Genomic DNA, 288,358 nt, shown 5'->3' with positions numbered 1-288,358 from the left:
AACCAACCAAAGTGGTCAGAGTTAGTGACATCCCAAACTGGCCTGGGCCTGGGCTCCTGAAGCAAACACTGGCCGGGGCTGGGGCCGCAAGGTGTCCAGGATTGGCTTAGATGTGTCACGTGCCTCCCAAGTTATCCCTGCTAACCCCCACCCCCATGCAGACCACATGGCTGCTCCATGGTGGGGGCAGGAGGTTGGAGCAGAGAGGGCCAGGAATCCCAATGCCCCCAGTGATTCCTTTGCCTGAATACACACCCTAGTGCTGGCAGCCAGACCAAGTGCTGGGAGTGGACCTTGCTTTCTGCATCCTCCCATGAACCTGGCACAGAAACACAACTGATGTTCAGTAAGTGTTGAGTGAATTATTAAAGTGCAGCCTCCTTTCAAACGTATGTTAACCCTCACGATCTCATTTGATTTGTACATCACTGTGGTACTGGCAGGAGCGCTATCCCATCACACCCATTTTACAGAGAAAACTGAGCAAAGCCAAGCTGCTAATCAAGATCACGACAAAGTCAGCCAACATCTTTTTGCACCTGAGCCTGAGGCTCTTCCTGGCATAACATTGTGACAAGTATGTCCTGAGCTGGGAGAGGCAAGGGACCAACAGAAATGTCCCAAGGGGGCACAAAAAAGACCCAAATGAATTGTGCCATTTCTAAAACCTTGTTATATAGGCTCATTTCACTTTGATACTATCTCTAAAGCTGAGACTAACAGATGCAAAGCCTGCATTTTTATACAAATTGGGATATATGAGTTCCATGGTTTTTTTTAGTTTCAAGTATAGTCAGTTACAGTGTGTCCATTTCTGGTGTACAGCATAATGTCCCAATCATACATATATACACATATATTCATTTTCATATTCTTTTTTCATTAAAGTTTATTACAAGATATTGAATACAGTTCCCTGTGCTATACAAAAATTTGTCTATCTATTTTCATGTATAGTAGTTAATATTTGCAAATCTCAAACTCTCAAATTTATCACTTTCTACCCTCTTCCCCGCTCTGGTAACCATAAAATGAGTTACATGTTTTAGCTCCCTGAATTTTTTTTGAGAAAATTTGGTATGAATTACTTGAAATCAGTGTTAAAATCTATCAAGTGACGAAATAAGAACCACCAAGTACTCCTATCAAAAATGTTTATATTGAATCTAAGCCTAACTTTGGTTTATAGGAAATGAGACACAAACAGGATATTTGTCACTTTACAAGACAGCTGGCCTGGTCTCTTTGAAAAGTCAGTGTTTACAGAAAAAAAGTTCTAGGTTAAAAGAGACTCAAGAGATAACCCATAATAATGCTTCAACCTTGACTGGATCTTTGTTTAAAATACATTAGTAGAGTGGGGGAGGGTACAGCTCAGAGGTAGAACAGGTGCTTAGCATGCATGAGGTCCTGGGTTCAATCCCCAGCACCTCCATTAAAATAAAAAATAAAATTAAAAAAACCTTAATCTGCGCCACCCCCCCAATAGTACATTAGTGGAGTAAGTAATGAAACTGGAACACGGATTGACTACGAACTTAGCTTTGTTAGGTGTAACGGTGGAACTACAATTACGTAGAAGAATATCCTCTCATTTTTAGGAGACGTGTGCTGAAGTGTTTAGGGGTAAGGTGTCTTGGTGTCCACAACTCATTTTCTAATGGTTGGACAGTTTTATATACACACATAAATAAGGAGAGCAAATGTGACAAAATGTTAACAGTTGTTAGATCTAAGTAGAGAGCATATATGGGTGTTCATCATGTCATTTTTTTCAACTGTGTATTTTGAAAATTCTCACAAAGTTAGGGGATATCTTTGATTTTTCATTTATATCATCACTTTAAAAATGCCCTGTCCCGGTGGGCATGTGGGTCTTTTAGGTTTTTCCAAATATAGTCTCTGGACCATCAGTATGAGAATCACGAAATAACATATACAAATGGCCAATGAGCACATGAAAAGAAGTCAGCATCAGTCAAGAAAGCGCAAATAAAAAGCACACTGGGATACCATGGCACACCCACTAGAATGGCTAAGCGTGAAAGGCTGGCGACACCAAGCGTTGGTGAAGATGTCGGGCAACTGGAAGTCTGGAATGTTGCTGATGGGATCATAAAGTGGGATGCCACTTTGGAAAACAGTTTGGCACTTTCTTACAAATTGAACATGCCCATACCGTACCACCCAGGCACCAAAGAGAATTGAAAACCTGTGTCCACACAGACTTGTATTGGGGTGTCCATAGCTTTGTATTCGTAATAGCAAAAAACTGGAGACAACGATACTATCACACCTGGAGAGAAGATAAACAGACTGTGATCAGTCCCTACAAAGAGGAGCTACTGATACGTGCAGCAACCTGAACAAGCCTTTAAAACCTTGTGCTAAGCTAAAGAAGCAGACACAAGAGAGGATGTAATGGACTGTTCTTTTATGTGAAATCCTAGAACAAGCTACGCTTAATCTATAGGCACAGAACGCAGATTTGCCTGGGGCTGGAGGTCAGGGAGGAGAGAGCATTGACCACAGAGGGACAAGAGGGAAATTTCTGGAGTGTAGGAACTTCTCTACATCTTGATGGGCAGTAGTTACACGGGTGTCAAAAGGCACTCTTGAGATGGGTGAATTTCTTCTGTGCAAATTATATCTTAATAAAGTTGATTTAAAATATAGATTTTTTTTCTCTGTGTGGCAGTATGGACTCTTTTAGCTAGTGTTTCTCAGAATGTGGTTTCTGGACCTCGTGCATCAGTATCACCAGGAAGGCTGGTAAAAACTTGACTTGGGGGCTGCTACCCTACCCTCAACCCACTGAACCAGAATCTCAGGGCATCAGGGAGGATGCGTTGTGTGTGCTCAACGTAGGCGACTCTTCCACAAGTGGGGTGTCTGTCGCTGCACCCTGGAGGCTGCTATGAGCTGCTCTGACCTACGGCAGAGGCTGGTCTCCAAAGCTCCGTGAAACAAGCCAGTGCTGGTGGCAACATTATTAGTGTGGATTTCAAACAATAGCGGTTGGCAGTGCCTGGTGGGAAAAGAGACTTGGAAAATTACTCAGAGGAATTCCATGCTGACCAACCTGCCGTGTAACTTTTCCAGCTTCCATTTAGTCGAAAGGGAAAGACATGCTGTGAAGGTGAAGTGAGGCTGAAACTTGTGAAAAAGTACCTCAGTGAAAGGAATAATTGCAGGCTGTAAGGAAGGGCAGACACAGGAATATTTTCTGAGGCTAGTACTCAAGCCAGGCTGCACAGCAGGATCTTGTGGACCTTTAAAGAAATCTAATTTATCTTTTTATCAAAGTAGTACATGGACACTTTTTTTTTTAAGTGAATATGATTTTAAGTTAATAGTACTAAAGGATGTATACTTTTAAAAAGAAAAACATCAGTCCTTCATTCCTGTTCCTTGGAGACAAACATTTAAGTTTTTAAACCTGAAGTGTACAGTTTGATGAAGTTTTACATCTTTATCCACCCAACCCCTCCCAGATCAAGATCTAGACCATTTCCAGCACCTTTGAATATTTCCTGGTACCCCTGCCCAGTTAATACTCCCCCCCTCCCAAAACCACTATCCAGACTTCTGTCACCATCAATTAGTTTCAAGGTAACCACTTTAAATTACTGTTTCTTCTCGTATTTGTCTCCATATTTCTCAGTAATAAGTGGACACCACTATCCCTTGGTTTGCCAACTTTGGACAGTAATTAGGAGCTTCCTTCCTAGTGTGATAGATCGAGGTTCACTCTCTTACTCTCCTTCCTCACCAAGAGAAGCTGAAAAACTCTCAGATTTCCGGGCCCCAGCACCACACCACCCACCCTGAGCACCCGGGTCTTTTAAGCTTCACAGGTGATTCTAATTGGCACCCTGCCCAGAGGTCCCCAAGCCAGTGGTACTTGGCCCTGAAGCTGATGTTAAACCAACCCGATGCGCCAGACTCGGATGTTCACCAAGAAAGGCTTTGAAGTGAATTGAAACGGAACATGTCATCAGACTCTGGGGCTGATTTGTAGCTGGAATAAGGAGAAAGCCATGAGAAACACCGAAGTGTTTCTAGGATTTTTGTTGCTCATCAAGTGTTTTCTTAGGACTCTCCGCCCCTCCCAGGCGGCCACATATCCTGTGCAAGCTCTTAGTTTAAATGGACCGGTAAAGGTTTCTCTGTTTGAGAGGAGTCTGGATGCCCAGTCTGCCTTGAAAGAACAGCTGGGTTTGCCCATGACGGCTGCTCAGAACCAGGATCAGCCAGAGGCAGTCTACTGAGTTCGAAGAAGGCTCTCCCGGCTGGAGACTAAACAAACCCTCCCCCCCACCTTGCAGCCACTCCCTCTCGCCTGAAGGCCCTTCACTGAACCTGAACACAGAAGTCGTCAGGCTGGCATCCCCATGGTTGTGGTTGGAAGAGCTGCCCACATTTCTGATTTCCTTCCTCACTCGGACCCCAAGGTCTGTGGAGGCTTCACCCAGATGGCTCTGTCCTCTCTGCATCTTCCCAGCCTTGGGCATCAGCTGGTCGGAGGCCCCACCAGCCCCACGTGCCAGTCTCTGCAAAGAACTTAGGCTCTGCCAGCTCCCGGGGCAGGGACGGGAACCCCTTCCTCTCTCCCCCGGGCCGGCCACTCCTCCTGTGCTGCCCTCCACAGATGTCAGTGTGCCCAGCCGCCAGGAAGTGGCATTTATAGCAACGATGTTATTGCTGCCAAATCCTTTTGCCACAAGATGGGAGACCCACTTCATCAGTCTTCGTGGGTCAATGAGAACCCGGGTTGGAATCACCTGTGACCGTTAATCCTTTCTGTTCCTCTGTGACTGAAAGGGTGTGGACACGGGACTAAGCAGGTAAGAGAGGGGATGGGAAATGACCTTTTAATGAGGGAGAAATTGAGGCTCAGGATGCTAAAAACAAAAAGGAAACTCAAGATCACGAAACAAATCCACTTCAGCAGCTGGAGAAAGAAATGGGCGTGGAAGGTCCCCTTTTCCTCGGATGCGCTCTTCCTGTGCCAGAAGTCCGTCCCTGGTTCACTGAGGCAGGGCCACTGAGCAGAGCAGGGAGACTTGGAGGCCTGGGTCCAGGAAAGAGGCTGCTCCAGCTCTCAACCTGGGCTCCCCCAGGGGCTGTGTGCCCCCAGTAGGCTCAGGATGGGTGGAACCCAGGTCACTTGGTCCCCTTGGCACAGACCCAGGGTCTGGGGGAGGAACAGTCCAAAGCCACAAGCTTGCCTTTCTCCAGGCCCCCGCAGTCGAGATCCGGCTCATCCTGGTCTTTCTCCGGGAGTCTGGGGAAGGCAAGAGGAAGGGGCGGCACTCAGAATGACAGGGCCTCCCAGCCTGTGTGCCTGCTGCCTGGGTATCCCTGGGATTGCTGCATGGAGCCCGGAGGCCTGGAAAGAGCCCTGGGGTAGGCATCATGAGGATGCACCCCAAGCTGTCAGTTGTGTGGTGACTGGTGACCCGCCAAACCTCTCTAATCAGCACAGCCCTTACCTGTAGAACAGGGTGACCATCCTGCTTGGGTAAATGCCCTGGGGGACTCAAGCAAGGTGATAGGGGCTGAACCTTAGGACAGGTGGCAGGGAAGGCCTCCAGCCCTCTTTGGTGCTATAATGTCACTCTGGTCACACTGGGGAGCCCATGGCAGTGTGTTGGGGACAGAGGAGGCCACCCCCCAGGCCCACAGTCACTCACAGCTGGGGAGGCAGGGGGCTCCCATCGATCCAGTGCCAGCCCTGGGGGCCTCGTCGGGCCCCCACCCAGGAGTAGTTGGTGACTGGGTATCTGCTCAGGAAGTCCTGAGGGCAAAAAGTAGCTGGTCATTCATCTCTGGACACTGGTACAGCTCACCTGGGGTTTCCATCCCCCGTACCCATGCCCCATGCCCCAGGCTTCTGCATGTTTCCAGCTCCCAAAGCCAGAGAAGAACTCGATTCAGCCCAACTCTCCCAAACACCAGGAACTGGGAAGCTGTATTTGATACTTGCTGGTTGCCAGGCACCGTGCTCAGGACTGGGAACCAGAAATGGGGGCGAGCCCATCTCAGCCCTCACGGGGAGAGAGAATGAGATCGCCAACCCCCAAGAGCAACGCACTGTGGGTACTGAGTGGACAGAGAAGCGGGGAAGAGGGTGAAGGACCCGAGCAAAGCTAGGCGGCTACAAAGCCCATCTGCGTGACCCACAGCAAATAGCCTCAGGGGGCAGGAGTCGAGAGTTAGGGGCGATTAGGCTGCAGAGGTGGTCGGGGAGCAGATGGTCAACAGTACAACAGCCAGCAAGAGCATAAACTAGATTGCACCCAGTAAAGACCATTAAAAACAAGGGCGAGTATGAAGTCCACGGAGTAACGTGGGGGCAAAGTTCCAGCACATGAAGGGTGCCAGGAAGTGGAAAAGCTATGGCGTGACTGTAAGAATGAAAAAGTGTGTGTGCACATGGACAGAAACGCACAAGGAATAGCAAAAACCAAAACTAGTGTGTTAGAGAGCTATCAGAGACACTCTTCTCTTTTAAATATTTGTCCTCAATGTCATGTTGTTTTAGCAACAAATTAAAGCCAAAAAAAAACCAAAACTGTATTTGAAAATTTTCAACCTGGAAAGAGATATTTCAATATTGCAAGTCCTCATGCGGGGACTTGGCCGGGGTGGGGGCAGCGGGGCTGGCGCAGTCCACACCAGCCCAGCCTCCGGAGCATAAGCTGTGCTTCGTCACAAGAGCGGCCACGTCATTCCTGTCACTCGGATGGGTAATTCCACTTTGGGCAAGAAATCCAAGAACACAAAGGGGAGAAAATAAACTTTCCCAAAATTACCACAGTGCTATTTATAAAGAAAAAATGGAAACTGCCCAAATACTCAGCATCAGGAAATAACTAGGCAAATGATGGGATGTCAACATCATGGAAAATTACAGTGCTGTTAAGGATTAAGCACACAGAAGATGTCCTTATGCAAGAGAGCATAAACACGCAATCATGCCAAGTGGAAAAATGCAGACTGCGCCAACAAGCACACAGCGCTCACAACACCAAGAAGCATACATTCACTTTGGTGATGGTGAGAGGTGGCCTGGCACAAATGAATGTGACGAATGTTCAGTTCTTCCCTAGGTAAGTGTTTCCGTCGACAGAGACGAAAGCTTGATATTTAACCCTGGGGATTAGAAAGCAAGCTCCAGAGTGTTGCCCGTCCCCTTGGGGCCACCTCGATTCAGCCTTCAGGTCTCAGTTTAACGGTCACTTCCTGTAGGGACATCACACCAATCCCCTCCCCTGTGCCGCCACAACCTTCATAGTTTAGAACATGGGATGTGGCATTTGACTAGCTTGCTTCCTTGTCAATTTCCTGAATCAGACAGTGAACATGGTGAGGAGCGGGGGCCTGACTTACTCACCAATGACCATTAGAATCCAGCACATAGTAGGCCAGCTGAACAAAACTGCTCCCAAGTGTCACTGCCAATCACCAGCAAGGGCCACAGGGAACACATGGGCTGTCAGGCCAACCTTGCGCCCAGAAGTATCAGTGCAGGGCCATCCTCCCCTCAAGGGAGCACCAGCTGGTCAACCACCAGGAAAAGACGCCAGAAGGAGCTTCCAGGCTGAAGGGCCCCTTCTGAAATCCCACAGTGCAGATGGCATGTGAAAGTGGAAAGGGCCAGTGAGGACAGCTAAGGCACAGGTGGCCTCGCCTGGGCTGGTTATTTCCTTTCTGGCTGGGCTCCGTGGGCTGGGGCCTGCAGGCAAGGCTAAGCAGCAGCTCTGGAGGGGATGAGAAGGAACCTGGGCTAGCTCGGAGCTGAGAGTCAGCGGGCAGAGCAGACCCAAGCATCTCGCTGCCGTGGCTGCAGCAGACCCGGGGCTCCTGCTGGCCAGCACTGTCCTCCTGGGAGCCATCAGCCGCCTGTTCAGGAAGGCACACCAGAGCTCAAAGCTTCTCTCCAGGCTGAGAAGGGGGTTATCACTATGGAAAGTAGAGCTTTGGGGACAGGCCCCCAACTCCATATTCAAATTCTAGTACTGTGACTTGTATGCTCACCAACCCCAAGCAAGTCACCAACCTTTCAGAGTTTCTGTGTGGTCCTCTGTAAAATGGGGGGGGGGGGGGATGTTTGTAATGAGGCCTGAGATAATGTGGATAAAGCCAGGGGCGTGTAATCTCCAGTCTGCTGGGTGGTGTGCAAAGCTTTGTGCCCACCCCCAACACACGGGACCTCATGTGATGCTTGGCATTGCCAAGGTGACCCTGCCCTTCTCTCTGTCCTAGCCTCAGGCCAGCTGGGCCCCCTCCCCTAACCTGGGGCCTCCTGGTGACCTGAGCCATGGCCTATCCCTGCCCAGCCCCACCCACTCCAGTCTGTCCCTTTTTTCCCTTGCAACTCAGACTCCATTAACCTGTTCTCATTGTTAGCAAAAATTATGGTGTGGGAAAATCATTGTCTAGAGAAATAAGTAACTTTCAGAAACTTCTACATCTGGGGCCTCTGCTGCCTTTGGCTGGTGCTTCTCCAATTTTGCTTCTGCTACGGGAGGTGGGGAATGAGATCCTGAGCAGAATTGACTTGAAATCTCATATTTTACATCTTAAAATTAAAGTAAATTATTTTCTATGCTTTCATACATTTGTTTTTTTTAAAAAAAATCATAGTAAAATATATGTATCAGAAAATTTACCATTTCAACCATTTTTAAGTGTATAATTCAGTGGCGTTATGTTCATTTGCACTGTTGTGTGACCATCACCCCCATTCCTCTCCAGAGCTTTTTCATCCTCCCCGACTGAAACTCTGTCCCCATTAAACAGCTCCCACTTCCCCTCCCACCCTCCGCAACCACCATTCTACTTTCTCCATACACTTCTGCTTTAATATTTAAGTGTTTTAAACTATAAATTTGAGTCCTCTGATATATCTTTATTTGTATTTTCATCTTTGTACACTCAGGATGTGCTTACAGTCAATATGTACATTGCAGGAAGCTTCTTCCTCCCCCAACCCTGCAAAACAAAGCTGTTCTTAAACCAGTGGTGCTTGAATCTAATGACTGATGGCACCAGAGGAGCTGAAACTCTCTTTTTCTCTAACCATGAGCAAAACCATCTTGGGGAGGATGAGATGTGTGTACTGGCTCCTCAGCAAGCCCCCGGGGTTTGCAGCCTGGCCTTTGCCAGCAGGCCCAGCCCCCTTATCAGCCTCCAGCCTGACCTTCGCTGCTCTTCCCCACCGCTACCTCAGAGCCCCCAGGAACTTCTGGCTCCACAGTCATCATTTTCCAGATTTTAATTGCCTGAGACCCCACATCTCCACTTTGGTCTTTCTGCAAGGGGCTTTTTGGAAGCTCCTTCTTGGAAAAAGCATATCTAAATTTTGTGACATATTTTCTGAATATATACTTGTGTTATAAATGATTGATCCTGTATGCTTAGTTTTAAAAGAAATCTTTATCATAAGCTTATTTGCAGTTTGGGTAGTCAGGCCATCTCCCTCCTTGAAGGACCCTCAGCCACGGGGAGGCCATTTGTTCAGCCAAGGTATGAGGTCATTGTGGCCTAGACCTGTCAAATGAGGGCAGGGACCTTTTATTTCACCAGTCTTCTGATGACACTTGCTGTGCTCAGTGGGTCTGTCTTAGGAAAGGGGCTGTTAAGTTCCTATCCGGCTTGGTCCCCTTCCCAGTTCCAGACACTCTCTAGGGACCTGTCAGGTTCCCGCTGGCCTTCATTTTGCAGATGCAACCAGGTTGGGCCGGGCAGAAACTGTTACATACTGATCTCTTGCTTTAATGGGCTACGATTCTGCTAGCATTTCCCTCTAGTCCTAGCACACACTTTTTGTAGAACATTTAGAAGATTTAAAAAAGCTTTCAAGAAGCAGAAGGAAAAAAATCATTCATAATCCTGCCTCCAGGGGTAACCACTCTTAATCTATTTCCTTTCAGTATCTTTTCTTTGCATATATATCTACCATATTGGAATCACTGATAATGATTTTTTTTTCAATCTGCATTGCATCCTTTTCATTTCCCTAAGCTTTCTGAAAAATATATGTTATCCTTGGAAATAAAACAATCCACGTTCACAGTAAAACACTTTCTCCAGCAAATTTTTATATCCTCTTCCAGAAGACTCTCCCAGAGAAAGGAAAAAGACAGAAACCGCATTCCCTGTTTTGTGAAGTGGAATACTTTTGATTTCAGGACTGGGTAGGAAATAAAACTTCACGCATGTGAAAATCTTAAGTAAAATATTATCAAGTCAAATACAGAAGTATTTCGGGAAGGGAAAAATCATGGCTAAATAAGCCTTATCACAAGAGGACAAGAATTTTAAAAAATCAGTCTGATTCACCTCAAGATTAAAGGAAGAAACAAAAAAAGATGTTACTATCTTAATGTATCCAAAAAGGTATCCAATGAAATTAGACTCATTCATGTTTAAAACTCTTAGTAAGATAAGAATAGAAGGGAACTTCCTTAACTGATAATAGAAAAGGTTGATAAGAATGGAAGGAGATAATGTTAGCAAAATTTTGGAAGCTAGACAACTTTAATTGGCTTCCAGACCCCAGAAAGCTTAGTGATTTTTCAAGGAAAGGGTAGAGTGGGAGGAAGCTGAGAAATGCGCTAGTTTGTATTGAGAAGCCCCCAAATGCTCAAATATTAGAGGCAACAGGTCTCTTTGAAGGCCAAGGTACAGGAAAAGGGGCCTGGAAAAAGGACTGGTTGAAAGTATATAAAAGGAGCAGTTGGACCTCTTTCCCATCCTTTAAGATCATCCACATCTCTGTGCAGCCAGGTAGCAGAACTCTTTGGGGAGATAAAGCACACAGGACTTGGGGATTCAGAGCTCCATGTTTGACTGGAGGTTGAGGGTACTTACACTAAAAGGAAGAGATCAAGCATCACATTCTTAGAGGTGAAACCTCTGCTTCCTTCCCCCACTGCCCCTGCAAGGCTGATAGTTTAGTTCACTAAGGAATTGGATGAGTCCCTGCCTGATTTTCCTATTGCAAAGCCTGCCTCTAATAAGACCCAATGCATCTACTCACCCCAACCCCCCGACACAGAGCTTCCAGCCTGCTATCTAGTGCCTTACTCCTAATTACCACAGCTAAGGATCACCAGACATATAAGGACATTTTTAAATATGAAAAAGACCAAAAAAAGAAAAACAAAAAGAAAAGGCACAGAATAATGCACAGTACTTGCAGAAAAATAGAGATAATGCAGGGAGCAGAAGAAAATTTCCAAAATACTATAATTAATATTTAGAATGAGATAAGAGAAGATGTTTCATCCTTGAAACAAGGAAGAGGATACCATAAAAAAGGAACACTTGAAGAACCAAAAAATGTTCTTAAAATTACACATAGGGCAGCAAAAGTAAAAATGAAGAAAAAGATCCACAAAGGAATATCATTGTTAAATTTCTGAACACTGAGTAAGAACAAAGGTGAAGATGCTGAAATTCTCCAGAGTAGGGGTGGAGGGACATACAGAGGATTGGGAATCAGAGTGACTGAGACTTATTAACGGCAAGACTAAAAGTTTGAAGGCAATGGAGCAAAACCGGCACAATTCTGGGGGACAACTATTTCTTAGAATTCTATCCAAGCCAAGTTATCAATTGAATGAGAGGTTAGAATAAAAGTATCTTTAGATATGAAAGGTCTCAAGAATTTTTTTCTAGGAAATTTACAGAGGATGTGCTTCACCAGGAAAAGACACGGTCTCTAGGACACAAGGGATCTCACACAGGAAAGAGGCAAATGCGTACGGAGAATGAAGGCAAAAGAAATTCCAGGACAATAGCTGTGTTGCAGACTGGTCGCTACCAGTCCAGAGAGGGGCAGAAAAAAGAGGACTCCAAGAGGCGGTCTGGCCAACTCCCTGAGCTTCTTCACTTTACTTTAGGTTTCTGGTTTTTTTTCTCCTGGTCCATGCTGCCTCGTCCACCTTGACTTTTGGTCACATCCTCTTGTCATGTACACTCAAAGCATTGTGCACCCTCCCTTCAAAGCACAGATCAGTATGGTGATTAAACATCTATTTCTGTGGTTTCTTGATTAATGTCTGCCTCACTCACTGCTCTTAGTCATGTGAAGGTGGAAGCTGTTCTGTTCTGGGGTTTCATTGTATCCCCAGTGCCAATTGCAGGTGTCCAAAAAATTTTTACAAAAGCAATGACCAAAGGAATGCTGCATTTTCATGCCTATCAGGCAGCTAATATAAATTCTTGGCAACTGCCCTAAGTTAAATAAAATTAAAGCAAGGGCTAGAACTGCTTTTTTTTTTTTCTTAATGAAGTCACTGGGGATTAAACCCAGGACCCCACGTACGCCAAGCATGCACTCTACCACTGAGCTATACCCCCAATCCTCTGGATCTGGTTTACAGGTCCTTTTTTGTAGCCATTTTCAAACCCATTGACTGGATTATCACAGCAAATTGTCACATCCCTGAGAACAGAGTATACTACCCTGTCCCTTTGATGTTGGGCTTGGCCATGTTCTTTGCTTTGGCCAATGGAATGTTATCAGACATGCCACGGGCAGCTTATGAAGAGTTTCTCTCAGGAAGAACAAGAGACTCATGGAGCAAACACAAACCCAACCAGTAGGCTCAAGCTAAACCTAGCCAATCTGCATCCAGAAGCTAAGCTGTGCCGCCAAACCCAGCCCAGATCAGCCCATCAACAGTCCTCCCACAGACCAACAATCAAGAAAAATGCTTAATGTCTTAAGTCACTGACTTTTGGAGTGATCTGTTGCCCAGCATTATTATGGCAATACCTGACTAGTATACCTACTAAATGTAATATCTTTTCCATACAGTCCACATAAATTTCCTCCCAGAGATGACACAGGTGTCTCCCCCATTGACCAGCCAGCACAGGCAGGTTCCTGAGCTCACTGTTCACTGGTTGGCCACCAGGCTGGACAGTAGCATCCCTGCTCCATCCTTCTCAGCTCTACCTCCAGTTCTTAGAATGCAGAGTAAACTGAAGACCTTAGAGCCCTGACTTTGGTCCTCCTGAAAGTCACTTTATTTCTCCAGGCCTTGGTGACTTTTTCTGTACTGTAGAGTTGGACTAGATCTTTGAGATTCCTTGCAGGGCTAGGAATCTGCAATGTGTAATGATAGCCACGCCCCTCTCCTGCCCACCTGTCCCCCTCCTCACCTGGGTGTGGTTCAGCAGAGGGAGGGTGGCATGGTGGGCTGAGCAGAAGGCCCGGCTGGCCTCCCAGGCCTCAGCTTCGGTGGAGACGTAGTAGCAGTGCCCCTCGGACCACATCCAGCCCTGGGGGCATGGCAGGCACCTGGCCCCTGCTAGAACAGAGACCACCAGGGAGCCATAGGGTAAACTGGACAGAGTTGAAGGTACGCAAGTTAAAAAATTGAAATCTGCCTGCCGCCTTGGCTGAGGGAGCAAATCTGGAGACATGGAACTGGTGGGGCAAGCAGGGCAGGTGGCCCAGGGAGGGCTGGACAGCTTGTGCACAAGACCACAGGCAGGGCAGCTGTCCCCTGTCAGAAGAGGCTCTTCTCTCTCACCTTTGCTCAATGAGCCTGTGTCTTCCTGCTGCATCTGCCCAGTGGGGATGTCTTTTTCTAATTCTCACAAAGGTGCTGGAAGAACTAGACATTGTGCTGCAGGAGTAGGGAGGAGAGGGGACCAGGGGGAGGCGCCATACCTACTTTCGAGGCCAGGACCACGACGGCCACGGTGGACACCGCCAGGAACACGGCCATGACTGCCAGGGCCCAGTGCAGGGACCTCAGGTACATGGGCAGCCCTGCAGGCGGGGAAGGGACAACCAGGAGACAGAGGTTAGGAGACCATCCCAACTCAGGACCATGCTGACTCCTACACCAACATTGCACCCACCCCCTCAGCCCAAAATACCAGGATAAATCACTCAATTTAGGTCAGAAGGTCAGTTTGGGAGAAAAATGCTAGAAGATATTCTACTTCTTAAATAAACTAGAAGATATAAGACTCTCTTCAAGAAAGAGAATAGTTGACTAACAACCATTTACTGAACACCCGACGTGCATGAGACGCAGGGCACAAACAGCACCAAGGATGGAGCAAGGGCCCTGCACCCGCAGAGATAACGGGACAAGCCAAGGTGCCAAGAGGTCACATTCCCACAAGACAGGAACAAGGGCCAGATCTGGAGTTCGACAGACCCCCAAATTCAAGTTCAAGTCCTGACTCCATGGACCCCTCAAATGTTCCTGGTGTTTTCCCATTTTCACATTGGAATCACACCTGCCTCTTCTGTCTCTCTCGGTCACTGGAAGCCACTAATGAAGCATCGTGCAGAGAGTGCTTTGCAGGCTGTAGAGCACTAGACAGATGTGAGCTGTCAGCTGCTCAAGGACCCAGGGGACCAGATGGCTGGAGTGAGGCTACAGAGGGCAAAGGGACACAGGAGGATCTCTAGGTGGAAAGAGAGGCGCAAAGGCTCAGAGATAGAGTACATTCAGATGCCACATCCTGCCTTGTTGATGGAGTAACTGGGGAGGCCAGAGGAGAAAACTTGGAGAAAAACATAGTAAACGCTTAATCACAGCCATCAACAGTTATAAGCAACTTTCCACCCAGAAAGACATACCCATCTGAAGTAACCAAGCACTCAGGATTTGATCTCTGCCATGACCCAGAGTGTGAAATCACTCAGAGCCAACAACTTGCCTCCAGGGGCCCAAGATCCACCCAGATGTTGGGGATGAGGACCAGGAATGCACATAATCAATGTAAGGGTCCTAAGAACTCAATTATCATATTTGCCAAAGCCTGAAACAGCAGAGGTAATTCTATTATTTTGAAAAGACTAATTCCATTTAAAAAACCATGTACAGTGAAATCTAAAAAAAAAAAAAAAAGATTCAAATGAACTTATTTACAAAACAGAAATATACTCACAAATATAGAAAACAAATTTATGGTTACCAAGGGGAAAGCGGGGGTGAGGGGAGACATAAATTAGGAGTTTGGGATTAACATATATACACTACTACATATAAAATAGATAAACAACAGGGACCTACTATATAGCACAGGGAGCTATAGTCAATATCTTGTAATAACCTTTAATGGAAAAGAATCTGAGAAAGAATATATATGTATATATGTATGTATATATAACTGTACATCAACTATACTTCAATTTAAAAAGTGATATTGTAAAATAAATACATGAATACATTTTTAAAAATTAAAAAAAAAAAAGTCTTGTACACCTGTGGCACTGAGGGCTGCAAGGATGACCTTGGAAATGGGCCCCGGCAGTCATCTGTCCTCCCAAAACTTCTAGGCATAAAGAAGTCCCACCCATTCCTTTCAAATGCAATTCTTAATTACACAAGTAACACAAACATATTCTTGTGGTTAAGAAATGAATGTACAGATGAAGTTAAAATCCTCTGTCAACCCCCGTCTGCTCCCTGCCCCCAGTCCTGGACCTTCTCCTCTTTAATCTAATTTCTCTCAGTGCCGGTAAACTCACCCAGGTCCAGCTCCTAAGGGGTTTCACCTCCACGAGAGACTGGTGACATGACACTGATAACAGACACTCCCTCCTCCTCAGCGTCTTCCCTTCTGCCCCATTCTCTAGCATCAGCCCAATTTTCTCCTCTTATCTGGGACTGACACCTCTGATGTCACATCCTTTGCTTGCCCACCACTCATCCCATCCCATCACAGTTTCTACACCCGGACCGCCTCTCCCACCCCACAACTGAAACACCACCTGCTTCCTCCTAGTCAGATCCCACTGCAGGGGCGGAGCCAGGTTTTTCGAGACTTACAATTTATTCAATTATAGGGGGTTGGGGAGGGGGGCATCTTAAAAAATAGAATACAAACTTCCAAATACAAAGTTGGGCACCAGGACTCAGCCCTCCTGCCACTGAGAGCCCTGCTTATGTCCTCGCCTTCACAGAAACCTACTTCTGCTGATGGCCTCTGCTCCTCAGCTGGGGAGACTATCCTGGATTTATAGGAGGGTCCAATGTAATCACAAGGGTCCTTATAGATGGAAGAGGGAGGTAGGACCGAAGAGTCAGAGAGATGGCAGTGGGAGGATTCAGACTAACATTGGCTGGCTTTGAATACAGAGAGGGCCATGAGCTAAGGAAATCCTTAGTGCTTAGAAGCTAGAAAAGGTAAGGAAACAATCTTTCGCAGAGTCCCCAGAGAGGATTACGGCCCTCCTGACAACTGGACTTTAGACCATTGAGACCAAATCAGAATTCAGACTTACAAAACTGCAAGATAATAAATTAGTGTCATTTTAAGCCTCTAACTTAATATCAATTTGTTATAGCAGCACCAGAAAGCAAATATACCTGTCATGCAGAAAATGTGCTCACACAAAACTCTGCAAAAGTTCCTGATGATCTGAGTCCTTGAACCCTTGTCTAAGGACCCCTGGCATAGAGGCCATGGGAATCTGGGGTCTGTCTAGCTGGCCTGCCCAACCTCTCAACTGACCAGACTTTTGGTAGTTTGTCTGTTGGGCAGAACTCTAGCCCCTCCTGGTCGCTGTTTCCAACAGTTCTCCAGCTATAAGGGGAGCTACCACCCCAACTCCCACTCAGCTTCCAAGGTTTAGCTGCAGGAAGCTTTCCCATGCCCCCAAGTTCACCTACCACTCTCTTCTGGCTCCCTGTCCAGGCTTGTTTATATCTTTTTCAGGCTCGCTCTTCTTCCCTGCCAACTGCCACCCCCCACCAACAACCCCGCCCCCATGCAACCTAGCACATGGCCCCCAGGAAGTAGTTGCTGAATGGACGAGTGTTTGGGGCAAGTGGTCCTCGATAGATGGTGGATGGAAAGGGGGAGTCTAGGCCTGAGAGGTCGGCTAGCCGAAGCCAGGAGTCGGGAGGTGGCGCTCCAGCCTGAGCCGCTGCCACGGTCAAGTGATCCTGAAAGATCGCCTGGAATTTTTTCCACTTCTGTTTCTTAAAGATGCTGCGTACACTAAGAGGGAATGTGAAAGTTCTTGGAGGGTCGAAGAGGGAGAATTGTCGTTTTATTCGTCTACTGCCAACAGTTTGAATTACAATTACGTAAACCTGGCATCAGAATGGTAGTCTGGGTCCCCTAGCCCCCCGCAGTGGCCGACCGCTGGGTGAAGGAGTGAGGGGCTCAGTCGCGCCAACCTACACCCAGAAGCGCGGCTCCCAGCTTACCTAAGAGTCTTACGACCCGGGGCAGCTTCTTGTCGCGATCCATCTCAGCGCGGGGCAGCAGCGCGGCGTCCTCCTTGCAGCGGCAGCGGCACGTCGGGGAGCCCGGAGACTCGGCGCGCCCCTCGGCGTCGAGGCCGCGCTCCGCCCCAGCTGCGGCCAGCGGCACGCCACGGCTCCACGTGCTGCCCGGGGACGGGGTCAGCCGCGGGAACGGGAGCGCGGGAGAGGTGTGGCGGGAGAAGGCCGGGGACTCGGGCACCGGCACCGTGAGGAAGCGCGTGGAGGGCGCCGGCGAGGGCGCGCGGCTGCCGCCGGCCGCGCCCACGGGCTTCACGCGCACGTCCACCTGCAGTTCCACGGGAGTCCAGGAGCCCGGCGCCGGCTCACCTGACGCGGCCTTGGGCACCAGCTCGGACCCCGGCGCCTCGCCGTCCCGGGACTGCTCGGCCGCGGTGAGGCTCGGCGACGGCGGCTCCGGGCCGACTGACGCCTGGCGGCGAAAGGCGCCGTAGCCCAGGCTGGGTGGCCGCAAGGGTGCGGGGCGAGGCGAGGGCAGCTTCTTCTCCCCCGACAGGTCCTGGCCCTCGTCCGCCACCTCCTTCGCGACCGGAGCCAGCCTCGGGCTGCTCTCGGAACTCTCAGGCCGTCGCTCCTCTGCGGGGACTTGCGGCTGATTCAGCTCCGGGTCCTCGCTTCCCAGGGGCTCCATTGGGAACTCAGCCCGGGCTTGGTCTCCCTCCGACGCCGCCCGGGAGCCCTCCATCAGGCGCGTAGAGCAGCCGAGAGCGGGGCGCACCTGGCCCCAGGTCGGGAGTCAGCTTCCCCTCCCGGGATTGGTCCAGCTGGGTTGCTTAAGTTGTCGAGCCACGCCCCTCTCTGTCACCACACCCCCTTCCACCTCCCAACCAAATACCCCGCTGGGATTGGCTGTAGCTCGGTTCTGTTGGCCACGCCCCTTCAGGGGCCCAGCCTCACGTTAGCGTGGCTCTGGGAAAAGACTGGGGCCTAAGGGTCTGGCCGAGGGGTTACCCAGTAAGACGAAGCTGGGAGCAGGTGCGTCAGGGGGAAAACAGAGCCTAGAATCTCCTCTCTTTTTTGTCCCTGGCCCCATCCATTTCCCCTCCAGCCCTTTGCTATTGTGGTGAGTTTGAGAGTTACTTGGTCAGAGAGCGGTTGCCCAAGCCTGTAGAAATCCTGGGACCTGAAAATTCTGCGGGTCCAAAGAAAATAGAGCGGCTGGAGGAAAAGAAGCAGAGCCGGTTGTTCTGACAATGTACTGGAGGAAGGGCCGCCACACCTGAGAGCACTCTCCCGAGGCAGAAGTCCCAGGGACATCTGTATTAGAGGCCTCACTCCTACTGGGCTAACATAATAAAGACTGAGGAATGGATAAGCTTGAAAATGTGTAGTTTCATGGGGAGAAAAGCCTGGACCCCCGCCAGCCTGGTGTCGTGGAATACAGGGTTCCCAGGCGTGGCTAGTAGTCTTAATATCATTTTTTTTTAATATTTAAAAGAAAATAAAACTTTTACTTTCAAACATATACCAGAACTTAGGTAGATGGTGCTGCCAAACATAGGAATTACACTAAAGAGGTAGAAATTGTTTTGCGAAAGTTATGTATAAACCCATAGTAACTGACATATTCTTTCACTCTTTATATAGTTCACTTTCTTTCACTGGGAAACAAACACATACATTACAGTAGCATGATTTAAAATCTTACCAAACAAAACTCTCACATAATAGTTATATGGAACTACTTTTGTATAATGCTTTGTTTAATATGCTATACATTATCCACCACACAGTAAGGTTACATTAAATTCTCTCTTGTCAGCTACTAACTGACTATCATTTAAAAAATACAGATTCCTGATGAGCTCCGCCCAGACCTACTGAATCTCAAGATGGGATAAGGCTGATTTTTAACAAGTGCCCAGAGGTAGGATTGGCAGATCAAATACAGACCACTCAGTGAAATCTGAATTTCAGATAAAGGAAAGATGGGTTTTTTTTTTTTTTTTAGTGTAAGTACATCTCAAGTGCTCTGTGGGATACACTTATATTTGAAAATTTGTTACCTGAAATTAAAATTTAACCTACCTCCTATATTTTCGTTTGCCACATCAGGCAACTCTACCCCAGAGACTTTTGCTGGATGGTCTTGGGAGCAGCATTTGGGAAAACCACAGACCTGTTACTCCTGGGGGAGAGGAAGGAAGGAGGATGTGGAGGAGAAGGATCTTAGGATGTGAGTTAAACTACTGGAAAGGATGCTCCCTAAGGAAACTTAATTGAGAGAAAAAGTTCAGCACCATATGAAAACATTTTATGTTTAATTTCTTCCAAACCCAGACTACATATTTAATGTGGGGACATATATATGCCTGGAAGTGTGTTTAAAGAAATGTGGAAAGATACACACCAAAGTGATAACACTAGTGGATTCGGCTATAGATTTTTTTGTGGGGGGGACGGTGCACAGAGGGGAGAGTCTAGGAAACTTTACCCTTTTCTGCAATGTTTCCACTTTCTTGAAAGAGAAGGTATGTATGTATATTCTTACATGAAAATTCAGTTTTTAAAAAGATAGCATATTGTAAGTTATTTTTTAGGACTAATAAAGATTACTGTAAAAATGAAAATTGTTCAAAAAGTATGTAAAATATAAAGGGAAGGTCTCTTCCATCTCTGTTTCACCTCTTAGAGGGAGCTGCTGTCCCTGTTGGGATGGGCTGCTTGTCCGTTTTCCCTGTGGGCAGGAGCTGAGAGAGGAGTTTCCTGCTTAAATATCTTCTCCTGGGATGATGATCATCACATGCGTAGTTTATAAAAGCAAACACTTATCTTCCAGGTGTTTTGGCTCAGAAAGCGTCAGCGAGAGAAAACACAGTGTGCGTCACTCTCAGACACACATCCTTGATGCTAAGAGGGACATGCCAAGGCCTGGCTCCCCTGGCCACAGCCACCAACCTGAGCTGGGTGCTGGACTCAGAGGCACCCAGGGGCATCTAAATTCCATCTTGAATTTGAACCTGACCTTGCCCATAACAGTTATGCTATGGGTTGAGTTTTTTCCCCTCACCCTGCCTGGGCCCCAAATTCACAGGTTGAATTCCTAACCTCTGGAGCCTTAGAATGTGGCCTTATCTGGAATTAGGTAATTAGTTAAGATGAAGTCACACTGTAGTAGGGTGGGCCCCTAATCCAGTATGACTGGTGTCCTTATTAAAAAGGGAGATTTGGGCACAGACACGCACACAGGGAGAATGCCTTGTGAACATGAAGGCAGAGATCAGGGTGATGTGTCTACAAGCCAAGAGAGGCCACAGATGGCTGGCAAACCCCCAGAGCAAGGGGAGAGGCCTGGAACAGATTCTCTCTCAAAGCCTCAGAAAGATCCACCCCTGATGATGCCATGATCTTGGACTTCCAGCCTCCAGAACCATGAGACAATACATTTCTGTTGTTTAAAACACTTGGTTTGTGGTACTTTGTCACAGCATCCCTAGTAAACCAATACAAGTCAGCGGGCCAGGTGGCTGCCTGCCCTGGGGACAGCTTACCCTGACCCTTCCCTGCTGCTGACTCAGTGGGGCCAATCAGATTCTCCCTTACAGGAACTTGGCAGCTGATCTGAGAGACCCGGAACTGGGAGTTGTCACAACTCCCAGTGGGGCAGCTCTCTAGAAAGAAGACCCATAGATCCTTCCTCAGGTCCCTGGAGTTTCTCTGACTTCAGTCCTTCCTAAAGCTTGCTCGTTCAAATTCTGTGGATTTCAGAGGGCCCTCTAGTAGCATTCCCCTACCTCCCTTTTCTGCCTTAAGTCAGCACGTCATTTACCACTCTGACTGCAGGTGGGAGAAAACCCGACTCCAACCACTGGCTGCCCAGGGCTCCCTTAGGCTCCCTGGGCAGTGGAGGGGGTGGGTAAGGACCAGGACTTGGCACAGTCTCCATCACACCTTCCATGGCCCTAGCCTCAGAAGGCCACTTACAACAGCTATGGCGGGAGACCCTCAGGCAGGTGAGTTACCCAAACGTTTCAAGGAGGGCTCAGATCCTGGCTGGCCAAACAGAAGAACAAATATCCACTGCAGTTCTTCCGTCCTCTCACTTCTCTCTCTTTAAAATCCTTTTTCTGCTTACAACAGTAATTCACGCTTATGATACAAAATTTAAATATCACAGAAAAACATACTGTAGAAAGTGAACGTCCCCAGGATTTCATGCTCCAGAGACCTGTTACTTTTTAATACAGAGTCCTCTGGTTATTTTTCTATGCATACATTAACCTATACTGTTATTGTAAGTACAGATATTTTATTTCCAAAACTTCACTCATATTAAATGCATACCTCTATATAATTTATGTAAGCAGTCTTCTCCTGCTGGATATTTGGGGGGTTTCCCTTTTTGGTGACATAATTCCTGCAGTGCTGCAAATGCTGCAGTTACAATTCATATATATATAATTGTAGACCATCCTCCTACATTGTTGTAAAAAAATCACTTCTTTGATGATGTCTTCAGAAGAGATTCATTAAAATGGAACTGCTGAGCCAAAGGGCAATCACAACTTTAAATTTGGCGGACAGTGCCCAGATTACCCAGATTACCCACAAAGGCTGAACAAACAATGGATGCTTGTTGAGAGAGGGTTGTTCCCACAGCCTCATCAGGACTTGTTATTTTTCAGTCTCCTTACCCCTTACTGATCTGATGGGTGAAATTTCAACTTGGCATTTCCTGAGTTATGAATGAGGTTGAACACGCTTTCATTTGTTAATTGTGTTACTGAGGAGTGCCTTTGCCAGCCCCAGGGCCTGTGAAGAGGGCCCTGGAGATTCCCTCTAAGGCCAGTTCCAGGTCACGGGTTGTTTCCAGGAAGTGGCTCAGCAGGCACTCTCGTCACCCCCTCCTGCCCCCGCACCAGGGAGCTCATGGCTCCAGGAGGCTGATGGTATCAGGCCTGTGTGAACAGACTGGAGGGTTGTAACAGCATAAACTGCACCTCGGCTGCTTGCACCTAAAAGGGAAGCAGACATGCCCAGCCCTGCCTCTAGGCTGATGTCACCCACTGTGGCATCCTGAGCTCTTCTAGCCCCCTGGATGCACAGGTGGGGCGGGGTGGGAGGTTCTGCACGGCCAGCTCCCTGGCACGGTCCATCCTCAGCTGACATTCCACCTGCTCAGAGGCACACGTGTGGCACTCCCACCGCAGGTCCCAGGTGCCTCACCTGTGACTGTCTTCGTAGCACTCAGCAATGTTTTCAGCCAACGTGTTCACATACTTGTCTCGTTGTTTACTATTTGTCTCCAGTCCTCTAGCAATCATCGCTGTGTCCCCAGAACAGTAGCTGACAGGCCTGTCTCTGGTTCTTGGCTGATGTCACCCCAGTGACATATTATGACTATTCATAAAATAAACATTGCCAAACAGGGTGCTGTGCAGTGTGCTTGATATACATTGTCTCATTTATTCTTCTTCTCCTCCAGTTTTTATTTGATAAATTTTAAACATTGAGAAAAATGGAAAGCATACACAGCAAACACTTGAAGAGTCTCCATCTAGATTCAGCAGTTGGCAGTTCACCGGATTTGCTTTGTCTTTCTTTCCAAGCAAATGTACTTTTTGTTGTTGTTCAACCATCTGCGTGCACTTCAGACCTTGCAAAACTGGCATCTTAAATATTCCGGCGTGTGTCTCTGATGACTGCAGTATCCTATTAAATACACACCATTCTCACACCAAGAGGTCAACCAGTACTCCATACTAGATGATGTTACAGAAACCATATTTAGACTCCCTTGATCTTTTTCAAATCAGATTCCAATCAAGTTGCATGCAGTGCATCTGACTGTTAATGTCTATTTACTCTTCATGATAACTGTGCAAGGAAGGCACTGAAATTCCTACTTTACAGGTGAGGAAACAGAGAGAGGGAGGTTGAGGAACTTGCCAGAATCACACGACTCCTAAGTGGGAGAGTCACGAAGCCGTCATGCATCTCCAACTCCCAGACACATCTTTTCTTTTTTTTTTTAATTGAAGTGTAGTCAGTTTACAATGTTGTATCAATTTCTGGTGTACAGCACAATGCTTCAGTCATACATGAACCTACATATATTCGTTTTCATATTCTCTTTCACTGTAAGCTACTACAAGATATTGAATATAGTTCTCTATGCAATACAGTATAGACTTGTTTATCCATTCCAAACACATCTTTTCTGCATCTTGCTGCCCTAAGTCGTCTTGGTTCCTCGAGGTTTCTTTCTCAGTCTCCAGAGGGCTCTGGTCCATGCAAGACCGGGGCTGGCGCCGGGGTGGAGGAGTTGGCCCAGTGACTCAGCAGCCAGGGCCTTGCTTTGAAGTCCCTCCAGCCACCTCCTCGCCTCGATCCTACCTCTTGCTCTCTGAGACATCAGCCACCAGCTGGGAGTGACGAGGCATCCTGTTTTGGCCAGGGTCGTTTGGTGGAGGAGACAGGCATGGCTCCAGTGCGGGAATGCACAGCGGCTTTCAGTCAGGTGTGCAGGTGAAGGTAAGGCTGCGCGGGGGATGAGAAAACATTCCACCCGGACACGTGTGTGCTCATCCAGGGAGACTCAGAAGGGCCGTAACGGGGCAGGAAAGCAGCTCCCTGAGTCATCAGCTGCTTGCTCCCTGCAAGTCAGAACAAAGAGCCGCCCTTGCTGGGCGCTCCACTGCTAGAATCCGTTCCCCTCGCAGTGAAGGCAGCGCCCTGGGGGCTGTGAGTAACTAGCCTGCGTGAGTAGACAGCCCGGGTGAACAGACGGTAACATGCAGGGCAGACCTCGCTCGCCTATGGGTCAATGTCCCCCCTGAGCTGATCTCTCCGGGCCTGGGACCCAACACCTGGACAGACCTGGATGGGGGAACAGGAGACCTGGGACAGGAATGGACAAGGCAGGCAGGGGGTCATGTGACCAGAAGCAGCCCCCACCGCCTCACGTCACAGACCCTTCATCAGGCTGAGCGGGACCCCCATGGCCACAGTCTGAGAGCAGCAAAAGAAGACACAAGGGCCCAGGAGCACCCCGTGAGGAGGATCCAAATGTGGGGGTAACATTCCCCTCTTCGCCTCTGAGCCTGACCAGCTCACTGCAAAGGAGATTTGCTACTGAGCCCTCAGGTACAGGGTATTGCCCAAGTCAGAGCAGGCCTTGTGAAACCTAAATAAAGGCCCAGAGTGCATCGCCAGGAAGCCATGACTAAATGTGGAAAACCGTAGTCTAATCAAAGATATTAACAGCTGAAGGTGTCTTCCAAGACAAAGGTGGTAACTATGTATATAATCAGGAAAAAACACCATTTTCAGAGAAAAGGGAGAATGAGGGAAAAGTGGAATAAAAGAAAATGTCTCCCAAATACAAGAATGTGGCAAGTTTTTCCAGCACTGCTCAATATAGAGACACGGGACCCTCCAGTCCCCTGAGATGTGGGGACCCCTGCCTGCCCCACACCACCCCCTGCCGGTGGTGAGAACCCTTCACTGCCAGCACCCACCCCCTAAACCCAGGCCCTGAACCAAAGGGGAGAGAGGGCCGCCCGGGAAGGAGACAGGTCCTTACACTCTTGCGCAGGTGGCTGTTAAGTCTGGGCACAGCTCTCATCCCTCATCAGCCTCCCTGTCCAACCCTACATACGGGCTGCTCTGCCTCCCTGATCTCCCTGAGGTCATCAGCCTCACTCAAAAGCCTGGCCCAGCTGTCAGAGCCTCCTTGGCTCCTGGCCACCCCGCCCCTTTCCCTTCTTATGGATTCAGACATCTGTGCCCTTTAGCCCGTGGTGAAAACCTGCCTTTGTAAACCATCTCCTTCTCGCTTACACTGGGTCCTGCCTGGTCTAGAGTGTACTCTTCTCCTGTGGTCTGAGCAGTCCCTTCACCAGGGCCCCATCCTGTAACCTGACGGCTCCAGCTCCTGTTCTGCCTAAGCTTGGCTTCTTCCTTTCAAGGAGCTCCCTGCAGGTAGAAGGGGGAAGCCATGTCCACAATACCTCCTCCACCGTGTGTGAATAGTCTTGAATTCCGGCATATGTGTGATTTGGTGACCGCCTGCCTGGTTTGACAGATGAGAGCTCAGAGATCTTCAGGTTCAACCACCGTGTCTTGGGAAACACCATCTCTGATACTGCAGTTTACAACGAGAAATATTTATTTGGTCTCTGTCCCTGTTTCTGGCACATAGTTTTTAAAACCCTTTGAATTTCCTAAGTGATGAGAATGATAAAGGTGTCTTTTGTTTTGTTCATAAGATGACTTTTGGGCCACACCAAAGGTCTGGTTGCCAGGAGAACCAACCATGTGATTAGAAGGCTGGAACCTTCAGTCCTATCTCCCTGACCTCCAGGGATGGGAAAGGAGCTGGAGATTGAATGGATCACCAATTGGATGTAATCTAATCAACTATGCCTATGTAATGAAACCTCCATAAGAACTGAAAAGGATGGGGTCTGGAGAACTTCTGGACTGGTGAACATGTGGAGATGCAGGGAGAGTGGTGCCCTCAGAGAGAGGGGTCACAAAAGCTCTGTGCCCCTCCCCACAAACCTTGTCCTATGCATCTCTCCCTCCTGGCTCTTGCTGAATTATCTCCTTTTATAATAAACCAGTTATCTAGTAAGTAAACTAGGTTCCCTGAGTCCTGTGAGCTGCTCTATCAAATTAATCCAACCCATGAGAACCTGTGACTTACAGCCAGTTGGTCGGAAGTACAGGTGATAACCTGGATTTTGAATTGAAATCTGAAGTGGGGGCAGTCTTGTGGAACCGAGTCCTTAACATGTGGGACCTGACACTATCCAGGTAGACAGTGTCAGAATTGAGCTGAACTGTAGGACACCCAGCTGGTGTCAGAGTTGCTTGGTGGTGTGGGAAAACCCTCCCATACTGGAATTGATAACTGGACTCATTACCATCCTTGACCTCTGTCTCATGTTCTATAAAATTCAACCCCTCGCCTTAGATAACAGCGGCAGAGATTAACTACCTGTTAGTTGAATCCTATCAGCTTCCTTTCTTATGTCTGCACCACAGTTGTCCCTCAGGACAGGGCTCCTACAAGTTCATAATGGGTAGTAATGTGCCTCTCAATATTCGAGTACAAGAAATATCACCTTTCTTTATTTTCCTAAGTTATGTTATATCCACTTCAAGCCTCACTTATGAAAATACATGAGAACTTCACTGTGGGTCAATATCTAGGACCCGCTCTCTCAAGCAGATTAAACAAGGACCTCAGGATTTATGGGTGCCTGGAAAGTGGAGGCTCATTCTTGAGTCTTGGGTCCTGAGTTTGCCGCGGCTTCTAACACTGATGCAGTCTCCAGGTGTTGGGCTTTATTGGGCTTAACCCCCTCACCCTCTCACTCTACACTCGTGGGTGCAGGCAGCGGGGACGTCGGGCTCCTCCTGCTCTCGGACTGGAACTTCACCATCAGCTTTAGTGAGTCTCCAGCCTGCCGACTGCAGATCTTGGGATTGCTCAGCCTCTATAATGTGGTGAGCTGGTTCCTCATCATATATATATGAAATATATCTAATATATAGGAAATGTATATGCACATACATATCCCATTGGTTCTGTTTCTCTAAAGAGCCCTGACTAATCCAGCCTCCTCCCTAGCAAGCCTCAGAGGCAGCCTCCACCTCATCTACTGGTGCCTTCCCCAGCCTGAGGTCCTATCCCTCCCTGGCCCCTCTGGTGGCAGGTCTCTGGCACCATGGGAACACCTGTCCCTGCCCAGTCTCTTCCATCCTTGGGCTGTTCTTTGGACTCAGTCCATGGAGTCTTCCTCTATCCTACACCTCCTGAGTTATGATTATTTTATGAGTCTAGGCATCTCTCCCCTGGGGCTAGGAAACTTCAATTTCCAGGACAAAAAGTTCAACTGCCCTCGGAAGAGGAAGATGCAGAAAATACCTCTCTTTTTTGGTAATGAGTCTGTAAGAAAGTAAGATGGCTAAGTTCAAATCAGACTCTTCGGTACATCAGCTTTGTTTCTCCATTGCTGTCAGGAGCAGAGGTGATGAGCTGCTCAACTCCAGGGAGGTTCTACCCCGACTCACATCACAGTCCAGGGACGGGGAGCCCTGGGCTAAGCAGTTCACAGCCTGCGCTGTTGAATGCACATTCTGGTCAAGAGACCCTCTGCTGGACCTGTGCCCAGGCCCCAGCGGGTGACTGACTATAGAGGAAGATGTGGGGGTCTCCTGGCAAAACCCCAACTACCCACTGTAGGCTCGGCCGTGCAGACCTCAGAGAGGACAAGGAGCCTGAGTTAATTTCAAACTCATCAGATTCTGGTTCTACCAGGAAGTTGGGCCGCTCCAGTGTGGCCATATGCTAGGCTGCATGGTGGTACTGGAGCCAGCACGCAGTCCAAAGCTGCTCAGGACAAAAGGTCAGACGCAGGTCTCAGTAACCCCACAGCCCACCTGGGATGCCCTGACTATTTTTTGGGCCCTGGACTTGACTCTGTCTGGACTGAACTGACCTGGCTTCCTCTGCCTGTCAGAAGCGTGGGGTCACCTGAGTGAGGTATGGAGTCACCCACCCGCCTAGGCCCTGGTCCATCTCAGTTCTGTTCTCCGTGATGGCTCCCTCTCACTAGCCTCCACCTGTCCCTTGAGTCCCTCTGCCACCTGTCTCAAGACAGGTGGGCCTGCTTCCTGAGACCTGTCTCAGGTATTGGAAGGGCCCCAAGCACTCAAGGACTTTCCATGTGAGAAAGAGGAGGGGTCTCACATGGGCACTGTGACTCCCCAGGGATACCTGCCCCCTCATGAGGGAGCAGCCCCAGGATCCAGGGATTCTCCCGTGCTGCCCCCAAGTCCTGGCCGTGCCTCCTCCCTGCCAGTCTGCTAGCAGCACACTTCACGGCCACAAAAGCAGGAGTTGGGAGGCTCTTCCTTGGCCCAGGTTAATAACCCCGGTGATGCTCATGGCCTTTAAGGGAGACTGGGAGCACATGACAATGGGACACACTGACACTAACACCCGTGTGTGAGGCTGGGCTGGAGAGGGGGACATTGTTAGGCCTAATTATCAGTGATGTCGTGATGCTTTCCAAACAGCAAGCACGTTTGTGCTGATGCTACCCAGTCCTGCATGGTAATGAGTGTAACATGATTGCCAGCCTGTCAGTCACAAGGAGAAGGATGGCCAGAGATAGATGGTCACAGCATACAGCGAGGTGGAGATGTTCCCAGGTGCATACATGTGCATCAAAGCACCCCAGCTTTCTAGAAGACATCAAAGCAAAAATGCAAACAAGCAGAGAAACAGGCTTCTTTCTAGAGGCAAACCCTCTCTAAAGGCAAACTTCTAAGGGAAGGGTCTTATATCCCTAACAATCTTGGGACCAAGTCCATGGACTCCACCAAGGTCCACCCTTCTCCATAAAGGAATAGACATTTCTATTACTGGGGACCCATCAGAGACCCCAAGCCACAGGGGACCACACTATATGCCATTCTGTGACCACAAAACCTAGCCTGCACATTCCAAATTATGCATCCACATACATAACCTTGACAGGAACTTCAAGGTCCAGACTGGGAGATTAACCATTGTCAATGTTAAAGGTCTTGCTCTCATCACTAACAATTTCAAATTTGATGATGTGTTTCTATGCTTTAGAAGACAATTGAATTTACTGTTTTACCATACTGATGTGTGAGGGGATGCGAGTTTTTAGGGCAGTATTTCTTAATTGATTTGTAAAAATTCCTTTGAGTCTCCAGTGAATGCTGGGAACCCTCTGCTTCTGAAAATACGTACGTTTTGTCATTTTCTTTTTCTTTTTTTTTCTAGTGGAAATTTTAAAAAAACTTTTTGAATTGAGTTACAGTCATTTTATAATGTGCCAAATTCCAGTGTAGAGCACAATTTTTCAGTTATATGTGAACATACACATTTTGTCATTTTCAGTGTGAAAATGTCATAGATTCCTGGAAACCAAACCCACTCAAGAGCAGCAAGTGAGGACCCCTGGTCTACGGGCTAAAGCTTGAACCAGTTGGCTTATTGATTCCACTGTATTTTTGCCCGTGAAGTTTTTACAGGCCACTGGAAGGCTGTTTCCCACCTGTCTCATCAGAGCCCCAAACTGGGATTATGTGACTTTTATATGCAGCAGATTTAAATACTATGACTCACGGAACATGAGAACCAGTCTGGCCACGGTGCTTGAGGATGAGACACTGATTTTGAGCCAGAACTGTGACATTTCTGCAAGCAAAATACATTGACCAAAATGGGCATTTAAGCTATTGTGAATTTTGAAGAGACCTTCACAATGATGATTAAGACAATTTATCATTTCAAAAGTCTAAGGGATAATGTTCTGCAAGGACGAAGAGGACTCTGCTGACTGGGTACTCTGCCCTTCCACGGACCTGCGTTTCTCTGGCCGCTGAGCTAGCTCAGGGTCTGTTTGGGCTACTGAAACCTCCCTCTCCTTTGTGGTCTGAAGACACATCAATACGGGACAGTCTGGCTTATTTGTCTGTCTTAAGAGATTTTATCAGTTATCTGGGGGATCAGACAGGATCTTGATCCCAATCTGACACAGAAAGGAAAGCTTTCTTGTAGCTTTTATGAGCTAAACTTCCCTGTCCCTCTGGCCTCCCCTCCTCCCATCACCATGGCAATGGGTACAAGATGAGGGTTTTAGTGTTAACTTGCTTGGGGATCTTAATATTACCCGTTGACTTGTGTCCTCTCTAGTTCATTTGTTCAAGTCCTAACCCCAAGTACCTCAGAATGTGATTTTATTTGGAGATAATGGTGCAAACACATGTTTTCTGCCTGAAAACCTTATAATCACATACCAAGCTTCTGTTAAGAGTATTGCCATTATTCCTCAGCAGCGCCCCCTGATGGAGACCACAAACACCGGAAAAGACTTGCAGCTCCAGCTGATAACACTGAGCACATGGGAGGGAAGTTCTACTTGTGGGACAACAGAGGTGAGTCGGGACACACAGAAGCCAAGGATTCCTGGGCTGGGGCTCCATGCAGGAGAGTCCAAGGAGAGTCATCTAACTTCCCAGGGGCTGCAGCTGGTCCCCATCTGTGCCTTTAGAATTAGGAAAAGGGGGCCCCTGTGGGCAGGCTCAGTGAGAGCAGGTGAATTTGAAAAGTGCTCCCCTTCCTCTGGACAGATGTAGCCCCTTGCCAGGTGGCATGGCTTTGTGGTCTGGTAAGAGCTAAATTCCAGATTGTAATGGCCCCCTAGGCCAGGTGCCCCTGTGCAGTGAGCAACTTGCACAAATGTACAAGGCAGCTTTGCTTGCTCTCTTGTTCTCAGTTTGCATCTACTTCCATCAATGCACTTATCCCATATGGGCAGGGGATTTAGCCTGTTGTCCCAGAAAGGCAGTGAAGGCCCAAACTGTGGGTAAAAGGTGCTAAGTGGTCCACATTCTAAGTCCAAGGAACCCTAGCAGTCAGGCCAAGCCTATCCACAGGGCTTACTGCGTGGTGCCTATTGAGAATTTTCCCTCCCTTCAACTCCCTCAATATAAGATCACAGGGAGGGAAGGAGGTCAGCAGCCATTGGGAGCATAGTGCTTGTAGAGAGGGGTATTCCCTTAAAGGGGGTGCATGCTTTCCCTCCAAGAAGCAAAGCTGGGGGTTTCAAGAAAATCCCTAGTAAAAAACAAGGAGACTGGAGTCTCTTTCCACTGGAAAGTCTGCTGAGCTGCAGAATGCACTTGCCCCTTGGGTCTGTCCTGGAGGAAGGAGGGATGGTGGGAGTGAAGTACCTCACCGTGAGACTGTTCCAGGAACTTAGGAGTTCTGCCCTCTTCCTTCCCCCCGCCCCCCGACATTAGAGTCTGTAACTGGAGGGGTACCCAGGGACGGTAGGAGGCAGGCTCCTCTGAGCTCTCACAGGTGGTGCTCCCTCTGGCAACCTTGTCTCCCTGAACATCTTTCCCAATCCCAACAAACAGTGGTGTATCCTAAGCCAGAATTCTTCCAGACAGGTCTTATGCAGCGTATGGCTATCAGCCAGCCTCAGGGGGGCCACAGACCTCCCCTTTGGAAGAACAAGTACACTGTCAATATGAGGCACTTAATGTTTGGGCCAGACCGGCCATCCCCTGGGGAGATAGCCCCAGGCGGTCTGTTGCAGGTCAGGGCCACCCCTCCTCCGCTTCCGCAACAGGGCCTGGAATTGGGTCCACTTCCCCACCCTAGAGCTTTCCCGCACTCACCAGAACGTTCCAGAGTTGTAGCATTAGCCATCCGAAGTTAGAACGTAGTTGTATATCCGTGTTGTCACTAGATGGAGACCTTGTGTAATGGGAAAGCAAAATGCCGCCGGATGCCGCTCACCGCCAGGCTGCCGAGGCGGCGAGGGGAACGCCGACCTCCTTCCCCCGAGGCGGGGTCCCAGGAGGGAATCAAGGCAGCGCGAGGCTGGATGCTGACGGTGCTGGCTTTGCGGTCCGCCCAGGTGTTCAGGAGGAGGCTCTTGAGGGTGATCCCTCCGCCTCCCCCGGGGTCCTTCCCCAGCGCCCTCGGCCCGGGCACGGGACCCGGGGGGCCAGACTAGCTCCCCGGAGCTCCGGGAGCTGTGCGCAGACGTGAAGTGGCACCTCGTTACCGGGTTGAGACCTGTTTTACTCCCCAAATGCTGTTTTTAGGTGAAGCACTATCTCAGGGCAAGGACGTAAGCCCTGGGGCAGGGGAGAGAACTCGCAGGCCGAGCAGGAGGCACAGACCCCCAGCTCGAGGCCACGGCCAAGGTGGTGCCCGCGCGCCGGGAGCAGCGCGTAAGCAGCAAGCTCAGATAGCGGAACCGTTTCCTTGAAAAACCAGCCCTCACAGCTTGTACAATTTAAATAACAACAGTAACAACAAGAGCAATAATGCAAGCTCTGCAACGTGTTTGGAAACTTGTGGAATTGCTCCACGCTCACGCATATACCACGATACCAAAATCAAAGGGTCTGAGTATCGATGAGTTGTTACCTTAGAAGAAGCGGCTGTTGGGAGCGAATTTTCTGTGGCGGGATCAGACCTCACGCTTGATGTGAATTCAGTCTGTTCTGTGAAAATGCCAGACTCAAGGGTCCTAAAAGATGCCTGCCGGGGACTTAAGAGTCGAGGCTCCGCGGGGCCATCGGTGTCACCTGTGGGTTATAAACAGGAAAGAAGGAGGGAGTGGGACGGGGCTTCAGAGAAACCCACCAACCATCCCCAAAGCCAAACCAGGGAACATAAAAATGTTTAAAGGGCTATATTTTTACCCCATTCAAAATGGAAACAGTACTACATATTCTTACCACTTTGAATATCTGCCTGACTGGATCATCAAATGTTTGTGAGGGGAAAATAATCTATCCTGCTTTTTAGCCCCTAAAGTGTTCATTAATGTCTGGGCATATTTGAAAAGTAACAACTGGAGGTCCCTTCCTAATCTTCACCCTTTACATTAATTCACAATATATGTTATATATATGTTTCATTTCAGTCCTGAAAACTCCAGCAGGAAGACGGGGAACAGAGGCTTACAGCAGGGAGGTGATTTTGCCCAAGCTCAGTGGTAAATTAACAGCCCGACTAGGACTGAAATTAGCCTGTGCTGTATTGCAAGAAGCATCTGCCAAGACTGCTTATGTGTAAGATTCATGGAATTCAGAGCTGAATAAGAGGTCCCTCACTTCTTTCAGGTTGAAAGTTATACAATCAGAAAGATAATGGGCCCTGACCACCCCATCTAAACAGCCCCACCCACCCACCCACCCAGCCATTACCCTCTCTTCTTTTGCCTCCTCAGAGCAAACATCTCCACCTGATAGGTTTATTGTCAATCTGCCTCCTCCCCCTTCACCTCTCCTCCCCACCCCCAACATCCACTCCAGGAGCGGGTGCTCAGTTAACACTTGGTGAGTGAAGGAAGATGCCCGCACTTCTCTAACCTGCCCCTTCATCTGGGCTTTCTTGCTCACATTCTCTCTGGGCAGTGCAGCCCCAGAGCTCCCAGTTTTCAAGAAGGGTTCCATCACCACATGCTGCTGCTCCAGAAACCAAGTTATGGGTTTCTTGTTTGGGGGGCTTCTGGCCCCCAGAGGACACTCCCCTTCCTTGTTGGGTACTCACTGTGCTCTGCGGTGGGCAAATTCAGGCTTCTGGTCTGGATGAGGGAAAACATTACATAGTAACTACCAAAAGTCCAAAGTGGTTCCTGTGGTTGGGGGAAGAGTCCACAGCAGGTGCTTGGTCTTCAAGAGCACTGTTTCCCAAGGTCTTCTTGAATGTTGAAATGCTCAAATGTGGCAATGGTTCTAGAGATATGAATGGTTGTCATGATTGGGTGTGTGTGTGAGGGGGTGGGTCTACTAGTGGCATCTAGTGGATAGACACCAGTGGTGCTGTCAAAATCCTACAATGCACAAGACAGCTGCCCATAACAAAGAATCATCCAGACCAAAATGTCAGAAGTTGAGAAACCCTGGAATATGGCTCTTTAGGTTTATTTGGTTCCTGAGTTGCTCCTTAAAAAAAAGACCTCAATCCAAAAGAAGATGTAGTATATATACATTCCATTATGCATTTATATATAATGGAATATTACTCAGCCATAAAAATCAAATATTGCCATTTGCAGCAACATGGATGGACTTAAAGATCATCATACTAAGCGAAGTAAGTCAGATAAAGATAACTATTTGACATCACTTTTATGTGGAATCTAAAAAATAATACAAATGAATCTATTTACAAAACAGAAACAAACAGAAACAGACACAGACATAGAAAACATATGTATGGTTACCAAAGGAGGAAGCAGGTAGTGATAAATTAGGAGTATGGGATTAACAGCTACACACTACTATGTATAAAATAGGTGAAGTACAAGGATTTATTGTATAACACAGGGAACAATATTCAATATCTTATAATAACCTATAATGGAAAATAATCTGAAAAAAAATAACTGAATCACTTTGCTGTACACCTGAAACTAACACAACACTGTAGATCAACTATGTAACTAAAAAAACTCAATCCAGATTGTTCTTGTGCTTTTTCTCTTACAAACAAGTTAACAAACTTGTTAACTTGTTTACTGGTATTGATTTCTTTCTTACCTCGTCACCTTTTTTTCAAACAATTGTGCCAGTTCCTATTAGTTCTGGAGCATCACTGAATGTTCAGTCACATAGGGACAGCAGCAAAACTGCAGTGAGAAGTGTATGCTGGTTAGCCAGTGAGGTCCACTCACCAGATTCATGTTGTTGTCTGAAAAACTACACATGACTACATATCGTGGGCCTTTGGTCACACAAAATGAGGACACCAAGACCTACTCAGACTCTCTACAACTTACCTAGAGTTTTATTGTGTTATATTGTACCAATTTCCTTTAAGAAGACGTTTCGACAACAATTATTTACTGAGTGAGTACATATATGCATGACTGGGACATTGTGCTGTACACCAGAAATTGACACGTTGTAACTGTACTTCAATTTAAAAAATAAAATAAAACAAAATGCAAAAGAAAAAAAAGAAAGAAAGAAAGAAAAAGAAAAAGAAAAAGAAAAAGAAAGAAACTCTGCAGAAAGAGAGGGAAAAAAATAGTAAGTGAGAAACTGACCCGGGACTTACTGTCTTAACAGGCCAGGATCAGTCCGGTTGTGTGAGGACAGGTGCTGACACCTAAACGCCCTCTTGGGGGCGCTGTTCCTTCTTCAGAACAGCACTTAGGAATCAGGGCTCCTCATGCTGACCTGAGATCCATCCTCATGTGTGATCGATCAACTGATGTGTTTAGTCCATGAATAATTCTGATTCTGCCGTCAAAACCCTTCACCCGTTTCTGTCAGTGAGACTGGGGAGACCCCGGCTCAGGAATCCTGCTCGGCTGACTGCCGGTCCTCATCAGGAAACTGGACCATTTCTGACCAGGCAGCGCAAAGCGCAAAGCATACCCCTGGGTGCACTTTAAATCTCACTCTGAATAATTAATCGATGTGCATCACTTTATAACTCTCTGCTCTGCCGAATGTTTACTTACATAGTATTTTCACCTCAAACCAAGTTGATCCATTTCAGAGAACTTTTGACCCAGTAATTCCACTTCTAGAAATTTCTCCCTTAGAAACACTTGTACAAGGGCACAAAAGTATATGTGTTAGAACATCCATTGCAGTGCTGCTTGTACTATTTAAAAAATTATGAAACATTTAAATGTCCATCCATAAGAGAATAATGAAGTAACAATAACTATGGTATCTCTATACTCTGGAATTCCATGTAAGTGTTAAGATGGAATGCAATGGAGCTACATCAAGTCACAAGAAGCAAGCTGCAGAATGTATTAAGTACCTTCGCTTTTGTTAAAAAAATTGTAAATATTTATCTTATGTATACTAAAAAGTGTTTAGGCGCACATACAGTATACCAAACTCTAGAGGAAGATTGTTTTTAAAATTTATATGTTGTTTGCATGAAAACAGCCTATGTATTCATTTTATAATTAAAAAATGTGTTTATTTTTTGTCATTTTAGAAAAAAAAAGTACAAAATCAGATCTGGTTTTCATCCTCAGCTGGTATAAGCTGAGTCTTCTGTCACTTGCCGGTTCCTGTCACCCTTCAGGGCAAAGTTTTGGACAGAATTATTATTGAAGACATCATTCTCACCCCACAGTCAATGTTTTGGCCAAGACCAGCTTTCCATGACTGCAGAGCTAGGTTCTATCAGGAAACACTCGGCATAGCTGCCCTCTCAGTCTTGGAGCTGGTACCCAGGGCACTCACCAAGAGGCCCAGCTTCCATCCACCGGTGGGGCCCTTGTTGTGAAGCTCTGAGGGCTGGGACTGGGCATGTTGTTGGTCTCTGTATCCCCTGAACCTAGTACTGGGCCCGGTGTGTTTCTACTGCTCAGTAATTGTTGAAACAATGTCTTGAAGGAAGAGTTTCTGATCCCTGTTGGCTTGATTTTCATGTCTTGGAGAAATGGAGTGTCTGTGAAGATGGCTGGCAGTTCCTGGGTCATGAGTCCCAGGTTGTCTCCTGGGCTCCTCATTTTGTAAAGTTGTTAAGCCCATGGCCTGGCCATCTGAGCAGCACCTGATGAAATCTTAACATACAGGAGCAGACGCCAATCCCTGGACTCAGAAACGATACTGCGGATTTGACATGTTTCAGCAGTGTGCAGAATGTTTCTGCTACACAATAACTAGATGTAAATGGTAACAACCTTCTATAAGTAATGGTAAGTGGGGTTCATGGCCACAGCAAAATCAAGCACTTCTGGGGCATCTTTGGGGCCAGGGTGCCAAAGACAGGCCTCTAAGTGGACTTGCTCCTGCTCTGAGATCCTTCCAGATATGCTGTGGACTCCAAATCCAGGCCCACCCAGATGCTAGCTCTCTATTTCTAAAAAAGGAAGACAGTCCCCAGCTGTGAGCTCTCAGAGCTGAGCCCCAAGCTCCCCTTTCCCTGTGAAGTTCTCCCCAGCCTCCACCCCGACAGAGAACACATGGCAGGTGGCTCTGCTTTGCCTAGCTCCTGGCCCAGGATCCTGGGGCCCTGCTAACCAAGGTGGGGCCTGGTAGGTTGATGTTTAGTGAAAATGCCCACATATACTCAGTTCAACATTCAGAAGGACAGAAAATGAAAAGAGTCTCCCTTCCTAGTCTATAAACACCAACATTCCAGAAGTACTCAGTGTGTGTAGGGGTCCGTGTCCAACCATCACACTGTGGCAGGTGGCAGGTGGCAGGATAATCTAATAATATTTTTGTTGGGCTCTCTCTATATTTCTTTCTGAGGGGGAGGTTATTAGGTTTCTTCATTGATTTCCGCTTGGAGGAGGTGCTGGGGATTGAACCCGGGACCTCCTGGGTGCTGAGCAAGCGCTCTACCACTTGAGCTATACCCTTCCCCCTCTCTACATATTTCTTAATTGTAAGCAACTTGCCAGGCTTTGTATGTCCTTGCCTTAAGAATTTTGATGAGGCAGAGAGCAAAATAGCCTGAAAGGAAGTCGATCTGTACTAAAAACCAAAGGCCACTGAAGAGATGATGGGATGTCCTGGAGAAGAGGTGGGGAGGGCCTTGGAGAAATGGTGAGATGAGGAGGGCAAGCTCCTGCCCAGCAAGGGCAGAGAGGTCTGTGGGCCCCTTGAGGGTAGCAGGGCCACCACCACTCAATGAAAGCCTCCTGGAGGTGGCCACATGGCAGGATGGCCACGGGAGGCAGCTGTGGCCCCAGAGCCCAGCACCAGCAAAGACCTCACATCCCATGAATGCCAGGAAGTAGGGCCTCCTAGGCACGGAGGGCAGGTGCCAGTCGGTACTTCCCTCATAAGCCTTGGGGATTCAAAACAGCCCTCAAAACAGACTGCAATGAAAAAGAACGAAGGACCGACAACATGATGACCCTCAAAAACATGCTAAGTGAAAGAAGCCAGGAGTGAAAGGCCACATACTATATGATCCCACTGATATGAAAAATCCAGAATAGGCAAATCCACAGAGGTAGAAAGCAGATTAGTGCCTGACAGGGAGTTGGGGAAAGGGGCATAGGGAGTTACTGCTTGGTGAGTACCAGGTTTCTTTTTGGGGGGGCAAAAATGTTCTGGAATTAGATAGTGATGATGGTTGCACAATGTTGTGAATATACTAAAAGACACTAATTACAGAATTTAAAATGGTTTAAATGGTGAATTTTATGTTATGTAAATTTTATCTCAATTAGATGAATGAGAGTTTTCTACCACCCTGGTGGACGGTGACCTGAAGTTAAAATTAAGTTGATTTAATAGAAAAGGAAATGTTTGGTTTTTTTTCCCCCAACCTCTGAGCTTGTGGGCCAGGATTCATATCTAGTATCTAACCTAAGAAAAGGAGTCTGAATCAATATCCTGAGATACAGCAGAACCTGTGTTTCCCGGGGAAGGAGCTCCAGAGATAGGGACATGGAATGTGTTAGAAAGAAAAACATTGCCCAGGGGAACAAAACTGGGTCCCTGATGACCTTGGAGCTCTCAGTCCAGTCCTGGGCTGACCAGCTCCCGACTTCCTTTATGGGAGAAAAAGTAAACCTCTTTCTAGTTTGTCACTATTACTGGGGTTTTCCCTTATAGTCTGATGAACCGAGTCCAAAGGAATGCAGTGTCCTAGAGAATGCGTGATCTGAAGCATTAGCAGAAGTTAGGCAGGCAAACTGGCGTGCAAGGGGGCTACAAGTTGGGATTAGAAGGACCAAGAGAAAACGTATTCCAAGCAGAGGGGAGAGGATGTTTGCTGGCCTGGAGGAAAGACAGAACATCGCTGGGTGTGTCTGGGGCCAGCAGAGAAGGGGGAGAAGGGGATGAAGCCTGAAATGTGAGCAGGGCTGAGACCATGAGGGACCTTGTAGCCTTGTAAAAAGTTGGACCTGACCCATGGGTAGAGGGGGCCCTAAAGGACTGGTGAGGTTTGGATTTTCAGAAGATCCCTCTGGTGCTGGGACAGGCTGGATTGGAGGGAGCAAGAGTTGAGGGAGACCATTAACAGGATGGGGCTGTGGTCCCTCAAGAGAGGAAATTGACTTGTACTTGGCGCATGGCTGTAGGAAGGGAGAGGAATGGGCACACTGAGACTTGGAAAGTGAGAAATCACGGGAGTTGGTACCTGACTGGATTTGGTTGGGGAAGAGAGCAGGAAGGTTGAGGATGAGGAATCATAGACTGAAATAGGAAACAGACGTGGGTGGGATTGGGACTGAAGAAGGAAGATGCAGGCCTGGGCGTGGAGCCTGAGGTGACCGTGGGTCAGACAGCGAACCTGCCCGGGAGTGAAGACCGTCGAGGGAGCCCTGGCCTGGAAGCCAGAAGAGCGGCCACCAGGCACTTGCCTGGTGCCGCCTTCAGCAGTGCCTTTGACCTCTCTCATTCCGACTCTCGACCTGAACTGGGGATGTTGTCAGTTAATGTATGTAAAAGCTCCTGGCACTTATTAGATGCTCAATCAACGTTAACTGAATCCACGAGTCGCCTCGGTCCTTTGCTCTCACGTGCTCTCTACTTCTGTCGTTTCCACCTCTGTTAAGAGTCAATGCCAAATCACAGCCCTCACCCCTCTGCTATGGCTCTAGGACAGCCCAGAGGAAAGCCCCGCATCTTCCATGAGCCCCACTGCGTGGTCTGCACGAACTTTATTCCGATTTTAACAGAGGACAAGCAGGAGGCTGGCAGGTGGAGGTGGATTAGAAGACAGGTCCTAACTCCCGGCCTGTCCCCGGCCACCCCCCCTCCCCAGCTCCAGGATCCCGGCACCCCACTCCGCAGCATCTGGCTTCCTGCCGAGGGGGCGGGGAGCCGGCGGGGCCGGGGCTGTGGGGCCATCCCCGATCCCGGCGCCTCCTCCCTCCTGCCCCCGCCCTGCCCCGGCTCCCGCGCACCTCCCGGCGCTCCTCCTCCGCACCCCGGCTCTGCGCGGAGGCTGCAGCTCCGCCGGGGCAGGAGCGGCGCGCAAGGACCCAGGCGGCGGCGGCCACCGGGCGCAGCGGGTCCGGCGCGGAGAGCCGGGCTCAGCCCCGGCCTGCGCGAGCCGCAGCCCTCGCCCACCCGAGGCCGGCCTGGGGGCTCCGCAGGGCGCGCGGAGCGCCGAGTGCGCATCGGGCTGGGCCCCGCACCCCGGCACAGGAGCGCGGGCGCGGCGCGGCGGAGCGCCCGGCATGGAGCCGGCCCGGGAGCCCCCCGCGCGGACCCGGCCGCCGCCGCCCCCCGCCGCCCGCCCCGCGCCCGCCCCCGCCGCTCCCAGGCCGCGCTCGCCCGCTGAGGCGGAGGGCCGCGGTCCCGAGGGGCTGCTGCGGCGATCGGGGTCGGGCTACGAGGGCAGCACCAGCTGGAAGGCGGCCTTGGAGGGTAAGCGCCGAGGGGCCCTCCATCCCGGGGACCAGGAGGCGGGACAGAGTCACCTTGGCTGGCCTCCCGGAGGGGAGGGCGGGGAGTGCGACTCTGGAACCCGGAGGACTGATGTCATGGCAATCCGATGCCCCATTGCGGGGTGGTGGGGAAGATGTAACTAGGGACCACTTATTGTACAGCCTCGACCCTACCTCTGCAGCTAACTCACTCTTTGACCTTGGGAGCAGGTTTCATGCTCTGAGCCTCAGGTTCCTCTTGAGTGAAGGGGGATAGTTACTGTCTGGCACTCACCTGATAGGCATATTGAGATAGTGGCTTGAATCTGTAGCAGTGAAAATGCTTTGGGCAAAGTGACAAAAGCTGTAGTCCCCCGGCAGCGGGGCTGGTGCCCTGTGAGAAGTGGGGGGTTGGGCGCCCGGTGGTGAGGAGAGGGAGAATCTGCTGGAGGTTCTTCCTGGCAAGTAATGGGTCCCACCTACCCCTTCTAGTCAGACGGGCTCAGGGAGTGACCCCTGGCTAGCTGAGGGAGCAGTAACCAAGGTGGAAAATAGATTTTAAGTTCATGAGTTCTTTCATTAAACTTATGTGGCCACTGGTGGTGTGTGGTGTAGAAGGTGCTGGAGTTATCAAGAGAAAGGTCTGGTCCTCTGGAGGTTTCTTGTTACTTTTGATACCCAAGTCCAAAGGCTGAGGACCTGGACAGCATTAACTAAGGAAGCCCAGAACCTGGATCACCCCACCATCAGGGAAGGAATGTCAGAAAAGGAGGGCTTCCTGGAGCAGGTGAACTCCTAGGAGGTGTGAAAGAGAAGGAAGGCTGCATCAGGCTTGAGGAGTGACATGTTCAGGGAACAAGTGGCCAGAGCTAGCCTGTCTCTTGTGGGGAAGTGACCTCCAGAAGTGGTGAAGTGACCTCCAGGATGGGGGAGGGGTGAGAAGAGGTGAGTCTGGAGGACCCAGATGGTGAATGGCCACCCAGGCCTTGCCAAAGAGTTTGGACTTTGTCTGAAGCAGCTGTTAAGAGATTTGAAGCAGAGAATGAGACAGTGGGGTCTGCCCTTGGAAAAGTAGTGGTGTCCCAAAGGGGTCAGACCAAGGCCAGGTCAGTGAGGAAGGTGGGGCAGTGGTCAGGGGAGGGACGTAACCCATGCCAGCCAGGGCAGGTGCCTTGCTGAGGAGGGAGAGGTGGGGACAGTCATGTCAGCATTTGGCCCCAAGGCTGGTGGCTCAGGGGATGTGGATGGCCCGAGGAGGGGCTGTGCAGATGCTGGAGGGGAAGTGGGACACCTGGATGGTGATATGGGACAAGGGAGGCGAAGCTGTTGGAGCTCAGAGTAGAAGAGCCGTTGCAGAGGAGCTTCGGGCTGAGAAGAGCTGAGCTGAGTAAAGGTGGACAAACCCCTGTCTTTCACCTGCATCTCCGGGCTCATTCTTCCGCTTGCCTGTGACTGCCTGCTTCCCTCCTGCCCACGTTATTTCTTGAAGTTGCTCACTCCTCTTGCCTGTGTTTCTTCATTCATTCATTCATTCATTCATTCATTCATTCATTCATTCATTCATCAGCATTTCTCCAGGGTCTGCCCTAACCTATCTCTAACCCCTGAGTTAGGGTGCTTCAGGAGTGGTATGGCCTCTTGCAATGGCTTCTGGCTTGCTGGCTCCTGTTTTACTCCCCCCCACCCCGACCTTGGCCTATTCCGCTTCCTACTCCCAGTCATAACTGGGCTGACCACCTGCAGAGCTAGGCTGAAGAAGAAGCCGAATACTGGGCAGGAAATGGCCCGGGGGGTCTCTTGGGACACTGGGTCTTCCAGGCCCTGCCGAGACTAGCCTGCTCTGAGCTTAGCACCCACCTGCGGCCCAGCCTTGTCTCGCCAGTCCGGGCCTGGCTCTGTGTCTCAGGGCATGTCTGGCCCCCACCCTCATTCCCAGAGTCCACCAGGAGCAGCCCCACCCTTGATGCCTTAGGGGCTCAGTATCTGGGGCCTGTGGGCCTTTCCCACAGGAGTTTTAAAATCTGGACTCTATGTCCCTGCCAGGAGCCTCTGCTCCACAGGTCTACTGAGTGTCTCCTGAGTGTTCCCTGGGTGCCACATCTCCTTTTGGGAGAAGGGAGCTTTTGGACCAGGGGGTGGTGCTCTCCAGGGTCCTGCTGTATGCTGGTCTCCCACATTTTCTCACTCTTCCTTTCCTTCCACAAACATTCCTGGAGTGCCCAGTGTCCTGGAGCAGCTCTAGGCACTGGGAACATCCCTGCTTTTGCAGAAATCATAGAACAGGGGCTGAGGTAGCCTGGTGAGCTGCAAAGAGCACAGAATCTGGGGTCGGATAAGCCTGAACAAGATCCTTCCACCACCAGTGGACTGGCAGGTTTTTGAACTTGTCTGAGCCTCAGTTTCCTCACCTGCTAAGCTATATCAGGATTTCTGCCTCTCAGGGTTACACAGACAAAGGTGCGGGGGTGGGCTGTGTGCAGGTGATCCCTTTCCCCAGTCCCTAGAGCCCTGCATCCCCCGTGGGAGTGCCCAGGGAAACATGTGTGCCTGACTGCTCAGTTGAAATCCTTTGACTGCTGGTCTGCCTACTGTGAGTCCACTCCGCACCCCAAACTGAAGACCACATAATAAGCCCAGTCCACAGACCCCGAGAAACACCCGTGATGAGATGAGGGGTCTGCCAGGTCTGGGGACCAAGGGGTTTTACAGGTCCTGCTTAGCCAAACACCTGACTTGAGAGAAATGGTAGACTTTTTGACTTGGCCAGCCTGAACCCTCAGGGGGCCTGTGCTCCTTTATTACCACATGCTGAATGTTTATCAAGCACTTACTAGCACACTGTCTCCTTTAACCCTCACGTCTACCCTTGCAGGGGCTTGGTGAGTTTTGTATCTGTTTTATTATTATTACTTTTTATTGAAGTATAGTTGGTTTACAACATTGTGTTAATTTCTGGTGTATAGCATAGTGTTTCAGTTATACATATATATATATTCCTTTTCATAGTCTTTTTCACTATAAGTTGTTACAAAATATTGAATATAGTTCCCTGTGCTAGACAGTAGGACCTTGTTGTTTCGTATCTATTTTACACACGAGGAAACTGAGACTCAGAGGCTAAGTGCTCTTGCCCAAGGACGCACGTTGGTTTCTCACACGTAGAACCCCATCGGGTTCACCGCAGGCCTGTGACGTGAGCGCTCTCACTCTGTCCTGAGCTGACCAAGGACTTGGGGAGGCTAATTGGAGAGCATCACATTGTGCTTCTGACGCACGAGCCCTCCTCCCCCCGTGCCTCAGACAGCCCTGCCACCTCTAGCAGATAGTTTTTCCTCTTCGCAGGTTAAGTGACGTGGAAAAGTTTTTAAATCTAAAGCTGGGATTTGAGCCCAGGTCTTTAAGACTTTCCTTCAACGAACAGTTAGCTTTATAAATAGAAAGCCAAACATTTCTCCTGATCAAGCCTCTCCCTGTGAGTATTAACCTTTCCTTCCACCCCTGGCTTTGGGGGAGAATGCTGGAAAAGTGACCCAAGCTCCTGCCTGGGTTCTGGAAAGACTGGAGGTGATTCTAGATGGGTATATTTCTGGCATTGGGGGTGAGGTGAGGAAAAGCAGCCTGGGGGTTCGGCAGAGGGGACAGAGTGATTCTGCAGACCTCAGGCTATATAGATTTTCCAGTGCTCACCAATTCTGAATTTTTAATGTTGAAAGTTTCTTGATTGGGCATAAACCCACAACTTCCTGACCAAAACCACACACACGCATTTAGCAAAGCCTGTTAAATATTTTAAAATTACCAAACTCTACATTCGATAGTTTTGAACTGTCCAGAGGATGCTTGCCAGGCTCTGGCCCTGGCGACTTAGAGACGTCAGCTGTGAGTCTCTGTTGGGCTGTGGGTGTGAGGGTGATGGGAGAGCTGGCTGGACTTGGGAGACAGATTTCTTTTTTTCAGTTGTTCCTTCTAACATTAGGCTAAAGCATATACATTTATAAACATAAATAAACTGCGCCCTCAAACTCCATCCAATAAGGGCCGTTGCATAGAAGGAAGGATCGCTGAGCTAGACATCTCTTATGGCTTGAATTGTATCCCTGCAAAGAGATATGTTGAAGTCCCAACCCCCCGGGACCTCAGAATATGACCTTATTTGGAAATACAGTCACTGCTGATGTCATTAGTTCAGATGGAATCATAGTGGATTAGGGAAGGGTCCTCATCCAATATGACTGGTGTCCTTATGAAAAGACAGTTACAGGGATAAGTATGTGACAATGAAGGCAGTGTCTGGGGTGATGTAGTTGCAAGCTAAGGAACTCCACAGATCACCAGCACACCACGAGGAGTGAGGACAAAGCAGAAAAGGAGTCCCCTACAGGTCTCAGAGGGAGCACAGACCTGCTGACAGCTTGACTGCGGACTTCTGGTCTCCAGAACTGTGAGACAATACATTTCTGGTGTTTTAAGCCACCTCGTTTTTGGTGCTTTGTTACATCAATCTTGGAAACTAATACAACATTGTTTTGGGTTGTCTGGCCCCCAGCTGTCCTCTGTGAGGGCAGATGGTGAACAATGAGTCAGGCTCTGTCATGTGTCCTCTCTCTGCCCAGAAGGCAGCGTCCAGAGCAGTTATCTCTGTGAGAAAAGTGAAGAGTCCTTGGTCCTGGTGATGCTGGAGATGCACGACCAGATTCCCCTTTCCTGGGGAGCAGGTGGATATCCACATGGCCAAGGGCACTGTCATTCAGTGTAGCTAAATTCCCTTTGTGTTTTCAGTACCAGTGGGTGCTCTGTAACAGGCAAGGCAGTGACTGCGCCCTGTTATATGGAACCCTAAGGTAAGTAAAGCACAGCCCTTACCCTAAAGGAGCCTGTCGGCTGACAGGCTGAAGTAGAGCTGACCATGCCAGGCACTGTTCTAAGCACTATATGTTGAATTCTCATAAATTTCCAAGAGACAGATACGATTATGACTTCATTTTCAAGATGAGGAAAATGAAATAAGTAACTTTGCCAGTCGGAAGTGGCAGCACTGGGGTCTGAACCAGGTGATATGGTTACGACGCTATGTTCTCATCCTCAGTGCACAAGAGGCTCCGGTGCCAGTGTTACAGAAGGGGACTGAGAGGTGTTTGACGAAGGGGAAGGAAGGTTCATAGTGCTTGCCACAGGCAGCCTTCCGAAGCTCACTGATACAACAGTAAAGGGATTTTTTTAAAGGCCACAAGGACAAGAAGAACGGGAGAGAAAACACTGACAACAAAATTGGGAGCTAGAGGTCAATGACCGCACTGACTCCACTGGCTTGAGAAAGTTCTGGACGCAGAGGAGAGCCTGAGTTACACACAGCACCCCCACGGCACAGAGATGGGGCACTGGTCAGCATATGGCTGTGAGTGAAGAGGGAGCTGAAGTTGCGAGGGCTGGATGAACACTTATTTAAAGGAGGACTTCAGCACCCCAGATCCCCTTCCCATCCTGTGAGCCTCTCCCCTGTCTGCTCCCCTCGAGAGAGAGGGCGTCCAGACACCAACACATTTGCTAGCAAGCAATTAAGGCAACGTTTATGTACTGAATGCGGAGGATGGGCTCCCAGCCTCTTCTCTCGGCCAAGCCTACACCCTCCAGGAGGGAAACAGAAGAGCAATATCCAGGGACTCTGACCCAAGAGGAAAGACCCCAGGAGGTCAACATACACAAAGCCTTGACCAGACCAGACCAGCCAGATCACTCTGCCATGACCCCCACAGTTAACAAGCCCCTCTTGTGGTCCCAGAGGTGCCAATGTCCTCTTGTTCCTTCTGCCTTAATCATGTACTAATGACCAAGGATCTCCAGACATCTGAGGAAAGTCTGACATGGGAGCTAGAGACCAAAACAAATGAACAGGAAAAAAAATAAAAGCAATTTGGAGGAAAGAGAAACTATACAGACTAATCTTTCTGTCTGCCTCTCCCCCCATCCCCTGCCGAAAAAAAAAAAAAAAGAAAAGAAAACTAAACTAAAAACTATCAGTAATACCCTCAGAGGAAGAAGAGAAAAATTTGCATCAGTAAAATAAGAACAGGATGCTTTAAGTGGGAGTATTCAGAGAACAGCAGCATCAAACACCAAAAAACCTCAGAAGTTAAAAATAATTGTAGAAATAAAAGATTCAGTAGAGAGAGTGGGAAGATAGGGTTGGGAAAAAAATCTTCAGAAAATAGAACATAAAAGCAAAGAATAGTGGATAGAGAGCTTCCTCTGTCTGCTCTGGTGTCTCTTCATCTTCTAAGGGCACCAGTCTCATAATGGGGACCCTCACCAAGACGGGAATCTGCTGGTACCTTGATTGTGGACTTTCTAGCCTCCAAAACTGTGAGAAATAACTGTGTCTGTTGGTCAAGCCACCCAGTCTATGGTATTTTGTCATAGCAGCCTGTGCAGACTGAGACAGAGGTGAAGGAGAATCCTGATTTTGTCTCATCATCTGAAAGGAGTTTTGGAGATGACATAATGATGAGCACACAGAAGTGTAAGCAAAGGGAAAAGAAGACCATAATCAACTACAGGGAAACCGGAAGTTGTGGAGAAATAAAGGTCGTAATAATCTACATGGCTGTGCTGGGAGCAGCATCAGTATTGCCATAGGACGGTAACACCAAATTATCAGTCTGACCCAAACCATGATGGTGAGAGGGCAGGAAGTGTGTGAGTGGTCAGGGTGGGATGATAATGCAGAGAATTAAATCTTCATCATTATTGTGGGGAGTCAAGAGAGAACATCTTAAATAGAAAAGTCAAGGAGTATGGACATACACATGGCATTTCGAGCTTTGGAGGCAAATACCAAGAGAATTAGCTAAAAGAGTTGAAAGTGGTTGCCTCTGTGGAAGGGGTAGTGTTCTTTGTTTTGTTTTGGTTTGTTTAATGAAGTCAGGTTGAATTTCTTGACTTTAGATCTGTCGCTTTTCAGATCGTTGATAAAGGACCAGGTTTCTTTTCCCCAGTCTCTTGTGAAGTACACCACAGGTGAATTACTAGGAAGAGTATCTTGCACTTGGATGTCACAGCAATGCTGAATTGCTATAAAAGTTTCTAGATACTTCCTCACAGTGTTGGTACTTATCGTGGGTGAGTGTTGGTACTTATCGTGGGCTGTGGAGGTGCTGCTTTCATCCATGCATATATGTAACTTTGGTTTTAAAAAGGGAATTCTCACCTACTAGGATGGCTATAACAACAACAACAACAACAACAAAATGGAGGCTAACAAGTGTTGAACGGAGAAATCAGAACACTTGTGTGTTGGCATTGCTGGCGGGATACAAAATGGTGCAGCAGCTGTGGAAAAGTTTGGTGGCTCCTCAAAAAGTTAAATATAGAATTACCATATGGCCCAGCAATTCCACTCCTAGGTATATACTCAAAAGAATCGAAAACAGGAATTTGTTTGTCAACATTCATAGCGACATTATTCACAAGAGCCTAAAAATGGAAACAGCCCAAGTGTCCATAAACAGATGGATGGATAAACAAAATATATATTAAAAAAAAAATACAATGGAATATTATTCAGCCATAAAAAGGGATGAAATTCTGCCATGTGCTCCAACATGGATGAACCTTGAGAACATAATGGAAAGTGAAATTAAGTCAGACACAGAGGACTGGTATTGTATGATTCCACTTATATGAGGTACCTAAAAGAGGCAAATTACAGAGACAGAAAGTAGATTAGAGGTTACCAGGGTCTGGAGGGAGAAGGGAATGAGGAGTTCATGCTTAATTGGTACAGAATTTCTTTTGGGGGTAATGAAAAAGCTTTGCAAGTAGACAGTGGGGATGGTTGCACAACATTGTGAATATAAGTAATGCCACTGATTGTAGACTTAAAGTGGTTAAAATGGCAATTTTTATGTTATGTATATCTTACTACAATTAAAAAAAACCTTTCAAAGACCCTACATCTGAAGTCTAAAAGGGCTCCTTTGTTAACTATAAAAATTAAAATTTTAGATGAGAATGATAACTAAATACAAATGTAAAAGGGAGAAGCGAGGGTCAGGAAAGCGTTCGTGAAAGGGTGGATGGGTAGGGCAGCAGTGCAGCAGGAGAACTTTGGGAGCAAAGATCCTGCTGCAGGGCTGTGAGGGTGTACAGGTCACTTGAAGGAGGCTGTCTGGCTGAAACCAGGGATGGGAAAGAGAAGCAGCAGGAGATTCAAGGTTGGAAAGCTCCAGCAGCCAAATAAGGAGTTCAAGCGTGTAGCCCTGGAGGGAGGGTTTTGAAGCAGGGGAATCGCAGAATCACACCCGTGCTCTAGAACGGCGACCCAACTTAGACCTCAGCATCAGAACCGCCTGGACGGCTTGTTAAAACACAGAGTGTGGGGCCCAGTCCTGAGTTCCTCGCTATGAGGACCTGGGGCTGGCGGCAGGGTGAGTAGATGGGTACTCAGTCCCTTTCTCTCTCCTCAGACACCACCACGCGTCTCCTGCTGGGGGCCATCGCCGTGCTTCTGTTCGCCATCCTGGTGGTGATGAGCATCTTGGGTGAGCATGGATGTCAGAGCATGTATGCAATTTAGTTTCCCCACACCTTGTCAAAAGCATGCCTAACTAGGTAAAGAAAGGTTCCAGATGTACCACCAGTTCTGTGGGGGACAGAGTAAATACAAAATAGCGTTGGTTCTAGATGAGATTTTAGCCTAAAATAATATAGTCACACATCCACTATTCCTGTCCCTTTTACTAAGCCATGCAACAGAAGTGGAGCTGTTAGGTATGATTACAAAAATGCTTCGAGAACTTAGAACAAACCTGGCATGGGTTAGGCAGGCAACACTTCTTGACGGAAATGATTTGGGGGATAAGGGCCTTAAAGATCATATTCAACAAACATTTTTTGAGTCCAGCTGTGTGATAGGCCCTGGGCTAAGTGCTGGGGATTTCTTTCAAAGTTTAATATGACATCAACTCCCCTGTCCAGTGATAGAGGTGCTACTGCCTGGGGGCTTCCCAGAAGGGGGAACACGTGTGAAGAATGAATAGTTTCCCGGAGACCAGGAGGTAGCGAGAACAGGACATTCCAAGGGGGAGAGGCCTGAGACACAGAGTGGCACATGGGACTGAAATGGTTGAAGGAAGAATGAAAAAGGAGGAAACTGCTACTGGGGCAGGTGAGGCTCTATGACCAGAGAATTTGGCTCCTTGTAATGAATTCAAGTCAAAGTGTGTCATGGGTTCTGAGGAGTTTGCAAAGTGATTTCAGGGCTTCTGTCTTTAATCTCTGAGAAGCACCATAAAACCTCAAAGTGGGAGGAAAACCCACTGATAAGATCAATTCCCACCAAACCCTCACTTGTACCGCAGGGCGTGCAGGCTAAGCAGGGGGTTGGAAGCGCTTAGAAAAGAATGTGGTGACCACAGGGGCAAGTTTGGATTCACCTAGACTAATTATTACAAATTAAACCAGTTTCCTTTGTCCTCTTGCTAGGTTGGGAGGACAGGGCAGCGGGCGAACATAGCATATGGTGATTTCAGTAAAGCTCGACAGTCTTTTCGGAGATCCTCATGGAAAAGCATGGTGGGTGCTCCCAGGTGGGCCTGCAGCTCAGTGAGCAGAGACGCCAGAGTCCCCACTGATTAACTGGCATCAGTGTGGCTGCAGGTCCCTTGGGGGCTTGAGTACCATGGGCCTGTTCTTGGCTCTGTCCCAGTCTCCATTTTAATCAATCCCTCGTATGAAAACAAACAAAAAAATATGCATATGGGGTTTGTAGGTGGTACAATCCAAAGAGGTATGCTTAATATGACAGATGGAAAAGAACTCAAGATTAAAATTTATTCTAAAAAAAATTTATCTTTAAAAACTCAGATGAGCCAATGTGAATGAAGACTGTGGAAGAAATAAATAGAAGATTCTACATTTGGATTTAAACCTGACCTACACATGTTCTGGACGGGAGGGACCTGGCTTGCAAAGAGATTATGGGAAACAGTTGAAGACTGTGGCTGAATTCCTTTTGGCAAGGAGGCCCTTTGAGAATCTGATGGAAGCTCTGAGCTTCCTTCCAAAAAGGGGCACGTATGCCCACACCCATAGATTCTTCCCGTTGGAGGATCTGCAGGCTGGGAAGCCCACAGCAGCCGGGAGGAGCTTGGGGATAGCCACAGCTGGTGGCGGCCACAGCTGATGGCCCAGCGTGTTCTAGTGGCAGCGTTGTAGTGGTAACGTGGGCCCAGCTCAGGGGGCCAGGCAGGATGGAGAAGCATCTGGAGGGCAAGCCCTGCGAGGAATTATGGAAGAGCTGCAGTCTGTTCAGTCCTGGTTGAGGGAGGCCGTGGCCGACAGACCAGGTTTGCTCCATCCAGGTCGCTCCAGAGGCAGATGCTAGACCCACAGGTCTGAGCCACAGGAAGGCAGGTTGGAACTCAGAAGTGAAAAGGAACTTTCCAGCAGTTCAGTGGCGTTAGCTAATGAGGAATTGACCAACGAGAGGGGGCCCATCGAGCCGGCAGATGGTTCCCACCCTGGCTGGAGGGAGGATGCGTGGCCTCCAGGTCCTTCCCAAGCTGAATTTCTCGGGTTCCATGCCTCGAGGAGTTCAGAGAGAGAGAGGAGAGCTTAACCCATGGGCTCACCTGCTGTCACTTCCCCTCGTGATGGTGTCCCTGCCAGCCTCCCAAATTCCTCTTCTTACTCATTTAGCCACCAGCCTTTTCCCTGCCAGGAACTGTGACAGGCGCTCCCCGGAGCCTGTGGCTAGCGGAAGTCGAGGGGAGGGAGTAGTGCGAGTCTTGGGGGGGCCGCTGTGCTGGCGATGCTGAGCCCCGTGCCTTCCCTGCAGCTTCCAAGGGCTGCATCAAGTGTGAGGCGCCCTGCCCGGAGGACTGGCTGCTCTACGGACGGAAATGCTACTTCTTTTCTGAGGAACCGAGAGACTGGAACACGGGCAGGCAGTACTGCCACACCCACGAGGCCGCGCTGGCTGTGATCCAGAGCCAGAAGGAGCTGGTGAGTGTGCGGGTACAGGGACCTTCAGGAGAGCCACGCCCCAGGGACATGGTGTCCCCCATGACAGGTTTCCAGAACACAGCCTGGGGTGGGGTGCACAGGCAGGCCCCACAGGAACTGAGCAGGTCCACAGGGGCCTCTTGTTTCCACTGCTATTGTCAAGGCCATCTATTACAATCCAAAGCTAGTTTGCTGAACTCGACCCAGCGTGGTAAAGTGTGAGCATTGCAAATTCTGAACACACCTGTGAAATGAAATCACACTGGCGTCCTGTACTCGCCCAAATCGGCCTGATCACTCAGCTAATACCCTAAACAGTAACATCACTAGAAATGTGAAAGAAACACAATTAATGGGTCTCTTGGCCATTTTGGATTTGGAGGGCAACAATTCATGCAATCCAAAATAGCCGATAATCTAAAAGTCGCTGCTGTCTGTCTCTGATACATGGTGTGATACCCTCTTCTGCAGAGAAAGGCCCAGGAGTAAGCGGGTAGAACCACCAGCCTGAGTGCTGACATATGTCCCAGATAAACTATCAAGCGGGCAGTACCAGATCCCTGAAAGTCAGGAATGCTGGCGTGCCGGGCCGCTGAGCTGGGAGGACACCCCCTGTTCCAGGCTTCCAGGCCCAGTGGGCACGCTCCCGAGCCCGGGTCCCTTAGAGGCCATCGCAGGCAGCTGAGTCTGAGAGCAGGGCAGCTGGAACCCAGCTCCTTACTGCTGGGATGCAGTGAGGCATCGCCCTCTTGGTGTCCACCCATCTTGGGAGCGAGTCTTCCAAGCAGAAGTTCGTCTGGGGCTGGGTGAACAGTCAGGAGACTGCACTGACTCTGAGGTTTCTCTCCTTCCCTGGTGCAGGAGTTCATGTTCAAGTTCACACGGAGGGAGCCCTGGATTGGTCTGCGCAGAGTTGGGGATGAGTTCCACTGGGTCAATGGGGACCCGTTTGACCCGGACACGTGAGCTGAGGCTTCGTCTTCTGGCCACTGAGCATAGACTGGGGAAGGCGCGGCCTCCCAGACACAGCTCCCGAGGGAGAGCTTGGTTTGGTGCCAGCTAGAGCTTCTCCCCGCCAGGTTCAGGGCTGTGTGACAGAGACCCACTCACGACAATGGCTTGACTACTCTCTCTCCTCCATCAAGTCCAGCCTGGATTGGTGGCTTTGCTCCATGTAGTCATCAGGGCTTCCAGCTGCTGGCAAGGGCCTGGGCTCTTTTCATCTTGTGACTCCCCAGTCCGTGCAGCAGCCTGTCTGCACAGCTCAGGGTGGCTCAGAGAAAGGGAAGGATGTGCTGGACATCCCTCTGTGTTGGCCAGAACTTAGCCACACGGCCACAGCTGGCTGCAAGGGAGGATGGGAGAGGGGGCCTCTGTTCTGGCCAGCCATGTGCCACCTAAACATTGTGACTCTGGGGGAAATGGGATCTGGACCCTGGGCACTAGGAGCATTCTCTTTAGAGAAAACCCCTCTTGAGGGCGTTGGTGGCATGTGCGGTGGTGATATTATTTGTGTGGCACAAGTGGTGTGGAAGTGAGCGTGTGTGCGATGCCGGGGACTGGTTTGTGGGGTGATGGCATGCAGTCATGGGGGTGGGGGTGGAGGTATGGCAGTGGGGGTGGTATTGGTATGTGTGGGGGTGTGGTTTAGACTTAGGGACACACATAGCCTTGGGGCCACACTTCCTGACACCAAGGTGGTCCTGGCCTCTTGAAGTCCTCTGATGCCCAGCTCCTGACTAGGCAGGGGACTCAGGTCAAGGTGATCAGCTGAGATTAGGAAGAAATCTTGACATTCCAAAGGGATGATTTTAGGCAGGGAGAACCTCCCTCCCCCAACATACAAACCCAGGTCCACGAATGATGTCAGTGGATTCCTGGGCAACACAGCCCAGGAGCTAAACATCGGGGTTAGCCAAGTCCGCCCCTCACCTGTGGGATACTTTCACTCAGCTCATCTCTGCTAAGCTCCTCCTGTGCTAGACACAGAAGGCGCAGGCAGGGCGCTGTGGGGAGGGGGAGGGGAGGGAACTGAGTGGAGGGTGGTCCAGGACAGGGCCCAGGCTCCTAGGGCTGAGCCTGGTGGGATGTGGAAGCATGATGGGGGTGGGCAGACTGCGTCCAGGAATGTCCCTGTGCATCACCAGGGTGGCTGGAGTGATACACAGAGGAAGGAGACAACAGGATGGCACACTAGAAAGGTCTGTAGGGGCCGACTGTCCTGGAAGGCAGCTCCAGGGGGAGGGACAAGTTCTAGGGCCCCTGGGGCTGCCCAGTGACGGGCTGTGTCTGCCAGGTCACGAGTGCCTGTTCTCTTCTCTCCTGCCACAGATTCCCCATTGCGGGCCCGGGGGAGTGTGTCTTCGTGGAGCCCACCAGGTTGGTGTCGACGGAGTGTCTGATGACCCGACCCTGGGTGTGCAGCAAGATGGCCTACACGTGAGGTGGGTCAGGCCAGAGGTAGCCCTCTAGCCAGGCTCCGAGACCTGCCAGCCCCAGGCTCCTCTCCAAGGCGAAGCCATGAGGAGGGTGACCTCTGCCAGCGAGCCCTCTCCCAGGCCCTGGGGCCCTGGTTCCCAGTCTCCTTGGCCCCAGGCAGGTCCTGTGGCTCAGCAGTGAAGTCCCACATGCTCAGTAGCACAGTAGGCACCTGTCCCCCAGACACTTATGTGTGCACACGTCCCCTCTCAGAGTCCACCCTCAGTCACCTCAACATGTCCCTCCCTGGCCCCACAGTGGAACATTCCTTCCTCACCAGGCCGTGGTGCTTTGAGGAAGGGTGGGGACTGACACAGACCGTGCTATCCTCCGCACAGATGCGACCCCTCCCCAGTCATTTGTCTCCTGGATGCTGGGAGGCAGGCAGAGAAGCCTCCTCTCCCCTGAGCCCTGCGGCTACCTCCTTGCCTCACCCGGGGGCTCAGGCTGGCCCCTGGTGGTGGTGCGGCTGTGCTGGTTGGTCACTGATGGAATAAAGAAATGACAGGTGTCCAGAGAAAGTCGGCTGCCATTTGTTCCAGGGTCATGGCTTGGGGGAGGGGCAGTGGGACCCGTCCCAGTGGGGCCACAGTGGATACCCAGCTGTGGAGGCGTGTGGCAGGCAGGGTGTGTAGTAAACAAGGCCAAAACCACGTTCTGTGGCCTCAGGGCACCATCGAATGTTGCTGGGCCACTGAGTTAGATGTCTGAGGGGTGCGCTCCATCTGGCTCCTTCATTGCTATTCAGCTCAATATGACAAACATTTATTCACACCTACCACGTGCCAGACACCACACCAGGCATGGGGATCAACAGCTTTATTCCCCAAGGAGCACACAGGGAGCAGAGGAAACAGCTCGGAAAGCATGCGAATGTTCTGGAACACAGGCGAGGGATGCTTACTCTAACTTAGGGGAGGATGGGGTGAAGAAAGCAGGCAGATGAGCTGCAGAAAAGATGATGGGTCAGCTAAGAGTCTGTGCAGGTCCTAGGGCCCCTTCCTGTCCCCCTCGGTCTGCCTGGGGAGGAAGTGGGGACCGCAAGTGCCACCCTCCCCGGCACACAGGCGTGGAGCCCCAGAGCAAGCCCCCGGCCCATTGAGATACGGGTAGCCTGGCCGGGAGCCTCGTGTGTGAATTTGGGTCCTGGCCTATTTTCAGGAAATAGCTCAGAGGGAAAGCAGGTCCTGCTTTGCTCTGCCCTGTCCCTTTACTGTCAGTTTTCAGACAAAACTGACAACATAGTTTTGTTGACCTTTCTGCATGCTTTGCAGATTCTTAGTAAAACATGGGTATTTTGTGGTTTCATATTTTGTCTTTATGGGGAAGCTAGCAGGGAAGCTGGGTGTGCAGTTAAGAAGTTAAGGGGGACTCAGTGTGGTGGTGGTGGTGGTGGTGGCTTGTGGGGGGGTGGCAGAAGCCCACTGCCTTCCAGCCCCTGTGCAGAAGTGTGTTGAGGGGTGGGGATTGAGCAAGTGGTCAGCTGCTGCTACTTGGGTTGGGTGAGGGTGGGGAGGGCGGGAGTCTCTCACCCACACCTGTTCTCAGTCACATACAGGCCTGTGGTTCTCACCAGCATCTTCCCCTCAAAGATGAGGAGTCTCAAAAGCCTTAGCTTACTGCTTACCCGTGGCACCTCATTAAATCTCCCAGAAATGCCCCGAGACAGGTAGTGCTGCCACAGGTGACAGAAGTGTGCCTCGGCAGGGTCCCCAGGCCGTGAGGAGGAGTAGCTGGCCGAGGGCCCCCATGCTGTGGCCTCACCCTGCCCTGGGGGTTCAGGTAGGAGGAAGGGCATCACGGGGCGGGCTGGGGCCGGGAACACGTGCCGTTGGAATCTTCTTATTCGAGTTTCCACAGCCTGCTGTCTGAGGATCTCAAAGCACACTGGCGGATAAGCTCTCCTAACCTGGGTTTGCCCTGGAACTGCGTGACAATTCTCAATCGGTTCTGCAAAGCTAAAGGAATTCTGACCCTGGGTCACCAACGTTTTAAGAGTTTTTTTTTTTTTTTTTAAATCTGGTTCCTACCGAGGAAGGAAACACAAGATCCAAACAAAACAAAGCACTGGCACTCCAAACTTCAGAAACTTTGAAAATTCTACCAAAGTTCATAAAGCAGCCAGGCACCCGCACACTCGCACTTGGGCGGAGCCAGGGTGGGCGGGCGGAGCCGTGGCGCTCGGTGCAGTTGCTCCCGGCGGCCACACGCGGCAGCACTGAGACGGGGCTTCCTGCTGGTTCCCGAGCCGCCGGCGGGGTTGGGGAGGTGGGTCCAAGGGACCCCCTACCCCTCGGCCGGCCCCACTCCTCAGCCTCTTTGGGAGATTTTTCTTTTCTGAGGCGACTCTCCTGGAGTTCAGAGTGCTTAGTTCGGAGCCCGGGAGGCAGCTCCCTGGGTTGATTTGAACCCACACCGCAGCCCTGTCCTCGGTGTGGCCCTTGGAGCGGGCAGGGAGTGGGTAGAAGGCGGGAGAGAGCACCCCAGGCCACCGGCAGACGTCCCTTGTGAAGACGGAGGGACAGGGAGGATTTTCTAAGGAGGCCCCCCGGGTGGCAATGTTTGTTCGTGTGCTGGTGGGTTCTCTAGTGTGCTAATCCTCCCATAACCCCGCAAGGTCGGCAGCACGGGTCCATTCTTAGGGTTGAGGAAACAGGCTCCAGGAGGTCGAGGGTCTGGCTCCACATCACGTACCCAGGAGGTCGTGGAGGCAAGATCTGAACCCAGGCTCATCCCCACAGGGCCCATGGGAAGCCACTTGTGTGGCAGGCACGCCCCCTGCCCAGCCAGGCACTGAGGCCAGCTCTGAGGAGGGAGGTGGGGAGGGTGTCTGTGTGTGTCCCTGGCAGGGAACGAGTCACCTTGGGAAAGGACTGGGGTGCCCACAGGCGACTTACTTTTCTGGGCACGTTTACCTTCTTCATATGGTTTTCATGTGAATTTCCCAGAGAGTGGGTAACGCAGACACTGACTTCTGTCCTCTCCCTTCAAGGCCCAGCTCGAGGCTCCCTGGGACTCCTTCCAGGACAGTGGCAGCCCTCAGTGACCGCTCCCTCTCCCCAACACCTCCAGCACTTAAGACTGAGTCTCTCACACGGCCCAGTCTGTTGAAACTTTTCATCTGTGACTCATCCTTTCATATCATCTGATTGCTCTTGTCATCCAATTACAAGCCCCTGGATAGCAGGGAATGTGTGTTGTCAGCCTCTCTGTAGCACACATGGCATGTGCTAAAAAACCGTTGTATATGACAGTAAGATTGCCCCCAAGTGTCATCTCTTAACTCTTTGCCATGGTGGGAGACAGCAGTGGTTGGCCCTTGTCTTTTTGGCTTTGGTGGGCATGGCGTGATTTTAGGGGCACAGTAAAGATGAACTCTTTAATTTGTTTTGCTTCAATTAAGTGAGCTCACTCACATTCGCTAAGCATGCCCATACTGCGAGGGCTGAGTGGGTGTGGCCCAGAGCACAGGGGCCTGAGGGAGAGCGGCCTCAGTCTGCAAAACATCCTTTGCATCATACACAGAGCCCAGCTGTGAGGGGAAGCCAGGCCCAGGGAGGGTTTCCATCATGTCTGGGATTGGCTAAGGAACGGTCCTGTGCGGAGACACCAGGATAACGATGTGAATGTCACTGTGCTGTCTGTGAAAGACGACCTGGTTTTCAGAGATGCCCACTGTCTGCTGAGGGCTTACACCAGGAGCGGGTGGAGGTGGAGGTTGGTAAAGAGCTCCAAACTGGGAGCAAGTATGGCATTCAAACAGGGGGCATCCAGAAAGCCTGCCCCGCCCATCAGAGATACCACCTCTCAGCCTGAAGTGGACACTCCGTAGGCCTGCCTCCGAAGACCTGCCCGAGTCTAGTCTGAAGCTGGCTCTTCTACCAATGAGCAGTTCTGTAGCTCAGGCTGCTGTGTGAAACCTCTCTCACCCCAGGCTTCACCTCCATGAAGTAGAACTCATGCCTGCCCTGCCTACCTCACAGGGTTTTGAGCATTGTAGATGCTAGAACTTGAGAGATTAGAAATTACCCCATTCTCACTGTCCATGAGCCCAGAGAGGTTGAATAACGAGTCCAAGGTCACACATCCAGTGGCAGAGCCAGAACTCAGGTCTTGTGGCTCCCCTATTCCTTGTTCATAGTCATTACTGCACATGTCATGCTTTGTTTATTTGTTTACTTGTCCACCATCCATACAGAAGTGTAAGCCCCTAGAGGGCAGGGATCCACTCTCAACGCTCCTTTGTTTCTCTAGCGCCTGGTACATACTGAAGGTGCTCAATAAATGTATATTGAACTAAACTGATCTTGACTCCTAGTTCAAGGGCTCCTTCCTCAACGCCATGCTGTCTCTGATCTTGGAAATCTGCACTGCCAGTCCAGCTGCCCACAAAGCATGACAACTTGCAGATGTTTTAGAGAAAAAGATAAGATGCTCAACCGCCTTGCAATGGCCATTAGGGTCCGGTAGTCTAGAGCACAGAGTCCATGTGAGCAAGGCATACACATCTAAGACAAAACTGGAATGATAATAATAATGAACATTAATTCAGAGCTTATTAGAGTCAGGCATTGGGCTAAACAATTTCACACACAAAGTGCCTAGTCCACAATAGGCACATGAAGAAATGCTCAATATCGCTAACTACCAGAGAAATGCAAATTAAAATGACAATGAGGTACCACTTCACACTGGTCAGAATGGCCATCATTAAAAAGTCCACAAGCAATAAATGTTGGAGAGGGTGTGGAGAAAAGAAAACCCTCCTATACTGCTGATGGGAATGTAGTTTCGTGTAGCCACTATGGAAAACAGTATGGAGATTCCACAAAAAACTAAAAATAGAGTCACCAGCAATCCTATTCCTGGGCATACATCCTGCGGGAACTCTAATTCAAAAAGACACGTGCACCCCAATATTTATAGCAGCACTACTTACAATAGCCAAGACATGGAAACAACCGAAATGTCTAATGGCAAATGATTGGATAAAGAAGAAGTTGTGGTACATTTACACAATGGAATACTACTCAGTCATAAAAAAGAATGAAATAATGCCACTTGCAGCAACATGGATGGACATGGAGATCATCACACTAAGTGAAGTAAGCCAGAAAAAGAAAGAAAAATATGATATATCATTTGTATGTGTAATCTTTTTAAAAATGGCACAAATAAGCTTATTTATAAAACAGAAACAGACTTACAAACAGAAAACAAACTTATGGTTACTAGGCAGTAAAGAGGGGCAGTGGAGGGATAAACTGGGAGTTTGGGATTTGCAGATACTAACTACTATATATAAAACTGATAAACAACAAGATCCCACTGTATAGCACAGGGAACTATATTCAATAGTTTGTAATAGCCTATGATGAAAAAGAACATGAAAAGGAATATATATATGTGTATAACTGAATCACTATGCTGTACACCAGCAATTAACACAACATTGTAAACAGACTATATTTCAATTTAAAAAAAAGTGCCCGACCCATAGTAAGTGCTTAATTAAAAACTATTACCATTGTCTTGTTTAACTTTGATGTGAGTTGAGTAGGTTAAAGTATGCTAGCTTCTATAATACACACATTTCACAGGCTTACCAAAGATCTCTTTCTGACTCACATCACAGACTAATGCAGATCAGTGACAGGGAGAAGCCTTGCTCCATCCAGGGCTTTTTTTTTTTTTTTTTTTTTTTTTTTAATTTAATCAGCGGAGAGCATGAATGCAGCCCCATACTACCACAAATTATGCAGTCGACTTCCCCACATTTGGGGAAATCACAGGAGTCAGCACATCCAGAGTGCAATGGATAAGCCTCGTCCTGGGAAACCGCCTTCATGATCATGGTATCTCCCCTGCCCGCTGAGTGTCATCTAGAGCTTCTGAATGCAGAGGTTCACACAGGATGGGTTTTAGGAGATGCGGTAGATGTGGCTGCCATGCACCAAGAATTTTTACTATCCTTCTAGGTATGTGGAAGGATTGTACTTCCTGGTGTCTTTGAAGGTAGGTACCTGGTGACACCAGAGTTTTTCAAGGAAAAGGGACATGTGTCATTTCCAGGTGGAAAGATTTAAGAACCAGTGCACACTTCTCCATATTCTCCCTCCCCGCTAATCATGATTTTTCAATTTGGAGATTTCATAAGACTAAAGCATCCTGGAATGCTAAGTCAGTATGTGAGGGACAGGTTTCCTGGGGAGCGTCTGAATCCATAGAGGACTGTAAGTGAGGGACAAAGCCTCTGCGATCTGGGGTTTGTTGTGATCACAGTACATCTTACTCTAGGCTAGACAGGGGCCAAACCTGGAGGTGGCACACATTCTGTCCACAGTCCACTGGGCAGGACAATCGTGGAAGGTGAGAAATATCTTCTAGCTGTATGCCTGGATGCATGAGATTCCTGCTTCTGCAAGTTGAGGTCTTTCAGTAGTTTTGGAATATTCCTCACCTTTGTCTCTTTAAATATTTCTCCTGCCTGATTCTTTTTTTCTCTCCTTCCAGCACTTCAATTAAGGCTGTTTGAGATTGTCACACAGGTCTCTAATGCTCAAGTTTTTCCGTTTTTTTGGTCAATTTTATGCACAAAAAAACGTGTTGGGATTCTGATTGCATTGAATCTATAAATCAATTTGATGAACTGTCTTTTTAACAATTTGACTATTCTAATCAATGATCAAGGGTAGGTAGATCTTGTCATTTAAGTTTTTAAAAATTTCAGTAACACTTTACAAGTTTTAAGGGTAGAGTTTTTGTATAAATTTTATTAAGTTTATTCTTAAATATTTTTCTTTTTCATGCTAATATAATTTTTTAAAATGTCATATTCCACTTGTTGCTAGTATAAAGAATCAATATTCTTAAAATCACCACACTACCCAAGGCAATCTACAGATTCAGTGCAATCCCTATCAAAACACCAACAGTATTTTTCACAGAACTAGAACAAATAATTTATAAATTTGTATGGAAACACAAAAGAACTCAGATAGCCAAAACAATCTTGAGAAAGAAGAACAGAGCCGGAGAAATCATGCTCTCTGACCTCAGACTATACTACAAAGCTACAGTAATCAAAAGAGTTTGGTATTAGCGTAAAAACAGACACACAGATCAATGCAACAGAATAGAGAGCCCAGAAATAAACCCAGCCACTTATGGTCAATTAAAAACCTACATATAAGACTGGATACTAAAAAATTCCTAGAGGAAAAACGCCAAAGGAGCAGAACAGCCTTTGACACAAATCTCAGCTATATTTTTTTTGGATCCATCTCCTAAAGGAAAGGAAATAAAAGCAAAAATAAACAAATAGGATCTAATTAAACTCAAAAGCTTTTGCACAGCAAAGAAAACCATCAACAACCAAAAGACAACCTACTGAATGGGAGAAAAATATTTGCAAGTGATATGACCAATAAAGGATTAACACCTAACACATATAAACAGCTCATACAACTCAATGTTAAAAAAACCCCAAACAACCTGATTAAAAAAACAAGAAGAACTGAATAGATATTTCTCCAAAGAGGAAATGCAGACGGTCAACAGGCACATGAAAAGATGCTCAACATGGCTCATCATCATGGAAATGCAAGTCAAACCCACAATGAGATATCACCTCCCACCTGTCAGAATGGCCATCATCAAAAAGAACACAAATAACAAACATCGGTGAAAATGCAGAGAAAAGGAACCCTCGTACACTGTTGGTGGGAATGTAAATTAATGCAGCCACTGTGGAAAACAGTATGGAGGTTTCTCAAAAAACTGAAAATAGAACTACCATGACCCAGCAATTCCTTTCCTGGGTATAGATCCCCAAAAACCAAAAACACTAATTCAAAAAGATACGTGCACCCCAATGTTCATAGCAGCATTATTTACAACTGCCAAGTTTGCAACCTAAGTGTCCATCAACAGAAGACTGAATAGAGACGCTGTATGTAAATACAATGAAATACTACTGATCTATAAAAAATGAACTTTTTCCATTTGCAGCAACGTGAATGGACTTGAAGGGTATCATGCTAAATGAAAAAAGTCAGACAGAGAAAGACAAATACTGTATGATCTCATTTATATGTGGAATTGAAAAGATGCAACAAACCAGTGAATATAACAGAAAAGAAGCAGACTCACAGATACAGAGATCAAACTAGTGGTTGCCAGTGGGAAGAGGAGGGGAGGGGCAGTATAGTGGTGGGTGAGTGGGAGCTACAAACTACTGGGTGTGAGACAGGCTGCATGGATGTATTGTACAACATGAGGAATGGAGCCAGTATTTTGTAATAACTGTAAATGGAATGTAACCTTTAAAAATTGTGTACATATAAAAAAGAAATGGAATCGATTTTTGTACATTGTTGACCTTTTATCCTGTAATCTTACCAGACTGACTTGTTAGCTCTGGAGTTTTTGGTAGACCGGTCAGGGTTTTTCATTGTATGTGTAGCCAATGTTTTATTCAAGTGTAACATGGGCCACCATCTTTCCAGCTCCTGAAATCAATTTCCTTCTCTGTCCAGCTGCTAAGCCAATGTATTTTATTTGGGATGTTTGCTACAGCACTACTTCACTTTCAGACATCAATGTCTACATTAATCAGGATGGGCTGATTGCTATAACAAATGATCCTAAAAATTCAGTGGCTTAAATACAATGAAAAGATTTCTTTCTTACTCTTTGTGGTTTCATACAGTATGGTTTCATTAGGAGGCCATGAAATCAGTCAGTGACTTGGGCTCCTTCCATCTGGTGGCCCCACTGTGTTCTAAGCCCTCAGAGTCCTTCATCAGCCCTTCCACATCTGGCCAGAAATTGAAGGGAGGGTGTGGATAGAAGTTTGAGTTTTTTTAGGGATCAGGTCTGGCCATATTTATCTGCAAAGAAAGCTAGGAAATATAATCTAGCTATGCGCCCAGCGAGAAGAAGAAATGGCTTTGGGGAATACCCAACCAGTCTTTTCCACATGTGGCTTTCTCCCCCCATTTTACAGATAGGAAAACTGAGGTTTGAGAGGTGAAGTGCTTTCCCAGCTTTTACAATCATCAACAACAGAGCCTGGAATTGAACCCTAATATGGCTGAGCCCAATGCCATGCTCTGAATCACCCTCCTAGGGATACTCTCTTCTCTCCTACCACCTCACTGGCCTGTGCTGTCTCAAGACCTAGGGCACTCTTTTCCCCCTTAGAAGAACATCCTCGAAGAATCCACTTTTTCCTTCTGGTTCTGGCCTTTTATCCACCAATGGCTAATTTGTTCTCTTAACAGCAGCCCGGTCCATGGACTTAGTTTGCAACGGAGTCTGAGAGAGCCACTGCAATAAGACGTGAGAAGACATCTAAACAGAACACAAAACGACACGGAAGCACGTATCAAGTGGTTCTCTACAAGCGTACCTGCACTCCAGTGTTGTTGTACAAGCTGTCAAATGCAGTGTCTCAGTAGAAGGGGGTATCTCTGTAGATCAGCACGTGTAAAGCAAGCACGTAAAAATGAGAATTAGACGGTCTTGTTACCGAACCGGCTTTGCACACAGCGAGCCAAACTGCTGAGACGCCGAAGTTTGCGGCAAAGAGGGTTTCTTCCTGAGGCAGCTGAGAGAGGCTGAGAGAACAAACCTCAAATCTCAAGCCCGCTTCCCCGAAGGCAAGGAGCTCAGGGTCTTTATGGGATGAGAAATAAAGCAGCAGGGCGGTGTGAGGCGTGGGGCACGCGGGAAAAGGTGATTGGAAAGAGGCGCGGAATGTCGTTCTGCGCAGGCGTCACTAAGCTACCAGCCCTGCGCATGCTCAGCTGGAGGGTGGGAGGTCCTATCCAGCCTTAACCCGCTACACTGAACTAGACACAACTGAGACTCCAAGTTCCTAGAAAACAACTCAGGCCAACATCTTATTGTTCAGGCTCCGTGCTGCTTGGAGGACATGCAAGTGTGAAAACGACCTTGACTAATGAAGGCAGTTGGAATGCATTTGACTAATCATCACACAGTTTCAGTCTCACAAAACTGGAGGACGATCTGGCTCCTGCCTGTTTCTTCCCTGTAGAGTGAGGATTAGGGTTGTTGCTGAACAGTGGGTTTTTTCGGTCCTCAAGCAGTGCCAGTCGGTGTAAGGAAAATAGATCTTCTAAGGAAGATCTGTTAGAAGAAGTTTGCACGGTCCATGTTAGACATAACCTGTACCAGGTGGGGAGGGAGGGTCTAAGTCTCCTTTACTGAGTACCGGCAGAAAGGAGGGACTGAACAGTTAAGAGGTCAAGAGGACACCCACCCCATCAGTGCTACGGTTACACTTTGCTCTTAGGTTATGCTCTGCTTTTACACTTATTTGATATTTGCTTAAGCCTAGCTATTCCAGGGAGGAGTTAGAAAACATGTAAGTCAGACTCTTGCAAAAAAAAAAAAAAAATGTAGTACACCTGGCTGTTTAAAACAGGCTTTTGGGCATGACCTCCACCCACCAGCAATGCACCCCCAAAGCAAGGAGAGCTTGGTGATATGGGAACATCTCCCTCAAAAGTTGAAACCCCAGTGGACAAAGTCCCCAGCTGGCTGCTGGGTGAGGGCATCATCCACCTGTCGGCCTGACCCTCCTCTAGGGGCTCCTTGCTGGGAAATAGTACTTGTTATGGGTGTCTAGAATTCTTCTTCCTGTTTATTATCAGTTCAAGCAAAGAATTTTTTTTTCCAATTTCTGCAGTATTGAATATGCTTGGAGGAACGTATTGACAGCAGTAAGTCTGTCTTTTCACTTCAGATTTCAGTAATTTTCCAGAGACACTGGTGCTGAGATCCTTAAACCCAGCTACACTGCTTTCCCCTGTCGGCACACTCTTATCCCATTGGTGTATGGGTCTCGTCCCATATCCATGGGCTGTGATCCCTGGCAGTGAATTTCTAAAAAAAAAAAAAAAAAAAAAAAAAGTATGTTGGAAGAGTTCTGAAGTTCTGTCAAAATATTTTGCATGGATTTTTATGGAACTCGAACTTTGGTTGAGTTGGGTTTAATCTTGGCTGCATTTAAGGTTCTGTTGGTATTACCTGGATTCTGGGAGACATGGAATTTGGAGGGTGGGAAGGTGGGTTGATTGGACAAGGAAAATGGGCTGAGTAGTCTGTTCATTTAGCCAAACACTTTTGACCTTCTATTCTGTGCCTGGTAGAGCAATAGATGCCGTAGAAATAGAGATGAAAACCACATCTTTACCTGTAAGGGTTTTGTGGGGAAGGAAAGTCAGGAAAGAAACGTTGACAGTATGGCCTGATGAGAATTACGCACAAGGAGTCGGGAACCTCGACAGAGGACACTCACCTCGAGCGGAGAGTGAGGGCGAGCCTACCGGAGAGCTGACCCAGGCTGGTTCTCCAAGGGCAGAGGTGTGAGGAAAACAGGAAGATCTGAAGCCGGGAGCGGATGCTTGACACGAGCGAGCTCTGGAGAGATGAAGGAACCGGGTGGGCGCAGGGCCCTTCTTCCCCTGAGGCTGAGGGAGAAAGACAAGGGAGGCAGACAGGCTTGTGGGAGGGGGTGGGGCTGAGGGAGCTGGCAGGGGCCTGATTTCTCCGGGTTATTCCGGGGAGCAAGGGGTAGGGGATGGAGAGCGTGGTGAAGTCTCCAATCAGCCACACGAGGCCCTCTGGCTGGGCATGCGCAGAAGGCTGCCTGCGGTCCGGGGTTCCAGACAGGCGAATCGATCCCCAGGGAGTGGGTGTAGCAGGGAGCTGCGGGTACAGGGGAGAAAGTGGGTGGAGTTGCGGCGGGCTGGGGACCTGCTGAGAGCAGGGGGCAGAGAAAATGGAGGCCCAGGAGCCTGCACAGTCCTGAGGCCGCAGAAGCCAGGCTGAGAGATCACAGGTGAGGAAACTGGAGTTGCTGGGAGTGTAAAATGGTGCAGCCGCTGTGTGAAATGTTGGCGGTTCCTCAAAAAGGTTAAGAATTACTGTATAATTCAGCGAGTTTACTTCTAGGTATACATCCCAAAGAACTGCAAGCCGGGACTCAGATACTTACACACCAATGTCCACAGCGGCATCGTTCGCAAGAGCCAAAAGATAGAAACAACTCACTTATCCAATAGATTAATGGATAACCGAAATGTGGTGTAGAATGTTAACTCAGTCTTCAAAAGGAAGGGAGTTCTGACACATGCTAGAACATAGATGAACCTTGCAAACATTGAGTGAATTAAGCCAGACCATTAGAAGGGCAAATATTGTATGATTCCACTCACGTGAGGTAGCTAGAAAAGGCAAATTCAGAGAAAATAGAAGGATGGTTGCCAAGCGAGGGGTGGGGGGGTGTAGGTGGGAGTTTTTGTTTCATGGGTACAGACCTTCTGTAGGGGATGATGAAAGTTCTAGAAATAGCTAGTGGTGATTGCACAACACTGTGAATGTAATTAATGCGACTAAATGTACAGTTTAAAGAGGTTAGAATGGTCAATTTTATGTCATGTGCATTTTACCACACACAAAAATTTTTTTTTAAAGTGCTGGAAGGAAGGAGGATAGGAGTTTCTCATGGTGAGGGCCAGGGCAGGGTGGGAGAGCTCCAGGGGGCAGTCCTGCGGAGGCCCTGGTGATGAGGCCAGTGAGCTAGGAACTGAAGTCTGGTGAGAGGGCAGGGCCTGGGTGCAGAGGGTGGCCTCGCCCCAAGCCCACATCCGGATGCACGTCGGGAAACTCTCAGGACAGCAGACAACAGCAAAACCTTAGGCCTCAGATGTCGCTGTACATAAATGACTTACAAAAGAGGTTGCTTGTAACAATAACCTCTTCAGTCTTAGAACTGGTCTGGTTCTAGAATAAATAAGTGTGCCAGGCCGAGTGTACAGTGATTCCAAACAGTTTAATGTAATTCCAAGACAAAGTGTGATTACATTTCTACACATATACAATATGCATATGTGAGTTTACAAATTTTAATTAATAAGTCGTTTCACCTCAGAGACCGAAAAAATGATCAAAAAGAAACTGTGAGTAACAAGCTATAACATAGTTCACCACAATGGGACCCCCCCCTTCTCACCCTACAGTTAGTAATATTACAATTAAAATAACTATATTCTTCTATAATTTTTTTCTGTTAAAATCATCTCATAAATTTACAATGCTATTATTAGTTTCCAAGACTAATATAAATTCACTCCATTTTTCTACAACGAAAATGATCATTAATTTAGAAGCACACGACGTCATGATGAAAAACACAAGCATTTTAGTAGCAAGGACTTGATCAGTTAAGAATTATTTTTCTTGTAAAACATTCTAAAGCCAAGTAAAATATCCATTCTTATAACATACCTATAATATGAGACTAAGGAATAGGTTACATATAGGCCTACAACACATTGGTTTGTCTTTAAAAAAAAAAGTAGACATTTATAAATAAAAAAAGAAAAGAGGACAATTCACATAGGAAAAAGAGGTACACGAGAAAATACTGTTGCACGCAATAATTTTCACAAAGATTAACATGGATTAACACTTTTTATTACAGAAACCATACAGTGAAGGAACACAACAGACCAGGGCTTCCATAGGGTAGTTGAGCTGAGATGACCTGGCAGAGAAAGATCTGGGCGAGATGACCCGGGGAGGGGCCACGTTCCTCAGACCGGTGACCGAGTCTCACCGGGTCTCCTGTTCCCTGTTCTCATTCTGGGGAGTGAGTCTTTCTGTCCAGAGTGTCCTGAATTCACGGGCTGTTGAAAGGTAAACATTTCAACAGATCCGTTCTCTTCCCATCCTAATGGATACCATATTTGGAAATGTGATATATCAGAGGCTGCAGCTCAATACATGTGGTCAAAGCAAAACGGAATGGAAAATTCCAGTCATTCTGATGTGTTGCCCCTCTCACTCATCTATGCTCAGGACCCAGAGAGAGCAGTGGTACCCTTCGGGGCCACCTGCCTCCGCTGTGCAGGAGCGAAGGTGCAGCCCGGGCCATCCCGGGCCCGTCTGAGACGCCCATGCTGACTCCGACTTCTGAAAGTTCCTCTTCCCCCTCATCCGTAAAGCTATACTTCTCCTATCAGAAATTTGGTTTGATATATATATACACAAACATATATATCAACAGCTACATCTATACAGTGATTCTACTAGACTAGAAATTCTGCTGCCCCAAAGTATGATTTCCTGGCCTGCTTCATTTGGTTAAAAAAATGCACACAAAGAGGATGAGGAGATGCTTTGGAGACCGGAAATGATTGTGCCCTGGAAAAGCCACAGAAGGAAGTTTTCAGGGAGCGGTAACACAACAGCGGAAGGGTGAGACGTGTAAGGGAGAGTGAGACGGTGGGGAGAAACCAGGCAGCGTGGAGGCGGCCAACAGGAGTATCTGCAGGAAGGGAGGCGGGGGTCGGGGGTGGGGTGGGGCCGCTTTAGGATCCATTCAGAAGTCACAGAAAGCTACAAAGGATGCGCATGGTCAAGTCACGTTCCAATTCCCAAGTTCTTCCTTATAACCTGAGCCAAACTATTAAAATAATCATAATCATAATCACAATAAATCCATCACCCCTTCAACCAATATCGAACAGGGAGGCAAGACCACCACTCACAGGGATAAATGGGTCCTTCTTTCTGGTTCTTGAGAGCTTCCTAGGGGTCCTGGGTGCCTGGGTGTGGGGCGGTGGTGACAGCAAGGTGGAGGCCAAGGTGGCCATGGAGACAGTGACCCAACACAGGAAGGGGGTGGCAGCACTAGGAGGCTCGTGTGGAGACTGGCTAAATGGAACTAGAGAGCGAAGGCAGAGCCCTATTCTATTTACTAAAGAAAAAAAATAAAGCCAATTTCTATGCCTCTATTTTTATGATTAAGCCCCAAAGACAAGGACATAAAATTCATTTGGTTAATTAAAACACAGGAAAAAAGAAACCAAACAAACAGAAGAAAGTAGGAGTAGAATTAGGAGGGGCAAAAAGCAAAAGATTTTACAATGATGATTCTAACAACAAAACTGTAATAAGAACATACTACCAACAGAGTTCACAGGGAAAAAGCAAGTGCATTGAGAACCACCACCAGTTCCCTGCCTGGTTCCAAGTGTTTTGCAGTTTTCGAGGTGTTATCTGCTAAAGGGATGCCCTTTAGCTCACAGCAGGTCCTCTGCACTAAGGCTGTGGCACAAGAGAAAAGAAATTAACCAAAACTCTTAGGGACACTGGCACCTTCCAGGCTGTTCCTGCAGGACGATGGGCCCCCTCTCAATCATCATCTCCACTTGGATGGGTCTGCCCCTCCCCCGTGCCCCTCAGTCCCCAGCCCCCTGTTCCGGCTCACCAGCACTAAGAATCTCTAGGAAACAATCTAGGTCCCGCCTCCTGGTGACCTAGGCTTCAAACTGAAGTTTGACAAAGAGTAAAAAGTAAACCCATCCTTTTACACTTACTTTGTTTTAAAGGGAAAAAGCAATAAATGACAGCAGGTATTTGGAAAAGCTGACCAATAAATACGGGCACAGGGGTGTGTGACTTTCCCTGCAAAACACCCATCAACATATCGCTGGGGGCCCAGAACTAGCAGCTGCACCGTTGGGGCCACCTGCATCCCAGTGTCTCCCACTGCCTGGTGACTGGAAGTCAGTGGACCGGTGAATAAGGTAAACATTCACATCAAGACAAAGATCGGCAAACCAGGGATCTGTTCTCTCTGCCTCTTCCAAGATGTCAAAGAGAAGGCCTTGAAGACCAGTGTGGATACAACATGGCATGAGATCTCTGAATCTGGCCTGGGCTGTGGGCTCACCCTGTCCCATTAGACCTGGAAATCCTTTCACATTCTCTCGCGTTCACATGGAAACCAGTAATGCAGAGGGAAATGCTCATGTTAGGCTACACAACAGGATGGGTGGAACACACCTGCTGTGGGGGAACATGGCCTCCTACTGAAGAGGTGATTGCTGGGGTTTGAAGATGTCAGTTATAAACAGAAACTTTCTTTTAAAAGTACCAGTTGAAATGTAAACTATAAAACACTTTAACTATAAAACGTAGCCAGAAATATGCTTAAGTATCCACAGTCAATTATTTAGTTTATGAATTTTAAAATGTGACTCTCTCGATATCTTAGAAGGCTAACAGCATTTTACAGTGGCTAAAAACATATATACTTAACATATGCACTTGAAAATCACATTTGATTACAAAACACAAAGAATAATCTCTTCCTTGGTTTAATTTTTGTTGTGAAGATTAGCTATTTTCAGAGTTCACCTAAGCAACAAGGACCAGGGTATGCATTAATCATTATTTTCAACCCACACAGAATTCATAGTCTTTTAAATCCCAAGATCAAGCTGGCTACATGATTTCAAAAAAGGCTAAAACCAGGATGAATGCCCACGTTTGAGGTAATTATTGCCATCAGGTCACAGTTTGTGTAAGATAATGTATCTAAAACCTTCTTTTAAAAAAACCTTCAGGTGTTCTGTCAGAATTCCAGAAGACCTATGCAAACCAACCAGGATCTCTGAATCTGATTAGTTGGGTTTGCTTACATTGGAATTAAAGTTCTAGAAGATTCTAGAACTTGTGTAAACTACCTAAGAATTGAGGCAAACAAGCCCGGAGCCAGTCAATAAAGAAGTTTTTAAAATAAAAAAGAAATGAAACTCCACCCCAAACAACTGAGGAGATGCTTCGTGACAAACGGTAATTGTTTTCTAAAAGATTAAAAATCTAATCCTAAAGCATTTCTAAATTCTTGCCCCCTTTCGACCAAAATAAAAATGCTTCTGTATTACTATTCATCTCATACCTCGGCAAGAGACTCTCCTTCCTTATAACCTCAAAGTTGGCTGGTTTTTCTCAGTTGAAACAATGGTTGCCCTCCATTTCTTTGAGAAGTTTCTCTCAAAAGAAAACCTTTTGTTCCTCTTTCTAAAAGCCATCTTGTCTTTCTCCTTTTTTTTTTCTTTTCTTTTTTTTTACACAAAGAAAACAGTTCCTGGACACTAGACCCACACATGGTATTTACAAATTTGGTGTGAATCCCGCATCTGGTTCTACCCAGAGCTGAAGAGTGGATAGCTTACAGAGACCAGAGTTGTCATGATATTTATCAGTGCAGTAAAAAATAGCATTTTGAAAAAAATATATACCTTTAGTATTGCCTTTTCTAGAATTAACTATAAGCAAGAAAAAAATTATTTTTTTTTAAAAGAAGGAAAAAAACAACACTTTTTTTCCCCTTCACTCTGATAAGAGTTTGTTGTAGCAGCAGCACTACGAAAGCTAGTTGGTACACTGGAAAGGAATCGAAAATGAACTCCACTATGACTCAAAAGAAACTCCCCTAAGATTTTCTCTAAAAGTCAAACTGATTCTGCCCCTGCTGCTTGGATCCAATTCAGGAATCCCTCTTCACACAGACCTTCTGCTGAGTTCCACGCACAGGGCAGGGGTGGTATGGGGCCATGTTCCTTCAAGGCTTTTCTGCACACAGACGCCGAGGAGACAGCCGAGGCTGGCACCTGTGAGCACCATTCTGGAGCTGGGCAGATGCAGGTTCAAGGCCCGGCTCCCCTACTAGCTGTGTGACTCTGGGCAGGTCACCAGCTCCCCAAGCCAGCTGCCCCATCTGTAAAGGGACCACTAATGCAGATTTCATAGGGTTGTTGTGAAGACTAAATGAAACAGGATAAACATGAGTGATTTTCAGCACAGTGTCTGGCACACAGAAAATGGGAGCATCATTAAATAGTTCATTAGAAATACGAGGCCACTCACTGAGGATTATTAAAATGGTTGAAACAAAAGCATATCTCCGTAAAGGTCTGATTGACAAAAAATTTCAGTAGAAACTTGGGGATCTCGGGCCACCATTGTATTTTCTCTCCTTTAACACAAGCTTTCTTAGAGTGTCAGCTTTCTCATCAGCGCCCTCCTCTGTAAATGGGGGTGTTGTAAGTGGCGGGTGTTGTTAATGGGGTGGCTGTGAGGGTTACGTGAGGTCACGCTCACAGAAGGCTGGGTCTGAGCCTGGGGTATTGAAAGCGTTCAGCAAATGTTGGCTGTGACCCACCTGAGGGACACGTCAAGTTTTAGCCAATAAGAGAGACAACATAATGTTCTGCTGCAAGGGTCTGAGATTAGGGGCTCTCAAAGGCTGGCGGGAGGCAAGCTGGGGCATCGGGCAGCTCCCTTCTGGTACAGGTACCCTGAGCAGGGGTGCCCTGCAGGAGGGTCACTGCCCTGGAAACTCTCTTGGAGTCTCGGGAGAAGCACTGGCTGGGAGCTGGCTCTCTGGAACTTCTAGAAGCTGCAAGAATGATGCGGGAAACCTCTCCCAGGTTGGGTCACTGTAGTGGGAAAGGGTGCCAGAAGCCTTGGAAAGGTTTCTACTGCATTTAAGTGTCATTTTGCCATCTCCAATTCTTTACCGACTCTAGTCTGTGGAGATGAGAAGTGAGAGTCCCAGGGATCAGAGCAGAAAAGTACAGACACCCGCGCCCGGCCCCCGCGCGCACCTAAACCCCGACGCAGCCACACTTCCTGGCAGGTCTGCTCTGGTCCATACCCGAGGTAACATGAGATTAGTTAAGCCCACAGCTCCGGGCAGTGCCTCCAGGTTCCCAACAGCAGCAGCAGCATTTAGGGTTACTAACCTCCACTCCTCTTACAAGATGAGCCGTTTTGAAATAAATGCAAAAGAAAAAAAAAATACAAGTGAGGATAGAGAGGAAAGAGAAAGACAGATGGGATCGCATCAGTGACGAAGTCATTATTGCCCGGAGAAGAAAGAAAGGAACGCCATTCTGTCCATAGCTGGGGTGTCTTTGAGAAGGGTTCTTTGGCTAAAGAAAGGAACACTTTCACTTTCCTTTCCAATTTGGTGAGGACAGCTCTGGCCTGCTCAATTCTGAGGCTTCCCCATCTAAAATCTGTAAGACACACCAGGAAGAGAAGACAGAGACTGGGAGAGAAGCATGCACGGTCCTTGTGGCTGGAATGTTTCGTGGCAGAACGGCTCGTGCTGGCGCTGAGAAGTCCAGGGCCAGGCCTGTGGAAGAAGCCTGGCCTTTCTGTTGAGTCCTCCCTGCTGCTTGAGGGCACCCAGCCAGTCTCTTCTCTCTGTTTTCTGTCCTAGCAGCTACTGACCAGGTCAGCAAGAGCCCCATGCCCCACCCTGCCTGCAGCGCCAGAGACCTCGGGATGAGAGCTGGGGCAAGCCCGTCGACGCACCTCGTTTCATCAACCACGGCCCATCAGCAAGAGTTCCTTAAGCCTCCTCATCTCCTTCCTCCAGTTTCCAAGAAAGTCTGCTCCACTCACTCACACACACTCACACAACCCAAATCCTCCAGCGCAAGCTTGTTCAAAAATGAGTGTTTGCAATTCCAAAGATCTGGTCAGGGGAAATCCGCCAGTTAGCAGCTGGGCTAATCTCACCTTCCCTTCCTTACCTCCAACAATCTGGTGTTTGGGCGGGTTGAGTCTTCCAGGGTGAAGGGAACAAGGCCAGCTGGCTCCCACAGCCCGCCAACCACTCACCGCCAGTAAGGCCAGAACGCACACACAGTCCAGGAGACAACCATCGGTTTGCCCCAACCCTTCTCACTGAATTCGATCAACCACATGCTCCACTTCACAGTATTAATTGGCATCGAGCCTCAGACTCTCCCACCCATCAGCCTGCTCACCCCTTCCCTTGGAAACAGCCAAAACATCATGAAAGAGGCACTACATGCAGAGGCACGGGTGTAAACATCCAGATGGATCAGTAAGACCCCACCGAGCGGAAACAAATCGACCTATGGTTCCTAAGGCTCCAATTACGAGTTCTCCTTGACCTGTTCTTTTAAAGCTTCCCTTCTTAGCCTTCACACTGCTTCTTCAGTAAAGAAAGATGGAGCCAATTTCAGAGCAGATGATCTAGGTTATTTGTGGTCTAAATCAGGACTAGGTTAGCATTCCTCTACTTGAGAGCTGGATCCTAGGGACAGACATTTTATTGAAACTCAGACTGCAGGATGGGGTGGGAGTTCGGGCAAGCGCTGTGGAGCACACGCAGAGGCTGGCCTCTTGCACTGGGGTCTCTTCCTGAGGCTCTGAGCCCACAGTCGTGTGCTTGGGCTGGAAGAGGAAGGCAGGTGGGGATTCGGGGAGGGCGCCCATGTTTGCCGAGCTCCTGTGGGCTGGGCACTGCCTGATATCTCCCTTGGTTGGCTTCAGTGAAGCCCATCATTCTGACCCTTCCTTCATCTGGGGCTTGGCAGTTTCTGGGTTTGGTGGGCAGCGTGTGAGCCCCTCAAGCTGATTAAAAAAGCCATCACGCAGCACCGTGCCTGAGGGGCACAGTCGGAGCCCAGTGGGCATAGCTGGGAGGCCCCACTGGACCCCTCTGCTGGCCAACAATTTCAGGGGGGCAGTGGCCCACGTCTGAGGGGCTGCTGGACTTTGTCACTGTTCTTCTAGTCTCCTACCATCCCTCCACCTTTTTTTTCTGACTTGATAGTTTGTCTCTAGAATTGTGTGCTGAGAAGATGTTGGCAGGGGGAGGGAAAGGGGGGACTGAAGAAGTGGGCAGTGTGGTTAGTGAGGGGACAGGAGGCTATCATTTCCCAGGGGAAGGTACCACCTGCCTGGCACCTTCCATCAGCTGTCTCCAGTGGCTTCCAGAAGGGGACAATTATCTCTTCACTGAAGGATATAAGTCAAACTCCTGGTGTGCTGATGGGAAAAGAAGGGACACTGGGAAGAGGGGACACTGGGAAAAGGGCTGGGTCAGCTCTGACCAGAAGGGCTTTTTTCAATTGACAAGTAAATATCAGATGCGAGGGAGGCCCAGGATCTAGTTAGCAGATTTCACAAGTGCAGGGCAGATGGGAGAGGACCACAGCTTAAAAGTTCAGCCCATGAGATGCCTCCTCAGATTTCCTCCGGCCACCGAGAATCTACAAAAATACAGTACTGTTGGTGAGACCACGTTGTCCAGAGCCCAGTTTGGCCTGTGTAGAGATAAAGGCTTTGATTCTTCTTCAAACTTTTGTTCTGTGATGGATCTTGGATCTTTCTCAATAGCTTTTTTCTAATTCCTGGATCTTTCCTTTCCTTTTTTTTTTTTTTTTTGGTCTGACAAAACTGGACATCTGTATGTCCCTCCTGTCTACTCAGATACTCACAGATACAATAAAATAAATTTAAATATTAAAGAGAAAACATAAAGATACTTGGAATAAATGTGCACTTAAAACCCCAACTAAAGTATCAAAATGATGATTATGATAGTAATTACAACAGTAATAACCAAAATAACTAGTACAATAATATTATCTTTATGAGCAGCATGGAACCTTCATTCCTGATCTGGAAGAAAAGGAAAGAAAATGTCAGGTGAAAGAGTAACTTCCAACTTAAAGAGACAAAATAATCTTCTTTAAACTGGAAGGCTATGTTGTCTTTTCCTGTAAAAGCTCAGACCTAGAAAGGGCTGGAAGTGAACTGTACAAGGGTTCCAGGATGCTACCCAATAAGGCAAAAATGCTGGCTCGTCTGCAGCCGAGACATCTGTAACTGGGCACTGCTGCCCTCTGGACGCCGAAAGGCCAGCACAGAGATGATTCTCCAGGCTGGCGCGGCTCTGGGAGCACCCTGGCTCGTGTGTCCTCCAAAGGCTATACACCCCCTACCCTCTCTGGATGGGCCATTTTCGTGTTGTCTCAGATCGATGGCACTTCCTTATCTCCAGAAGAAGATGTACTGATCGTGACGCCACGAGGGCAGCAACCTGTCCTGCCGCAAACGGCTCCCCGGCTGGGTACCTGGGGGTCTGCTCGAGGGTGCCCCGCCTCCAGTGTTCATGGTGTCCTTCCTTCCTTCCAGCCTAAGGCCTGGACTAAGCTGGTTCCAACCTGGGGACTGATTTCTTTGTAGGGTAAGTAGAATTTATGGTTGGAGAGGGGAAATTTCCAGCGTTATTTCACATTTCACAGCTAAGAGCTAAGGTAAGCGTTTGGCTTCGTTACTGAATTAGGTTTGGATATTACGATAAAATACCTTTCACAGTAGATCGTTAAAGGAGACCACAGAGTGAGGAAGGACAGTGGGGAAGGGTGAGGATGGACTGCTGTCCAAAACTGGGAGCCACCTCTTTGCACTTTGGAAACTTGACTTTGGGGTCTGTTAAGGACACAGCATCAAGAATCAAACGATTAGGACCACACTTTAAAGCGCCATCTATGACCAGTTAAGGGTCTCCCAACATTCATGCCTTTAGGAGTAATTTGCTATCGACAGAGAAACCCCTCCACCCCGACCCCAACCAGTGTTCAAAGCCTGAGAAAATTTCCAGAATGTATCAAAGGGGCAAAGAGGGCAAAGGGCAAATTTCCTTGGAAACTTAACTGCCCGTGGGAGTGTTTTCCAAAGTGCAGTGTAACACCACCTGGTTACCCTCACACGTGTCCCTCCCTCCAGCTTTCTGCCCACAAGACCCCTCTAAAATCAAAAACAGAGGCATGCCTTGGGTAGGTCTGGGTAATGCGAGGAAGGATTCAGCAGCAAACCACGGGTGGTGGTTGTCTAAGAGGGAGGAGCTGTGAGAGCAAAACCCAGCCGGCGCAGCCGGAGGAGAGCAGGGCAGGGCTGTGAGAGTGGAGGGCAGTGGGGGTCTGAGAACAGGGGGCCGGGCTCCAAGTCTCCCCTCCACCCTGCGGACGACCACAGGAAGGTTGTGCCAGGCCTGGAGGCAGGAGGCGGCTCTCCTTGGCCCCTCCCACATCAGGAAGGAGGCAGCTGCCTGGCGAGAGGCCAATACCCCTAAGACACAGATGGGACCTCTGGTCCCACAAATGGCAGAGCTGGTCCCCCGGGAAGAAATAGGTGAGGGTGAAGGGTGGGGAGTCTCTCTTGCTCTGTCTCCAAAGTCACAGTCAACTGAAGTCATCACCATCGTCAGATCTACCCACCACCATCCATCTCCCACATCTCAGGTCCATGGGCTCTCCTAGCCCCTGCCAGCTCCCTGGCCCCCTCTGCTAGCAAACAGCCCAGGAAAGACAACAGGTATTGAAATAAAATAGAAATTAAAAAAAAAAAAAAAAAAAAGGAAAGACCAGAGTAAAATGTTACAACAGCACAGAAGAAGGGCCGAGATGACGTGACTCGCCTCAGCCGGCTTCTTGGAGTACCGTGGAAGTAAACCCTCACACCGCGTCCATCGGTCGGTAAGGCACTAGGAGGGAACGATGTAAAACCGAGACTGCAGAGCCGGGGGCAGTGGGTGCCGGGGGGGCAGGAGGGCAGCACCCACTCACACCCACGTGCACACACCTGGACCACCGCGTGGGTTACATGCCTACATTAGATCACTTTTTGTTTGTGCAAGTACGTTGAGGAATAGTCTATTGGTATTCTTAGGGTAGAACACGAAGCAGAACAATCAGGTGCAGGTGGCTACGTCTACGGGGGTGTTGGCGACAGCCGTGAGCCCTACGCTATGTCACGAGGGACTGATCCAAAGAGAAGAGAAATCTTCAGAAAAGAAAAGAAGCTAAAGTTTGCAACACACATTATTAGTGACACTTGAGGACTATCATTGCTTAGGGATTCATCCAGAGTGCTCAGAAAGAGAAAGTGCACCCTCTCCTGGGCTCCTCCTTCTCGCGGGGTCCTCCTTCAGCACCCCCATCGGTCCTGGCAAGCGAGTCAGAACCCGGTTTTGCCGACCCCAGACCCACCCCCGGTATCAGCCTCCTCAGGCCATGGCCTGACCTTTCTACAGGGCTGCTGACTCTTTAGAGTTCTGGAAAAATCCCTAATTCTTACGTTCAATCATTAAAAATCTATTGGATTTCCGTAGCAGGTGTCCCCGACAGCAAATTCTTAAATGTCACTTGCTGCCATAATGAAAATAATCTTTGAAAAGTTCATAGATAAAGTTCTTCAAAAACCGAGGCCCCCCTACTTCTGGAATCTTCTGTCACTCTTTCCTTCTCCTTTCCAGTTTGGTGCAGAATGGGTTCGTGAGCTGTGTTTTCTGTTACTGACGTTTTCTTTTTTGTCCTTTTTCTTTTTTTAAAATAAAAAGCATAGATTTCCCCCCTCCTTAAACCCCTTCCTTCCTAAAATGTTCTCTTCTCTGCTCTCAGTCCTCCTACTTCCTAGTTCAAGTTTCATTTGTGTCCCGCCCCTGCCCCCTGCCCCTCCCCTGCCCCGTTTGCATTGTTTATGTGCGGCACAAAAAGCCCAGCTCCCACCTCTTCCCTCCTCCTCTCCTTCCTCCCCTCTGGCCATCCTCCCTCCCCTCCCCTCCCCTTCCAGTGTTTATATGTAAGGGTACTGGTTGACCTTGGCGGGGCTCAGTGGGTATCCAGTGTAGACGGTGGAAGCTGGAGAGGCGCTGATGTAGGTCTGGTGGGCAAACTGGGCTGGATACTGACTCGGGTGGATGGTGGGCGAGGGCAGGACCCGGGGGCCCATGCTCACGGGGACCTGGTGGACGATGCTGGCCGGGTAGGCAGTGTGCTGCACGGTGTGACGCGCTGAGCCTTGGGAGGCCACCAGGTGGGCCACGGTGCCAGTGGAGCCCAGGGCCGCGGGCGCCGTGTAGGTGTAGAGGTGGGGCTGGGTGGGGAGGTGGGCAGCGGCAGCGGCGGCGGCGGCCAGGTGGGGGTGCACCGTGCCGTGGCTGGGGCTGTTGTGCGGGAAGGAGTACGGAGCCTGCGCCATCGTGGGAGTGATGTAGGCCTGCTGCCGTCGGTGGCTCCCGGTGCGGTCTGCGGTCATGTGCTGCTGAGCCTGGAGAAGGAAAAGCACCAGGAGAGGGCTGCATGGGGGGCTGGATGCATGAAAGGGGAGGAGGAGGGAGAGAGGAGATGGGGAGGAGGGGAGGAAGAGAGGATGAGAGAGGGGAGGAGGGATGGAGGAGGGGAGGAGGCCAGAAGCAGCAGGAGCACTAGAAGATGCCTCCCTTGTGTGCTCAGAAAGTACAAACGAGCCTGGGCTGAGAAAGAATGCCATGTCCCGCTGTCCCCCGGGCTGGTGACACACAGACAAAGCCAGCTGGGAAGGGGCCAGTAGACAGTATGTCTCACAAGGACGTCCTGCAGCTGTGAAATGTCAAAAGGGAGCCCCTCTTTGAGTGACGCCTGCGTTCTCTCTCACCGCGTAGTCCTGTTCCCTGAATCGCAGGCCCTCAGAGCTCTGCTGTTGGAAGTCATGTGCACAAATGACCCCGTCCTCTTTCACCCGGAGAACCTAAGTCATGATGAGGCCTCAGGAGACAGCCGAGGGGCACTGCTTCAGACGAGAGGCTTCTCATCACAAACTCGCCCTTACCTCACCTCTGAGCTTCTAAGGAAACAGGCCCCCGAGTCCACTTTGCAGTTCAGGCCGGAGTGACCCTCTGCACAAGGGGCCAAGCGCTGGCTGCAGACTCTGTCTCAGTTACACTCCAGCTGAACGCCACCCACCTTCTCCATACCCTCCGCCTCTCTCTGGGTTTGGGGTCCTGAGTGTGCAGCCTCCCTCACTGTGACAGTTCAGCAGGCCTGGCTTGGTTGGACTGCAGGTCTGCCCTGGTGTCCTGGCCTGCCTGGGTCAGGAAACTGTTTTACCCTTTGCTGGGCTGAAAAAGCAAGGTGTGGGCCAGCCTGTTTTTAAGCTCTGGCACCACGTCCCTGAGAGCTTCCTATCATCAGACAAGTCATTCTGCCTTGGGCCTGTGAATTGGGGATCCCACCTTCCCCACGGCAACCTACAGCAGAAAGGGAACATTAGAGGTCACTTGGAGCACCGCCTGCCATCACTGGAGGGGCTACCACTCTGGGAGGCGAGCAAGGGGCCACCACAGTGCCCTGCTCTGAAGCTAAGAGTTGCGGGGATGAGCTGCGCCCCAGGGCCCATCAGGCGGGGCTTACCTGGCTGAGATTGAGAGGCTGCTGCTGCTGGAAGGGCGGCCCTGGCCGCTGCTGCCGGTAGGCGATGGCTCCGGACGAGCTCCCTGAAGAGTGACCGCTGGTGGAGGTCACGTTGCTGGAGGACTTGGACTTGTAGGAGGATGAGTGGTGACTGGTGTTGACTGTGCCGGGAAGAGGAAGAGGTCACAGATCAGTCATACGTCCTGGGGTGCCCAGAAGACCCTACCCCCCAGGAGACAATGGTGGTCGATCACCCATGAGCCACATCTCCCCCAGACCTAGTGATGATTTTGGCACCAGGGATGTGGCTTGTTCCACTGGTTGGGAGCAAACATTGCTGGGCTTTTAGAACTACTGTTTGGTGACACTGAGAAGCATCAAGAAAGTCTAACAGAGGGAAGGGGAGCTCTCTGCAGCTCCAGTGTCCCAGCTGGGGGCTCTCTGCCGAGATGCAGAGACATAGTGACAGATGCTGCAGGATGCAGATACCCGAGTCTCAAAAAAAGGGACTGCACATGTGCCAGGGGAAAACAGCTGGAATAAAATGAATAGGGCAAGGAGGTTTATGTTAAAGAAACCATTTTAGTCAGTTTCTGTGTTGAGTGACCTGTGAATACCAACTCGCAGAAGAGTGGGACTCGAATCTCCAGGGGGCGAAGTCAGAGGACACACGCACGGACACGGGACATGTGGAATCGAGTGCTACTGTCCGCCTGTCTCTCAGTGTTGCTCTTGATGCCAAACATTTCTGTCCTGAAGCTTTGTCTAGATCAAGAGGAAGTAATCCACAGTGAATACCAAGGAGGCCTTTGGCACAAGGAATCCAGACATCTGCCCAAACCTGTATTGTCCTCCGCAGACTCCTCAGCTCTAAAGCTGTCCACGTTTGAGGAAGCTGCCCAGAGTAGAGTGTTTAAGAGAAGACCCAGAACTGGAAAGACGTACACAGGATGTCAGAAGGCAGGTCTATCCCTCGTGCTGCTCAGCAGCAAGAATTCAGATTTACTGGCACTGAGCATCTTTGGGAAACACGAAAGCCCACTATGGTCTCAATTGGGTACCCCAGGGCCGCAAGTGTGAAATGGGTGAACTGTTCATTCTTGGGGCGGAGGATGCTAACAATTAATGGAGCACACATCACACGGATAAGACCCTTGATGTCACTGGGCGGGATCAGGTCTATTACAGATCTCAGGGTGACGAGATCAGAGTCAAACAGGAGATACCTGAGGCTGGCGCCGGCAAAACAGACTGCTAATTAATTGTTGATGGAGAGAAATGTGAAGAGTGAAGGCAAACGAAACCTGGGGACAGGAGATCGGGGAGCACACTCAAGTCGAGAGGAGCCTCCCCCATCCAGGCAACAGCCCCCCTCGAGTAAGGGAGAGCTGCCTCACTGGCAGGGAGGCAGCAGGTCCTAACAGAGACCCCAAATCCAACTGCATATTGGCACCCAGTGGCTCTCCCATCCCACCCCCTGAATCATACCCCTGTGGGAAATGCCCAGGAATTCGTATTCTTAACAAGCTACCCAGGAAAGCAGGAGCCTGCCCTGGTGGACAGAGGTGACCTGCATTTGGGAATCAGGGTCTTGTGCTCAAGTCAAACTCGGTTAGACTCAAAGAATCTCCAAAGCCTGGGAGATGGAGGGAGGGGTTTGGGGGACCCACTGTAGGGTGAAGGATGGAAAGCTGCAAATGCTGGCTGTCAGCAGAACTTCAGTCTCTCTCCATCCATCAGCCACCGTGCCACTGCATTGGCCTCCAGCTCCTCCATGCCCCGCAGTAGATTGTAAGCTGCGCCTGCTGCCGGGGCCCCGCTGTGGATGTCATCTCTCTGCTCTGATTTCAACTCTCTGGGCACTTTGTGGTAATTATATTTGAGGGAGAAACTCTGAGTGCAGGGTATCCATAGTGTGAGTCTCCAAGTGAAGAGGCTGGAGAGCTTTAGATGAAATGGGTGTGACAGAGCCAGGCCACCAGCATCAGGAGACAGGGTCTGGGTCAGAGCTTGTCAACCACCAGAGCAGGGGACCCCTGAATCAGGGAGTGGGTCCTGAAAGGGATCAAGAGATTAAAGCAGTAATGCAGAGAGGAATAAAGTGACCATGGAGTGGACAGGGCAAGTGCTGAAGGTCAAGTTCCTGAGATGTATTTTGGAGCTGGGAGGAACACTATGGAGCTGTCTGCTCAGGTCTTGCCTCACTGCTCTCAAAGATCTGCTGCCCGGGAACAGCCCTGGGTTCACGGGGTGGCCCCCTGGGAGGCCCTGTCTGCACGAGGCGGGTGGGAGACTGCTTCCGATCATGGGTGCGCCCTGGGGCCAGACCCTTGGGAGGTCCCTCTGCATGGTGTGGTGGGGTTAGTTAGCCTCTCTGTGCTTCCGTTTTCTTATCTGGAAAACTGGGAAAATAATAACTTACTTCATGGAGGGTCATAGTGAGGGTTACATGAGCTAATGTACGTGCAATGCTTAGTGTCCGGCAGGTGTCCAGCTGTTAAAGGTATGAGCTGTGTGCACTATGGCTGATGTCTTTATTTTTGAGCCATGTCCCCTGGTTAAAGCTGATGCTCAAGGAACAACTGTCTGCCCCAAGCTGGGACAGAAATGGGAAACTGGGAGCCTGGGGGTCGCTGGATCAGGGTATCCAGAGAGCAGGCATCAGGCCACCAGTGGCTCAGATCAGGGAGCTCTGGCTCCTGCCCTGCCTGGGACTTAGCCATGCATCCTTCCAGTACATTCCTTATTGGTCCTAAGGTGGTGCAGAGGACCTTCTGTTGCCTTCTGAAAGGGCCTTAACTAAGCCAAGGGACCTGAGAAGGTTGTGGGAATTCCTCAAGGATCCTTCCTGCGCTGAAAGCCACTGAGAGAAGATGGACCGTCACCTGCACAGCTTTCGTCCTGACTTGAGCAGCTCAGGGGACCCGAGGACCCCAGCTGAGGGGGCACCTTGGCTGGGGTGGGCCAATCTGGGCCCCAGGAAGCCAAGGGAGGATGCTTTCCAGATTCTTCTGAGCCTGGAAGGCTGTGCACTAACGGAGGTGTCAGCGTAGAGAAACACCACAGTCTGGGGACGGACGGACAGACACCCGAATGAAGTTCTTTTAGCCTCTCACCTGACGCTAGAAAGACTGTGCAGCCTGTCCTCACAGGGGAAAATAAATCTTCCTGTACGTGGGGAAATTATACCATGGCGCTCCCCAGTGACAGAGGCACTAGGGGTATTAGAACCCATGGCCTTACTGAGAAAAACCTTCCTTTTTTGTTGTTGTTGAGAAGTATTCCTGAGGGATTCTCAGCCCTGCAGGTAATTAATTCTCTGACTTTGGTTGTAAGAGTCTTTGTGGAAATGTGGTTGCTGAGCGCTGAGAGTCGCCACCCGCATGGCCGATGCTGTAAACGGCACCGGAACTTGGAAGGCGTGACAGGAGCAGAAAACGGGGAGGATGACTGCTCTAAGGAGTCCCGCCTCCGAGGTGAGCGGTTCTGTTTGCCTACAGGTTCTTGGGTCCTAGAGAGTGTTCCTTCCTGCCAGGGTTTCCTTGAAAACCTGTGCCTGGGTGGAGAAAGAGGGTTCCAGAGGGAGGGTCCTCCGGCCCCGCACTCTGCAGGCTGGCCGATGGCCCTGGGCGGGAAAGCCCCTGAAGGCTCCTTCCTGAACGCCACCCTTCATCCCAGGTCACCGGCGGGGGCAGCACCTGAATCACCCAGGCCTGGCGTGCCTTACAGGGGGCAACCACCCCAAGAAGTTTCCATGGTCTCCAGCAGCCCCCTCTGGGGACACAGACAGGAGGTCTCAGGAACGATGGCTTCTCACCTTGAAACAAAACCTCCCCGGTGGTTTGTATCCCTGTGCTTCTGAACAGAGCTATAGAGGAGGTGCTGGCTGGCCTGGGTGGGCTGGGGACAATTTGTGGCAAAAATGCAGAAGATTTCTTTGGGTTTATTCTCAAATTCTTCCCCTGATGAGCAGGAGCGAGGGAGACACTGAACAGCTACTGCAAAATCTGGGTGAGCTGCTAAGTTTATGTAGAAGGTTAAGTGCTTAGCTTTTATTCTCGGGCCCAGTTTTCAGGACAAGCCTTCACAGGATGTAAGGAGTCCTTTTAATCAAGCAGTGAGGGAGGGAGAAGCACGCTCGCTACCACCTCTCCTCCCAACAGTGAGCTCTTGGGAGAGGCCGCCCTTGCTGACCAAGGCCCGGGGAAGGGCCTTGCCACACGGGGAGCCCCCGACCGCCAGGGCTCCCTGGAAGGGAGTGATGCTAGAAGTCAGTCAGGAACTCCCCAAACCGGGTGTCGTTCCAGACAGTGGAAAAGCAACGGGGTGGCTTTGATTCTGTAGTTATCAACCTCGTCAGAGGCAGAGCCGTGGTGAAGACAGCAAGGTATTAATCACAGAGTTAAGAAATGAAAATGCTGCTTATACAACGTGACGCTGAGCAGAATCCTACCCTGGCTTTTTGGACCAGATACCCGAGTGAGGACCTACAACCTGGGGCTTACAGCGCTCACGTAACAAGACTGCGAGCAGCAGGTAACCAGAAAACTCGTCTCCAGGAGCTGTTCCTGCCCCGCCCCGGCCCCAGATTACCTGGCCCCAGGCTATCACACTCCACCAGCACCTCGCTGGCCTGGGTCTTCAGCGGGGGCACGATGATAGTCCGGGGGTTCCCAGTGCAGTGCGTCTCCAGGCTCCCCTTGGTGTCAAAGGTGGTGGCATTGTGCCCGGCGCGGTGCTGCACAGAGTAGGGGCTGGTGTTGCTGGAGGAGTCGGAGTAGGGAGAGTCGTGGACCGTGACACAGCTGATGACGTTTTTTCTCTGCTTGGAGACAGTGCTGAAAATGTAAAGGGAGAAACCAGGACAGTGAGGGGCTGTGAAGTGAGACACCAAACCAGCAGTTCAGGACCAGCTGGGAAAAGCCTCTCTGCGCTCCGGGGCAGGGGGCAGGCAGAGCAGGAGAGAAGGGAGGAATGTGACTTCTCTCCAGAATCCTGATGGGGAGGCTGGCACACAAGTGTCAACTGTCTAACCAGTGGGGGTGGGGCATGTGAGGACATGAGAAAGGGGCTGGAGCGGGGCCCACAGGAGCTTCTGGAAATTGGGGCAAAAAGATTCCAGGCGGGCCTGAGCTTTCCCGTGCAGCCGGGCTCAGCAGAACTGCAGGGGAGGCACCTGTAGCCCAGAGTTGCATGGCAGCGCCCTCTGAGCCACCGGAAGGAGACAGAAAAGCAAACAGAGAACCCAACCAGACCCAGGCAACCTGCGGCCCTGGTGTGGGAGAAAAAAACTGCTGGGAAGGGAGCAGCCTAAGTGTATCAGGCTCAGGGCCTGGGAGATGCAGCTGGTTTAGGCAGGAGGGAGTAGGATCTTAGAGGAAGCAGGATGCAGCAGGAGGGAAGAAAGCGAGGTTCTGAAGAGGCTGGTCCCACAGCCCACAGCTGGGGCTCACTGAGAAAAAGCAATGGGAGCTGGGCCAGACACCTTGGCCATCTCTTTGCGGTGAGGGCGGTAGGTGGGATGACTGGCCACCCAAGACCACTGAGTCCCCTTCTTAAGTGGGGCCCAGCCTCCTGCTCCTGCAGCTCCCCCACTGCCTGGCCGAGGATGGGGCAGGGGGCCTGCACCGTCAGAAGATGCCTGTGAGGGCGTGGCTCCCGATCCCTGGTCTTCATCCTCTAGCTGAAACTTCCTACACTGACATGGAGGAACTGGCTTTGGCTGGCTCTCGGCCAGCGCATTTTTTTCCTGAGATATTTGTGTGGTTACTTGGGGAACCAATTCTGTCTGCCTCCAAGCCCAGTGAGAGGCTGGTGGGATGATGGATATGGAATTTGTTGCTTATTGTGCAGGTTTCAAAAATGGGTTTTCATCTATTTCTGTATGTTGATCACCTATTTTTAAGAAATATCGATTGCCTAGGTAAGATGGTCAGTTGCCAACTCATTTGCTAAGAGAAGAAGCTGATACTTATAGAGAGCCTGGTGGAGCCACAACACTGCCCCCTGCAGGTGTCTTGCCCAAGGTCACACAGCCAGTCACGGGCCAGATTCCAAGATCGATTCCTAGGCGGCTAAGGGCAGCAGAGAAGTGGATGAACTCGATCCCCTGGCGGTGGAAGGGCTGCTAGCCTATCAAAGGGCTGAGGAGCTGGGAGTGAGCCCGCAGGAGGTCTGAGCGCCCTGAGGCCTGCGCTACTGACACCTGGGCAGGATAATTCTTCCAGGGTGGCACAGTCCGTCTTCCCTGGTTCAGGGAAGAAGGGTCCCTCGCTAACTGGGTCTGTGGGTAGGGACACAGGCCCGGCAGAGAGATGTCTAACTTCAGCATGTGCTGATGGTGTGGCCTTGGGGAGCTATTCAGCCTCTGAGAGATTCAGTCTCATCAGTAAAATGTGGGTAATAATAGTACCTACATCACAGGCTTGTTTTGAGAAGTAAGTGAGAAAATACACAGAAAGTGCTTTGAATGGTGAACAACACATAAACATTCTATAAAATTTAGTTTCTATAATTACTATTATTATTATTAGTTGTGTTACCTCATCTGACACGTAAAAACAGGTTTGCCAAAAACATATTTAGGCAAGATGAATTCTATGAAGGTATGGAGTTGCTGGAAAAGTTTTTAGTCTACGAAAAAAACAGACGATTGATATGAAAGAAGTCAGCACGCTTCAGTCAGATATCCTGGAGATCCATGCGACAGGGAATTTCTGTACAAAGAAATTTAATCCACGTCTCCACCCTTGAAGGAGATTAAAATCTCAGCGGGGGACTGTGTAAAAACATGACAAGTTAAACAGTGAAAGCTTTAAAATGATCAGTTAAAGAGAAGGGATGTCACAAAGCCTTCCACGATGAACTGTCAAATGAGCTGTGCTGAGGATAATTGATAAGAACTCAAAAGAAGGTGAGGAATGAATTGCCTGCACATACTTATAGCTCTTCATGCTGACTTTGATAAAACAGATATGTCTTAATTAATCAAGAACTACACTTCCTCCTTATGACAGTTTAAATGTAAAAGGCCCATATGCTTGTTCCTCAAAGACAGTTGGAGGTAAACACAGTTACCATATGACCCAGCAATTCCACTCTAGGTATATACAAGAAGGAATTGAAAGCAGAAACTCAGACACTTGAATACAAACGTTCATTGCAGCATTATTTACAATAGCCAACAGGTGGGAATAACCTGTGTCCATTAACAGATGAATGGATAAACAAAATATGATATATCCACACAATGGAATATTATTCAGCCGTAAAAATGAATAAGGTTCTGATATATGCTACAATATGGATGAACCTTGAAAACATCATACTAAGTGAAATAAGCCAGACACGAAAGACAGGTCCTGTGTTAACTCCACTTACATGAGGTACCCAGAATAGGCAAGTTCAGAGATAGAAAGTAGATTAGAGGTTACCAGAGGCTGGGGGGAGAGGGGGGTTGGGGTTACTACTTAATGGGTACAGAGTTTCTGTTTGAAGTGACGGAAAAGTTTTGGAAATAGTGGTGATGGTTACACACACTGTGAATACATTTAGTGTCACTCAACTGTACACTTAAAGATGGTTAAAATGGCAAATTTTATTATATATACTGTACCACAATTTAAACAATTAATGGAATATGCCAAAAATCATTTAACTATACACTTTAAATGTGTGTATTGTATGATATGCAACTTATATCTCAACTTTTTATAAGTCCGTATTCTTATTCAGAAACAAGAAAGCAAATGGGATGAGCAGGGGGTGGGGGTGGGGCAGCACTGAGATCTGGCACAAGAACTAGAAAGTGGGGCGCCAGGGAGAGGTCCTCATGCCTGGGAAGCAGGGACACGGACTCCGAGGGCAGCAGGAGCTGTGGGAAACTGTGGAATTAGGAGGAGGGAGCATTGGAGGAAGGAGGGCCACCTTCAAGAAGCACAGACCAGCGAACCCTGCAACTGTTTTCTGTGGTGGGAGGGGCTGGCCTGCATGCGAGGAGTCTGTCGGGTGATAAGATGTTATTAAAGGAACAACCCCTCCCCCACCCATTACAAAGCACTCCCAGGACCAGGATATGAGCTGGGAGGCCCTGAGCACGCAGCTGCCAGGGCCCTGTCCTTCATTCTTAACTTCGGTCACCGCCAGTTCTGCCTGATTGAATAACACGCACGCGCGCGCGCACACATACACACACACACGCTCAGTGACTCAGCTGGTCATTGCACAAAACGCAAATGTGTTCTGTTGCTGTGCATGGCCTGTGGGTGGTGGACTCCCCCCCATGAAGAACAGAGGCTGGCTCCCAGATGTGTCCTGGGAGCTGGTGTTCCAGTCCTGGCTCTGCTGTCCGTTTATTGGTGTGAACCTGGACAGTGGCCTGGATACTAGGGTGACCCTAGATGTCCCTCCAGCTCTAACCTGCTATGAAATCCGTTAGGGAGAGTGGCATTAAAGGATCCCTTAGAGGGATCTATTTAAAATAGGATTTGCTTTACTCCTAATTTGGAGAGAAAATAAATCCTTTCAGGAAGTATACATTACATGTACACCCAGACCCAGATGATTCCTGCTGACTATGTATCTTCCTTAGGTTCTGAGTAATTTAGAAAATGAGCAAATTAAACACACACACACACACACACACACACACAGACAGACACCCCTCACTAATTTTGGCCAAGCTGTAATAAAATGCCAATTGGACATATTTGGAATGCTTCACTCAAATTTGGAAATTGTGGAGAAGCTTCAGCTCAATAGGAGTAAGAATTTTCTCACAACTGAAATTATCTGAACATACAATGGGCCACTTCATAAATCAGTGAGCTTCCTGTCACTGGAGGATGGCTTTTTGGCAAGAGTCTTATAACAGCTGACAGCCTCGTTGAGACGGCCCCTGAGAATTTAGGGCCACCTCCTGATGGAAACCCAACAGGTAGTGAGGCTTTCCACCGAAGAGGCTGAGGAATTCTGCACGTCAGTATCTCGGTATCTATCAAGAAGCATGGGCTAAAACCTCTCTAAAGTCTTCCTGGGACTCACCTCTGTTTTCCGAGCTGGAAGTCCCTATGCCTCATGAACGCCTAGGTACAACAGAGCCGAGTGCTCATTCACCTACCTTTTTGGATTTACATGTGACAGGTTTGGAAAAGGTGAATTAATCTGATAGCTCTGTTTTTAATCTTTTCTATTGTTAGAAATCTCTGTGCTCTACCTGAGTGTACTGCGCAGATTACAGAACAAATGGGAAACTGTTAAATGAATCACTAAAAAAATAAGCACACATTTGACATCACTACTACGGATTCCTTAGGCTCCGACGTGTCAATTCTACTGGGATTCATCTCACTATAGCATCTAATTATTATTGATAGCTTATCAATCCATGATGAATTGGATAATGGAAGTGAGAGAGACAGTGATAGGAATAGAATGAGAAATATCTGCTTAAAAGGCCTCGACAGAACATCACTTCTGAAAAAAGAACAAAGCTGCCAGGGTTCATGATTGCATTGTGTTGTCATGGCAATATATGATTGTCATCATTTTAAAATCATAGAAAGAAATAAGGAGCTAAGAAGTAAAGAAATCAGCCCCAATGGAGAAAATGCTGCCAGAGAATCAGACACAAATCTGTGACCCCTTCCCTGTAGGGCCCTATCTGGAATGTGTTTTTGATTCTGAGTTGCCAGTTTCAGTCAATTCCATCCTTCAAGACCAGAGTCAAAACTCATCTCCACCAATAATATATCCATGCCTTATTTCACTCCTCTGCTTCTATAATCAATGCTGTATGTGAAAAATAGTACTCTTCTATTTCTGTGACACTGATTGCTAAGTACAGGTAACACTTACTGGAGGCCCAACTCCTGTTCAAAGTGCTTCGCACGTTTTATCCCCTCTAATTCTCACAGCGAGACTACGAGGTGAAGAATATTACAACTTTCATTTTAGGAACAATGAACTTCAGATGCGGAGAGCTGAGGTCGTTCAGTTGTTCAAGAGCACCCAGCTAGTTAGCGGCAGAGTCAGATTTGAACCAAGAGCTACCATCCTTCTTCTGTGACTCAGTGTGGTCTTAGCTTATTTATTTAAAATTTTTTTATTTTATTGTGGTGAGAATATGTAACATGAGATCTACCTTCTTAACAAAACTTTAGGTACACGAGACAGCGTTGGTGACTACAGATAAGACGCCGTACAGCAGGTCTCTAGAACTCCTTCATCTGAGCTCAAATACATGCCTATTAATTAGGGACTCCCAAGTTCCCCCTACCGCAGCCCGTGGCGACCAAGTTTCCATTCTTTGACTTTATCAATTGGACTATTTTAAATAGCTGATGGAAGAGGTTGTTTGCATACTGCATAATTTCCTTCTTTTTAAGGCTGAACAATATTCCACTGTATGTGCATGCCCCATTTTCTTTACCCATTCACCTGATGGACACTTAGGTTGTTTCCTCATCTTGGCTATTGTGAATAATGCTGCAATCAACTTGGGAGTGAGTTACCTCTTTGAGGTCCTGATTTCAATTCTTTTGGATAAATACTCAGAAGTGGACTGCTGGATTATATGATAGCTCTATTTTTAATTTTTTTTTTTTGGAGGCACCTCAATATTGTTTTCCATATTGGCTGCACCAATTTATATTCTCACCGATAGTGGACAAGAACTGCAATTTCTCCACATCTTCCTCATCAGCGCTGTTATCTTTTGTCTTTTTGATCACAGTCATCCTGACACATGGGAGGTGATTTCTCATTGTGGTTTTGATTTGTATTTCCCTGATTATTAGTGACATTAAGCTTTTTTTTCCATGTAGCTATTGGCTACGTATGTCTTCTTTTAAGAAATGTCTGGAAAGGGAGGGTATAGCTAAGTGGTAGAGTGTTGTGCTTAACATGCACGAGGTCCTGGGTTCAACCCCCAGTACCTCCACTAAAATAAATAAATAAACAAACCTAATTACCCCCCCCCCCCCAAAAGTCTGTTCAAGTCCTTAGCCCATTCTAAAATTAGGTTATTAGTTTTGTTCTTTTTTTTAATGCTCATGGGTTGTCCAGAGCCTGTACTTCCTCTTAATCACTACGCCATGCTGTCCTGTTTACCACAGCCCCCTTCTGGTTCTGCCAGTCGGTGGCAGCGGTCTTCTCCAAGCATGGGACGTGGGGCTGTTCACATGGACAGCTGTCCCAGCTGATGGAGGTGACAGCTGCATGCTCGGCCACCTGCTCGGGCGTGTGTACTGCCCACTGTGCTGTTCCCACACCCACTCCACCCAACTAGAACTACAAGGCCAACGGCTTTTAACCAGCCCTTCATGTGAAGAGAGGGACTGGAAGCCGACACCACCAGACCAATGTGCTCCTTCCAATGTTCTTATGTGGCTCCCAGTTGAAAGTCATTGGTGAGAACCAAAAAGATCTACATTTTAAATTGGGTGATACATTCCATTCAAAGCATATATTCACACGTTTATATCTGTGTGTATGTCTCTCTCTTAATGTACACACACATACACGCAGGTCACCATTAAGGTCATTTTTTTACATGACTACCTTCTGTAGAAATTTGAAACAGGGCTGGAAGGCACCACAGGTGGTCCCAGCTCCTCATCCACCACACACAGCAGCAGGCGTTCGCTGTCCCTACGCCCTCCTCTGCACTCCAGCCTGCAAGCCTCTGCTCAACATGTTAGGTCCGTCCGCAGGGCTCCGCTCAGCCCTGTGCTTTCCAGCCCACTCCCGCCCCACTCTCTCTGCCGGGAGGAAGGCAGGGAGGACATCAGGAAGTCGCGAAGCATCAGCGAAGGCTCTGTAACGTGCTGAAGGGTTAGCATGGGCTGCTGGGGACAGCAGGTACAGTCTCTTCTTCCAAATGCAGCCTTTTCATAAAATGCAGCCCCTTAAACACTGAGGATTTTGAATGAAGCCCTGGAGAGAGGATGCGGTGGAGTCCTCTCAGCAACACATCCTGAGAAGAGTTGTGTGACTGAAGTCGGTTCATCCGTGGGGTGCGTTGCAGCAACACCCCAAAGCATCACGCCCTCCAAGTGACACGGCCTGTTGGGCTCCTTCACTTCTTCCCTCGAGGCTGACTCTGATGCCACCAGCACAGCGCGATGCTGGCCTCAGCGGGTGTGTGCTCTTCCCCTCTGTTCAATGATGTTAATTTTTCCGGCCAAAGTCTTTTGAGCAGCAGTCCACCAGCTTCCTGACTGCGCCTTTTATACAGTAATTTCTCTAGATTTTCAATTTAGTATAAAGAAGAACTCTTGGGGTCAATTTTTCTACATACACATTTTCAAAGTGATGGCTGTCTAAAATACCAAGTGATGCTGATGACTCAATCGTCTGTGGAAGTTCACATCTTGGTAACATCAGCTGTGACACTCCGAGCAGCTGCTGGCACTTGCACAGTGACACAGAACAGAACAGGGCCCTGACGACCTCAGTCAAGTAAACCCTGTCTACCAGAATTAGTCAGATAACTGGATGAACAAACGAATGAATGAATAATGGAGACTGGACAAAATGATTTCTAGCTGATCAGATGACATGAGTCACTCTGGATGCACAGTTTAGAAGACCGTCTGATGTCACCCCATGGCCTCCAAAAGACTATTTCAGCACAAGGCAAGGCTGGCAGAAGGGTCTGGATAAAAAGACGTGCACCCATAAACTTTCTCCAAGGAATTTCAAGGGAGAAAAGATGGCTTATTCAGCATGTGTAGACAGTCAAATGCTCCTCTAATCAAAGTCATTTATATATATTTAAAATAAGGCTGGTCCTACTACTTAATCCTGGGGGACCCAGAAAAATATTGTTTCGTTTTCTATCTTTAGGCCAACTCTAGCCATAACCACAGAGCATCCTAGTCCAGCATCTTTCTTGGCCTCCTCACTTTTTCAAATCTTATCACAGGATGAGAAGAGCTGACCGCTGCCCTTCCTGCTGCTGGAGCCCCAGCACCCTGACCAATGCCTGCTCCCGGTCAGGGTTCCGGGAACACACTCTGGACTCCCCGCTGCTCTGGCCGGCTGCCCTGCACACATTGGGTGTCACCATGAGTGTGTGGATGGTGGTGGTCAGAGGCAGAGGGTGGAATTTATATTTGTTAAATGAATGACTGAAGAGAAATCAATTGTTTTTGCCAATAATTAAGATGGCCATTTCCTCAGTGTCATGGAACCTGAATCCCAATTTCTGCTACTTAGAACCTTTGTCAAATTTGGGTGAGTAACTTACCTTTCTTGGCCTCAGTTTACTCATCTATCAAATGGGACTAGAACTACAGGCCCCATACACCCCATCAAATGGAGCCCAAGATAGTGCAGGTGAAAATGCCTGGGGAGCGTTCATTATGATTCCCTTCCTCTTTAAGTTACTGGCTTCCAGCCTGCCTGTCATGCTCCGGAGTCCTCCTTACAAGGAGGAGCTGCTGACCGTCCATCTGCTCTGGCAAGGAACAGTGCCGCATATTGGGGGTCAGGAATAATAATTTGGCCTTGGCATTTCTCTGAAACTTCTAAGCAATGTTTCCTGGTCCTGGAGCTCTAGTAATGCTTAATTAGGCCTAAAAATGTGGGCTTACCATTATTCGTCTCACGTCAGCTCTAAAAGACACTGGTGGTGGAGGCGCTGCCAGTGACCGCACGCTCACTGTGCCTGTGAGCATGGTCGGCCCCGACTCTCCAGCTGCTGTGCTGAGGCCGAGTGCCATCAGGGGACGTTATCAGTGTTTCAGGCAGCGGTGCAGGGCTAGCGCTGGGGGTGAGCCACAGATCGGAAAGGAGGTCAGGAACACAGAAGGTCAGAATCAACTTGCTCACAGTGCGGGAAGAGCATCAGGTCTGGGAACAAGAACGATCAGGGACAAGGAGGGAAGTCTCCAGGGTTCAGACTGGAGCACTGATGGCTCGGGAAGCTTCCAGCAGGAGGGTGGCCAGGCGCCTCCACTGTGGGCTGCACTCAGGGGTGCATCCTTGTTTTCCTGGGACTGAAGCTTTCCTGTGAGCTCCTCGGCATCTCTTAGCAAAGCTGACCACACCCATAGAAGGAGAGACGCTCAAATCCCCCTTTCCGCTCTGCAATCCCTGTCTTCCTTGCCTCTCACTTCCTCTGTGATCAGCTGCGCCCCCTGCTCCTGACCCTATCTGCCCACCTCTGAGGCTCGGCCCCACCACCTCAGCAGTCTCTCTATCTCTACCCATTGTCCACACCCAGAGGGAACTCTGCCCTTAAAAAGCCCCCTCTCCCTTGCTATTTCCTACAGCTTGTTTTCCCTTGGAGTCCCCACAGGACTCTGTCAGTTTTTAGGGGACTGATGTTCTGTTTTGTGTTGTAATGATTTGTATGTGACTTATTTTGCTTATTACCCTGCACACCTCCCGAGGACACAGACTGTCGGCTTTATTTATGTAGGACCTGCAGTTCTGAGCATAGTATATTACCAATGGGGCCAATAAATATTTACTGCGTTAAATTTTATGATAATTCTGATTTCTAAGAACGAGTAATCACGTTGCTCCCTCTGCCCCGCCTTTTTTCTCCTTACAAAATGTAGTCACGATAATGTGATCACATTACACAGTGGTTTCTCTATAAATAAATAAATAAATAAAACTGGTTTCTGCTTTATCCTACTCAGACTCAGATACACTTTCCTGGCTTCTTAGGTCCTAAAACATTTTTTTCAGGCCCCAGTCATTTGACTTCTCCAGAAAACGCTATTATCACATCCTGTGAGATTCCCATTGGAACCGTTGACAACTGACAGCCTCCTCGGTTACGCTCTGGCCTCAATTTGCAGCTTTCCCCAGGCGGCAGACTGTCTCTGGGACGCTTCATCGTCGTGGGCAGGCGGGCAGGCAGGCCCTGCGTTTTCCATCTTATGAAGCTCTGGTCCTCGGGAGCCCACTGTCACTACTTGAGGCTGTTGCTCACACAGGCTCCTGCCCTGCCCTCCCCTAAGTCTTAGCTCACTTATGCCAAGGTCCTCACATGCTGCCAAGTACTTGAGTTCTGCTCTTCCTGGGCCCTGGGGCCGCCGGGGAAGCAGCCTGCGCACTGGCCCTGTGCTCTCAGCCCTGGCGGCGGCTCAGCTGCTGGGGAGATGGCTCTCTCCCTGCTTGTCCTCAGACCTGCTCTCTTCAGTTCTCTCCTGAGCACTTATGTTGAGATTCTGTGTCGATTCAAATGTCAAAAATGACAGTCCTGTCTAGTCAACCGTCAGATTGTAAAATCACTTTTGCTTTCTTCCAGTTGTGGCAAACGGCTGTGGGAGGTTGTATGTCCTTATGTCCTGGTGCTACAAATGTGTGGACCAGATGCTCCAGGCCAGGGGGTGGGCTGGGAGGAGCCTTTCTCTTTGTGAAGGGACGGGGAGGCATGAGGCACTGGAAGGGACAGGGTAGTGACTCCACTGGGAGGTGTGATCCAAAAGGAAACTGAGGCCAGTTCAGGACCCGATCTCCTGAGCCCGGTGGCTCCTCTGGCACCCGGCCCAAGGCCAGGACCAGAAGTGCTCCATTACATTCTTCTCTGAGACACACTCAAGACCGGGCTGAGCCATTAGAGAGAATACTGGAATAAGAAATAAACTAGCCCTATCACACACAAAAAAACAACCAAAACACTGAGTTCACTGTAACGGCGGGAAGGGGGTACCCCATGCAGAAGTAGCTGTAGTGAGAATGTTAATCAGTCTATCTGCACATCTTGCAATGATTTCAAGTGCAGGAATTTATTATCTAATCAAAAGGATATGTGATTATAATTACTGACACTGTATCCAATCAGGAATTAATAATTCAGGCCTAATTGTTAATGTTAAGCTTTGGATCCGGTCATGGGATGTGCGCTGACTGGCAGTGCAGGGCTTGGGGGTGGCAGGCCTCCCTTTCCGGGTCCTCAGTCCCAGAGAAGAGCCAGCAGGTTGGGGTGGTGAGACTTTGGGTCTACAGGGTCCTGAGGCCAGGGGATGCCAAAGACTAGGGGACCGACTGATCTGGAGGGGCAAGTTCCAGGGGACCATCAGACAGCCCAGGCCACAGCGCACCTGCTCTGGTGCCAGGGTTAACAGCCTCACAAGTATAATAAACACTTCTTCCCCCTTCCCTAGGAAGCACACAGAGAGTAAAACAAGTTCTTACCACTTTGGAATAAATGTAATGCTCTCTGGGTGAAGAGCCAACTGGCAGTTAGAAAGATTGTGTTAATCAGACACAGGGAAATTTCTGATTAATTGGATAATTACTTCAAATTCTGAGAGAGCCAAGGCAATGTTAAAAAAAATATCTTGACCAACTGGGAATAAATTCAATAGCCCGAGGCAGAGATTTTTAAGCATATGGGGGTAGAAATACACTGGCACCGCGTGCCTGATTTTTATGGCCTCAAGTCTTCCAAGGGCCTGTAACTATTTGTTAAGACCAAAGTGACTCAAAATCACTGTGGCTTTCAACGATTATGGAATATCTGTTTGGCATTCCCTTGAAATCACTTTAGGACTCCAGGACACGGCAAAGCCAGAACTCAGGGGCCAGGAGAGAGGGGTGATCGCGCTCGATGATGGAAAGTGGTCCAGATCCACAGATACCGGTCTCTGTGTGAGCCGGAAACACACAGCGCACCCCCACTCTGCTCCTTCCTGGAGTCCGAAGGTGGCACAGCCTCACCTGGTGGGGGCGTGCTTCTGCTCCTCCTCCTCGTCCGTGTCGCTGCTGATGGTGATGACGCTGACCGTGGGGCTGGGGGTGTCGGGAATGACGATGGTCTGCCGCTGCCGCTCCCTGGTGGTGCTGGAGGCCCCGTCGCCCCAGCCGCACGTGACGGAGGAGCTGCAGGCCGGGCTGCTGTGCACCAGGGCGCAGCGCGGAGGCGTGTTCTCCTTGACGCGCTTGGACCGCTGAGGGGAGCTGACGGCCTGAGAGGAGGACACCTCGCAGGTGGAGACGTTTCTGGAACGACAAAGCCACGTGCACTCACAGAGAAGACTGGGCCCAGCAGCTCCTTCCAAGGAGCCCAACTGTCTAGAAACACCAGCTTTGCCATGTCTCCACACAAAAAAGAGGGGGGCCAGGGCACTCAGACTTGATGTGTGACTGCAAAAGTGGCCGCCCAGGGAGCTCTTTCCTTCTGTTATCTCTACGCAGATGGGGCGGGAGGGCAGCGGCCTGACCTTCTCTGGGCTCTGGTCTGGCTCCCTGGGCCTGCCCCCAGCAGGACTGAGGACTAGCCTGGGCTCCAAGGAGAGGGCAGAGGGCTGAGCCTGAGGATGGGCTTCTCTTGCAGGGGCAGATAGAACGCCTGGGACTTCAGGGGTGTCTGCTCCAGTGCAGTCCCCTGTCTTCAGGGTCAAGGCCCAACTTCCTGAATTCAATCTTGTCATCCTCCCAAATGCACTTAGGTCTTGTTTTGGAGGGAAGTGGAAGAAGAGGTATTTGCACATAAAGCTTAAGTGTCCTTGCTAATGGCTGGTTTACCATTTATTAAACTAAAACACTCACTGCTTAAGAGCTCTTAGATCTAAACGTTTTAACGTTGGTGATCTTAAAGTTTAGCTTTCTCTCCTTCTTCCTCTGGGAAAGGGACATGCCCATAAAAGTACCCATGTGGGTACAATTTAAAAAAAATTTTTTCCCCTGGATTTTGACATATGAGCCTCACAGGAAGCTTACCAGTCTGTTTCAACAGAAAAGAGAAAATCAGGAAAAAATACAAGAGGAAAAGAGGTGCTTAAAAAGGGATATTTCAATCTTGATTTTGATTGACTGGAAATTCACATCAAATTAGCCAGTGTAGTTTTGGATAACTTTAGAGGAAAAAAACACCTTACCTTTTCCCCTCCCCATCAACCCTTGCTCACCTTAGTCATATCTACACAGTGAGACTAAAGCCAGCCTGTAGTGAAACTTAAGACTATGATATGTCCTTAGAGTTTCTAGCACCTTCTAGCTAAAAGGATGGCAGTCAGATGAAAATAATTCTGTAAAGGTGGATTTATTTAACTTTCTATTTAGTTGGTATCAAATATGTTGCTTGTTCCTTTTTGGGGGTTTGGAATAAGAAGTTTTACTGATAAGGTTCTTCCATTGAACTTACCATAGAACTATGTTTAATTGTCAAAATTTTGAGATTATGTTTTCATTACTGCAGCAGTTAAAATACCTCCACTTGGCACTGTTGAAGAAAAGTATGCCTGAAGGCACTACCTGACAGGGGAGAGCCTTCTGGTTTTTCCAACTGTTTTGCCTAAGGCATTGGTCTTAAAAATAGGCAAACACACAACTTTCACTATAGTCATACTCATTTGAAATGCACTGGCAGTAAGCCTTCTACTAAAGCCAGCTGGGTGGTGAGGAGGCAACAAAGAGGAACCTGCCAATAGGTTGGAGGCTAAGGGTTCTTCCTGTCCCTACTTGGCCAAGATGAGCCACAAGGAGGCTAAGCTCAGCCCCCTGGGCCAGACCAGGGTTCTGTGTGACCACCCACCAGGCTGAGCATGACAGCACATGACAGTGGCCTCTATTGTCACTCAGTGTAACAATGACATGGGTGCGCTGTCGTAGGGCCTCCAGACAAACTCTGGAAGGACACCACTGATTGACATGAATTTCCCTAAGTTGTCAGAAACACCCAAATAAGATTCTTGTTTAAGAAGGATGACAACTTAGGGAAGCCAGCTCTTGGACCAGTTTTCAAATGAAAAAGAATGAAAAAGGCAGGCCTAGTTTCTGGCATCTTGTTATCTGAGGAAGGAGAAAACCAAAATTCACTACACTATATGAAATACTAGACTTCTCTTGATGAATCTATTCCAAATAAGCAATTAGGTTCCTCCAACCCAGTGCCACTGGAGAGAGATGTAGGAACAATTCTGTAGCCACACAATCTCGATCTGGATTTTGTTTGTTTGGAAATCTCTTTTTTTGAAGTCAGGTTTATTAAGGTATAATTTATACACAGTGTTAAGTCACCCTTTTGAAATGTTTGATGAGTTTCAACAAACATACAGTCATGTAACCCCCAGATCGAGAACTTGTTCATCACCTTGAAAAATTCCCTTATGCTCTTTCCTTGCTGATCTCCTCCTCTCCACCCTAAGCCCTGGCAGCTCCTGATCTGATCTGTCCCTACAGTTTTGCCTTTTCCAGAATACCATATAAATGGAATCATACAGCACATGGCCTTTTGTCAATCTTAATTTTCAAGAATTCATGGAGATGAAACTGTATTTAAAGAGAATGGGAAAGATTATTGTTCTGCTGGTTAGGGTCTGGGATTAACCAAAAGTATTGCTTATATCAAGCAGCTAAATTTCTGAACTTAGATTTCAAAGACAGCACATTTCTCTACTGGTTTTTGTTTTTTTTTAAAGTTATGATTTTGAAAAAGCAACTTCAGAGGTCAGTCTGAGTGTTTAAGTCTAGAGAAGCGTAAGGGGACAGAACGGCTCAAGGCCCAGGCACTGAGCACTGTGATCCCAGGCCCCCACCCTTAGGGCGCTGGCGGTGCTGGCAGAGCGGGCATCCACTCACACAGACCTCAGAATGGGTGCCTCCTTCAAAGCCTGGTGCTGTCTGCAACCTGATGCTCCCTAATGCTAGGAGGTTTCTTCAACTTCCCATCCCCTGAGATTTCTCACCTCTGAAGCCACCTTGACCACCTACCTGGCAGAGGACTGGTGCTGCTTACTCTTCCGGGAGGAGGTGGTGCTGGTTGGTTGCTGCCGCATCACGTGGGCCACGCCCACATTTAAGGGCTGAGCTGCTGGAAGGGTCACATGACCAGTCAATAGCGCCGGCTGCTGCATGATGGGATTGTAATGGCTGCCGTGAGCATGCGTGTTCCTGAAAGGGACATGGGAAAACGGCCTCTTTATTGGTTTTATAGAAACAGAGCTTCTTTATAAGATAAAGTTCCCTCCCCAATTAAAAGCCAATTTAAACCCAAAAGGTGGTTGTCTCACTACCCGGGGAGTTGTTGAAGAGAGAAGCCTCCGCAGGTGGCTTCCTCAGGTGAGTTTCCCAGATGCAGTGATGCTTAAGCGCTGTTCTGAAGGAGTGGCAGGGACATGATTTGTTGGGGAGTGAGAAAGAGGGCATTTCAGGTGGGAGAATACCAAGAAGGCAGGCTCAGCTTATGTTCTGGGGAAGAGGAAATAAATACTCCCTCCAGCTTTTAAAGTCCCTGAACAGGTGATTGTGCTGTGCATTTTATTTTAGAATTTACAAAGTGCCTTCAGTGGGCTCTTCCACTCTGTGAGGTAGGCAGGATATCTTAATAATACCATTTTATAAGTAAGGATATTGTAGTTTATGTGAAAAACAAACTTTGAAGACTGAGAGTCATATGTTTCTAGCATTAGGAAGTGTTAACATTTTTTAGAATTCTCTCGCAGGCCAGCAGAATGCTCAGGCATGTAGCAGCTGATCAGTGAATTACATGCTTCCTGAATGAACAATCAGATGAACTGAAGGTTGACTAGACATGTATAGAGTTGGGTATTAAATTAAAATTAATTAAGTCAGACGCACGTTGATAGAAATACTGGCAACCATTATCCTGAAAATGGGTTCTATGGGATCTGGGTTAGATGGCACTCAAAGGCTTGTTTTCCCACAGAAATACTACGAGTGGGGATTAATTAAGAGAATTGCCCATGAAAGCTCATTTGCTACAGAATAAAATGAAAAGCTATAGGAGAATTTGTCTGAATTTTTTAAATGTTATGAAATTTATCTTTACAGCTTAGAGAAAAGGATGAATAGAGTAAAAAAAAGGAGGGGGAGACTTTTGTAGGGATTTTGATAGTCTTTTGGATATTTACATGGACTTTAGAAACTGATGTTATGGCTTCTTTGTTGCTATTTCTTCTACAGACATGGCATTCTTTTTCTTTTGATACAGGTCTAGCACTGGTACTTCTCTTTTGCATATTAGCCATGACTATGGATATCCTTTGGGCTACACATGAAATGGAGGAGAGACTGGAAAAAAAGTGTGCTGGCTTTAGGCATCTTTTGTGGTTACCAGGGAAGAGATGAGGAGAGATGAGGAAGAAGAAAAGAGGCATGAATGAGTGAGTACTGCTGGAATTAAATGAGCTATAAATGCTGAGAGAAAGAAGTACAGCATATCTGTGGTCTTTTAGGAGGAAAAGCGGTGAGAAAAAAACCCCAGCTGGTCAAACAGCTTTCCACTTGGTTGCTGTTCCTAATGAGCAGGAGACGGAAGGTGATCTTGCTGAGCACGACCAGTGCGAACTGGGGGAAGGGAAGGGAACAGATTTATTTACTGCCTGTCAGGTACCAGGTGCAAGAATGGTACACGTTAAATACGGTCCAGCTGCTTTGTCTTTCCTCTTAGTTTAACCCTCCCAGCAATCTATGAATGGCCACTGTCATCCCCACTGTACTGAAGAAGAACCGAGGTTCATACAGGTCAGGTATGTTGCCCCAGGTCAGGCAAGGACGGAACCCAGCTTCACCTGGTGTGAAGGTGCCTCCAATGGGTGGGGGTGGGTGGGGGAGGAGGGTGTGGCCAGTGGGAAGTGAGTGGGGCTGTGGGAAGCAGCCTGTGTTCCTCTTTTCTTTTTACTGGTCAGAAAATGAAATGGCAGAGCAGAGGACGCTGCAGTTGAGACTTGACTGGGGGCCTTTCTCTCCCCCTCTACCTTTTTTGGAGAGCTCTTCATTCCTAACAGCCTTTTGGGTCAAAAAAGGGGCCGTAGGGAGGCTCCGTGGTTGGTCTAGATACTGTGAGAGGTGAGGGCTGTGACCTGCCCCAGTGTTTGGGCTGAAAGAGAAACAGCCCCGAGAGGCGTGGGAAGTTGGGGACAACTTGGGGGGCTGCCATTTGGCTCTTGCACTGGTGAAACGGGGCACTGTGGTGGTATTCGGATGGGGTGGGTGGGAGCTACAAGGAAAAGGGGAAAGTGGCCATAAAAACAACAGAGCAGCGTGCTGGTGAGGAAGCTGGTGAGTGGGACGGGGTGGGGGTTCTGGAAACAGATGTGGAGCAGGGGTGGTGTGCTGGTGGCTGTCAACCGGATGCCTCTGAGGTCTGTGAAAGGTAGCCTTTGCTCTCCGAGAACTGACTGTCAACTGAAGAGACACACTCAACAAACATCCCAGAGTTTACTATTCCAAGTAAACCCCTTTCTGTCAGGCCTTCCCCTGGGAGGTCGGACATGACTCCAGTGTGCCTGTGTCTCCAAACACCTTGAGAACACTTTCTAGAATTGCTTAGGGACCTCAGGGACGCTCTTCTGCATCCTTTCACTGCTGACTTTCTGGGAGTGGAATTTAATTCTGAGAAATAACCAAAAATCATCCCGAGCCAAGTCTGGTGAATTAACTGATCAAATAATGTGACTGAATTTTTGGTGGAAAATGACAACTGACCATAGAGTAATAAAGCTGATTTTCTTATGTCCTAGTACATTTATTTAAAAATCACCTCTGATGACACTGTAGTCTTAGTCCACATAATACTCTTTGTAATTGAAAAAGCCCCCTGCAAAGCTGGGGACTCAGGTACCGGCCAGCGGGGCAGCTCTCTGGGTCGGCAGTGGACACATCTCCCATCCCAGACACGCCAGTTGCCTCACTTACCTCCAGTCAGCCAGCTGCTGGGTGCCTGCCATGGTCTCGGGAATCACAGTTGCGTGCTGTACCGACGTGTGGGTGGCCACTCCAGTCAGCTGCTGCCACGCCGGGGGGAGCAGGATCTGCTGGGTCCCACTTGGCCAGGCCTGCTGTACAACAGAGGACATTTGCTCTCATCATGTCTGTTCATCATCTAATCAACCTGCACGAGTCAAGCACTCATTCTGTGCCCAGGGTTGTGCTAGATCCTGTGCTAGGTGAGAAAGCGGAGACCTGCCCTTTGACCTCAAAAACCAGGGGAGATAAAACTGACATGTGAAGTAAACAGAAGGTAATACGTACGTGGGCAGAGAACTGTATAGAAGGGATTCATTCACACTGAAGCATGATTTATTTATAAATACACTCTAATGAATAATGCTCAAAGTTTCCAAAAGTTCATTTACTGACTTATTCTGTCACACAATTTAGTGCAAGAGATTGAGGCAGTTGAATTGGGCTGTACAAGGGCAACTCCTTGCCCTCAAGAACTTTCCTGTCTAGCATCCCTTATTCAATTTTTTACCTTTTGTTTATCAGTTAGAATCTAGAGGTCCAACCTGTGTTATCTTCTGAATCTAAATAAACATAATTCTGAGACTACCAAATATCTGATACTTGCCTGTATCTGAGGGGAAGCGAGTGTGAAGTCAAATTCTTAGCTGGGAACTTAAGCTTAGTTGGGAATTACCTCGACCCCTCAAAGCAAAAACCAGACACTTAGGAAGTCACAGCTGGATTCTTCATAAATACTAAGCTTTTTCTAAGAAGTCTAGAAAAATCTTTCCAGATTCCTCCTTGAGTAGACATACAGACTTACAGGTGTGCACGCCTGCAGGCACGTGTTGCGTTCTCAGCTCTGTGCCTTCAGTCACCACTCTGCTTGCCTTTGATTATTAAATGATTCACACTGAACACAGTTGTCCAAAGTTGGACACTTAAAGGGACCCCACTAAGACAAGATACCTCTTGGGCAGGTCAAGGATTTAAAGGTTTGGGATCTTAGTTACTGCTCTCTTTCCATCAGGCTGGATATGATTAACACTGGGTAATTTATGTAACATGGTGCTCCACCAACTGTGCACGTGTTTAATATACGTGTTTTGAATCATATGTACAAACAAGCACTTCTGGAAATGGGTAACGAATTTGAGTCAAGGCTTAATAAACAACGATATGTATAAACATGAGCGAGCCACATGTAGATCTGAGTGGACGGCGCACATGGTCCATCCTTCCCATGTTGCAGATGAGGCCCAGTGAGATCTCATACTTTTTGGATACTGCCTGTTTGCTTATTGATCTTTCTTGATATAGGCAGAAAGCTCAGGGACCACAGGTTATACAGTAAGTGCTTACTAAATGTTCGTTGGTAAAATGAAAGAGGCAGTTCTACCAAGGCAATTAACTCTACTTAACTGTATTTAAGGTTTGCTGAATTCAACAGTAAGCAGAAAAATAATCGATTAAAACAGTTATGAGCCCAAAAGTTTAAATGAATAACAATTTCATTGGCAGTAAGATTTTTACTGATTTTGTCTGGAACTTATTTCAGATCTCATGAAAAGCATGTGTTTTGACTAAAGTCATTTAAAAACAATAAATCTTGACATGACGCTAAAGACATTGTTTTTCTCCTATTTCCCTAAAACAGATATTAACATTTTACCTCAGACAGGCGGGGTCAGAGGGTATGTTTGGACCTCTATCACTGATTTATATGTTTAACTCATTTGAGACAACACTTCATCAGATACTTCTATAGATTATTACTACTTTATAATTTATAAGATTAGAGCTAATATTTCTGGATGCATATTGTGTGCCAAGCATAGAGCTAAGACCACAAACAGACTTTCTGACTTCATCTTAACATCAATCCTGTGAAGCAGAGACTATTTCCCCCTCCCATTTCTCAAAGGAACAAACTGAAACACAGAGAAGTTAAATGACTTCAGAAATATGGTAAATTAAACATATACATTTACTGCTTGCTCTCTTTAAGCCCAGCTAAAATGACAGTGAAGGAATGAAAAAATATACAGATCCATTAGGACAAAAAGAGAGAACAGGGAGTGACAACAACAGTTAACCCAATTTTAGAAGCTGGAAAACAGAAGGGCAATTACTGAGTTAGCAGAATGAAGGAATCTGAGGTCAAGTCTGCATGTTAAACAGTGAGAGTCCTTCACCCCCTTGTTCCCAGATTCCTGGTATGCAGGATTATACTCTCCCCACCTCTGCCCCTCCATCTCAGAGCAGGAGCCTGGAGGATTCTCTCTAGAGAAACCAACTATTCCAAGAGAAAAAGCTACAGACACGTTTGAGGAGAGGGGATTTGCCTGTGAAAATGCTGAGCTCACTCCTTATCAGCCTACAGAGAAGCCCACATTCAACAATCCTGTCCCCCACTCTGAAGCTTTCCAATTAGTTTTTCAGTGCTTCAGTCTAAATATGAATGAACAGCCAAGGATCGCCAGATTTTAAAGGAAGCATCTAACACGAAAGAGACTAAAACAAATGAAACTCAGAGGAAACAACAACAGTGTAGGAATCAGAAGAAAATTTTCCAAAAATTTGTAATTAATGTCAGAGAGTTAAAATATATATCTATATCCATGAAACAAGGTCATATGTAAGACTGTATGTCTATATTCAGCGAACAAGAAAGAACTCTTGGAAATGAGAACTATGACAACAGAAATTAACAATTACATAAAGTTGAGAAAATCTTAGAATGTAGCAAAGAATAAATAGAGAGAGGATGGGGGAGGGGGAAGATATGAAAATCAGTAGATCAATTCAGAAGTACCAGCACCCAATTAATAAGAATTCCACAGAGAAGGAGCACAGAAAATGGAGGTGGAAGAAATTCACAAAGGAAAAAAACAAAAGAAAAAATTTCAGATAAAAAGGGCAAATCGGATGTCCAGGACAATGCATTCTAAAAGACAAGAAAGCAGGTAGTCGTGAACTCTCAGACCACCGTGGACAAGGAGAGTCTAAAAAGCTTTCAGAAAGAAAGAAAAATAACAGCCCCTGAACTTTGCAAGATGCTCAAACACATCAACACATCAAACACACATACCTTTTAGAGCTCTGGAAGAGTTTGGGGCTGCATCATAAGAGATACAGAGGAAACTAACCCAATGGAAAAATTAGACAACCATTAATTTCAAGAAAAACAAGTTGTGCAGGAAAGGAAATAGAATCATAGTATATTATGAGGCTCAGCTGGGAATCCTATGATACAATATTGATGATAATTATGTAAACAGTACAAAGTGGTTGAATCAAGGGAGGGAAGGGAGAAAGGAAGAGTAAGGAAGAGAGAGGAACAGAGTGAGTACGTGAGTGTGCTTGTGTGCTTTGGGGATGGAGGCATTAGAGGGCTAAGCCTTCATCCTTCACAGCAGGAAGTCAACTGATACCTAACATGGTCAGCAACAAGCAGTTTAAGCATGTTCTTTAGAAACATGAAGTTAAATAACAAAATGAAACAGGTAAAAACTACTGTTTTGGGGGAGTAGAAATTGGGAGTGGGACAGAGCAGGAGACTACTGTTTTCTTAGAAATTTGTGGTGGCATTTAACTGTAAAAATTAAACGCATGTACTACTTTGAAGAATCAAATTTAAATTAAAAAATAACTTCCCCAAAGTCATACAGCCAGTAAGTGGTGGGGCTGGCATCTGAACACAGGCAATGGAATTCCAGGGCCCATGCTCTCTGCCAGTATACTTCTCTTTACGGAGACGAGGTACAAAAATAATGGCCCTATTCAGGATCAGGTGTTGGTGGTAACTGCATAAACATGGTATGAAAAAGTCTTCCTTACTCATTAACAGAATCAGGACTGAAAAGGACAGCAAGACAGAATGGCTGGAAAGACTGGTTGCTGAAAATTACCAGAGAAGTTTTTGAGAAGCATTGAAGTTTTATATTTCAGACAGTTTAAAGAGTTCAAGCCACTGGTTTATTCTGAAGTAAACATTAAAGGGGGTTCAGGTGATATGAGTTGATTGGCTAGAAAAACGCCAAAAACTTCTTTATGGCAGGGCAGAGTCTATAAGGATCTGGCAAACAGAAATCTCCATATTCTAGGGGGCTCTGAATGGTCAAAGGAGGTTTTGGATCCTGCCATTTGGAAAGTGAGATAAATTCAATAGTGTATCAATAAAGAAATGTACTTCCTGTCTGACGGTGGTCAAGATGCTAGCTCTGGGCTGGGGCTCTAGACAGAGGCGACAGCTCCTTTTGGGCAGTACCAAAAAAGTGTTACTGGTAAGGCAATCCGTCAGATCACCCTCGTGTCCCTGAATGAGAAGGTGTCATTACCCCCTCTTCTTCCACGGACTCATCTTCAGGGTGCCCTAGAGAGACTGTTTCCCTTTGAGGGACATGACGCTGCTGGGAGGTGGGGAGGAAAGGTGCAGAGCAAACAAAGCTAACATGAGGGATGGATTCAAAAGACTCCATCTCTAAATTTGCATGAATGAACTCCTTGATAAGGTTTAACTATTTGGATCAAAAGAAATATGCTGACTTTTGGGATACATTTAAAGTAATAATATTTGGAGTGCCTCTGCCTGGTACCTAGAAATTTACCCCAAGAAAAATGAAGGCATCAGTTTCAATGTTTAGTTACTGCCTTTTTTTTTTTTTTAAATAGCTGCCATGCTAGTTTTATAAGTTAGCTTATTTTTATCCTTTGAAGGGATGGTTAACAAAATATCTAGGCAAGAACTCCACCTTAAGAGACTAACATATTGGCGTGGACTAAGTGACAAACAGAAAAATCAAAGCATCTGACAAACTAAAAGATACAGTGATACCAGACAGGACAGGACAGGTTTTTTTTTTTAATTTAAATTTAATATCTCTTAGGGATCTCTGCATGTCAAGGCATTTTTGGCCTACCATGTCTTTTTAATGGCTACATGGTGCCCCGTTTTATGCACGTATCAATTTATTTAACAAATCCCCTACTGATGAACATTCACATTGCTTCAAGCAGTTCCCTGTTATAAACACTGGAGCAATTGAAATCCGGTACACGTGAATATTTTGCTCACTTTCCCACTTAGAGCTTCAAGTTAAATCCACTTGGAGATTTACAGCAGTCCAGGAACTCCTTTTCAAGTACACGATAGGTGAAGCCCTTCCCTGCTATGATGAAAGGACTGAAACAAATTCAGAAATGCTGAGCCTGTTGGTTTCCAAACTGAAGAATGTCAGTTTTAGCTAGGAAGAGATGCTAATTATGATTTCTTTCAGAGATGGTTCCTAACTTAACGAGGGTTAAGTGTGCAGCCGCAAAAAAGGCTGTTTAAGTACCCTTTAAAGTACATGTGGATTCTAGAGGTTTGGCTCGCGGAGGAGAAGCACTGGGAGACTGGCCTGGATTTCTGCCAGTCAGATAAAGCATGAACAAGCTGCTTTGACCCTGCGCTGAGCTGCAGTTCTCTTGATCTACTAGGGCCTTTTCTGAACTCCCCACTATCCAACGGTGCAGACAAAAGGGAGCTATGAGGACCAGCAAGAGAGTGAGGAGTAGAAGGCCTGCTCTCCATCCAGGAGGCTCTCTGTTTGCAAACTGTCAGCAATACAGAACTTTGGGTACCACCAGGACCTGGCGTGAGTCATCACTTACAGTCTCAATTTGGATGTAAGAACAAAGAGATGAAGAATCATTAATATCAGTCTCAAACAAGCTGTTCCAGAAAACAGAAGAAGAGAACAATATCCAGCATATCTTATGAGACTAGGATGATCTTGATGCACAAAGCAGATAAAGATTCTATAAGAAAGAGAAATTCATGCCATTTCTCACTTATGAATGTATGCAAAAATACTAACTATGGTATTCACAAACAATCGAGAACTGAAAAGCATACAAACACATCAAGCACAACATAATCAAAGTTTGCCTTGGAAACACAAGGACAGTTTAACATTTCAAAATCTATTAAGTAACTTGATGTATTAACAGACTAAGGAACAAAAACACATGAATATTTCAACAGATGCAGAAAGAATATTTGATACAATTTAATATTAATTTAAAAATCAGCAAATTTGATAAACTATCTCTATCAACTATTTATAGTACATAAAATACCTAACGGCAAGCAGCTAGAAGAATTTCCTTTAAAGTTAGGTTCAAGTTAAGGATGCCCAATATCAACACTGTTATTAGACACTGTTTTGGAGGTGCTGTCAGCACAATGATATAAGAATAGTAGATAAAAGTTACAAAGATTGGAAAGGAAGAAACAAAACTGCATCATTTGTAAATAAAAAAGACAGTCCACGTAGAAAATCCAAGGGAATTCACAGAAACAGAACTCATCTGAGTTTGGAAGGATTTCTAGATTACAAACTCAACAGAGCAAAATTGGTTATGTTTCTATAAACTGAAGACAAATAATTAGAAAATATAGTTAATAAAATTATTAATAACAAAACTGTAAAATATTTAGGAATGATTCTAACAAAGGAAAACTTTAGTGAAAGGAATAAAAGGAACTTTATATATAGTTAAATCATTTTCAGGGATGAAATGACTTAACATTATAAAGACGTCAATTTTCCCAAAGTTAATGTAAATCCAATGCAAGTCCAATAAATACAAACCAAGGTTTTGGGGGGTTTTTGGCTTGTTTTGGAAGCAAAATTCTTATTAAGAGTGATGTTAAAATTCATGTGGAAGAGTGAAGGGACAAGAACAGACTGGGAAATTTTAAGGACAATATAGGAGCAAGGCTTTTCCAGATACCAAAATATACATTAAAATGATACTACTTAAGACAAAAGGATATTAGTGAAGCCAATTAAATAGAATAGAGAGTGTCCCAAACAGATATATGCAATTCGACTACATTAAAATGAAAACCCTAAACTTCTGTTCAACAAAAGACACCATCAATACAGTGTCTTTGGGAACACTTAGAGAAAAGCCTTTGGGAACAAACTTTACTTAAAAACAAAGGTGCTTCTGAACTAACAACATTAGGTCAAGCTGTCCTTGACGCCCAACAGAAGACCTGATTATAAAGAAACAGTATAACACGGTGGTTAAAACACAGGGGCAGGTGTCAGACTTCTTGGGTTTGTGTTCTGGTTCTGTCACCTAATTGCTGGGTGACTTTGAGCCAATGATTGTGTCTCATTTTCCCTATTTGTCAAAAGGAGACAAATACCTCACTATGTTGTGGGGATTAAATCAATAACAACCCTAAAGTGCCCGGCATGTTCGTGTGTTTGTTATTAAGGTGCCAGTGACCTTAAGGATTGATGCCTATTATCATTACATGACTATGTGACCTAAAATTCCCACAACACTTTACAAATTCTCAGCCACTTTCACCTCTGTGATCTCATTCCAAGAATCCACCAGGGTACCTATGGGGACAGAGGAGGAAGGTTCCAGCCCAAAGTTTCTGTGATCCTGGTTTTCAGCTATAAAACAAAGAGATAATCTCCAAGGCTCTTTTCGGCTTAAAAAAAAAATAATTTCTATTTCACAAGAGAGAAATTTCAGGCAAAAATGCTAACTGATTTGCCTTAGGTCACAGAGTTACTAGCAGAGTTAGGATTAAAACCTAGGTCTCCCATATTAATTTGCATTACAAAGATACAATGGTGATAATTTCCCCAGACTCTCCCTGCGTCTAAATTTCTTTTTGGAATTGTAAACTAGATACTTAGGGAGGTAATTCACCTGGGGATCATTCAGAGTATTACTGACATGTCCTAATGACTTGAAGCATCTAACTCATTGCCAGGGAGGGAATTAGCAGAGAGATATCTTGTTTGTGAACAACATTAATGTGGATAACAGTGATACTAGTAACAATAAAGAAAGAATTACCTGGGCCAGCAGACCTGGTTGGATCTGAAGAGGCTGAGCTCCTGGGGCTTGAGTGACAATGGGGACTGCATTTTCCATTCGCACAGAATAGCCAGCATGCTTAGAGGGCGAGGCCTGCAACCCTAGTCCAGACAGCGGGCAAGGGAGAGAGGGCTGAGAGACTGGAATCAACCCTCCCCGCCAGCCGTGCCCGCTCCCAGCTTCCCTTCCCACCACACCCACCAGTGTCTGGGCCTTTGGAAGCCTCCCTCTTAGTTTCTAACTTAAAATTTAAAAAAAACACAAAAAACCACCTTGAATGTTTTCAAAGACTAGAAGGTCAAATTAAGGACTCTGTAAAGCCAAAAGTGGAACAGTTATGCTGCCCAGTTTCAGCAGGAACACTGCCACTTCTGCTGTGAAGATGGATTTGTAAACGGCAAAGCCAGGGGTCTCAGGGAGAGCGAGCGAAGCGGCTGGAATTGCACTGATTCAGACCGAACCACCACACAGACTTCCACCACGGGGTGTTCTGAAACAAGTTTGTGAGCTTTCTGTGTAAACTGTAACCAAGTCTAGCTTAGAGTTTTCAGGAGTGCCGGGGTGCAGGGCCAAAGAATCACTGGGCGGGGAGAGGGCGGCTGGGAGGGACTTTTCAGACAGATTCGTATTCTCCATGAGAGCTGGGGCGTCACTGGCTGGCAGAGACTGGCAAGTTTCTATAGATAATCCACACAGAGGGTGCTTCCCATGAGGAAATGAAGCTCTGGCATCAGCATCACAATGGGCGCACAGACAATGGCTGATTTACAAACAGCAGGCCCAGGACAGAACCGCAGGCAGGTGGTGAGAATGACAAGGAACTGACTCGGTGCTGAAGCCTAAATCCCATCTTTCCTAGGCTGGCTTCCGCAGGATGGGGCCCTCAAGTTCAGTGATGCCGGTGCTCTCACGGAAAGAAATGGAGAGGGCTTTATCCCAGGGGAGCCGTCAGGAGAGAAAAGTGTGGGGGCTGGTGCCCCAGAGGCTGTCCCATCTGAAGCCGGTGAGAGGCCGCGTCTGCTCACCCTTACCTTGGAAGCCAGGTGGACAGACGATGAGCGCTTGCTGGAAGGGGTCAGGCCGGGCGCAAATCTGGGCTGTTCCCGTCTGCAGGGGCATGCTCCGCTGGGCCACTGCGGCCATGGACGCCGCTGAGGGCTGGTAGAGTGCAGATTGGTAGTTTAGTATGGAGACTTCGGGATTGGCTAAGGAAATAGTGGCACTGGTGGAGGTGGGAGCCTAAAGGAATGATGGGGATTAAACAAAAATAAACAAAAATAAAAAATGAGGGAGGTGGCATGTTGGGAGACACGAATCTAAATCAAATAAATGAACTCAAAGAAGAACAAACAAACAAACAAAGACCAAGAGCAAAAATGCAAAAAACGGAGGGGAGTGGAAATACAGTTGATGAGTCTCAGGGGAGAGCAGGCACATGAGACGCTTACATCCAGGCCCGTTCCTGACATTTGTGGGGCCCGGACAAAAGCCAATGGATGCCCAGGTATCATGTCTAAATAATGCAAAGTTAAAAACTGGCCTAGAAATGATGTGTATTTTGCCCTTCCACTTGGATAAGGAAGGCCAGGTTTGAGTTTAGGATTCTTGGATTCCTTGGCTTCTGCACTAGAACAAGGAGCTGAGCCCCTGCCTTCCTTCCTTCCCTGCCCCAGCTTCGTCCCACAACTTGAGGGCCTTTGGGTACATGTATTTGGACTCGGTGGTACAGTCCATACTGGGGGAGATGAAACCAGGGTCCCAGATGCCCGAACTTGGCATGGAAGCACGTGTACCTCAGTCAGGCTTGGGAAGGGGGCCCTCTGGCTGAGGTCTAAGGGCAGGACTGTTTACAGATGCCCTTAGATGGCTGCAAAGAAACATGCTATAGAAAAACAGATGGGGAGGGACACGCTGAGACTGGGGTTACTTGTTGGAGTCCAGTGCATTCTCATGTTGGTGCTCAGCTACTAAGTCTGGAAGCCAGGGAGAAAAGATGCTAGTGGGTCAAGAGAATTTAAATGGAGATGAGTTAGATGAATATTGAAATTATGTCCTCTCTCCTTTCTCTTTTAGAAAAAGACATCATTTGAGATTGAACTTCCGGGTGAAGCAAGACCATGGAAGGAAAAGAAATTCTAAATTGGGAATTCTCCAGCTTCACCCCATCTTACTCTTCTTCACACTGATCCTTTAGCAAGATAGGTGGAGGTTACCATGGCTTCAGATTCAATGTTTACACGAGGTTTTGCCACTAGAGGTTCCTAGGACTAAAAAAGCAAGGAGGAGAAGAGCCACAGGGTATCTGGGACACGTACAAAATTAGAACTTCAAGGAGGGTATGCATGTGTGTCAGATTTGATAAAACGGATAAAGTCACATTTTAGATTTTTTAAAAAAACTTTTATGCTGAATTTCAGCGCAAAGCAAAAGAATTTGTTTGGAAGTAATGACTAATTTATGTGGTGCACATGTTTGGATTTTAAGGTCTATATTGTAAAAACAAGTGTCTGTTTCTGCAGCACCACACAGTCGGACTCCAGGGGGTGTGACCGGGAATGCACGTGTGACATGTGTGGGCCAGTGTCTTTCCTGTTGCCGATGGCGTGACTTTATTTCCTCTTTGTTCTCTCCACGGCCTCACCCCTCCTGGAGGCTTTCCCACAAACAAACTTCCCACTACCTGCCTGGACTCTCCACGCCAAAGTTCAGACCCTCCTCACATCTCACTGCCCTGGGCTTCCCTCTTTTGGGCACTGGCATCAAATCCTCCAGGTTCCCACGCTGGTACTCAACTACTCCCCCTCCTGGTCAGTCACTGGTCTTGCTGCTCCTTCCTTCCTTCCGCATGTGCTTGGAACCCTCTTTTCAACTGCTACTTCCTTAGCCAAGGCCTTCTCTCCTGGTGCCTGGGACCTGTAAGGCCCTGATTAGTGATGTTCTGGCCTTCACTTCTCATCCAGTTCTTCCTGGGCACAGAGGCTAGAACATTCTTTCCAAAACACTACTTTGTGCATGTCACACACATCCCCCCCCTGCCCCCGCTCAGAAATCTCCAGTTACTGCCTAAGGAGCACTATATATGCATCTTGGTCCGGCCCTCCTTCCTCCAGTTAGGCCAGCCTTCCCACCTCCATGTATCTTCTACTCTGTGCTCACGGCACCCGCCAGGTGGTCCACTCACTGTGACGGGGTGCTGGGGATGAAGAACAAAACCACAGAAACACACTGTCAAAGAGTTCACATGCTGTGGCTGCCTTCGCCTGAGGACTGAGCTAGCACTGGGTGGGAATGCTTCTTTTTTTGGACTGGAGGCACGTTAGCTCTTCCAGCTAAGGAGAGCTGTAAGGACAATGATGGCCCCCAGGGGGCAGCAGATTCCAGACGGCCTTTCCTAGAGCTTCAGCAGAGGGAGAGGACAGGCTGGGAAGGTGAGCTGGGACTTAGCAACCCAATGTGCTGCAGGAATGGTCTAGAAAAACGGGGTCAATGACTCTTCAGTGGGAGTCGGGGGCCTGTTGAAAAAGAGGAGCTGGCTAGGCAGAGTAGTCACATTTTAGGATTAGAACATATATGTTCCTCTCCTAGGAGGTGTCTGGTATGTACACACACACACACACACACACACACACACACACACACACACACACACACACACACACACACACACACACACCTGTCATTACAGATTGCTATTAAAACTGAAAAAACCTAGGGACATTTCCTTAGGGGAACTGGTAAGACTGGAAGGTCGGAGTAGAAGTCCGAGTCTCTTGGGTACAGAGGCAGCCTGAGCGAGGACTTGGAGATTATCCCCTCAGTAAATACTCCCCGGGTGCAGTGTCCGTATTTAAAGGAGTGTGTCAGGGGCTGGATTCTGCTAATTTTCTTTCAAAGGTTGGAAAACTGTGGCAAGAAAACCTCAGTTTCCTGGTCCCTTTTAGTTCTAACTTCTGAGATTCTGGTGACAAGACGGATGAACTGAATGTCCCTAAGACTTGGAAAAGGAGGTTTTATCTGTCTTGAAAGGAGATCATGTGGACCCAGCGGTGGTGAGGCCAGCAGGGGCCTGAGCTGGAGGACCGCCAGCATCCCTACCAGTTCTAGGATTCTTTACCAGGCAGATGTTGGACGTAAAAGGACCACAGCATCTCCTGTAGCCTAGTCCCACATTGGGACAGAGGACAGCAGTGAGAGGTGCCACCTCAGAAAGACCTCCCTTAGTGAGTCATTTCTGGGACCTTTCAACGGGGCCAGGAGTCAATACAGCGAGGGCCTGGGCCTCTAAAAGGAAGTGACTTCGGAGGCGAACACTTTCTACAGAGTTGATTATGACAGCAGAGGGGTTTTTCTCTGTTGTATATGATACTGGAGGAATTTTGTCTCCTGACTAGCTCTGGTGGGAAAATACAATTCCTGATGCTCACACCATCAGCCCCACCTGCCTTGCCCTCTGCTGCCCACTCACCTGGTTGTGGACAGTGTTCAGCTGGTTGTTGAAGGTCATGGTCAGGTTGGTGGATGTGCTGGGGGCCACGTGTGTGATGAAGGGGGTCTTGCTCTGGTTCACCGTGTCATACATGTTCACCCGGCGCTTGCAAATCTCCATGTTCTGGAAACATGACTTGACGCTGTTCATGCAAAAGGCAGAGACAGAGAGGAGGCATCAGGGAAGAGAAGAGGGTAACATGAAAATGGAGAGAGAAAAGGTGAGAACAGTTAATCTAGCAAACAAGACAACCGGGAGACTTAACTTTAGGTCTCAATTTCCTGGATTTCTCATGCAAGGTGTGCATTTGTGAGAGTGGGCGGCATTTAGATGGGTCCCCCTCACTGTCTTACTACCTCTTCTCCCCATCCTGCGTGGGTAAAGTTTCTCAATAGCACAACAGACCTCTTGGCTCTCACTGCATTTCCTCGTGTTGCTGATCTGCCTCCAACTTCAGTGCTCATTCTCAGCTTTCAAAGTGGTTTCTTGGCCCATAAACAAACGTATAAGTTTTCTGATTGGGAACATTAAACAGCAGTTTATGACCTGCCTCCCTTCCCCAAAGACAACCCCTGGCGCTCGCCCTTCCCGCTCCCCTGGAGCACCAGCGCCATCTAGGGGTCAGCCAGAGAACTAGTCAAGCCATCATCCTGACCTACTGCAACCTCACTGGATTGTGCATGGAATGAAGACAATAATATTAACAAACAATACTGTTAATAATTCATAATAGTGGCTAACTTTATTGATTGCGTGGTAGTTGTTTGCAAGCACTCTTTCACTCAGTCCTACAATAACCACGAGAGGAAGACAGACGATTGTTGCCCCTATGTTACGAGTAAGGATGAAGCAGAGAGAGGCTGGGTAATTTGCCAAGGTGGACAGCTACCTGTCAGCTGTCTTCACGTATGCGTGTACATTCCCTTTAACCTCCTTCATCCTTCCTTTCTCTTTTCTAATCCTTGCTCAGTTACACGAAATAAAAATTATCTCCCTCTTTTTCTTCCTCTTTTGCTCTTATGAATCAAAACAAAACCCTAATTATGAAAGTAAAGTATAAGAATGTTGCTGACACCAGCATGAAGGAAAAGGAAAGTGGTCCATGGGCTTGACCAAGTTCTTGAAAATCCACCCTATGGTGTTCTTCAGGATTTATACCTTGTTCCTCATTCACTTCTGTGTCTTCTAATTAAACTTATTTTTCCTCAAATGCTAATATTGAAGATAATGAGACCCCAATTACATTTCAATTTAAAATACTTATTTTAATTACACATAATGTAATAATCGAATACAAAATTCTACTATTTTAAGATTACAATTGTATACTATTTCTGTATCTTATAGGTCAGCTATATTTGGGGCAAGCAGGTGCTCGTGGGCTGTCCCCAAGCATCCTCTCCATGAAACATGTTTTGAACTGACTTAGACATTTTTTCTGAGTTAATCTTACTCAGTCTACTTATACTGGCCACACACCGCACACTGAATAAGCATTTACTGACTGGTGACCCTGGAGGCAGAGGGAAACGTGTTCTATGGTAACCAATGGCTAAAATACTGTCACTGATGCTGGTAATGCCGACATGTTTTGAGCATCCACTGAGGCCCAAGCCCACTGCTAAGTGCCTTCACCAGGAGGCTGAAGGAATAAAGCAATGGATTTTGTGTTCTTTTCGGACTGTATTTAATGCATCAGTGGTTTTCTGACAGTTCAACACAAAGCTTTTAGACTCAGAATTTTCTAACTGAAATGGTCTGAGTTTCTAGTTTCAGTTAAAGGAAAGCACCTTCATGTTGCGTTGATTTTGAGAACGGCTTCTAAGGAATTCATGTACGAGCATCCTGGCGTGGAGAAGTAAGTGCAGTCTCTTCTACCTGTTAACGTAGATGTTGGGGCAGCTCTGGCCCAGCCCCAAGGGTGGGATCTACAGCGGGGGCTGGGCCTCGAGGTTTCTTCCTACCCCAGAGTTCTCCATGGTCTGCCAGTTCTAGGATCCCTTGGGGATTAGGCCCACTCTTGGCTAAGCCTGGGTGTGCTCAAAGACCCCTCTTCCCTTCAGGGGCCCGTTTTCTGAGTTCTGAATTGTCAGTGCTTCTCTGGGGTCCCACACCAAGCTGTGAACTGGAAGCTGATGCTCACAGTTTCTGTGCTCGGTCTTCACCACGCACAGTGGAGCACCCTATCACTGCTTCCTGGCCGGATGCAGAGACAGACAGCACCCTGAGGTCATTCAGCCGAGGCCCCGACTTCATGCAGGTGACCGTCTCACTGACGTAGTGCAGACAGCAAACGAGAGCCCTCTAGGTGGCACCCCCCATCTCCCCTCTAGAGCCGCTTCTCAGTCATCCCACTGCACTCTTGAATATACAAAGTCTGATCTTATGGGAACCCCATCCAGTAAGTCACCATGTCTGCCTTTCTTCTGTGGTACAGACTGATGCGCCTTGACTTACCTCTACCACACCCAGAAACAGGACAAATCCTCTAACGAGAGTTTGCAAGGGATGGGTCCAAGTTCCTTCTCTGTACTGGAGTTCGGCTGTTTCAACATGCCTCTTCTAAGTAAAGAGGCAATGTTTGCTTGTTGCAATATGATTTGACTTGCTCAACGACAGCTAATAGGGAACAGACCTAAAATAGAGGAAGCCCCATCCGTGGTGGGCGCCACGCCCTCATTTCTCATATGTTAAGGTCAAATCCAGCCTTGAGACTGGGTCCAACCTAATTCTGATCATCGCAGGGCCACCGGTGATCTGCAGGTGTCTCGGACCCCCAGCCTCTTCTTGTGTATTCCCTTCCCCTCCTGACCTCTATCTGAAACCTGCTGCTGTCCTGAGCACACCGCTTCTCCCTGCAGACACCCAGCGATGTGACCGTTTATTCTTTCATATCCCAAGTGCCTCAGGGTTGAGAGGCTGAAGCAATTATCTTTCATGACCCTCTGTTATGGGCTGAACTGTGCCCCCCAAGTTCATATGTTAGAGTTCTAACCCCTCAGGACTTAAGAATGTGACTGAATTTAGAAATGGGAGCTTTAAAGAGGTAAAATGAAGTCACTAGGGTGGGCCTTAACCCGGTTCCTGAGAAGGAGGGGGGATGAGGACACAGACGAGAAGGAAGACCACGCGAAGACACAAGAGAAGACAGCCGTGTGTAAGTCAGAGAGAGGCCACAGAAGACACCTGCTCTGCCAAACAGCCAGATCTCAGGCTTCTAGAATTTTAGAAAATTAATCTCTGTTGTTTAAGACACTCAGTCACTCAGCAGCACTTTCACGGCGGCCTGGGCCGATGAACACTCCCTCCTAATCTCCCGGCCGACAGCCTCACTTCTTTCCTCTCTCTCTCCCTCACCGAGGCCTGGGCCACTAGCTCAGTGCTCCTCTCCAACCCACTCCCTGCCCACCTGGGCACTGCAGCCGTCACACTGATTACCCGTCAGACATCCTGGTTTCTTGGTCCCTTCTCACCTCCAGGGACCTGATGTCAATTTTCAGCCACCTACTCCTTGGGCTGTCCAACTACCCCCAACCACAAATTCAAGCATCCTGACCCCTGGTCACATTTCCCTCCCTTGTGGCTTATTTGACTATTACTATAATAAAACCATTCTTGGAGCTGATCAGACCACTCCATCTCTCTGGACCCTCCCATCTTCACTTCCTTTCTTTGTTAGCTAAGCGTCCCACAGCCATCATTCTGGGTTATGATTGCTCCATTGCCAGCATCATAAATCTGTGTCAGTCTTTTCCTCTTAGCAGCCCGGCAAAACTCCAACCTGGGTGGACCCAACTCTCCGTGTTCTCCATGCCTCACCTGGGGAGTTCAGTTACACCCCACGCTATTCATGTCCAACCTCCATGCTTGACAAGTCTGCTGTATTTCTCTGTTCAATTTGTTCTGCTACCTTCCGCTGTGTAAACTTTTCTACCCTCCTTAAACCAGCAACAGCTTGATCCCAAGGAGGAGACAGCAGCTGTCTGAATTACTCCCTCAACTCCCCCACTGACGTCATCCGCACACCCGTGACAGCCACACGCCCTTCCAGCCACCCTTCCTGTGATGTTGGCCTGTTTCTCTACCTGTGTTCTGAATCCCGGCTCCTCCCACTACCTTGGGAAACACCTTCTGAGCATCCTTTATCTTTGTTCTCTCAGTTGCTACCACACATTTCCCATCAGCATCTTAAATTGCTCAGGTCTCTTCCACATTAAAAGAAAATCCCCCTTGGGCCATCCCTAGTCACCCCTCTGTTTCTTCCCTCCTCCTTCACAGGCTTCCTTCTTGAAAGGGTACTCTCTGTTTCTTCACCTCTCACTCAGTCTTGCAACCAGCTAAACTGGTTTCTGCTTCTACCATCCACCGAGACAGCTCTCCCTAAGTTACCAACTTCCAAGTTGCCAAATCTGATGGGCATATTTTCCCAGCCTCATTTGACTTGATCGAGCAATGGCAGACAGATCTTTGTTAAACACAACTCTCACCAGCCATTCCCCTGCACAAGAACCCTTTCCTGACTTCTCACGGCTCTTAGGAGAAAGACGAAATCCCTAAGGTGGAAGCCTTGCTCCTGCCTTCTCCTGGGGCCTCATCTCTCTCACTGTCCCAGGCTCTCGTGCTTGGACCTGCCTGTGTTGGGGTCTCCACATGGCAATGCCCCTTCCGCTCTGCCAGCCTTTCCACCAGGTGCCCCTCACTCTTCTTCATCACTTCCTCAGGTTTTCCCCGCCCTGCCCCACGCGAGGGCCCTTGTTACCTGCTCTCCTCGCCCTCTGTGCCCCGGGACAGCAGCCTGGTTATTTGGATGTTGCTGGTTTAGTCCTTTCTCTCTCCTATAGACTGTAAGCTCCGTGGGCAGGGCCCATCTGCTCTATCCCCTGCTTTACCCTGGCACCTGGCATCGCACACAGCACAGTGAACGAATGAATGAACAGACCCAGATCCAAACGAGACCGAGTCCACTCCAGCACGGATCTGGGAGTGACCCCCGCACTGAAAGTGGCTTTGCTTCCCAGACGCTGCCATTCTGCGCCCCTCCCTTCACGCAGACCCTGGGGGCTAGTCCCCCCAGCCTTGTGCCCTCTCCTGCTCCTCTGTTCCCTCCTGTTTGGTGTCAGAAAAACTTCGGCCCAGGGTCCCGATCTGGCCGCCACCTGCTTTGATAAATACTGTTTTGTTGGAACACAGCCTGGCTCCCGGGTTTCTGCATTGTCTACAGTGCTTTCAGCTAGAACGGCAGAGCCGAGTTGTGACAGACTGTACGGCTATAAAGCCTAAAATATGTACTGTCTGGGGCTTTAAAGAAAAAGTTTGCTGACCCCGGGTATAAAGCACCGAGGGGGACACCTACTGTGTACTATGGGGAAAATCAAGCAAGTGCGTCATGGTGACAAAGGGGTGGTTCAGGGTTTCGATCGGAGTGATTCTCTTATCCGCATCTATGGTCAGCATTTTCTTTAACAGGTCGATGAACTCCCGCCGGTCCGCCTTTTCTACCAACATGTCGCTCCCTTCCAAATCCGTTGTCATGTTCACCTGGAAGTAAGCGGGGACAGGTTACTCTCCCCGACGTCCTTCCCCTCCGCCTGCCGCTCCATCCTCATCTCTCAGTCACCGCTTCCCAGCTTCCACAAGGCTGTGTCTGCCCTGCAGGAGGCACTGCCACGTGCTATTACTGCCCACAGCATGTGGCTGTTCTCTGTGCAGGGGAGGCCGAGGGCCACCGCCGGTGCCCGCGAGCACACGTGAGTGACGGGAGTACCTGGTCCTGCTTTCATCAGTTCCGCTGAGATGCACCTCACATCACACCTCATTGAAAATAACCACAAGATGAAGTGAGTTCTGGAGACTGTGTGACAACGGGAAGGTACTTAATACTAGAACTGTATATGTAAAGATGGTTTAAATGATACATTTTATGCTATGTGTGTTTTACCACGGCTAAAAGCAATGACAACGAAGCAGTAAAAAGTAAGATGCAAAAAGATTTATTTACTGAACCTTCAGAGGGAGATGTCAGGGCCTCAGTGCCGTCTTCCCACCCCTACGGTCTTATCTGCCCTCTCGCTGCACCCTGGATTAGGGCCAGCATTATTGACGTCCCTGTGTTCGCTGGGATGACTTCTGCCCAGAGCAAGCAGGAGATCTGAACACAGGATTTTTCTTCCAAGAGCAAGTCTACACAAGGATGGCCTTTAGTAACTTGTTCTGTGGTGCTCGCTGTATCTTCCAAGACATGTGCTAGAAGCCAATTTCAGTTTTTGCAGACAATCTAAGCTTCTAATCAACTGACAAGTACACTTTATTCAGAATCATGATTTTTGGTTACACTTCTCTTCAGTAAGAGGTGTGCTGAGTGTTTATTGGTCTGTAGCTTTATTTCTTGTTGCTTTGAAGAAAAACCCACTTTGGGTTGCTTTGATTTTACACCAGCTTTTGCCCTGAAAATAGTTGAAGTTCTAGTATTTTCTCTAGCACAAACGTGAGGGTTGCGGTCCCTCCAGTGAACTGAGAGGACCGAGTGCAGTGGGTTGAACTGTGTTCTCACAAAAGATGTGAGTCCTAATCCCTGGTCCCTGAATGTGACCTTATTTGGAAAAAGGGTCTTTGCAGATGTAGTCAAATGAAGGTCACACTGGAGCTGAGTGGGCCCTAAAGCCAATGACTGCTGTCCTTATAAGAGAAAGAAGGGAGATTTGGACACAGAGACAAGAGGAACACGGGGCAGAGATGGGGAGGATGCAGCTACAAGTCAAGGGACCCTGAGGATTGCCAGGGGCCACCAGAGGCTAGGACGAAGATATGGGACAGGTCTTTCTAGAGCCTTCAGAAGGAACACAGCCCTGGTGGTACCTCTATTTCAAACTTCCAGCCTCTAGAATTGTGAGAGGATAAATGTCTGTTGTCTTAAGTCAGCCAGCCTGTGGCACCTTGTTACCGCAGCCCGAGGGAACTAATCACTGGCAGGAAACTGAAATGTACTAATGGGCTTGAATTCTTCTCCTGAAGAATCAGTAAGACTGGCCGGTTCTATTTTACAATTAGGAACCAATAAATTGGAGCTATTTTTAAACAGCTGGTGTAAGGTTTTAAAAAGGTTCTACAAACCCACTGGCATTCTTACTAAGTAAGGCTGGTATATGATTGTTTAAGGTCAAGGTCAACCTCCACAGCTGAGTAATGTGGATTTCTACCCACATCCTCTATGACTCCTGCAGAAGTCTTGCCGTGCATGGTTTTCAAAGGGCTAACACTGCATACTCACCCATGGAGCTTACCTGGGCCATATCATCTAAACAGTTGAAAATGTACTTCCTTGCTTCTTTCGACTTAATCCCCGTCTCTGCTTCATGGTCATCTGGTGTCTGGTCAGGAGAGGCAACAGCCCGTTGGTTACTGTGAATTACATCCTCATCACTGTGACTCAAACCCGCCAGCTTCTGCTTCTCGCAGAGGGTCTCTTTCCCATCTTTCAGAGGAGACTAGGGTTCTTCTTAAAGTGACCTGCACACTACTCTCTTTCGCGTTTCACCCTCCACACTGACTCATCCCTCCTCCTTCCCTTCTTCCCACGAACACCTGTTGGGGGCCTGCTCTGAGTCAGGTCTGGAAGACTCCCAGCTGAGCAACACAGGCCACCCCCCCATCACTCTCCATGCTTCCCCAAGTTTAAGGGCTAAGACCAGCTTCCATATGTGGAAAAGCAGGAGGTCTTTCCCACACATTTAAAAATTTTAATTTAATCCTACTTATCAAGCTCTTATACACAGAGCTCTCACTATGTGCCAGGCACTGTTCTAAAGCACGTGAGCGCATGCAACATCCTTCACAATCATCCTAGGTGGGATGGCTACCAGCCCATTTTTCAGAGGGACAGACAGGAACAGAAAGCTAGAAGGCTTGCCAAGGTCACATGGCCAGGGAGTGACAGCCGGCTCTGGAGTCTGTTCCGTGGGCCCCCTCCACCCGGGCCCGGGGCACACACACCCAGTTCCCGTACTGGCCTCGGTCCAGGAAACAGCTGTTTCCAATTACTATGGGTTTTCAGTCTCATCCATGGATCACAGGTAATTAATCCTTCAAATCACTCACCGACAGCACACCTGAAGCTGCTAAGATCTAGGAATGACTGGGCAAGTAGGTCTGAGGCTCTTAACTAAGATGTAGAAGTGAACCCTGACTCTGCCCGGCCTCAGCCTCCTCTCCCCAGGACTCTCTTTCCCTGGACCTGACCTTGAGCCACTCCCCCTCACAGCTGCCCAGCGCCGGCCTCCCATCAATAGCCCAAGATGCTTGCTTCACATCCCAATCTTTTTTCTAAACCTTTTGTGACCACTGGCCACACATTATCTTTTAATGTATTACAATTTGGCTGTGGTTTCTATCCAAAAAAAAAAAAAAAAAAAATCCACCCACACTGGTACAAAAAAAGGAGAAACACCTAAAATGAACATAAAACACACTTAAGACATATTATTTCCACCTTCCCAGGAAAAAAAAGTTAATTTTAATTACTAGGCACAGATCAAAGTGAAAGCAAAATATGTTTCTGTTAAAGTAAAACCACCTGAATATATGGTGCATCGCACCCGCTGCTGGCTGAGACGAAGAGCCCCCTCCCCGGAGCCCGGGGAGGCAAGGCTGCTCAGACTGTACCCTTTGCCTGGAAGACCCACCTCATCTTTCAGGGCTCAACTCAAATGCTCCTCCCCAACCCTCTGCCACAGCAGGATTTAAAAATTCTTTTTTCTTTTTTTAATAGGGGGGAGGAGGTAATTTAGGTTTATTTATTTTTAACAGAGGTACAGGGAACTGAACCCAGGACCTCGTGCACGCTGGGCACGCACTCTACCACTGACCTCTGCCCTCTCTGCTCCACAGCAGGATTAAAGGCTCCCTTCCTCCTGGTCCCACACTCTGTTCCTGCCGGGAACAGGGTGCTTGTTGCAGGGGTTGGGGGCTGGAGCTTGCCACAAAGGTTCTGTCTCCCTCTGGACTGGGAGCTCCTTGAAGGCAAGGGGTGCTTCACTTCTGTCCCTGGTAACCAACCAGACAGGTCATCAAAGTTTACTGGATTAAATCTCGGGAGTTTAGCAATCAGAGCCTGGGATTCAGCAGGCCGACGACGAAGCGGTGCTTTTGAACACTCGAGTTCATCCACGCCACGCATGGACAACAGTCACACCTCCCCGGTGTTGCTGGCCAGATCAAAGGGAGATCCCGGGCCAGTGTGCCGATGTCTAAGGCTCCCCACGAACTGGACTGGGCCCTTCTCCCCTGGTCTGGGCGCTGGAGAGGAATGGAGGGGATGCTCTTCCTACCTTCAGCCTCCACAAAGGATACGGCGAGTCTGTGTCACGGTTGAAAAACCTAGTTGTCTTTGTCCCCGCGCTTAATAAGTATTCTGCCGGCAAACCCTGTGTTTGTGAAATATACCGAATCTGCAAGAAAAGATGGGGATGAGGTCAGGGCTTTTCCTGTCACTGTACCTGTGGTATACTAATGGCGCTAGTGTCTCCGAGAGAAACGACAATTTTATAGGGAGAGAAGGAAGTAATCAAAGGAGAAGGGAAAAGAAAGAGGAATAAAGCAAGAAAAGTGAGGCGAGGGGAAGCAAGGTTCAGGAGACAGCGGAACAGCCTGTAACCCTATCTGCACATCATGCAGTAATTGAAGAGCTAAAGCAGACAAAGAAGGGGGGCTTGCCGTGAATACCCGAGCTCTCTGGACCCACCTGATCGTACTCAGAAGCCCCTGGATACAGCGGCCAGCCCAGGAACAGCTCTGCAATCACACAGCCCAGGGACCACATATCAATTGCTTCACAAAACGGTAAACCAAGGATGATCTCAGGGGCCCTGAAAGGGAAGAATGGAAAAAACCATTAGCAATTTGGAAATGCAGGCAGCTGTGCCTATACGAATTCTACATAAAACCCCATCTCTCAAACCCGGTACCACGACTGACCCCCTCAAGGGCCTGTCATTCTCGCACAAGGCTGCAGTGATCTCTCCATCTTTTGGCTTGGTCCTCCCCCTCAGCAGAGAGCCTGGCTGGATGGTTGGCTGAGATGAAGGGAAGTCTGTGGTTCTGGAACAGACCCACAAGGAACCACATCTATTGACTTCATTACCATTACGTTCCAACCAGAAGACCTAATAACCACTTCAGATGAGACTGGACACGTTCAGGGTGGTGTGGCCACAGACCTAATGACCACTTTAGAGATGCTCAGGAGTTACTTTCTGTAGCTGAAAACCCAGGAAACCAACCTTTAGAGAGTGCCCGGTTTTTACAAAGGAATTCTGAAGTACAAGTATTCTATTTCCAGTAATATATAGAACAAGTTGCCTCCACCCAGAATGGGATTAACTCCAATATCTGTTTATGCCAACAATCCCCTCTTAGGAGTCTGTATCACACTTTCCCAAGGAAACACTACTTTTTTTCTCCGTTAGCTTCTAAAAAGGTAATCTGAAAAGTTCTCTACTATTACAAATACGGAACCTTGTTCATGACACCTAGTTTGGGTATCAATCAGAATTCCATTACCAACCCTTTCCTAACTGTAGAAGTTATGTTCCTTCACATGATAAACAAGGTTACATGCTGGAACTTCCGAAGGAAATCACCTAAACTCAAAGAGAAAATTTCACATTTGATTGGTAATCAAAACCCAAAGACCACAGAGTGCCTCTTCTTTTCTAGGAACTGGTCATGATTAGGTAGGGTACACTTTGGAGAGAACCACGTTCAAGTATGAGATACCAACCCAGTTTATGTTTTTAATAAACACGGCTCCAGGCACTCTGCAGAGACGAATATGCACCAGCCCAACTGCTGTTTTCTCCATAAATTTCCCACTTGATTAAGCGACGCAAGAAGCTGCTGCTCTCCCACCCTTTCAGCAGCCTGGAGTGGGAGTGCAGGGGAACGGGGGACTTCTCTGGGTCTAGGTTATCTCCGCCCGCCTGGCCCGAGAGTCGGGGGTGGGGGTGGTGTCAGAAACATCTCCAGTGTCTCCGAACTTCTAGATGAATTTCTCCCCACTTAGCAAGTATCCCCCAACCCGCCCCTTTAAACTTGCTCTCATTGCTCCTTTTTCTTCTCTACATAATGGTATTGAAAAAATAAAACAAATAAGAACCAAAATGTCTTGTCACAAAAGTCTTTTAATTTTTCACTTGTTTTATTGGGGGGAGCTTAGGTTTGTTTGTTTGTTTATTGGTGGTTCTGGGGATTGAACCCAGGACCTCATGCATGCTAAGCACACACTTTACCACTGAGCTCTACCCTCCCACCGAGGAGTTTCCTCATTTCCTTGGGGTTGGAGAGTCAGCACACTGCCAGGTGCTTCTAGAGCGCCCCTGGCATGGTCTGGGCAGCAAGAGAACTTGTCCTAAAATCCAGGGCTGGGTCTTCCCAGGCTTGGGAGGAGGGGCTGCTGTGGAGGGCAGCGGAGCGAGTTGCCCCGGAGCTACTTAATGGCTCTTCCTGTCCCCGTCCCCTGGCTGCTGGGCATCATCAGCGGCTGGCATTCTGCCTGGCACTTCACCTCCTCTTTGGTCTCTGTCTCCTCCAAACCTATGTCCTGTAAACGCAGGAGGCTGCCCTTGCTCTCTGGCCCTGATGCCCTGGGGATGCTGGTGGTGGTTTTACGACACATCATGGGGCCTCAATCCCACAACTGGCCCAGGTCGCCGTGTCCAGCGTTGCCCCCACACACCAGGGCCCCCAGAGTCACCTGATCACTGTGTGTAACTGACAAGATTATGGTTGCCTCCAGCAATGCAATCTCTTCAGAAGTGGTTTTGGTTTATTTTAAAACCACATCTTTTAGAAAAGAAGGGAATATGGGAAAAGAACATTATAAAGGAAACAACACGCTTTTATTACACATGTGTCAGAACTTGCTTTTCTTTCTGCCCTCCCTGTTTTAGAGTCAGGTGTGTGTACCTGCCTCCTCTCACACGCAGACTCAGGCCTCTTCCCAGGAGAACTATTTCTGGTCTGGTCCCAAGAACCCCTCCCTCGGCAGGCTGCTGCTGGCTCCGGATCAAGCATCTCCACACCTCTGTCCCCCGTTCCTATGACCTGTCCCTTTGCCCTCTGCAGCCGGGACACTCCAGTCTCCAGGCCAGTCTGGTTTTGTGGGGATATCTCTGGACTGGACCACGGGGCTGCCCTTTCTAACAGGGTAATCAACTGGTTCTCGGGCCCCTACCAGGCCACTGGCAATCTCTGGAAACCCATTTCCCAGATCCTGTTCCCTGATGATCTGCACAGCAGAATCCAACAAGTAAGACTGTCATGCAAAGGGCACTTCAGTGACGTTCTCTGGCAAGAAACACCAGATGTGGATTTTATTGCCTAACGTTACATGAACAGGGCCTGTGAAAATAGCTCTTCGTCCATTTTCGGTCAGAAAGTGACACGGCAGTGATTCACGGTACCGCGATGTGGGCAGCAGGGTATTTTTTTTTTTGCCGTGATCATGGTGAACAAATGCTTATGTGTCAGGCAGGACAGTGGGAGACAAAGGAAAGAGAAGACGCAGCCCCATCCCCAAGGGACCGTGGTCCTGGGAGGACATCACTGAAGCACAGGTGACAACTGGAGTCGAACACAACATGTACACGGCGCCCACGCACACAGATACGATGACAGAGCTAATCCAAGCACACAGACGTGCTCCGGCGTCTCCCGTTTAAAAAAATAAAGCAGAACACAAGAACAAAACACACCAAAACCCAAACCCAACCTTCCCTAGTCCCTTCAGCTCCCTGCAGCTGGCGTCCTATTTCTCTGTTCTCCTTCCAAAGCCAACTCTCAAGACCCATCTCCTGCAGTTTCCACCGCTTGTCTCCCTCCTCTGACTGGACCTCCACCCTCCGCTCCCATCAAGTGCCTTGCTTGTCAAGGTCACCAGGGACCACGTCACATCCACTGGTCAGCTTCTCAGCTCTGGGAGCCGCGGGCCGCATTTCTTCCACGCAGGTGACCCTTCCCTCCCGTTTTGAAACACGCAGTCTGGGTTTTCCCGACACCATGCCCCCGCATGTTTGTCCTGCCTCTGCTCGTGGTTTGTCTGTTCCTTTGAGGGTGTGTCCTCCTCTATCCAACTGCCAAACGATGGCAAAGCCCTGGGACCCCTCTCTTCTCTCTTTTCATTGTTTTTCTAGGTAACCGCTATGGGTTGAGCTGTGTCCCCCAAAAGACATGTCGAAGTCCTAATCCTCAGCACCTCAAAATGTGCCCTTACTTGGGAATGGGGTCACTGCAGATGTAATTAGTTAAGATGATGTCATCCTGGAGTAGAGAGGATCCTTAATGTCCCAATAAGAAGAGGGAAATCCAGCCACGGACACAGAGGGAAGACGGCCACGTGAGGATGGAGGCAGAGGTTGGAGTGATGTTGTTAGAAGTCAAAGAATGCCTGGAGCCATCAGGAGCCAGAAAAGGCAAGGGAAAGTCCTCCCTGAGGGGCTCCTGAGGGAGCATGTCCCTGCTGACAACTTGATTTTGGACTTTCAGCCTCCAGAACTGTGAGAAAATAAATCTCTGTTGTTGAGTCATGTGATTTGTGGTCCTTGTTTCTGCAGGGCCGGGAAGCTGATACAGTCATCGTATCCATGCTTACAGGTTTAAATCCCATTTTGTGTATTTCCAAATGTCTATCCCCAACTGGGTCTTTTCTCAGCACCAGCTTTACATTCTGATGGCCTGACATCTCCACTGGAATATCTCAAATCATCTCAATCTTAGTATGTTTAAAAGGGAACTCTTACCAAGACATGGAAGCAACCTAAATGTCTATCAGCAGACAGATGGATAAAGAAGATGTGGTATATATACACAATGGAATACTACTCAGCCATAAAAAATGATGAAATAATGCCATTTGCAACAACATGGATGGACCTAAAGATGATCATACTAAGTAAAGTAAGTCAGACAGAGAAAGAAACATCATATGGTATCACTTACGTGTGGAATCTAAAAAAATGATAAAAATGAACTTACTTACAAAATAGAGACTCACAGACCTAGAAAACAAACTTATGGTTACCAAAGGAGAAAGGAAGTTGGGGAGAAGGATAAATTAGGAGTTTGGGATTAGCAGATACAAACTACTATATATAAAATAGATAAACAACAAGGTCCTACTGCATAGCACAGGGAACCACATTCAATATCCATAATGAAAAAGAATATATATATACACACACACACACACATATATATATATACACACACACACGTATATAACTGGACCACTTTGCCGTACACCAGAAACTAACACAATATTGTAAATCAACCATACTTCAATTTTAAAAAATATGGAAAGGACAACAAAAAAGGAAACTCTTCTCCCCTGCTCCTCCCCTGCCCCAATAATTCCTCCCTTCGTCTTTGTTTCAGTAAATAGAATTACCACTCCCACCCCCACCCCCTTACTCAAGCTGGAAACCTGGGAATGATCTCCGATTCCTCTCTCCCCTCCATCCTCACCACCCAACCCATCAATAAGGCAGTTCCAAAGTCAAGCAACCCCGATTCTCTGCTTCCACTGCCACCGCTCCGGCCCTGGCCACCTGTCTCACCTGGAGCTTCCAATCCCTTCCTCCAATCCATTCTCTACCAGCTGCCAGAATCAACAGGCCACATATCCCTTTGCTTGAAGCCCTTCAGAGGTTCCCTGCCACACTTGGCACGAAATCTAAACCCCTCCCCTGGCCCACGGGGACCTCTAGGGCCGGGTCCTGCTCAGCTCAGCACGGTCATTCCAACCCACTGTCCTAGTTCAGTGAGCTCCAGCCTAATTAGCTTCCTCTCAGTCTCCGGACCCAGTGCCTTTGTGCGGTGTTGCTGCTTCTGCCTCAGATGCTCTCCCCAGGCTCTCAGACGGCTGCCTCTTCCTCATTCTTCCAGCCTCAGCTTAATTGTCACCGCCACAGACAGGGTTCCCCTGACACCAGTTAGTCTCTATCTAGGCTGCCATAAATGTCACTTCACAGCACTTTCCCAAGAACCTGCTTACTGTCTGTCTCCCCTAAGTCCATGGGGGCAGCACGGTGCCCTTCATCCAGGAGCCACTCAATAAAGGTTTGTTGATTGAATAACCCTTTATTAAACATAAGACAGCAGTAAAATATGTGATTCATACAAAAAGTTCTAAGGCAGCGCAAACAAAAGAGAGTGGAAGGGGCAAATCTTCATGAAGGAATGGACGCCCGGGCCAAGAGCGGGGGTGGGCAGGCTTCTGCCAGGGGAAGAGCAGGCCTCCATGCGGGTGGGAACTGCAGGAGTGGAGGCCCAGGGACTGGCCCGGGTGCGGCAGCCACAGCAAGGCCAGTGCCAAGAATCGGAGGACACCGACCTGTAGATGGCTCACGAAAGAATTACAGTGAAAAGGCAGCAAAGGTAGCAGGGGGGCTGCAGTGGCACCAGGACTTTGCAGGGTCAGGACCGCGGGGTTGACCGCATCTCTGCTTACTCTCTCTTGAAGCCATTCCCCCTGAGCTCCCCCTGCTACCAGCCTGGCAGAGCCCTCTTCAACCCAGGCTTCTCTCGGAACCCCCAACTGCTCTCCTGCCTTTGGTTTCAATCTTTTCCAATCTCCTCTGAAACTCGCCTTCATCCAAGGGACGTGTCCTGTGCTCTGCATGCATGCCATGTTGATCACATTTCTGATACAGCCTGCCCCCTCCCCTCCCTCCTTCCTGCCCGCTTTCTCTGTGCCAGGTGATGAAGACACGGACACCAGTCACCAGAGTGGTCCAACGAATGTTCACCGATCACCTATTACTGACATACACACGCTCGGGTGTCCACCCTCTACTAGGCCTTCCCAAGGGCGGGGCCTGTGTCCCACGGGTTTTGATCCTCAGTCCGGCACACAGCAAACACCCCATAAAGATCTGCTCACCACCCAGGCCACGAGTCCTCGGGTAAAGAAGGCACTTCTCTGGCCCCTCAGTCATCCCTAGGGGACTGAAGACCCTTCTGCTCTGGTCTGCAGAGGCTCCTCTCCTGTCCCGCTGGATCCTAAGGCTCTGAGCTCCTGGAAGTTCAAAGTCAGTCTCAAATCTGCTTCTTTTTGTTCAGCGCACCTGAAGCACCTTCAACGGTGGCCGAGCCACGTTTACTCTTCAGTGAAGAAGAAACCATTCTCACCAAAGGCTATTCTAAGCCAGAATTTGGTTCAAGTGCCACTTATTCACTTACTTACTGGAACAATTCAACTGCCATTTTCCTAAGCATCTACTATGCGCCAGGCACCGGGCTGGGTGCCGAAGATCGAAAGGAAAAACAGACCCTCTGGCTCCTCCCGGAGCTCAGCACTTCGGAGGCCGCAGCGAGCCCACAGCTGACACACAACACGCCGGCCGTGTGCCCAGCACACGGAGGAGGGGCTGACTGCAGGGAGGAGATGCAGAGCAGGGAGGGCTCCCCAGATGCCTGAGCTGAGTCTTGGGAAGTGGACAGATGGGGTGGCCTCGAGGCACTGGGTGATGAGTGCATGTCACCCCCTGCCCCCAAGGTGGTGTCTCTCCAGCACGTTGCACAGCGCCTGGGCAAAGCAGGTGCTCACACAGATGTGCAGAAGGAATGAATCTCTCTGCTTCAACCCCACACCCTCAGCAGGCGCCAGTTTCTCTGACGCTAGCACCATCCCCTTGGCATCACACCTTCTATGACAAGAGGAAGATTACGTGGCCTGTTTCAAAGTTTACATGCTTTAAAGAAAAAAGTCACATTCAAGTTTCTTGCACGGAGCCTTGTTTCTGTTCTCAGTTCGGCCCCACAGCAGGTAGGCCCGCCAACCGGGGAGACGGTCTTTCTCTCTGGGCTCAGCAGCACCCGGGTCCTGTCAGTGACGCATCCTTCACCCGCCACCCAGGGAGTCATCTTCCAGAGGCTCTTCAGTGCTATTTTGGGACGTCAAAAATACTTTAAACATACATGAAGCGTCAGACAAAATTGGCACCTCAGAAAAAGAGATTGTTCCTTTCCAACACTCCCAGAGCAAGACACTGAAAATTCTATTTTTCTCTAGAAACAGAATTAAACAGTTAGCATTCTCAGCACATCAGTGATTGAAGTTTGTGATTTCGCTCCACTGGCTCTCCTGACGGAGTGCATAGCTGATGGGGTCCTCCCAGATCACGTCCAGATCCTGCGACCCTGTGGGGGAACGACCCCAGGAGAGGTATGGACATCACCCGAGTAGAGTGGAAATGCGTGGGAGCACTGTTTTCACAGGCAGAATCCAGTGTTGTCAGGCTGCGGCTGTTCACCTACTTCCTGATGCTGGTGGGAGGACGGAATTCACCACAGCATCACAGGCAGCGCCTCGCACAGGACAGGCAGTCGAGAGCTAGTAAACCACTTACGTAGAACAGGTCTAAGTCCACGTGACAGCAGTTAAACAAAGAGCGTCCCTTTCCCTCATTTTGAAAGCCCGTTGACTTCCTTGTAAGTTGAAACACTAGAAAAGCTGTTTAAGTATCTTAAAGCATACACATTAAACATTTTCGTTTCATTTATTTGTTTAAAGGAGGTATAAAGACAAATATAACCAACAACTAAGAGCTTTAGAACGACAACAGCCCATCATCAACCCCACCCCTCCTCCTGAGAAGCAGGGCCCTGACTCTGCCCTCCCTTTCACGGTGCCATCTCTTCCTCAGCCAGCCTCCCGGGCCAAGTCTCCATCATCTACACGACACACGAATAAAACAAGCGCAAGGTTCACAGCCACTCCCAGCTTGGGCAATAAATCTGCAGCACTAATCTGAGAGCACAGGAAGCACTGTGCATTTCTGGAAAAATGTTACTCAGTTTCTCCGGAGTTTTTATTTCACCATCTATAAAATGTGATTATTAATCTCGCCTTTTTTTTTTCTCGTCTCCACAGCAGCTTATGAAGATAATTTATGGTCAGTAGAATTATAAAGCAGTTTGAACTCCTTGGAAGCAAGACACTGTTAGTCCATGGTATTTTATAATCACTGATATTATAAGGTGTACTTGAATTGAACTGCAGTGAAAAAGCCCGTTCCCACAAATACATGTAGATTGAAAGTAACCTCGGGATGGCTGGGGCAGAAGCAATCAAAATGTAAAATGGTATTTCAGATGGGTTGTTAAATCTTATGTTTCCACCGCAAAAATAAGGAGACTTGGAAATGCTGACATGAGCTCAGAGCCACTACTTGAGCTGGCGACCCAGAGTGGGAGGCAAAGGATTACATTAAAGCAACACAGGACCTTAGAAATGGCAGAAATCTGAGGACTAGGAGGAGGCTGTTTTAGAGAAATTTGACCCCAAAGCCTGAAGGATCTGCAGAGAAGACAGCCCGAAGGGTGAGTGGTGGAGAGCATCTCAGAGCAGCATCCCTAAAAGATGGTTTCAGACTATGTCTGGGGGACCAGGAAAGTCCAAGTGGAGATCTGCATAGTGATCGAGGCCTGCCTAATCCAAGGCCAAACTGGGATTTGCTTTTGAAAAAGACACTGCTTCCTCAGTGAACAGGAGATATGAAAGAAATGGCTCTGTCTCTGGGGTGCTAGGGAGATGAGGGGCAGGACAAAGGGTCTCTGAGATGGAGCTCCAGGAACAAAACACAGGTGAGGTTGACCAGGAGTCCACTCGTTGTGTTGGCTTGCACTGAGCCAAGGTGATCAGGAGACTGTCCTGGGACGGCTTGACCAAACACTATGCACCCTGAGATCTGCAGACACACTCCACAGGAGAGTATTTCTGCCCTGTACTGAGCTGGAGAGGACACTAGTGGAGAGTGGCTACAAAGGAGCAAGGCTCTGACTCCTGAAGGAAAGCCGGGGAAGAAACCCCACTCTGCCTGTGGTCGTTCCAGCTGGATCTTACATGTGTAGCAAAATCCTCGCAGGGAGGTTCTAGAAGTGCTACCTTCAGGCCACAGCTGATGTCAATAAAACTGTGCTGATGAGGATTTAAGACGCTCAGTGGTGGTTCTGTCGTAATTGAGTATCTCCAGCTATCACCAGTAGAAATACTTAAGACATTGGAACAAAGCATCACATCCATATGGGAAGTTGATTATATATAATCAGGGTTTGCTTGCAGTGTTGCCACACTTGGACAGTTTCCCAGAGGATGCGAGCTTCCTTGATTCAACTGACCATTTTCAGTATAATGCTAGAATCAGAGTGGCAGTTTTTTTTTTTTTTTTTTGGATTTATGTTGGCAATGAACATCTTGGTTCTGAATAAGACTTTCCTGGTGTGCACTAAATGTGTATATATATATATATTCACCCCTGCCCCACCTCCTCCCACATGCTGATCCTTAGTTTCCAGCACTGCTTCAACTCTGCTTCAAAGTGCAGCACCAAAAAAAAAATCTAACCTTCTTGTTAATATACCAGAAGAAAAGGTTGGATCTGCAACTCAAATGACTATTGCCTCCAAAACCTTCTAATGATGTTGGTGTAAATGGGAAACCAGTTCTCAGGTCTCTGGGGGATATTCTGATGCTAGCCTGTAATTCTTTGTAAATCACAGTAAGAAATGTTCCTAGGAAGAACGACTTGCACCCCACCGTGGGTCATTTTAAAGATACGCACACTGTCCTGTAATTCCTTATTCTCTTGACATGTACAGTTGCACTGTCTACTTGGCCCATCCCAAGCCCGGTGGCCCTGAATCTCCCGGTCCAGTCTCCAGTGCTTTTACCATGAAGCCAAGGGCTACTGGAGAAAGCCTGACATCCCACAGGACGACTGTATTACCAGTTTTGCTGAAGTACGTGCTCAGTAAGCATCTGTGGAAGCACCTGGCAGCCAGGGAAACGGAATCTCAGGTTTCTGCACGTATCTACATATAGAGGTTCTTTTTACATGTGTACAGCTCCAGGTTCTTTTATAAAGTTAAAAAAAAAACCTTGATTAATTGATTGATTGTGAAAGTAACACATACAAAGAAGTGCATAAAGCAAAATCATACAGCTCAGTGACTGACCAGGAAGATAAGCAGAGACGTGGTCAGCACGATAAAGCCCCACCTACACACTGTCCCCTCTGCACCTGCGGGGGCGACATGCAGCCTGTGCAGGGCATGTGCGTCGGCGGTGGGGACCCTATGCCTCGGCTGGGCTCTGCCTTCCCTGGATCAGGCTCCCGAACAGGCAGGCTGGGTGAACCATACAGCTGGCCGAGGGAGACAGGACACCAACCCTCAGACGTTCTTTTTAGCTCCTTTCACTGACTGTTTCTTCTGCTTTGTTGTTAGTGTGGAAACCGTGCATTTAGAGCTTCCCTGGGAAGCCTGCTGATACGGCGGGGGCCTAACCCAAGTGGCACTGTCACCTGCTGTCACCCTTAGGCTTCCTGAGGCTACTCCTCTTTTCCCTGCTCTGGGAGCGAATGTGGAATTTCAATTTCTGAGGCCCAACTGCAGAGCTAGCACCCCCACTTTATTCCGAGGGGTGATGTGTGAAAGCGGGAGGTCAGGCTGGGGGAACAGGGCAGGCCTCTTTCACACCTTTGAGTCAGTTAATTCAAGGCTCACCCTCCACCCCAGATGAAAGCACATTAAGAAGGTAATATTATTTACTTATGTACCAATCATTGATTTAAACGTAAAGCTTCCCATTGATTAATATTTAGCTTTGGCTCATAGTGAGTACTCAGAAATGTTCGTGGGGTAAGGACTGAAGCAGCACTCGGCTGAGGAATCAGGCTGCTGCCCTGCCTGGGGTCCCCAGGCCTGCCCTGCGAGGCCCCCGAGCACCCAGCTCTCAGAAAGTGAACGGGAACAAAGACAAGGCTCACCCTCGGGTTACTTCCTTTCCCTACAGTGCCATCTGATCACGTGGCTTGTGGGGCTAAAATCCTGAGGCATTCTTTACGGCTGATGGATGGGGGTAGGAAAGACAGGGCCTGAAGACAGAAACCTGCTCCTTCTTTGAAAGGGAGATGCATTTGGTGTCACCAACTGGAGACGTACCAGTTGAGAGAGCAGAAGCCGAAACCTGAAACATGAAAAAGAATCTGCTGAGTAAGGATGCCAAACACATGTTGGAGGGCGAATTCCCACTGCAGCCACAGGGGTGCTCCCAGATGCTCAGAGGCCTCCTCCCTACATGGCGCTGTTGGTGGAGAATCACAGAGAAAGAAGAGCCACAGCCAGCTAATCGCAATCTAAGCAAGTTCTTAAGTAAAGCCAGGGCCATCCTGGCCAACGGAGTCATCCGCTCTGGTGCATGAGGTATAGGATGCCTCCTGCCTCCAAGGGGCCAGGCAGGCCAGTAGGAGGAGCCGGGTGGACGCGGCTGGCGTTTCTCGCTGGGGAAGTGAACACTGTTCTGGCTTTTGCCAGAAGGGGACCAAGGACACAACCTTCACCCAATTCTACAGCAGGAAACGCTGCAGTGTGGACTTAACCACGGTCCTGTAGGACCTGCCACGGTCAAGACAAGGAGGCAGTCCCCGTGGTGGCTGCTTGTTCCGGTGGGAGTTAAAAGCAGGAGAGTTTTGCCAAAGTGGGTATAAATTCCAGGTCTCTTGCCAAGGGAAGCTTATTTAGGGAGAACCTTCCAACTTCAACTTTTCCTAAAGGAACTGGAAAAAAAAAACAAAACAAAGCAAAACTCAAGTTTGCTTCCCTGTGTTTGGATCCTGGAGGAAACAGTAAGCTGGCTCTTTGCGGCTCACGCGAGGGGCTGTGGAGGGCAGTGGACGCACCCTCTGAAAGGCACCTGAACCTTCAACTCCCATGGGATAGATGCACGAAGCCGACTGGGGACAGCCAGGGATCTCACTGTGAGAAATCCACAGCAAACTGCAGATTAGAGCCGGGAAGATATTTCTGTCAGTGGAAGGCGAGTCAGTTGTCCCGCAAGATGAGGACACCACTGCTCCATCTTCCCATAAACTGTTTTCCTCATTCTCACAATGGGGCTTTGTGATCTGAGAGCTGGGGCTCCTGGATCTTGCCTCTGGAATGGAGCAGCCTTCAGCAGAAGAGATTAAAATGTTCATTTTGTTCTCTTGAGGACACTGCTCTAGCCAAGTGAGCTAACTAGCATGCGGAATCGGGGAGCTGCCATGCATCAGTCAGCTGGGGCTGGAGAGGCAGAGGGAAAGGAAAGGAAGACAGGACTTGGGAGGGAGGGTGGGGCTGATGGGGGGGTGGGGCGGAAAGGAAACAGGGCAGAACCCTCCAGACCCATCAGAGCAGTCTGACGAGGCCCCCGGACCCCCAGGGGTCCCCTCCACGCCTCCCCTATCTGCCTTTTTGGAAAGCACTCTCCTGGCTCTCCTAGGATCCACCTCCTGCAGAGCTCTCCCCTGACCGAGGCTCTCTCCTGTTCTGCTCCCACATCTCCTGCCCTGGGAATTCATCCCTGTCCTGGGAATGATTTCTGAAAATGAGAAAAATCTACAGGCAGCTTCTTAGCTAGACCGTTAACATCCTGTGGGGTGGGGTGGGGCTGTCCATGACTCATCTCTGTACACCTGGTGCAGGTGCTGTGCGGGGGCGGATCCCCCATCGATGTCGGCTGTCACCCTTCACACCCACGGCGGGGGGAGGCCAGGGTTTCATGAGCTTTTTTCCTACCACAAGCACTGTGCAAGAACAAAGTAAATGCTCAATACACAGATGTTTGCTGAACAGAAGTGATTATCTGAGGAAGAAGTAAACAGAGGGATTTCTTACTATACGTTGTTTATGTATTTATGTCTGTATGCATTTATTTTTAAGGAAAGAGAAAAGCAAGCTCAGGAGAAGCTAGCAGGCTCTTTCTAGAACTTCTCTGGTGATGGAGATTTCCATGGAGAAATCTGAACGGAAACTCATAAGGCTTTATATATTTTCAATTGGAGAAGCTTGACATAGGAAGTTTGTATCTTTAAAAGATATACATGCGGTGGAATGGCAGGTGAAAAGGGGAAACTACCAGGAATTGAGGAAAGAAATATGGCAAGAGAGGGGGCGTCCACGGAGATTTAAAAAAATACAATTAAAAAACCCCACAAGCAATTAAATGGGTGTTTGAAAGAACGGCAGTGATCACTGGTGTGAAGAGCTCAGTTTCTTTTTTGACAAAGAATAAAAGTTTTGGAAAAAAATCATCTAACGTGGCCACGTGGCTGCGTGACACTGTAGAGTGTCAGCTCTCTAAGCAGGTCTCTGTATGTGTGCATTTAGGCTTGCCCTGGATTTGCCCATGAGATCCAAACTTCCTTGAGAAGAGACAGCCTATGTTTGCTTCCTAAGGAAGTGCTCAGCAGCCCGGGGGTCGCTCTGCATGCAGCGGGTGTTCAATCAGCACTACCCACCTAGATGGAACTAACCAAATTCCGTCTCCTGTTTGAAAGCCTCTGACACAGAACTGTCTAGCTCCTTTTCATTCAGCCTCATTAAAGGTTTGTTTTCCAATAAACAAAACAACCCCAAATACCCCAGAGAGTCAACTCTAGATTCATCTTTGAGGACAAGCTAGGCACAATTTTGTCTGACTCTTTAGTGATGCTTACTTGTGTCAAAATCAAACACATGTCTTCCTTCTTCCCTCTTCTGGGGTCCCCCAACTTTACAGAGGCTGAGAGACCTCAGATGATCACAGAGCCCAAAGCTACGGCCATCACCGGGGACTCACAGTTCAGACCAGGAAATCAATACCGGTGGAGGGAAGTGTGGAGTGAACAACACCGAGTATTTCAGGTTGCACAGAGGAGAGGTTGATGAAAGAAATGTGGCACACCTCAGCCTTGTTTTTTTTTCTTTTCTCTGCGATTACATTAGTAGTTTAAATGTATCATTCCTGTGTACACCTTAACATCTGGTTAAAATGACTCTGCTCTGCAAGCCAGGGCTTAAGATCCATCACTGGTTCCGTCATTCCTCCTACTGAGAGGCCACATCCCACACATTTCTCACAGGCCCATCTGCATCACCCCCGAGGACCATTCTCAGACGGGTCTTGCTTGGTTGGGGGAGTGAGTTCTGCACGGGAGAGGCAGTGGGCAGAGATGGGGAGTGGAAGCTGCAAGGGTATTTTCTCTCCCTGTACGTGCTGTGTTCAATATGGACAAATATTTGTGTAGCCTCTGTATTTGCCATTAATACTGGGATGAAATAATTAGCGACTAGATTTTACTCTGGGAAGCAACGAAGCAGCGTGGGGGAGGGGGTGGCAGGGAAAGCCAAACCCCAAACGGAAGACTACAAACGCTAAAAGCTGGCACCTGAAGGTATTATTCAAAAACAATATGGGAAAAGGCAGAACTGTATTTCCTCTGTTCTTCTAAGGGGAAGTTCAGAAACAGGTCAGAAAAAGAACAATGCAGGCCATCTAACACAGCAGCCTCTAAACTAGAAAGGTTACTTCCACGCCTGCAGCCTCATTTCTCAATCCTGTAATTCCCAGCCCCCTTCCACAGATCGCACGCCACCACGGCTTTATGAATTATACATTTCATTTCCATTTACCGACAGCCAACTGGGTGACCAGGGCTAAGGCGGCGAGGACAGGCTGGGGCGGGGCCAGGCTGGGGCGGGGCGGCCCCCTCCCCCAGGTGCGCACGCAAACGTCAGGGGCCCAGAGCACCGCGCACAGCGCACAAGCCTGCGTTCGGCTTGTGTTGACCTTCAATTCCCAGCCTAAGGTTTTGTTTATTGAACAAATAAGCCCTGGCTACCAGCGGGGATTTTCCTAGGGGAAATCACGGTGGGGCACCTTTCCTTCCCCTTCACAATTTTATTCAGGCGAAATGTGCTTTAAAGGACTATTAAGGGTGGTCTTAAAAGGGACAAAGGCAAGGTGCAGCCTGTGTGTGTGTATGTGTGTGTGTATGAGCATCAGCAGCGCCCACTCAGCCCTGCTGGTTGAGTTGCGGTGGCGAGCTGCAAAGGGGTACCCGAAATAGACACAGTGGCAGGAACTGGAGTAACCCCTCTCCCCGCCTGCGGCCTCTGATAACGGGCACCCCTCTCCTACTAATTCAGAGGCTCCAGGGAATCTCTGGGGGCTATTTGCCTTCACACATGCTATTAATATATCAAAGAGGGTACTATTCTTGGTTCAGGACACTACTTCTTAGGGATTTTCCTTTCAAGTCTTTAAAAAACATTAGGTTCAGCCAAGAAGTGTCATCTCAGGCAACTGAGAGGCTATGAGAGCAAGGATGCCCCACGAAGCAGGGAGAGGTAATAAGCAGTGATTGAAAGAGCTTCCTTGAAAAGCAAATGGTACACCTGAGCCTATCACTCTAAGAGGTGATACAGGTAGAATTTTTAAATCTGCTTTTAAAATGTGATTTTAGATACATTCAGGGAAGACAGTTCTAAGATGGGCTATAAAAATGGGATATTTAATTTCTGAGGTTGATCTCGAGAACACAACAGTAAATGAAATGAATTAGGTATGAATCACTAAGACAGAAAAGTTATTCCCTAAGGTTTTTATGAAAACTGCTCTCAGTGTTTGATCATTTGTTTTGAAAGGATTGTTGTGAGCACAGCTGTGACAGGTCGCCTCCAAGACGGCCCCTCAAGAGCCTCGCCTCCTGGTGTTCAACAGTGAATCCCCTCCCACACTAAACAGGGCAAATGTATGTAACCAATAGGGCTCTGCAGAAATGATGATATGTGACTTCTGAGATTAGGTCATAAAAGACGTTGTGGCTACCACCTTGCTCTCTCTTGGATCACTCACTCTGGGAGAGGCCAGTGGCCATGTTGTGAGGATGCTCAAGCAGCCCTATGGGGAGGCCCACCTGGCAAGGAACTGTGGCCTCCTGCCTCCTGCCTCCTGCCAGCCACTAGCACCAGTTTGCCAGCCACCCTGGAAGACCCTCCAGCCCAGGCAAGTCCTCAGAGGACCACAGCCCTGGCTGAGAACTTGAGTGCACCCTCAAGAGAGAACTTGAGCAGAACTGTCCAGCCAAGTTGTTCCCCAATTCCTGGCCCACAGAAACTGTGAGATAATACATGGTTATTGTTTTAAGCCACTGAGTTTTGAGGTCAGATGTTACGCAGTGATAGATAACTAGTACCCACATGTGGTCATATCTCTAAGAGAGGAGGGATGTGCAAAGGAAGTTCGAGGCATGTTCTCTCTACGAGCCTTAGCTTAGCATCTTCGTGGTGCCCAGCTCTGTACTAGACACTCCATCTGGTCCTTTCCCCGCAGGGACAGATACTCTGGATGGCAATCAGTTATTACCCTCTTAAAAAGGTAGGTGGCCCAATGAAAATGATGCCCAGGGAGGACTTTCAAGTGCCCAGAGGCAGGAAGGTCTAACAGAACAAAGGTTGCAGACTGCTATCCCACAGGAAGCATCCAACACAGACACACAAACTGGCTTGCAAAGAATTACAGAAATTTCTGAATTAGTTATTAACATTTAGAAATCAGGCAATGTTTCCTAAAAGTTTGGATTTCCAGCATCTCTTGGAAAATCCAAAGCTCTGGCAACTCTGGGCTACACGTTTGTGCTTGGCAGGAATGAGTGTGGGCTGAACAGTGCTGCCCACTTCAATGGCACACACCTGTCCTCACAGCTGACTGCCTTTCCCTGCCTGGCCCTATAGGCAGCCGAGTTTGCAACCCTTAGGCAAGAGGTGAGAGGCCGGAAGACAAATGGAGTAGTTAAGCAAATGACTGTTTTTAGCTATATATTGGAGACTTTTGAGTGGCATAAAACTAGTATTCTTTTATTAAACAAAAAAGGGTTTAGGCAACAGCTACCCCAGAAGCAAGGGACACTTTAGAACTTATAAGGGATATAAACCAATGATTACACTTTACATTAAACAGCATGGCATTGAAAAGGGCCCCACGTTCAGTTCATGTGATGTTTGTTTACGAAGGTCTCCATCATATAAGACCTCAGCCGAGAGGAAGCGTGATGCTGAGTCTGGCTTTGCTGACTGGCTTTCTACTATAACAATAATTCACAATAACAGAAGAAAGGAAGGCTCTGGCGCCATAACTCAGTGAATATCTGCCCAGTTCTTCCTCCTACAAGACACAATAATATACCCTTTTTTGGCCTTCTCCCAACCCTTCATTTGAAACAGGATTAGAACCAGTTTTCAGAGTGGCTTACTCAGGAATTAACTCACCACCCCCTGGATAACTGATTCTTGAACAATTCTGTACAGCCCTTTGCAAATTTATAGACGAGGAATGCAATGTTAACAGCATTGTGCTCTTAAGAATATCCTTCCTAAGTAGTCGAGTGTTGGTGGGAGGAGAGGGGCCCCTGGGCCTGCTTCAAAAGCTGCTCAAGGTTTGATACAAGAGCAAGAGAAGGACACTTGGCCTGCCTCCCCCCACCACCTCCAGCCCTGCACTGAGGGAACATTTCTGAGTGGTTCTGTACTAAATGCAATCACCACTATTTACTGAGCTCCTAGTGTGTTCCAGGCTCTGCTAGAGGGTAATACAAAGTTGTGGTTTCTGTTCTCAAGAGGTGCAGCAACTGGTGTACGTGTACAGAAGGATGGGCATGGACAGATGTGATCTATGTCAGATGGCAGCTAGGTTTACAGAGAGCGATCACTGCCTTTCATTTCATAGACATTTACTGAGCATCTACTCAGTCCTGGGCACCGAGTATTTGGCAATGAACAAAAAAACACAGTCTACCCTCATGGGGCTTACACCTCAGTGGACTTCAGAGGACTCACTCCAGGTTGGGGAGAACGGGGGGAATTCAAGGATGTAGGATTTAGCATGGCCGCTCCGGATGGGCAGACTTCAGGCTGCCTTTAGAGAGTCCAGAGAAGACAGAGGGCCTGCAAGTTGGAAAAGAGCAGAAGTGAAGGTGTAGAGGCAAGAGAACACAAGGAATGCTCCAGAGAGGAAGGAAGGGGCACAGTGGGCAGGCAGGTACAAGGAAGGGGCAAGTGACACCAGGGCAGCACACACCGACCTTGCATTTCTGGTGCCCCAAATGTGAGGTGAAACAATAAGCTATTCTTTGATTCCTTTATTCAGGAAGTACTGACACAAGGGCATCTGTCTCCAAACACGAGTAACTGGAAAAGATGGTACTGAGGATTATTAAATGCTGTAAGATGGATGGTAGGAGACTCAGAGATTTTATGGGACAAACCACACTTCCCACACTACTACCACATCCTGTAAAGGTCTGACACCCAGACGTACGGAAGAAGGCCTCTGCCTCCTCTTGGAGAGGCCACAGAGAGGTGAGAAGTGAGCAAAGGAAGTGAGCCACTCAGCTTCAGGGAGCACAGCCCAGGACCCCCAGCCTGGTGGGATGGGCATCTCCAAGTCTGATGTCGCCTAAGCAAAGCTTTTCCATGTGGGCAATGTTTCTTCCCTCCCAAAGGAGAGGGGAAGCAAGCCACACTCCCCACACACCCAAAGACTGTGACTTTAATAAGGCCGAGACAGTTTTATGTACACGCAGCCCAGTGTGTTGGATGACAAGGAAGCAAAACAAGATCCCAGCAGCGCGGAGACCTGACAGGCCCACATTCATGCAGGTTTAATGGTGCGGGACACGCAGAAAGGTGGCTGCTCCGTGAATGAGGCTCTTCAAGGTAAACATCGTTAAAAACACATCTTTGGAGCTGCTTAATGCATTTCAGAGGGAGTGGCTCTGTTAGGGACTGGGGCTTCACTGAGCCTGTCATCTGGTCCCCCTGGTCCCCTGAGAAAGCAGCTGGTGTTATCTCCATGCAGGGGCGGTGACTGGCGAGAGAGAGAGAACTCGGCCGGGAGGGAGGACAAGGTTGGCGTGCCTGCTTACAAATCCAGCGAAGTTCTGATTCTTCAAAAAGCTGGCTCATCTTGCTATTCCTGGTAACATCAACTCTTTGGATCACCCACCCAATATGTATTCTGGGAACAGTTTAAATCAAGGGAAAAGCTATTTATTTAATAAGTCAAACAAAAGCTGTTGAAGGGATTCCTCATGCGTGGGAGGATGGAGGGGGTGATTTCTCAGGTCCTCGCCAACACCGTGATTCTAGATTCCATTATGCTGTCTTCCTGATCACGAGCAATTACATATTCACAGGCAACAGAGAGCAATGGGAGGGCTTTCATTCACATGAAGGGCTGTTATGAATTCACTAGGATAAGAAAGTGTCTCTGGGAATGAGGGCCCTAAGCCTGGAGCTGCGGTACTGTGGGCAAGCGCCGGCATTCCAAGTGCCCGCGAGGTGCAGGGTTAACAGCAATGACCATGCGTAGCCGAGGGAGCAAAGTCACGAGAAATGCAAACCAGGGAAGCAGAGGAGGGAAGTACTGAGAAGGCAAACAAATCAAGAGCAAAAGGAGCAATCTGTGATAAATAAGTATCAGTCTTCCCCTTGGAACAAAGGAAAGATGTATCATCAGTTAAGCTGCAGGCTGCGGTGCAGGGGAGGTTAGCAGAACTGTGTGGGGAGACACGGTGTGACAGGCCTGCTGGACAAGGAGGTGGCGACCCGCGGTCCCCAGGATGCTGAAGCTGCAGGGAGGAGTGACCCACAGGGCGGTCTGTCTCCCTCTGTAGTCGTTGCACCTCACCCCACGCCGCGAGGTCTCTGCTTTTTGCTCCCGTCCTCTTTCTTTCCTCCTTCCCTTTCTCTCCTTCTTCCTTGATGAGCCACCTTGCCTGCCCGGCCCCTGCCGCCAGCACTCTCCACTTCTCCCCACTGATGCAGAGCCTGCGCGACCTTCCTCTATCACCGACCCAATTTAAAACGTACGACTAGAACTGTATTTTAGAAACATAACTATTAATTGATTAGGATTAGGATTTTAAAGAAAGGGGACACTCCTGACGAGCCCCCCGAGAACCAGGCACAGCTGAGGAGGCTCGGGAGCCGGCAGTCAGGAGCGTGGCAGCAACTGCAGGCGGGATGGGGAGGCTCCCGGACAAGAAGCCAGAGAGACCGATCTCGCAGCACCACTGACCTCCTCCTCGGCCGCGGATCCACTGGCCTCTTCCTCAGTCCCCATCCTTAGCCTCCCCGCTCTTTCATAACAGACCCCGATGATCGCCAACTCACTTCCAAAATCCCTTTAGGTTCATAATGTGTTTTGTCAGCTCTCCACTGATTTCTCCCATCGCTCTCCTCCCTCCTCCTCTGCCTCCTCTTTCTTCTCTCTCTTCCTTACTCTGGACCCCAGTCCCCTCCTGTGGGGCTCGTTCACTGTCAGGCATCGGCTGTCAGCCCACTGCACGCCTGGCCCCAACCTCTCCTTGTCTTCTAGGTCCATATTCTCAAAGACGCAAGGACCTTTGTTTGGATGCCTCAGCGTGAACCATCACCCGTCCCCTTCCAAAATGGGGTTCTTTCCAGGTCATCCCATTTATCTCAGCAGAACCATTATTTTTTCATCTCCAAAACTAGGACCTTCAAGTCATTTCTGCCCATGGCATCTTCCCTTATCTCTCAAGTGTCTGCTCTCTCTGGAATGTTCCTCAGAGTCACCTTTTCTTTCCTCTTCTGTCCTCATGCCATGACTCCCAGGGCTTTGCCCAGATTTCTGACAGTCTCCAGGCTGGCTTCTCTGCCTTGAATCTTCCCCTCTTTCCAATCCCACCTACAGATGCTGCCAGACTTGTTTTCCCAGAACTACTTTCATTAATACCGCTTCCTTCCTCCAGAACCAATTTGCTTATCACATGAAATCCAAATTCTAATCGCTTCCCAGCCCCTCCGCAGCCATTCCCATCTCTTTATCCCATCCTGTTTCTGTCTGTTCAACTCATAACCTCTTCCTCCAGGCCACAGCCTTCATTTCTTACTCTGTACTTCTGTGTGTGCTACTTTCTTCACCTGAAATGCCTTCCCCATGTCCTATTCAAATCCGAAACGTCCTCAGAGTTCAGTCCTACGCCTTTGATTAGCAGGCCCCCCACTCTGCTCCTTGCCCACCTAGCCCACTGCCTCCCCACCTGAGGCAGGACACCAGCCCAGAGTCTTCTGTCAGACAGTGTTTGCTTTGGCATCACAGGTCACAGTCATGCTGTTTACAGTGGCTCGGGTTGGCCCAGATGTCCCTTCAGACGGCATCTACTCAATTTTTCACTTTACTGGTCCACACCCTCGGGCCCCACCTATGCTGAGCTTTCGGGACCTCGCCTTTACCTCCTCATCTCTAGATATGACAGGACCTGCACATTCTGCCTGCAACCAAATGACCCCTGGCCAGACGGTGTCGCCTTGCTTGCGAGGCCCTCACTCTTGCTGGTCTCTGGCTATGCAGTCCTTTCTCAGCCCAAGATTCCGTTTCAGTTCTTCCCTCGGGAACTTTTTGGGTGCATTCCAGAACTCTCTTTCTTTTCTTTCACTCATGTTCTATTAAACCTAATTGTTCCTAGGGGTAGCAGTCTGCGCTGTCCAACTAAGCTGCAAGCTTGCTGATGACAACCCGTGGCATGTTCTTCTCCTGAACACCCACGTCACTGGACCCGGTGTTACATACTGGGTGCTCACCAAAACACAACTGGCTGACTGAGTCTTTCTCACCCCGCATGCCTAGCCAACATTGTTCTAGATTCCCTTTAAAATTTCTGCGTCAGGGATCAGGAGACCTGGGTTCTATGCCCGACTTTGCCATGCACCTACTTTGTGTTTCCGGTTGAGTCTCTTAATTGTTATGAGCCCAAGTTTTCTCAACTGTAATGTGGGAAGAGCAACTGCTACCTGGTCACCTTATGCAGTGGCGTAAAGATCAGCGGAGCGTCAACACATGCGGAAGGCTGTCAATCATAAGCTTAATTCACTCTCTCACTGAATTATTCAGTGTACACTCTAGAAATGTCCAAGCTATGACGTGATGATAAACCAACAGTGTTCACTTCCACTGAATCATTTTGAGGGATTAATTTCCATGAGAAATGGGAAAGCAGAAACAAAATTTTCTGCATAGAAACTAACTTAATGCCAGCACTACGGGAACCAATACTAGAAGCTCTGATCGGGGAGAGCCTTTGGAAGCACAGATTCGGTTTACGATTGAAGGATTTCATTCTAGGTAAGGACAGGGGACAGTTAGAGTTCTGATGGGTACAGCAGAGTGGGGAGATGCTTCAAAGGTGGCTGAGATCTTGTACATTCCTCATCCCCAGGGCCCACTGTGACAGCTGCTTTGTGCAGGCAGAAGCCCAGGAGGTTGGTAAAATACTAGATGATTTTATACTGGAGGGCCAGGCACTGCCAGTTTCTCCGAGAGCGTTCTCAACCTGAACCATGGGACAGAGAAAATGATCTGAGTCACCATCGCCTTCCTCTACAGCCTCCCAGGTATCCAAGAGAGACGCTGACTCGTTACACACAGTGATGTCTGTGGCAGGAGGGCTTAATTCTCTCTTGAAACCCTGGTTGGGAAAGGCGAGATGCTGACCAGTGGACACATTTCTCAGGGAGGCCAACAGTATGTGGCCAACCAAAAACAACAGGGCCCCTGTTTCTTTGCTGCCACCCAGGGCAAGGGGGCAGGAGGGACCTTCTCTACTGAAGGGCCCTACCTTACTGAGCCCAGTCGCTTCTCTACGCCCCCTGCGCCCACGTCTCCCTCGCTGCCTCACTTCTCTCCTGGGAGCACCCCTTTTCCTCGCCCTTTCCCTGTCGTGCATCCAATCAGGCCATTCTAACCAAACTCGCTTCCCTCAGCTCAGGGATGCGTTTCATGCCACTGAAGATTTGAACGGGCACAATTTAACAGCCTTCAATTCTTTCTGTACCCATTTTAACTCTTAACATCTTTTTCAAGTCCCTCCTTTTGCAAGGTTCTCCATGCCCCGAGGCCAGGGCTCGACAGAGCGCTGATCCCAGGCTGCAGCTGCAGCTTTTCCACGTCGAGTGAGGTTCTTCCCGGGGCTCCTAGGGTCCCAGCCAGCCTGCAGTTAGAACCGTCGGCACATCACCACCTCCGGCCCTCCCAGAGCTTCTGCAGTAGGAATCCCATCTCCCCCTGGTTCTCTGCCCTTGTCCTGTACTGCAGACTTTCTTCCTCAGGCTGCGTTCCTAGCCTGTGACCAGCGCTGTGTTCTGTCTCTTTTCTGCCCCTTCTTCCTGCCTTGCCTTCATCCCTTTATTCGGTTCTCTCTGACCCCTCTTCATATTCCATCATCATCATATGGGGACGTAACTCATCTTCACTTGGTTCGGCCACTTCTACAACAGCCCTCTTTACAGCTCCGCAATGCAGTGCTGTGCGTTGAAAGCAAGCCCTGCACTTCACCTCCCTTATTTATAATCTGGATTTTGAGATTCAGAGTAGCTCGCTCCACAGCTCAGAAATCACCCTTTGGATAGGTTAAGTTGGCAAGAAAACTTTTTATCAAAAACAGATCGTTCACTGCCTGGCAATATGAACTTCACTGGAAGGGCCTCCTTGGGTGAATAGTTGAACCATTCGTGGGTGCCATTGTCTGTCTCCCAGGAAACCAATCAGGGGAGGGAATGAGGAGCAGGCAGAACTGGGGAAAACAGAAAAGTGGGTGGAGTTTCAAGTGGGACATAGTGGACATATCACAAAAGTAAAAAAAATCAATTTTTGGACTTAGAACCTCAGAACAAATGCCAACAATCTGCATGCCCACAGCTGAATCTGCTGTCATGTCTACCACAGGACATTTGCTTTTCCCTTACACATCATGATTCAGACTTTATTCAAACCCTCTCTGTAAAAAGAAACGAGGGAGAGAGAAACAATAAAATTAAAATCATTGTTTGCTCTCTGCCCACGAGGCATGGGGACCGAGGCTGATCTGAGGTCACCCGATGCAGCCCCCTCCAGCATTTGGGCTGCTGCTGCCATATGGTGTGCCAGCCTTTGTTATCCTGTGACTTGGACCTTGCACTTGTCATCACTTGTTCTCTGGAGCCCAGGTGTTTCCAAATCCTGTTTCGATCACTGAACTCAGTTCTAGTGCTGAGCATGGAGTGGGGGCTACCCCTCGCCCAGGGCTGGCCAGTCTAGATACTTAACAAGGAAAGAATTATTCCAAGAAACAGAAGATATCTGAGTTTCCCTGGCAGATCCGGTGACAGAGAGACTCACAGACCTCAGATCTTGGCACAAGATAGGAAGTGCTTTGAGCACCAGCCAGATGAGCTGCGTACAACGAAGGGAAACAGAATCTGAAAAGTCCAGGAACGTGAACATGGACGTTCCCGCCTCCCTCAGCTCTCTCACATTCCAGAGGGTCACTGCTTTTAACAGACACTCTTTACCGCAGACGATACTGGTGGGGAGCTTCTCCGCTGACACAGGGTCGGGGTGGAGAGGGATGGTCTGTACTATTTGCAGACCTCTGTGGTATTAATAGCCTGTGGCCGATTTCAAGCCACCAACAGTTTTACTCCTGGCTGGCAGAACTCCTGATTATTTAACAATCAGCTCCTGCAGTGGGTACAAGCGAGTCCAGCACCCCGCTGGATGACACGTGAAGCACAACCCTAGACCCAACTTAAGTCTCTTCTACAGAATCTCCAACGACTGTTCATCAAAGCTCTGTTTAATCCTCCACGGATGAGCTGCTTGCTGAGTTCAAATCTGCTTCCCCTAAAATTCTCTAAGTGTGTCCACTGGAGGAGTGCAGGGTCAGTCTACCTGTCCGTGGTGTCTTCACCATGGCAACCGTCTACATATTTTATAGTTTCCATGAACCAAGAGGTGTATCTTCTCCTTGCTAAATCTCCTTGCCCCAGATTCTTCCACCACCACACTTCACATCAAAAGTAAAACTGGCCCCTCACAATAAAATGAACAAAAAATGTTGCATATGTAACGTAACCCAGACATAATTCAATGAGACCCTCCCTTGTTCTAAATACTTTGTTTTTTTACTCTGTCCTAAGACCTCATTAACCCTTTTGACAGCCATCCTATATCCACCACTCATTCTCACTGTCTCCCACAAAGCTCCCCCCACCACCCAAAGCCTTTTAATATGCTCTAAACCAAGTCAGATTTCTCCCATTAATTGATTTTTAAAAACACCATGCTAAGACTATTATTTGTACTAAATGTTATACTGTTACCTTGGCTTATGCTTCTGTCCTATTGAGATCTTTTTCAAGTTTGATTCTATTATCCAGGAATGTAGTTATTCTTCCAAAGTCTGTTCCTAACAAACCTGATACACCAGCCTTTTGTGTCTTCATCCAGTCCACTCACTTTGACAGAGTTCTGCAGCATGCTAGGAGAGACCTCCCTGTACACTGATCCATGATCTTTGAGTGTGTTCCTCCCGTCGGCTAAAATCCACCCAACTTGATCACTGTCCAGTCCATACTTCTCCCACTTGCTCATAGCTTCAAACACCTGTCAAATGCTGAGCTGAAATTTAGAATGTCCTTTCAGCAGAAAAGCACTATATAAAGGTAAGGATTTGCCTATTATCCACCCCTCCTCCCTGCAGACCTATCCCTCCAAAAATGTTACGAAGAAAATAACTGGAACCTTATGATGGTTCCACCACTGCTTAGAGACCGTGTGCCAGTGAGGCCCTATGAGAAGCTTCTTGGGAATCAATAGGTTTACCACTCAGGTCCTCACCTGGGTTCCTGCAAGAACGTCTCTAGCTCCCTCTCCTGGACTTTACCGCCAAATCAAGTTTCCTAAAACGCTGCCTTCTTTATGTTGCATCCTAGCTTGTCTTCTCTGTGACTCCGGGGGCCTTCCATCATCTGGCCCCACCATCCGCCCCACTGGCCATCACACCCTTTCAGCTCTATTTCTGGCAGCCTCTTTTCTGTCGACTGCTGGCTACACGAATTCCTGCTTCCACCTCCCTCCCTCAGCCTGTAGACTCTCCCCACTTTCTGCCTTGCTCATTCCTACCTAAGCTCCAGGGTGCACCTCGAGCCCTCTCTTCCATGAAGCGTCTCCTCTCAGTTCTGGTCCTCACTGATCTTTGCCTTCTTCCTACCATGTTCCTTGAATGTTTACAGCTTCACAGTTATAGGACAATGGCCTTCTCCACCTGGAAGACTGGGCTGGAGACCACCACACTGAGCTGTCTTTTAGGTTGGAAGGGATTTAACACCCACCGAGGCACACAGAGCTGGAGAGCCCGGGACCCCGGGCTGAGTGACAGCCCTGCCACTGAGGAGCTGGCTGACCCGCCCGCGGGCTCCTCACCCGCCTGAGGTTCCGACAGGAGACTACATCGAGAGCTCTCCAGAAAGAGCCAGACCGCAGTTGGCCGCTGGTATCGTTGCTAGGATCCCTAAAGGGTGTCACCCTTAGAGTGAACTGTGCGTGGAGAGGGGCTTCAGGTGGCACTGGTCTTCATGCTATTTATACGCACTAGGAACCGAGGAAACTGTTTTCAGCTTCAGGGAAAACTGGGCTCAGGAGACATTAGAAACAAAGAAAGAGACAAATAAAAACCATGTAAAGGCTAAATTCAGTTAGATTTGGGGGTAAAATTTAACCTTGAGAGATTAGTATCTTCCACATTCCAACCTGTGATGCCTTGAGACAAAGTAATTGTTAAGAAGCAAGTAGCCCAGAAACCTCCTACATCCTATCGCCAGGTTTCTCTCAAGCCCACCTTTGTCTCAGGAGCACTGGGAGCTTTTCCTCTACGCGAACCCTCGTCCGGCAAGTGTGTCAAGCAGCCTGAAGAGGTGCCTGGGCCTCCCTCCAAGCGGCTGTTCCCACAAGGACCCTCTCTCCTCACACTTGGTCACCAACCTCACTGCCACCCCTCCTTCGTGCCTGAACACCAGACTTGTAACCGAAGAAACCCTCACCGTCACCACCCTCCTTTCATCTTCCGCCGTTTTCCCGTCATCTCTTTCTTCTTGTCCTCCTTTCTCAACTTCTCCCGTAAGTATTTCCCCCTGAAATCTCTCTCCCTCATTCTGACACCGTGGCTTCTGTCCTCACTGCTGAGGAATGTTAGAACGTTCCTTTTGGAGGACCCGCGTGTCACACCGCGGCCCAAGGTTTCTCTGCTGACCCCTCTCCCTCTCCACTATTGACGTACTCCTCCCCTTGATTTTCAGTTGCTTTTTCCTTCTGCATCCAAAGCACACAAGATGGACACATCTAATCTCTGGTCCTAACTGCTTCTATACCGTAATTGTCCACATGAACATCATACTGATAGGGGGTATCAACAAACCCACCGAACCAGCAGCTCAGAGTCCCCCCACTGCCTTGTTATAGGTACTCTGTCCCCAGCTTGTCATTAACACCAACAGGTTTCCAAATGCCTAAAATTCCTTTCATCTTTCCCTTGGTGGCCCTTCCTCCTCCTTATCTCACATTCAATACTTTATGGCACCTAGCCGATTCCTTTCCTGTAAGAGATCTGACTTTGCTGGGTCTTCCTCGTTTTCTCTGCAGATGCCCTTGCTATGCAGGAACTGACCCGGCTCTCCTGGCTGGATTCCTGTCTGCAGCCTCCTGGCCACGTTCATCATTCAATCCATCCCTCAGTCACGATCTTTATTCCGTTACCCACTTTCCGGAAATCTACAGCTGCTCTTTACTCTCATCACACTACCAAACTCACCCCCTTTAAGTTAGTACCTGGTACTTAACTTTCTCTTATGTGTACACAGTCACTTCAGCTGGGACACCCAGCGCCACCTGCTCAGTTGATCTGACTCTGCTGGTCATCTGAGGATCAGCCAGGACTGGGTTCAGTGCAAATGCTTATGCTGTGACCTGGTCATCTTGAGCTTTAAGAACGTTCTTCCATTGTTCTGTTTCCAATTAGACTGTAAGCTCTTAAAATCTGTAAGTCAGTAAGCAGATCTTTTTCTTCTGTTCTTTTTTTTTTTAAAAAACACTGAGATGCCCAGATGGTGCTTTCAATATAGCAAGTACTCAGTTGACCCTACTCATGGGCAGTGACTGTTAGTAGCGAGAAGCCAGTTTCTGTAAGGGCTGGGGATAATACACACCCCAAAGTACATCAAGAAAAGGACAGAGGTGACTTTGTCTCTGGAGAGTTTCTGGAGACTGCAATTTTTCAAAATAATTTATTGGTATATGTGAGGCGCACATAGTGTACTGTTTGGGCCTTCAGTCCTTTTTAAAAAAAAAAAAAAAAAAGGTCAAGAAGAATACGAGTTAAATCAGAGTTTTAAACGGAGTGGGAATGTCAAGCTGTTCCCACCAGCAACGCGGCGACCCTGAGTTCGGGCCTTCTGAGACTCGAGAAGGGGCTCGGCCAAGGCGTACCCTGTGACAGGGCCTGTCACTATGTCACTCCGATGACACAGAAAATCCAAGGCTCACTGGAGCCATTACAGACCCTCCGGCACTTCTCAAAAGCCAAAGGTCAGGTGGCCAAATGTCAGTTTATGGACTGGCAAACATCATCTTCTTCCTTGAGGTTTTAACTGGACAGATAAGACACTACAGAACAAACTGTCCTGCTGTGTACATTGCTTTCTGGGAGTTGGTAAGGGACTCTTAGAAAGTGCAGCCACTCTTTAAGGATGCCACAAATAGACATGGTCTTTCATTAAACGGCGCCATCAGATACCTTATTTTTGGTGATAGGACCTACAATCATTGACTGATCCTTTCAATTCCTTCTTAAAGTGCTAAACAAAGACAGGTTAGAAAATGTATTCAACAACTTTGCAATAATGCACAAAAACTAAATTAAAAAAATCTGGATTCCTACTCTAACACAATAGCTTTTCATTTAAAAATTTTATATAGTTGTCATCATAGTCCACGTACAATTTTATAATCTTTTGTCACTTGATAGTTTATAATTATTCTTATATACTTTTGGTCTTGATACTTAAAATCCAGAGTCCATCCAACTATTAGTATTTCACTTTTTCAAACTATTATTCTTCATTGCTCATTTGCTGACTTTGTTATCTCTAATATTCAATTTTTAGAAACAACAGTCAGATAATATACATATATATATGCATACAGCTCTTTAAAAATTAATTACTTGTAATTTTAAGGAATGAGGTTGTCAGGTGAAAGGGTATAAAATATTCATAGCTGCTGGTATAACTTGCTAAGCTGACATCTAGTAGAACTGTACAAACAGTTTTAAATTCAATTTTATAATTTTTGATCTACCTCTTGTGCTGAGTCACCACTGCAGGATCCTAAAATTGTGACTGCCATTTCAGAAATGGCATTGACTTGTTGGCTTTTATAATAAGAGAATAACAACAAAGGGTAAGGTCTTTTAAAAAAAATTGCCATATTCCCTGGAAAAAATTTGTACATTTGTATAATATACAAAACGCATTGGTTAATTTCCTCTACACATTAGAACAATCTGGATTCATACATAATAAGTAGTGAACATGTTCTATTTTATTTTGGGTTATCTTTTAGGCAAGAGGGAAGAGAGCATTTATTTACATATGATATACATCAACTAAACTCAATAATTTGCAACAATAGTCAGATAACCCCACTATTAACCAAATTAATTAACTGATTAATGTTACATGTTGTAGGAAACAGACATGACTTACTTTTTATTTAACTGGGTGACTGATGAGACATGCCTCACATGAAACACTGATAAATGTGCTTTATCACACTTATTTCTTCTAGATTGACTAGAAGAAATTAACAAATGAAATCAATTCTATTAGAGTTTAATGCCATTAATTTTGTGATTAAAATTATGAATGTTGTTCAGATTTTCTGGGCTAGTGTTAAAATTGCACATTAGATAGGGTATTAGCTGTTCTATTTAATTAAGACAAAATCCAGCTTTGAATCATGGTGGTTAAAAATGGTGAAGTAAAAATGGGCTGATGACTATCTTTTATTCCTCTAAACTATTTACATTGATTGACTTTTATCTATATGCATTTCAGATGTCAAGATATTTTGAAAATAATCAGATAACCATGGAAGAATTCAAGTGGCAGGATCAACTTAACCTGTGCCTTCTAATGTGAGGTATAGAATTTTATAGAAGGACCAACTCAACTGTCTTATCAAAAACAAAACCAAGAACATGGCCTTAAAACCCCTTCCTTTGGGTTAATCCCTTTAAACTAACAGCTACTTTAAAAAATGGAGGGTTTATCATTCTGGGTAGGAAGTGACGTTTCTGGAAGAATCTCAGAGCCTTCCTTCCATGTAGGAGGCCACCATCTATCCCTTAGGCCAGTAGGTCACTGTGTACTCAGCCTGCTCTTGAGTCATGTAAAAGGGTGAACTGTAAACAGAAGCTGTGATCTCCAACTTGGAGGAGTTGGTGATCTGGCAGGGGAGATAACTATACTCACATCACATAATTAAAAGACATTATGAAGCCCATTTTTGCAGCCACTATAGCAAACAGTATAGAGATTCCTTAAAAAAACTAAAAAGAGTTACCATATGATCCAACAATCCTACTCCTGGGCATATATCTGGAAAAGATGAAAACTCTAATTCAAAAAGATCCATGCACCCCAGTGTCCACAGCAGCACTATTTACAATAGCCAAGACATGGAAGCAACCTAAATGTCCACTGACAGATGAATGGATAAGATGACGTGGTATATGTATATACAATGGAATACTACTCAGCCATAAAAAAGAATGAAATAATGCAATTTGTAGCAACATGGATGGAACTAGACATTATCATACTAAGTGAAGTAGGTCAGAGAAAGACATATCATATGACACAAATGAACTTATTTACAAAACAGAAACAGACTCACCAACATAGAAAACAAACATAGTTACTAAAGGGGAAAGGGAGGAGATAAATTAGAAATTTGGGATTAACAGATACACACCACTATATATAAAACAGATAAACAAGGACCCACTGTAGAGCATAAGGAACTATATTTAATATCTTATAATAAACTAAAATGGGAAAGAATCTGAAAAAGAATATATATACATGTATGTATGTATAACTGAGTCACTTTGCTGTACACCTGAAACATTGTAAATCAACCTTACATCAATAAATTTTTTTAAAAAGCCCATTTTTCTTCTGTAGACTGAAAAACCTTAGAAAGTGTCTTCTTAAATTCAGTTTTTCAAGACTCATTTGTGAACGAGAAAACAAGAATATAAAAAGTTCTCCCCAGATCACCTGTTGAGTATGAGTCTCACACAGATGAAATTTGGCAGATTGGAGGGATGATGTGAAACCACACAAACGCAATGGGAAATTCCCCGGTCTCACTGCTTTGTTTCATGAGCAACAACACTACCGCAGTCACAAAAATACTAAGTGATGAAGTAAAGACTAAAGCCTAGAATAATCAGATAGGTTATATCTCACAAAAGACATCAATAATGCGAAACTACATCAACTATGATGGTGGGGGGCAGCCTGCAAACATTATAAATGTGTTCGTGTGGATTTTGGAGGAAACAGTTTCCACATAAAGAGCTATTGATGGCGGTCATATGGCAATGAGGTCAACACAGCAGCCAGGCACCGGCAGACCCAAGGCTGAATTTTAATCTGGGATAATTAAGCTTTATTTACTTCTTGCTCTGCCCATCATTTTCCTCTTTTAATTATGGAGGTTTCAAGACCAAGCAAAACGTGGCACAATTAACAGGTTAAATTTACTTTTCACTACATCTACCAAACAGTTTGGTTTAAATTACTTTCAAATTGCTTTCAGACATTTGGCAAGTGAGAACTGATACAATAAAAGCGTTTTCAACTCTCATTACTGGTTTGAGGCCGGCCTGACAAGGTTCAGAGGTCGTCTAAGAAGGTGTTCTTCCATAAGTGGACACCTTTCCCTGCACAACTGGTGGAGGGGTGCAGTCAAAGGGTCCCCCCAAGTCTGCACCCCCATGAAGAGTCTGGACTCCACGTGGCAAGAAGACAGTATGTAATTACTGATCATGCCCGTGGCTGGCAGCGAAGAAGAGGCTGGGCTTCGCCTCTTGTTCCCGATACTCAACTCAGATTATTTTCAGCCAGGTTTAAATATCTTCTAGTTTTGATTACAAGTATAAAAATAACACTCTTAAAACCCACAATTTGAAACGGTGAACCAAAGGAGTAATTTGTGACAGAAAGAACATTAAGATACTTTTTATAATACTTGAAAACAAAGTGTTACAATTGGAATTCAGTGAAGTGAAACTGGCACATCAAACATAATAGACGATTATAAACGTAAAAGGTAGAATAATTAAAAGAAATGGCAATTATACCAAAGACAGGTTTACAGACAACAACACTGGTTAACTTTGTACTTAGAGACTTACTTGAAAAGAATTGCAGACGTGACATTTTAATATTGTGATTGTTCCCCACCTATCTTTATGCTGGTCTCCATAAACAGTGCTGAATGCAAATCAGAAAATCCAAGCCGATTAAGAACTATTTATGTGATCTGTGTGCCAGAATGGATTGGACTCCCTTACAGCGCCTTCAGCTGAGAGTAAAGTTTTAATGACGTGACTTCAAGGCTTTTATTAGAAATGGGCATTACCTAACTCTAGGCATTGAGTGCTGTAGTTCAGATGAGCAACGTAGAGAATTTTAATTATCCCCATTTGTTCACTATTCAAGGACCTCAGAGATAGCGCAGGTTCAGTTCCAGAACACCACAATAAAGTTAATATCGCAATAAAATGAGTCACACGAATTTTCTGGTTTCCCAGTGCATATAAAGTTATTTTTACATTATACTGTGGTCTATCAAGTGTCTAAAAAAAAAGAGTACATAATATAATTAAGAAATACTTTATTGATGAAAAATGCTAACCATTCTCTGACTGCAGGGTTTCCACAAACCTTCAATTTGTAAAAAATGCAATTTATCTGTGAAGTGCAATAAATCAAGGTATGCTTGTATTTACAATTCTAGTTTAAAATGACATATTTGAGTTTTAACATTATAATATATTCTTCTGGATTTTTATAAAAATATTTTTATTAATTTCTTACAGTTTATGTCTATGGTTAATTCACTTACTCATTAGCATTTATCTAGTGACTGCAATGTATGCCAAGTGTTGTTTTAGATCCTAGAGATGATACAGTGAATAAAGTAGACATGCCCCCTGCAAACATCCGTGTCCTCATGGAATTTACATTCTACTTCATACAATACTTGGAATGTTAAGGAATTGATTAGCTACTGACTTAGTGATTTGAAAATGATGTGTTACATTTATTTAAGTTGGCATGAAATTATAAAATATCTTTCATATGGGAGATTAGTCAAGTTTATAAGAATAACTGGGGCAGTGTTGAATATGTCATGTCAACTAACCATTCACTACTGTAAAAAGGTCAGTTCAAGTCCTGACTTCAGAACATAAGGACTTCAAAAAAAAAATTAAAAGTACTATTTTTTATTAATTCTGGGGTTTAATTAAGATCATCATAATTTATTTAATCATTTGTGGGTTGTCCTCTACATAACTATCTCATCTTTAACTCTTCCTATATTTATAAAGAATTTACACTTTTACTATTCTGCTGTGGTATGATTTAATATTTTATAACGTAGTACACTCCTTGCAAAAAAATAATGCAAGTTGAAACAAAGCCAATAAGGCAAAATTACCACCTGCAACAATTAAGACAAATATTTTAACAGCAATAAATCTGTCTTGAACAGAAAGTCCCAGTGGTCAGAACAGTGCTGATTAGAAAAGCAGTGGTTAGAACATTTTTTATGAAAAAAGGTAGGGGAGAGGATGGCCAGTAAATTATATTAGAGACCTACGGAGTTACCCTACGGAGTTACTGGCGCTGGGGCCCGGGGAGAGGTGAAGAGTGGGCGGAAGATGAGCTGAGAACGTGGAGACTGAAAGATGGTCAGCAGGACAGAAACAGAAGGAGCACGTCGATGGCAGCAAGTGAAGAGAGCGGTGGCAGGCTCCTGACCTTGACAGTGATGCACCACGTTCTCATTTACAGTCCGTCCGTCCTCTCTCTCCCTCAGAGGAGGAGTCAGGCAGCCACCCGTGCTTCTGAGCACACTGCCAAATCCCCTCTCTCAGAAGCAGCCCCGCATCTCCTCTTCGTGAGATTTAGAGGAGGAAGGTGAGGGTGGGGAAGTCCCCGGGGACTGAGGTCTGTCTGTCCGCCTGTGTGAGGGCTCCTGGGGCTCCCTGGGTTGGGGGGGGGAGAGGCAGGCTGGGCTGGCCCCAGGTGTTCACGCTTGAATTCTCTCCAACCGTTTCAAGTGGGTCTTCTCTGCCCTTCTACCTGCAAGGGTGGCAGGGCCCTGAGGAAGTCAGTTCATTTCCAGCACACTGTCCGGCTCAGAGGAAAGCCCATCCATAAAGGGTGTTCTGGAACTTGCTGACTGTTGGTTGGGCGATCTCAAGTATAAACAGCTCAGAGAAGCGACGATACAAACAGCCGAAAATAGTGATGATGCCGATAACCAAAACTCGTGCGGCACTTCACAGTTTACAAGGGGTCCTCCCTACACCGTCTCGCCTGACCCTCAGAGCCGTGCCGAAGGCAGCTTCTCAGCTCAGGGAGGTGAGGTTTCACACTATGCAAAGTGAAGGGAGATTTTTGTTTTTAATCTTTTAAGCCTTTTCCATCATCCCACACATAAAGCAAGAAGAAAAATTAAATGAGAAACTGCTTGGTATTGATTAGGTAAAGTGATGACTTAAAAGAAAGGGGAGATCCACTAAGAGCCAAGACAGCCCAAACCCATCCAGAGGATGAGGTGTGAGGTGAGCCTGAGCAGGTGAGGTCTTTGAGGGAGCGTATTAAGCAGAGGGCCTTCGTTTGTGGATAGAACACACAGTGACGGGAATCGGACTCCAGGCAGAAAGATCTAGTCTAGCCCCAAGTATCAACCCTGGCCTGGACCAAATACTGGCTCTCTTCCACGAAAGGAAGTAAAATGAACACAGTAATCGTATTAATCAATTAGACTTCTGTTTTCAACGTCAATTCCCAGGGCGAATTAATTACTTCATTAAGTAGGAGATTTTCCCTTGATTTAAGTCATTAATGAATATTACCAAGTAAAACCTGATTTGTAGTTCTAAAACTTTTGCTTTTCATACCCTCAATAGGGCTCAGGGTCAAGACGAGAAAGAGGAGCTAGACGTGAACTCGGGGCTCCAGCCCCGTGGGCACTTCCCCTGCGTCCATCCTGGCTCTCCTCTGTAAGCGCCATCTAACGGAACTGTCCTTGGAGTCCAGATGCCTTAGCATCTGCCTCTATCAGTCTTAAAACTAACACTGGGATAAAAACTCTCATCTTTTCTGTATTTACACTGTGTCTAATTTTAGTTTTATTGCACCAAAATGACTGACGTGGGTTTAACTGCTTTATCTGATGGATGTTGGTTCATCAGACAGATGCGTGGTCTTACAATTATTAGCCTGATGTATTCTGACTCATTTGTGGAACGAGATAGGGTATGTTTTCTCCAACAACACATCCTGCTCAGTGACTGCACCACTACCAAACATATAGAAATGACTCGTGATGTTAAAAATATTAGCTAACCACTGAGAGAGGTGTGGCCGGCTAAGTCCCTGGCCTCAGGGTATGGACAGGCTGTGGGAGAGGACACATGTATACCTACAGATAACCCTGGAAGTCAGGGCACGGCCAGTGGTGGGGCTGGCGTGTGGTTTGGGAAGGAGCTTTGAGGTGGACCCCGCACCAGTGATGAGAACTGGGAGAAGGGCCAGGGTGTCTAGCCTGGGGACAAAGCGTGACAAGCCAGCTCTCAGATGAGACTCAAAATGATGTGCTTCCTTCGAGGACGCCTCCACAGGTGGCTCTGCTGTGCTCCCCATGCCTTCCCCACACCCGGCTCCTTCCCCGGACGAGTCATTCCACTCCCACTCCCAATGTTCCTAAACCACGCCTCCCGCCACACCAGTCCCTTGCTCAGGAGCACCAAGTACAGACTGTCCCCATACAAAACGGCCTTAAAGTAACTGACCTCAGTCTTGTTCATCCTTGTGAGTAGGGGTCAGCAACCCCCTTCTGTAAAGGGACAGATAATAAATATTTTTTTTGGCTTTTGGGCCACACAGTGCAACAACTCACCTCGGCTGACACGGCACAAAAGGAGACACAGACACCTGGCAGTGAGTGGGCGTGGATGCCCATGGGCCACGGTTTGCTGACCCTTCTGCAGACATCCCAAGGCTGAGTCTGACCATGCCGAGCCCTTGGCTGGCCCCCTCCAGGCCTTCCAGCGGGGAGACTGGCCTCCCTTCCCAGAGTACCTACACACTCACTGCCAGTGCCCTGCACTTCCCTCTGCTCACCCCACAGGCCCCTCCACCATCACACCTTCCTGCCCTCCCAACCAGCCCCTTCAGCAGATGCCTGGCGGCCGTCCACCATGTGCCAAGCACTTGCTAAGAGCTGGGTCTACAAAGCGAAAGGCTGGTCCTGTGTGTGAGCGTCTAGTAGGGTGACAGACAGGTGAAGATAATTTCAACAGCGGGAAGGAGCGGATGAAGTGCCCCTGCCTCTGACCTGCCACAGCACCTGCTCTCTACAACGAAACACTTCATGCTTCTGCACCCACACCCTGGAGCAAAGGCCTCTCCTGAGAAGACACGCCACACAGTTCCTTACACACAGTGGGTACTCAGAAAACAGTTACTAAAGTGAATTAAAGAAAATTTAAATTAAGAGAGGACAGACTTCTAAAGAACATGACCATATGATAAACAAGTCCTACTGTACAGCACAGGGAACTATATTCAATACCTTGTAATAGCCTATAATGACAAAGAATATGGAAAGGAATATACACACATATAACTGAATCACTATGCTGTAGATCAGATATTAACACAACATTGTAAATCGACTATAGTTCAATTAAAAAAATTTATAATATCAAAAAAAAAGAACATGACCATAAAAAGAAATTGGAAATAAGTAGGAGCTGGATGCTGACATATGTGATTTTTTACATACATACATACATACATATATATATGTATATACACACACACATCAAACAGCAACAACAACGAAACAGCAGCTTGGTGACAAGCCTTCAAGCTGGGTGAAGTGGCTCTTACTTAGGGGACTGGCAGCTGTGAAGATTACACTAAGGGGATGCAGCCACTTTGAGTAGATCAGAGACGTGTAAATGGGGCTACGGAATCGTATTAGGAATGCCACGTGCTTGGAGGCCCATCTTTAAATTAAACCTCCTATCAAAACACCTTCACGGGGCACTGCCGGTTATCGACGCGCTATCCTCGACGGGGAGAAAGTTCCATGAGAGCTCACAAAACCTTGCTAGAAGCATTAAAAATTCCTGGCCATTTCATTATTTGTCACTCAGCGAATGTTAATATTTCTTTTTGTATTCCTACTGAAGCTTGAAATTAACATGGCTTTTTGTTTATTTCTTCATTTCTGCACCCTTGTCAGCTCATCTCGGGAACGCACTTTGTTCGTTGGCTGCTGCAGAGCTGAATTAAAAAAAGCCTGAAAGACACTCACACCCGGACTGGTAAAAGGCTCTGCATGAAATTACATTTGTTCTTTAACCTCTGAGACGTAGAACATTCCGCCTAAAATAAATATTTAACACCCAGGATGCCTTTATCAAGAATTATTTCGACATGGACGTTAGTCTCCCTCGGTCCCCAAAGCCAGTACCCTGGGGGCTCAAAGCTTTCTGCAGATGATGTGGAGGGAGAGTATGGATGGGGGACAAAGGCTGGAAAGCAGGGGTGAACACGGAATTTTCTAGGCAAATGGATTTCTGAAAAAATGCAACCCCCGCCCCCCGCAAGACTCTAAGCAGAATTGAGCCTGAGGTTAGCATTTTCAAACCTCTCCGGGACGTAGGTCTCAGGGAAGGTCCTCTCTGTCCCAGGTATTACTTGGTCCAGCCTGCTTCCCCATGACCCGCCTCCACAAGACCTCCCCACCGGAAGCCTGACTTACACCCCTCTTAGCTGGTGCCCTGACAGCTCCCGCGGGGGTGGGGCCCTCGTTAGGAAAGCTCTGCCTTGGGCTGGAGCACTTGTAGGGAGAAGTCTATGGCTTAGGTACCTAATATTAAGCTCACGTTGCTGACTTAAAATCCTGCCCCACAGGGTGCCTTGGGTGTTGGGAGGGCACTGCTTTGGGAGGGCACTGCTTTATGAGGGCTTGAGGGCTTTTGTGGGGGCAGGGATTTTTGGAAAAGTATAGACCGTGACAGACATGGGCATTGAAAGTCCAGGGACTGTATCCCAAACTGGCTGGAAGAATGTCTCGAATGTGGCAAATCATTTTTAACTTCATGGTAAGAGCGGCCAAGAGTCTTCAACAGATTGAACCTTTTCCACGTTTGTGGGCATGTGTGTGTTTAAATATGCACTCTGAGCGTCCCAGCCGGGGCGGAAGGGCACAGCCCTCCCGATTCAGAAAACGGCACCTGATAAAGCTCAGAGGACAGCCCGATGGTGGCTCTGCATGTCCTTTTAAGGCTGCTTCCACAGGCTGTGCCCCCGGTCTGTCACAAGGACCACAAGGACCCTGGTTAGATCACAGGGCCACAGCACCCCCCGCCTGTGTGCCTGCCTGTGAATTTCCTGTGGAGAACATCGTGATGCTATATTCATCCTTCCTCTTGGCTGATGTTGACTCACTATATGATAAAACCACTCTTCAATCTCTATTTTGGGCAGACTTTGCACTTCGGGGGAGCTGGTAACACACCTTTCCTAATATAAACGAACAGGAGAGGCCATTAAATGCAGCTCTCTGAAATTTTAATTGGGTCAGTGTCTTCACTGACACATCACATAACCAATTTGAAAACATAACCGACTTGCGAAGTTTCCTCTCGCTTTGGCTTTCAATCCTTCTCTTCCTTGCCTTGTTTTGATAATGGAAGCCCTCTGTCCTACCACATGAGGACTGGGGACAGGGTGGGGGTGAATGGGGGGGAAGAGGGAAGAAATCCTGCTTCTCAGGTCCTTCTGAGTTGTCCTCATTAAAAGGTGGTTTTGAAATTGTGTGAATTTTCAGAATACCAGGCACCTCTACATACAAACAGAAGCACAAATCCATGTCCACCAATCCACGTCCACTGCCTGAAGACTTGCGAATTACCTGCCATTTTACAAACTGAGCCCCAGTGCTCCACCCATCCTCCCAGCCCCTCCACCGGTCAGCGTGGACAATCAAGAGGTGACCAGGAAAAATGATCTCCAATGGTTGCTAAACGCCATGTAAGAAAAAAGTCTCATTTTCTGTGAATCCAAGTTAAGCTCTGTTTGCTCTACATGAAATTTAGGGATGCTACGTTAAGAAGCACATTTAAAGATCCTCACATGGCAAGTCCTGGTACTCCAGCGACAGACAAAAGGTTCTCTTTAAGGAATGTCTCAGAACACAGCCTAGATGCCCCATGAGTCCACTGCAGCACACACTGCTCCTGGGAGCTCAAGGCCTCAAGTTCTCTGGGCCGGAATCTTCCCATATTTCTTGGTCCAGTCACTCAGGGCCTCGCCTGCAGGACAGCCTCTCCCTGGACTTGAAGTTGCCCCAGACCACAAGGGCTTGGCCTGAGCAAGTCCGGCTCTTTCCGCCCCAGGAATCACAACTGCTTCCTTCAGGTCTGGTTCCTTCCCTCAATTTGCCACCTCTGTTACTGGCACACAGCTTGTGCCACCTTGGGTACAGACGCTGGGTGACGCGGAGGCTCACGTGAACACACCGACATGGCCACTGCACCAGCTTCCGCCTCCCTCTGGTGCAGACTGTAGGCCACACTGCTCCCCCCAGAAGGAGAACACCCTTTACTGATGATTATTAGCTCAGTATTCACAGCACCCCAGGCCCTTATAATTCAGTCCGAGTTCATCTCTCCAGTCTCATCAATCACCACCATGTACATTGATTCATTCGTAGAGCATCCGCTGCAGCCTGCAGTGAGTTAAGCACTGTGCTTGGTGCCAGAGACACCAAGTGACACCCATCTCTAGATGAGTTTCCTCAAGAAACTCATACTTAAGTAGTGGTAGCCAGACTATAAGCATGTATGTGCATAAAGGGTCAGAATGAAGGGTTCTATCGGGGCGCCAAGGCGGGTGACGGCGCTTCTCAGTTCCTCAAGGCCCAGCTGGGATGCTTCCTCTGATGGGAAGCTTTCCCTCAAAACCCACCCTCCTCTGGGTCCTCCCAGTGGGCAGGGCAGTAATGATGTGCTCAACCGCAGCCCCCAGAGGAACAAGAGCAGGAACAAGGTGCCACTCTTCTCCACCGCACCTGGCATCCTGGCACTTAAGATGCTCTGTGTGTGTCCATCGCTGACTCGACTGTACCTAGTGGTAAATCTGAGGATCAGGGTCAACAGAACTGACGTTCCTCCTTCTCCCGATGGAGTGGGCAGACATGGGCTGGACGGCTCCAGGCAGGAGTCTGACTGCTGCCCCAGCCCTCCACTCTGAGCTTTCCAAAGACTCTCCCCACCCCTCCAGCCCTTGTCCCCCCTCTGTGTCTGCTGGGCAGGAGAGGCCCCTGTCCGGGGCTGCTAGGGTGCTGGAGGGCCTCAGATGGGGAGGTGGTGGGAGGAGAGGTCCCGTCCTCAGAGGAGCGACACAGGAGAAGCACGAGACTGCCTGGTGGTGGACAAAGGAGAACCTGTCTCCCCCTTAGACACAAGACACCACTCACACACCATCCCTTCAGTAAGGACACCTGCTATTTAATGAACAAAACCCTGCTGTTTGTGCAACATTGAGCTTTACCAGGGGGCGGGGGGCTGTCTTTCAAACTCAGAGACTGGACCAAGACCACATCACGCTCATGTGTTTCACACACACACATATGCTACACCTATCAAGATAAAAATACTGTAAGATGTTGTATGAGTGATCTGTTGCAGGGTGACAAATCACCAGAAAACTCAGTGGCTTAAAGTAACTAGTCATTATCTCACAGTTTCTGTAGGTCAGGGATACAGCAGCAGCTTAGCTGTGTGGTCTGGTTCAGGGTCTCTCATGAGGCTGTTGATCTGCTCCTAAGCTCACCTACATGGATGGCTATCGGCACGAAGCCTCAGTTCCTCTCTGGCTGTTGGCTGGAGGCCTCAGTTCCTTTCCACGTGGGCCTTGACTGGGCTGCTCCCAGCATGGCAGCCAGAGCACATGACCCAAGAAAGAGAGAAAGACAGAGACAGACAGAGACAGACAAATAGACATCGAGACAGAAGTTACAACATATTTTATAATCCTATCTTGACAGGTAAATTTTTTTTCCCTCCTGTGGTTTTAAAGGCTGTAGATGCTTTAGAGATGGTTGTGAAATATAAAATAGGCTCAGAATTTGAGAAGGGATACACACACACACACATACATATTTTAGTAAGTGACACTAAGTACATTCACATTGTTGTGCAATCACCACCACCATCCATTTCCAGAACTCTTTTCGGACCTCTGTACCTATTTTAGAGAATAACATCCCATTCTCCCCTCTTCCCTGTCCCTGGCAACCACCATTCTTTCTGTCTCTATGAATCTGATGATTCTAGATACCCCATAAAAGAGGAATCATATAATATCTGTCCTTTTGTGAGTGGCTTATTACACTTAGTGTAATGTCCTCAAAATTCATCCATGTTGTAGCATGTGTCAAAATTTCTTGTCTTTTTAAGGCTGAATAATATTCCATTGTATGCAAATATCAAATTTTATTTCTCTATTCATCCGTTGCTGGACACTTGGGTTACTTCTGTCTTTTGGCTATTGTGAATCATGCTGCTAGTGAATCATGCTGCTACGAACGTGGGTGTACAGAATTATTTTTAGTCACACAGTAAACATTTTGAACATTTTTCAAACTTTTAAAATAATTCATGTCACTGATATAGTATCATTTCAAGATCTTAGCAGGCAATATTCTTGCTTTTGAATTAATTCCAAGGTTGGAGGGTGGGAAATTTTAAGGAATGAAGGTAAATGTTCTCTGGACCTCCCTGGACTGGGCTATTCTCCACTGGTTCAGGTTGGGGTGTGGCAACCTGGTGAGTGTCAATAATGACTATAAAGAAACTCAGGGTTAACTCTACTAAAAATGTGACATTTTGGTTAAAACTTTAAAAGATAACGTTCTATAGTAAAATATATGTGTTCTTCCAAAACCCAAACAAACAGCTCTACTGAGACAAGTTTACAGCAGATCCTGAGTTAGAGCTTCTGTCGGAAATAATTATAACCAAACTTTGGCTCTTATAAAACTCAGGTTATAATTCTAAACAGTTGGGGTGGGAAGTTTAAAATAAAAATTTCAATAAATATATGAAGAAACAAGTTCTTCCCTTCTCTCCAGCAGGAGGGCAAACCGCAGCCATCTGGCCTATGAAGTGACTTCTTTAGTAGAGGCTACCGCGGGTGCCCATCACCAGCTGAAACAGGGCCACGTGCAAATGATGGGGGAAGAGACGCTGCCCAAGAGAGCTTCCGAAGCCAGACCATCCAAAGCGCTGGGGCCAGTCCATGGAAGATGGAGCTGGTATATAAAGAGGTATTCACTCTTCTAGTCTCTCAGGCTCCAGGTGCTCCCACTCCTTGCTCTGCGGGCTCCCAGAGTTTCGCCACACTCTTCCTTTCCAGCTCCTCTCCTGCGGCTCCCGCTCACTGGTGACTGTCAGGTAAATGATAACCTGACCCTTGAATGTCAGAAGCAGCTGAGGGCAGCCAGAGACTGGAAGACACAGGAAGGTCTGGAAGAGCTGGCTTCTGACTCTCCCACCTGAGTCCATCCAGGTCACAATTCCAGGGCCAGAAGATGGGAGCTGATGGCTGCTGTCTGGTCCTCTTCCAAGGGCTGTGCTGGAGGGTCTGATCCAGATACAGGTGTAGATTTCCGAGGGCTGGTGTCCTTATTTTCAACTACAGCCTACAATTTTAGCATCAAATGTTCCCTGAATAACATGGTATGAGAGATTTGTTTATCAATTGTGTATCTCCGTTGACTATTTTTAACATCAGAGATGAAATCCCACGTAAAATCATTTTCCCTCTTCCTAGCTCTCACCCATCCAACATCCAGACAGCAAACTTAAAAATACCAGTGTTCATACAAGAGGAATTCTGCCTATGTGTATCTTTAATGTTATCAGTATAGAGCCAGGAAAAAAGGTTGGTGAAAAGCACCATTAACTCACAAGACTTTGGGGTACTTTCAGGAGCTTTTGTGTATTAAAATATACAATTTTATTTCCCATTTTATTAAAAGTTCTTGTCTGCAAGTATCACTGCAAGTCAGACCCCAGTATTCACAAGGCACGTGAAGAGAAATTCTCAAATTGAAACCATAATTGCCAGTCAGCAACCCAGCACAATAGCTAAAGATTAATCTTGTTACAGCCTGCAGGTGCCTGTTGCGTGCCAGACTTGCCTGGGGTATAAATGCAGCCATGCACCCTGTGGTCTCCTCCCCAAAAGCTGGGGAAATAATGGACATCTGACAGGGAGGCCTGCTCTACTACGGGGGAAAAACTTACCCAGTTGGGCACGTGCAATCAGGGAGAAGTGGTCACGTTTTGCTGGTGTTAATGGGGCTGCCTAATTCAATCATCACAACGAAGTCCATGCACAAAATGGGACCCTGAAGTTCCCGTGGCTAAGGTTTAGCCGGCACAAATGCATCACCCTGAAGTTATTTATGTTATGTATTCTCTAATGAGAAAGAATCAAGTTGCTACCCAATTTGGAATGAAAATCCATATTTCCTATAAAATAGCCCCAAATTATTTTCATACAAGGTCATTTATACATATTAGCTGAATTGTTGCAGGTGCCCAGTACTCCGCCTGCTACTGGGGAGCTGTTCAGAAATGTCACCCACCTAATGGCCCCAGACCGAATTCTCCCCACACAAACCTGTCCACCCCTGCCTGTCACCATCTTCCTGCTGGTCCAAGGGCGATGCCTGGCCTCACATTTAGTCATCTGGCTCAGAACTCCACAGTTATGGCTGAAACGTCGCTAGAGACCAACTAGGGTCTAGAGATCCCTAACTCGAAATCAGAAAAGGAGGAGGAGGAGGTAAGAGTCAGGAGAAATGAGTCAGTAACCCCGAGAGACATACAGCTTCCCTGACAAGGACAGAGACAGAGGCGGCACAGGGCACAGGAGCACATGGGGAACCAATAACAGGGACCCAAGAACAAGCAGCAGCAGAGACAACAGATTGTAAAGGGGCAGCAGGGCCAGTGCCTGGGAAGGAGCTGTGCCCGCGGGCCTCCGAGCGTCACAGAACACCTGCTGGCCAGTTAAAGGAATAGGGGTCATATCAACACAAGAACATCTGCCTGTGTTTGGTGTCTTATCACTGCAGGTGGAGTCTGAGAGCCGGGCCTCAGTCCTCCAACTGGTCCCGCACACACACGGCAGCCCCTCGATGGATGCTGGATCCCCTCCCAACCAGGTGTCTGAACCTGCCAATCTTGGCCACGCAGGCCTTCGAGCCCCTCCTCTCCAGCCCCTGGCTGAGGGCCCCAACCCTAAATCTAGTGTGTGTTCGACATAAATGTACTGAGTGGGACCTGCACCGGAGGAGGCGGGATTAGATAACTGTCAAGATGGCTTTGGGTGCCACAGTGCTGGGATTTCATGGGAGAGGTTCTCGTTAGACAAAAGGAAAACTGCCCCCTTGTTATCACTGTCCAGTACTGGCTGCACACAGGGCTGGCCACAGAGTCTGGTTCACACGTCCGCAGAGTTCTGTGGTTTCTGTTCTGTCTGCTGCTGATGAACTGAGCCTCCAACAACACGGCAGCTGCTGGTAATTCAGCGCTCGTATCAGCTCCTTCCTGCAGTCACTGACCAACGCCAGCGGTCGGGTCTGCAGAGGGAGTGCCGGGGGACCTCACGTTCTCTTTCCAAACAGGAAGACCATGTAGATACCCAGCATAAGGGAGCCTTGCTCTTTTGAGCTTTTGAGGTTTGTTTGTTTTTTTTGCCCTCGGTAGTAATACGTTGCTTGGAATCATTAAGACTCTGACCTGGCACCACTGTATGGAACGCAATTAATGCATGAGAAACTGGACTGAAATGAAAGTCCAGGTGTTGGGGAGCTGGCTGGGGCTGGGGACTGGCTGGCTCGCCTCCTTCCTGGCTCTGTGTCCTGGGGCAAGAAGGCTGGCTCTCAGCTTCCACATGTGTGGGTGGGGATGAAATGGAGCTGTTCCGATGATTAAATGAAATCGTATACAGGATCGTGCTCTGCAGAGTGTAAAATCATATTTACATATTAAAAACCAACAATAAATGAAGAACTGTGCCCTATGAAACAAATCCAGGCAGTCTCTGGAACAGAAACACACTTAAGTGTTACGCTTGTCTCTCCTTTCAGGGAAGGTTCCGAGTCTATCACAACCAGGATGTATGAAGAAAAGAAGTTTTAAGAAAATTCTTTATTCAAAAATTAGAGTTAAGAAAGGTGAAAAGTATTTAATGTACCAACATGCATGTCCACATGTTTTGTTTGTTTTTTTAAATGAACCAGTGTTCAGAAAAATACCAGTCAGGCGCAATTTCTAATTATAAAGTATCTGAAACAGTATTTTCTTTTCGGTAGAGATATATAAATTTAGGAACATTTGGAACTCATTTATTTGACATCAACAACAACCTAGAGCATAATCCAGCACCTGCAAGTAAACTCCAAAAGGCCTTTGAGCACCACGACCACAGACAGACAGACAGATGTCCCAGGTTCCACGCACAAGGTTTGTGCATGCTGCCACAGAGGGGGTGTCAGGCCCTCCCCAACAGCCTGCTTCACAAGACCCCACTGAGCAAGGACCGAGCCTGCACACTGGCTCGGTACCCCCCACAGAGCGTTCCCACACCTGGACACGCACAGCAATCCTGTTAAGGTGAGCAGGGCAGGCGTTCTCCCTGGACATTAAAAGGAACTCTGTCCTCTTCTGTAAAGCAGAGGGAGCAGCAAGAGCCATATGATAGTAACTGTACTTTTATTACTATCTTCCAACAGAGAAAATACAAAATGCCAAAAAGCTATGGCAGCCCAGTAATGTCTTTCAATATATTAATCACAAAAACATCTCTATGCATCAGAAAAAGTAAAAGTTGCATGCATCCGTACCAAATACAATTTAGCCTACCCACACTACGCCGGGGGAACATAGCGGGTTCTCCAACATTTGTGACCAAGGCCCAGGCCTCTGGTTCTCAAATTCCAGGAGTTAATGACTTGCTCAAGGTCACACGTGCAGCCTTGAGGCCAGAATCCAGGTCCCTTGGCTCCTGTGCCAATATTTTTTCATTACCTTTAACAAGTTTGGTTACTTGACTCCGCAGCCATGAAGGGATTAGAACATCGCACTGGAGGAGGGGAGAGGTCAGCACGCTGACAGCAATGAGAGGAGATGGCCGAACCCTGGGAGGACACGGGGACAACCCCGGGGTGAAACGTGAACACTTTGGAGGCAGAAGGACCGGGCTCTGCCGCTTAGCGGTTGGTTATCTGATCTCAGGTAGTTTTCCTAACCTCTCTGAGCCTGCTCCTCGTCTACAAAACAGGGCTGATACCTAGCTGTAAGAGTTGTGCAGAAAAGAGAGAAAATACACAATAGGCACTTTATAAATGGCAACTCTAGTATTTATTTTAAGAATTCAATAAATATAGATAATAGAAGCCTTTTCACTTTAGAACAAAGAGAATAAAAGGTCTACATAGAATACACGAGTGCCTCCCTGTAGTTGGACACATTTCGTCACATCCTAGTGATAACCATGAGGGATTCAGAAAAGGCTCAGCTGGGGGAGAGCACCCTTTGGTGGAAGGACCATGCATCTGGGAGTCTGATGCCTCTGGTTCCAATCCCCGCAGCACTACTTACTAACCTTATGAAACGTAGCAACCGGTTTCCTGAAACTGAGTTCTCATCTACTAAGTGGGGACAGGAACAGTAACAGTCATCACAAAGATTAAATGTAGGCCCTTGGCCTTTAAATGTCAGAGCCAATCCCCCTCTGTCCTTAACTCCGTATCGGAAGGCAGTGGGTGTCTGGTGTCTTCTTGTTAGATTTCTGTCCATAAAAATGAAAACATTTTTAAGTATGGTGTTGAAATGGGTAAGTCTCAGTCACCTGGAAAATTTATACACATAGGATATTCTTTAGTCTCCAGCATCGTGTGACTCATGGAAGTATTTCTAAATAACCTACATTCATCAGAGTACTAAAATACGGTACACAGCATGCAGTAGGCACTCAATGAATACTGGCTGCAAACTGAATACATGCAAGGAGTGATAATCCAACCCAAATAATTCAACCTGTAAACAAGCAACTTCTATGTGCATAAAGAGTGCGGTCTTCCCTTGAAGCCATGAATTCTGAACTGAGAAAACACATCTGGAATTGAAAAAGGAGACACGTACTTTTTTCCCCTATTCAATAAATAATCAAGAATGGCTAAGTAAGGGTTCTGCATCGCTCAGTACTCTGGGTTTCTCAGGTTTCTCTTTTGACTTGGGTGAAATAGACTACTTAATTTTGAGTGAGCAGACATCCACTTGATCTTCCTGACTCATGAAACAGGTATAATTCAGTAAAATCCGCCTCCTCCCACCAACCCTCACACAGTCATGCCCCTCTCCCAGACACACGTGCACTCACGGGGCCAGCAGACACCGGACCTGGGGCAAGAGTGAGGTTCTGTCACCCAGCCTAGTGGGGAACACCCCCCACTCCAGCACAAAGATAATGTGGACTGACAGTGACATCCCAGCCTGAGTGACTCGGCTCAGAGCTCCATGGGGTGTCCTCCCCCAGGGCATTCCTGCCCCAGCACGGGACCACCTCCTGTCTCTGGAGACACGTGGGAACTCCGCTGTCGTCTGCCTGGGTCTCAAAGGGTCACATCCCCAGGTTCTGTGGTCTGGATGAGTCTCCATTACCTGCTGGCCCAGTCACTCTTGTACATCCCAGTGCTGTCCATGGCCACACAAGAACAGAGACAGAGGGTTAAATGTGGGGGATGGGGGAGGCAGTGTCTGCGCTGGGTTGATGGAAGGATGCTGATGAGCAGAGGAAGATGGGGGAGGGGGGCTGGGAGGTGCGGTGAACGGGGTGGAGAACGATGTTCCCATGCCAACCCGAGGGAAGGGACTGGGAGTCACTTACAGGGTGAGATGCTGCCGCAGACACATTAGAAATCCCCTGCAACACTGCTGAATGACGGTACTTATCGGCCTCAGATGACAGTTACCATATAAAAATTCACAGTTCACCCCATCTTACACGGCCTGCCATGCTGGCCGGCGCCTCTCCCAGCTGGCTGCTGCTCTGGCTGCGACTTCGCCATTTTGTCAAGAAAACAAAACGCCTGCCTACAGCTCAGTGCATGGGCTTCACTCACTAACACCATCTCCACGAAAACCTAATGAAAAAGTAATAAAAGTGAAATACAGTTTATTAATATTCACACTTCCTCCCACTGCCGGCAGCCACGCGCTCTAGCACTAGAGGAGGGGAAGGGGGCCCGGGGCTCCGGGAGCAGCGGTCCTTGTCATCAAAGTGACCATCACGGCGGGTGGCTTCGGAGCAGAGGGTGAGGCCTAAATATAACTGCCCGGCCGTCGGGAGGTCGGAGCCACCTCTTGTCACCAGCCAGCTGGGAGGCCAGAGGAAAGTGAAGGACCAGAACAAATCAGAGCTGTTCTACTGAGCCATTTACAGGACGAACCGTCTGTTACAACCGAGACAGACTTTCAGGAGGAGAAAGAACATGCACTCAAGAGAAAACTGTACCGAAGGGAGGTTTACAAACAGTCACTGAACATACCCCACAAAAGGTGGTTTGGACAAATTACCCCAAATCCTGGGCAAGCATGCAGGGGGAGTAAGGTAGCTATAAAGACAGAGTTTAATGAAATCCCACTTCAGACAGCTTAACTCCGATCGTGGTGATTTCTGATTTTCCTTACTGCCTTCTCCTTGAGAGAGGGGTCTGCTTCCGATTGGTCATGACACACTGCCTGGTGTGTAACAGGTATCCAATAAACGTTTCCCGAATGCAGGGGGAAAGAAAAGCTGTAAGTCAAGATTTGGAGGAGAGCAGACGCATTATCAACGGTTATGACTTGGGAGAAGTGTCCAGAAGGGGAAACTAGCAGACACCAAGGCCAAGAGCAGGGACCTGGAAAGCCATCGATAATGTAATGTTTGTCATGTAATGTAATATAATGTTGGTGGAACTTTGTGGATGGGGGCAGCAAATATGTAAATATACATGTGGTAATATGCAAATTTCTTTTCCATCTAAAGGCCCGTGAGAATAAAATCTAATTATCTACATGGCAATCCAGGGGAGGGGAGGGGATGGTGAAACGCAGTCTATACTGATTAGGGAAGACAGTTGATGAAAAAACAAACAAAACCCAGGGCCTCTGTACTTCCTCTAAACGTCAGTGCCAAGAAAAGATGTGACCCAGAAAGGGCACCAGTGTAAGGAGAGGTGCAAAGGACGAGGGGTGGGGGGCAAACACAAAAGGAAAGTACTTGCATGTCCTTGAGGGCAGCCCTACAGGTGACTCTCTCAGCATCCTCCCCTTCGGCGAGGCTGATGTTTCTGTGCTTTTCCACGGGCCAGGCCCTGCCTGTGTGGATTTCATTCAATCCTCACACTTTCATAAGATGGTGCTGTTGTCCCTGATGTAGGGACTAGGAAGGTTACATGACCTGCCCAAGGACACAGTCGGTAAGTTGCAGAACCAGAATTTTATTTCAGGTTTGCCAAGTCTACAACCAGCTATACCGTGTACTTCAGCAATACTAAAATGTCATAAATGAAGGCCTTTTTTTTTTTTTTCTAGACAAAAATTAGTCTCCCTTAATGAGAGAGAGAGAGAGAGAGAGAGAGAGAGAGAGAGAGCGCCAGCCACAGAGGCGGCCGGCTAGGCTTGGGGAGCTCCTGGCTCCCTGTCCACACCGCACCTGTTCTGCAGGTGGCGCCACGTTCATCGGAGCAGCACCAGCCCCCTCTTTTACACACTGGGGGGCCCAGCTACCTCAAAGAGAGGGAAGATAAAGCTGTTCCTTTTCTTCCCAAGTCAAAGGGGAAAAAACAAACACAAAATTTACTTTAGTGTTTTAGTCCAGCACCAGAAAAGGATAAATCATCCTCAAAACCCTGCTTCTGTAAGGATTTTTTAATCAGCTCCCATAGCTACCACACAAACACAGCTCTCAAAGCTGTCCCTGTTCAAGCTGGCATTTTTAACACCTCTAGGTCCCAAGTACAAATAAACCAGGAAGGGTGTAAATCTCAGTTCCCAGGAAAATCTCACCCCACTCCAACTTCTCAGCCTGAAAAAGTTTTTTTTTCTTTTTAAAAAGTAATTTATTGAGGTGAAATTCATATAACATAAAATTTACCATTCTGCGAACTATTCGGTAGCATTTAGTATATTTGCCATGTTGTGGAACTTCTATTTAGTTCCAAAACATTGCCATCTCTCCAAAGAAAAACTTCTTCCCCATTCAGCTGTCTCACCCATTCCTCCCTCCTCCCTGCCCTTGTCAACCAACAGCCTGCATTCTGTCTTTATGGATTTATCTGTTCTGGTCACATAAAGAGAATCATACAATACGTGACCTCCGAGTCTGGCTTCTTTCACTTGGCCCAGGGTTTTGCACGCTCACGTTGTGGCGCATGTCAGTAAGCCCTTCCTCTTGAGGGCTGACTAATATTCCTCTGTGTGGATACATCACAATTTGTTTAAACATTCATCCACTGCTGGACATTTGGGCTGTTTCCACCTTCGGGCTATTGTGAATAATGCTGCTATGAATGCACAAGTATTTGTCTGAGTACCTGTTTTCAGTTCTTTTGGGTATATACCTAGGAGTGGAATTGCAGAGATTGTATAATAATTCTAGGTTTAAAATTTTGAGGAACTGCTGAACTGTTTTCCGCAGTGGCTGTACCATTTTATATTACCACCATGTATGAAGGTTCTTGAAAAAGTTCTTTTAAACATATCTAACTTATGAAATAAAAATCCTGAAATGATTTTTATTAATGCTGACCTTTGTAGCTCATGAAAGGCTTAGGGGATTTGTGTAACAGCTTTCCTTTAAGAGGCCTTGTGAAATCTCTAATCCTCAGCTACCCATCAAGTATGGAGAATATGTTAATCACCAAAACAGACACTCGGGACATTTACAGTCTAGCTAGTTGCCCACGACTAACACCCAGGACACAATTACAAAATAAATGTAAGCTCAAAAGTTCCATCAAATGCAAGGAGGCATAAAATACAGATTTTTAAATGCAATAAGAATTTACAATGGACAAGGGAGAGATGCGTGGAGAGCAGAGCGGCCAAAGAAAGATGAGTAGAGAAATGAAACCTGAATAAGACCTTGAAGGATGGGGATAATAAATAAGAAAAACAAGAAGCCCTGGCCTCCATCCAATGGCCTGCCTTGTGGATGGGGATGCCGGTCTCTGTTAATGGAGGGTAACCTGGGCAGCAAGAATCCTGAGAAGGAGACGCTTCCTCGCCCGCACAGAGCACTATCTCACTTCCCAAGGGCGGCAGGGAGCACGTCCTGCAGAACAGCCCCCGCCCCACCCCCATCCCAGCTAAGACAGGCGACATTGTCATGTTTCATTAGAAGTGTTCAATTTCTGCGGCAAAACAAACCCAGCAATTCTCATGCTGTGCAGGTAAAATTGAAAGTACGTAGGTGTGGTGAGTCTTGCTTGCTGGATGGAAACAGGGATAACATGAGTATGTACAAGGTCCCTCCGGCTTCCTCCGCAGCTCCTGGAGACACCACCCGGCTTAGGCTGTGTGTGCCTTCCTTCCACAAGAAGAACTTAGGTTTCTGTGCGGAGGGACGCTTTACCAAAGCGCAGGTCAGTGTGACCCTCGGGCACACCCCGCTGTCGGATGGAAGGGCAGGGCTGGAGGGCAGGAATGCGGGTCCCTGTGCCCCAAGCCCAAGGCGATCCTCCCCAGCGTAGAACTCCGCAGCACATGAACTTCAGCGAGCTTACGGATTCACCGCTGTTTGCCTGGCACTACCGCGGCCTGCATCCATCCTGCGTCCATTTTTAGGAGTAAGCCCTTGGGGCTACTGCTGACCCGCGCCTGGATGGGCGAGGGGCGTGCGGCACACGCCGAAGGACGCGCGTGCGCACTGTGGCTACGCACCCACGCCGCGGGCTCTCCCTCCACGACTCGTTCATTTCTGAGCCCATGAAGATGCCGCCCCACCGTGTGTGTGTCAAGGACACTGCGTTTCACTACCACCAGGACAGGGAGGGAGCAACAAACAAAAGCAAGCTGTATGCAAATCCAAGTGTCCGTGCGGAACCAAGCACATGACTCCCACCGTGACCGGAAAGCGAATCATCGCTCCACCGCGCTCTCCAGAGGACAGGTCGTCCGTCTGTATGAGGGTGGGGAGGGCAGGCTAGACAAGAGTCTGCTCAGATCAGACGCATCCCTGCGCCTGCGTGCGGCCCGAGCCTGTGTAGAGGAGCTAGAGGCTGGCCCTCTGCATTCGTGGTTATTCTAGGATGCCTTGGCCCGAGGCCCTCAACCAGCCAGGAATCGCCTGGACAGAGTGGGACACGCAGGCTGCACTCCTGGGGCTGGTCACTAACACGTGGGTGACCTCAGGCAAGACAATGAGCACACAGTGAGCTTGGGACAACGCTGCCCCAGCTACCCTCAGTTACAATGATGGTTACATAAAGCCACATTCAGAGAACACTCAGAAATTGTGAGTTATCCTCACCAAAGGCCCAGGCAAATACACACTGTTAATTTCCCCTCAGAGAGAGTCTCACCCCCTCAGCACTTCTGCTAATTTCTTTGGTGGCTTCATGTTCCTGAGGTTTGTGTCCAAATGGGTGTGTTAAGAGATGTTCTTTCCGGAGAAGCGACAGCACATTCCCCAAAGTCAGGGTCGTGTCCCCACAGCATCTGCAGTGTCACACGTGCAGGAGGTATGTGACATCACTCGCTGAGTGAAGCTTGTAAAAGCCAAGCAGTGAGATGAAGATATGGGTCTTTCAATACAAACCATGACAGAATATGAACAAGAAAAGTTGGAAAAACATTTTAATGGCGTATTTCTCCGAGAAAATCTATCTTCAGTCTTACTGTTTCTGTCAGCACCAGCAGAAACCTCATTTGGGTCTGCATGGCCCCAAACTGAGAGTCAAACATGAATACATTTCTTGCAGGGGCAACAAAGCAATTAACTGGCAACATTCTGAAAGCAGAGCTCTCCCTTAGCTGTGTCCCTGGCGTCTATGTATGGTGGTGCCTGGGGACTTTCCACCGCTGCTGATGTGTCCACCTGGATCAGCGTGGAGAACCTTGGGACCACAGGTAGAGGAAGAGAAGAAAAAGGAAAAGCCAGGGATAGAAAGGCAGGTCATGGTCAGAAACAGTAATGTATTTACAGTCTCTGCTATGCCCAAGGCATGGAGGGGCTGCGTGAGGCTGAGCGCAACAGGGCAAACTCACGTAGACCTCTGAGGTTCCCATGGCCCTCTTGCGGAACATCACCAGCTAAGGAGATGGCGTGTCGGGGAGGTAAGGAGACCCACCCGAGTCCCATGGCTGGCGGGACTCTGAGACCTGTGTCTCTGTCTCCACGTCACCTCCCTGGATCAAGCCAGTGGTGGCTGGTCATCTCAGCTCACTGTAAACTGGGCTGACAACATCAGCCCTGGTTCTTTCACAGGGTCTAAGAGCCAGACTCTGGCTCCAGAAAGTTTATCATTTTCTTGGAGACCAAATGGATGAGTGAATAACAAGTCAGATTACACAACGTCCCAGTGTTTCCAGAGGAAGAAACCACTTCTGCTTGTGGTGAATCTGGCACTTGGGTTTCACGGAGAAGATGGGGCAGGGCTGGATTTGGGGGTGTGGGTGGGGTGGGGAGCAGAGGAGGCATCCTAGGCCGAAGGAGCAGTGTGTGCTCACTCAGGCACTGAAGGCAGGGGGGCAGGGGCAGGGTGGTGGTGAGGGGGAGGCTGGGGCCTTGGAACAGGACTTCGAATTCCAGGCTGGGAACTGGGATGTGGGAGCTAGAGCAGGGAACAGAGGAGGGAATACGGAATCAAGGGAGGAGCTGCAGGGAGTGTTTTCTGGGAAGAAAATGGCGCATTGAAGAGCAAGGAAGGATACCCCAGTGCTGCTTGGGACTATTGCAGAGAGCAGGCTGGGTGGCACCAGGGTGCCAGGCAAACAGGGGTGTGGTGGCCGAGAGCTCAGATCTGCAAACAAATGGACCTCTCACTGCCAGGAAAGGCCTTGTCTTCAACTGGCCACTGAGCTGCAGGGGACACTGTGAAATGACACTGACATGCCGTGGACTCTCATTTCTTCCAACGAAACAAGTGAAAAGTTCCTGTCAGTGGGGAGGGAACGGAAGGAACATGGCTCTGTGCCCAGCATGCAGCCTTGGGCCATGGCCCAGTTATTGGGGTGCATGGCCCAGGTCGTGCTGCCGGGAACTAAACTCATCATGCCTGGAATCACCACTGGGGACAGGGGCCCCTCTCCCAGGCCCATCACTCAAACGCAGACATCAGAACCTACTGCATCCAAGATGGCACACAGGCGCCCTCTTTCCAGGGGGATAAAAGACCTTTCTTGCAAAACCAGCTACTTCTCTGTAGTCAGCACAAATGTCCCCACAGATGGGAGGCCTGCTGTAGGGAAAAGCTGGTTCTAGGAAAACTCTGTTAACGGAAACAATGTTGTTTCACCCCTGGTGTGCTGGCCGTGGCCATGATAGTGTAAAAGCCAAGGGCAGGACTCTGTAGGCACAATAAGTCTGGATGACCAAATTCCACAAAGCCGGAGCCTTCTCCCTGGGCCCTGGCATTTCAGAGGTCACAGTTCCTCACTTCTCTGTTCCTAGCGGTCACCGTCCCTCACTTTTAGGGGGCAAGCCCATGGCCTCTACACAAAACAGCGCATAATAAAGAAACTGCATCACAGAAATGCTCCCATCACCGGTGGCTGTTTATTCCCCAGAGTGGTTTGCATAGTTCCCCTGTCCAGCCGTTTCCAGAACTGACTGTTGCCCTGCTGGCCATCCTGTTACAGGATGAACAACGATATCTCTTTTACCCAAACACAACACAGCAAAACAAAAACAGGAAGAAAAACTAGGCAACATAAAGTTTAAGGGTTTAATATTATCAACAATTTCCTAAGCGGTCTTTAGAGGTAAATTTAGGTTTCCAGTTTTTATTTAGAATTTTTTCAACTTAAGTTTTTGACATAAGGTCTCTGAGTTTAGCCCACCACCACCAGGACCATCAGGACCCGGAGCAGCCCGCTCCCTAAGCTCTCCCTGCTGCTTCTCAGGGGGAAATATTTGACTTTCATAGTGAGAACATCTGACTCTCAGGGCCAGCTCTATTTACATTCTGGGGGTTCACACTTAGTGCCTTTTTATTTGCTAATATAAGTTCTAATTTACAAAAAGAACAGGACTAGAAATCCTTCACTGGAGGTCAGTGGATGACAAAGAAGTGACACCAACAGTCTGTCCCTCATGTTCTGGCCAAAAAAACTTTGATTTTATGGTCAATAACTATATGAATGAGGTTGTGACTGGAGAGCAGACTTCCTGAGTCACACGAATCAGGATCAGAGGGGACTCCAAACATGGGGATCCTTGTGGACCAGTCTACCTGCTGCCACTGAACTCGTATACCCAACACACCCACACCGACACACACTTACACGTCCAACATGCACATGGGGCACGTGCACGCATGCCCGCACACACACACACATCCCTTCAGAAAGTCCTGAAGAGTCTTGTCCATCACTCCAGCCTTGGCTTTACCCTTGTGATGCCGGCGGAGATGGGGGGCGGATGCAGGGAGAGCGGCAGGTGGCAAAGGCAGTACAGCTTCACGAGGCTTCCAGCGCCTGCTCCCCTCTCCCAGCTCCCCGCTCCAGAGGGCCTGTGCCCAGCCCAACGAGGGCAGGACTCGCAGCTTTACTGCAGGAACCCGAGCAGCAGCAGGGTGGTGACATGCCCGTGCCCTCTAGTCAAGAATGATGTACCTGGGTTTCCCTCCCAGCCCAGAGGAAGAGATGTTGCCCCTCTCCTCAAATGCTAACCTCTTCACTGTCACACCGGGCACTGTCCCTTCCTGACACCAGAGGAAACCCTCCAGACACACTCCTCAGTGCCTACGGAATGTGAAGTAAGAGCCAGGGTCCACAGAGATGAAAAGGAAACGACGCATGAGCTCAAGAAACTTGGGAATGCTGGGGATGCTGACCGCTAGCCCTGATACCTGGCCAAATAAAATAAGCGCTAAACCAGAGGCACACAAACCGGGAGGGGAGCCGGGGAGAGCGTGATGGGTATTAATGACACGGAGCGAGGTGCACGCGGGTGAGCCACACGCCTGCGGCTGGCTCCTTTAGTCCTTAGAACAACCTCAGAAACTGCTGTTGTATTTCCCTCGTAAGAGAAAAGAACAATGAGCCTCAGAGAGGTTTGGGAACTTGCCTGAAGTCACATAGCTATCGAGTGGCAGATCTGGAATTCAAACCCAGGTCTGTGCCAATGCTGTGACAATGACAAAAATGATGCTGCCGCTGCCAACAGCAGCAGCAGCAAAGCAGTAAGAGCAGCTGACACGGGCCGAGTGCTTGCCACGTGCCAGGCACACGCGGGGCCTCACACTCGGAGGGAGGTCTTTGTTCAGGCGGCTCGTAAGTATGAAGACACAGTTAGGGGCACACGGCTAGCATGCCTGTAAGGGCTCAGAGACAGAGAAGCAGAAAGGGGTCAGAGGCCCAGGGGATGGCGCTGTCCCCATGTGTGCAAGGTTTCCTAGTTGGTCTTGCTGCGCTCGGCCCCTTCTTCATGCTGGGAAGTCATTTCTAATTTTCTGTAAAGGTAAAATGGGACATGACAGATGTTGGCTGATTTCAGGGAACTAATCTGTTAAAAGCCAAGTCAGCTGTCTTCAGGTTTGAAATTGAAATCTCACAGGTAGACAGGCAAGATGGGACCAGACATTTTTGGTGAGATGTGTTTGTGCCCCAAAAGGCTGATCTTGGGGCCCGGACGATCCAGGGTTTGGAGATGCTGGAGGCCACGGGCCCAAGGTTTAGGGCAACAGCAAAAGGACTTGTAGGAAATACTACAAAAAACTGGGCACGTGAAGGTTTCTGGTGAGTGTGGCACTGTGAGCTGAGCTGTGAAGGAACATATGAGGCTCCCGACACCATCCATCCATCTGTTCAATGGGCCAGTTAGTCACTTACTCATTCAACACCGGAGCCGTGGGGAATGACCCCCACAGCATCTGCTGAGCGCGCACCTCCACCTCTGGCCGCTGCTTCTGACAAACACCTGTTTCAGGCCCCTCTCCTTGCAGGGATTTCCTCTCTCAGACAGAGCCTGGCTCATCCCCCACCTCCAGCGGGCAGGCTGGCCAGATGAAGAAGGAGAGTGTGGAGAGAGGCAAGATTCATTATTTTTAGCTTTTAAGTCAGATCCCCCAACTCTCCCCAAACCAAAGTTTGCAGTTCAACTCAGAATTCTTAGCCTATGGTCCTTAAATCTGCCTAAAAAGCCACTGCCCCTTTGCTCCCTTTCCATTTAGAAATGCGGCAGGTGTACCTGGAGCAGGGGACGAAGCAGATCCCCTGGGTCTGGGGCGCGTGTTCCCTCTGATCTCAGCCACAGGCGCGGGGCTTTTTCTGGGCTCCACGTCACCCTGCTTTTCTGGCTCACAGACTCCCCTAAGTCTGCCCCAGCCCACTGAATCCTCACACAAGCTAGGCCCAAACCAAGGCACAGGATAGTCAACACCCTTGGGGACCTCAGTCTCGGGGGTCCAGAGCCCTGCCTCCCTTTTTCCAGGCATGATCCTGGAGGCCCTGGGCAGGCCCCTCAGAGGTCAAATGGAGCAGCCCCCTAACTCTTCCCCGTATTAACCTCCATTCCCTTCCTCCTGCCTCCTGAGATCTTCCCCCAGATAGACTCCCTGCACCCAAGCCCCGTCTCAGGTTCTGCTTTGGGAACACTTAACTGATGACAACTGCTTCTACAATGTCACCGTCTCCCTCTCTGCCCAGGAACAAGGGCCATAGCCCAGTACCCAGCACCAAGAGCCTTTCTCCTCCATCCAGCTTTAAGACTCTGAGCCAGCAGCTGGTGGGACCGAGGGAGAAAGGGAACTCCAGGCTCAAGCTGTCCTGGCAAGGCTGTGGCTGGGTGCTTGTGCATACCTCCTCCTCTGGGAAGCCTGGTGAAGCGGGCGAGGAAAGGATGGCCCGACCTGTACCAGCTGTGATGCAGAGACCCACTGCCCTGGGAGGCCAAGAGCAGGAGGGAGGGGGTCCATTCACTGGGATGCGTGTCCAGGACTCAGAACATGCAAACAGCCCAGGGAGACGGGGAAAAGCGATTCAAGGGCAACACGCTCTGCCTTCTCAGTTTAATGGGATGTCTACACCGGGGTGGACGAGGACAGCGGAGTCTGCCACATCCATGGCTGGCTCCCCAGGGACAGCTCATTACATGACAGATTTGGGGGCAGAGCTGCACAGCACAGGGCACTCCTGCTCATTTCTTGAAACCTCAGCACAAAGCACAGTGTCTGGCACACCTTCAGAATTCAAAAAATTACTTGTTTGACGCATAAATGAGGCCGATAGCCCCAAATCCAGCTACAGGGAGAGTTCAGTAGCTACTTAGCAGCGCGTGCTACGTCGACTGCAAATTATGCAAAAGTTGGTGTCCATGAATGTCTCCGCTGTCCATTTGCTTCCCTATCCCCCCAACCATTCCCCTCCCAACCACTCACGTGCCAGTTCACCAACCCACATAACCTCTCCTATCGCAGGTGCCAACTATTCTTGGATCATCACTGTCACCACCATTGAGGCATAAAGGGTTTGACCACAAGGAATCAACAACTGGGTGCCACGCAGGGGAAATCAACCAGTCAGATGAAAGGTCAACAGCTCCATGCCGGGTTGTCAACAGCAGCCCCACTTCTCCCATTTTGACCGGGCACGTAGTCACCCCCTCTGTGGGATGACAGACTCTGGGATCTAAGCCATCTAGAGCAACAGTTCTCAAAGGACAAAATAATATAATTAAAAAGAAAGGAAGGGAGGGAGGGAGGAGGAAAGAAAGGGAGGGAACTTCTGGAGGTGATGGATCTGTTTAAGGCATAAATGTGGTGATGGGTTCACAGGTACAGACTTATCTCGAAACTCATCAAGTTGTACACATTAAATACAGACAGGTCTTTGTGTGTCAATGATGCATCAATAAAATGGCTTTAAAAAAAGAATTAGCAGCAGAGCTTGTTTAAATGTATGTCCCCTGGCTCCACCCCTGGAAAGCCTGTTTGTTAAGATTTGTTTTGCAACCCAGGAACCTCCATTTCTGACAAGCTCCTGAGTGCTACAGGGGCAGAAGGGTCCTTGGATCACACTTGGAAAACAACTGGTTTATACCTTGAGCCTGAGAGTGGTTCCAGCCCTACTGTCCTCAGATCTGGGAACGTGTAGGTGGCAGCTCTGCAGCAAGGCTGAGAAAATTGGGCCAAGTTTCCGGGGCATCAACATCACTTCTGCATCTGGGCCCTCGGCCTCTGGGGCTGCTCTGGTGACCTGTGAAGGGGCATAGTTTTCCAGTGTCTTTGAGGTTGTGTGTGTGTCCTTGCGTGTACGTGCATGTTAGTTGCATGTGTCTGCGCGTCTCCCTGCACGTGGTGGGCATCTGTGTCCATCAGCATCTTTGCTGGAGCTGAGCATGAGCGTCTGTCACCAAGGGGTTCACAAGCACACCGACGTCTGCCTGTGTTATGCGTGGGCTTAAACTGTGTCATCTGAGTTTATTTGTGTGAGTGTGCGTGTGTGCGTGCGTGCGTGCGTGCGTGTGTGTAGGAGGGACTGGAACACCCGGGCAGAGATACACTCAAATACACAGAAAGGTTCTCACTTTAGTTATTTCATACTAAAGAAAAATTTAATGTCCAGTTATTTCACCACACAACTCAAGGTCCTAAAGACAAGTCAGGGAAAACTGAAGATAACCTTACAGCGCAGATGACTTATTGATTACTTCTCTTCAGAAAAGAAACCGCAGCTCTAAGAGCTTTTACATATTCATAACCACCTCCTTCATCCAGGTGAATGAGATGACCAATGGGTTGACTATTTCACTCAATATTCTCCGATGTAAACTAGCACTTTTTCCTGTTGAACCTGCTAGTAAAAAAGACAAATTAATTTAAAAAGCTAACGCCTGCAATGCAATTGCTTTCAGTGCTCTTCTTTTCAATCAAACCTAACTTCTAGGTGGAAATCTTTTATACTTCATAATCTGCACAAGCTGTGCAATTTCTGAAATTATTTTTATGGCTTTATTAAGCCACGCCCCTTTCCTGAAGTGACTTAGAGTAGGCATTTTGGAATATGCCATGTTCCCCGCTGCCAGGGAGGAGATCAGGGAGGGCTCCCAGTGTGAGCTAATGAGGCCAAGGTAAGCCCACAGGAGAGAAGACTGTCTCCTGACCAAGGACTGAACCATCCTCTCTGGCCACCTGTCTCATAAGCCCAGGCCCTGGTTGTAATGGGATCCAGACGCACGAGTGCGGATGGCTCAGAGTTGACATCTACCGATATAATGACTCAGGGGAACACAGTTGGCTGGGGAGGGACAGGCCCAGGACTGGAGCTAAAGTCTCTCAATGCACCTTCCAGAGCCTATGACTCCATAGCAGTGGTGGGACCTGAAATCAGGTTCTGGAGACCAGAGCGTCACAACTGTGCCTTAAGGAAAAGCAAAGTTCATTAACAAATAGCAGCAAAACAAACAAGGATTCCCTCTAAGCCAACTCTGCAATCACAGCACCAGAATTTAAAAGCACTAAAAGTGTTCATATTTATAATGGGGGGGGGTGATCGCCATTATAATCTAGGGTCTCTTCCCTTCATTTGTAATTACTACTGTCTCCTACCCTCCGGGTTCCACTCAACGCACACACACCCCCCATTCCAGTTGATTAATTTTACATATGTAATGTCATCGATCCTACTTTGCTCAATCAAAGCCCCTCAAGCCTCCATCAGAACTCCCCACTGTCAGACCTCCCTTATCTGACACTCACTTTCCAACCCAGGCATTCAGCTCCTTGCAGGTGTCACTGTCGTTCCCTCCCTACTGCTTCCCTTATTTATTCCACTCTGAGGCTTTCAGGCTACCCCAAATCCCCATCTCACATTTCCTTTAAGGTCAACCTCAAGATTCCTTCAGTATTGGTCTTGCTCTATAAAACTTCCCTATTAACAACCCACCTTGCAAAATCTTTCATTGATTTTCAATTTATTTAACAGTTTTTTTTTTCTTCACCACTGGTTCCCTAGAATCTCAATGAATATCTGCTGAGTGACCAAACATTTGCAATATCAAAGCATCAGAATTCCACTCTAGGCAATTTGTTTGTGTCTTTTAATCTCAGAAAAACCAAAAACGCCTCCAGATTAGAGATCAGGTTTTATCTTCTAACCTCCAGCCCACGGACCACAGGACACACAGTAGGTCCTGACGGAATGTTTGATGAATTGAACTGAATTAAAATATATCTCCACCCTCATCTAAAACAACCATGGAATCAACTCGAAGATAGTTTGCAATCAAAAGAACCAGACAAAAAAGGTCGGATTATTCTGAAAAAGTAGATCATTGGCTATTTTTTACGTCCTAAATTTTTAAGCTCCCCCTGCTCCTTTTTTTTTGGGCCTCGTAATAGTCTCAAGTGTTTCAAATTAAGTCTAGACGACAAGAGTATTTTAAACAGCCTGGAGCAGCAACAATAAAGCCACAGTTTTTAATCTCTGACTATCCCCTGCCTGAATGGCATGTCTTTTTGTTTGTTTTTCCTGAGTAGAGCTTAATATTTGGCCTTGTTTTTAGTTTACTGGTCACGCTGATAGTGGAAATTCTCCAGCATCAATTCATGCTTGCTCCAAAAAAATAACTGGCACCAGTGCAGAGGCAGAGCAGTAGTCCTCCCCTTATCCACAGTCAGCCGTGATCCAAAAATACTACGTGGAAAATTCCAGAAATGAACAATTCGTAAGTTTTAAATCGCCTGCTGTTCTGAGCAGTGTGATAAAACCTCACACCATCCTGTTCTGTCCCAACCAGGACGTGAATCTTCCTTTCGTCCAGCACACCCTGCCCACGAGTCTCCTACAGCATCTCTTAGCCGCGGGCTTGGTGATCGGATTGACTGTGGTGTCTCGGGGTTTGTGTTCAAGTAGCCCTTATTTTACTTAAATAATGGCCCCCAACGGCCAGAACAGTGAGGCTGGCAATTCAGAGATGCCAAAGAGAAGCTGTGAAGTGCTTCCTTTAAGTGAAAAGGTGAAAGGTCTCCACTTTTCTTATTGAAGGAAAGAAGGAAGTATGCTGAGCTTGCTAAGATCGATTCTAAGGATGAATCTTCTGTTCGTTAAATCATGAAGAAGGGAAAAAGAAATTTGTGCTAGTTTTGCTGTCATGCCTCAAATTGCAGGTTACGGCCACTGCATGACAGTGCTTACTTAAGATGGAAAAGGCATTAAATATGTACAATAAGGTATTCCAAGAGAGAAAGAGAGAGACCACGTTCACATAACTTATTACAGTGTACTGTTATAATTGTTCTATTTTATTATTAGCTATTGTTGCTAATCTCTTACTGAGCCTAATTTATAAATTATACTTTACTTAGGCATGTATGCATGGGAAAAAACACAGTATATACCGGGTTCAGTGCTATCCTCAGTTTCAGGCACCCACTGGGAGTTTTGGAATGTAATCCCCAAGGATAAGGCAGGGCTGCTGTTGGGAAAAGGCAGGGATTTCCAAGGTGTGTTAACAGAAGTGAACAGGATTACCTACAATTCGACCCCTTAGGGTGTGAACACTTGAAAGGTGACGCCATCGAGGAAGTCCCTTTCTCCCTGAGTGGCCCCAGCCCACCTGCACTAGCGTACCTCCAACTCCCCGTGGCGAGTCTTGGGGGCGTTTGCGCGCGCACGCGTGTGCAGTGGGAGGACCTTCTCCAGGGACACCTCTCTGGAGACTCTGGTGCAGTAGGTCTCGGACAGGACCTTGGCAAAAGCGTGTGCTTAACAAGCTCTCCAGGTGATTCTTACGCACCATAAAGCCTGAGAGCCAGCGTGGTCTGATGGTTAACTATGTGACTGGCCTTCAAGTTGGAGGGTCAAGCTGGCAGGGGCTACCCACACATCAGTCTTAAAAAATGAAAGAAGCAGCCTTTGTTTCCTGAAAAACACACAGTCAGAATGTTTGTCTCACAGGATACCTACACCCTATGCCCGATTTTGGCCAAGTAAGTGCCTAACAGTTGGGGAAACTGCTCCCTGCAACACGCCGGCTTTTCCATGTACTGCACACTAGGACAGGAACATCTCCTTGCATCATACCGTTTTCACGTTACTAGGTGGGGACGAGGGTGAGCTGAGACTAACACTGTCCATTTCAAACAGGGAGGGACGTGTCAGCATCCTCCCCCTTGAAAGTGAGCGGTTCCCCAGGGACGACCGCCCAGCTCAGACACAGGCGCTCGAGGCTGGAATCACAGCGTGGTGATCCCTCTCCTCAGGCTGCTCAAACACAGAGGCATTCTCTCAAAATGCAGCTGAAAACATCTCCCTTCTCAGATTAACAACGGACAACCGGAGAGACTTCCCGACCACCTTCCTCTTCCCTACAAGAGGCAAAGCAATCAGGAAAAGCAACTCGATGAATGCGGCCAGCAGTGGGCTGTCCCACACGCCTGGGACTCACGCAGACAGAGCTCGAGACTTGTCCTCACACCCTCAGACCGCCATGCATGGCAGCAAACTACTCCGGGGTTCAGACAGGACCGGGGGAAGGGGAGGATGTTGCAACCAATTGAGAGACGAAGCACCACTTGAGGCAGAATGAAGAGCTGGCTGGCTTCCACGGTGACTGTGCCCTTGAGACCAGAGCTGGGCACTGGGGGAGGGCCGAAGTGGCCACAGGAGGAAGAGGTTATCCTGCTTAGAATTTCAGGCAGTGGTCACACAGGGCTAAAGAAAGGGGGTAACACCACACCCAGAGGGGGGGCCTTCTGAGGGAAATGGGGGTGCTGGGGCCGGAAGTGGGAGACCAAGAGCAGAGTTAGTGAGAGCCCATGACTCTCGGCAAATGAGCCTTCCACACCCGTCACAGCAGCGGTTTCTCCTGCCGCCCAGATCTCCTGAGGTGGGGTCCCCAGCACCCGGGCCTCAGGGCAGACACGGAAGCACAGTGAGCCTGGAGAGTCTGTCTGTTGGGAGAGGGGTGCCAATGTCACGTGGGCACCGGAAGGTGAGAACACGAGAGCCCAAAGTCAACTGATGCAATTTATGAACTACTTTTTAAATAGCGTTTTTAAGTCTTTTTTTTTTTTCTTTTTGTGGGGGGAAGAGGTAATTAGGTATTTTTAGAGGAGGTACTGGGGATTGAACCCAGGACCCTGTGCACGCTAGGCATGTGCTTCACCACTTGAGCTATACTCTCTCCCGCCAGAGTTTCTAAGTCTTCTTGGAAGTTGCTGTGCTCAATTTTCAGTAAACATGAGTAAAGCCAGTATTGCTCACTAAATGATACCAACATAACCAAGCAATAAATGCTTGAGTAGCCCAACTTCACTGCGGTTCACCCTAAATTCAGGCCAAGACCTAGGAAGAACAGCCTCTGGCATGCTGAACCGGCACCCCTAAATGTAAAGTGACCATGGCAGCAGGGAGCTGGCCTAGGCACTGCTGTCCCTCGGGCGGCCTGGTGACCCTCGATGATGCCACCCAGAGCTCGTGCTCAGAGAAAGGCACTTCCTAGAGAGAACGTCTGCTGTCCCGGCCCCAGCCCAGCCTCCTCCTTCACCCCTTCTCCTGGGGTCCTCAGGGTCCACTCCCTTCGCCTTCAAGCAGCCCAGGCTCCCTGTCCTCAGTGGCCACAGCACTGGGCTCACAGCTTCCCTCTCTGTGCAGCTCTGGTGAGAAACACGGGGCTCCAGAGCTGAGGGGCGATAGCAGAGCACAGAGGTCTACGGAGCGAGTGAGTGCAGAGGGAGCAGGTGAGCGAGAGCAGATCCTCCCTCCCGGAGCCCAGCGGGGAAGCAGATGTGTGCATGCACACCTGAACCTAGTGCCAAAGGAACGGCTGGTGAAGGGTGTAAGAAAGAGCCTAGAAATGAGCTGCCGTCATTCAGAAAATGACCCGGAAAGCGGGAGGGTAGGGCAGGGGGAGAGACAGCGCAGGTGGAGGGGACTGGAAAGCTGTCTGAGTCAGGATTAAGATGAGGGAGGTGAGGAGGTAGCTGGGACATGTGTCGTGTGGCCACAGACCTCTCAGGGAAGGGGGTGTACTGAGACCTGCAGGCTCAGGGTGCGGGGGGGGCGGAGCCCTGGGGTGGGGGTGCCTGCAGCAGCCTGGCCGGGTTGCAGGGAAGCACATCGGCAAACAAGGGGTGCGGGCGGGGCAGCCTCAGCACGGGTGGCGGGCTGTGTGGGAGCATATTTCCAGCCTTTTCTCTGCGGCCCGGAAGGAAGTGTGGGGAAGCATGTGCGGGCCAGCGTGGCTCTGATATGGATCAGTCCTGGGATTCCAGTTTTACTGCCTACACATCCACCTCTTAAATGTGTTGTCAGCCTTCTTCTCGGGCAGTCTTAGTTTCGTTTCTTATCAACTTCCACTATCACCTGTTCAACATCCCCTCCGACACAGCCCATCCCGTCTCCCCGGAGCGGACTTACGAGCTTCCCATTCCCGTCCATGCTCAGCACGCTGACTGCGGGCCAGGTACCGGGCGGAGATCCCGGGCCGTGTTCCTGCCCCATCATCCAACAGCCCCACCAGCTGGTGACTGGACTTTCCCAGCTTCTGGGTCAGGAATGAAGGGGCACAGAAGCGAGCCATCAGCCCAGGTGCACCGCTTAGCGAGTGGAGGGATGAGGCTCAGCCCTAGGTCTTCCTGACTCCAGAGCCAGAGCTCATCTGGCCGGCACCGGAGGGACCTTCTCAACCCTGGCTGGGAGCCCCGGAGGAGCTGCGACCAACACCCGTGCAGGACTCCACCCCCAGAGATGTCGAGTCAGTTTGTGGTTATTTTTTTAAAGCCCCCTCACTGCCCCATGGATTGGATTGGATTTTAACGTGGAGCCAGGGGTGGGAGCCAGACGCTACAGACTGCAGGATGGCGAGGTCCTTGCCTCTGCTGTCCTGGGCCCAGTGCCGTGGCTGGCTCATGTCAGAAGTGAAGTAAACCCTTGTTGGATGAGTGAGGAATGAGGGCTTCGCACTTTCCCACCAAGGGTACTACCATCCTTCACCTTCCTGACCCCAAATCTGGAGTTCTCCCACCACAGGAGACAGCTGACGGGTCCTCAGGGTACAGACACTCCCTTCTCCCACCCTTTTCCACAGGGACATAAACATCTCAGAGCATCACTTTCGTCCCGTTACCCTCTGTTGTTCACATGCTTTGGAGCTTGCTCTGGGTTCACTGATACAGCTGCACCCCTGAGTCTGGTATCTAAGACCTCACCATCCTGGTCCCAACTTCTCCTTTCAACTTCTCCACCCTCCCTGCTCCAGATTCTCTGTGAGCCCTGTGCATTCTTGTACAAGTGACTTCATAATGCATGTCCCTCTCTCTCCCACATCCACACCTGTGGGACGTGTAGACACCCCTCCCATGCCTTTGCTCTTTGCCCAGCCACAAGGAATCCCTCCCAACTCTGAACATCTATACCTAGAATCTTACTTGGCTTCATTCCTACATGGTTTCTACTCATCATTTCAATGTGCACAAGTCCTAATTTCCCAACTCAATTATGATCACTTGAGAGCAGCAATCTGATCTCGCCAGCAGCGACCAACACTGCACACGCTCTGTGAATGCCGCTGGGCACTCCGCTTCTCCTGTCCCAGTGTAGACGGCCTTACCTGTAATATCTCGACTGCAAGTAGGTGGAACACACAGCCTTGGACACGTGACTGGCTGAACCAAAGTCAATGACCTTCACTCTGTACGGCTGTCTGGATGGATCTACCAGCATGATGTTTTCTGGCTTGAGGTCAGCGTGGATAAGTCCTAGGCTTTTTAGTTTCATCAGGGCTGTGGCAACCTGCTGGAGGACTGGGCGAATGTATTTGAGGGGCAAGGGGCTAAACTTATTCTGCTTCAGAAAGTCATAGAGGTTCTGCTCTAACATCTCAAAGACCAAGCACGTGTGGTTCTTGTGCTGGAAGCACTCGTAGGCGCGGACGAAGTTGTAGTCGTCAGCGCTCTCCGTGCTCAGGCGGGCTAGGATGCTCACCTCGATCTGACCTTGCCGGGCGTAGGACGGGTGGTTCTTCAGGATCTTGATGGCCACGATTTCATTGGTGCCCCGTTTCCAGCACTTGACCACTTGCCCGAATGTCCCTCGGCCCAAGAACTCGAGCACTTCGTACGTGTTGGTCATGGAGCACAGCACCTCATGCTGGACCAGCTGGTAGTCGCCCTCACTGTTGGAGCCGCTGTTTTTGGAGGTGGCAGTCGATGTGGTGGCAGTGGCGACAGTGGCCCCGCTCGCATTGTTCTGAATCATGGGTGGGTGCTCCTCGATGATTTGCACGCTGCTCGTGTTCTCGATCTCCTCACTCTTCCGCTTGAGTCCGCATTTCTGGTAGGTGTCAAGGAGGCTCACAGTGCTTCGACGCATTAGGTTGTGCGGTCCGCCGAGGACCTGCCCGGTGACAGAAGTGCTACTTGCTGATGTGACGACTATGTGCCCGGTGCTTCCTGGGAAGATGATGGTCTGCTCGTAAGGTAGGCTGGGGTTTGGGATCGGCAGGGAGGTGCTGACGGTTGTGGCTGGCTGAGGAGGCGGCACGTTCTTGCTCTGGCCGTACACTTTGCTGTGGGAGCCGTACCCAGTCATGTCCCAGTTGGAACTCGGCTCTACTTTCAGTTTCTTCACGCTACAGAAGGCACTTGATTGAAGGGTGTGAGGGGAGAAAACTTGCACATGTGAGGCCATACCTGCGAGAACAAGGGTGGGGAGAATGAACATTTTAGTCGCCGTTGCACGAGCAAACAGCAAAGTCACTTGAGTTGTGACCGGCAGTGTGGGCCCTAGAGAGTGTTTTCCTCCCACTGCAGAACGAGGCCAGAAAAGTGAATCTATTCCACCCAGAAGCACGGTCTGGGCACTCGGTTTGGGGGCCCCAGGAGTTCCAGGGGTGCACCTGCCACCATAAGGAGGGTAGGAGACTTGAAGTGGGGATACAGTGCAGACTCAGAGACAGAATTCGAATACCAGGACCTGGTTCATTACCTACTTTTTAAAAAAATATTGTTTGCGATAGACACAAATTCTTCCTCAATTCTCACTGGGTTGCAATCCTGTATTAGGTGGCCCAGCTAACTGTTACACACCTAGTTGTCCCACATGGTCAGCTACTCCTTGTCACAGACCCTAAAGCTGTCAGGTTTACTCATTCGAGGAAACATCCTCCCATGCAGGTCGAATCACAGAGCCACTCGGGATATGCTAGCTTTCAGATGAACCATAATTACCCCCTGGCATCTTAGTCACCTTAAATAATTCTGCAGGGTTGAATCGACTAGCAGTCAATCTCATGTCCTGATGTTTGGATTCAGATAGTCTGAAACATTTTATCAGCTTTTTTGAGGGGGGAGTGGGTAGCACAACTCATGGGTTCTAGTCACTCACTTTTCCTTCTACGTTCATCTATCAGTCAATTTATCTAGAAAGTACTGTTATTTCATATCAAAATCTCATTCACAATTTAGATAACGTCAGAAATCAGTAAGACTGTAACTTCGGAATAGCTGCACAATGTATAATTATGGTGATACTGGAAACAAAAACTCACAACGTATGAGGGAAAAGTAATAAGGCGATGAGGAAGGATAAGGCCTTAAAGGGAAAAGCAGAAACAAACACTGCCCATCTTCTAAGCTGCAGCTGAGAAACATCTCCTGTAAAAGCACAAGGAAAGTGGGGTTTCTACCAAGCACCTCGGTGTGTAGCCATCCTACAGTCTGTCTCTCTGACCCCCTAGCACGACCCAGGGTGGTTCTTTATCATTTTCCTTTTCACCTTCTCACCCATCAGTCACCCTAGTCCACCCTCTCCCTCAGCAACAACCCACCTTCCACTTTGTCCAGAAGCCCAAGGCCAGCAGCCTTGCTGTCCACCTTTATTCTCTTCATTTCAAAACACTCCTGAATTTACACCCGCCGTCCGTGCTCCTTTCCATCTTTCCAGTCTCCGAGGAAGAGGTCTCTCTCCATTCCGACATTAAAAGCTCCCCCTATTTTCACAATTCACCCTCTCCCACTCTTGAATTCTACACGCCCTCCACTGTCCACTCTCTTACGGCTTTCAAGTTCTCGCTGTTAACTGGATCCAAGTCCTCAGTAGGTACTTAACAAAGTGTTGCCTAAAGAATCAGTGACAATCTCTTCTGCCTTCACATATACACAGGTGCACAAGGAGACTCCCAACGTGGCAGGCAAGAGTAACAGTGTATCCTCCCTTTCAATCCTTTTCCTTCTTCTCACCTGTAATCAATGGTTTATGGTCCCTTTTCTTCAAGGCTTGCTCTTTAATCCATCTCTCCGACGCACACACACACTGTGCTCTTAAAGGTAAATGACTTCCTAATTGCCTAACCCAATGGCCCTTGTCCAGCCCCTATTCTCTTTGACTTCTTGGCAACCTCTGATCTGCTGACCACGACTTCCCCCTTGATGCTTTTATCTGTGCTGTGTGAATCTGTAACCTCCCCATCCTGCCTGATTACACACTGTGTGCTCGGCTGGTTCCTCTTCCTCCTTTAAAATGTTGGCATTTCCAACATTTGGACTCTGTTCTCTCTGGATTTAAGCTGTCACGTTGTCATATCTATGCAGGCAACCCCCACATGTTCATCACAGGCCAAGTTCTCCCTCGCACCTTCCAGTAATGATTGCTGCCTCCTGCTACAACATCAAAGATCATCTTCCAGAGACTAACTCCTTATCTTTCCCTAAAAATCTAGCCATCTCACACTCCATGATAATGTCCCCACGTCTATTCATAAAATACTCTATTCTAGTCACCTGGATCCAAAACTGTGGATTTACCTTTGGTGATTCTTTTTTGCCTCTATGCACAAGATGATGTGGAGTTTCTTCCTTCCTTCAAAATTTCTTCTTCCTTCAAAATGTCCTTTGAATCCATCTCTTTGTTTCTGTTCTTGCTGCCACTTCCATAACTAAAGAATTTATCACTCTCTCATAGACTAAAACAAACATAGACATCTGGTCGACCTGCGCACTCGTTCCTCCTCTAGTTTGCCCATCTTTAGTCACCAGATTATCTTCCTAGAACATTTTTAAGCATGTCACTCCTCCGTCCAAAAACTTTCAATGATTCCTTAGCATCTAGAAGATAAATTTGAGTAATCTTAACGCCTTCACATTTTGATTTCAACTGCTTTGTTGGCTTCACTTCCAACTATTAACCTTCCTGAATCCTCAGTTTTAATTAAGCTGTTCTATTCATTGTTTCTAGAATGTCTCTATATTTCTTACCTCCATGCTCTTACACCATTCCCCCATTTGGCATGCCTTCACCATTTCTCTCAGCTTATCCAAAGGTAAGAATTCAATGCTTCCTCTTCCCAGGCCATGCCAGCCCACAGTGATATTCCCAACTCTCCATTCCTAAGGCGCTTACCGCACATACTGCCCATTTGGCCACAAACTGCATTTCTGTCTTACAAAATCTCGTCTTGAATTGAATTACTTATCTTTTGTACTATATAACTTTTTACACATTTAAGTCATGTTTCCATAACCAGGCTATATTCTGAGGGCACAAGCAACAGTTTATACTTCATACTTCTTATTTCCCCTCTAACATTAGGCTGAATTTATTATATATGGTAGGCACTCAGCTGATGGAATAAAGCCTTTTAACTGGCCAGGACTCCAAGAGACCTTAGTTCTCCAGCTACAGAGCAATTACCAGTCATAAGCATCTATGGAACCTGGCCTTACTCTGGAGCATAAAGAAAAACTTGCCAATACTTTTGTACCCAAACCAAGGCAGAGTCCAGGCAGCTCTTGTCCTGGGGTCAGCAGTCACATTTGTCCTAATTCATCCTGGCTGTGCTCTGACTTCCCAGGGGCAACCTCAGCCTGTCTAACACCCAATGCCTGCCCTGAACTCCCTTTGACCGTGATCCCTAGATCTGACAAAAGCTTCCTTTCTTGTCTGGTTCCTGAATTCCAGTATCTACCTGTGTAATATGACTGACTTCTGTAGGTAGTCTTCTGCCTAACAGGACAATTTTGGCTTGCTTATTTAGAATTCACACTTCACCTGTTTCTTCCTACTGTACTTTCTGCTGAGGTCAATCTCCCCTTAATTCTGTAATAACATAGAGAATGGCTTTTCCATATTTATCAGTATTAAATAACCATACTGTCTAGATATTTTATGCAATCTCTTGGCTTTTAGTAACTTATCCACTGAGCAGGCAAAGCAAAATAAGCATTTCCCTTATTTGGGGGGATCCAACTTGCCCCTTACTCCACCACCCTCAAGAACTTCGTGGCAGGACCGGGCGGAGGGTGGGGGGCGGCGGCCAGGGGTCAGAGGTGGCAGAAGAAATATGGTGATGTTACATGAAGGAGATGCAGGTCTCTTCTCTATTTTGACTGTTTCAAAAAATCTCAGTGGAAAGGCCAGGGTGTAGAAGTGGAATTTTACAGAGGGGAAAAGGATGGTTTATGACTTATTTGCTATTGGGATGACAGCCAAGGGTCATAAAATTGTGGAAATTGTCGCTGGCTACCTCTGGTGACAGATTCCCAGGATCAGAGAGGAGATTTGCATGGCTAGAAACAACCTGCACCCCGCCGGCTGCCCAGACTCTGGCCTGGTCTGGTGTGGTCACTGCTGCTCCTTTATAAGGTCAGCAGCCACTTTTCTAAGAAGCAGACACAACTCCCAATACAGCCTCACTTCCCCTCCCTCGTATAACATCGTCTAAATTTAAGGTGTACAACGTGATGATCTGATATGCATATATATTGCAAAATGATGACCATAATGAGGTCAGTTACTACCTCCATCACCTTAATAATTACCTTTTCTTTTCTGTGTGGTGAGAACATTTAAGATTTACTCTCTTAGCAACTTGCGAGTATACAGTACAGCACTGTTAACTGCAGTCACCGTGCTGTGCATTACACCCCAGAACTTCTTTATTTTAGAACTGGAAGTTTGCCAACACAGTCTTATTACCTTTATTCTGCAGCACAGGCCATTTTGCTCTGTTAAGCAAACTGCTCAAAGAAGATGTAGCAAAAGAAAGTCTTAAATAATAATAATAATTACTACTACTACTATTATTTATTTTTAAATCTCTAAATTATCTTATAAGGGGATAAACTGCTGCTGGTAGCTGCATAGCTTAGTCATAATCCTGCAGGAATGACCACTTATTTTCAAACATTTCTCCTTGAGAGTATTTTTCTGGAACAAATCCTCCTGATGAGTGGAGCTTGCAATGAGTCCAGCCCACACTTTTGCATTCTATTTATTCAGGTCCCCAAGGCTGGGGACGAGGAAGGGGAGGGCCTTTAAGTTTTCCACTCTGGGAAGAGCTGTTTCCTCTCGTTCCTTTCTGTGCTGACCTTTGTACTCGCCAGGGCCTGCTGCCCTCCTTATCTGTCAGTGTTCTTTTCAGAAAAGGCAAGGGCACAGTGAACATTTCTGGTTTGATCCTACAACACAGGAATTGCTTTTAAAGTCATCTCTGCCCTTCCTATTTGGCTCCTAGAAGAGAAAGTGAAGTTTTTGCCTTCCTTGGAAGACTGGGAGGCTATGACTATATGGGTGTGAGGGTGGGTTTTGAGCCCAGGGGGAGTGAGGGGCCCTGGAAACCACTGCAATAATCACACCTGCTCCCTAGAGGGGCCACCAGACCCAGGCCGGTCCACGAGAGCCTGGGTGGCCTCCCAAGAGAACTGCAACATGACGGCCACATTGTCATTTATATGAAAGCACAGCAAGTCACAGTTTAGAACTGCAGTTTCTAAAAGGCACGTCCCCATTATCACGCCACTCTGTCTCATGAGCAGGTCAAAATCATAAACACTGAATATTAGATACACTTCAGGGCCTTACGTGCTTTTTAGCGTTACATGGATGTGACCAGTAAAAAGCATTTAAAAACAAATTTATTAAAATTTAAGTCAACTAATATCACACAACTGTATATAATACAGTCTTTTTATATGGCAAGTGAAAAACAGCTCCTATAAAGTGGGCATTAAGGTACATCTCATAATTAGCAGAAGTAAAGTCCATAATTTCTAAGAAGTCATTTCTTATTATTGTAAAGACAAAACACTGCCCCTTCATGCCACAAACAAAACCAGGTTCCCGGCTACTTGGGGTGCATTTCTGACAGCCTGCATGCTGAAGGCAATAAAAGTCCGGGGCCCTCCTTTGGCCACTTTACTCAGATGTTCATTTTGCATTAAAAAAAAAAACACGCACGTGAGCCTGCATTTCAGAATACTAGTTTTAAACCATTTGCCTTCTACTCTTTATTATAGATGCCATTTACATCCGTAAAATGCTATCACACTTGACTTCAAACCCTATTATCAGGATTCGCAGGATTCTCCAGACTTTAAAACCTTGAGCACCTAGTACATATCAGGCTCTGGGCTGGACATTTGATGCACAGGGTAAACACATGTCTGAATTTGTCTGGGACAATCCAGAATTACCCTTGTGATGCCAATTCAATTAATAAGAGCACCCTCACTTTCATTCTTACAAGGGTCCTAGTTTGAAAACTAGGATGTCAAGGGATGGGTTTAGATCCCTTTAAGTGGAAAAGCCAAATACTGACCCCAAAAGTTTGAACCTGGATAATTCTATGCGCCTCTTTATCTTAACAGTTTAATGAGAAATTAATTTTTCTAGGGTTAAGAATAATTTTTTCCACTTAAAAAAAAGAATAGTTAAAGATCTTCATGATCTTCCAGAACTGTTAACTCATGAGAATTTTTAAAAGGTCATTTGTTAAAGGACTGGCTCATTTATTTCATTTTTTTCCACTTATTTGCTTAGTTTCTTCATGATTTTATATTTCACAATTAGATGAACTGAAAAGTTGCTTCACATCTGAGTACATTTCCTTTCCATTTCACCACCCCAAAATTATCTACTGGAAGATCAGACTCTGGTGAAACTACAGGGATGAGTGAGGGTCAATCATGATTTAAAAAAACTAAACTGAATTCAATTTCACTGAATTCTATCAAAGCTCAAGAGAAGAAATTATAAGTTAAACAGGGGCACTTTCTATCAGTATATAACGTTTAATTTTGGTGTTGCAGATGTGAAATAGATTACCACTCAGAATCTAGTCACATTATTAAAGAGAACAGAATCATGAACACCTTAGTTTAAGAAGTGCCAACTTCCCCACTTCCTAAAGTCCTTTTGACACACACTTCTACCAAATAGTAAGTTTTGTTAGAAGCTACAGATTTGGGGGGGGGGGGGCGGGGGCGGTAATCCAGAGCCCAAAGGAAGGATTAATTCCTATACCTAGCTGAATGCTAGGTATGTATCTCTTACAGATCACATTATGAACATATGATACAATAAAATCAGGATATGTCAAAAATGTCAAAAATACATGAATGTTGGAAATATGCATCTAAATGGACATTTTTAAACACCTAGAAAAGTGTTAATCTGTATAATTCTTGATTACCCTGTATAATACCACAATTTGATGTCTTAGGGAGTTGAAAATAATAGAAAAAATTTCTTCATTGACATATGAAACAATGTTCATAAAATTCAATGACACTCATCCTGCTTATCAAGATTATATTATCAAGTAGTGCAAAGATAATTTCAAGTTAGCCCATTCCTAAAGGATATATTTCTAAAATAGTGTATACTGTCTGTGGGACTTATATTTCCATCAAAGTCTATTGATCCACTAGGTGTGTAATGTTAAAAACATAGTATATACTATACCAAAGCACAGTTCAGGATCAACCACAAGCTCTACAGAATTCTTTATCAATAATGACGAACTGCTACTGAGTCCATTAGGGGGTCCTCTATATTAAAGAACTGCAGCTGGGGACAAAAAGATGCACAAAGACGTCTAAGATGTCAGCACTGCGCTAAAGGAGCTGAAAATCTCATGCAGTTGCCAAGTTCAGCACGACATAAGCAACTCGCCAAAGTAAATGCGATTGGCGTTCAGAGGCAGGAGTCACTATGGGCTGTGGTTAGACAAGGTTTACAGAGCTGCAATTAGAAAGATGTTGTACCTTTTGAAGGGCAGAAGGACAGTGTTCCAGCTCCTTCTAACTGAGTGTAAGCAAATCGGGGTGTTGGGGGTGTGCAGCTGGTACTCTGGTCTCTACCCTCAGGAAGCTGAGCCTTTGCTTGGAGACAACGTAGGAGCATTTAATAGTAGTCATACATGAACAGGTGCTACCCCCTGCATAACTGTCAGTCTACACTGTGCGAACCAACAGCCTACTTGTCCAGAATTGTCACCTTCTGATAGCTTCAATCTTCTATAAGTAATTTTTAAATACTGAAAAAGCTGGTGTGAGCCACTCACTTTACTGACTGTCACCTAACACATGATTAACAAGTTGCAGAGGGACTGTCTTTACTGGTTTGTTCTCCGTGTCAGACTCCAGGTGCTCATACCCCCCAGCTGTAAGGGCAGGTGACCTCCTCTGTTTTACAGATGGGTAACTGGAGTGGAGGGAGATGACGCAGTTGTCCAAGTTCACTTTGCTTCCACCAGCAGCACTGGGATTTGAACTGAGGTCTGCCTGACTCCCAAATTCATGCTGTTAACCATTCTTCATGCTTTAGGTTCTTGAACTTACAGCACCAAATAAGGAGACAGGGACCATAACAGCCGAGGACAAATGAAAGCTGGCATGTGAGAGGAGACAGATCTAAAGTATGGGGCACACCAACCGCGCACCACCCGGTAAGACAGAGGACACCCTCGTCAGTGATCCCAGGCCAGCCCGCACTTCTCTGTCCTCTGGTTATGACGACATTTGAGAAATATAACCACTAGGAACTGTTCAAATGAAACAAATTTACCCCCTGAAAGAGGTAAACTTCACTTATCTGATGCTCAGTGGCAGAGTGGACAGAGCTCTGGTCTTGACTGTGGTGATCTGGGCTGCCACGGCAGTCCAGGGATGAGGTTAATGAGGATCTGGACTAAGGAACTGCCTGAGAAAACAGAAGGAAGTAGCAGAAACATAAGGCTTTGCAGAGAAGAAAAGGCAAGACACACTGACAGATGGGACTTGAGGACAAAGGAGAGAGAGAGGAATCAAGTACATCTGGGGCCTGAAAGGAGTGGGGTTCCATGGACGCTGGTGATACCAAAGACGGGAGGTAGTTTTAAAGTGCTGTTTATCTTGGAGAGGGGGTAATGGAATGGGTTTGCAACAAGTTGAGTTACAAGCACTGACAGGGGATCCAAGTTGAAATAGTCAGTGTTCAACTATTCATACTGAAACTGAGGCAAGGAAGTGCTTCATTTACCAAACTTAACAGTGTCAGGAGCCGCTGGTCACTGACATTCAGCATTTAGTTCCCATTTGCTGAGTTGACCCCAAATGAAGATAAACTATTTTGAAAAGAGAATGGAGAGCAATCGTATGGGCTAAGCTTGCACAGGATGAATTGGAGGGGGAAGAGGGCAAGGTGACCCTGAACCAGTCCACACATGAGGCCAAAGGTAAAGGGGTGGAGCCCAAAATATTGTCAAACAGAGATCAGTAGGACAGAGTGACAAAAACATAGAAGGGAAAAAGACTACAAAATCGAAGAGTGGCATCCCAAAGAGACTGATAAAGGGACGATTTGCCAACGACAAGGGCTGAGTCCAGCTGGAAGAGCTGTCTTGGATTTCACTGTAGGCATTAGGAACAACACAGAGGAAATGTTCTACATCAACCAAGAGAAAAAGCTGGCCAGGAGAACGGGTGAGAGGTCGTGGCAGGAGATGCCGACCTGCGGGCTGGCATCCACACCCAGATGAACACGGAGCCACGTAGGTAAGGTTGTTCCCCAGGAGAACTGATGTAGAAAGCAGAGCAGATGGCAAGTCAGGTAATCCCTGGGGGCACAGACATTGTCAAACAGGATGGGGAAGACAGTATGGGTCACAGGGAGAAGTCAAGGATAAAATGATGGGGGAAAAAAAAAGCGATTAAGGGACTGATGAAGGAAAACGAAAACAGAGCAAGTGCTGCTGGCCTGGCTGGCAAAAGGCACCAGCCTTCTTGTCCCACAGGGTCAGGAGGAGGGAAAGAAGGGGCGCTCCTTTGGGAAGAGAACCGAACGCACCATGTTATTATGCCCCCTACCTTCCCAAGACATACAATTCTCTTAAGGACTTCCAAAATCGTTTACATCATCTTCCTTGAATTGGCAAATTCTACCATAAGCTTTATTTTATCAACGGAGAAAACATCCTTTTACTACCATTTACAAATTCCCCACACATCTGTCTACCTACTGGCTCATTATCCATCCAAATCAGCCCCTCCCCTTGTTCAGAGTCACTTTCTCGTTCTGAAAATTGCGAATTTCTCCTGTGACAGCTTCAGGGGGAGGGTAAGGCTCAGTGGTACAGTGTGTGCCTGGCATGCAGAAGGTCCTAGGTTCAATTCCCAGCACCTCCATGAAAATAAATAAAAATCTGTAACAGTTTTAAGCCTCTCTCAAATTCACTTCCCGGGACTCTGCCGCATTGCCTTGGACCATAAACCGCTGTGGATGAACCAGGCTTTTGCTGCAGTGGGTAAGTACATGGAGCCTAGAAATTGGTTATCTAGAGTCTACGTTACCAAGTGTTCACAAGCAATCTGCAGATTACCAATCCAAAATAGCTCTGGGGAAGAAAAAGGTGATGCTGATAAGACACATGTTTTTCAGTCTCTCCTGGAAACTGGTAGAATCAATGAAAGGAAAGCAAGCATGTTAAAAAAAAAAAAAAAGACAGCTCAAAAACTCTTTTTTTAAGCACTAATTGCATTAATTAAGAGCCTAATTTATTTTTTAAAAAAAAGCAAAAACAACTTCTCAACATAGGTGAATTTGTCTGCTAGGGTGGCCGTACACAGACTGGGGGACTCGAACAACAGAAATGTATTGTCTTGCAGTTCTGGAGGCTGGAAGTCCAAAATCAAGGTGGAGGCAGGGTTGGTTCCTTGTGAGGCCTGTGAGGAGAGGATCGGTTCTAGGCCTCCCTGAGGGTGGTGGGTGGCTGTCTTCCCTCTGTGCAGGTGTCTCTGTCCACATTTCCCCCTTTTATAAGGACACCAATCATTTTGGATTAGGGTCCACCCTAACAATCTGTAATGTGACCACTTCTGTAAAGACATGACCTCAAATAAGGTCACAGTCTGAGGTCCTAGGGTTAGGAATTAAATATATGAGTTTTTGCAGGTGGAGTGGGGGCAGGCAGGGGTGGGGGGATAAGTCAACCCTTAATGGTAAGCTTCAGGAAACCAAAAGCATTTTACCGAAGTGTAACTTTTGCAGGATACAGAGTCATGACTTTCTCAACGCACTCTCTGTTTTCCCCTCCTTGGAGATAAGATGTTTCATGTTGTGGTTTCCCTATATTTTGCCTCAAAGGACCCAGGCAGGGATTTCAATTAGTTAAATATTATATATGGAAACAAGCACAAGCAAAGTGATTATTTTCAATAAAATTCTGCATAAGTCTATGTTACTGATGCAGTGCTTCTGGAGAAGGTCATGCAGGAATGTGTCTGTAACGTACATCAAGGAGTAACTGTCGTCCTTTGGGTGTAAGAGAGAATTAGAAGTGACATATTAGTAACAACAAAACGAGAAAGTGCGCTACGTTTCTCGTTCTGATTCTGCGTGCGCCAAACATTTCAGAAGGAGAACGTGAGGACGCTCCAGAGACAAGTCAGTTGTGGGTCGGGCAGGCGCTGGCTAAGAATTAGGACCTTTCTTTCTTCAGGGCCACCTGGGCGTTAACAATGAGCCTTGGGTCGGGCTTTTCCCAGACACACTCTACTTCTCTTCCTCTCCCCACGTTGACCTTTTAGTCCCAAACTGGTACAGGCTTACATTTTTCAACTTTGCTTATCCTTTCCAACTCAGGATCTCAAGGAGATAACCTTTTAAACACTTGGTGGGACGAAAGGGACAAACAGCCACAAACCATAAAAACAAAATTGGCTATACTTCTGGTTTCAAGCAATCCAGAATGTCATTTAAATACGTATTTTTGCAAAGATCTAGAAGGCTGCTCACCCTGTCCCTGAAATGTTCTAAGTGAGGTGGTTAAAGTTTCAATGGTATTAATTTTCAGGTGTTTGAGTCAAAACAAAGCCTTACAAAAGCCTTGTCCCCGAATATTCCCACACTCCCTACCCCTCCATTCAATGTGGTTTCCAAATCACAACCCAGCACCTCAAGGAAGCAGTGAGCAGGGGCAGCTACTGAGGGCTGAGGCACGCGTCTAGCGATGCTAGGATAACCCTCAGATGGAATCTGTCTATCCTTCAGAAATGTCTTACAAAGTCCAAATCAAGACTAAAAAATCAGGTGGGCTTTTCTTCTCTCTTTTAGGCAAAAAAGGAAGTGGTTATCCTTAAACGCCTCTTACCAAATTATGTGTTTTACTTAAACCTCACCCATCCCATGCCCAGCCCACAACTAATTTGTCTTTTGAACTCAGCTTCTCCTTCAGAAATGTTTGGCATCCTCAGAATCAGAACTAAAATCCTACTTTACTCTTTTCAATTTTGGTGAATATTACTAGACCACTGCCAACTCTTTTACACCAACAAATTATGAAAATTTGAATACTCTAGGTTACTGTATTACTCTGGGCAAATTCTGTTACTATGTGTCCCCTCCAAGGATATGCTGGAGTACTAACCCCCAGTACCTGTGAATGTGACCTTATTTGGTTTTCTTTCTTTTTAATGGAGGTACTGGGGATTGAACCCAGGACCTCGTACATACTAGACATGCACTCTACTACTGAGCTATTCCCCTCCACCCAAATGTGACCTTATTTGGAAATAAGATCTTTGCAGGTGTAATCAAGTCAAGATGAGGCTGTTAAGGTGAGTTCTAATCCAATATGACTGGTGTCATTACAAGAAAAGGAAAGAAGACACAGACACACAAAACTCCACGTAAGGACAGGGCAGAGCCTGGAGTGGTGCAGCGGCAAGCCAAGCGATGCTGAGGACTGCTGGGGGCCACCAGAGCCAGGAGGAGGCCAGGAAGGCATCTACTTGGAGTCTCAGCAGGAGCACAGCCCTGCTGACACTTTGGTTTCAGACCCGAAGGCTCCAGAACTGTGAGAGAATAAGTCTCTGTTGTTCTAAGTCACCTGGTTTGTAGCACTTTGTGACAGCAGTCCTAGGAAACTAATTCACTCTGCAATATAATTCAGGATGGATTTCATGGAAAAAACATGTCTATACTCCAGCTATGATCAAGTATTTATAACCACTGCAGAGTCACGTGGCCAAATGGCAGACTGCCCTTTCAGCCTGGCTCTGCCACCTCTTGGTTGGAAGACAGTAGGAGCATCCTCAGCTTTACTCCCCCATCTCTGGTCCAAGTCCCAGGGGGATGCTGAACACCTCCTCTCTCATGCAAATACATTCGTTCTTTGTGATCCACACGTGACTTCAAAACAACCCAATTTCTCCAGAAGGCAAAGAAAAGCTCAGTCTGTCCTCACTAGCCAGAGTAATGGTTAAGGAGACCCGGGACAGTACTTCCTCAGACCTGCCCTTTCTAAACTTAGCTTCTTGCTGTTGTCCAGAGAAACCGGGACAAAAGGCCACCATCTGCATCCCACTCTCAGTGCAACACCTGTCGCTGCCTCTTGTCCTCATGTTTATGTATTTCTTCCAACATTTCTCTCACAGGCTACCTGCCAAGAAAACTTTTTGTGAAGATGTCATACAGACCCAGTGATGCCCATGAGGCCAAATGCATGGAACTCCTTCCCCTGGCTTCTCTCCAGAGACAAAAATTTCTCCCTTCCTCCCCTTAAAAGCACAGTAATACATCCTTCTTACTTGATTTAAATGGTGACTGCTATTTATGACGGTAACTCTACACTACAGCCCCTTGGCTTCCTGGAGAATTTTTCATTACTCTCAGTTGCCTTTAACTGACATCTGACAAAAGTCAATTAGCGATCGCTTTGGGGAAGGGAGAGGAAGTGCCACCTCAACTCGACGGTGTAAAGGGAAGAAAGAGGAGTGGGAAGACACAAAGGGAGAAAAGCCGGAGGAAGGGGGGAAGCAAGCAGGGACGCTGGGAGGGAGTAAGGCCACGGAGAAGGGAAAGGAGAAATAAAGACGGGGGGAAAGTGAGAAAACAGAATGCAAGCAAAACTGTACTGCGAGCACACTCAGAATGATAAAGTAGCACTGTGATGTGTCTTGTAAGCTGTAAAGCACAAAAATGCTCCGCGGTGTTATTTACAATATTTAAGTAGGTATTTGTGCGTAGATATTGTGGATGTAAAAGTCAGCTGGTACAGGGCTCCCTTGGCAGGGCAGCCAGCAGCCCGTTCTAAGCTGTGTAAATGAAAGCGGGTTCTTTGGTCTGCTGCAAGGACATTTTTATGCTGTGAGTCACTGTCATCGAACCAGTCCTGGTGTTGCTGTGACCCGGCAAGCTCACAGCGCTGGCCACCGGCACGCGGCCTGAGGGGAGGTGCCCACTGCAATTATACCGGGTCTTGCTCCCTCCCCCTGGAGCACAGCGAAGACGGCAGGGAGGTCTCATGTGTCCTGCTCGGGGGCACGTATGATGGCAGCTCGTGACATAGGCAGTCTCCCTCTTAACAGTGGTTTGTGTTCCAAGAGCTCGTTTCAGCTTGTTTCTGAGTTTCCAGCAACTGTGTTGGATGCGGGCTCCGCAAAGTCCAAGCACGTGACGCAGCCTCTCTGCGCCTCAAGTCCCTCATCTATGGATTGGGGACAGTATCGCACACAGCCCGGCTGTGAAGTAGGTGGGCTAGTGTCTCTCATGCGCTTAGAGCAATGCCTGGCCCAGAGTAAGCTCTACGTGAGTGTCCGGGGATAGGGAGCAGAGGGAGGCCCCCCGGCCCACCCACACGTGGCGAGGCCAACAGGCCAGCGGCCTGTGATGAAACGAGTTCTCACGGTACCACGAGTTCGCTGAGCATCACTCCTGGCCGGACAAGGGCCTCCGGATGCTACTTCTGAACGACTGGACCAAAGAATCAGAAAGACAATGAAAGGGACAAGAGCTTACTTGTTACTTATCTCAGACGCTGTTCCTCAAGGAAAGGGCAGGTTTGGTCAGGAAGAAAGCTGCTCCCAATCATTCTGAAGAGGGTACCAGGGAAACTTGAGAGTCAGATACAGACTCTGTATTTTACCTACTTTACCTTAAAAAGTATGCATTTCTTTTCCATGTAACATTTTAATCAAAAGCACTACTCCCAGTCACAAATGGTGCCCAGTTTCTACGGAGAACATACTCGCTGTACATTTGTACCTATTGTATAAACTATGACCTAAGCATTTCTGAGTAAGCACTTCATCAGGAAAAAACTGAACACTCCTAATACATTTGATCTTTTTTTAAAAAATAAATTATATATGTTCTTCTTTACTACTACGTTTATTAAAAACACAAAATAGAAAATTTTAAAGGATGAGACAAAATCTACATATTCTTATGTTTTCTTCCATACCCCAATAAATTGTCCTGAGCCCTTCACTTTCAAAATTCCTGTTATAACTCGGGTAGCCAAAGCCAAGTAACTCAGAATTAGTCTTGGCCATATGATGAAACCTGGCCAACAAAAAGTGAGTGAGAAGTGTCATTTCTGGGCAGAAGCTTTTTACAGCCAGGGTGCCATCTGCCTGTTTGATCCCTCTCTCCCTTGCCAAGGTAACCAGTGATGATCCGATGATCTAGGGATGGGAGTAGGAATGAAAGAGGATGACAAGGAGCAGAGACCCCAGCTGACACAAAGTGGACAGGCAGCCGGATGGTGGAACAGACTTTTGTTATTTTAAGTCCTTGAGATGTGGGCAGGTGTTTGCTGCTACAGTACACTTAGCTCATCCTAACCAGCACTGTCATGTTCCTTAACGCTGCCATCCCTAATGAGTCTGAATTAATGAGGTTGAATGTAATTACACTGTGATGCTCAGCATCTTCACCCATCAAAACCAAAGCACAAAGTTTTAGAGACAACTTAAAAAATTCTAAATAGTTCAGCTCCTATCTTCCGTATTTTAACATCACTTCTGTGCTTTGTAGAAATGCTTCCCAAGAGCAAAGTGTCGCATGATGGCACAGCGCTGATCCTCATGGCTCTTAGCGACTTCAGGTGTGCACACACTAATCCCCACCCAATAACTTTCCTGGACAAGTGAAAGGTACAGGATCACCCGTCACAAACACCTCTCATTTGGTTTGGAAGCTTCGAGGCAAATGACTTGCTGGTGACTAAAATGGGAAGCTGCTCTCCAAACCCAAACAGGAGTTTGGCACTGCAGAACTGAGGCTTGCCCGCCCTCGTGAGAGAACCAGCGTGTGCCCCGTGCTGCTGTGCTCCCTGGGAAAAATGGACATTTCACGTCCTGCCCACAGTTGCGTGATGCAATGGTTATGTTCTTGGTAAAGAATATTCAAGTTCTGACATCATAATAACCATGGATATTACTCATGGTAAGCTCACAAGCCTGGCAAGGCACAGTCTGTACCCTCTTTATCACTGAAGTCAGCAATGGGTTTAAAAATAGCATTGCTCACACACCCAGGGCACCACTGATTCATTAGTGGCTGAACAAACACTATTCTGGACTCCTTACTTATATGGGATTTTGGATTGAGATGCCTAGAATTGAGACACAGCATCTGTCATTCCCCTCATAGGGGTGTTGCATTGTACTATTTTATAAATAGGGATCTGCAGATCCTAAAAGAAGAAATCCTCAAAACTTACAGACCAGGGTTTAAGATGCCATCTTATTTGTGGCTCAAAAATGATGAACCTAAAACGTAATTAACCAGAGTATCTATAAATTTGAGAACTGTAACATGCTGCACACATCAAAATAAAGAGGGCTGATGTCACAATGGTAAGTGATACTCACCCCAGTGACGTCTATAAATGAGTCAGAGATTTTTCATTGCTAAGGGGGGAAAGGAGACATCTGAATCTAGATGCCTGATACAGGTTCTTTAGAAACCCAAGAAATATGCCTAGGACAGAGAATGTTTTCATAATTTATAGATACCTTAGAAACACGTAATGCCTTTTGCTCAAATTCTGTGCTCAGTGAGCAATCGCTCATCTCTAACTGGGATTCCAGAAAGGACCTTCTGTCCTTGTACATACATGCCTAGGATTCTCCCTCTCTTCAAAAGATTCGGATTAATCAGTCTTCTGTACGACTGGTTAGTGGGAATCAGTCCTTCTGAACCTCATAATCCCTGATGAATTTACGAAGTCAGATTTCCAAATCTCCCCAGCCGAGGTTTCTAGAGGCCATGGTGGGCATCCAGAAGCATCAGCTGAGTGCCTGCTAGGTCCAAGCACCGCCCCAGGTACGGAGGCTGCAGGCATCATGAAAAACAGTACAAATAAAAAAGATAATAAAATAAAATAAAAACAGTACTACTGCTTTTCAAGAGACCAAAAGGACGACGCGGGTGATATGAGAAAAGACAGCTGACTGCATAGGGCAGGCGCAACCATTACCTCCTGAATGCTGCTGGGGTAAGAGGGAGGACGGAGCACAGGAGTGCACTCCCGGAGGAAGAAGGTGGCAGGTGAGGTGCAGAGGCCAGGGGACACACTTGGGGTGAAGGAGCGAGAGGAGACCTGGTTTTATTTAAGTTTTATAAGCCATCTACTTCCCACAGGACCTGGGGTAGTTTGTAGGTACAATATAAAAATGAGTTAAGTTAAGGTAGAACAGGACAGAAGCCAACTAAATGGAACACAGGGAAGAAGAAAAGGTCTGACTGCAGTGAGGGCTCCTGTGGGGAGACACTGCAGTCAGATAGATGCGGAGGGTCTCCGGCTCCTGGCTGCGCCTGCATCCTGGAGGTGGTGCGGAAACGCAGAGGTGTTTGGGGCAGGGGTGGGGTGGGGATCAGGAGGGCTTCTGGATGGAAAACGGACTCATGCAGAAGCCTGGAGGCTACCTGCTCACCCGGAGGTGCGTCTAGGAGGTAAGATTCTGGAAGAAATGTGGCACCAGTGGGAACTAGAGCAAGGCCACAGGAGCAATTAAAGACCTTGACAACTAATGGGGAGGTCACAGCGACAGATCCAGGAGGAGGCTGGTCCCTTTCTTGGCATGGCAGAGGGTGAGTAAGGCCAGGCTGGCTGGGCGGTGGGCCCTGGGAACAAGGGGGCTCAAGGGGCACAGTGACGGTTGTTGGGAAGAGCTGGGACACACTGGGGACCAGCTGGCTGTACTGCCACCCCGAGGGACCCAGACAGCAGAATGCAGAGGCCACAGGCTGGCAAAGACCCCCACCCAAGCCTGCACGTGCCAGAGGTGGTGTGCTAAGGCCAGAAGTGGTGTGCAATTAAATCAGCGCTCAGGCTGGGCCTGTGAGTTAGTGTCTTGTGCCGATGCCCTCAGCTGAAGCTGGAAGACACTCAGATAACAGAAAACCTGGCTCGGGTGCAGGGGGACAGCGACCTGCGACCGCGAGTGAAAACACACAGAAACCCTGACAGAAGCATGTGGATCAACCAAGACACTTTAGCCAATTACGGTACCTCTTGTTGCACAGGAGATAATGAAGGGAAGACGTCTAGGTTTACATCTTCCTCCTGATGGCTGGATGCAGCGGAAGTGGTCTGGTTCTTCCACCAGCATCAAGTACACTCAATTCATTCCTCTGAACAGACAAGGGGACCGGTGCTCAAAGTCCTTTCTACATCACCCTCCAAGGGCGGGGAAGGGCCGGAGCTTCACTGCTCTGCTGCACTGCACGGCTCTCAGCTGCTCGCCTTGTGGTCCTGACCCTGCCGGCCAAGCCCTTTGCATTCTTTTTTAGTTGAGCAGCAAATGAAGTGATCAGCTCCATTTCCACTCTCTCTGCAGGAATCCAGTTCTCTTTTCTTTCCTGGCTCAAACTACATGGCTCATGTAAGAGTCCCACTGAGTCCTTCAGTTACTCTTACCTTGCTAAATGTTTTTCTCTTTTGAGAAATGTTGAATCAAAATAAAAGGTGGGAGAAGGTACGGGAATACATTCTAAGGGGCAAAGAGAAATGCACGAAAGGTAAAAGAATAAACCTGTTGGTTTCTTGTTTCTCAGCTCTTGCTCCAAATACTAAGAATTATGGGGATGGTGCTCTAAGGAAGGGAAGTCAGCAACCCACGAATCTGTTTTCCATACTTACTCCGACCGTAAAATCCCACTAAGTCACCGAGAGTCCCCTGGAGGATCAGCTCTGACCCCAGTTAGCTCAAAAGTAGAAACCACTCTGCAATTTACTCATTTCCCCTGCGTTTCATCCAAAGTACAGCTGAAAATCACCGGGGTCCACTTTCTCCTGGACGGCAGGAAGTGAGCTGACAGCAGGCAGGGTGGCTAGTGCTGGGGAATGTGGGATGGGCAGCCGGGGCCATGCCCAGCCGGCCTCCGCTCCGCATGCCCCAGGGGTCCTGGGCCCCACAAAGCCATTCAGAGCTACGGGATCACGACTCACCCATAAAGCAGAAAACACGGGAACGAGGCGAGCCTGCCTTTGGTGGCAGGCTAAAGCTGGGGGAAAGTTACCAGAACAAAGCAGAACAGCACAGCTGCTGGGGAGGCTGGTCTCCTTTCTCTCACAGGACCTCTTCCCTGCTGCTTTAAGGGCAGAGCCACACCTGCTCAACGACCACACGTCAGTGCAGAGAAGGGGGGGTGGGGAGGGGGTGAGGAGCTGCACCTTGAGTTATTCAACCAGTGACAAAGACATCAAGTCACTTTTGAGCTAAGGAAACCCAAGCTGGCCCCAGCATGCGAGTTAGAGAAGGGATTCAGGTTTGTGAAAGGAGGGTCATACTAAAGGAACCTCAAACCCAAAACTTAACAGTCTATATATAGTCCATGTGCCTCCCCTGAGCACAAACCAAGCAGATCTGGGCCACAAACAAGACTGAAGACCTCATTCCAAAAGGAATGAGAACATCACTGGGTCAACTGACAAAACTGGAGCTCAAGCCATGGGTTAGACCGAAGCTCGGTGTCAGGGCTCAGTTCTCTCAAGGTGACACCTGCACTGTGCTGGGCAGGAGGTCCCCTTCCCTCAGGACACACACAGGGAAGCGTGAGGGGGAAGGCAGCTCTGTCCACTCCAATGCTTGTGTGATGCTGGAAATGCTCTGGAACCTCTTCTGTCCCACACAGTAGCCACTAACCCACTACAGGTGGCTACTGAACACCAGAACGTGTGGCTGGTGTGACCTAGGAACTGACCTTTACATTTCAGTTAATTTTGATTTAAATAGCGCTCTGTGGCTAGTGGTTACTGTACTGGACGGTGCAAAAGTCAAGGGCCACGACATTTATAACTTACCCTCAAGTCATTCAGAAAAAGTAGTATTTACGTGTGTATACACATACACCCCTGCACACGTGTGTGACAACAGAGTGGAGAGGAAGCATGCAAGTGAAATGCAAATAATACAGCAAATGACATAAAACGATAACCTGTAAATCTGGGTAAAGGTACAGGGCTACTCTTTGCATTATTTTTATTTTTGCAAATTTTTAGTAAGTTTAATGTTATTTCCAAATAAAATGTTTTTTTCAATAAATGAGGGTGAATATTTTATTCATTAATCACTGAAATCTACCCAGCTCCAACTAGAACTTATTTGCAGGCAGAGTGGGAACTAGGAGGTTTAGGGCCTTCCAAAACTTTGAACAGACATCGTAGATCCCAGAGCACACTTGACATGCCCCAAAGCATTGCTCGTCCAAACCCACCACCTGGTGCTTCTCTCCAGCGGCAGGATCATCGATGCTTCTTCTCTCCCACCATGGCCTCCCCCACCTTTCACTTGATTCCTAGCCTATGCATCTGTGTCCACAAAGGATTTGACTGCAATGGCAAGTTCAGAGCAGTTTTTTAAACAACAACTTTACTGACCTATAATTCACATTCTATAAAAGTCATCCTTTTTAAAAGGTATAGTTCAGGAGTTTTGAGGATATTCAGAGCTGGGCAATCATCATCACTATTTAATTCCCAAACATTTCCCCGCTCTCAACAGAGATCCCACACTCCTTAGCAGTCACTCCCCATTCCCACCCCCGCCCCACACCAGCCCCTGGCAACCACTCATCTACTTTCTGTCTCCATGGATTTACTGATTCTGGACAATCCATATAAATGCTTTCATACAATATGTGGCCTTTTTGTCTGGTTTCTTTCACTCAACATAATTTTTTAAAGTTCATCCATGTTGTATATACCAACATTTCATTCCTTTTTATCATCAAATATTTCATTGAACGGATACAGCACGTCTGTTGGCCCATCATCAGCTGATGGACATTTGGGGTGTCTCTGCTTTCTGGCTGTGTTTATGAACAACGCTGCTATGATCTCATGTCTGTGTGGACGAATGTTCCCCCAGGAGTGGAACTGCTGGGTCGTGGGGTAACTCTGGGTTTAACCTTTTGAAGAACTGCCACACTGTATTCCAAAGTGGCCTCCGAAGTCCCCAAGAGCCATGCCAGACAGCGGTCCTGGAGAAAGCCCACAGAAAGCAATTCTAGGGACACAGCTGCCCTTCTGTCATCCTGCGAAATACCACAGTCTGCATTCAAAGCAGGAGTCAGGGTTTGTTTGATTCGAGGTAAATAAATTAGAGAAGCTGTGACTCGCTCGGTGCCAGCAGCCTGCTTCGCCCCGCACCGTCCCGGAGAGAGAGCCAGCACCTGGCGTGGCAGACGAGGGCTGGCACGCCGCGCGCCGGTGCCAGATGAAGGGGCTCTCTGTGCCCGGCGCAGCTGCGGCAGGACGCAGGCCGGCCCGCGCTCCCGCGGTCCCCTCGCGGCGAAGCTGTCTGTGCTTCTGCTCCAAGCCCAGGGAGAGCTACTACCATCGCCCGCAGGCTGCGCTCCTGCCGAGAAACCGGCGGAGAAAACCTGCAGAGGGCGAGGGCCACGAGGAACTCCGAACGCAATTCGACGAAAAGGCGGGGCCTGGGGGGTGAAGGGGCTGTCGCCTGTCAGGCTAAGACCGGTACCCACGGACTGGAGCCCAGGAAAGCAGCCAGGCCCCCCACCGATGCAACTGGTGATTCAGTATCAGGCCGGTGGCCCCTCCAAGCTGACGGTAAACAAATGCCCGGGCTTCACGTTCCGGCATTGGACTAAATTCTAGGCAAGTGCAAATTCCTAAGCTCCAACAGCATGTTTTGAGGGTGGAGTGGTGGACTGGTGAGGTGGGAAGACTTCTGCACTGGGGACCCTGTGCTCCATCACAGCCCCGGGGAGCCCCGGTCCCCCACTACGCCTTGCATCCTCCTATTCTCCCGCCGTGTCTCCCTACCCCTCCACCTTCCCACCTCAGCACAAACTCTGTCGCCAAGCATTTTAAAATAAATTGTTCTCCAAAGGCAAACTAGTCTCTATTTGCAAAGAAACCTCAACAGCACTTTTGGGTTGTGGGGATGGAGGAAGGCAAGGTAGGGGGCTTGACATCCTGAGCGGTCCCTCCTTGGACAGTCTTCCATCTGGCTCCAGACCACCTACACTTTCTAGCCTGGCCCTCCATCAGTTCCCCGAATATTCACCGAATATTTAGCAGTTCAGTATAGCTCCAAATTTCCATAGGTAGTTACTCCTAGCCCATGTGCCTTCATTCTTTAAGTCATCATTCAACAAACATGTATTATGACCACCACTGCTAATTTTTTGCTGTCTGCAATATGCTTAGACTTTCAAAATCATAGGTAACCGGGTCCAGCACCTGGTCTAAGGAGAAAAGTCTGACGAAACAAATACATGAACACAGACTCGAGCTTTGCATATACTGTCTCAGCTCATCCTTACAACAACCCGGGAGGCCGTTACTGTCATCCTCAACTTTACAGAAGAAGAAAGAGACCCAGAGACAAACAAGCTTAACTGGCGAAGGTCATAAGCTAAAAAAAAATGACAGAACCAGGCTTCACGTGTATGTCAGTCAGACCCTAAAGCTTCTGTGTTTTTCACTAACAACATAAATGACAACAGTTTAAACATCACACACCCTCCTTCGAGCATGATATGGTTGTTATTTGTAAAAAGAACAATGGAGAACAATTTGGAAACACCCCAAATATTTCTGAACACAGGTTTCCTCGTCTATAAATGAGGCAATGTTTCCCAAAGTATGCTTAGTGACCTGGAAGCTGTTAATATCTATTATGGAAAAAGAAGAACAAAATTTGAGATAAAAGAGCTTAAGAAAGGCTGGGTGAAATCAAATTAAGCTGTTGTCTTTATTGCAGGACTTCTCAGAGTCTTTAATATACGAGCGCACACCACAAATCTCCAGGACGGCCACACAATATGCTCCATAGCCCACAATTACATGTCAAAGGAAAACTTTGTTTTTTTCCCCACATAAAGCATTTAATGGTTTTTGGTCAGGAAGGGAGACTGGAAAATATTGGATTGGATAAACCCCAAGGAATCTTCTAGCTCTAATACTGAACAACTCTCTGATTTATCTCATCCTTCAAATAGATGGCACACTTTCTGAGAGTTGAACGTGCTTTTCTGTGAAATCAAGAAGATGACAGCCAGAAAGGGGCAGGTCCAAAAGTTCAGAGAAGCAAAAGCAGGCAGAGATGGCTGCACTATAATGGACTTGCATATCTAGAGGCACCTCCTACCCTTTGAAAACAAATAACCATCATCCAAATGCAATTGAACTGGCTTTGTCCTCCAAAGCAAATTTCCCAGGCATTAAAAAGATTTTTAACTGTCCTGACTGATTTAAGAGGAAGAATCAGTGTCTGTCCATGACCCTTCAAATTCTCTCTAAGGAAAGGCCAAGTCTTTGGGGCAGATCTGTGGCTTGGAAGTTTCACATATTGGTGGCACTGGCTCTCTGGGGGACAGTCCAGGCGGAGTGCCAAGGCCTCCACTTCTCTGGAGGTACTTTGCCCCCTTGTGTGTGGAGAGAAGGGGCCCTAATTACAGAGACCCAAGGGGCTCCTGGGAGCGGCAGGAGACCCTGCTGGACCTTGGGGAATGATCTGGATTTGAATCACAGAAAGGGGACGGTTACATGTACCAGGTTGGAGGGATGGAAAGAGAGGCTGATGGCTGCAAAGGCAAAGGGGCAGCAAGCAGAGAACACGTCTCGGGATGCGGAGTACAGTTCTCAGAACAGAGAACAATTTCCAGGTCCTCTCAGTGCCTTCAAGCGTTTACCATAAAACTCCCTTCTCTTTAAAAAAGACCCATGATTTTCCTTGGGACGTTTTTATATATGACTTACAATTGCCAGATCACTCTTGGAAAATATGTTACTCATCGTGGCAGAAGCACTGTGGAAAGAAGACAACGTTCTCAGATACACCTCCATTTGGACTTCAGCCCCAACATCCAGATGCCCACAGCACAGGATGAAGGAAACCCTAGGGCAGCAGCAGCAAAAAAAAGCTGTGCAATTACCCCCAAAGTCCTCCGTCTCTAGAAATAGCCACTGCCCATGAATTCTGGCAGAGTTCTTTTCCAGACCCTCACTACTCTGGCTGTTTCAGATTTCAAATTTGGGTTCTAGGGTCAAAAAGGTGGAGGGCTCTGTGCTAAGAAGAGTTCTGGACAAGACATAACGCTAGTCTGGGCAAGACGAAGGATCCTGGGCATTCAAGACCTGGGCAGTTAGTTCTAGAGGTCACCTAAAAGGTGACAGAGTTCTGTGAGAAACCTGGTAAGAGGAACTGACATTGACTGCGTGCCTATTTAAAAGCTAGGCGCTGTATCCAGAATATATTAAGAACTTTTACAACTCAACCATAAAGAGACAAAGGGCCTAATTTTTTAAATGAGCAACGAATTTGAGTAGACATTTTTCTAAAGGAGACACACAAATGGCCAGTAAGCTCATGAACAATGCTCGTCACCATTAACAACTAGAGAAATGCAAATCAAAACCACAGTGAGATGCCAAGAGAAGGGGAAACACGTGTCCATACAAAAACTCGTACACAAATGTTCACGGCGTTATTCATAACAGCCAGAAAGGGGAAAAAACCCAAATGTCCACCAAGTGATCAATGGATAAACAAAACATGGTTCTTCCATACAATGGAATACTGCTTGGTAATAAAAAGGAATGAAGTTCCCCTATATGCCACGATGTGAAGGAAATGTGAAAACATTACACTAAGCAAAAGAAGCCAGACAAAAGTCCACATGTGGTAGAATTCCGTTTATAGGAAACGTCCAGGAGAGACAAATCCACAGAGACAGAAAGATCAAATCCACAGAGACAGAAAGATCAGTGGTTGCCAAGGACCAGGGGGAGGGGAGAGTGCGGAGTGATTGCTAATGGGTGTGGGGTTTCTTTCTGGGGTGAGGAAGATGTTCTGGGATCCGACAGTAGTGATCAATGCGCGACTCTGTGAATATACTAAAAATCAATGAGTCGTATTTCAAAAGGATAAACCCTATGGTAGGTGAATTATATCTCAACAAAAACGTTTAAAAAAATAGGCTCAAGGGCAAATGCTCGATGCATATTGTCACCCAGTGAACCTGAAATGCGTATTATCATCCCCTTTTCACAGGAGAGGAAACTTGAGGACTGGCGAGGACAGCTAAGCGTGGAGAGCAGCACAGCTGGCCACGTGATGCGGTGAGGATTTAAACTCAGGTCACTGACTCCAAAGGCCACGTTCTGGCCACCTCACCATGCTGCTTCTGGCCAAGATGATAAAGCTAACTGGCAACTGCAGGACGGTTCTGATGGGAAAAAATAGCACTCCCTGGACAAAGAATCACTGACCGACACAAAATGCTAGTGTTGGAAGTCACGGTACAGGGCATCTCGCCAAATCCCTTCATTTTACAGATGAATAAGTAGAGCTTCAAGGCAGTCAACTGACCTGCCCAGCCAAGGCGGCAAGGCTGATGGGAAGGGTCCCCCCTCTCCTTTTACAGACGACAAGCTGGCGTATTGTTCACTGCAATTAGTTAGGAATGAAAAGGCAGGACGGAGTTCACCCAGTGGGGCACACAGGTCAACAGGTATTCAGCAACCTTCAAACATGCTAGCCTCACATCCGCATCCTAGCTGCTGGATCACTCAGGCCGGTTATAGCTCACATTATTCTGCAGTTACCCTGAAATTTCTCTCCCAACCCCAGGAGTGCTCTGAAAAGTCCCACCAGGGTGCGACTGTTCCAAGGATCCCTCGGAGCTTTTGAACAGCTCCAGCTACTTAGCAGGAGCAGGGAGTTCTGAATTTAGTATTCAAGTGTGAGGATAAAGGCTAGGGAGACTTAAGAAACTCCCTCCCCACTAATCTGAAGTGACTCCATGGGGAACCACTTGAGAAGGGAAGGCAAGGAAAGCTGAAGCCAGAGGAATTCCCGCTGCCACTGCTGTCTTGAATCCGCTAAGGTGGGGGTCTTTTTCATGTCACCACGGGGATGTTCTGTATCAAACTTAACATGTCCCAAATCAAGCTCATGACCTTGTTCTCCATCCCACAAACCTACTTCTCCTCTGGTTTTCCCTTTCTCCCATGACTACACTATCCTCACCATTCTCCCAGCAGCCCACTCAAAATACCCAGCCTGCCTTTCACGCACCCACCAGGCAGTGGCGGGGGCCCACCGGCTCTAGCTCCCCATCCACCGCAAGCACTGTTCTACATCCAAGAAATGTCTACTGAATCGAGAGGTCAATCCCACCCACAACTAGGTAAGTCCTTCACAGCAAGTCGCAGCCAAGACTATTTAAACACAGAAAAAGAGCAAAAGAGGAGATGGGTGACCTCACATGAATAGGTCACAGAGAGGTTATTAAATAAAAGACAGAGCCAGGAAGAGGAGAGCAGATGGGGCTGTGAGCCCTCTTTGCGTGTATTCTGCTGGAACGGAAAGGCACACCGAGACACCGGGGCTACCGACTGCATCTGCAAATTATTAATTATTTCAGCGTAGTCCCTCTGAACCCTCCATCTGCTGATGGCTACTACAGTCAAATAATTACATTCAAATCGAAAAACCTGTGACCTGTAACTCGTGCTGGTCATACCAAGTTAAACACCCACCGTTCCCAGCCGAGCCTCGTGCACCACTGCCCGGAGCAACCTCAGGCTGCCCGGCTGCCCATCCAAATCAAGGCCATCTTTCAAAGACCAGATCAAATAAAGCTTCTCTGGTCATTTGGGACCATGACGTTTTTTCCTTTGTGTCTCTCTGACGGGGCTCATCCCATAATACCTTGCATCTCCTGATCTCTTTTGTTGCTTTGTTTAATCTCGTCTGCAATGAGTTTATGTTCTTGGAGAAGAGTGAGCATGCGCTTTGGTGTGCTAATACACTGTCATGCTATCCGTGTGAGAATGAGTTACGATGAGACACTACTTACTGATGTCCCCCAAGTCCCCAAGCACAAGGCCACGCACATGGTAGCAGCTACCCAATTTCCCTCAACCTCGTTTCTCTCTCTAACCTCTTCTCCAACTAAAACCTCGCCCTACAAGGCCCAGATGTTCTGGCTGAACATCACCGGCTCACCACTCAATCAGGCAAATCTGCCCCTTCCTTCCACGATACCTCCTACTCTGTTTAGAGTCCCATCTGCCAGGGTGAAGGGGGGCAGGGGAGAAGCGGGCACCATCCTGGCATAAAGCATCTCCGCGTGACACCCCTCCTTTGTCTCAGGGTTTAGAAAAATCACAAGACTTGATGAACCATTTGCTTCTCTGTGAAATCAGAATGATGGCTAAGTAGAGTCGGAAAAAGGAGCAATTTTTAAATTATATGGGGCACTGAGCCAAAGCCAGTGGTGATACAATGACAACAGTCATTTGTCCAGGGCTGGCCAGCACAGTCACGGGGACCCTTTCTTCTTCGGTGTGAAACTGCATCTAAGAACGCCCGGCTGTGGTTCCCTTTTAGATTCTGAAACATCCCACGGGCACTCTCCCCATCAGCACCCCTCAGTCACTCGTTCCACGCAGCAGCTGTCAGTGCAGAGGGCAGGGCAGGGGACTGAGCCCCAGAAGCTTTTACTGGGCATCCGCCACAACAAATCTAGTACAAAATACTCCAAGGGCAACCCTCCTGCCTTCAGAGAAGCTGGTCTAACCCGGAACTCCTCGACTTCCTAATGTCAGGACTACGGGTTTCTTGGGGTATGTCAGGCACCAGCACACACAGCCTTGGTCCACAGGGACCCAGAGACCCAGCCTCCTCACCTCCTCCCCCTCTCCCATTTGCTGATTTGCCCCATCTCTCTACTGAGTACTGAACAGTCTAAGGTAAGGGGGGCTCTGAGACGTAGACCCGTGTTAAGCACCTTTTCAACAAAGCATCTAGAAACTTCTGCTTGCATTACTCCACTTTTACTCCCACCAGAGCCCCCTTAGCTGAGGACAAGGCCACACTCGAGGGCACTAGCAAACCCAGGGTGACCAGTTAACTCAACCTCCCCATGAATCTCACAAAAGATCAGGTCACCTTGGTTCTCTCCTTGGGGCTCTCCCCTTGCCTTCCTTATGTTCTGGATCCACACTGCCCAACATGGCGCCACGAGTCACAAGGGGAAATTTAAATTAAAATTTTCAAAATTAAAAATTTAGTTCCTCGGTTACACTAGCCACATTTCAAGGGCTTAACAGCTGCGTGCAGCAAGCGGCTCGCATGCTGGAGAGCGTGGATCTGGAACGTCATAATCAGCACAGAAAGTTCTATTAGACCAAGCAGCTCTCCACAGTGAAATTTAAACTTGGAGGCAGTCTTTATTTTTTTTTTTTAAACAGACGCCTTATAGTCACAAAGAAAATATATTTCCTACCCTAATGGACAAACTGCTTTCCTTAAAACCCCCAATGAGGCAAAGGCCACCTCAGAGCAGTGTCCCTCACACAACAAACACGCACACTCTTCAGAGGCTGGTCTGCCTGTCTGTGCCGTTTCTCTTCTGTCTCCTGAACTCTCGGCCTCCCAGCCAACTCCCACGCTCCAGTGGAAACTTGAACCAAAGCATACGAGGGACTCTTATTTCTCTCCCGGAGTGTATGCGTCACTCTTTCTCCACGGGCCCCGTATTAGCTTGCTAGAGCTGCTGTGACACAGTGCCAGAAACCGGGTGGCTGAAAACAACAGAAACTTACCGTCTAGACTGGAGGTTCAAGACCAAGGTGTCAGCAGGCCTGGCCCCTCCCGCGGCTGTGGGGAAGAGTCCGGCTCCCGGCCTCTCTCCAAGCTTCTGGTGGTTCCCGTAAATCTTTGTCTCTCCTTGGATTGTAGACGCAGCGCCCTGATCTCTGCCTTTGCGCGCACATGACGTCCTGCCTGTGTGCACGTCTGTGTCCAAATTTCCCCTTTTTCACAAGGACACCAGTCATGTAAGATTCGGGCTCCCCGCAATTCCAGTATGAACTCATCTTAACTCATTACATCTGCAGTGACCCTATATCCAAATAAAGTCACATTCTGAGGTACTGGGGGCTAAGATGTCAACGAATGAATTTGGAGGGGGACATAATCCAACCCATAATGGGCCCTCAAGCCTCCAAGAAAAAGCACTCCTCCTGGCACACCATCTGTTTTCCATTATTCTATTAATATGAAAAGATCTGTAAGAAGCTACTGGCCACTCAGCTTTGCGGGAGCAGGTGGTGACCCCGGCAGATGCTGATACTACATAAGGCTGTTTCCATTATCCACCGAGTCAATTCAAGCCCTCGATGCTAGATTTAACAAGGCCCAAGACCAAAAACCAAGACCAGGACTTTGACAGAAGTGCAAAAAGAAAGCTGTCGCAACTGCCACAGCCACAAAAGCTGCTGGGAAGTTGCTCCGTGCTCATCCGATCAAGCCATCTCACTGTTCGGGGACGTTCTCCAGGTAGTATGACAAACAGACAGAAAAGAATCTCTCCTCGCCCAGGCTGCTTAACATGATGCTTCTTTTCACAGTCCTCACACAAATCACTGCCCGAGCTTGTCAAGTGCGATTCTAAAGAACAGAAAGTCAGTACCCAGGAAGGTGCTTTGGTTCACAGCCCACACAGCTGAGTTGCAGGGTATAAGAGAGTTATCTATAAATCCGGACAGCAGGGACCAGAGAAAAACCACAGGCTTCAGTGCTAGAAAACCTGGTTTGAATCCCAACTTCGACACTTCGTAGAAGAAAGATCTTAGACAAGGTAATTAACCTCCTCAAGCCTCAGTTTACCCACCTGTAAAGTGGGGAGCATGAGACCCACCTCACATTATGTTAAGGAAGACCTCCTGATGGCCATCATTCTAATAACCAGCATCTACTGAGTGCTGATGGTGCACTCATGAGGCCTCCCAACCAGTCTGCAGGGTCAGGTGCTGTCATCATCTCCGTATTTTGAATGAGCAAACCTAGGCTGAGAGCCTCAGGTCTCTGATTGCAAAGCCATGCCTAACCAGCTCATGCTATGCCTGGTACACAGTGGGAGGAGCTCTGTAAATGCTCGTCTCCCCTGCTTCCCGCCCCTACTCTCCCCTGTGGTGGTGTACACACTGCGTAGCAATCCCTGCTGTGCAGCCCTCTGCCGCTCCTCGACCAGCAAAGGCTGAAAGATCCTCAAACGTCATTTAGAATAAAACTCGCCTCTGTCAGGACACAATCCTGATCTCATCTGACACTTCCCCAAGCCCTTTTCCATAACTCTTACTTACTACCTAACATTCCCGGCAGTTAGTGGTGGCGTCTCAGCCTCCTCTTCCCTCCTCGGCACCGTCCCACTTCAGTCTACCTGCTCATTCCCACCCTCTGTTCACACACTCGAGACGACAAGATGAGACAGAATGGCCTGGCTTTTGACGTCCCCACTCTGTTTTAGGTACTTGCCCAGATGACACGGTCCCTGGGTAAATGGTAGCTTCTTGGTTATCACCGCATGGTTTTAACTGTTAGGCTTCGTCCTTGGGAGTGGTTAAATAAAGACAGATACTAGCACAGGTTTCCACCCAATTATCCTATTTACAAAAATAGAACTCTCCTCTGTGAGTGTTTCAAATAGAGTCCTTAATTTCTACAGAAGACATCAACTTTACCAGGTCGGTTCCTAAAGCCTCAATCAGTGAGATAAAATACAACATGGGAGGCAATGGAATATAACCTCAAACTATCTCCTCATATATATACACACACACACACACACACATATATATATGCAGTATCTCATACACATACACACACACACATACACACACACACACACACACACACCAGTTAAAAGCAGTCATGGTTATAAAGACAGTCTCATGGACACATGGCCAGCATTTCGCCGGGTGTATGCGTTCTAGTGTTGACCACACCACACCAGAAGGCTAGAACTTCACTCGCTGAGCTGCATTTTGATGTTACACCTTGCGCTTCTGATAAGGACCGATGTGAGAAAGCGCCGTATGAGCCCAGCTGTTCGTTTGCCGTGGGGACGCTGAACATCCCGTGTGCGACACCACTCGGATCTCCCGAGATAAAAGTCCACGTGCAAAATTTATTTTGAAAGAACAAAAAACTCTTTGCTTCTCTTGCGGACGTGGTTAAGTCCTCCTTCTCTGGCAGCAAGAATCACTGAAGTGACCACTTCTCTTTGATCCTCTGAAGCTTTTAGACAATGTGCGGTCCAGCTAAAGCAATGTGGGGGTCTCACTGTCTGTGTATCTGTCATTCTTTTTCCTGTCCTGGCTCTGAACTTCTGTAGTGATCTTCATTTTTCCTGGTCCTGTTCTTAAATTCCTTTTTGTGTTGCATTAGTTATTATAGTATATGTGTTCATACTATAAAACCGATCATAACTGGAGGAACACAGTAAAGTATAAACAATTAATTGAACAGAATTCAAAATAATTGTCATAGTAAATATAGCCTAATTTAGAGAATATTTTGGTTAAAAATGTGACACAATCAGAACAAAACATTAAAAAAAGTTAACATGTTGAAGCAGATACTTTAAGCTGCCTTCCTAACAGCCGTTTCCACTTCCTCCCCTGGCAGAACCCCAATGGCTGAGATGCCACCTTCCCCCACCACCTCCCACCTTCGCCCCTTTGCCCTCATGACTCAGAAGCCAATCCTGATTAGCCTAAGCTGATCACTTCCTGTGCCTGGGAGTCCCCGATTCCACCTATTAAAAGGGAGAGAAGAGCTGGGGGTCACGGGGGAAGGCTCCTGTCTGAGGAATGGATGGAATCACAGATGGATGGACGGATGGGCGGATGGATGAACAAATGTGGATTTCTGCTGGGCCAACCACATATACTAACTTCTACATCACCAAGCACTAGACACTAAACCGCACACGGGGGGAGATATGGGGATAAATGAGAAATGACGAAGGGCTGGAGGAGGCAGACGCTGTCAGAACTGCTACCCTCCTGAGAACCCTGCTCCACGTGCTGCTCTCCAGACCCCCGGGACCGCGCGCGGCCTAAGAGGTCATCTCTGATCAACGCCCTCAGAAACTACTACATGAGCACCGAATTTCCCACCACCAAATATGAATGGCTCTCGCTCCTCCACAAAAGAATGTGGAGGAAAGGCGGGGGGCGGGGGGAGGCCAGGGAAGCTAACCACCTCCCTTGGAAGTGTATGCTGTGCGCCCTCTGGCCTGTGTAAAACTCCCTCCACGTTTGCGTGTTCATGCTCTTGGGTCGCCAACAATGTCAGCTGTCCTATCTTTTCCACACCAGACACGCATGGGCACACATGCACGTGCTCAGAAGTGTTTTCAAATTTTAAATGTTCTCCAGCTCACCCACCCACCCACCCCCTTCCACACACAGACACGGCTTCCTCTGATTGGGCAGGGACCATGTCCCCTTCCTTGCCACCCTCAGCATCCTCTGCCCACCCCATGTCAGTTGCTTCCCGCCCTGAGTCTGCCCTCCCCTTGCGGTCCTTCCCCTCGAGGACACACGACGATGTCCTGGAGACACCTGTGGTGCAGGGCATCATGGAGCTCTTCTCCCCTCCCCAAAGAGTCCCACACACAGCAAAACCAAATAACATTCCTGTACATCCCAGTAAACCCCCGCCCCCAGCGAGACACTCCCTGCCCTCCCCCAGTGTGAAGTCTGTCTCACGCCTTCCATAACTCGAGGCATCTGCACGAGATTTTCTCACTTCCACACTCACCTCTCTCCCTTCTGCACCAAACCACGTCACCCTCCCTTCTGAACCACTGAAAAGCCGAAATCCTCCTGAAAGCACCCAAAGCTAACGCCTTGGGGTCAGGACCACTACACTCAATAGCCCCTCATAGTCATATATTTAGCTTTTACTTTGGAGGAAATGATTCTCCAAAGTCATCTCCTGTGAAGTAAATCCTACTTCGCACTAACCTGTATTTCCTCACAGCAGGAAAAAACAAAACAAAACAAAACAAAACAATAAACTCTGCCGAAGCATGTGGGGTACTGGCCATATCTGCTCCACTAAAATGCAAGGGGCTTTACTTCACCAGACTTTCCAGGCTGAAAATTCCTTAACTTACAACATTAGTCCAAAGCCACCACTATGGGCCGACGCCTGCACATCTGATTTAATCACAAAGGGACCTCGGTGACAAGCAAAGCAGAAGTGAGCACAGGTTTGTCCCCATAACCAGGAAATCATCTCCAAGTCCATGTCCCAGAGAGGGTGTCTCCATCTACACCGAGAGTGCACAGGTGGGCGTCTGTCCCGAGGTTCTTGTCGCTTTTTAGGTGATCCAGGAGGCCTGTTGGCACGTCCTGCTCTGTTTCCGGCTGAAGCCACTTAACACGGGGCTCTACACCCAGTGGGCCTCAAGTGTTGCTGAAAGGCTGACTTCTGCAAGTGAAGCGCTCTGCAAACAGCAGCTGCCTTCGTGGCACAGAGGGCAGCTGAGCGGTCACAGGCACGCCCTGAGAGAAGCCTCTGGGTTAAGTCGAGTGGCAGGTAATAAAAACCCAGGTTCCAAAGGAGCTCAGCCGAAGGGGCTGGCTTGTCAGCTGAACTAGAAATCCGAGACGGCATGCGACCACGGGAGGCTCCTCCACGTCACGCAGAGCGCAGCCCCGACTCTCTCGGATGCAGACGGGGGGTGCAGGAGGAGGAAGGGGAGAGATTACTGGACAAAGACACCCGCTGTCATGAGTGATGGAGCAAACTCCGCCTTGGGACCAGGCAGGCTCAGCATGCAGTGTTTCTAGCGAGTTACAAAAAGCCTCGTGCATCACTCATAGCAGCCAGGCTGCTTTTAAAAAATGTTTTTAGGTTGAGCACCATAGGGAAAACGCAAAAGTAAAGCTTATTTATGACTCTTAACAGTTCTGAAAACAACCACTTTAAGGGTTGAAGGATGGCATGTTGGTGCACATGGGCACATGCGCACACACACACACACACACACACACAGCCCCCAGCCAACACCCCAACCTCGCACAGAACAGGCAGTTAAAAAGTGAAACTGTTCCTTTAATTGTGCCAATCGTGAGATGGGGAAGGCGCCAGGCGAGAAGGCATTTAAAGCAGATTGCCCCATTTAGGGAGATACAATTCTTGGAAACGAAGACTGGCACTTTTCCTAGAGTAAAGGTTGAACTGGATGACCAAGGAGCAGGAGGGCCACCGCCCGGGCTAATGGGCTTCACCCTGACTTCAGAGGCGGGCGCTGCACTGGAGCCCGAGGGAGCGACGCAGACTGAAGACGGGGAACTGCTCAAGGCCCGGGCGGCTGCCACCTGCTCCAGGTCAGGACCGCGTCCTGGTTACACCGTGTCTGTGCCCCCCAGAGAAACACCCCGAGAAAGGAGGGGGACGCTGCAAGTCAGGGCTTGAACCACAGGGCTGGAAAGAGGACACGGCACACCAGGCCCTGCCCTTTAATTTCAGAACCATCTGAAGAACAGGAGTGGCTCTACCTAAGTCTCTCACGATAGAAGGAACAAGGATGGGAGATGCTCAGTGTTGTCACCTGGCTTTGGGTCAAGGAAACACCCAAGTGAACCTTCACTTTGCGCTGGTGCTGAACAGAAGCGGGTACATCAGGACCTTTTGGTGGACGTCACGAGAAGAGCTGGAACCATGTACTCCAGACACATTCTTCCCTGTCCAGACCATTACATTCTCTCTCAGAAGAAACTCTAAAGGGCATCCAGCCCGACCACCTATTTCACGCTGGGTCCCACTCACCAGCAGTCCATCAGGAGGTGCTGGTCCTGACACCTCCAGTCCCAAAGGAGTCACTGCTCCCCAGGACTGCCCATTTGCAGAGATTTCAGCATGAAAATGTTCTCCCTGAAAGTTTGATTAAATCTGCTCTCTGTGGCTTTCAAATCATTGGTTCTAGTTGGGTCCACAGCTACCGTTTGTATCGACCTGCCCTTCAAATACCACTTCCATCTCAGACAGTTCAATCCCCAGTTAGTGCCTTTCAGATGAAAGTTTTCTTACAGCAAATGCAGATCCTGTGGAACCATATTCTACCTGCCCTGTCTTTCAGGTTCAGATACTTCAGGGAAATCTATCTAAATGAAGGAATCAGTGAATTAATCAATCTCTCCGTCTCCTACCTCCCTAACATGCCTAATAATATAAGGTTAATAATCTTATTAAAAGTCACATCTTATGAACAAAATTGGGGCAATATAAAAATCCACTATTGTCAGCCTGTAAATCCTTAGACAGTGATCAAAAGTCTCCTGCAAACACACACACACACAATCTCACCTAGTTCTATAATTAAAATATCTTTCTTTATACACTGACATTAAAGAGAAATAACTACTTATTCAACACTATTTTCCTGACATTTAATTATTTCCCTTTTCTTACAAAATATGTGTATTTCAGGTATGCTTCTTTTCAACATTTTTATTAGACTTTTTTTTTTTTTACAGCATTTTTAGGTTCACACCAAAACTGAGAAGGCGGCGCAGAGATTTCCCATATACCCCCTGCCCTTACACATGCACAGCCACGTGCTTTAAGGCTAGCTCGAGACCCTCATCTTAATTAGTACCACTTTTGTCTATCGTTAAATGTGATTTGTGCCCACACAACCACCTTATAAAAGAAATTCTGGAACACAGTCCCTGGTAAACTTCGGACTTCCTGAATATTCATGAGCTGACCAATCTCGTTCAAGACTCCCTGTTCCCAGGCTCAGAACACCTTTACCTAACTTCTCATGTCTACCTTACGTATTTTACCAAGTAGTCTCCAACAACAATAGAATCTAGGGCTTAAAATCATCCTCCTTCAAAGATAATGAGTCTCCTGGACATATGTTCCAGCAATTCTCAATCGTTCATTCTAATGTAAGAGAAGGAAACATTGGTCATCACAAGTCATATATCATACAAAATTGTTTTTACAGGGCTGTTGGATGTAACACGTGACTTTCCTAGAGGGAAAAACAAACAAACAAAAAAAAACACCTCACCCTCTAATTATGCTTTGCCTAGGGTAAAATAATTAATTTATGTGTGCTAAACCACACTGCAATTTTAAAAAGTAGAGGTGGTCTAGAAATACAGTCAATCCAACCATTCATTAAATAAGCAGTTAATAATGTTTGCCAGGCACTCTGGTAGACACTGGGGATTTAGAACTGAAAGCTCACTCCCTGCCCTCATGAAGTCTCACTAGAGTGGGCGGCAAAAAGAAACTAAATACACACAGAAATCAGCAAATCAAAGCCACAGTGAGACACCACTTCACACCCACAAGGATGGCTGTGATTAAAAAAAAAAAAAAAAAAAAAGACAGACACAGGCTACAGCACGGAAGAACTTGAAAACATTACACTAAGTTAAAGAAGCCAGTTGCAAAAGACTATGTCTTTTTTTTTTTTTTCAAGACTATGTCTTGAATGACTTCATTTATATGAAATTCCATAACAGAAAGATTAGTGGCCTCCAGGGAATGAGGGGAGGCTGGGACTGGGGAGTAACTACTGATGGTCACAGAGTTTCTTTTTGGGGTGAAGAAAATGTTATAAAATTAGATTCTGTGAACATCCTAAAAACGACTGAAATGTACACTTTAAATGGGTGAATTACTTCTCAATAAGGCTGTTAAAAATACATATGGAAATCAACAGTCTTCATACATGCAAACAACCAATCAGAAGACAATGAAAGACCATTTACAAGCATAAACTTAGGAGACATGTATAAACCATGTACAGTAAACTTTTAACATGACTAAGGTACACAGAAAAGAATACACGGAAAGAAAACATGATCTTAGCTACAACTCTTCACCTTGTAAAGATGGTAATTCCCCCTGAGCAATTTATAAACTTAATGTCATTCCAATGGAAATACCAACAGATTTCTTCTGAAATCAAGACACGTTGATTCTGAAGTTCATATGGAAAAACAAACAAGGGGAATAGCCAGAAAAATTCTGAAAAGAAAGAGCAATGAGGGAGAACTAGTCCTTTTAGATATCAAAAGACAATATAAGTCTCAATAATTAGCAACAGATCGACCACAGGAAAAATATAGAGTCTGGAAATAGACCCCTGAGCCTATAGGAAGTTAATATATGATAAAGTAGACACAATGATACTGTGGAAAAAATATAAACTTGTTCAATAAATGGTGTTTAGACCATCCCAATTGGATATTGCAAAAATATAAATTCGCCACCAAACCTCAGAGCATACCTGAGTACAAACACCAAATGAACCAAGATGTAAATAAAAAAATAAAGTTACAGAAGTACCAGAGGGAACTTAAACACCTGAAATAGGAAATGTCTTTCTAACTCTGATTCAAAATATAGAAGCCAGAAACAAAAAGATAAAAGTGATCAGATAAACTTTAAAAAGACCTTTAAAGAGCAAAAGACACCACCATCAGTGAACTCAAAACATATACGATCAACTGGGAAAAAATATTTGCAACTCCTCACAGACAGTATATAAAGTGCTCTTAGAAATAAAGAAGAAAAAGGCCAGAAACATAGTAGGACAGTGTATATAGTTCAAAACACAGTTCACTTAAAAATAAATATCAAATGACATTTAAACAAATGAAAAGATGCTCAACCTCACTGAAAAAAAAAAGAAACATAAATTAAAACTACACTGAAATACCACTTCTCACCTATCAGCAAAAATCCAAAAGTTTGACAACAGATTCTGTGGGCAGTGCTCCAGGGAAACAGGCAAGTTCATATACTACTTGTTTGAAACATGGTACAAATCCTAACTGAAGGAATTTGTGTCACTATTTTTTAAAAGTTACAGATGTACTTACTCTTTGACCATACAATCCCACTCATAGGATTCTGTCCTATAGAGGCATCTGCATGAGAATGAAATGACATGTTTGAAGGTTACACATTACAGATGGTGTGTAAATAGCAGAGGACTGGATACAATCCAAGGTTATGTTAGTGTTCCATAAACGTGGTATGTCAACAAAATAGGTACTTTGTGGTCATAAAAAAAAAGACTGAGGATAATCTCTATGTATAATGTGGAGAGAGCTCCAGCATACATTGTTAAGAGAAAAAGTTAAGATGTAGAACAATATATATGGTATGTTACCTTTTGTATAAGTAAATGAGAATAAGACTGTAAACACACACACACAATTTCAATCTGCAAAACAAAGGACTCAGGGTCAAGTAAGACACTAATAAAAATGGCCAACTGTGAGGGAACAAAGGGAAGACTTCATCGTGTATATCTTTCTATACAGTTTAAATTTAATTATTTTAACTTTCAAACAAAAAGAAATGTAGAGAGAATAACTTAACAAATTTCCATACACCTGTCATATAGATTTAACATTTGTTTAGTTTTGACCAGTCGTGTAAATGCATCAAGTCTCTCAAAAAAGCAAAATTTTTAAATTTCTTAAACTGAAAAGAAGTTGAAAGATATGAACCTAACTATAAGTCAAACTGGTGACACAGTCACCCTGAGGAAGAAGAATTTATTTTTAGAAATTATAGAACACAGTTTTTAATTACACAGTTGACCCTTGAACAACACAAGTTTGAGCACTTACACACTGATTTCTTTTTTTTTTTTTTAACATACTGGAAAATTTTTTGGAGATCTGCTGAAAAAAAAAAAAAAAAAAACAACTCAGAGATGAACTGCATTGCCCTAAAAAAAAAAAAAATCAAGAAAAAGTGAGGTACGTCCTGAATGCATAAAATATATGTAGATACACATGTAACATACAAAATATGTGTTAATCAACTGTTTATGCTATTGGAAAGGCTTCCAGTCAACAGCAGGCTATTGGTAGTTAAGGTCTGGAGAAGTCAAAAGTTATATGTGAATTTTTGACTGCATTGGGCCGGGGGGGGGGTGCCCCCAAACCCTGCGTTGTTCAAGGGTCAACTATATATTCTTAGTTGGATGCATGCTAAGGAGAAGAAAAAATTACAAAGATGTATTAATTAAGCTTTCCTTTGTAGTTTCAGCATTTGTAATAATATAAATGTTGGCATTTTGAAGATTCTCATATTTACAGGCTATAGAAGAAACAAAAGTTTTTTTTTATAGAAGCGAAAGGAGTTTCAATAATAGAACTGAGGAATGTAAGTGAAAGCACTGGGAAATTAAAACCAAACATGAATCTAAACTCTAATTTTTAACAACATGTATTTTCTAGCTCTGTCCACTGAAATTCTCTAGGAAAAAGTCACCACTGTAGCAGTAACCACCCCTAATGCCCAGATTGTGGTCTCTAATACCACTGACCAATACTCCAAGATGAGCCTGGGGCATGCATGTCATTTAGCAAGAAAGCTTCTCAAGATTGTGGAGGTGATCCTGTCAAGAGTTCACAGGAGCTGGCTGAAGGGGTCTCACTGCCTAACGTTGTAACAAAGACTGATTAAAACATATCAAAACAATAGAATAAAAATCCATGACTACACAATGATTTTTCTTAAAAGCAGAAAAAACTCACTTCTCACTATTTGAAGTGGCTATTATACAACTCCTAACTTTGAAAATTAATGATTAAAGGGTAAGTATTAGCAAAGATCCTGACTTTCCAGTGGGTACTATTATTTCAGGGTAACCACCAGCCCCAACTGAAGAGAAAAGGCTCTACTTTATATAAAAAAACATGAAAGAATTAGAAAAACATCATTTTACAAATTAGAAGGTATGAGTTCAGGCAAGAATTATCATTCAGTGCTAAAATCATTCTGTAAATGGTCTGTACAGCAAGGTTATACCTCACAGACCACTTTTTGGTCTCAAGAGGGAAACCAGAACTGGACGGTGCAGGGTCCAGGCTGCCGAAACCTTCATCCAGGGGTCAATCTTAGCTTCACTAATCGTGGGTCACTGTAACATGAAGGAAATGCCCAGAATCACCTCTGGGGTACTCTAGCCCAAAATGACGAACTGGAATCCATCAAGCCCTGAGATACAGGAAATCCAGGAGATAACGACTCAAGTTCAGCATGGCCCCCAGGAAGCAGCTCCACACATCCAGAAGGTGAGAGCTTCTGTGGGCAGCTGGCCTGTTTCTTCAGAGAGAGACTGTGCCAAGTTGGGAGATGAAAAGAAAGTTACAACCAGACACAGTGCACAGTCCTGGACCAGATACTGATTTCAACAAAGCAGCTTCAGGAAAGTACATTTGGGAGCCAATAATGGAAATACGAATATGAAGAAGGAATTAAGGAACTGAAAGTTACTGAAATAAAGGTTGAAAACTGTTCATTGAAAAAAAAAAGCAGATTACTAAACAGTACTACATCTTTTGGGTGGAAAAAAACCCAAAAGTATATGTACACAGGTATGCACAGAAAAAGACCTACAAGGGTAGCAGTGATAATCTCTGGAGAGAGGAAAGAGAAAGGAGTGGCGGGTCCTGCTTGCCTTTATTTTCTAACACTTTATAATGCAGAAGAGGTGTTTCTGTAATAGTATGTCTTTTGGAAAAAAAGAAGTTAAATAAGGCTTTAAATTCTATCACTGCTAATCTACAAGAACCCATCTAAGAAACGATGTATTATCTCTCTAAAGTAAGTGACGTGGTCTGTCGATCCGTAGCGTGCGTGATTCTTGGAATGACTTGGGAATGCTCTCTAATTTGAAACTTTGTTGCTCAGATGATTCTCTGATAAATCAAAGATTTCTTTCCCAGACTATGGCAATGCTGTTGAAAAACACTTAACACTACTAGCTAAGGTCTCAGAGGGAAGAGTGATGGTTTGAGAGAAGAAGTTAAAGTCAGTTTTTAAAGGGGGTGCCAAACACCTCCTCCAGCACACTTTGCTTCCACTTCCCTGTGTGACAATGTTACCAGCCAAGTTCAAAAACTCTCTAGGAGATAAGGGAGACCAGGACTGAACACAGCACTCAAGCTCCAGGGAGAAAGCACTGGACTGGATGTACCTGACAGCGAATCAGCCTCTGACAACAAAGACACAATTCACACCCATTTACAGACCCACTTACCAGGATGACTTTTCTCTTTAATCATCACTGTCAAATTTAGAAGATACACTATGAGCTCTAAAAGGATGACTTTTCCAGGTTTCTATACTGTAGATTCACAGAGCTGTAAGAACAAAACTAGGTGGTACAATCATTTGCTGATTTAACAAGTTTCAGGAAGTGTCTACAATGTGTGTGAAGGCGCCACGAGCAGAGCAGACAGACAAGGACAGAGGCGTCCGTATCTTCACAGAGCCTCCAGTCTGGCGGGGGAGGCAGGTGGAAAACAAACACATTCGAAAACATGGGCATCTGAACACTCTAAGGGTCATGAAGGCAAAGAATGGGGTCCCTGAGGTCGGGAGAGGGACATCTAATTTACCCAGGGGGAAATGACATTTGGGTCAGAACTGGCCAGGCAGAGGGCAGCATTCCCTGCAGGGAGATCGCAGGTAAAGGTGCTGAGGCAGGAAACAGCAGGGTGCAGTCACAGAACCGGAAGAGGTCGGGGTGGGGCAAGGGGAAGACTGATCTGTAGTGAGACTGGGGAAATACACAGGGACCATGTGGCAGCCACGTTATTCAGGATTTGGGATTTTACTCCAAGTGTGATGGGGAGTGGTTGGACCTCTGAAGCGGGAGAGTGATCAGATCTCCGTTACACTGAAAATCAATGTGGAAAACAGCTGGACGCTGGAGCACGGGTGTGGGGGGCAGGTCAGGAAGGCAGCGCTGGTGACACTGGTGGGTAAGACCAGGCAACAGGGGTCCAAACTACAGCCTGAAGGCTGAATTCAGACCAGAGCCTGTTTTTGCAAATAAAGTTTTCCTGGAACACACCCCCACCTGCTCATTTCTGTATGGTCTGCAGCTGCTCTCACCACCTCGGCAGAGCTGAGCAGCTGTGGCAGACCACTTAGGCCTGCAAAACCTAAAATACCTTTTATTGGGCCCTTACAGAAAGTCTGCTGACCAGTGGGCTAGGTGATGGCAACGGAGAGGAAAATGAGTTCACCATGTACAGCTGATCTCCATTTGCGGATTCCGTGTCTGCGAATTCACCACCTCGCTAAAAATGTATTTGTAACCTCAAAATTAATTTCCAGGGGGTGCTTTCACGGTCATTCCCAGGCTCACTGTCAGGAAGACTCCGGGCTGTGTGATGCCTGAAGCCTCTGTCCCCAGTTGAGGTCGAATGAGGTCACTCTGCCTTCTTGTTTTGGCTCCTATACTGTAAGCAAGTATACTTTCCACGGTCTACTTAGTACCATGTTTTTCACATTCTGATTGTTTTTTGTTGGGGATTTTTAAATGACCCTCAAGTACAGTGATGAAAGGCTGTCTAGTGTTCCTAAGCTCAAGGAGCTGTGACGTAACTTACAGAATACATGTGTTAGGTAAGCTTCATTCAGGCACGAGTTAAGAGTGCTGAGGGTTCAATGCGAATGAATCAACAATATACATTAAATAAAGTGTCTTTAAACGAAAACACGCACAAGACAAGGTTACGAGCTGATCAGCTGACGAAAATCAAGAAGCTAATAACCCTGGTAGCAGTGGTTCACCGTCCCCTCATCCAGAGTGCGTGGTGACTTTACAGAATACACTTATGGAGAAAAACAAGAACGGCTCTGTTTGGGAGGCAAAATCAATATAACTTGGTGATGGATTAAATATGAAGGAAAACGAAGTCGAGGATGACTCTCAGGTTCCCGATGTGAACTACTGGGTGGGAGACGATGCCTTTCGTGGAAATAAGGAGGAACACCTGTTTCGGATGGTTGCCCAAGACTTCTCCTTTGCACATGTTAAGTTTGAGCTGCTTCTGAGACATCCAAAGGGAGATGTGCAGATTGCTGGCTTTATGACTCTGAAGCTCAAAAAAGAAGTCTAGGGAAAGATAGAACTCTGGGAGTCGCTCACATACAGAGATGCTGTTTGAAAGCCCTTGGGAATGGTATGTCCTCCCAGAGCAGGAGGAACCCTGTTCCTTCCTGAATGAATGGGCAGGTGATTTTAAATCTTTATCTAGGTGGTTTGGTTTGTTTAATGTAAAAATACTTAGGGGAGGAAATTCATCTGGTGGCATAAATCTAGAACCTGATAAATGTTCATGCCCCCGACCTCATAATGCTACTAGCAAGAACTGACTGTAAAATTCAGACACCCCTTAATGTTCCATTAAAAAATACTGAAAAATACTTCATGAAAGTAAAACCAGGAACCGTAACATCTGGGAGACGTTATACTGATAAAGACGTTATACTGATGACTTTCTTTCTTCCGCAGATTCTAAGCTTAGACATTCCAGCCCCTCTAGAGATTTAATAAATATCCTCTTCTATTTCCTTCACGCTTTTTCTCAAAATGGATTTTTTTTAAATCCACTGATAAATTTACCTTCATCAACTAAAATGCAGGTTGCTCCAGGGTAGAGGTTTTCATCTGTTTTGGTTTGTTTCTGTTTCTTATTTTTCATGTTGTGTTCATTGCCGCACACCTAGCACCTAGAACATTCCCTGGCGTACTGAATGTGCTCAGTATTTTGTTGAATTTAGCATTTTAATTGTGTAGAATTTATGTTGGTCTAATGATGCAAGGTGATAATATCCATTGAGGTTTTTCAAACTGCTCTCACACAATCCCATTCCCATTTGCTAAGCGGGTTTCCTCTCCCCACTGCTTCGGGGACCCTCCTTCATCACCTGTGAGATGCTCAGGGACAGCAGGGCCTGAAATCTGGTGGCCTCTCCTGCCCGGTTTTGTGCCAGATTTGAAGCTTTCTGGTTTGGTTTAACACACAGCCGAGCTGGCCCTTCCTCTGCTCTTACCTCTCAGGCCTGACTCTCCTACGCCCCTCACCTTAGCTTTCAAGAAGACCAACAGAAATCAGTTCCTCAAATTTGAAAACACTTATTCAGATTTTGATTGAAACAAAGAACATTCATATTTGGGGAAGAAGCGGCCTATTTATAAATTTCACTCTTCCATCAAGGAAGGGGTTGGGAAGACCTTCCACTTTGCAGCTACAGCCTAGCGGGCAGGGGCAGGAGCTCTGGATCCAGGCGGACGAGGTCAGCCTCAGCTCAGCCACCTGTGAGCTGCTGAACCTTCCAGTGTGTCCGTAACATAACGTATGTAAAACAACGGTGGCAGAACCCACCTTGCAGCACTACTACGAGGACCCCATGACTTAAGAGATGTGAAACCCTACAACAGAACTGGCAATACCTGGGGCTCGATAAGTATTAGCTGTTATCATCTTTTCATAACTTTTTTCTTAGAGGTCTCAGTAAGATTATTCTCAGATACCTGTTTTTGCTGCTCAAAAGGGCTGCCCTTTACAATGGAGCAGAGGTGAACGAGACAGCAGAGCCTCCGTCAGGGAAACGTGTTTGCGACATGAAGGCTCTAGCACTGTCAGCCCCGCTGTGGCTGTCCCTGCTCTGAGAAGGACCCCAGACCCTTCCACATGGGGTTAATCGTGTCTCTCCTTGCTGTATGTTGCCCAGACCACTCCCACCGCCCCATGAGGAGCCAGGTGGCCTGCCGGTCAAGACAAGGGCGTGCTCTGGCGTCAGGAGAGTTCAAGCCCTGGCTTACGAGACCTTGGACGTGTTATTTAACATCTCGAAGTCTCAATTTCCTCTTCCGTAAACGGAGACAATCACAGAGCTCTTAAGGTTGGTTAATAATCGTATGTTATTATTGTGAGAATGGTATCTGCCCATTCTATTCTGGGGCCCAGGGCCAAACTGGACTAACTACAGACTGTCTGGCTCTGGAGAACAGAAGATAGTAGCCCCTGCATTTACTGAGGAGCCTGGGGAAGATGGGGCCTTGTCCCTTCCGGAGCAGAGAGGCAGGAAGGCTGGAGGGAGGCTGGATCTACACCACATCCTATGGCCTCAGGAAGTCCCAACCACGGAAGGCAGCGCAGCTACAAATAACGCCACTGCCAGGTCTCTGCCTCCTACCCACCAGAGGAAAGTTTTCACCAAACGACTACTATCTGATTTTAAACAGGTCCTGAGTTCTCATTCTGAAGGCATCCCTCTCAAATAGGGGTTCTCAATTAGAAATGCAAATTCCCAAGCTCCGCCCCAGCCCTACTGAAACAGAAACTCTGAGGGTGGGGCCCAGTGATTTGTTTTAACAAGCCCTCCAGGTGACTGACGGTTTCCAAAGTTGGAGAAGCGCTTTTCCAAAAAGGCTCCCAACACAGAAACACCCAAAAGAGAGTTCCCTGTGTACCTCCACTTGGACCCGGACACCTACAAGTATAACAAGGCAGAGACAGAGCCAAGGTACACAAAGTTGAACAATGAACAGGTAGGTGAGGAGCCTCGCTGGCTGCGGGAGGATGAGTGGGAAATAATAAGTAGGTGGAAACAGAGAGGCGAGATGACATCAAGGCAGGACGGCAGGAGGAGCGGCTGTGTGTCAGTGGCTGAAACAGACAAAACAGAAAAGCTGTCGGATTTACTAGGCTCTCTGTCAAGTTTCACTGTGGGAGGAACAAACTGGTTACTGAGCTTTCCTTAGCAAGCAACAGGAAATGGGTCAGTTTCATCAACTAAGCTTTATGGAGCAACCGTAAGTACCAGATCCAGGTTGAGGAGGGAAAGAAAGGAGCAGAGTACCCAGTGAAGCAATCACCAGCCAGGGCTTGTATAAACAGGAAACATTTCACGTTGCCTTTGTTGCCCAAGTTTTTACAGCAAGGAGTCCCCTTATCAGCACTGCCCTGAGAACGGGGCAGCGGTGCTCCAGCCCCGAACCCCATACTTTCACGGCCCTGGCCGCACCCCTCCACAAGGGGAGAGGAGTCCCCGGGGGTCACGAGGCATGTCCACTCACAGGTGGAGCACCTGTCCTCTTCCCATCCGTGCTCTGGGGCCCTGGGAATCCCTGTCCAGAAGGCCTTGTGCCTGCTTCCAGGCCTTCCCCAGGCAGGGCCTGTGGGTGCACACAAGGGCCGGGCAGGTGGCAGAGAGGGAGCCCAGGTCCCAGGGGAGGAAGGGAGGACATAGGTTGACACACAAACCAGGAATCAGTGGGCTGGAGACTGTCCTGCACCGTCGCCCCAGACACACCAACGTCAAGTCCAACCAGCCCTTAGCATGGGAGTATGTGTGTTCAGTAGTACGAAGGGTTACTCATCAGGATGGAAGTGCTTCCGAGGGAGGTCAGGAGCAACACAAGACAGGATCCTGCCGGGGTCAGAATGGCATGTCTGAAAACAGGGGTGGGTCTCAAGTTTTGGTCATGTCAACGGGAAAGAATGACTCTAAACTGTACCTGGAGAAGTCAATATTTAAAAAAAAAAAAACCCTCTTAATGACTGAAAAGTGCTCTGAGGGTGTATGAAACTCATCCCAATTGTACTGGTTTCTCTTCTATGATTTTGTTTGCTTGTTTTTGTTGATAAGCAGCTCATGGTGACAAGCTGTAGACTTTCTCAGGGAAACAGAAGGAACAACTTCCTAACAGATGACCCTTTAAACACTAGAGCTGAGGGCACGTGGCCTTACTTTCTTCGGGACCGAGGGAAATAGCTCCCGGGGGATGGGCTCAGGGAGGCACTGTGGGCAGCAGGGCACCAGGGAACCAGAGCCTGGGACCTCTCTCCAAGTCTGGGAAGAAGGTTAGTGACTCTGACAGCCTTGTGGGAACCATAACCATGGAGATCCAGTGAAGCCCCACTCAGCGGTCAGTGTCCTGGGGCTTCTGGACCAAGGCTGGGGCAGGGGTGGGGACACCTCGCTCTGCCTCCCTTCAACTCTCAAGGCGATGTCAAGGCAGCCTCTTCACCACTTTGGGCCTTGGTTTCCCCCTGTGTCAAAGGTCGATATGAATGTGTGAAGATGTCCCTTGGGTTATACTGTAACCCAGTAAGATCCTGAGATACTGTGATCCCAGTGTGGAATGTGAGAGAGCCTATAAAAAGAAGAGATTCTTTACAAAAACAGAATACAGTCATCCCTGGGTAGCAGGAGTACTGGTTCCAGGACCTCTGCAGATACCAAAATCTGCAGACGCAAGACCCTCGTAAGAAAGGGCAGAGTATTTGCGTATAACCTATGCACATGCTCCTGCATGCTTTAAATCATCTCTAGATCACTTATAACATCTAATACGATGGAAATGCTAAGTAGATCGTTGCCGGGGGCATGGCAAATTTAAGCTTTGTTTTTTGGAACTTTCTGGATTTTTTTCCAAAATATTTTCAATCCATGGTTGGCTGAATCCAGGAACGTGCAACCTATGGATATAGAGGGCAGACTGTAAATATCACAGTGTTGTGAACCCCAGCAAGTTTCCCTGGTCCTAGACCACTGCCATTAAGGGTGGGGAGGAAGGTGCAAAGGAACAAATATTTACTGAACCCCCAGGGTCGGGCATGCTGACAAGTGCTCTGCCAGACTCTCCTGTGTGACCCCAGCCACAGCCCCATTCCACACCACGGTGCCCACACCTTTCCTAACACCATGCGGCCTCCCAGCCGGGCTCACCCTCTGGCTGCCTCATTCCCTCTGTTATACCCAGGGCAGGAGTAATTACCTAGTTCAAGTATCGTTCTGATTATATGGGTCCCCTTCTTCACACCATAAAGTGTCTCTTGAATTAGAACCCGTTTTAAGCCTTTCAACAACTGATCCCAAACACTTACCATTCTCGTCTGCTGGTCTATTTTGTGTTTACCACTCCAGCCAAGCAAAAATGACTCTGCAAATGAATTCCATTATGTATTCTGCTTGTTCACCTTGTTAAGGCAGCACAAATGCTCTGTTTTTTCTGTTGTCTCTCTGGATACAAATACCTCACTTATCCGACATCTTTGGAAACAGGCTGATCCATGAAATTGCTCTATATAAATTAATGTCCCCTCTTCCAGTAACTTCACCCTTTAAGAAGCCTTAAATCCTTTTTCGGAGAAAGTCACGGTATAACTAAATGAAAGAGTTTCTTTATTTTAAACATTTTCTAATGGAAACGTTTCTGTAATGCATTTGAGAAAACTCCCCGACTCAGTTAACAGAACATAATGAATATCGATTAATCTTTTCCTGATGGTGCAGGTCATACTTAATGAATAACAGTGATCGGAGTGTGCTTGAGCTGCAAGTGTACGTGCTGGGGGGGGGGGGGGGCGTGCGCCCCTCCCCTCCCCCACCGCCTATCACGCGTTCTCCCGAAATGTACTTTCCTGCAGGAACTCCTGCTATCAGCCTGGACTCCGGTGAGGAGGTGCAGCTCCCCAGAACTCAGAAGGGTGTAACTGGCTGTCCTTCTGCACAATTTCAAGAACTCACATGCTGCTTTTTGTCAGAACTCTATAAATTCTTCATTAGAGGAAAAACAAAGACCAAACTTCCACAACCAGCAACAAACCAGTCTTCCAAATCCCCTTACCATGTGACTCTTAACAGGATTCCAGACACACATACCATTACAATTTGCTTTTTTAATGCTGTGAACCTAGAAGTTCTATACAGAACTGGCATGATAGATCACTGTTCTTAAGATAAGCCCTCGGAAAATCATTTTATACTGTGAATGACAATTTCATAGGTGGAATCAAAAAGGTAATTCTGATACAGTGGAAAATGGTAAAAATACAGGGAAAAAAACCTATTTCACCAGGATGCCATCTGTAACTACATGAATCAAAAGTGTTTTTCTCTCCAATGTTATAGCAGGTTCTACAGTGATCCTTCTTTGAGGACAGACAGCACAACCTGGGGAGAAATGCCCTTATCCACTCACATATGAAACTGCATGCTTTCCATGACAATGAAGGTTTTATAAAGTCTACAGCACTAGCACATGCAAGAGTCAATCAATCTTAATTCTGCTTTAACACAGTGGCATTTAATTAATCAGAACCTACCGAGCAAAAGAAGTTAGGCAAGAATTGCTAAAACAGACCACTTTCAGAAACACTACAAATCTCTTCAGTGCCGTGTTTAGAAATAAGTGGCTGCAAAACCACAAAATTATTTTGCAGTTTTAAAGGTTTTCTGCTTTTTTTAATAGGCAACTACTTTGCCAGCTTGCTCTCTAATGGCAAAGTCACCCATCACAAAATCACAAGTTGAATGGCTTTTTGCCCCTCGTATCTTTTGCCTTTTCCGTTGGCTTTAGATCAAAAACAGGGAGGAATTTGGGCTGCAAGTCTGACTTGTAGCCACTCTCACGACACCTCACCTCACTCACTTGTCGTAGAGAACCTGGAAAAACAGGTATGGCTTTCGCTGACTCAGAACTTCTAAAGAATTTGTCGAACCATCCTTTCTAATCCTGGAGGAACCGATATTACACTGAATCATCAAGATCCTTCAGTGCACTCTCTCCTCTTCTTTCAAGAGTAGTTCAACTTTTTTTTTTTATGACTTATGTCAGCTGCATTCTGTTTATCGGATCAGTTAAGTAAGACAACTAAGTAAGGTTCTAAAGACCTGCAAGTAGAGGGGTGAAATTCACAGGGTTAAGCAGAAGACAGCATTGTTGGGGTGAGGAGCGGTGAGACACAAGTACCTGCAAGGGACAAAAAGACTCAGGATGGGGTGGGGGAAAGCAAGCTAACTAGGAGTCACCAATCCAGGGCTGGTGTGAGATAAGTTACTACTTAGATATGTTAAAAGGAAGAGTCAATTCAGTAAGCATTTATGAAGCACCTACTGGTTTAAGCAGCTGCACAGCGACTATGGAGGATACAAAGATGACTCAGATTTGGTTCCTGCCCTCCAGGGACTCGCAGGGAGGCAAGACTCCTGAAATCGTTTCTCTTGTATATGTGGTACTAACAGGACCATTATTAAGGGACTGTCTTCAGTTTTGATCACCACCATTTTCTTTTCAATGTGGAGGAACTAGAGATTTCAGAGGAGGGAGAAGACCTAAAACAGGCTCTGAGAAAAAAGCTATAGAGACCCAGCTATGATCTTCAAGTACATGAAAGGCTTTAGAGAAAGGAATCAAGTGAAAGAGAACAGGTCTGAGTGGCAGCGAGTGAGATCTCAGCTGGCCCCGGAATTCCCTGACAATCAGATTAACAGAATACTTGAACTGGTCACTGAGGGAGTTCCCAGTGTGACCTTTTCCTGGAAAAAAATGTTTTGGATGAACTGACAGTTCCACGTCACGACCATTCACCTTTCTGAAGGCAAGAGGGTGAACGAATTTCTCCCAAGGTCCTCTCTTGTTCTGGGCTCCACGCTCCCAAAGCTGGGACTTCTTCTTCCACAACTTCCTTCCCAGAGGGTTGTGCTGAGGGACCACCCGATCTGCATCCCACAATAACTACCATAAAACTACCTGGAATTAAAGACCTCAGCCAGGCAGCATAGCCAGGAATTAATTCTCCAACAGCCATGTAAGATGAATGCGTTCACTGGCAATGGAGCCTGCAATGCCAAATACCAAAACCAAGAAGTCTCCAAGCAGCATGCGCAAGCTAGAAATGTAACGTGTTTACAAGGCTATAAAACGTTAGTAATCAAAGAGGAAGATGGGGTCTTCTGCAAATTAGAGATGGTAATTTCCAAGGAAGTTTGTAATAGGTATTTTCTCCATGTAGAAATACTTTTCTTGATTCCACATAAAGAAAATATTTCAAGAGAAAAATAGGGAAATGGGGTCTTCCTTTTATACCTTAAGAAACATGAGTATGTAAGAATTAAGAGCTGGCACACACACACACACACACACACACACGCGCGCGCGCGCGCGCATTCCACCCCGAGTCAGATCGTGGTCCATCGAGCTTGTGTTTAGTGTGGACTTTCACTTCCCATGCCCTCTGAACTCGAGGACAGGGACCCCACATAAACATATGTTACATAACTGCTTTAAAGATGTGCCCTGCCTGTAAAGTGGGGGTGATGGGACCTACTTTGAGGGTCTGTTAGGACAAGGGGAGAGGGTGCAGCACAAACTAAGTGGGGTCTGAGCTGCAGTTACTGCCATGAACTTCAGGCATCTTGCTTTCTTTCAGAGGAAAAATTAAGACCTTCCTATACTCCAGGTTTTCCACTTTCTTTCCCTCCATACCCCTCCCCGACCCCCAACAGGGTCTTGTCATTGAGAAATGGAACTATCACGGGTTTGGGGGCCTTTCACCCTCACCTCTGTGAGATGATACAAAATCTGCTGGCATTACTCTGAACCTTGCCTTTGACAGCAACCTGAAGACCTTGAACTGTCACCCTAAGACTACCAGAAAGCACTGGCACGTGACATGTTCAGAGAACAATAAACAGTGTTCACGTATCACATCCTCTTGATCATCACTACTTTTGTTCCACAGAAACCTCAAAGGTGTTTCCTTTAAGACTGGTCTCCATGGGAGGAAGGAAGAGAGAAATAAAGAAACAAAAAATGAAATATGAAGACTATGAGCAGCTGTAATTTGTATAAAACACCACACTTTCTTTCATAGGAAAATTATGTTTAATGCATTGATCCAGACCCCGGCTGGTGGCCGGGTGGTGCCTCCCCTCTGCGGAGGCCCTCAGTAAGGAAGCCACCTCTGGGCGCTCCCTCTCCTGGCCTGCTGCCTGGGTTACGAATGGATCCTGATTAAGGGCAAAGATTATCTTTCAGACTTTGGGATACTTTCCCAGAGGCACAGCTGCAGCCCCTGAAACTCTGTTCTAATGGTTTGTTGCCTCATTTTTAAAATGGCATAGAATGTGCCGCTACAGAAGAGAAATCCTCTACCTGAAACCCGCAGAGGCTCAGTGGGAATAAAGAATCTGGAAAGGTCACGGAGGGGGTCAAAAAAGGCTCTTTCTTCTGTGGCCACAGGGGGTTTATTGTTGCTGGTGCCCAAACTGGAAAAGGAATAGCAGGAGATTAATAATTGAAATGTTGCTATTATTGGCTTTCTAAACTATTTGTGGGTTATTCTTTCCCTGGAGTCATCATGCCTGTAAGCAGCTCAAAAGATAGAGAGATTTAACACGCACTGAGAAAATGCCTACTACAGCCAGACGCTTTACATAGACTCGCTTCTAATGGAGCCCTGGCACACTCTAATAAGGCTTTTAAAACAACAACAACAACAACAATGAAGCTCAGACAAGTTAAGTAACATGCCCAAAGCCATATAGTTAGATTCAACCCCAGGTTTCTATGATTCAAGTACCATAGTGTCCAGTCTCAGGGATAAAATTAATTAACGAGCCTTGATTCACCCCTGAAATGGGGTGGAAGGAAAACAATATTTATATTTACTCATTTTAAAAATATAAAACATAAACACAGGAAAAGATATTTTTGAACGTGTGTCATCAAATTCTTTTAATGGAAGATGATTCAGAATCCATTTCTTGGTTGGTGTCTTCAGGCCCATCTGATGACGGGCCTCAGCATCACAGTTTGGGAAAGTCTGACTGTTATGAGCCAACACTAGTGGACACAGCACAGCTCAGCTGTGTGCAGTGGAACAATCGTGGAATTTAGGGTCCTCCAGCCCAGAACCCACGGCACTATAAACCTTTGTGGTTGGCCTTTGCACTACATATTGAAAAAAGCTTTGCTAAGCAAGTTGATGGAGTAAACACCGTTGCAAGGCGAATGTTTAACTTTCTAAAGAAAACAAACCTTTTTAAAGGAGTTTGACTTGATCAGTACCAACCCATTGAAAACTAATGTGCTATTTATAAACCGATCCTTAAAAGCAAGTCGTAAAAGACTGATTACACTTTCCTACCCATTAATCCATATTACCAAACATACACAGTTTCAAAGAGAGCATTTCCCTCTAAATACCTGGCAGTGGAGGATGCTCCGTGAATGCAATCCAGCCTTCATGCCAATCTCAACTTGGGGCAACTGCACCCCATTTAAACAAATGAGTACACCCCTGAATTCCAGCTGAAATGCCTCACCTGTCATTAGTCTTCTCCTAAGAACCCCACGATCACTCTTAGTAACTCGAAAACTATTAGAAATCAATTCCTCTTGCAGAATTCCACAGAAAAAGCTCCGCTCCTTCAGGATCCCCACAGGAGTCCATATGCTCTAATAGGGATATGGTAAAAATCAGGTTCACTAAATCCAGTGGATGTCACCAAGGAGGGAAAACGGTGGTCACTGGCATCTTAGAGGCACTCATCATGGGAAGTGACTGTGGGTTCCAGCAATGCAGTGCTTGATTATGGGGGTCACCTGTCTGTTTCAGAGAATAACCAGCAGTCTCTTTCAAAAAAGACCTAGGTCTAGGCTTGTGCTGAGTGATGCTGGACTGGTTCAGGAGGGGTGGGGAGGAAGACTAAGAAAAGAATTATAAAGATGGGCAGAAACTCTTGCAGAATCAAAGGGTGCAAAGCACAGGAATAATTAAGAGAACACACAGACAAGACTGACAGAAACCTAGGGTTGATGCAGGGACCAGGTAGGTCACCTGGGTCACAGAAGGCAGGCTTGCAAATAAAAGGAGCGAGCTCCTGAGACCTTTGAGATCTGTGATTATTCTTGAACCACAACATCTTACACACCCACAGCCCTTTATCTGGTGTGATGCACTAAAAGAACACCGTAGTGAGAATTGGAGTGCCAAGTCTTAGCCTCGGGGGTCTGGCCTACATTCCACATGGATTTAGAATGAAAGGAACAAGAGAAGAACAGCCCAGTTCCCAAGATGGCTTTACACAAAGTTGACAAAATACATCCCAACCCACATTCCCCGCCCCTGGCGAAAGGGAAAGCAGCCGTTGTACTATAGTTCTGAATTCAATGCCAAGTTCCTTCTCTAATGCTCACCCGGAGTGTCCAGCAGAGGGAGTCTCAAAGAGGTACTTAATAAAGAGAAAATTGTTTCATTTTAACACTCCATAGACAGTGGGAGCATTGACTATAGCCCCCTCCCATAGACACAGGAACAATGAATGCCCGACTGGGTCCTGCTAGCATGTTCACAGAGCCACCGGCTCGCTCTGTGCTGTGTGGTGGAGTGATCAGAAATTTCGTTTTGTTTTGTCGAATGGGTAAATGGACCTTGTGTTCTTCAGAATCAAAGAGGAAAGCCCCTGGAATAACATCGCTCTGTTGCCTTCTAAACAGGCCCCTTTGTTTCTAAGAGTCTGAAAAAAAATATTTACAGTCCATAGGTTATTTACAGCCTCGTTACACAGGGCCTGACTGGTAACTTTATTCCATCCAGAAACCTAATTCATTTGGAGCCCTGGAACTAATAACAGATTTTCTTTTCAGATAAGTTTTTTTTTTAAATCTGCCTTTATAACAGAGATAAAACTATTAATGCGTTCCCTGTCTCACTCGCCAGGACTGTTCTCCGGATTTATAGGAGGATTAAAATCTCCTCTGCTCACCCCTCCTCTCCGTTCCACACAAACCCTTGCCGGTCTCATTTGCTATTTCATCCACAGAATATCTGAACAAAACCGAAAGAAAAGCCAGACGGACTGACGCTCAAAGTATGTAAAGGCTGCTATTTCAATGATTTCATGTGAAAAACATTTTCACGATGAAAATGACTGGAAAATTAAGCACACTTTTGTTCAAAATTCCTCCTACTATAAGCACACAAAACACACCGAAGTGTAAAAACTTAGTTGATTCCGGTTTGATTTCTGGCTGGAAGCTGACAGAACTGACTGAAGAGAAACGAAAGAGAGAGCAAGGAGAACATAGTGCTTGTGCCTTCCGTTCTTTTCTTTCTTCCTAAAGACAGATCAGATCAGAAGAAGGACCCAACGCCAGGTGAAGGTGCACCACGAAGGTCTACCCAGACCGATCGAGACAAACGTCTTGGCTGCCTCCCCGACTTGAAAACCTAAACTACATTTTCCCTTACACACGCTAATGCGGGGAGATTTTAGCCTATTTCATTGTTCTCCCTGGGTCTCTAATGGACTTTTCCTCTCCCTCAAACCCCGTCTCACCACCTAGCCCCATACATTCCAATTCGACCCCCCAAAATCAGAGGCTCTCGAAGAATAAAGGCGCGTGGGGTGGGAGTGGAGAGAAATCGGAAGGGGAGCTGTGAGGACAGAGTGCAAAGCACATCATCCTAAAGGTAATTTTCTTGGGGGGAGGGGGGTGGGAATAAAAACTCCATCGCATCACCTTTATTTATTACGACAATAAATAAAAAGCACCGTCATGGATCTGTCTTTTCCCCGGCGCCCCCTCCCAATTTCTTTTCTTCGGTCAGGAGCCCACCCTCGCACCCCCCCCCCCCCCGCCTCTTTCTCCACCCTGGAAATAAGATCTGTTCGATTCCGGATCCCGGTCGTTGGCCGGGCGAGGGAGGGGGTGGCGGGGAGGGGCGGGCAGCAGGTTCGAGCCCCGGGGGTGGGGCGCGGAGGCCGGGCGCCCGGGGGCTGCGGGCCGGGGGCTGCCCGGCGAGGGGCCGCGGGCAGAACAAAGCTGCGGGGGCCGCGGCGGCAGGGCGGCGCGGGGCAAGCGGGGTCGGCGGGCCGGCGCCCCTTACCTTCGTACACGGGGGCCATCGGGGCCGGGGTGTCCGCGATTCATGGCAACGGAGAAGGGAACGCGGCGCGCGAGCTCGGCCCCCCCAGCCTCAGTCGGAATCTGCCATCTTGAGCCTGTGTCTCCGCTCTCGGCGCAGCCGGGGCCGCCAGCGCCCGCATCACCGCCTCACTTGGCCGGCGCCGGGGGAGGGGGCCGGGCGCCGCCGCCGCCGCCGCCGCGGCCCGGGCCCTGCGCGGGGCTCCGGGGCGGCCGGGCGGGCGGGCGCAGCGGCCGAGGCCGAGGGCCGAGCGGCCGCGGCCCCCGAGCGGGTCCGCGGTGGGGCGGGAGCCGGGGCGGGCAGCGCGCGGCCAGTCCCCGGCCGGAGCTCAGCTCAGCATGGCTGTGTGTGGGGGCTTCGGCAAAAGTTGCACGGGAGGCGGAGGAGGGGCGGGAGGGGCGGGAGGGGCGGGAGGAGCCGGAGGAGGGGCGGGGGGCGGGGGCCGGGGGCGGGAGCGGCGGCCGAGCGCGAGCGAACGAGCGAGCCGCGGAGAGCGGAGTCCGCGCGCAATCGAGCGCCGATGGCACGGATGCGAGGCGGGGAAGGCCGAGCGGAGGGCAGGAGCCGGCCGAGGGGGCGGGGGGGGGGGCGCGGATGAAAGGAAGCGAGCGAGGGAGGCTTGGCAGCGCTGGTGTGCACACACTTCGATTCTGATTGGCAAAGGAGAGCCGGTCCGCAGAGGCAGCAACCAGAACTTTGTGTGCGCGCGTGCTGGGCGGGAGGGGGAAGAGGCTAGAAAGGGAGCCCCCGGCCGGCAGGGTCTCGCCCAAATCTCACCTGGTTGGCGCTCCCTGAGATAGGTGTGGGCCGAATGAATGGAGGAGTGGGCGCACGCTGTCCTCGGAGGGCGGATGAGTGCGTGGAGGAGCTTTTGAAATCCAAATGAGGTCAGGGATGCAGAAGCCATTCAACGCTTAAGAAATGCAGCTCCCGGGTGGTCGCTGGATTCCTGCGGGAATCTGGTTTCCACCCGGTCCTCGCGTCTACGGTGTCCTGAGGGCACCCCATCCTCTCCATCACCTGGACGGGTGATTTCCACTGACTTGTTCCCAGGCCTCTGCCTTCCTCAACACTCTATCCGAACAGGGCTTCAACGAAACATTCTCCAGACTCCCCAGCCCGGAGCCTCGCGGGTTCACTCCTGCAGCTTCTTGGACTCTTTGATAGGATTCCCTGCCATCGCCCCCAACTTAAGAAGACTTGAGTCTCTTCTTAGGCAGTGTTTTTAAAACTGTGGGTCGTGACACATTAATTGATAAGAGAAATTCAGCGGAAGGCAACCAGCTCTTTAAAATAATGAAACATACTAGAATAGAAAATATTAGACTCCAACTGCCCTTAATAAGAGTCACAATTTGTTTCATAAACCTTTCATTTCAGTTGTATATACTGGACAACTGTACCGGACTATGATATAAGTTGTATTTCTTGCTGTGGGCCATAGATCAAGAAAGTTTAAAATCTGTATTTTGGGTGTGGAAAATAATGAACAAACCCATCATTTTCCCACTACCTCTGATCCTTCCCAACCTCCATACCCTGCAACACCCCCTACAAAAGAAAAAAAAAAAAAAAACACCCAAAACCTCAAAGACAAGACTTTCACACACCTAGCTGTGCTAGTAGCACATCAGCCCCCCCCCTTTGTCTCAGAATGACCTTTTCCTCTGCCATCTTTCTTGCCCCCATACTCAGTGCTACACTTCCCACTGCTTCTTTTTGCCTAATGTCACACACATTTGCAGAATCCTAGACTACCGTTACTAGAAGGGGCCTCAGAGATCGTCTGGGCCAGCCCTGCCCTTTTAGAATTGAAAAGATGAAGCCCAGGGAAATAGTGTATTGCCCAGTATTACATAGCATTAAATCTTGGGGTCAGGCTCTAGGCTCCCACTCTGGTGTTTTTTAGGTTCATACTGTTCATCCCTTCCTTCTCTCCCTCTGCCATCTGAAACTGGTCCCAGCCCAGTTTACCCTAAGCACTTAAGCACTTCCACCTTCATAACACACAGTTCTGACCATGCCATGCTCCTGCTAACATCCTTCAAGGACTCAATCTGCACATAGGGCTGAGATTCCTAGCTCCTTGGTTCTTAATCAAGGCAGGCAGGCTCTGCTTACCTTGCCAAGCACTTGAGTTCAGCAAGTCACTGCCTCTCCAGCCAGACTGGTTTACTCGTGGTCCTCTGCCAGCCTTGCCCATCTGTGCCTTTGTGCCTTTGTCCACGCTGCTACTTTCCCAGCGAGGATGCCTCCTCTGTCTTCTCTCTTTAACCAGATTCTACCTGTGCCTGACTCATTTCCTCCACAAAACAGTCTGAGGCAGCACAATATGAAGACAGATCTGGGTTCAGATCCCAGCTCTTCCACTTAGTAGCTGTGTGAACTTGGGCAAATTCTTTAATCTCTCAGAGCTTCCGTTTCTGCATCTTGATTATAATAAGACTAATAATAATGTTCTTCCCTTGTACCTGTAAGTCTGTATTGTGACCTTTACCAATACAGGTATTATCTCTCTTCCCCTTTTCAGTGCTGCTCAATAGAACTTCCTGTGATGATGGAAGTGGAACCATTTGTGGCTGTAGAACACATGAAATGTGGCTAGTGTGACTGAGGAACTGAATTTTTCATTTTAATTCATTTTGATAGCTAACAGATGGCTAGTGGCCACCATACTGGATAACGCATCTCTAAACTGTAAGCTCAGTGCGGACAGAAACCATCTTGCTCCACGGTATATTCCCAGCAATGAACACATTGCCTGGCACATGGAAGGTACAAACATTTGTTAGATGAATAATAGCTCGCATTTATTACACACTCACTTGTGCCAAGCACAACACAGGAACGTGGTGTAACTTATTTCATACAGTCTTTGCCACAGCCCCTGAGGTGGGATTAGGTTAGAGTTTGTGAAGAGGGCTGGCAGATAATATAGTTCAATAAAAGGTGGTTATTGTTATCATGCAAAACTCTCTGTGACCAATCCAACTGATTTTTATCTCTTCTTCCTCTAGGCTTACAGGACAGTTCCTGCCTGTCACACACTGTTGTCCTATGCATACCCCAGCCTAGAGGACTGACTCTCCTCTTCTGTCTCAGTGCCCTGTCCCCATGAGTGGGTTGGCAGCATCTTGGGGCAGGAGCCGTGGCGTATTTGTGTGGAAGTCCCTCGGCTCAGAGCTTGCACTGATTAGTGTCTAGTAGTTGCCTCTAACTCTGTCTCAGCTGCTGTCTAGCTGTGAGGGACTCTAGGCAGTCTCTCACTCTGGAATACCTCCTCTGTCCTCCCCAAATTTGTATGTTGAAATCCTAACCCCCAGTACCTTAGAATGTGACTGTGTTTGGAGATGGGGTCTTTAAAGAGGTAACTGAGTTAAAAGCGGGTCATTCGGGTGGACACCAAGCCAATATGACTGGTATCCTTGTAAGAAAAGAATTAGAACAGAGACACACAGAGGAAGGGCCTCTTGAAGACAGAGGGAGAAGGTGGCTATCTGCAAGCCAGGGAGAGAGGTCTTAGAAGAAACCAACCCTGTCTACCCTTTGACCTCAGAGCATCCAGAACTAGGAGAAAATACATTTTGGTTGCTAAAGCCACATGGTCTGAGGTACTTCAGTGTGACAGCCCAAGCAAACCAATATACCCCCACAGAAGGTGCATTAAGATGAAAAAAGTGTGCTCGTGTCAACGGAAAACATCTTGAGGTTGGCCTCCTCCCCACAGAAGGGGAACCGTCCTGGGTGTGGAAATGGAGTCCAATGACAGGAGAACATGATGGAGCCCACCCCGACACAGACCACCATGACTGAAGCTGAACCCATGTGATGCACAACTTCAGTAGAAAACGTACAGCTCAGCTGATACACTTGGCATCATATAGATGGGACATGTTATTTAAATAGACTGAGATATGTCTTCATGAATTGGCAGATTGGGTCCACCTACCTGTCTCCCTTTCCTCCAGTAACTGCAGGCAGGTGAGAGAGGGATTAAAAACCCTGTCCCTGAGGGAGAGCCTGAGAGCGGAAGGGAGTCTGAGACAGAGCCCCGCGGAACACCAGTGTTTGAAAGGTGGGAAGAGGGAAAAGGACAGGGGAGGGCAAGGAAGGAGGAGGACCACCTGGATGGGCTGGTGCCTCGACTTCCTCCCTAGGAAGATCATTGCAAAGGGAGGTGAGGTCAGCGGTGCTGAGTGCTAGTGAGAGTTCACCCACGATACAAGCGGGAAGCATCCATAGGACTGGGCAACAGGAGTTACATTAGTGCCTTTAATAAGACTAATTATGGGGCAAATGTAGGGTTCTTAAATTCAGTCTGAAAAGAACGTGTAATGTTTGATGGAGGCGGGGAGATGGGAGGAGAGGTGGAGGACTAGGGAGGCGCCAGAAGAGGGCACTAGAGAGCATTCCAGGTGGACAGCGTGACCAAAGTCCAGGGATGAGACCATGAGCCGGTTCCAGGAGCTAGCACGTCTGGCTTAAAGATAGTATGCATCGTATTTTATTTATTTAATAAACACATTAGTGCTTAGTGTTCTAAGAAGTTTCCAAGTATCAGCTCATTTAACAAATCCAGTATTTTACACCATATAGAACTCTAGGTGGCCAAAGACCATTTAACTTCAGTACCCTATGAGAGACATAATAAAGGCAAGAGAACTAGAAAGGATTTAGTAACCATCTACGCCAGTTACCTCTTCCTAATTTGTCTTTCTACAAAATAGTGCAAGTAATAGCTTTCTCAGGGGTTAGCAGAGTAACATGGGGGAGCTTGGACCTCGTTTCAAGTTCATTTTGCCTGCAGGACAAGTGACAAAGGGTCTTTTCTTCATTTATGCCTGAGGTTGTGAAAATGCACATCATCACGATATCCTCATCTCTTTTTGGTGCACACATTCAGGTGTGCGTCCCTGGTTCTTACTCTCAGGGTGTTTCCAGTACGATGTCTGTCCAGGTTCTGCCTTATTCAGACTTGGTGTGTGTTGCCCTCATTTTCCTTCCTGGTCCTTATTTCTGTATCAGAGCCTGTGGTTTTGTCTTCCAGGATGTGCCTAGTGGGAGGCTGTTCGCCATTTTTTTTTTAATTGATATTCACTCAGTTAGAATGTATCGATTTCTGGTATACTTTTCAGGATTCGTCTTTGGCAGTCATGCTTCTCTTTAGGTCTCTTGCTCCCTGCCTGTGTTTTCCTGTCTCTGACAATGTATCTGTCTCCTTTTATGTTTCTCTGTATCCTTCTAGCTCTTCCACACATTATTTCTTCTCTTTCTCCTTTCCTCTCTTTTTGTGATTCTGTTTCTTCACAAGTCATAATACAGGCCTATATTTGTTTTAGTTATTCTTAAGAACTTGCTTTATATTTCTACTTTAAACCTTTGATTGCCTTAAATGATACATTTTGTAAGGAACTGGGGTTTAATGACTATAGGACTCCTTAAACCAGAGCTTCAGTGGCAGGACATTGCACCAGCAGAGGATATGAAAGGGCAGACGTTGCATTCAAATTAGGAGCAACAGGAGCTGTGGCTTTAAGGGCAAAGGGCAGAGCAAGGCTTGGCAGGGAGAAGAGAATCTGATTGTGGAAATGGCAGCCTTGGAGGAATTACACTGGCAAAATCAGGGGAATAGGGAAACATAGTTCATTTCCTGCTTCTTCTTCTAGAAGAAAAATGATCAGACACCTGAACAGGGATACAGGAAAGGCAAAGAGAGGTGGGAAAGGCATTCAGCAGGAAAGAGTTATGGGGGGGGGGGGGACCCAAAACCAAAAACCACAATCAGCTTATGAATATAATGTGATATAGACACAGAAAATAGGGCAGTTTTGTTGGAGGTGTCAGGAACAGCAGATTAGGATGAATATGCACATGAGAAGCAGTTCAGAGAAGCAATCCAGCCTCGCAGAGAAACGTCTGTGATGAGGGAAGAAGGGTGATAGTTTGGTTGGCCTGACATGCGGTCCAGGCTAAACTGGGGCACACCAGGAGGTTGTGGTGGAGAGAGAAGCCTCTAGCTCAAGAGTGGATGTAGAAAGGAGGGTAGACCCAGGAGAGCTCTTTTAAAAGGACCCTGTTAAGCCAAATTAAACTGAGCTCAGTGATTACTCAGTGGGCCTGTGCGTTTCTGTGCTGTGCAAAGTTTGTGTCATAAAGTCTCCTCCCACTGGCGTGAAGGAGCTTGTCCCGGTGTGGCAATTCCTGGAGTGAGATTGACCATAATCCGAGAGGGCTGTTAGGGCTCTCTTAGAGCAGAGGGCTCTTTGCTCTGACGTTCCGTGAACTCTTCCACGCCAAATCCAGTGCCCTTTTTCAACCCCTCCCTGCTTGATCTCTAGACAAACATTAGTGAGACTCTGTTAATCCCTTCTTCCTTCTGGAATCAGTCCCCTTCCTTTTCATAACCATGCACTTTTGAAATTTCCCTTCAACTTTCCCGGTCATTCCTTCTCTCTCTCTTTCTTGCTTTCTTCTTTTTTTAACCAAGAAATTCAATTCATCAAATGTTCAGCAACTGACTAGGATGTCTTAGAGTCTACAGCAGGAACTGGGAGTCAAAAGGGAGTCAGCCACAGCCCCCGCTTTCAAGGAGCTCACATTCAAAACCACCAGGGAAAAGTACAATACAGTATGATGAGCCTGGCAATTACAGGATGCACAGAGTCAAAAGCTGGCACAGAGGGACAAATGGCAAGGAGCATGTTTAAGGGACGGGAGGAGAGGGTGTCTGTGTCCAGCAGCATGAATTCTGGCAGGGGGACAGGAAGTAGAAAGGCACGTGTGTCCAGGCTCTGTAAGAAGTCAGAATATTGCTAAACACAAAGAGCAAGGCCCAGGCACTGGTCAGGGATGAGGCTGAAGAGAGAGGTAGAGTCCTGAATGCCAAGTTCAGGAATTTGTGCTTATTCTATATGTGCCAGGTGTGAGGAGAAACTGAGTTCAATTTTGAACCTGTTGAGTTTAAGTTTCCTATGAGATATTCAGATAGGGATGCTCAGTGGCCAAGTGAATGTCAGGGGCTGAGGGATCAAAAAAATGTTTGAATCATCAATAAATTATGGGGCTAATCCACAGGAGTGGGGAGATCACACAGGGAGAGGTTACACATGGTGGTGTTTCTCAAAGTGTGGTCCTTGGGCCACCTGCAGCAAAACCCCACAGAGGCTTTCTAAAGATGCAGATTCCTCAGGTGGAACCCAAAACTCAGGAATCTCTGGGGGTGGATCCTGGGAATCTGCATTTTAAATTCACTCCCTAGGGGATACAGTTATAACACGGAAGTTCACCAGCCACCAGTATGAAGCAGCCACTGATATGAGAAGCTAAGAGGTTTTAGGATGTAACTTAGAAGGGGAGAGACCTAATTATTTAAGAGGCTGTGTGGTTTCCTCTAGGGTTGGGTGCCAACTCAGAGTCCTGACATCTTGGAGATGAAATGACTTGGAACCACTAATTTCCAGGCTTCTTGTTAAGTGAGAGGAGTGAGGTCTTTATTAATCCACCTCCAGCTGGGCATCCCATAACTTACAGCTAACAGCATCTTAATTTGTATAAGAAAGAATTTAATTGTGTCATTTCCAGATAGTGTTTTATTATAGTCTACATGTAGATTTTAAGAAAATATTTCAGCAGCCTCAAAGTGTAATTTTTGAAAAATCAAAGGATCTTTTGTCATGGAATTCTGAGGATTTTCACTATATATGTGAGATGAATTTGAATTTTTAAAGAATTTCTTCTGAAACATGGCAGTATCTTCAGCTCCCTTTCCATTTGCTCCAGGTGCTACACTTAATCAACATTCGGAACCTGCTGACCTGCTTATCTTTTCTTGAGGAGACACAGACTGCCTGGCTGATCTGAGCTAGTTTGTCTGGTTAAGTTGGATGTTTTGATAGAAGGCAGAACAACAACAAAAAGTAAGATCTCTTTTTAGTGTTCTTGAATCTCCTCATATTCTTTGGACACTGTTTTGTTGATTCTAAACTCCTGGATGTTCAATCCTGTGTTAAATAACCTCTGAGAGGGGCAGGTGGTGAACGGCAGGGCGGGGTCAGAGTTCTTTCATCAGGAAAACAGGCTGATGAATAACAAAAACACGCTATCACTGGGCACCTCAGTCTGAACTTTGGGCAAAGCCAGGGCTGTGACTGGGGATGGCCCAGGGTGCTACAATGGGTTCAACAGGGCGTCTGGTGTGAGACCGACACTGCCCACACTGTCCCCTTACCCCTGCCGTCCTCCACCATTTTTCCGTACCCACTGTTCTTAAACTTTGTGTTGCATGAACTCCTTGGACAGTCTGGTGGAACCTAGGGACCATTTCTCTGAGTGATGCTTTTTGATGCATTTTTAGAAAATCAGGTTACCAAAGAAACTATATTGAGATACAGTTACCAAATAAATGTTTATTGATACATTAAACAATGTGATCTAACTGCAGGGCCAATAGTTACAAAGTAGTGATGAGAGTAAACTAGTTCAAGATACCTCTACCAACTGTGATATAAAAATATCTGTGACTTCCACTGGTAACAAAGTCACAGGAACTGCACTCACTCCTGTGGCTGGTTGCCTAAGTCAGACTTTAAGATTTCAGGTTAATGAAATTGAAGAAGTTATTTTTCCCCATCCAAGTTCACAGATCCCATGAATTTTGTCCATGAACTCCTTGCGGATATGGGACCCCAAGGTAAGAATTCCTGCCCTTATCCTGTTGTGCTAGCTTTCTACATGATATTTGTTTCCTAACATCATGTATTACTCACTTATTTTTTAAGTTCATTTTTTAAATTGTCTGATCCTCTTTGCTAAAACGTAAGTTCCGCAAAGTCAGGAGTCTCTGTTTTGTTTGCTGATGTATCCCGCGAATCCGGAAGCGTGTCCGGCACTTACTCGAGGCCCCGTGAACACTGGTGGCGGGAACGAGGCCCGCGGGCTCCGGCTCTGAGCCGAGGCAGGGGCGCGAGTTCTCTCGTCTTCTCTCTTATTTCCCTTCCTCCTCTCTTCCTTCTGTGTTCTCTAACTTCTTCCTTTTATCTTCACAATCTCTCTCTCCTTCCCTTTCTCTTTCACGATCCTCTCTTCTCTCTCTCTCATTCGACAAGTTTGTGCAGCCGCCTTCCGTACCCACGGGTTCCGCATCCTCCGAGTTCACCAACCGCAGTAGCAATGTCTATTTATAGGGAGCGCCGACTGACCTGTGCCACTCTATAGCAGGGACTTGAGCCTCTGCTGACTTTGGTATCCTTAGTGGGTCCTTAAATCAGTCCCCCATGGAGACCGATGGTACCGACAATACGATTGTGACAAGGCAGACCCAGGCCTCGGGCCCTGAGAGTTCATCACCCACTGGGCAGTGGCTGAGGATGTGACCTTTAGGACAAACCCAAGTTTAGCGTCTGCCTCTACATCGAATGTGTGGTGTGACCTTGGGCAAACCTCTTAACTTCTCTGTGACTTGTTTTCTTTTACATCATTGATTCACTGATAAGTCAATCATTAGAGGGCTTACTGTGTGCCGGTGCTGGGCTAGGTACCTGCAGTCTAGTGGGGAGGGAGGCGAGCAAACCCACAGCAATGTGGTGTGATGGATGCCCTCGTGGGCAGAGGGCAAGTGCTGTAGGAGGGTAACGCATGAAATTCTGAGCCCCATGAAATTCAATCTTAGAGCCATCGTCAAGGACAGTCCATCAGCTCCAAGTAACTTCAAATGATTTTTTTTTTTTTGCATTTCTAGAAGAACACTAAGGGGGGTGGGGTGTTCAAAGTGTTTGACAAGAATAATTAAATCGCCTTTTATTCTACCCTTAGATTTTATTTTCTTCTCCTAGAACTTCGTTGTGTGGACTGACTTAAACTCTTGCTTTCCTTTTGGGGTTGAAGGAAGAGGGCAGGGCAGAAACTTCATAGCTAACAGTTTCAGGGTTCTCTCTGGTAGACACTGAAAAAGAGAGGGCTGTGGATGCCCCCTTAGAGTTGATTTTGCCCAGACATTCCAAGGACGTGATTTGTAAGCCAAACACTGAAGGTTGAAGAGGGCAGGGGAGTGTTCCTGGCAGCATGGAGGTCTGGAGGAGGAGAGATCATGGCCCTTAACTGGGAGAATTCAGTCTACCTGGAGCATAAGGGATGAGTCGGAGGCTGGCAAGAGAGAGAGTAATGGGGAAGGAGGGATGGAGGGAGATCAGAGGGGTAGTGGGGCCAAGCTATGCAAGGCCTTAAAAACCTCATTATAGTGTTGGGACATGTCCAGAGATAATGGGAAGTTAGGGAGTGACAAGATCAGGGTTTTTAAAAGCCCTAATTGGCTGCAGAGTGGGAACAGATCACAGGCCATAAGATTAGGAGGCAAAGGATGAGAAAGACCTGGACCATGGTGATGGCATTAGGAGAAATGACTGGTTTCAAAAGACATTCCAGAGTTGGGGTCTACAAGACTAGTAGTATGGGCAGCAGAGGAAGTGTGATGGGTGAAATTACGCTCTCCACCAAAAAAAAAAAAAAAAAAAAAAGATTACTTGAAGTCCTAACCCTCAATACCTTAGAGTGTGACCTTATTTGGAAATTGAACCATTACAGATTAAATTAAGATGAGGTCATCCTGCAGTGGCATGATGTCCACTCCACTACTTCAATATAAGTGATGTCCTTATAAGAAGATGGCCATGTGAAGACAGTGAACTGGAGGGGTACATCCTCAGGCCAAGGAACACTAAAGATTGCCAGAGAACCACGAGAAGTTCAAGGAAGGATTCCCCTCCAGGGTTCAGAGGGCGTGTGGCCCTGTAGACACCTTGACGTCAGACTTCTTGCCTCTGGAACTATGAGATGGTGCACTGCTAGTGCTTAAGTCACGAAGTTTGTGGTATTTTGTTACAGCAGCTCTAGGAAACTAATACGGGAGGTGGTCAAGCCACACCAGAGTGGTGGACATTTAGACTGCTCCAAACTTTCATTATTATAAACATTACAGGGCAAGAGGAGCTGGAAAATGTGAACACAAATTGAAAGGAAAACTCCAAAGTGCTTCAGATCGATTCAGAAATGCCCCACAGCTGCTGCTGGAACTCAGCCTCCTGGCTCCCTGGCTCTGCTGGGTGATTTAGATGAGGTGATGCCTGTACAGTTGCTGTGTACACAGAAAGTGCTCTGAGTATGTTCAAGCTTGTGTTCACGTTACTTAAATAAAAACACAAGGCCATGTGTTGGAGTTGTCCACACAGATAGTTCCCACCCACAGGCCTGATGACACAATTTGTGGAGCCCAGTGCAAGTAGAAAATATAGGTTCCCTTGTCCAGAAATTACTCAGAACTTCAGGAAAGTGTCAGCAGAACATCCAGCCAAGCACACAGCCCTGGGCACCTGCCCTTGGGAGCCAGAGCCAAACCCACGTGGGGGCCTTAGAAGGCTGAGCTGCACCCAGAGCACCATGGGATTGAACCGAAGGGAAGAGGAGAGGAGAGGAGGAAAGGCTTAGGGCTGGGAATGGGGGCATGAACGTGGTGCACTGAATGGAGAGTGTCCTGCCCAAAGGGGGACAGAGGTCAGGCAAGAGTGAGTTTAGACAGTTTGAGACAGTTCAGCTGGGCCTGTATTGGGGAGGGCCTTGAGTGCCGAGCAGAGATATTTGACTCTATTTCTATAAGCAATGGAGAAGCACTGAATATTTTTGAGCAGGAGTCCAAGTTGGTAGTGAGTGAAAAATGGAAAAGTTGGGAAACAAAAGCTATAAGGCTTTGAGTCTGGACAAGTATCACCTTATAAACTGTTATCAAAAGAAGCCATAACCCCTCTCCTAGTTCTGCACACATCACACCTGCCTATTTGCAGATGAGTGTCCTTACCGTGGTGGTGTGTCATTCCAACCTGGTTTAGCACCCCCTCCCCCGACAAACATATTCACCTTTTGGTCTGTAATAGTTTGAGAAATTATAGAAAATGCCTATACTTTTAGTATCTTTTTTATTAATGAAATGTCCAGTATGGAGGTTCCTTAAAAAACTAAAATAGACTTACCATATGATCCAGAAATCCCACTCCTGGGAATATATCCAGAGAAAAATATGATTTGAAAAGATACACACCCCAATGTTCACAGCAGCACTATTTACAATAGCCAGGACATGGAAACAACCTAAATGTCCATTGACAGAAGAATGGATAAAGAAGATGTGGTATATATATACACTGGATATATAGTAACTCAGTCATAAAAAATAATAAAATAATGCCATGTGTAGCAACATGGATGGACCTGGAGATTGTCATTCTAAGTAAAGTAAGCCAGGAAGAGAAAGAAAAATACCATATGATATCACTTATATGTGGAATCTAAAAATAAACCAAAAAAATGCATAAGTGAACTTATTTACAAAATAGAAACAGGCTCACAGACATAGAAAACAAACTTATGGTTACCAGTGGGGAAAGTGGGTGTTAAAGGGATAAATTGGGAGCTCGAGATTTGCAGATACCAACTACTATACATAAAACTGAGAAACAACAAGTTTATAATCTATAGCACAGCGAACTATATTCAATATCTTATAATAGTTTATAATGAAAAAGAATATGAAAGCGAATGTATGTATGTCTATGTATGACTGAACTATTATGCTGTACACGAGAAATTGACACAACATTGTAAACTGACCATACTTCAATAAAAGAGAATGCAATTTTTTAAAAAGATCTTAAAAAAAAAAGTGTCCAACACAGTGACTAGAATTTGATGATCTTTTACTACGGTCTCAAATCCCTGTTTCCCGTAAGAGTATTTCTTTTCTAGAGTAGTTTTAGGTTTGTGCATGTAGTTCTAGATCAATTCCTCCTTCTCCCCACCCTCAGCCTTAACCTCTGCGTTGTCATCTGAGTCATATGGTTAGTCAGACCCCCGGGTGCAATGCCAAAGGCATTTGTTTATATGTTCCATCATCTCCTCCTCATCATAAAATGTACAAATATCTCTACAATAGCTTCTCTTTATCCCACATACCTGCAACCACACGGCCATCAGTCTATCCCAAATGGCTGCATCAAGATTTTAGGCTTACCGAATAATTTGTCTTAGCTAGAGAGTCAATGCAGCTTTAGTTTAAAATGCAAGAAGGGACCAGGAGGGTCCTCTGGGTTTCCTGCTTGAATGAAATATTCAAACTTCCACTACATCTACTACTACTATTAACAGTATGGTGATGATTTTTGAAAATGGGAACAATTCAAGTCCTGTTAATTTCTTTTCATCCTCCTTTCTTTTACTTCCCTAACTGGCTTCTCTTCATCTTTTATTCTACTTTTCAAGCAAGCACAAATGAAATAATTATTTAGAAAATCTCCCCTCCTGTCAAGACAACAAAACCTGTTTAGAGTGTGTGATCAGGCCAGAGCCACTGACAAAAAGACAATGCTCAAAAAGAGAAACGATTTCTTAAACTCTTGGAGAAAAGAAATCAAGTTTGCACTGTGATCAAACTAAATTAAGTTCTGCGGTAGTAAGGAAAAATTTTAATGTCAGATCATTTTTCCCCTTGCTCCTGGGTATTCATTCTCATGGATCAGGTGGGTGGTTCAGGTCTCCTTATTAAATTTGCATGAATAGTGGATGTTAAGAGAATGTGGAACAATGATTGTATCACTGATTGATACAGGTTCTGGATTTTATATCTGGTTATTCATTTAAAAAAAAATAAAACCCAATAAATGAAACCACAACTACATATAGTGGAAGCCATTGCCTCCTTAAGTATCCCAGCTGCTGTAACAGATAAAAGCTGACAATGGTCTGACACAGTGGAAGCTGATTTACAACAGTCCAGAGTGGGTGTTTAGCACGCAGCCTTACATGTAAGGATGCAGGGACCCAGGCTTCCCCCACTGGTGTGTGGGATCTCAGAGTCCTTTGCTTCCAGCTGTCAGTCAGCAGGAGGGAATGAAGGGTCCCAGAGGGAGGTTTCTACGAGCCAGCCTAGCAGTCATGTCCCTATCTTCTGTCCTCACTCCAAGGGCGATGACTCAGTCACGTGACTACATCTAACCACAAGGGGGCTGAGAAATGGGTCTATGTGAGTGTCCAAGAGAAGAAGAGCAGGTTACAGAGAACATCTCACAGTCTCTGAACTGCCAGGGGTCCAGTTTCCGCACGGGGTCACATTCAAAGAAACAGGTTCGGCCACAAGAAATAGCCAAAATTAAAAAGTTAAACTTAAACCCTAGCTGCTGTCATTCAAGAAAGCTTTAAAGAAGAATTATATTCCTTTTTTTTTTTTTTTTTTGGTTGGGGGTGGAATTAGGTTTTTAATTATTTATTTATTTTGATGGAGGGACTGGGGATTGAACCCAGGACCTCATCATGCTAAGCATGCAGTTCTACCACTGAGCTATACCCTCCCTCCAAGAATTATATTCTTAATGCACACATTCTGATGTCTCAATCTTTGCATGTGTATATCCTATACATGTGGTCGCTACCTCCCCCAAATCTCTCCTTCTACTCCGAGCTCCCGAATCTCTTTGCAACTTGGATCACTTGGACTTTTTCCTCCCTTTCACCTTAATTGTGCCTCACTTAACCCTCTGGGCTTCAATTTCCCCATCTGTGGAATGAGACACTTCATCCAAATGACCTTCAGGTATTCAATGCTCAACGAGTATGTATTAAGTGCCCACCAGGCTAGACCAGCTCTGACATTCTCAAAGGCTATGCAAAGGGCAAAATGCTTAAATCGGGGACTTTCCCCCACAGTGGCAAAAGTCTCATATGACTCTGCATCCCATGGGTTTGTTCAACAGCCTCTTCGTGTAATGAGGAGACAGATTTTTCTGAAAAAAGAAAAAGAAAAAGAAAAAGAAGGTCCTTATCTTTGTGTCATGAAGAAATGGTCAAGACAATTCACTGCAATTCATGAGAAACAGCTCACAGAACTAGAACCAGCATTTCTTTCACAAAGGCACCCCCACTGTGGGGAACCCAGTTTACAGAAGCAAAAATGTCAACATCTAACAAGATAGGCACAGAAGTGTTTAATACCTTATGGTTTAATACTTTATTGTTATTGCAGTGGCCAAAGACTAGACTTGATCTGAAGCAGGACCCTGGGTACATCTACCCCACCATGGGATATGACGCAGCTACCAACGAGTTTGAGTTATATTCACTGACCTAGAGGGAGTGTCCACGGCATATGAAGTGAGAACAGTAGGTTTCAGAGTACAGTGCCTCACATAAGCCCACATTTATAAAAAGAAATTGAAGATCCCTAACTGTGTTGCGTGTCTTCATAGCATCCTGGTGAAACGTGCAGAAGGCTGCTCACCCTAGTCTTGCCAAGTCTATTACGACAAGAGCGGAGAGTGGAGACTGTGGCAGAGATGTGAGATTATTCACTTTGTTCACACATTTTTGGAGCGGGGTTTTTCCCCCATTTCTTGCCATGATCACATACTTTGGAATTAAAAGAATTTCAAGTATGACTTTAAAATATTAAACAAAGATGGATTTTATAATGACATATATAAATGAGTGGTAGTTTTCATGAAATTTAGAAAAAGTAAGTGAAGAGGAAGATTGTGTCTGTGGGTCTCCATCCCATAATATTCTTTCCCCTGGGAAAGCAATTTCCAAAGCAGAGCAGGACTTGGGACTTGTGCGTGTATCAGGCTATGTTATTCCCCATGGAAAATGCACCCTGAGACTCTGATTCCATGCCTAGCAAGCTATCCCCTCATTAGAAATGTAATTTATCAGCTTTGTGTATACCAGAAGGTAAGTGCCCTGGACCTAAATATTTGGACTGTAGCTCACTCACTCTAAATTAATACACTAGTGCTGTGATTTGGAGAAAAAACAAAGCTAGTCTGTGGTTTGGTTAGAATGGATAAACTCATCAGCTCCTAATGACTCTTGGTTAAACTGAAAAAATAGAGTTATCAAAACCACAAGGCTGAGAACTGGACCCTGGCTCCACAAGATTCTGTAGAGATACAATCTCTAGGAGGCGGAAGAGCCTACCAGCCTCACTCATGATCTGTCTGGTGGTTAGTTTCCAGCCTGTGTTATCACCCACTCTCTTGTCTTTATTCTCTCTGCTGTTCCCAGAGGCTGAAGGCCCTGTCTATTAGGCGATTTACTATAGAACTTGGCCCAGCATGTACATAGAGTGTATTGACAATAAAAACAAACAGACAAATTTAAACAGTAATAGCCATGTGGGTGGCTATCCTTCAGGAATTCCACGAAGCAAAGTTGGGTGAATGGTCCCCTTCAGCCCCAGGGAGGTGGGGCAGTGAGCAAGGTCAGGCAACTTGTCTACTTAGACAGTCAGAGGTGACAAGTCTGCTCTGAGCCAGGGCTTTGGCTACTGGGTCAACTCTGTTGCAAAAGATGAACAACTGTCATTCCCCTCTTCCAAAAGAGATGTCTTGGAAAATGCACTTTTTAAGTAGTGAGCATCATTTGGTATTATTTGAGGCCCAGGTAGGAGGCCATCAATAGGAAATAAGGCAAAATGGTAAAAGAAAGATGCAACTCTATCTGATCTACACCAAGAAGATCATGTGGGTTATTTGTCTGCAGTCTGCCTAATTCATGGCTAATTAAGCAAGATGTTCAGATCAGATCACCAGTTTCTACATGTGTAATCAAATGGTTAACTGCGGGGTGAATAGCATAAACTAAAACTTTGTGAGGAAGAAAAATGGCATAAAACATCCCTGCCATATCCTCATAGACAATGGTACATTTAAAAAGCATTTATTGACCACCTACTATGTGCCAGACACTGTTTTAGTGCATGGCATACATCAGTGAACACCTTTGTCTCACAATCTTGTAGTAAAAGACCAAACAGAGACTCAGAAGAAATGAACAAGCAAATAATATCAAGGCAGCATGTGATACGGGCCAAATGAAAGATTCATATTATAAATTCTATTGACTTTTAGGAGATGGAAAGATCACAGTCTGCTGAAATAGTCAAGAAAGGCTTAAATTTTGAGCCAGACATTTAAGGATGGATCTGATTTAAGAAAGCAGAGAAGGAAAGGAAACGTATTTCATAGGAGATGGGACAGCATAATAGCAGGGGCATTTACAAAGCGCTTCACAGTTTGCAGAGCATTTTTGCAACCATGTTGAAGAGGTGGAAGTGAGCAAAGGTTTCCAGAGCCAAGTGCTGAGATCAAGCTGACTTAGCAGAAGGGAACCATCCCTCCTGCCCCTCCACCTTCCTTCTCTTTCTTGATCAGGGCTCATGGTTTCACACGGACTTTCTGATCTAAAGCCCTTCCGTAGGGAAGTTTCTCCACAGAGAAGAGGCAAAGGGAACTGGGAAGGTGTATTCTTTCAGATATCGTGTGTGTGTGTGTGTGTGTGTGTGTGTGTGTGTGTGTGTGTGTGTGTGCACACACTCGCACATGTGCCAACTAACAGCTGGCATGGGACACTTTCTATTGGGATGAAAAGATATTACCCCAAATTAAACAACTCCTGGACTTTGAAGGACCTCCCTTTCTTAGCCAGCCTTACTTCTCATCCCTTTCTAGTTCATAGTAGATCTGTTCTTCCTCCCTCTCTATCAGCCCCATCTAGCATTCCTCCGCCTACTCTTGCTGTAGGCTCCTTGCTCAACCAGACCAGGTCCTACCACCACCCTTCAGGTTTCAGATCAAGCCCTACCCCCTTACTAGCTCTTCTGCATCTATACGTGCAACAGGTGATTATTGGCACTGCTCCTCATCTCTGAAATGGTTCTTACTATTGGGAGGAGGTGTAACATATCCCTTTGAGATTTTGATGAATGCTTTGGACCGTGGACACATATATACACACACACACACAAATATGTGCAATTTCAAGGAGACTCATGTTCCCCTGAGAATATTGCTTTTCCAGAAGCAATATTTGTTTGGTGCAAACCATAGATTTCAGTGCTTAATATATACTTTCATATTATTTTGTCTAACATATGTCTTATTGTCATAATTAGACTAAACTTGAAAATAAAGCTATTTTAGAATTTTCTAGTAGCCCTCTTAGAACTACGTAGAATGTGGAGCACATTGGAGGTATATACTAATAACTTAAAAAATGGATAAACAAATGGTGGTACATCCATGCAATGGAATATTATTATTCAGTGATGAAAACAAATGAGCTATCAAGCCACAACCTTAGATGGAACCTTAGATACATATTGATAAATGAAAGAAGCCAGTCTGTAAAGGCTACATGCTGTGTAATTCCAACTATATGACACACTGGAAGAGCAAGCCTAGGGGGATATGTAAAAGATCTGTGGTTTCCAGGGATTCAAGGGGAGGGATAGATAAATAGGTAAACCACAGGGGACTTCCAGGGCAGTGAAACTATTCTGTCTGACACTGTAATGGTGGATACAGGTCATTATACATTTGTCAAAACCTTTAAAATGTACAACACAAAGAGCGAAACGTAGTATAAACTATGGACTTTAGTTAATGATGTATCAGTATTGGCTTGTCAGTTGCAACAAATGTACTACACTAAGGTAAGAAGTTAGCAAGAGCGGAAACTGGAGGAGGGTGATATGGGAACTCTGAAATTTCTGCTTATTTTTCTGTAAAATTTCTAAATTTCTAAAACTGTTTCAAAAATAAAGTCTACTAATTTTTTTTTTTAAAAGAAGAGTTTCAGATTTTGACTTTAGCCTCTAATGACCATTAGGATAAAGAATACGCAAGTCCTAATGCCATGCATGTATTTTAGCTTTTCAAAGGTTGTAGCTACTGGTGTTAAATCAGTTAAACTTGCTGCTTGTCATCATGTCGATACACTATCCAGAATTTTTAAATGAACTAACCAAATTAGTAAAATATGTTATCATGATACAGACTCAGTCCAGTCCTGATGTCAGTGAAAGATTCAACGTTTAACACACAGATTTCAACATGAAAATACAATTCGTGAAAGTATAATTAGTGAGTGTTAGACGTAAATGGAAGGAAGAGCCACCAAGACGTGGTTGTCATTGAAAAGACATTTTTTTTTTTCCTGGTCTGTCTCTATATTCCTAACAGAAGCTTTGAGGAAAAGCCATGTCTACCTGGAACAAAACGAATATTTGAAGCCACAAAACATCAGTTTGGTGAGTAAAGGGCCAAATTCAGTGTCTTGTTCTCAACTTTGAAAGAACACAGGGGTAACTGACCCAGGAAACTTCTCCCCCGAGGTTATGCCCAAATTGATTATTCTGAGGTCAGCCAAGGATTTTGGCCATGGTATTAGCCATTTGACCCATTGATTCTTACATAATATCATCTTGTTTGTTTTTTTAAAAGGTTAAATTGATGGACTGAATCATTCGAAAGTCCTGTTATTCTGTCCATCTTAACAAAGTTAAGCATGTAGTGATCCAGCTGGTCGGGTAGAAAGTGATCTGTTATGAGATGGGGAAAAAGGAAAGTTTTGAGGACACTGGGGGAAAGGAAAGTTTTTCCCCCTTACTCTGCCAGCCTCTCCTATCTCAAATACATCTCCCAACTCTTTACCTTCTTATCTGCTCTTTGGCTTTGGGGTAAAGAGGGAGAGAGAGAGAAGAGTTACGTAAAGGGTCAGCAAATGAAGGCTCCCTGGTGATCTGAGTGTCACTCTGAGGTCCTCTGCGTCCACTCACAACTGAGGATACAGTGGACCCCGTACTCAAGCTTCTCAAGAAGGACCACACTGCCCTCTCAATGACCCCTGACCTCAACCACTCTCTGGTCATGCAAAGCATTAATTTGATTCTCTTTATTATCTTCTTCAATAATTATAAAAAATAATGTTTTCCAGATAAAACCAAGAGCCTGCTGGCTTCAACCCTTCTCCTTGAACATTCATGATATGCATTCAGAGTGCATAGCCTGGGGGTCGCCATTGTGTACACACAATAAATCTTAGTTTATCTGGAATCCAGGCAGTCTTGAAGCTTAGATGACAAGGATTTTTTTTTTCTTTTAACAGACAGAAGTCAGGGAGGGCAGTCATTGCTCAGACAATGAGATTCCAGCAAGTGCTGTTCTGAATCTATGAGCTCCGTAGGGGAGAAGATGGATGAGCAGGCAAACAGAGACAGAAGACAAGCAAGCCAGAGGGAAAGAAAGAAGTCGGTGAAGCAGGAAGAGAAAAAGGCATTAAAGGGGAGGAAAATAAGAAATGGGAGCCAACGGAGGGGGAGAAGGGCACTGTCTGCAGGGATGGAAAATGGGAGAGAGAACAGGGAGACGGAGTGGGTGGAGCCAAGCTTTTTTCATTGTGCTGTGCACAGGGGCAGCCAGGTATATTGTTCTGCAAACCACATTATTAGCTGCCTACCATATGGCTTCTGAGATATGTGGGGAAAGCAAAGGCAGAAAATAAAACCTTAGTCGGTTGTGCTAACACTGGAAAAAGTCTGTAAATTTTGAGAAGTGTGGGACTAGAAACCCTCTAGGTGGGAGATCAGTGTCTTTGTACATTTCATATACCAAGGCTCAAAGAGGACGTTTTCCCCAAACCACGGTTTCAAATGAAGTTGCTTCAAACCAGCCATAATTCACATTCCTAATGGTGACCCTGAAGCGTGGCAAGAACCTAAAGGAAACTTCCGAATTTTCAAAGATGAGTTAAGTTGACTGTGGTTTGACTAGTGAATGCAGTATGAGTGTTACGTGTATGTTGCTGTCTCCTCATTTTTGGAAGATTGTGAATCCACACGTGAAAGATGGAATCATCCTCAATTACCTAGCATGCGGCCCATTTGGCAACCAGTCTGGACCTTAGATCTTTGTTCTGATGGGGTAACTGTATTTATTGTCCAGTGGACCTTTTCATCTGAGAGCCCTGTCATCATTTTAAAACATTATCAGAAATAGCCTCATCTCTCCACACGTCCTTTTCTGGAACATTGGCACCATTCATCTCACCTCTGATTCTCTTTTATCTCCGCTGGCTGTCCAATATTTCTTCAAAATATCTCAGTCCCTCCCTCATCATTCTCACTGCCCTGGATTAAACCCAGGTTCTTATTTACTGGCCTCCCTCGCCACTCCTTTATTCACCAGCCTGCACATCCTGGAACAACTTTCTCAACATTGCCTTCATCTGGGTCTGGTCTCAGAGCCTAGGTCTCCCAGTTCCCCTGGAAGCCTGCCTAGACTGCCCTGCCCAATTTACTACCAAGTCTTACCTGCTCATTTTTGGCCACCCTCTAACCACATCTCCTTCTCCAGTGGGGAGCTAGGTTCCACGCCAGAAACTTGTGGATCATCCTGTATTCCCTCTTCTCCCTTAAACCCTCCATCATCAGTCCTTGCAGATTTCACCCCAGTGAGTTTACCCAGCTCCCCCTTCTTATCTCCATGGTCACCACCCTAGTTCAGGCAATGCCACCTCTTGTTGAGACTCCTAACAAAACCTCCTCACTCTTCTCCCTGCTCCCCTTTGACCCCCAATCCATTCTCCATGCAGTGGCCTGGAAGCAATCTTTGAAGATGCAAATCAGGTCATGCCATCTCACCAGTGGCTTCTCACTGCAATTAGGATAAAAATGTAACCCCCTACTGTCCCTCCAAGGTTCTGCATGACTTGCTCCCTGCCCCGTTCCCCTAGACCTCACGTCACCTGACCACACTGGCCTCACCATGCTTTCCCACCTTGCCCAGGCTCTCTGCCCACAGCCCGTAGGGACCACCTCCTCTCTACTGGAATGGCAGGCTCCTTTTCAGCTCTCAGCTCTTGGCTTCAGTATCACATCTATCACATCTTCAGGGAAGACCTTCTGGACCTTCCTAAGTACCATCATCCCACTTCCCACCATCATTCTTATGACCATGTGTATTTCTTACAAACTTTTCATTGTAATTTGCAGTTATTTTGTTTACTTGTGTTTGGTCTGTCTGCCCTCTGGACTCTAAGTTCCATGTCTATCTTATGGACGATCATTTCCCCAGCTTCAAAATAATGCTCAATATATGTTAGCTGTTATAATGACTATCTTATAACTTATTATGTTATTATGAATTATTATTATATTAGTATATATTATTATTAAACTATTATTTATGTTTCTTGATGACTCCAGACTTCGTGGTTAGAATATCCTCGCTTCCAGCTAAAGATGTCTGTCTTTTCTCACCTCCCCTTGTGTCTTCTGGTACCCTCTCCAGTGGGATCCTGCCTATCCTAAATTTTCAGTCTTTTCCCATCAACTGTTTAATTTTTTTTTTTACTTTAAAAAACTCCCATATGACTCAACACCATCATTCTTCTTTTTTTAATACAAACCTGCCACAGGAATGGTCTATACCTAACTGTATTTCCTCACTCTCATTTATTTCTTCCCTATATTCAACTTCTTCCTATCAAGTGCTTTTCGTTACTCCAAATTAATTTCAGAAGCAGTTTTTAGTAAGTTTCCAAAATAATCCCACTGGCATTTTACCCAGGATTACATCAACTTCAGCTAGTTAGTTTCATTAGTTTGAGGGGATCTATATCTCTGCAATATGGAATTCCTCTTAAGGTTGCAATGCATTTTTCCATTCATGCATTTTTAAATAAAATGTTTTCCTTGTATTGGTCCTTTGCCATTATTGTTAAATTTCCCCTCAATATTCAACAGTTTCAATAGAATATGTCTAAATCCTGGAGTCTTTAGTGACTTTCCCTGACACCTGATGAGCTTTGACTTATGGATGCAGGTCTAGCCTCAACTTAAAAAGGTTTTCTTTTCTAATATTTTTATATTATCATATACTATTCTTACATGATTTTTATTAGGAGAAGAGTATTTCTTCTGCTCCCTCCTCCCCACCTTTTTTAAAACTGGATTTCCATTGTTCATCTTCTACATCTGGACCTTGTTTCTGATCATTTTAATCTGTTTGTCCTTTTCTGTATCATGAAATAAAATCCCAAGCTTGTCTTTTTTTTTTTTTTTCACTGATTGAATCTTCTTTGTGTCAGTTCTAACCATAGTTTATGCTAAATTCATTCAAAATTCCACCAGGTCATTAGATGTTTTCTTCCATTCTTTTCTTTTTTGTGTGGGGAGGTTATTTATTTATTTATTTTAGAGGAAGACTGGGGATTGAACCCAGGACCTCGTGCATGCTAAGCTCGCACTGTACCACTTAAGCTATACCCTCCCCCATTATTTTCTTAACTCTGACAACTCCCTCATATCATGTATTTTCTTATCTCATTTTTACCTTTTATTTCATGGAGTCTATGATTTTTGTCTTTTCCTCCATCAAATGTAGTTTCAATTTACTTCTGTTTTCTATAGCAATTTTTTTCTTTGAAATATATAATTTTAACATTTCTTGATTGCTAAAACATCTATCACTCATGTTACAGAATTATTTTGTAGGCCATGTGTTTTTTATTTGCCTCTTAATTTACTTTGGAAAGAGGAAAGAGCTATGTTGACTAAGCCAAAATTCACCAAAATTTATGTGGATAGATTATTTGCCAAAATTCACAAAAATTAATTCATCAGAAATGAATGTGGATAGATTTTTCACTGTTTCCCTGAGCTCTAGCAGAATCATCTTTTAAGATCTTAAACTGTGGATGGATTGAGACCAGGCCAATGATCTACTAGCCTGATGAGTGTGGAGCAGCTAGGGCTGTGGGATGTCCTAACATAATCATAACTAGCAGCTCCAACTATATACCAGGCCTTATTCTGAACACTTACCTGTATTTCTTTACTTAATCCTCACAATAAATCTATGAGGTATATTTTATCATCATCCCCATTTTATAGATAAGGAAAGTGAGGCTCAGTTAAGTAAAGTATCCAAGCAAATAAGCAATAGAACCAGGACTCAAACCCAAAGAGTTTGTTTTGGGAATCCATGTTCCTAGCTTCTATTTTATATTGCCTCACTTCTGTGTATCTTTTTCATTGATGCCTGTGTCTTTTCTGTGTCTGTTGTTCCTGGGCAAGGAGAGACCAAAGAAAGAAGCAGATTGGTAAGTGGCAGGCTGGATAAACAAGGGAACTTACCTGCAAGGCTTGTTTTGGGCTCTCCAAGATGAGTAGATCTTTGCACCCAATGCCAGAATCTCAAAAGTTTATATAGAACCCTTAACAGTGTTCATCCACGTTTTTAGTCCAGATGGTCTCAACAACACCTTACTCTCTCAAAGCTGCATCCTTGAAACAGCTCCTAGTGTGGGAACAGTAGGCAGAACGTGCGTCCCAAGGACAGAGGACTAGGTGAGGAGTCTTCCATTGCCCCAGTCCGGCTCCTGGGTCAACCTGCGGTCACATCCTCCAGCAGTGTTGGTTGAAGTCACCAGGTCTGCTTTCTTAGATGGATTTAGGGAAGATCCCTGCCATGTCTGGGAGGAGCCAGCTGCCTAAGGGCTTCCCTTTTGGGGTGGCCACACCTCTCTTCTGGGTCTGGGACTCCAACACCGCTGGTCACGGGGGTTGAAAGATGCTTCCTTGTCCAGCAGCTTCTCCCTGACACTGTCACTCAGCTCCAGAACCAGGAGGGTCTGTCCCCTGCCATCTACTGACACACATCACTTTCTGGTGAGTCTAGTTTTACGTCTTTGTATTTTGATTCCCTCCTTGCCTTTATATCTAGATTTTTTGGACAATTACATGAAAGATTTTAGTACTTCTCTGCCATGAGCAGGATTTCCCCCTATTTTTATTTAATTTGAGGGTCCTTTCAGTGGTTTCTGGGGGTTGGGGGCTGGAAGCCTGTGCTCTGCTCCCCTCTTGCCAGGTCTCTCCCCCTGCCTTCTCCCTTTTCTCTCTCTCTCCTGCTTCTTGAAACACTCTTCTCCTTTGCCTCCCATTATATTTCATTTTCCTAAGAGATTCTCTGAATGAGCCTCTTCCTACACTCCTTTTCCATCTGTGCTTGCTTTTCCCCTTAGCTCCATCCTCAGTTCACTGTTCTTTCCACTCTGGACACTCTCCTTGGTGACCTCACATGCCCCAAAGGTCTCACCACCATCCCCACACTGATGGCGTCCAGTCCAGGGCCCCAGCCCGGATGCCTCGGAAGCTTCCCTTGAACAGCCAGTTGTCTGCTGGATCTTTCCCTGATTCTCATAGACCAGATACCGCAAACTCAACTCATCAGATGCCGCACTTGTCATCTCCTCTCACAGAATGTGCCTCCTGCACGGTGAGTGATTCCATCTAACCCGGAAGGCATCCTTGACTCCTGTCTCTAGTTCAGCCACTCTCCAGCCAGATGATGCTCCCCACTTCTGTGAGGATAATCGCCTGCTCTTAAAGTCCTCTGACCCTCCAGCCCCAGCTCCTCAACGTGGCCAGAAAGGTCACGTGAGATTTGGCCTCCTCTCTACCCCTGTTCCCTGCTGTATTCTGTTCCCAGCCGGGAGGCCCCTGCCTTTATCTTGCATGGCCTTGTCCCTGCCTCCTGGTGAGTGGCCTTCTGGGGAGGAAATAATCCCTGATCTGTAGCATGTAAATAACTAAAGAGTAATATATTTTTAGTATTTGTTATCTTTGTTTTTAATATGATTTATTTAATTGTAAATGGCTATAATTTAATTGTTAATGATGGCTATGTTTCACAGTCAGCTTGCAAGATTCCTGGACATTCAACTATTGGTCTTCATGAGCTGGTTCAGGCCAGCTCCGGGGCACCACTGACCCCTTTCCCTGAGATCCCTCCTCCCCACTGACATCTGGTCAATGCTTATTTTTCCTTTAAGAGTCAGTTCTGCTCATGCCAAGAATGTGCCTCTGTTTGGTCTCCATCATTGTTCTTACCACACTGGGTCTATTTATAGATCTGTCTCCCCTCCTATTCCATGAGCTTCTTGAAGGCAGAGCCTGTAACCCCAGCAGAGCGCCTAGTACATAATAGATACTCAGTAAACTGTTGTTTAAGGAACTGGTGATGCCTTTCCTATTGGTACCATCCTCTCCTCATCCACATCCCTTCCCATTCACTGCAGGAAGGGCCTTTGGCTGCATGATGGAACAACGCTGCACATCTCAATGAAACTGTGCCTGCTGATTGGATTAACTGGTCCAGTAGACTAGAGCATCTGCAGGTACGAATAGTTTGCCCACAGACATTTGATGTAGGAAGGGGGATGCTCTCCCAACAAGTCCCCAGACGTGGGGCCCCCATGTCTGTGACCATCACAGCTCAAGTCTATAGGATGCAGATTCATCACTCATGGGGAAGAGGTCATTCAAAGCAAGTGTACACATTTGATGTCCTGCAGCCTTCGATGCTCAGACCTAGTCCTTCTTTACTGAATGAAAATTAACATCCTAAAACGTCATTCTGACTGACAGAAAATCAGAACAGTCCACCAGGAAGACTGAACAGAACAGTGATTGAGCATTTTTATGTAACAGGTACTATATTAGCCACGGGGATGGATCAATGGAAAAGGAATCTGTAAATGTACTGATGATATTTTTTTCAGTGTTTCAACTAAATGCTTGTCATTTTAATGACATAAACTCTAATTTCTCTGCATTTTTAGAGTCACTCATATTTTTTGTAGCCAATTATCCACACAGACTGTAATTTTAGACTGTCTAATGCACCACACACCCATAGAAGTTAGTTCCAGCCCAACTGAGAAGGGGTAGCAGGGCATTTTCTAAAGTTGTTATTTCATGCTTCACTCAGATGCCTTGTTTATATAAAGGAATCTTTTTGTTTTCCAAGAAATTTCAACAGTTCCATTAAGCAGCAGCAAAAGCAGTAGCCATTTCTCCCTCACAGATTTCAATCTTTGCGAGATTTATATTTTGCAAATAAATATTTAAAAGCAAATCATAACAGAGAGAAAAACCAACAGTGTCACATCTACCCACACCACGCCGGTTAGTCTGGGTCCACTTCTCATGGGAATTATGTGTTTCTGAAACCTATGTCAATTTCACTGTCTCCCCAATGAAAAGTTTGGTGTCTTTAAGATTTTACCTACACACACACACACACACACATCAGTCTGAAAAGCAAAAACAAAAGATCTGAGTTCACTCAGACTTAATTCTAATTCAAGTTAGTAGAATTTGAAAGAACTTCCTTTTTGACTGGACCCCACCTAAAGAATATTGAGATTTCTTAACATCTTTTACAGGGAAACCTTATTTCTTGCCTATGAGAGGCACAAATTTATATATATTACTCTACACATACAGTCACTCTTTGTCACGTCAGATAATGGGTCACATCTGTGGTGAATAGTTTCCTAAGAGCCTAAGAGTCACGAGCAAAGGTGTGTTGTGGGTGACAGTGGTGCTTGTCCTCAGCGGATGTTTCAAAAGACAGCTGTGCCCCACAGTTAGTCTGACAGCCAAATGATCGCCGTTGGAGGAGGACAGAATGGCGTGAGCAGGATCTTTCTGCCTGTCTTTGAAAAGATCTACATCTTAGGAGGACTGAATCTGTTCTTGATGATGCTGGACTAGAAATGATGCCATGGCATGACTGAGGCTCTTGGAAAGGGGCACCGTGTGATTTATGTCTAAGGAAATGTCTAGACATGGTCTACAGGCTTAACAACTAATTGTTAAAAGAAAAATATAAAGGAAAGAAGAAAAAAGGAAAGAGACTTTTTCACTCTGAAAAGAACCACTGGAGTAGCTAACCCTAAAGATGGGATGACCTTTGGTGAGGGGTATTTTCTGAGCATTTAAGGCAGGACTGACTGCTTTATAATACTTCAGGCGGCATGGAAATTTCTCTATCATGAATGACAAATACCCCCTTTAAAATGAGCAAAGCCTTAAATTAGTCCTCACGACAGTGTCTGGCCAGGTGGAATATTTCAATCCTGCACTTCCTGGCCTGTACCCTTTAGAGCAGTTGCATTTCATAAATTACAGGAACGTGCCTAGAGCAGGTGGTTGAGACAAGGGAACAGTCATAAATCTGGGGCTCAATGGCTTCTAGCCCCCAAAGTCAAGGCTCTCAAGGTCTGGCCTTGGCAAAACTGGAATTGCTGCCATAGACTAGTCTTCCACAGGTGGAAATTTTGTATCTTATGTTTATTTCTAATTGCCATCCTTGAAAAAGCAACAGTATATCAGACTGTTACATGAACTCCTTTTTACCATCACACCATAAAAGGCTGAATGGAAGCTCTTTCCAAAGCAAAGATAATTAGGTTGAAATGTTCTACATTTTGTGACCAAGGCTGAATTCTTACTGAGCAAATACGCATGCTCACCGGGGAAATGAGGTTGACCCCATGACATTGGGGTGAGCTTCTCAGAGAGACTCAGATGGAGAGAACAAACACCTTCCATGAAGTTATCCCCCTCTCAGATGCATGCAGCCCAAATTAAAAGTTTTTCCCAAATTTTTTTCCATTACAAAAGTAATACATATTCAATCTCGATTTTTAAGAGCTTCAGACAAACATAAGGAACTACATTTCTTCTGCTTTCTCCATGAGTACAGGCAAAAACATGCCTTCTGCCCTGTATTGTGTTTTGTGAATTTGGGCTCAATAAAGACAGTACTTTTCTTACAGATGGGTTTCAAAATGAGTAGGAGGGACATGTAAGGAGCAGTGGAGGTAGAATATAACATTTCTGTACATTCCCTTTTTTGGGGAAAAGGATGGAGATCCCCAGGGTTCCTACATGATTAATGTGGCAACTTTCCAGTTGTCTGTTGGGATCTATATGAAGTCAGCTACATCTGTATGCCCTTCTCCCACAAAGTACCGTGTAACTAGTATGTTTGTAGCAGTTAACTCCCCCATCTTTGTAAGCTAGTGAAATTGTGAGTCACCTATTTGTATCTTAATTTTTAATCATATCAGTTCTTGAATGGGTACTTCCTTAGCCTGCTGATTTCTGAAGAAAGTGGGTGGAGAAATTTAGACATTAGCTGGCAACAAAAAGAATTCATTTGAAAAAAAAAGAAAGAAAAAAAGTCCTTTCTACTTCAGCCAAAGTGATTTGAACGCCTGCAAAGAACCTGATGGGTCACTTGGTTGACCTTCTGAGGAGGTGCCATTTTGCTGGAGGACGAATGGGAAAGAACATCTTGTGCTTTTCATTGCCAGTCCTTCCAATATGTGGTCTTCCAGACACCTCCCAGCTGGGGGCCAACAATGTCCTTTTGGGGTATTTTTGACCACCCACCTTGGAGGCACCTCCTCATTCCCCTCTTGTGTAGGTCATTCCACACCGCCACAGAGGGACTGGCTGAACACTGGCCGAGAAAAAAACTTCTTGGTGAAGGGGCTGAGAAAAACTTACTGCCCAGTGGACTGCTTATAGCTTCCAGAAAAATGTTTGAGATGGAAGAATAAGTCAGGGTTCCCTAGGTTTGTCCAAATGTTCAGTTATTTTATACCTTTCTTCTTCTGAATAATCACACACATTACGGACTTCTGAACTATAGCCACCCCAACTGTCCCCCGACCCTGGATTGGGTCCCCAAATGCCATGACTGCTTTTCTCTAAGTATGTAATTGAAGCCATCCAATCTGGGTCAGGAATTCTAGAACACAAGCACTCTGAATTTTACAGATCTTCTTTATAACCGTGTTAAATGGTAGCAAACACTAGGTTCAATGATGACAGATATAATGTGCATACCTTCTTCTGCCCAAAGCAGGTATAAATTGGAGTTCTGACATTTAGGACTCCGTCTCCAAATTAGCCGGGATGAATGAGGCAAGGGCAAAATGGGGGCCTCTGGGTCCTACCCTCTCTGGACTCTACACGAGCAGTCTTTACTGCCGGGCTGTTACAGGTGTGGGTCAGGGTTTCACTCTCTGCCCAGGCCCCCTGGGTAGGTGTTGGTGTTGGACTATTCATGGGGCTTGAATGCCACACTCCCCCAGCACCACCCTTGCTCCCTCTCTGCCCTGGATGAAGCATTACGTCAGGATGGTGCCGTCCTTCACTGCAGAAAAACTGTCTAAGAGTCCATCTCTCTAGCTGGCCTTGTGAAGAGCAGGCTGCTCGTCGACCCTCAGCTCACCTCCCCACAAAGGGACTCAGGCCGCAGCCCGGGCAGTCAGCCTGTTCTCCACAAAGATGAAAAGTCCGTAGCACTGGGTTCCAGCCCTCACTCTCTCACTCAGGTTTGCTTGGAAGGTCAGCAGTGGGTCCATTTCAGATTCAGAAAGCTGGACTCCGGGCTGCTCTCAACACAACGGCAGAGCTGCATGGTGGAAACACTAGTGGGCCAGGAGTCGAGGGGCTCGAGTTCTGGTCTTGTCTTTGCCGAGGTTCACCGGACCTGACCGAGCCGGAGTGTAACTGCTTGGTCAGGCAAGCACGCTGGCCCTGTGTAAATCCCAGGGCGGTGGTCACTATCAGATAAAAGAACAGATGTGGGAGTCCTGGTACAGGGGAGAATTAGATGCTGGTTCCGGGGCTGTGAACAAGAGAAGGGCCACTTTATCGGAGGTGAGCTCCCCAGAATTGGAGGAATTCAAGCCAAAACCAATGGACTAGGTTCCAGGGACGCTATGAAGGGAGAAGGCTAGACTATGTGCCTGGAGTCTCTGCTGGGTTTTCCAAAATTTGTGATTTTCCAGAGATGGTGATCCTTGATCAAAAGACGACTGACCTGGAGTCCTCACACAGACTCTGCATCCTGTGGTCTTGACTGAGGCCTGGCATCCTGGGTCCCTGAGCAGAGAGCTGCCTGGGCACTTTTCTCATCCATCCTCCTCTCTCAGCCCCTGTCCCTGAGCCGCTCGCCTCATAGGTGTTCCGGAGTGTTTCCTAATGGACAATGGTATACGTGGCTCCCCTGACCTCAGCTAGGAGCCTCTGTCCTGTCTCAGCTTCAGGCTAGCTTGGCCAATTGAGAGAATTTGTTGAGAGGAGAGGCATCTTCGGGATACTGACAGTGAATGTGATTTGAATCTCAATGTTGCCATCCAGGTGTTTTGATGTAAGGGAGTGTGAATTTAAGGCCGACATGAGGATTGTGAGTTTGAGATGAGAACCTGGCCTTGCTGTTCCCAGGCTGTAAAAGCAGCACAGGGAGCAGGACAGATGAAAAGATAGGACAGACATGAAAAAGAGACAGACAGACAGATGGGAAGATGGTCAGCAAACCAGCCTGTGGGCAGAGGGGTTCCAGGCCGCTCCCAGGCTTACTTTGGCAGCTTTCCCAGTTTCTAGGTAGGCTGACCAAGCAGGCAGAATGAGTCGGTCACTTCTCTGAAGAGGGTGCCTCTTCTGAGGTGTAATATTCTAATTCGTGGCTCATTCGCAAAGCAAAAGCAGAGAATGACACACCCCAAGCGGATTTTGTTGGTAAACATCACCCAACTGTTTTCTTATTAATTTACCTTGGCAATACCTCTCTATTATGTAATTATGTGGAATTTCAGACCCATATTTACTTCTATCCCACACACGCCTTCTGTTACTTCATCTTCCCACTACCGTATTGAGAGAAGGGACACACATCTCCTCTCAGCTCCTGCAGAACCTCCAATACTATTGGGACGTAAGACAGACATCATCCAAAGAGTGGGGTGAAACCAGGGCTGCAAGGAGGAGGTCACGTTGGAGCAGGGAGGCAGGGGAAGAGGGGGCACCTGCTGAGCAGGCATGTCCCACCCGCAAGGAAATGCAGAACAGAGATATCTGGAATAAGAGTTAGAAAAAGCCAAGTGACAAGCGCTTGTTGTGAAAGAACCAAGTTTGAAAGAGTTCAGATTGATCCTACTGGAGGATTGGACAATTCTGGCCAGTTTGGTACCCCTGTGAGGGAAAGAGAGGAAGCTGAGGCCTTTCCTGGGGAAAGGAGTGCATTAGAGACAAAATGGGGTAAACTCATAACCAGAAACCAAAGAATTTGCTAATACACTGCCGCCCAAATACAGCAGCATCTTCAGGCCTGCGGTGTCCCCAGAGGTGCTGCCTTTGAATCTACCCTGTAGGTGGAGGGAACCCCTCTGGGAGAGTTCTTTCAACTGGATTAAGATTCAAGGGGTTTGGGTAGGGCTCTGACTATAGCATTAAAAAAAAAAAAAAAAAATCTCCATGGTGCTTTTAATGTCCTGCTAGGGACCAGAAGCTCTGTTCTGAATAGAGCGGTCCTGGACCAGCAGCAAAGTCTCAGATGCCAGTCCAGATCTACTGACCAGAAACTGATGGTGAGGGCCAGCAGTCTGTGTTTTAAAAGCCCTTCCAAGTGTGTCTGATGTCCGCTCAAGTTTGAGAACTGCTCCTCGAAAGGCATGAAACTCGAGATGATCCTTCCCTTAAAAACAGCTCTGCCCCATCTTCCCCATTTCTCCCAGAAACACCTGCCCTGTTTCCCTCATCCAGGCTTGGGACCTTGGAGTCTGCCTCGCAGGCCTTTGTGTAGACGATGGGTACAGACCAACAGTCCTGGGGCGCCAGTCACCTGGGAGCTTGGTAGACAAGACAATTTTCCAGCAGGCAGAAGCAAAGTGTCCTGGAGAAGGTGTGCCTTTTTCTAATTTGCACAAAGTCAGGGTGTAGCCCAACAGTGGGGCTCCTTCCTAGGCCCTCTTCTCTTGCTCCCCTTCCCAGTCAAATCCTCCAGTTCTTCTACCTACAGAGCATCTCCTGAATCCACCCAGACACCCACCAGCCCTGCTCTCCACGTGTCTCGTGCCTCAGCCCTACTTCCTAGGGACCACAGTCATCTCCCAGCAGGTCTCCCTTGCTTCTGGCTTCTCCTAGGTGCCCGTTTGTCCTTCTCAACACCATCTGGTACATGTCCCTCCCTCCCCAGTCCACTGCCCTTTCACTCCTGCACACACGTGCACTCATGCCATCCACACATGCACACACACCTGCCACAAGAATCCCTGCCAGTTATTCTGTTACGTGTGGGGTAAAGTTCACCCTCATCCTGGTACCCAGAGGCCTCCTCCCGCCAGCCCCTCCTGACTGCTCCAACCTTATCTCTCATAGCCTTCTTCATGAACCCTCTGCTCCAGCCAAACTGGTCTACTGGTAAAGCCCTGATAAGATAAGAAAATAAAATTAGAGCCAATGAACCCGGAACAGGTACAGGCAGACACAAGGGTGTCAGGCTGGGGCAGCTGCAGAAACTTCAAATGCTTAGGAGTCCACAAGGATACTCTTGGGTCTTTGAGTTAAAGAGCCCCACGCTTAGATCAAGTGGGGAACAGTACCAAGGACCCCAGGACTCAGTGGTGTTTTCTCTTTACCTCTTCCTTTTTTTTTTTCCTTTTTGTTATCTCTTTATTAGAAAGTCTAGCTTGAGAAATTATTTTGTGGTTATGTCAATAAACTGATACATTTTATAGAAAATTAACCAAGCGCTTGGATTATGGGAACAAATCTCAGTTGATTTCGGGGGTCCTTGCAGAAAGAGCATTACCACCTACCTTTATGACCCAAAGAACACTATTGCCATCTGGTGGCTGCTACCTGAAACACAGGCAGAAGTGCCTTTATTCATTCAACAAACATTCCATGAACACCTAATGAGTGACAGACGGGCTTTCTCCTCACCACTCAGGATACATTTTTGAATCAGAAAAGGTCTCTGTTCCTAAAACTTTTACATCTAGAGGGTAGACATACAATTAGTCAGGCAACTTCAATGGAGAAAGCTTGGGGTGCTACGGCAGGAAAGAGAAGTACAACTTATCATCATGGGTGATCCCAGAGGACTTCCTTGAGGAGGTGGCATCTAATCTGAGTCCTGAAAATGCACAGGAAGGAGTCTGGCCTGTTAAAGGAGAGGGAGGATACAGGATGACACAGGGCTTGTCATAACTCAGGTGGGCACAGGTAAAAGGCGGGCTGGGACCTCCATACACAGACCAGCACAGCCAGGGAGGGAGCTAGACCAGTAAAGACAGGGGCTTGACAAAATGTTCCGGGTGTAAGGTGACTTCTTCAGGCAGAGCAAATATTTTTGATTCACATGGTTCACTGGGGTGTGGAGAATTGAGGCTTGACTCACGTAGCACTGCAGTCTAAGCAGGTCTAGTTGTGTGGACTAGTCTCGTGTAGTTGGGTCTAGACGAGCATCGCACATGGGTGCATGGCACCAGTGGCTTCATGGAGCTGCAGGAGGCTCCTGGAAGTGAACTTAGAACAGAACCCCAGCTAGAGGCTACAGGAAATAGGGAACCTCCTGGAGAGTTAGGAAAGGTTGGTCAGATGTCAGCACTCCATCATGGTGAAGTCTAGTTCTTCTTTTTCCCTGATCCCTGAACTGACTATAAGACTCTGGATTTTGGGGGCTTCAGTTGCCTCCCTTCACCCTGTTCTAGCGGCTTGTTACCTACGTGGGAGTTGTCAGGTTGAGAGCACACCCAGGACGGGACCTATCCGTGGCAGGAATGCCATGTGTCCGCCAACCTTATTTCTTTCTCCCCCCTGAGCCCACTGCATTTCCCGGCCTCCTCTGCAGGCAGGTGCGGCCCGTGTCTGAATCATGTCTGAGGAAATAAATGTGGGGGTGTTGACACCCCTTCCAGGCCTGACTTGTGAAAATCTTCCTCCCATCTTTTTCCTTTTTCCTTTCTCTCATTTGCCAGAAGGTGATCCAGCATCTGCAGGTTAGGATATGGGGGGTGGAGTAGGGTCACAAGATCAAAGGGGCCTGCATCCTGGAATCCCTGTATGGAAGGCTGCCCGCGGAGTGAGTGCCCGCTTCTGGACTGTTAGTTGAGGGAGCAACAGACTGTTACAGTGTCAAGCCTCTGAGACCTGGGGGCTCCTTACTACGACACTTATTCTATCCACTCTCTCCCCCCAGGAACCAATTCTTATTTCTATATTGCTGTTCTGGGGACTGGGGGTCCTACTACCCAAGGATGGACGTCCTTGAAGGCAGCTCCTGCCGAAACTTCTGATTATCTTCTGTTCGGGGATTCCTCTGTTTGGGGTCTGGTAGGTATGTCACAGTGCCCTTTCCCCTCTGTGCCGGGACATCGTGGTGCCGCCACTAGCCCGGAATAGCACTGCAGTATGCCGTCAAACTGCGGATTCCAGAATCTGCTTTCTGGGCCTGTAGTCTGTCACCACAATGCCCTCCCCACCCCCCAGTGACTAAGAGGTGAAAAATGGCTGTTCCAGACACTAGCTTGCCTGAAAGCTCCAAGACTTGCCTTAAGGCAGCCAAGCCATCTGCTGACGCTCCACTTCACGAGCAGAACTATCCTGATCATCAACACGTAGCCACACTCAGCCATAAGGAGTGCCAGGAGAGATTCGATGACAATTTAGACAGCGCTTACATCTGACAAGCTGCGATCATGGGTGACACAAATTGACAGAGAGGCTGAAATGTGAAGGAAACGGGACGGGCCAGGTCTGATTAGCAATATCAAGGGCAGCCTGTAACCTGACTTCGAATGACGCTGACAGCCAAGGTCTGGATGGTAGCGCTGCTTCAGCGCCCCCGCGTGGGACCGGGGACCTGGACGGTGTTGACAGGGGGAGCTTAGGCTATCATGGGATGAGCGCCACGCTCATTTTAATAATGAAGCCAGATGAGACCCAGTGGCCTACTCAGCATCACGTCACTCCCCTGAATAAAGCCCCTCCTCCAATGACTCCCCGCCTTTTGGAAGGAAGTAGTATCCTTTTCACATGGCCCGCCAGGTCTCAGGTGTTCTGACCCCTACCTGGCTTTCTACACCATCCAGGCTCACGGCTCCCTTGCTCAAGGTCTCCAGGCATGCTAATCTTCTCTGTGTTCACCAGGTATGCCCAGCCCAGTGGCAGGCACGAGCACAAAGTCAACAAGTAAAAGCTGACGAATGAACAAGAGTCGGGGAGGTGGTTAGGAGACAGCTACAATCTAGTGAGAGGTCACAGTGCTGTGATTTGAGTGGATCCCTCCAGATACAAGCTCTCTGAGCTCGGAAGCCTGGCTTGTTTGCTGCCTCAGTGTATTTCCCATTGCCTGGAACAGTACCTAACGCCAGGTAGGCGCCGATGTCTTTACCCAGCGAATGAGATGAAGTGGAATGAATGAAAGAACGAATGGATGAAGGGAGCAGTGGCCAGAATGGGGAAGACTTAGTAGGCAGAACCATTAGGGCTTGGTAATTAATCAGACGTGGGAGGTGGGGGCTGGGAGAGAAGGAGGAGTCAAGGATGAGCCCAAATTCCTGACTTGGGAGCAGAGTGGAGGGAGGTATGACTGATTCATTGAGATGAGGAACACGGGGCAAGGACGAGGTTAATGGGGGAAGGAGGCTGCAACAATGAGTCTAGTTCTAGACATTTCGAGTCTGTAGCATCTGTAGGATATCTGCGAGAAGAGGTCCAGTGGGCGGCTGGCTATATTAGTCCAAAACTCAGGAATAAGAACTCGAGAGAATAGATTTAAGAGCGATCAGCCTGTGGAAGTTAATTAAAACCAAGCCAGTGTGTAAGACTGCAGCATGACAGGCAGTGTGGCTGTACAATGATGTATAAAATCTGGTCCCCACCCCCATAACCAATACAAAAATCAAGATGTGACCCAGACCTTTAAACTGTTTACAAACCCATCCATGTCTCCATAGCAACCTTGAAGAGAAGAGACCGTTCTGTCCTTATCTCAGGAGGGAAACACACACAGATGGCTACCGTGTCCCACAGGTCTCCTGAAGCAGGAGATGCTCTCATTTCACGTAGGCCCTGCAAGGACTGGCACCTGGAAATTCTACACTAGCCGGTCCACACCTATGTCCATGTGTCAGCCACGGGGCCAGAGAGTTGGACAGAGAAGTTTGAATCTGTCCTTTCAGAATTTCCTTTTCTCTAGTTCAGTTTCCCTACACCCAGCACTCCATCAAAGCCATTCTAGGGTGGCAGTAAGGACGAAATTGCCAAATCCAAAGACGCTTCGGTAACCACCTCACTTGGCCTTTCTGTACCATTCACATCCTTTGTCATTTCCTGCTTCTTGCAACTCTCCCCCTGTGGCTCTGGTGGAAACAATCGCAGACCACGTGTCCAAGGGCTCCCATGTGCCCGGGCTCTGCTAAGCACGCTACATGGGCACCTCACTTTCCTTGCAACAGCCCTGGGAAGTGTGTACAGTTATCCCCACTTTACAGATGAGAAACTGAGGCTCCAAGAGGTTAAATAGCTTCCCAAGAGCTTCCAAGCTGGAGAGCTGAAGTGGTTGGATTTGAACCCAGGAGTTTTGGAAACAAAAAGCTATGTCCTTCAGCCCTAACACTGGGTCTCTTGGCTGGCGTTGCTGCTCGGCTTTGCCGCGCTCTCTCCGATCATCCTTCCTCCTCTTTTCTGGCTCCTCTCTCCTCTTCGGGTGCAGGGCTGCTCTCCTTAGTGTTTTGTCCGTGGCCCTCTTCTCAGCAATCCACCTGTTCTCTGTAGGCAATTTTATCCTTACAGCTTTGCCCCTTTTCTATGCAGATAGACGGCTCTCAAAAATAAAACTCCTTCTCGATTTCAGATTCTTCGCTTGACCTCTCCAGGTGTGGCGGCCTCCTGAGCATCCTTACACAGGTGGCCACCAGCTTGCTCACAGCTGCAGCCATGGTGACTTCCCTCCACTTACTCCTTCCCCCCAAGTCCTCACTGTGTTGTACGACACCACTGTGGGCTCGATCAACGGAGCCAGAAACTGGGGCGTTATCTTCAACAACCCCCTCTCCTTCAGCACCACACTCAATCAGTGACCAAATACTGTTAATTCCGCCCTCCCAGTAATCTAAAAACCCAGTCCTCTCTTTCCCATTTCCAGTTCGAGATATTCAGACCACGCTCCCTTACCTAGATGACCAGTAGCCTCGTCCCTGGTCCCCCCCATGTCAGGTACAACCCATCCAATTGTACTTCTGAGGGGTATTTCTAAGAAATCTGATCATGCTGCTGCTTAATTTTCGGTCCTCCTCTGGCTTCCCACTGACCCTGGGATAAAGTGCAAACCCCTCGGCACGGTCCACGCTGCCTTGCATGACCTGGCCTCCGAGCATCTGTCCCCGCCACTCAGCCCAGCTTCCGCTGCCTTCGGGCAAGCCTCAGCTGTGCTCACTCTGCCAAGCACACCTGTCCTGCTCCGGTCTGCTTGGGGAGGTCGTCTGTCCAGTCCAAGCTCAAGTGTCATTTGTTCAAGCTCTTTACCAGTCTCCTTCCTCCTATTTCTGCCTGCTCTGTGCCCTGTATGTATTCACATCCCAGTCCCTATAACGCTGATGACACATAGGTGTTTACGTGTCTGCTTCCCTACCCTGAGCTCCTTGGTGGCAAGACCAGGGTCTTAGACACTGAGATCCCGTTCCTGGTGCCTGGTGCCTAGCAATGGCCCAATATGTGTGTGTTGACTGAAGGAATGAAGAGTGAACGAGCCTCCTAGCCTGACCCCATGTCCTCGGAGCCTGGACAGGGCGTCCCTCGGGCCCTTGGTGATGCAGAGGAGGCTGGGCTGAACTGGGGCTAGCTGAGGTTTCCAGCCTTCCCAAAGGGGCCCTAGAATCTTCTGCAAGGAGATAAAGCTGCCCACAGGCACACGCCGACCCTCTATCTTCTTAATGCAGCAACTCTGCACCCCGGGGGCAGAAACGTGGAATAAACTACATCACAGCCGTGCGCTGGCTGTGTGAACTACGAATACTTAAACCAAGATGTGGCTTTAGATTTAGTGGATGAAACACTAGGTTTAAAGCCAGAAGACTGGGGTTTGAGCCTGGCCTCTAGAATGGATGAAATGTATGATTTCAGACAAGCTTATAACACCTCTGAGCTCCAGTTTTTCGCACTTGGAACCCAGGAATGAAAAGTCCTGCTCACCTCTCTCCCAGGATTGCTATGAAGCTGAGATAAGGTTACAGGTCAACGGTCCTTGAATGTCTGTGGTGCTGAGAAAGCCCCTCTGTCCTTTCACTCGGGGTCCTGCAGGGTGGAGGGAACCCGCTCTGATGCCTCAAAGCCCGTCAGAGACATTGGGCTTAGCGCAGGCCAGCTGGGAAGCTTCGGCGGAGGAGGAAGGCTTCTGCACAGGCAGTTTTTAAACACAGGGAACATGGAGGAAATACCACAGAATTTATGGAGTGAAAGATTTAAAAAGAAACACACGACTTAAGTCAAAACAGTTGACTCAGCTCTGGAGGAGGCATCTGCCTGGATGTAAAGAAAAAAAAAAGAGAGACTTGGAGTGGGCTGGGACAGAAGGGGAAAGCTCTGCGGGGTGTCCCACCCAAGCGGGGCGAACAGGCACCTCCATACACAGCTCGGGGGAGGGAAACTGATGGCCTTTACAGCAGGCAGCACCTACTAGCATTTCTGAAATTCTGCTTCTCAGAATGCTGCCTGGGATCTCCTCATGAGAGGCTGTACTGATACATGTAAGGATGTTCACTGCAGCCTCGTTTGTAGCTGGGGAAACTTGAAAACAGCTTGAATGCCATTCAAAGGAGGATGGGCGGAATCAATGACACATCCATCCAAGGGGATCCCAAGAAGCAGATGATGTGTATCTCTGGGTCTGAATGTGGAGAGACATTCATGATCCAGTGAATGAAAAAGGCCAGCTGCAGAATGGCATGGATACCATGATCTTGTTTTCATAAAAACTAAAACTATACCTGTGTTTGCATGTGTGCAGAAAAAGATAGGGGAGGATTTACGCTAATTGGTTAACAGAGTATGTCTCTGGGAGCTGGGATTATGGGATATTTTCTATACAGTTCTGTAGAGTTGGTTGTTTTTATTAGATATCTATTAAAAAGAAAATAACTAGAGAATACTTAAAGGCCTAATACTTAATTATGGTAAATATCATGGCAACAGTCTGCTCCTCATCCTGGAAAAATCCCCGCCAGCAGGTCCCTGCACTGCGTCCGAGACATAGAAATTGTAATACATCCTTAATCACGTTACTCTCCCGATGAAAAGCCTTAATATCTCTCATATTTGACCCTTCTGCTCCAACCTGGTTAATTTACTGTCTACAATTCACTGAGTATTATCTCTGCTGTGAGGCGAGTGTAGAAAGGGGGTGGGGTTAGAATCTCTCCATGGCATTTACAGCTTCCACAAATCACAAGTCACATAGGAAGGGCCCCAGAAAGATTAGTCAGAGGAATAAATGAGTGAACTCGATGTCACCAGGGGAGGTGGCAACCCCTCAGGACATCTCTGAGCTGGTCACCAACATTCAAAGCCGTCTCCGTGAACCGGGCAGGGCCTGTGGCAGGCCCATATGTCCATGGTGGGACAGGAGGACAATATTCTAGATGCAAAGCCTGAAAAGAGAGATAAGGGACCTGGGTTCTTTTACCAGGCAGCTAAGGGACTTTGTACCAGTCGCTTTCCCTTTCTGGGTTTCTGTTTATTCCTCTGTCAATAAGAGCTGGGCTTGGTCAACATTTCTTCAAACGCGTTCCTAAGAACACTACATCCAGGATGTATTAATAAATGTCCCTTAAGAAGGATTCTGTGGTTCCCATGCTCTTGGATTGGAAGAATTAATATTGTTAAAATGGCCATATTATGCAAAGCAATCTACAGATTTAATGCAATCTCTATGAAATTACCCAGGACTATTTTTCACAGAACTAGAACAAATAATCCTAAAATTTATATGGAATAACAAAAGACCCTGAATCACCAAAGCAATGCTGAAGAAAAAGGATGAAGCTGGAGGAATAACCCTCCCAGATTTCAGACAATACTACAGAGCTTCAGTAATCAAAACAGCATGGTATTGGCACAAAGACAGGCATGTGGATCAA

The 288,358-nt window shown here is 47.3% G+C and overlaps 3 protein-coding genes and 1 non-coding gene across 16 annotated transcripts; 1 reads left to right on the top strand and 3 right to left on the bottom strand.

Annotated features, from left to right (window-relative positions):
* Nucleotides 1-5,091: 5,091 nt before the first annotated feature.
* KLRG2 (killer cell lectin like receptor G2) lies at nucleotides 5,092-18,021 on the bottom strand. 4 transcript variants are annotated; one of them, XM_031455465.2, is made up of 5 exons: nucleotides 17,205-18,021; nucleotides 13,697-13,798; nucleotides 13,183-13,331; nucleotides 5,697-5,800; nucleotides 5,092-5,287 (listed from the first exon to the last, which is right to left on the bottom strand). In XM_031455465.2, the coding sequence occupies exons 1-5, from the start codon at nucleotides 17,965-17,967 to the stop codon at nucleotides 5,167-5,169; spliced, it is 1,239 nt and encodes a 412-aa protein (XP_031311325.2). In that variant the 5' UTR covers nucleotides 17,968-18,021; the 3' UTR covers nucleotides 5,092-5,166. The 4 variants fall into 4 exon arrangements, with proteins under 4 accessions (XP_031311325.2, XP_031311326.2, XP_064343389.1 ...); XM_031455466.2 differs by having other exon boundaries at nucleotides 13,183-13,328; XM_064487319.1 differs by lacking the exon at nucleotides 13,183-13,331 and having other exon boundaries at nucleotides 13,701-13,798.
* A 21,904-nt stretch (nucleotides 18,022-39,925) lies between these two features.
* Nucleotides 39,926-56,849, top strand: CLEC2L (C-type lectin domain family 2 member L). Of its 2 annotated transcripts, none has more exons than XM_064487318.1 (6): nucleotides 39,926-40,115; nucleotides 48,577-48,651; nucleotides 50,949-51,115; nucleotides 51,977-52,077; nucleotides 53,447-53,559; nucleotides 56,586-56,849. In XM_064487318.1, exons 1-5 carry the CDS (start codon nucleotides 39,926-39,928, stop codon nucleotides 53,556-53,558), a joined length of 645 nt encoding a protein of 214 aa, XP_064343388.1. In that variant the 3' UTR covers nucleotide 53,559; nucleotides 56,586-56,849. The 2 variants fall into 2 exon arrangements, with proteins under 2 accessions (XP_064343388.1, XP_064343386.1); XM_064487316.1 differs by lacking the exon at nucleotides 56,586-56,849 and adding an exon at nucleotides 53,932-54,129.
* A 2,461-nt stretch (nucleotides 56,850-59,310) lies between these two features.
* LOC116154177 (U1 spliceosomal RNA) lies at nucleotides 59,311-59,472 on the bottom strand. The gene has a single exon (XR_004138057.2). It is a non-coding gene; the product is annotated as a U1 spliceosomal RNA (small nuclear RNA).
* Nucleotides 59,473-66,436: 6,964 nt separating this feature from the next.
* Nucleotides 66,437-247,858, bottom strand: HIPK2 (homeodomain interacting protein kinase 2). Of its 9 annotated transcripts, none has more exons than XM_064487309.1 (17): nucleotides 247,664-247,858; nucleotides 191,417-192,497; nucleotides 124,245-124,368; nucleotides 123,832-123,951; nucleotides 121,789-121,875; nucleotides 119,862-120,046; nucleotides 114,488-114,650; nucleotides 111,054-111,261; nucleotides 110,002-110,123; nucleotides 102,097-102,236; nucleotides 99,151-99,330; nucleotides 96,157-96,438; nucleotides 84,070-84,314; nucleotides 80,098-80,241; nucleotides 79,477-79,637; nucleotides 77,906-78,355; nucleotides 66,437-74,923 (listed from the first exon to the last, which is right to left on the bottom strand). In XM_064487309.1, the coding sequence occupies exons 1-17, from the start codon at nucleotides 247,680-247,682 to the stop codon at nucleotides 74,873-74,875; spliced, it is 3,762 nt and encodes a 1,253-aa protein (XP_064343379.1). In that variant the 5' UTR covers nucleotides 247,683-247,858; the 3' UTR covers nucleotides 66,437-74,872. The 9 variants fall into 9 exon arrangements, 8 of the variants coding, with proteins under 8 accessions (XP_064343379.1, XP_064343378.1, XP_064343380.1 ...); XM_064487308.1 differs by having other exon boundaries at nucleotides 102,097-102,239; nucleotides 247,664-247,857; XM_064487310.1 differs by having other exon boundaries at nucleotides 102,097-102,239; nucleotides 111,054-111,180; nucleotides 247,664-247,857.
* Between the last annotated feature and the right edge of the window lie 40,500 nt (nucleotides 247,859-288,358).

The sequence above is a fragment of the Camelus dromedarius genome, chromosome 7 (genome assembly GCF_036321535.1).
Source record: "Camelus dromedarius isolate mCamDro1 chromosome 7, mCamDro1.pat, whole genome shotgun sequence".
Lineage (NCBI taxonomy): Eukaryota > Metazoa > Chordata > Mammalia > Artiodactyla > Camelidae > Camelus > Camelus dromedarius.
The sequence above is the reverse complement of the archived record's forward strand: the minus strand, read 5'-3'. Positions and strand labels throughout refer to the sequence as shown.

Excerpts from the sequence above, each read along its gene's own strand:
- CLEC2L (XM_064487318.1), top strand. The coding sequence starts at position 39,926 with ATGGAGCCGGCCCGGGAGCCCCCCGCGCGGACCCGGCCGCCGCCGCCC. Across the intron at positions 48,652-50,948 it reads GGTGGTGATGAGCATCTTGG|CTTCCAAGGGCTGCATCAAG; the intron begins GTGAGCATGGAT and ends CCTTCCCTGCAG. Across the intron at positions 52,078-53,446 it reads GACCCGTTTGACCCGGACAC|ATTCCCCATTGCGGGCCCGG; the intron begins GTGAGCTGAGGC and ends CTCCTGCCACAG.
- KLRG2 (XM_031455465.2), bottom strand. The coding sequence starts at position 17,967 with ATGGAGGGCTCCCGGGCGGCGTCGGAGGGAGACCAAGCCCGGGCTGAG. Across the intron at positions 13,799-17,204 it reads CCGGGTCGTAAGACTCTTAG|GGCTGCCCATGTACCTGAGG; the intron begins GTAAGCTGGGAG and ends CCCCGCCTGCAG. Across the intron at positions 13,332-13,696 it reads GGTCCTGGCCTCGAAAGTAG|CAGGGGCCAGGTGCCTGCCA; the intron begins GTATGGCGCCTC and ends TCTCTGTTCTAG.
- HIPK2 (XM_064487308.1), bottom strand. Across the intron at positions 110,124-111,053 it reads CTGTCCACCTGGCTTCCAAG|GGTTGCAGGCCTCGCCCTCT; the intron begins GTAAGGGTGAGC and ends TGTCTGGACTAG. Across the intron at positions 79,638-80,097 it reads CGAGTCCCACTCTTCTGCGA|TCAACACCAGTCACCACTCA; the intron begins GTTGGTATTCAC and ends TTCCCGGCACAG.